A 281,791-nucleotide genomic window follows, 5' to 3' on the forward strand; every position below is an offset into this window, starting at 1 on the left:
TGGCATTTCCAATCCCCTCTCTACCCCCATCCATGTTAAGCTGTAGGTGTATGAGGATGTCATATGTGTTGAGGGTAAGTTGTTGTTTCTTGTTCTTTATATATAAACCATTGTTTTTATGTAATTAAGCGTCAGCATCAACTCTAACCATTTATTTATCTTTTTTGTTAGCTGAAAGTGCGAGTGAAAGGTGCATTCAATTCAAATCTAAACATTCCCATCACTATTGGCTCAGTACCATACAGGCCACCCATGCAGCCACAGTACCCCCAGCCAGCTGCAGGTAATTTTGCTGGCCCATCTCCACCCCTGGCAGGATTCAGTGAACCATCAGGCTATTCTGCAGCTTCCCCACAGATTGGGGACGGTACACAGCCATACCCCAACTATGGTAAGTGATCAATATGCTATTTTGTCACGGACTATACATTAATACATTGCATCTTTTTAAAAGATATAATAAAATAAATAGGCCTTTGTTAGTGATGCCCAGGGCCTTAGCCCTGTAAGAGGCAAAGGGGGCACTTGCCTCAACGGTAAAACTCTTAGTCTACAGAAAGTTAAAGTGAGTTGTAGGAATAGTGAGTTTACACAAACCACAGTGACGATGGCAAAAAACAACGTTCCGCAACAAAAAGTGACAAAAGTTTAATTGTAACCTGAACAATGGCTTTGTATGACGTGCGTTGTTCACATTCAATGAGTTATGTGTAATGTGAACAATGACGGTGAATTAACTACAAATTTAATACACTCTTTTTCATAAGAACTGGCATTTATTTACCATTTTTCCCCAAACCTACGGAAATTTCGGTCAGATTGTAATTTTACGATAACTACAGAAATTCTCGCGCGCTCATTGGCTAATTTTAATTGTCAATATGCGGAGAGACACATAAATTTACAATTTATGCAATGCGTCAACGAGCGAAAGCGGACAATTTGACAATCTGTTATCGTAAAAAACAAATTGACGTCAAATTTTTATACGTCTCCTGTTATTGACAATGAATTTCGTCATAACATTGTCAAAGTAGTCTGCGGATCCACTCGGCTATTGCCTCGTGGATCCACAGCTACTTTGACAATGTTATGACGAAATTTATCATCAATAACAGGACAGACGCATGAAAAACTGACGTCATAATAATAAAATAATAATACATAATATTTTAAGGGGAGGCCTCCAATCACCATAAGGTGGTTTTCAGGAGGGTCCTCTGAGAAAATAAATGTTCAACCTTTAAAATACATTAAAATCTAAAATACAATAAAAAGGACAAAAACCTATGCGGTAAGCTAACTAAGATTAAAAACTAAAACAAGAATTAAAATACTACTAACTAAGGTTAAAATGGTGTGAATGTGTCAATTTGATAAATGGTAAGACAATTTTGCCTCGACCAACCGTCTTCCCGCCAATTGGGATTTTTAAGTTCATTTGCATTACTCGTTTCATCATTGGCCCTGAAACGCCTCATTCTGGGGGTGGTCAATAAGATATTAATTTAATTTAACGTAATTTAATTTTATTGTATTTTATTGTGTCGTGTCCGTCTATGAAAGTCGTAGAGATGTTATAAATGTCTTGTTTAACACTGTTTGCTGGTCTTTTTTCATCTGTAGCACCACCATCCTATGCGGAATGTGTAAGAGGGGGAGCGTCAATTACTAATGAAGGTGACTCTGGCAAAGCCCTGGGCGACAGTACATTTACACCAATGTACCCGTTCGTTAATAATTACCAGTTCCCTTCTGCTCCACCGGCGCCATTTCCACAGGATTCCAAACGTCAATGAATGTTTTAGATGTATATGCGTGGAGCGTGGCGAGCATTTTTGGTGAAGCACCACGCTCATTTAGAATTTTTACGGAAGCGCTAAAGGCGCGAGCAGATAGATTAATAGTTGTGTAGAGGAATTTTCTCGGGAATTGTTGAAATTTAGGAGCTCGTAAATGCCATTTCGTACATTTTCCAAGAGATGTCTTAATTAATTTTCAAAAAAGTGCGGTGTTTCCTACGTTTTTCACCCGTGCCTTCAGCAGTGATTATATGGTCTTGAAGAACCAATAATAAATTGCAAATAATTTGACCGAAAGGCTAATGTAATTATAGAAACCGCTGACAAGAAACATAGTTCTTAATAGAAACTTATATAAACATTTTGAGACATGAACAGGTTACCTCATTTGTATAGTGTGACTGCTTTCGAACAAGTTTACAAACTGTAAAATATTTTAGCTAAGTTACTTAACTTATGATTGTATTATAATCCAAAACATAACTAAAAACATAAAATATCCTTAACTTCATTTCATTCTTGCCGTTCTGTAATTATTGAGAAAGTTTGTTTCATAGTACTTAAAGTCTGCAGGTGCGCAAAAAAAAAGAAAAAGATAGAAAAACTGCCGTTAAACAAACACGAATCCTTGGGACTTTAGCGAATCCCAAACAGAAGACGCCACGGCGTTCTGTAGGATATTAGTTTTTATTCATGCTTGTAAATGCTACGAATTAATTGCTATTTTACTGTTATGTTGTTGCATAATTGCCCATTGTTACACCACAGCATAGTTAATAGAGGGGAATGGTTACATAAAGCCAACAGAGTTCATTGTGATATGTTTTTGAACATTCGCTTTTTTTGGCCTTTATTGTGCACAAAACACAATTGTTTCATTCTGATTGATGACTAAGCAATCGTACCGTTTGTATTTAAGTTATTAAGGTATAACATATGAACGCAAAACAAAAGATTTTACACGGTCATGGGCCTTGCAAATTTAAGTCTTGTCATATTATTTTTTAACCATTCCCCTCTATTAACTGTGACCGTAGCCTGCTGTTTTGCGTGGCTAAATAACAAAGACAACAGTAAAATAATAAATCCCTTATTGCACGGGTTCGCGGTAGATAATGGTCACGGACATTTTGTAAGCAAGTCAGTTTTGAGATATCCTCGCGCACTATCTGTGAAACATCAAATTATCTCTAATTATTTATGGAGTGACTCCTCAGCAGTCAGTCAGAGCGAATATTAATTACTGTATTTGTAATCAAAAATGAAAGCTTATTGAATGAACCACTCTCCCCGATTTTGTTGAGGGGAGGGGACGGATGTACACGGGCTATGGGCAATTTGTGGACTGAGGGTCTTAATAGACTTGCCTTAGATCGATGATTTTAACTCATTATAGGACGAATTCGAACACGAAGCATGAGTTCTACTGATACGAAAATTCAGGCTGGGAGTTATATGCTCACTGTTCGCTCGCGGTCTGTTTGCGCACAAGCGTATAGTCTTAACGAGCCAAACCTATGGATCTGGAGAGCTAAAATCCAGGTTTTTAATTTATACTGTGCTATCAATGAAACTTATTTGCACGGTTCGGCTAGCGATCCTAAATAGACCATATTCGTACTCCCGGTATTAGACTGGAACTAGCTTGCAACTGAGGCTAATGCGGGGAGTCTTGATAGTCCCCCGCATGAGCCTCGATTGCAAGCTAGAACCGAGGATACGAGTTGACTGAGACTGCAGTAGACTCTTCCACTAGCAAACGTGAGGCGGGCAATATTCCTTTACGCCTGAGATAACAATCTAGACCGTTAAATTAATATTATCAGTAAGGTACAACGCCTTTAAAAGGGTTTTATTCAATGTTCGTTCGTCACGTGCCCCAAGTATATAAGCTAGTATCGCCATCATAAGCGTACGGGCACCTTCGGACTTGGAGGACTGGATGGTGACCTTATTACCCGAAAAAAATACACAATGCCCGAAAGGGTGAGTGTTGTTCAAACGCGCTCAAATTGCAGTAAAAACAAAAACGTTCCCTGCCCTCATGTCTTGTTTGCAGTCTCGTTTGCCTGTGGCCAAGCCACCACAGGCGGCGCTGGGTCAGGAGTGCAAACATGCTTGGGATGCCTTGCTTGGTCGAGAACATTCTTGTTTGGTACACGATCTTGCCACGTGATACCCATAATTCGCCTGAGGTTGCGCAAGGGAAAGGTGTTGAGCCTGCGTTCTTGGCGGGATTATAGAGTCCATGACTCGCTGCCATAGAGCAGAGTACTGAGCACACAGGCTTGGTACACCAGCATCGTGGTGTCGATGGTCGGCATGCGGTTGTGCCAGACCCTCATTGCTGGGCGCGTCAGGGCCGTCTCTGCTGATCCGCTTGTTGGGTTCAACATCCAGGGAGAGGTTGCTGGAGATAGTAGAGTCGAGGTACGTGAAGTCCTCGACGACTTCGAGTATGAAGTCACCGATGGAAATGCTTAGGGTGCTTCTCAAGTCTTGAACCACGAAGCCTCGCTACTCCCCGCTCTTGATTGGGAAAGGGCCCGAGGAAGATGGACTGGATGGTGCCCTGCACGTCTTCATGAAAGGACGCGATCATCCTCAGGAGCTTGGGGCACTTTGTAGCAAAGTGAAGAGGCCTTTCCTGCTGATTAGGTCAAAGGCCTTGGTCAGGTCAATGAATGCGACGTATATATAACGGCGGTCTCTGCTCCCGACATTTTTCCTGGAGCTGCCGCAAGGTGAAGACCATGCCAATTGTGGATCTTTCAGCTCCGAATCCGTGCTTTGCTTCAGAGCATACACGTTCAGCAAGTGACAGTAGTCCGTTCAGGACTACGCGCGCGTAGGCTTTCCCAACAATACAGAGGAGTGAGATGTTGCAGTCATCACGATCCCCCTCGTTCTTGTATAGATTGGCGTTGGCGTCGCACATCTCCTGGGGCACAGTCCCTTCTTCCTAGCACTGTAGTCGCGGCTGCTGCAGGTGGTGGAAGAATTCGAAAACTGTCTTTTTCCAGCCTTGAGGCCGGATGCTAATGATTAGCAACCTGTAATTCTTGGCTTTGACGGAACTGGCCCGCTCTTAATTGACGGATGGATTCAGTTTCATTAGTTCCATCACGAGGACCCACACAACAATGTAACATCTGAAGAAGGGCGTTCTTAAATTCTGCTATTCTGAATGGATATATTATTACGTTTACAAGGGAGGTGCTGTTTTGTAAAAACTTTATCGTATGAGCAGTTACGTTAATGTAAAGGAAATCTCTAATTACACCAAAGTATAGCAACAGAGTCAGAATCTGAAATGGCAGCCAGGTCAAAAGAGAAGCTCCTGTAACAATAAACAGCGTTTTCGCTAATCTTGTCTCTCTTACCACATAATTCTGGTTACCCATCATTGTTGTTTGTTTCTTCCATACAACAAGATACGCTATGCACATCACTAGCAGAGGCGTACTCAGGAACACGATAAGAGAGTACACGAAGCTTTCTAATGTTATGATAGAGAGGTAAAGCAGTAACCTTATAGACGTGAATATTGCTGTGATGATCCATGGTATGGCAATAGTAAATATGTAAACACGACAGGTTAGAGTTCTATGACGAAAAGGCCAACCTATGGCGTACATTCTCTCCAAGGAAATAGCGGTAAGCGTGAACATGGAGGAAATGCCAGTAAAACTGTCGGAGAATTGGTACAAGTCGATCCACAGCCGGGGAAGCGGCATACCCCAGTATGGTATTGTATTAATAGCTATGTACATAGGAACACTTAGCAGCCCAACCAGTAAATCAGCAACAGCCAAACTAATCAAAAGAAAATGAGCCCGTTTACGAAGTCTCTGCTTGAGAAATATACAGATGGTAAAGAGATTTCCAACAACGATCAATGTTGTTAATAATCCAAAACACAAACTCCACACGATGTTCCATGAGTTAAAATCCATCACTGAAGGCAATGGTTCCTGGTGATTCTTCTAGTTTGCACCCTCTGTGAAGAAAAAAAATCGAATGTAATTTAGCTAGTACTGCTAAATTGATTACAGGAAAGGTGCATACAACATGCAAAAATAATCAGGCAGTACATCTCTACCTCAGTACCTCATTAATTGGGAGCTTGATACCTAGACTGTAAACGCACGTCCTCGATCCTCTTTAACTCCCCTCGCTCCTTATCCCCCACCCCTCTACTCAAGGTCTCAATTGTGGGAAGGGCTTAGAAAGTAAACAAATGCTCAAGTACATGTTGCTGCTTGCTGGCTGGGACGTTTTCAAAGACTGGGAAAGGGCACTTTGTATACATTTCTCCCGAGATTGTGTAACAACTAAACCGTTCTCAGTAAATTGAAATATTCGAAAAAGAGCTACTTTATGGTTTACGTCTTGAGATTTTTGTTGTATTGCTCGATCATTTCTGAAAAGCTAGTCAGCTTCTATCTTATTCCAGATTCAATCAAGATATACAAATAAAAACTAAGAAAAAGAATCTGGAATTAAGAGAAAAGAGAGATACATCTAGAAAAGGAATTAGTTTAGAGGTTATCCTTATGTGAAAACTCCCTTAAAAAAAATACAATAAAATCAAAATTGAAATTAAGATCCTTGATTGCAATTAAATATTTAGCTTCCACTACATCTCTTGGTAATTTATTCCATAATTTAAGAATCCTAATATCCTGCGGGTTTGGTATAAAGTTTAACTCTCGTAGACCAAGTTATGGCGAAATATAAAACGTCTTCAAATTTCAAATGGTCAAAACCAAAACGTATCTTATAACACTCAACTAAAGATAAGTAAGTGCAACGGTCGGACAGAGTAGGCCATTTCTTTTGCAGTTAGCATCGGTATTCGTATGATGTCTCACCTTTGCGTTGATTAATGCTAGTCTTGATGCTCTTCGCTGCACATTCTCAAGACCACACAGGAACCGCATATTCCAAGTTTGGTCGCACAAAAGATTTGTTAAGCATCGAATGATAATTAATAGTATTTAACTGAAGTAATGAATATTTTAGAAGAAACGATTTGGAAATACATGAGACAAGAAATATCATTGATAAAAATCTAATGAAAAAAATGAAATGCTGTGTATTCAAGATAGAAATATAATGAAACGATGTGTATTCAAGATCTTAAACCAGCACTGAATGTGCAGTCTGATTCTCTTCGTGCTAAAATATTCATAATTGATCAAAGGTTAAAGGGCAGATACATTTTATCATCGGTTTCACAGCAGCATTATTGTGACCTGAAAGTGAGCCTTTATTCGTTTCATGATAGCTGATGCTTGCAGTAAAATATATTATGAAATTACTTGTTCTTTTGCACCTCTTTTTGTAGACCAAAAGAACGCTTAAGGATATCTATAGTTCTTTGTCTAAATATTCCAAAAAAATGTAGCATAATGCGTTTAATTATTCAACAGCAGTTTGATCACATTCTTTAATTCGGCTCCTCGATCTAGAACCATCGTCAACAGCTTACTAAAAGAACTGATTCGTTCTTCCTTGTTCAGTTCTACTCATATATTACTACTGCATGTCTACGTAATACTGAAGTACTTTATCTCCTTTAATATGTGACACGTAACGTGGAAACGGGTTTGGCTCAGCATTGAGAGCAAAACTTTCATTTCAATTTTAAATGTTTAACTGCATGGCTTTGAATTTAAATACGATGCTCTCGAACGGCACCCCTCCCAGCACTGGGCAAAAGGAAGGTTTGACTAACCGGTAAAACAATGTTCTTTTCTAAGGAGAGGACAAGCTTACAGTAATAAATTAAAAAGAATCAGTGAAGAAGTTTAGATCAGAAAGTCACTTCACCTACCTTGTCAGTAGAAGAAAGGTCTCAGCGCTAATGAACAATATGCAGCTGACTGCAAAGATAAATTTCCTGTTGCTTAAGTAGAAAAATTTGCATTTAATGTAACCAATATGTCAGTATATGTCAAAATGTTAAGTAATAACTAGTTGAACATTTTCCGCTGCGATTTTCAGCTGTCTGCAGTTCCGCGTAGTGTGCGTTTCGGCTATCCAAGAAGCCGATGTATGATCTGTGGTAACAACTATTAGGAGATATTCTGGACACTCTTTAACCTGCGTTCTTTTCTCTATGCTTTAAACAATTATCCTTTATAAGTGAAGATTATTATAACTATTATTGTTAATAACGTTTAAAATAGTTCTCATTTTGCATTCATACTCGACTTTACTCCAGTACTTCGAGAACATTAAAAAAGCAAGTGATTTGCATTTCAGTAAGCACAAATTTTGCCCAAGTAGTGTAAGACCTTTTTAACTGATTGGAAAATCACTTCCAGGTACAACATTTCGAAGAATTATAAAGATAACCGATTTTATAATCGGTCTTAGGAATTAACTATAGTCACCACGAATTTCGTGCCTAATATTTGCTGCTTTCTGACATTTTTGCTCCATCAGTCTGTTGAAAAACGCTAATTTAGTTACGACTTCCTTTCAGCGGCTCGTGGTTGCACAGCCACTTTGACAATGTTATACCGCAATTTATCATCAATAAGAGGACAGACGCATAAAAAACTGATGTCAATTTGTTTTTTTACAATAACAAGATCCCAAACTGGTCAAATGCCGGGAATAAATGAGGGGAAAAGACGTGGAAACTTGCCGTAAACAACGGATAAGTGAATTTTATTCAAAACACGCGAACATTGTCAATAGCTTTTCTCGCTTTTTGATTGGCTACTTAAAAAAGTCCATAAAATCAAATATTGACAGTTTGACAGCTGAAATTTGAACTTGAAAGCTTGCATAAATTAAAATTTTATGCGTCTGTACTCTTATTGATGATAAAAATGAGCCAATCAGCGCGTGAGAAATTAGACAGTGATTGTGAAAAAAATGATCGAGACATGACACACATTTGAGCATGCGTATTGTGTTTTGAGCATGCGCAATGAACGTTAGTTCCCAAGCTCTCGCTGGCCTGACTTAGTTATCAACAACAAGAGATTATCAAGGTGCTTACCTTGATAATCTCTTGTCAACAACTAACACTCCAATGTGTGTAACGCTCGCATCGAACACAATAAGTTGTTGATAACAAATAGTTGTCGCTAAGTGTCTAGTCTGTGGAAGCCCTAAATATAACATCAGTCTTGATTCGCCCCACTGCTGTGCTATTCATAAAAGAGAAAACGCTGAATTCGACTGTTTCTGATCAACTTTTCCTATTTTATGCTCGGTTGAAACACTCCTTTGGTCTGAAGTGTGCAAATTGAGCTTTTCCCCAGCCAAAGTCGACTAAAACTTAATATATTCACTTTGAAATCACTGGTTGTCCTTTCAATCTGATTGGCTCTCAGCGTGCAATTTATTCACGAATCGAACTATTATCGCATCTTTTCCTCGATCAGCCAATGAGAATGGGACAGAAAAACAAAACAATCAATCAGATTTCAAGGGTAGCTTAAAGAGACCAATAAGATTGCATGAAAATGAAAGACAAATTTTGCAACTTTTATTGCCAAAACGTTTCTTTTTTAAAACAATTGACCAATTTAATTAATTACAGTTTCTGAATGACGATACTGAGTTCCTTACCATTTTTCTCTCAGCAACTGAAATGGTCCTTTGATCTGAAGGGTTGAAATACAGCATTTCTGCAACCACAATCGACGAAAAGACGGAATGTATTCACTTTTTAGCTCTGTGCGCCGCGATGGCTTACCATCTCACCGATCCGGGAGACACAAGCGCATTGATTTTTTTGGGTTCAAAATAATCATAAAATAAACTTCAAAGGAAACTTACTCATTTTATTTTGTACAAAAAGGAACGGAGATCGATTATTGTCGACCATGCTTGTTTTTTTTATTTTATTTATTTTATTTTTATTTTTTTGTCGGGCACGATGTTGCGGTTACTGATATTTCATAGCCAGTTAACATCTACGTATATTTTGAACGAGCTTTCAGCTCAAATAGAAGGTACAAATGGAAGTTTAAATATATGATAACCTTCAACCTTGATTGATTCAATACTCAAGTGTTCTTTGATAGCTGACAGAACACGATCGCACGCACGCGCATCGCCTATAAAAGGAAAACGTACTCTTGATTTTTCCCATAAGCCACATAAAATCATGTTGCTATATAACATTAGCTACACTACGTTTGACGGCCATTTACTAATTTACGCATTTCATGGCACATAGAACTAGTTACGTACACAGAATCGCATCCGGATACGCGTCACAGCTATCACAGCTGGATCGAGTCGTTCATTGCAGCCACGGACTGAAGCAGTTGGTATGGCAACTTATACCTGGCTTATGGTCCTTACGGCTGTGTCGTTTGAAGCTCTTCTTTATAGTGACTTTCAACCAAGGCTGGAACATCTTACTCGTTAAACAAATTTGAATTGGCTATTGCTATTCTTGCACGCAAGTTCATTGGTCAATAATTACGTTCGGTGAGATGACAGAGAAACAAAGACTCTATAATGTTCCCGGGTAGCTACAGCAGGGTCGTGGTTAACAGTGAATTCCAAATAGCAGCGATTCGTGTCCATGTTACTTTTCATTCAACCAAAAATTCCCTTTTGCATTTCCAGAAATTATCAGTGGCGGATGGAACTGGAACAGCTCTTTCCGGTATTTGGGAAAATTGGGATAACCTCGGGAGGTATTTCCTTATTTTTGAAAATTTCTTAGAGGGTGGCAAAAGTGGGGTACCAATCACGCGCGCATCACGCTGAATTTTGCTACTAAATCACGCATCACGGATCATGCATGCGTGATCATGCGTCACGTAAAAAGAAGTAAGTACATCACCAATTTTACTTTCTCGACTCCCTAGCTCCCAGCGACGGCGGAAAAAAATCCGGCGGGGGTGGAAAAAAACATTCCGGCGAGCGAAGCGAGCCGTTAAGCGCGAAAAAAAGAATTCCGCGAATTCCGCTCCCCCTCGTCACCATTCCGCTCTCGGCTCTGCCCGCTCGTCCTAGACCACACTTGGCTAGTTCGCACTAAATTGAGGGTGGCAAAGGTGGGGTACCAATCACGCATCATGCACGCTGAACTTTTCTATTAAATCACGCATTACGGAGAATTTTTTTTCACCAATCACTCGTCACGTAAAAGGAAGTAAGTACATCGCAAATTTTACTTTCTCGACCCTAAAAGCGTCGTTTAAAGAAGAACATTCACGATTCAACCACAAAAATGCGTCGGCAAATATGTGACCTCACGGGAAAAAGTTCCTTACGGTATCCGTTCAGAAGGCTCAACGCACGGCAAGTGAACGAATAATTTGAATAACGACAGTCAATTTACTTGTTCCAAGATATCTTGAGACTTCTTGGCTCTACATGAGTTGATAACCATAGAATATAATGAGTTTAATATAACGTTTGTGATATAAAGTTTGAATATAACGATTTAATGAAATGCAAACTGTGAAGGTAAATGTGAGGGATTCATGAGACGTGGGCTGTGTAGGTATATATATTTTTAGAATTAATACGATGAAAGCCGAAAGCTGTGTAGGTATACGTGGGGGATAAGTGAGATGTAGGCTGTGTAGTTATATGTAGGGAATTAATGAAATGCAGGCTGTGAGGGGATATTGGGGGGATATTTTTTTTTGGGGGGGGGGGTGGTTGAGGAATAATACTTGATTATATATCCAGGAGGTATTGTTAAATATATCCAGGAGGTATTGTTTTAAGAGAGATTGAAAGAGATGTGTATATTGCGGTGGAATTAACTAGCCGCCCAATCATCCGGGTGGTGTCGCACTTATAAAGCGAAAGAACAAAAGGCTTCGCTGTGAGCCAATGAGAAAGCACTGACGTCATAGCCAAACCGGACAAATGAGTTTCTGACACAGACTGGATTTGATTATTCAAAATGGCGGACATACCTTCATATTTAAGAATATATAATATGCTAATTTTCCAAACAAACAAACGGATAAAACACGAGCAAAGCACAAAGCAGTCACTTAGGATGACAGACCGCAGTCGTTAAACAAGTGTATCGACCTTCCAGCATCCGAGATGCAAATATAGGGATCTTAACAATGACGACGGCGACGCCGAGGACAACGCCTTGTAAAATTGAATTTGTCCAGGATGCCAATGGCTCTAAAACCTCTTTCAGGCTTAATATGTAATGACAGCGTTCAATTCTAAATGGAAATACGAACAATCAGCGGTTCGACTCATCGTTTGCGTTCGCGGTCATTTTGCGTTCCAGGGAGTTTAAGAAAACCACGACGGCAAAGGCAACCGGAACGTCGTGAAACAAAAGATTTAATGAGCAGAACAATGGCTGTGCACGTGTGTTATAATTCTTGGTACATTTCTTTGCGGTCCTCTGCAAAACAGCAACGTGAAATGACCAAATTCTGTGTTGTCTGGAGAACGTGAACCACGACGGCTAATTTTTTTAAATTTTTGTTTCAAATGTATCACTGTGGTTTAAATTTAGTTTTGCGATAGTTTTGACAGTGATAAACAAATTAAATGACTTCAGAGTATCGCGAGATTCATAGGTAAAATATAAAGTTATTTTTCCATCGACGTTGTCCTAAGCGTCACCGTCGTGGTTACTTAAACTCCCTGTTATTTTGCAGAGGAAGGCTATGAAATGTACAAAGGTTTACTGAACAAACTTGTACACCCTTGTTTTGCTCCTTTTGGTTGGTGGCGCTCATTGACGTCGTGGTTTACTCCAGACTCCGCCCACACTACGCCGGAGGGATTTAAAAACGTATCCAGCTTTATTTCTACGGTTAGGCCATCGGTCCAGAGTAATCCGTCACGAAAACGGAACTTTTCGAAAACCCTCTTCAAACCGGAGGAATTTGAAAACGCCCGCTTTGAGTTTCCGTGAGGACGGAAAACATTATGTTTAAAACGGACCTTTTCGAACACGATAGGATCAGGAGAACCACGTGATTTCCCTGGCCGAGATTTCCTCAAACAGAAATATAAAACGACCGGTGATTGTTGCGTTTTTGAATTCCTCCGGTGTAGTGTGCACGACCGGGCCTAGACTCCTATTGAAGTCAATAATCAGGCGGCGTTCTTCAGTGAGTACAAAGAGAAAAAAATCGCAGGAGGCCCTGCGCAAAGGAGAAATGCACCATAAATACACACCGCAAACAAAATAAATATTTAATTAAGAGTGGAATTTTTTAAGGACCTCGATCAAGTTTAATCAGTTTAATATTCGTTATATGTTACTAGCCGTTATCACGAAGGATGATCATGACCAGGTGGCTAAATAAAGTTTTACTTTTGTAACTACATAGATTAAACGAACCACTGTAATTATGGTTGGTAGACTTAACTGACCTCAAACGGAAGCCGTGAAACTAAAATAAATGCAAAAATTGCACTAATGACTCGATGCGAATGTTTGTCGAACAACGCCACATGACATACATGAAAATAAAACTGGAAAGAAAGTTCAAAAAACAGAGACTTAATAAACTTAGGACAAAAATATACACTTTGTTGTCTTGTCCAGCCTCAGGACCGCGAAAGGCACAAAAAAGGCACGTTAAACGAGCGTAAATCCACTAAGACTTGGGTCAAATCCTTACGACCACGCTAGTCAAAAACACACTGGTCACGTGACCCTAAATGGCGCGAAACATAACTGGGCGCGGACTGGACTGGCAGCAGTCACAACTTTACTTACTTTTACTGTCGGATTTATCAGAAGAAACCTGGAACACATTTAAAAAGAAATCTAGTTATTCATTAGTATAGTAAGAGACCATCTGTGTGAGATTCACATACCCAAACGGAAATTCATGACTTCCAGATCTTGGAAATACCAGGGTCTGTGATTCGCATACCTAAAAGGAAGTTCGTGACGTCCAGATCTAATTTGTGTAACGACAAGCCGCTCGTTTTGTTCAGGAAACATTTTTATTATTCTCCTATAACACAATCGGGAGTTTGTTCACAGGCTAAGTTGGCAGAGATCTTGTTTACGAATTGAGAATACGTCAACTCCACCTTTGCTAGGCTCTAATATACAGGCAGTATTTGTGTCAAAGCTTTACGCCTGCAAATCCTTTTCTGTGCGGCAATGTTTTTATGTCTAACGGATATAACGTGCCTTTTGAATTCAGTTAGGTCTTTACGACGACCCTCATTAAGTGGCACACAAACGTTGTTTCCCTTGTGTAGTCTCTCTTTGCTTACACAACTGTCTTCTCGAGTCGCATGAAATGACACCAAACTCTAACGTGTGATATCGTTTCAGCTCTTTTGGACGAAATTCGTTCAGACCTTTTATACGATAGCCGGATTCGGATATGGTATGTCATATTCTCTTGGTCTGATGCACCGCCAAAATGATCGGTCGACAAAATGGACAAAAATAACACTGAAGCTCATAGTCCTTCTGCAAAGTTTAACTATTTTCAATTGACTTATTCCCATAATTTGTACCACAATTGTTTGGACCTATAGTACCATGAGACGGCTAATTTGGTCTCGATCGCGCATCACGCTGCTAATTTTGGGACGATCACACGTCACGCAAAAACCCTTTGCCACCCTCTTCTTACCGAGATTATCCGTTTCATTTGATCCCCGCCCCCCCCCCCCCCGGGGGAGAAAGGACTCCCATATAAAAAGTACGGGGGTGCATAGGAAAGGTGCATACAACATGCAAAAATAATCAGGCAGTACATCTCTACCTCAGTACCTCATTAATTGGGAGCTTGATACCTAGACTGTAAACGCACGTCCTCGATCCTCTTTAACTCCCCTCGCTCCTTATCCCCCACCCCTCTACTCAAGGTCTCAATTGTGGGAAGGGCTTAGAAAGTAAACAAATGCTCAAGTACATGTTGCTGCTTGCTGGCTGGGACGTTTTCAAAGACTGGGAAATGGCACTTTGTATACATTTCTCCCGAGATTGTGTAACAACTAAACCGTTCTCAGTAAATTGAAATATTCGAAAAAGAGCTACTTTATGGTTTACGTCTTGAGATTTTTGTTGTATTGCTCGATCATTTCTGAAAAGCTAGTCAGCTTCTATCTTATTCCAGATTCAATCAAGATATACAAATAAAAACTAAGAAAAAGAATCTGGAATTAAGAGAAAAGAGAGATACATCTAGAAAAGGAATTAGTTTAGAGGTTATCCTTATGTGAAAACTCCCTTAAAAAAAATACAATAAAATCAAAATTGAAATTAAGATCCTTGATTGCAATTAAATATTTAGCTTCCACTACATCTCTTGGTAATTTATTCCATAATTTAAGAATCCTAATATCCTGCGGGTTTGGTATAAAGTTTAACTCTCGTAGACCAAGTTATGGCGAAATATAAAACGTCTTCAAATTTCAAATGGTCAAAACCAAAACGTATCTTATAACACTCAACTAAAGATAAGTAAGTGCAACGGTCGGACAGAGTAGGCCATTTCTTTTGCAGTTAGCATCGGTATTCGTATGATGTCTCACCTTTGCGTTGATTAATGCTAGTCTTGATGCTCTTCGCTGCACATTCTCAAGACCACACAGGAACCGCATATTCCAAGTTTGGTCGCACAAAAGATTTGTTAAGCATCGAATGATAATTAATAGTATTTAACTGAAGTAATGAATATTTTAGAAGAAACGATTTGGAAATACATGAGACAAGAAATATCATTGATAAAAATCTAATGAAAAAAATGAAATGCTGTGTATTCAAGATAGAAATATAATGAAACGATGTGTATTCAAGATCTTAAACCAGCACTGAATGTGCAGTCTGATTCTCTTCGTGCTAAAATATTCATAATTGATCAAAGGTTAAAGGGCAGATACATTTTATCATCGGTTTCACAGCAGCATTATTGTGACCTGAAAGTGAGCCTTTATTCGTTTCATGATAGCTGATGCTTGCAGTAAAATATATTATGAAATTACTTGTTCTTTTGCACCTCTTTTTGTAGACCAAAAGAACGCTTAAGGATATCTATAGTTCTTTGTCTAAATATTCCAAAAAAATGTAGCATAATGCGTTTAATTATTCAACAGCAGTTTGATCACATTCTTTAATTCGGCTCCTCGATCTAGAACCATCGTCAACAGCTTACTAAAAGAACTGATTCGTTCTTCCTTGTTCAGTTCTACTCATATATTACTACTGCATGTCTACGTAATACTGAAGTACTTTATCTCCTTTAATATGTGACACGTAACGTGGAAACGGGTTTGGCTCAGCATTGAGAGCAAAACTTTCATTTCAATTTTAAATGTTTAACTGCATGGCTTTGAATTTAAATACGATGCTCTCGAACGGCACCCCTCCCAGCACTGGGCAAAAGGAAGGTTTGACTAACCGGTAAAACAATGTTCTTTTCTAAGGAGAGGACAAGCTTACAGTAATAAATTAAAAAGAATCAGTGAAGAAGTTTAGATCAGAAAGTCACTTCACCTACCTTGTCAGTAGAAGAAAGGTCTCAGCGCTAATGAACAATATGCAGCTGACTGCAAAGATAAATTTCCTGTTGCTTAAGTAGAAAAATTTGCATTTAATGTAACCAATATGTCAGTATATGTCAAAATGTTAAGTAATAACTAGTTGAACATTTTCCGCTGCGATTTTCAGCTGTCTGCAGTTCCGCGTAGTGTGCGTTTCGGCTATCCAAGAAGCCGATGTATGATCTGTGGTAACAACTATTAGGAGATATTCTGGACACTCTTTAACCTGCGTTCTTTTCTCTATGCTTTAAACAATTATCCTTTATAAGTGAAGATTATTATAACTATTATTGTTAATAACGTTTAAAATAGTTCTCATTTTGCATTCATACTCGACTTTACTCCAGTACTTCGAGAACATTAAAAAAGCAAGTGATTTGCATTTCAGTAAGCACAAATTTTGCCCAAGTAGTGTAAGACCTTTTTAACTGATTGGAAAATCACTTCCAGGTACAACATTTCGAAGAATTATAAAGATAACCGATTTTATAATCGGTCTTAGGAATTAACTATAGTCACCACGAATTTCGTGCCTAATATTTGCTGCTTTCTGACATTTTTGCTCCATCAGTCTGTTGAAAAACGCTAATTTAGTTACGACTTCCTTTCAGCGGCTCGTGGTTGCACAGCCACTTTGACAATGTTATACCGCAATTTATCATCAATAAGAGGACAGACGCATAAAAAACTGATGTCAATTTGTTTTTTTACAATAACAAGATCCCAAACTGGTCAAATGCCGGGAATAAATGAGGGGAAAAGACGTGGAAACTTGCCGTAAACAACGGATAAGTGAATTTTATTCAAAACACGCGAACATTGTCAATAGCTTTTCTCGCTTTTTGATTGGCTACTTAAAAAAGTCCATAAAATCAAATATTGACAGTTTGACAGCTGAAATTTGAACTTGAAAGCTTGCATAAATTAAAATTTTATGCGTCTGTACTCTTATTGATGATAAAAATGAGCCAATCAGCGCGTGAGAAATTAGACAGTGATTGTGAAAAAAATGATCGAGACATGACACACATTTGAGCATGCGTATTGTGTTTTGAGCATGCGCAATGAACGTTAGTTCCCAAGCTCTCGCTGGCCTGACTTAGTTATCAACAACAAGAGATTATCAAGGTGCTTACCTTGATAATCTCTTGTCAACAACTAACACTCCAATGTGTGTAACGCTCGCATCGAACACAATAAGTTGTTGATAACAAATAGTTGTCGCTAAGTGTCTAGTCTGTGGAAGCCCTAAATATAACATCAGTCTTGATTCGCCCCACTGCTGTGCTATTCATAAAAGAGAAAACGCTGAATTCGACTGTTTCTGATCAACTTTTCCTATTTTATGCTCGGTTGAAACACTCCTTTGGTCTGAAGTGTGCAAATTGAGCTTTTCCCCAGCCAAAGTCGACTAAAACTTAATATATTCACTTTGAAATCACTGGTTGTCCTTTCAATCTGATTGGCTCTCAGCGTGCAATTTATTCACGAATCGAACTATTATCGCATCTTTTCCTCGATCAGCCAATGAGAATGGGACAGAAAAACAAAACAATCAATCAGATTTCAAGGGTAGCTTAAAGAGACCAATAAGATTGCATGAAAATGAAAGACAAATTTTGCAACTTTTATTGCCAAAACGTTTCTTTTTTAAAACAATTGACCAATTTAATTAATTACAGTTTCTGAATGACGATACTGAGTTCCTTACCATTTTTCTCTCAGCAACTGAAATGGTCCTTTGATCTGAAGGGTTGAAATACAGCATTTCTGCAACCACAATCGACGAAAAGACGGAATGTATTCACTTTTTAGCTCTGTGCGCCGCGATGGCTTACCATCTCACCGATCCGGGAGACACAAGCGCATTGATTTTTTTGGGTTCAAAATAATCATAAAATAAACTTCAAAGGAAACTTACTCATTTTATTTTGTACAAAAAGGAACGGAGATCGATTATTGTCGACCATGCTTGTTTTTTTTATTTTATTTATTTTATTTTTATTTTTTTGTCGGGCACGATGTTGCGGTTACTGATATTTCATAGCCAGTTAACATCTACGTATATTTTGAACGAGCTTTCAGCTCAAATAGAAGGTACAAATGGAAGTTTAAATATATGATAACCTTCAACCTTGATTGATTCAATACTCAAGTGTTCTTTGATAGCTGACAGAACACGATCGCACGCACGCGCATCGCCTATAAAAGGAAAACGTACTCTTGATTTTTCCCATAAGCCACATAAAATCATGTTGCTATATAACATTAGCTACACTACGTTTGACGGCCATTTACTAATTTACGCATTTCATGGCACATAGAACTAGTTACGTACACAGAATCGCATCCGGATACGCGTCACAGCTATCACAGCTGGATCGAGTCGTTCATTGCAGCCACGGACTGAAGCAGTTGGCATGGCAACTTATACCTGGCTTATGGTCCTTACGGCTGTGTCGTTTGAAGCTCTTCTTTATAGTGACTTTCAACCAAGGCTGGAACATCTTACTCGTTAAACAAATTTGAATTGGCTATTGCTATTCTTGCACGCAAGTTCATTGGTCAATAATTACGTTCGGTGAGATGACAGAGAAACAAAGACTCTATAATGTTCCCGGGTAGCTACAGCAGGGTCGTGGTTAACAGTGAATTCCAAATAGCAGCGATTCGTGTCCATGTTACTTTTCATTCAACCAAAAATTCCCTTTTGCATTTCCAGAAATTATCAGTGGCGGATGGAACTGGAACAGCTCTTTCCGGTATTTGGGAAAATTGGGATAACCTCGGGAGGTATTTCCTTATTTTTGAAAATTTCTTAGAGGGTGGCAAAAGTGGGGTACCAATCACGCGCGCATCACGCTGAATTTTGCTACTAAATCACGCATCACGGATCATGCATGCGTGATCATGCGTCACGTAAAAAGAAGTAAGTACATCACCAATTTTACTTTCTCGACTCCCTAGCTCCCAGCGACGGCGGAAAAAAATCCGGCGGGGGTGGAAAAAAACATTCCGGCGAGCGAAGCGAGCCGTTAAGCGCGAAAAAAAGAATTCCGCGAATTCCGCTCCCCCTCGTCACCATTCCGCTCTCGGCTCTGCCCGCTCGTCCTAGACCACACTTGGCTAGTTCGCACTAAATTGAGGGTGGCAAAGGTGGGGTACCAATCACGCATCATGCACGCTGAACTTTTCTATTAAATCACGCATTACGGAGAATTTTTTTTCACCAATCACTCGTCACGTAAAAGGAAGTAAGTACATCGCAAATTTTACTTTCTCGACCCTAAAAGCGTCGTTTAAAGAAGAACATTCACGATTCAACCACAAAAATGCGTCGGCAAATATGTGACCTCACGGGAAAAAGTTCCTTACGGTATCCGTTCAGAAGGCTCAACGCACGGCAAGTGAACGAATAATTTGAATAACGACAGTCAATTTACTTGTTCCAAGATATCTTGAGACTTCTTGGCTCTACATGAGTTGATAACCATAGAATATAATGAGTTTAATATAACGTTTGTGATATAAAGTTTGAATATAACGATTTAATGAAATGCAAACTGTGAAGGTAAATGTGAGGGATTCATGAGACGTGGGCTGTGTAGGTATATATATTTTTAGAATTAATACGATGAAAGCCGAAAGCTGTGTAGGTATACGTGGGGGATAAGTGAGATGTAGGCTGTGTAGTTATATGTAGGGAATTAATGAAATGCAGGCTGTGAGGGGATATTGGGGGGATATTTTTTTTGGGGGGGGGGGTGGTTGAGGAATAATACTTGATTATATATCCAGGAGGTATTGTTAAATATATCCAGGAGGTATTGTTTTAAGAGAGATTGAAAGAGATGTGTATATTGCGGTGGAATTAACTAGCCGCCCAATCATCCGGGTGGTGTCGCACTTATAAAGCGAAAGAACAAAAGGCTTCGCTGTGAGCCAATGAGAAAGCACTGACGTCATAGCCAAACCGGACAAATGAGTTTCTGACACAGACTGGATTTGATTATTCAAAATGGCGGACATACCTTCATATTTAAGAATATATAATATGCTAATTTTCCAAACAAACAAACGGATAAAACACGAGCAAAGCACAAAGCAGTCACTTAGGATGACAGACCGCAGTCGTTAAACAAGTGTATCGACCTTCCAGCATCCGAGATGCAAATATAGGGATCTTAACAATGACGACGGCGACGCCGAGGACAACGCCTTGTAAAATTGAATTTGTCCAGGATGCCAATGGCTCTAAAACCTCTTTCAGGCTTAATATGTAATGACAGCGTTCAATTCTAAATGGAAATACGAACAATCAGCGGTTCGACTCATCGTTTGCGTTCGCGGTCATTTTGCGTTCCAGGGAGTTTAAGAAAACCACGACGGCAAAGGCAACCGGAACGTCGTGAAACAAAAGATTTAATGAGCAGAACAATGGCTGTGCACGTGTGTTATAATTCTTGGTACATTTCTTTGCGGTCCTCTGCAAAACAGCAACGTGAAATGACCAAATTCTGTGTTGTCTGGAGAACGTGAACCACGACGGCTAATTTTTTTAAATTTTTGTTTCAAATGTATCACTGTGGTTTAAATTTAGTTTTGCGATAGTTTTGACAGTGATAAACAAATTAAATGACTTCAGAGTATCGCGAGATTCATAGGTAAAATATAAAGTTATTTTTCCATCGACGTTGTCCTAAGCGTCACCGTCGTGGTTACTTAAACTCCCTGTTATTTTGCAGAGGACGGCTATGAAATGTACAAAGGTTTACTGAACAAACTTGTACACCCTTGTTTTGCTCCTTTTGGTTGGTGGCGCTCATTGACGTCGTGGTTTACTCCAGACTCCGCCCACACTACGCCGGAGGGATTTAAAAACGTATCCAGCTTTATTTCTACGGTTAGGCCATCGGTCCAGAGTAATCCGTCACGAAAACGGAACTTTTCGAAAACCCTCTTCAAACCGGAGGAATTTGAAAACGCCCGCTTTGAGTTTCCGTGAGGACGGAAAACATTATGTTTAAAACGGACCTTTTCGAACACGATAGGATCAGGAGAACCACGTGATTTCCCTGGCCGAGATTTCCTCAAACAGAAATATAAAACGACCGGTGATTGTTGCGTTTTTGAATTCCTCCGGTGTAGTGTGCACGACCGGGCCTAGACTCCTATTGAAGTCAATAATCAGGCGGCGTTCTTCAGTGAGTACAAAGAGAAAAAAATCGCAGGAGGCCCTGCGCAAAGGAGAAATGCACCATAAATACACACCGCAAACAAAATAAATATTTAATTAAGAGTGGAATTTTTTAAGGACCTCGATCAAGTTTAATCAGTTTAATATTCGTTATATGTTACTAGCCGTTATCACGAAGGATGATCATGACCAGGTGGCTAAATAAAGTTTTACTTTTGTAACTACATAGATTAAACGAACCACTGTAATTATGGTTGGTAGACTTAACTGACCTCAAACGGAAGCCGTGAAACTAAAATAAATGCAAAAATTGCACTAATGACTCGATGCGAATGTTTGTCGAACAACGCCACATGACATACATGAAAATAAAACTGGAAAGAAAGTTCAAAAAACAGAGACTTAATAAACTTAGGACAAAAATATACACTTTGTTGTCTTGTCCAGCCTCAGGACCGCGAAAGGCACAAAAAAGGCACGTTAAACGAGCGTAAATCCACTAAGACTTGGGTCAAATCCTTACGACCACGCTAGTCAAAAACACACTGGTCACGTGACCCTAAATGGCGCGAAACATAACTGGGCGCGGACTGGACTGGCAGCAGTCACAACTTTACTTACTTTTACTGTCGGATTTATCAGAAGAAACCTGGAACACATTTAAAAAGAAATCTAGTTATTCATTAGTATAGTAAGAGACCATCTGTGTGAGATTCACATACCCAAACGGAAATTCATGACTTCCAGATCTTGGAAATACCAGGGTCTGTGATTCGCATACCTAAAAGGAAGTTCGTGACGTCCAGATCTAATTTGTGTAACGACAAGCCGCTCGTTTTGTTCAGGAAACATTTTTATTATTCTCCTATAACACAATCGGGAGTTTGTTCACAGGCTAAGTTGGCAGAGATCTTGTTTACGAATTGAGAATACGTCAACTCCACCTTTGCTAGGCTCTAATATACAGGCAGTATTTGTGTCAAAGCTTTACGCCTGCAAATCCTTTTCTGTGCGGCAATGTTTTTATGTCTAACGGATATAACGTGCCTTTTGAATTCAGTTAGGTCTTTACGACGACCCTCATTAAGTGGCACACAAACGTTGTTTCCCTTGTGTAGTCTCTCTTTGCTTACACAACTGTCTTCTCGAGTCGCATGAAATGACACCAAACTCTAACGTGTGATATCGTTTCAGCTCTTTTGGACGAAATTCGTTCAGACCTTTTATACGATAGCCGGATTCGGATATGGTATGTCATATTCTCTTGGTCTGATGCACCGCCAAAATGATCGGTCGACAAAATGGACAAAAATAACACTGAAGCTCATAGTCCTTCTGCAAAGTTTAACTATTTTCAATTGACTTATTCCCATAATTTGTACCACAATTGTTTGGACCTATAGTACCATGAGACGGCTAATTTGGTCTCGATCGCGCATCACGCTGCTAATTTTGGGACGATCACACGTCACGCAAAAACCCTTTGCCACCCTCTTCTTACCGAGATTATCCGTTTCATTTGATCCCCGCCCCCCCCCCCCCGGGGGAGAAAGGACTCCCATATAAAAAGTACGGGGGTGCTCATCGGAAATTTTGAAAAGAGCCCCTAATAGGTACCAAGATCCTGTTTTGTGGGCGTGGCTTGAAATTTTTTTCACCCCTAAGAGGTACCAATTCTAAGACAAAATATTTGAAACACTGACTGTCACCGACACTGACTTTTTCGGCTCAATACCCTGAACGGTACCGCGAAAGCTCCCATGGCCAGTGTGGGCCTTTTTAGGCTGAACACCCTAAGATATACCAAAACTGCCTTTTTAACCCTTAAAAGCTATGACGAGCGCCCCCGTTCTTTTTATAGGGGAGTTCCCTTCACCCCCGGGAATTTTCCTCCCAGAATTTTCTGTTTGAATGGTTTGCATTTCGGAAATGTAACAAGTATCGGATTTTCTGGAAACTTTCCAAAGAAATTTCTGTACCATTTGCCTCCGTTTCAAGAGTTCCGGAATTTCTGGTTGAGTGGAAGTACAGCACTCAAGGAAACCTTTTTCCTTCCATAAACTTGAAGACCCAGCAATGAAGGCTTACCCAACACAACAGTACTTTGAAAACATCAATTTTGTTCGAAATGCATGTTCTTGGCGAATGAAATCGAGAATTTACTATGAAAGGTTTCTCAGATTCACTAAACTGCCATTTTACTGAAATATATTGTAAGTTACCACCAAAGAGAGCCAATTGCAGTGGTAACCTCCTTTAGTAAATTGTCACCCATTTTCTTTGAAGGTCAGGAACAAAATTTCTAGTTCACAGCGAATTCTGAGAGGCAAGTCCTGTCTCTGAAAGCATTTTCATTCCAAACCTTGTGTCCCTGCATTGAAAGCTTACCCAATATAACAGGCTTTTGTTCAATGTAAGTGTTTCCTTTAATGTCTGCAAATTACACCTTTCACTGGGAATTTAATATCATTAATTTAGGTACTCTGATTTAATGTTGTCATTTATTATAGTTATTTATTATAGATTGGAAAAGGGCCAATTACAGAAATTATTGCGTCATTCGGTCCATCAGTTGTCAAATAATTTTCCCAGGAAGCCAGTGTACTGTTTCATCTAATTACTTTCACTAATTTAATTAGCAATTACATACCGCTGACTTCAAAAGAAGCATGGTCTTTGAATCAGATTTGCAATATTAATAAGTCACGTTGTAAATTTATGCATGCATGTTAATTAAAAGTAATCAAAACAGCTTTGAAGATCCACAAGTTTAAAAACTCTTAACCCACTTACTTCTTGCAAATAATTCCCAGTCTCTACCCATCCTATCCCAGATCAGAATTGAATCTTCTTTGGAGAATTGTGAAGAAAAAAAAGGTTAAAAGACAATACTTGTGTTGGTTATTTTTTAAGTGAAAATAGCAAATTGTAGCGTATATATACTTCCCAAAAGTCTAAAGAGTACCATATATGCATGTTCTGTATCCTGTTCAAAATCCCTATTCATCTGATCACAGAACTTTTATACATAATTCAAAGTACATTATGCCATCATTAAACAAAGCTACAGATGTACATGTACGTGTAGTATTGAGCCTCTGAAAAGTCTATGATACACATTCACAAGTCCAGTTTAGAACTGTCTAGATATAATTTCCATAGTAGATAAATTTATTAACCCACTCTTAAAGTTAACTAATTTACATGACTGTACATTTACAAAGTGTTTGTACCACAACACAAAATAAGTAAAGCAAAACTATACAGCCGAAGAACCAAAGGTTTCTTGCGAGGCATACACCATGTAGATGAATCCATCTTCATCTTTCTCGTCTTTGTAAACTTCTCCAACAGTTATGGATATGCTGACCAAGTTTTTTTCATTCACAATAAGGAAGAATGCTTGGGTTGGAGTTAACTGAAGTCTTTTCCTACGTACATGTACATGTGCAAAGAAATTGTAAAAAATGAATGAAATAAATGAATGTTTAAATTGACAAAATATTCCTTTAAACCAAAAAAAAAAATGAAGTCAGTAGATGCTCACATAAACAAATAATCAAAGAAAAAAAGAGGTGTCCGATGAATGGTCCTTAAAAAAAATATGGGTCTTGCAAAATTTTTGTCTCACAAGTCTCAATTGTTTGTTTGCTTTGTATAAATGACTGCTAAACTTCTTTGAGTCTGAATGTCTTGCACTTGCATTCTAAACACTTTGAATTCTTGTTCTTGCTATAGAAAAAGCCATTTAAATCATGTAAATCTTGAGAGATTTAAATCTCATACTGCCTCTCTCCACACAGCAGTATAAAATCAGAACTAGGGAATTTAATGCTGGGGATAACCCTGTGATGGACTAGCATCCAATTCAAAGGGGAAGTGGTAAAGAAGAGGAAGTTTTGGAAGTTTGGGAGAACTCACAAAAGCTGTGGAAAAACTTGCATGTCGGTTTGTGTTCCAACAACATTTCTCATTCTCCCAAACTTTGACTTGTGTTACTATCAAAGAATTAGATTACGAACTCGAGATTTTTATCATGTGATAGTTGACGAGGGCACAGTCCAAGTCCACTATCATGCGTAGAAATTGAGAGTGAATAATCTAAAATTTGTTCTAGTATAAATCCACTAGTTGTTCAAAACTTTGTCTAAATCCTCTTCACAGATGCCTCGAAAACCCCAAGAAGCGGCCTCCAGTTTGCTAACAAGTGCACGCTATGCTCCTCACTGTCTACAACACACGTTATAACAGAACAGATAGTGAGTAGCGTAGCCAAACACAGAATAGCATTTGTGATAGAAAGCTAGTAGATTTATACCAAAACTCGATAGAAACATGGCACATGTTTACTATTTCTTAAATAAAGTACCGAACATTCCACTTGTTTTCAAAACGAAATGTTTAAGATTATCTGTTAAAAATGGTAAACAACTCAAGTTTTAAGGCTAGGAAGCACAATATTGCGTTTTTCAGAGCCCAAGTAAAGAGCCCTTGCAAGGCCCCTTGAGTTTGACAGTAAGTTTCATAATATAAGTATAAATTCCATATTTGTCCTGCAAGGTGATGGAGTATTTGCCTCTTTTCTAAGCAACCGTTTTAAACTGTAGTAACTCAAGTTAAGCTAAGCTTACCGTATGATGCTTGACAGGCTACTCATGGTGAGATCTGACGGAACTAAATACTTGATTTTGTCTAGAATGGGTAAGTGTTTCTCCGTTTTCAATCTTTCTACAATTACCTGTACCGGCAAAGAAAAGAGCAAAAGCTTAGCCACCAAGAAATGAAACTATTGCTACCGTAGTTACAACTCGCTTATTATGAATACATTTCGGTTATTTTCGACAACCACACTGGTCAGCCTAAATTAACATAACCGGCATAAAGTTTGGCAATTTCGTGGAATTATAAATAAGCGCTATTAGATATGATTTCTGCCTTACCGGAACTTTGTCGGGATACTGCCGAATGATCGACTCCGAATCTCTTTTCCTTGCAGCTGAGGTTTGCCAGAAAAGAGAAAGGATCAGTAAACTAAAGCGATAGCAATGAGCTTATATAAAAAAGCGTTAAATGGAACAGATCTAGATACAGAGCGACGATTTTCTCAGCGATGACGAGTCACTCACTGTTTCGCCCGTTTTCGACAGAATTATGCGAGCCACGATACTTACAAAAGCTTTTTCGTTGTTTGAACGGCTTGCTTGTTTGTCCATTCATGTCCAAATGGCGTTTAAAAGAGCTCTGAAAGTAATTAACAAAGCAAAACAGTGAAAACAACCCAAACCGAAATTTCCAGACTGGCTTTGTTTTGTTTTGCTTTGCTTTTTCAATCTGATTGCGTCATGAAAAAACATGGCGGCGAGAACATTAATCATTTTAACGAGGGACTGGTGGAGATTAAACTTGTACCTCGTTTTTGACTTGTAGAGAATTGCTATAATCGTATTTTGAACAGAACCACTTTGATTAAATAAATATTAAGTATCCTTTAAAAGAAAATGCAGACCAAAATAGATGGGAATAGAACCATAACAAATAATTCCGATATTGTTCTAGTGGCCCTCCGATCCCATACAGATTTTGACGTTTCTCTCAACAAGACTGGGCAGCAGTCGATTCCAGTCTTCTCTGTTGAAGGCGCGCCTTGTAAACTGAAGACCGCAGTAAGGTAATCACAGGGAGTATGGGCGATAAATTTCAGGATTTTACGCCAAATTTATGGCAACACAGCTGAGATTTCTGTAGGACTTTCGCCACCAGTGAAACCTCCGATGGCTGAGAAGTAAGTTTAACACAATCAGTCGTCCGTTTTCGTTTTACATTTCAAGTTTTAGTGGGTTGTTTGTCCGTGGTGAAGTTCGTATCGCTAGGGGGTGATAGCCTAGCGAGGGCATTTTCGTGTACTATAATAAATACGCCTATCCGAGAACTTACGATGCTATCAAGGTATATTTTCCCTTGGCTGGTTGCTTTTATTAGGATCACAACGGATATGACTGTCTGATCAATCTGGATCGAAGTCAATGAAGTGTTTTTAGTCATACACGTCTCGATGGGGGAGGTGAACAATCGACCGACGAAATTATAAAACTGTAATGTATGAAGGAGCATTGTTTATAATATATTGTTTATTTTGGAATCCATATTTTACGGAGCATTTCTTAGAACTTTACCCTCTTTTTTTTAAAGAAATCGAATTCGGTTTTATTCCTCGGATAGATCGATTCTTCCAATCTTGTCCACTAGAGTGTGAATTGTTGTTAACGTACTCAATTGAAGACACAAAACGCAATTAGCACTGTTTTGGAATATTTTACAAGAACTTTCCATTACTTCTAGCGAGTGTCGATCGAATCAAATCCTTTTATTGCTGAAATTAGGCTTATTTTACTATATATATGATGGCGTAAATAAAAATAAATGATGCTCAGCTAATTAGACGTTTAGTCCACTCGTTCTATAGTTTACTAGGTACGCGAAAATATTAAGTTTTCTTAATCGGTTTTGTTCATAACGTGAGCGAGATCAAATTCGGCTTCTTTTAGCTCACTAATCCGGCTTTTGACTCGTAAAGTTATCTAGGTCTCTGCACAAATTGTTGTTTCGGAAGTACCTGTGAGTTTATTTGTTCAGGGACAATTAATTAAGCTTACATTTTGTATTTTACCTCCTAACGACCTGTCACGATATGTAACTACTAACTCAATTGCGGTTCAGGTGAAGACTTTTCAACTTGTATGAATCGAATGTACCGCTAATTTAAGTTATGTTGTTGTGTTTATAGTTTGTCTATCTTATAAATTATCCATCAGTGGGACGTCAGGTTTTTAATTTTCAATGAAAAACAGGTAATAAAATGTTCAAATCTTATTCTCAAGTTCATAACACAACAAAGGAAGCTGCGGTGGTCATCTGCTTTTGAAGACAGGAAAACGATTCCTGTTTTTAATTGCTAGTTTGGTTGAACTGGATAATTGTAACTGTGTGAGAACTTTGAATAAACCCTGAGCCTTAAGCTAGTTCAAACTTGATTCCCACTGATATTGTGTTAATTGAATTGTTTTAGTGTTTTTCAACGTAATTGCGCGCAATTTCAATTGCTGCATTTTATTTTAATATGAATTGTTCTTGTTAATGTTTTAGTGCTAACTTAATGTAATGGATGAACTTTCATCTATCTGTTGTTCAGAGTTCTACCTGTATGTTCAGGATATTGTATGCTCAATTATATTTAATCCTTAATTCTCCATTTATCTGTAGATTATACCCTCTCTTCAGCTACCGGTAAAAAAGCATGTTTTTTTTTAAAGACTTTTTGATGCATTTTTTTGGCACATGAGACTGGTGTGATGTTATTATCCTTAGTTTGTTATCTGCTACCATCATTGATGAATATATTTAACACGTTCAGACAATGATATTGATTTGGAACATAAAAGTGAGTTTATTAATAAATTCCTCCCAAATTCACTTTTCTTGAGAGGGCTTTTATTGGAACAGACTTCTGAGAAGATGATCATCAATAAATAAAACTTGAAAGATTTCTTTCGTAGGAAGCACATCAAAGTTCAAGATCAAATGTAATGTTCTTTAACTTAACCCTTAAACTTATGTTTCACACTTATATTTATGCTAGATTTCTATGGGAGGGAATTTCAGTTATGACAACTGATATTCCAATTTTGTAAAAGGATAAAAAAAAGGTTAAAATAAAACAGAAAACTTCTGCTTTATGTTTAGCTGATAGTCTGATGGACTAACTGGAGTGAGGCTTGGAGAACTTAAATCTGTAACATAATCTAAATGTGGCATAAAAAGATCAAAATTGGTCTTTAAGACTTTTTTCTCTCAAAGCCAAGCAGATTTTATTATTTATTGGCATCTTCAGGGTTATTAAGCCACCAGCATAATTTGTGAGATTGCTCTTTCCAGAAGAGAAAACTACATCACCTAATATAGCTATTAATAATAAATATTGTAATTTAAAAGTTCAAAGTTGCCTGGGCTTTTGGTTTCAAAAAAAATGAATAGTTTGTTCTTCTCCTTTGGCTTTGTGTACTTTTTCTAACTCGTCTTTAGTTAATAATTATGTCAAATGCTAGAAGTGCCATATAGCATAAAAGCTGATAAGTTAATAAAGATGGTGAATTTTAAGCTCGGTAATGAAATGTGATGAAATGAAATGTGAAATGTGGATAGAGCGCCCGCCCGGTGTTCGGGAGGTCATGGGTTCGATTCCTTTCGGGGACTCAGAATTTTTCTTTGTCCCACGCTCGTGTCATGTTGATTAATTCACCTTCAGCATAAAAGCTGTACCAATATACATTCAAAAGGAGCATTTTAAAGCTTGCACGTGTACATATGCTTTTGTGCAACTTCTAAGACAAATATTATTTAATCAATTTTCAACAAAGGCAAGTATTAAAAAACTGGTTTGTATTGCAAAAACAAAAAGAAAATATAAATTTATGTATTGCTAAGTAAGTGCAGTTCTAAGAGACTTGTAAGCATTAGTTATGAAATTTTATAATTTAATTTTTTAATTAAATTAATTTGATCTACAAATCATTTTAAATTTTCCTTTTTAGGGTAGACTGGGTTGAGATAATTGAGCCCCGGACCGGGGAACCCATGTATGCTAATCTCAAAAGTGGCCAGTGTTTATGGGAACCTCCAGTTGGTGTCCGAGTGTGAGTGAATTTTGCTTTGAACTTGCAATGTATTGATAAAATAATGTATTAGGATTCACCATTAATCCTGTGGAAATTAATACTGTACAATGAAATTATTGACCAGGGATATACAGATCACACTCTACTCCTTGAGGTCTTAAGCAGACTTTTTGGTATTGGTGAGAGTTGAGACTAATTTTAAGATTTACAGTTCGAGTACTCCAACCAAGGTCACCTGACAAAATTTTCCACAAATTTAATGCAGTAAAATCGTGGAATTTAACAATTAGTGACTGTTTTCCAACAAATTACCCTTGTAATCAAGCTGTACATTTCAAAGGCAACAGATTTGTAGTCATTTTGGATAATTTGTTGGAAAACTATAAATTGTTTACCTCCACAATTTTTATTCATTAAATTTGTAGAAAATTTTGTTGGGTGGCCTTCATTTAAGTAGTCGTACTGTAAACAGACCTAACCCTCGTGTCTTAAGACCACCTTGTTAATTAACACCCACCTTCTGCTGTCGCCATAGTTTACTTTGTTGTTAAACACACAGCTGTTACGTACTTGTGGCCAGAAACTTGATACAATCTTTGTTACAAATGTATTTTAATTATTTATATACCGGATAAATGTTTTGAATCACATTTTTCTCAAGTTATTTTAAAAGTTGTAACAACTTTATTTGTAAAAATTGCAGTAAGAAGGCTAATGACAGCCAGTGGTGGGAATTGTACGACCAGAAAACACGCCGTTACTATTACTACTGTGCTGGGACGCAGACTACAGTTTGGCGTAAACCAAAAGATTCAGAGATCATCCCTCTTGCCAGACTACAGGTAGGCTGAACCCAACCATCCCAGATTGTCAGGGAGTCTCCCGGATACAGAGGGAGTCTCGCAGTCTCCAGTATGGGTCACCATATCTCCCAGATTGGAAGGAAAGCACTTATTTTGGCTGTTTTTTTGGGACTGTTTTAATATGTTATTCTTGGTTTTCATGTGACGTAGTCATATTCCAAAATTAGAAATTATCCTTCCTTCTGAGGTTTTAGTTTCATCAGATAAAAGGCCCTGTAGGAACGTGACGTTTGGCAATGTTTTAGCTCGACAGAGTTCTTCTTTCTGTAACAGAGCATTCCAAGCTTTTGCATTGCGTGACATGAAAATGGCGGCCAGAAAAGACTGTCGCGTAGGTCAAAAGACGAGTTATCGCTTTAGTTTTTGTTAAATAAACGGTGCTTGCACTAGAAGAAGCATTTATTTCAATGTGTCGGAGCACTAGAGTAAAAATGTTCGTTTCAATAGCAAAAGTCAAGGACGGATGTTTTTGTTATTTTACGGTCGCCATGTTTGTGCCCCTCCAAAGAGCACAAACGTGCCGTCTCCATACAAAGCTCTATAAATTTGGATGACACGCTTCTGCGAATAACGGGCGAATGAACAACAGCAGAAACCTGATTCTTGGCGAGGTTGTTTATATAGCAATCATCTATCATATCCTAGATTCTTGAATTTATTTATTGAATGGTTACGATTTTTAGTTTTGATCACATGACTGGTGAAAACCAAGAATTCATGAACATTTGATGCTTTTTTTGGCTGAATCAACAACAGTTTTTGGGGGTCGAAAAGGTAAAATTGGTGATCTCCCAGATTTCGACTTTTTTTAGGTTTACTTGGCATTTCTTTGAGCCAGGTTTACTCTTTTTGACAACGGACTTCATTCGGTTACCAGTTATTAACCTATTTGTAAGTTTTCTATTTAGCTAACAGAATCCAATTTAAGATGATTGCTTATACATTTGAAGGCTTGGGGCAAACATTGGAAAGTTCTTGACTAACTGTTGGGAAAGGTTCATTGTGAGAAAAAAACACTGCACAAACAGCATCAACAACAGCAACAAAAATTTAACTCTCAACAAAAAGAAACAAGGGACAGATAATTATTTAACATACATTGGGGAAATTAATTGTAATTTGAATTAATAAATTTAACTATCGTCCATCAAAACTCTTTTAAAATAGGTACAAAAATTTTAATTTAATATGATCTTGTGTTGTGAATTGAACCAAATACTCTTTCACCAGGGAATTGACTTGCAAATTCTTCAGACTATATTCCAGATATTTCCTACAAGTACTGATTAGAGAATTTGATATCACTGTTATCAGTCCAAAATTCATTAATCTGATGGCCACTGGTTCAATTTGTAATTTGAGTACCTGGCTAATGCTGACTTACGCATTGATGTTATGGCGCAATAAGAATCTCACTAAGGCAGATTGGAGGGTTAAGGGCAGCAGCGTAGCAATTTACTGATTTCCATCTTGTTCAATGAAGACACTGAAAGCAAGGGAAAAGCGCAGAGCTGCCAAAGCCAAAGAATTGGAGAGGAGGGAAGGTTCATCTAGACGTGAAGGTTCTGACAGAAGGAAAAGGGATGGAAGTCTTAGAAAAGATGGTGCAAGTAACCATGGTGATGGTTCATTACTGAGAAGAGAAAGCAGTGGGAGAAAGGATGGAGTGACAAGAGAAGGTTCATCGTCACGGCGGCATGGGAGCAGAGAAAAGAGAGAAAGAACAAGCTCAAGAGAACATAGGAGACATGGTGCTGAGGCTACTGCACAGGTGTGTTGTGCTAAAATTTAGAGTACAGATTGATTGCAAAATAATGTATTAAAGTTCTATAATGTTACGTGGTGTGAACATAATGTTATAGTTTGCTGTAATGTAGGGTGAAATGGAGCCCAGAAATAATTGTCATGGCTATTGGAGACATATCAAATTTATTACGCACAGAAGAGTAATTCTTAATTAATAAATACTACTTTTTTCTTCAATATTGTATGAAATTACATTATGCATGGTGATTCTCTTACAAGGTCCCCAATTATTGCTGTTATTAGAATAAGCAATTGTTTCTCAGTTTTCTTGTTTTCTTTTGTCTAATGCATTCCTTCAGTCCTTGGGTTATTACTTAGGGTGGGGGGCTGGTTGATATGCAATGAGCCAAATATGTTTCATCCAGGAAATGTTTTTAGTTGCTTCAGCTGCAAAATTTACATAAGATCCAGCCAGCCACTGTTCTAAGAGGACTGGATAAAGACTTAGTTATAACTAAAGGTCTTTGATAGTTTATGATTTAATTTGCTGAATTATGTTCAGTAACATTTATTTTGATTACCATTAGCCAAGCCGTGCTAATGAAACTACCCTGGAGGATGCTGCGCCAGTAGAAAATGGAACAGAGAGTAAGCCTGCTGACGACAATACAACTGAGGCTGTTGACGGAGTTTCTCAGGAAGCCGGCGAAGATGCAGCATGTGCTGCTGAGAATGACTTAGATAAGCGTAAGTCACCAGAACTTCCAATACCAGAGCTTCCAGACATGCAGGACATACCCTTACCTGATGATGAAGACAAAAAAGAGATTGGAACAGATGATGAGGGACAGTCCACACCATCAGGGACTTTATCACGACATGGCAATCCAGATGAGTAAGTGGCGTAGGGAAAACATCTTCAGTTAACTGTGATTTAAATGGAGAAGAAGGCTATAATAGGGTTGAAACATCAATTTTGTTTTGACATCTCAACTTGCAGTCGGGTGTTTGAGTGTGTCAGTGGGGAAGAATGATGACGTTGATGTATTAAAATGTCAGCTCCTTGCTTGGTAAACTATAACAATATGGATAAGAAATGAACTTCATCTTGACATTAATTGATATTTTAGTCTGCTGCACATATTGCAAGCAAGAATGATCTACCCTCTTATTCTCAAGGAGTGTTACCATCCTGCAATGGTGTTAATAATTTTAATTTTTAAAACTTCTGTAGATTGCTGTGTCCCGCTACTTGAGATCACCTTAATGCCTTCCTTAATAATAAATTATTTATGGTTGTTACATGTAAGTACCTGTATACTGTACCCTACTATGAAATTTTAGGCCCAATCCTGCCCTTAACTTCAACCCAATTGCATTTGAAATCACACACCTTCAGTGTAGTCTGTGTACAGCTGCCCTGCCAGGTTACTTGAGTCTGATGTTGGCAACAGATCTCAACCAAGTGAATAATATTAAATTGCAATAATTATTCTTGGTAGTGATAAATTATAAATTGTAATTACAATTTTTTTTTTCTTTCATGAAATCATAATTTGTTAGACAAGTTGTTAGTTGATAATAAATTATAACATGGTTAGCTCCATGAGCGGGTAAGTTGAACCAAATCCCGCAATGTGATTGGGTACCGAAACAGGCAAGATGGCACTTTCATGTCTGCCCAGGATTACTGGCTGTGTCCTGCAAGAAAATAGACAAAGTGTTCTTTTTCCATATAGTAAATCTTTTATGACCAAGCTTGTTCAGTCAAGATGGCTCAATATTGGCCTCGTTCTTCTTCGATGTGCTTGTTTATGGATCAAGACTCTGTCTCGGTCCATAAACACGCAAAAAAAGAACTAGACCAATATCCAGCCATCTTGACGTCATGCTTGGTCAATAACGCATATATATTGACCTCGATTTTTAAATGCACTTAGCACCTGTGAGGACCACCTCAGTCCATCAGGGACCATCGAGAGAGCAAGACAAGCAGTGGAAAGTGCATCCAGGTGCATTTTAGCCAACAGAGCTGCAGCGCAGAAGAGAGAAGATGACTCTGTTTTCGTTGAGAGTGGAAAATCGATTGCCACTAACAAACAAGGTACATGTATAACCGGAGTAAGGTGTTGCTATGTTTGAGAAATGTCTTATGATGCATTTGATCTGAAACGTTACTAACAGTCTACTCATAGCTAATTGAGGGGTTGCATGGAAAAAGACCCTAAGTGACTTCTGACAGACTGCGAGATTCTCCTAGCAAATTGCTTTCTGCTTCCTTCTCCGAAAACAGGAGAATTTGACATGAGATCAAGACTCACTCTATGCACCCCTTCAATTAATAAAACAGTTTAGGTCTCTTGTTTAGATGTAGCTCGCTTGGAATAGCTTTGCTAATTGCAGGCTATTAAGGACTATGATCTAAATTTCAAAAATAAAGTCATTGTTGTAGGAAAAAGAGGGGGAAAAGGGAGAGATGTCAGTGTGGTGTCTAACACTGGGTGTGTTTTCAAATTTGAATTTTACACACAAGCAATAGACAAGCCCACAATGCTACGGGGTTAAGTGTTGGCGGAGTAACTATAATTGTTAAGCTTTTGACATTTTTCATGGACAAACTTTAACCCTTTTCAGTCACAGGCTTATCTTTTTAAATTCTTCATACCTTTACGAAAGAAAAATTACCAGGTTTTGAACACTTTGCAATTTCTCTGACGTCCACAGGACTCCAAGATAGTCTGGACGACTCTCTGAGTATAAAACTGAGAGCAGGAGGCATGCCAGCCACTACAGCAAGGCTAGTGGAGGCATGTGCTCCACCCTCCCTTAATGAGAGCCAACTGAGTATTCGATCACTCAGGCATCATCGGCAAGTGAGCGACAGTGTACTCAAGGACCTGAGACGTGACGACGACGAAGATGATGATGACGATGACGAAGCGCAGGAGACAAAGTCAGTGGGAACACCAAGTACTTTGCCACGGCTTAGTCGACCATCTTCTACTGCTTCACCAGCTACAGGACCATCTAAACACAGTACCTTGGTAAGCTTATCGGTATCCATTTGAATTCCCCTTTCAAAATGAAGGGGTGCATAGGAAAAAGTCCTTAATGACTCTTGATGTAATATTAAATTCTCCTGTTTTCGTAGAAGGAAGCGGAAAGCAGTTTGCTAAGAGAATCTCGCAGTCTATCAGATGTCACTTAGGGTCTTTTTTCATGCAACCATTCAAATATTGATTAAAATGATTGAGGTAAAATAACAGGATTTCCAATCGTGTAAACGACTTTTGCTCTCACCCAACATATTTCTTTAGTTTGCCATGCGTGACTATTAATCAAAGACTGTGAACAAGACGTTGTTTCAACTCAAAAAATTACATGACAAGCCAATTTATTACGTGAAGAGGAATATAATTGCATAACAAACCCAAAGATTCTCTATGTTGGGTAATACAACAGCTTTATAACTACATTTGACAAAAAAATTGGTTTCATGTCTATGATTTGTTTCCAGATAGGTTAACCAGGTTTATATTTTCATAGAGCGGTTTTCAACTCAGTGACGCAAAACCAAAACCAAAACCAAAACCAAAATAATCACTCTAGCCAGTCACAAAGGACACAGAAAATCCAGTGAACCAACCAAAACTTAAAGCAAACACATATACAGGCCGATGCAAAGCGCGGGAAAACGTGTGCGATCGGTTTACAATGTAGTTTTGATTCGTTGACAAAGAGGCGCGAGTTTTAAGGCCTCGTCCATTCCACACTATGCCGGAGGAATTTGAAAACGGAGATTTCACTCGGAAAACGCATCAAATGTTTTCCCTTCGCACTGCGCCGGAAGAATTAGAAAAAGCAACAAACACCGGTCATTTTGGATTTGTTTTTGAGAAAACTCGGTGAGGGAAATCACGTGATTATTGTCACGCCATCGTTTACGAAATGCTCCATGTAAAATGTTTTGAAATTTCCGTCCACAGTAAAACGCCGAGGCCGGTGTTTTCAGATTCCTCCGATTTGAAGAGCGTTTTCGAAAAGCTCCGTTTTCATGACGGATTAGTGTGGACGGTAGGACTAACCGTAGAAATAAAGCTGCCTTTTTAAATTTCTCTGGCGCAGTGAGGACGGGTTCTCTGTCAGTCGTGTAGCGTGCAAATGTAAAACCAATTGAAAGTAAATGCGAATTACTCTCGACAGGCAGGTGAAAACTGCTCCGAGACTCCCTGCGTTAACTTGTTAGTAGAATTACTTCTCCAAATTAATAACCAATAGTCGTGCTCTATTTGCAGGAACGTTCACATTCCATCCCTGGTTCCAAGCCTCCGTTGATACGAGCTCTTGGTGCATATGAAGAGTATTTTAGTCATCACAAGAAAGGTGTCTTTAGACGGAAAAGAATTTCTTTAGCAAGCATGCTGTCCTGGTCAAAGGTATGTTGATCTTCATACAAGCAATACAACAACTAGTGTGTCAGTGGTATTTGTGTAAAAGTTGTCATTCTGTTACTGACACACGACATTTTGAGTTATTTCGTAGTCCCAGTCGCCGTCCACAATATGCCGGAAAAATTTGAAAACGGCGTTTTCACTCTAAAAACGCATCTAATGTTTTCCGTCCACCCTCCACCCGAGAAATTTAAAAACGCAACGATCAGGTTCACTGGTCATTTTGGATTTGTGTTTGAGGAAAACTCGGGTACCCAGCGAAATCTCATGATTATCGTCAACTCATCGTTTTCAAAAAGCTGCTTTTAAAGCTCTGTTTTCAAAATGTTTTCCGTCCACACTAACAGCGTTTTCAAATTCCTTCGGTTTGAAGAGCGTTTTCGAAAAGCTCCGTTTTGTGACAGATTAGTGTGGACGGTAGACCTAACCGTAGAAATAAAGCTGCGTTTTCAAATTTCTCCGGCGTAGAGTGGACGAGGCCTCAGTACTCGGTTGACAACATGCTTTTGAGGTTCATAACGATGACGAACGCAAAACAATCCACTTCTGCATTTTATGACCTCGAAGTTGCATTGTTTAGAGAAGAAATGTGCCAAGCTTTTGTGAGAACGTTATATAATGGGAAATGGTTAATCAAAGTACGAGTCGAGAAACTAGGTTGAACTGAAACGATTATTAAATTCCCGATGCTTATGCGGCGTACAAAGATGTGAAGCTTGAGATGAAATTGGAAGCTTGTGAGGTATGAGGGGATCTGGGGACGAGTCGTGGCTATTGATCCCACACTTTTTTCGGAATGATCTGGTCGCGGTTACAGAAAAACGAAAAAAAAAGAAAAGAAAAAAAAAAACTGATCTGAGGTGGTGATGAATTTGATGCTATATGTTCGATGAAAGCTCAAGGAATTCGGTACCGCACGATTTCCAGCAATTCTTGTCTGGGAAAATTCTTCCTAAAAGTCGCAGGATGTTTTTTTTTCTTTTTTTTTTGCGTTTTTTTGTAGTTATCTCCCTTCAATTCATGTTTGCTTCTACAACGAAGAATTCGAAGGGAGCAAAATCGTCATCACGTGATTACCTGACAACGGCGCGGGAAACGGCCTAAAAATATCAATTTCAAGGGGCCTCTGTGATCTACAAGAATTCGATTGAAAATCAAAAACAAAAAATGAACCAAAGTGGACATTGTAATCACCAATGAAAATGTGCTATTCTTTTGATTGACAGGTGCCAATCAAGAAGCCCCTAATCCTGATACAGGACAGGCAATTGAAGAAGGATGCCATCGATATTTTTAAACTCATTCTTGGTTACATGGGCGACCGAACTATCAAAGGCAGGTCTCCTGAAAAGTTGGCTTTGGAACTTACTACCAAGGGCTGGAACACGCCAGTTCTGAGAGACGAGATTTATCTACAGCTGTGCAAACAGACCACGGATAATTTTAGACCGTAAGTAATGTATTAAAAGTACGAGAAAAGGGATGTGTCGCTCCTCTTTCGCCATAAGGTTGGATAATATAAATTTAAGGTGACGATGTTAGTGAGCGAGCTCAAGGATTACATGAAAGCTTTTCTGTACATATCATACGGTAGGGTTCGTACAGGTCATGGAAAACCTGGAAAATCGTGGAATTTGTTATTTCAATCTCCAGGCGTGGAAAGTCCTGGAATTTAAGTGAAGGTCATGGAAAGTCATGGAAAAGCGATATGCTTGGCAAAAAGATATTTTAAAAATTGAAAAAAATAACAGGCGAGTCAGAAACAGGCTTTAATTTCAGTAGAAATATACACAAGCAGACATTTTATGCATTATAATGCTCGAAAATATGTTAAATAAATGATTGTTTTGATACTGTTGTGAGAACAACTGCTTAACTTTGGTCACTGAAACTCAGAAAGGTCATGGTAAAGGTCATGGAAAGTCGTGGAATTTTAAAAGTTTCAAAGAGTAGGAACCCTGTACCGGCATACTCTTTTCAGTAGTTTGTGGAGGGGTGGTAACCTCACGGTTAGTGCACTCGACTCCGGACCTAGCGGTCCGGGTTCGAGTCCTGGCCGGGGGCATTGTGTTGTGTACTTGAATAAGACACTTTACTCTCACAGTGCCTCTCTCCACCTAGGTGTATAAATGGGTACCGGCGAATTTAATGCTGGGAGTAACCCTGCGATGGACTAGCATCCCTTATAAATACTCCTAGTGGCTTCATGCTACGGCCCTGACCTGATGGGCCACTTGGCTCGTATGCAGACTTAACCTTACCTTAGACTGATTTCAGTGAACAGAAACGTTTGACTTGAAACATTTGATCACTTTCAGAGAGAGTTTACGATGTGGTTGGGAGCTCATGGCTATCTGCCTCGCTCTGTTTCCTCCCTCGACTAAGTTCTACTCGTACTTGGATGGTTATATCAACAAACACTTCCAAGATGCTGATTGGAAGGAGGTAAGTCGCCTTCTCACAGAAATTGTTGCCTTATTAACTGTACGGACAGCCAGTGCTGTTTGCCTGTAGTATTTTTTATACTGTTCTCTGCTTGAACTTTCAACCCTAAAGATGCCGTCGACAAGCTAAATTCGGTTAACCTGCGGCGCTTTCCATTTGACCCAAACTTCTGAACTGATTTGAATTTCCCGAAATTTCCTGTGGCGAATGGAACAGCATTTTCCTTGAATTTCCGGAAAAGAGGGCAACCTCGCGAGGAATACCCAAAATTTCGAAAATTTCCGTTCCGCAACAGGTCCATTTAAAACTATGATTATTATATTAAGAGTATTTCTAGTGAAAAAAAATGTTGAAATATCTAATAAGTGAGAGTTTCTGGATGTGGAATGGGCATTTAAGTATTTTATTTATTTTAAATTGTGATTAATTCTAGATTCCCGTGACTCAATATGCCCGACATTGTTCTGTGAGACTCAAGAGAATCTCTAGAACTGGTGCTAAGAGAGGTCTGAGAAAACCCAGTATTGAGGAAATTCAACAGGCTAAAGTAAGTAGCTTGGCAGATATGAAGAAGCGAAGATATTTTCTGGGTTTTTGATCTGTTCCAAACAAGGATGAAAATGTTCTTAGTCACATTACCTAGGTCTACTTTTCCTTGACCTTACGCACGTTGTAATTGGTCAATTTAAGTATTCTAGAGCAAGGTTCGTTTCCCAAGAGCTTGGATTGAGATGTTTTCCTTTCTCCTGGTCGAGAAATATCAAACAACCAATTAAACTCAATTTCTTGGTCCCTTAAAGAGCTCAGTCACGGCATTTTAAATTCTTTTGGCCACTTACGAAATTATCTTTTAATAATAGGAAACCTGAAAATAGTAGTTTACTTAAATAGAAAAACACCAAAGAGATGATAATAAACCATAAAGGAACAAAGATGGTTAAGGATGGACGAGATTAACACGGATTATAAACGACGAACTTGAAAAATATAGGGTAAGCTTTTCAAGATATGCAAGCAGTGACGTAGCTTCTTTAATGTAAGATTGCGAGTCTCCTCGTTTTCCCCGACTACTGATGCCCTGCGTGCTTCGTGTTTACAGTTGAATACTTCCGCATCTACATTATGGGCTATCAATTCGATTGATAAGAGGTAAGAATTTAATAACCCTGTGCGTTTCTACCCCAGTCGTCTGTTTTTCACCCGTCCATGTTTGGTGCTACTCTGGATGACATCATGGAGGCACAAGCCAAGCGATTCCCTTCACTTAAGCTGCCGTGGATTTTACCCACTCTTGCCGAGTCCGTGCTGCAACACCAAGGCGCCTCAACAGAAGGTATCTTCAGGTAAGAAAATAAAAACACAGCCAGATCATGGTCGGTATTTTATGAAACCTGCAGCAAAAGACTGTGATCCTTGAAAGAGAGCTTATCAATCCTTCAAAGTTGTTGTCACGCAAGGAGCGTTGCGTGACTTCCCCAAGGAACGTTGCGTGACTTACCTCAAGGAACGTGGGGCGTTCACAAGTAAACGCCATTCCACTCCATTCCAAATTTGCTTCGTGAGTATTTTTCTTCCAATGTTTTTTCCATCATCCTTCTCTGTACATTTCTTGGCCTTGCTTCAATAGTTTTCTTGTTGTCCAAATGAACGTAACGGGTAATACGGCATTTATCATCACCGTGCGCAAGTCCATACTATCCTTCCTTCAGTGATCGTTCCTGACAACGTACTTCCTAGCTAGCGGTGAAAGGCACTGAATTGGAAGCCAGATCGTACTGATCAGTCGTTTAATAAGTGGGTTAATCTCGCAGTGGATCTCGAATTTGCGTTAATTTTTGCCATTAAGCAGATGCGCTTCGTGTATTTAGTTTTGAATAAACCAACACAAGAATTCATTTTCCTTTTTGTCACTTTTTTCTGTTTATTCCAGGGTCCCCGGGGATATCGACGAAGTGAACTCTCAAAAGGTCAAACTGGACAGATGGGAAGTTCCCACGGGTATCACGGACCCCCATGTACCAGCATCACTACTCAAGCTTTGGTTCAGGGAACTTCACGAACCTCTCATACCGGAACAATACTAATATCCTTTTGAAAGAAAAAAAAAAGACTCCGGGAGATTATAGATGGCTAGATCAAGAAGGAGGCGTTCTTCGGGCCCACAGTATAATTGTTATTAGTATCACCCAACTAGTGGACTAATGCAAATCCTGCATTTTGATTGGCTACGTTACTAGGGGACTATTAGTAATAGTCATCGAGTAGCGAAATTGGCGCCATCGAGCGTGACGCTTTCTTTCGTTTTATTCCCAAATAAATATTTCTTCAACTTGCATTTGCTGACTTTATTATTACCTTTTCTGTCCGACTAGTTGGGTGATACAAAAACAATTAGACCCTTCGCCCTCAAGGGCCACGGGTCAATAGCCCATTCGGCTTCGCCTCATGGGGTATTGACCCGTAGCCCTTGCGGACTACGGGTCTAATTGTTAATTATCATTCAACTACTCCACCATGGAAGATCAAGAGAACACACAAAATATAGGGACAGTTTACGGGCCGTATTATTTTCAAACTCTGGAGTAAAGTCCATTTACATGTGTTAGGATACTATTCCTGCGCAACGGTAGAAATGTATTCTAATTTAGTGCCTGTACAAAGCCTTGTTTCCTTGACTCTTTCCTACTGAAAAATGTGTCAACAACTGTGACGATCCTACAGTTGCCGTGGCACTTGCGATGGCTCTTCCTGAAGTCAACAGACTTGTACTTTCGTATCTTATTAGGTTTTTACAGGTATGGAAATCGCTTGTGTGAACTTCACGCGCTCAGCTCACGTCTGAGACTAGACACCAAAAATTCTGTGCTGTTGACGTCACCCCTGCAGGGTTCCGAGCAGTGTCTGTGATTGGCTGTTTTTCGGTTTTGAATTTTCGCACGCTTTTATCGACCAATCAGAGGGCACTGTAGAGCTACGTCATCAGTATGGGATTTTTCGGAGGTTCTCGGGCGTGTCTTCAGCGCGGAAAGATTTTCGCGCGCCCAGACAGAACTCTGTTTCACGTGATTATATGAACGTTAAGGGCAAGATAGCGCCATCTTGCATAATTTTAGTTCAGCTTTTGTTGTAACGTTTATCGTTCAACGTTTATCGTTTTTGTTGTTTGCAGATATTTTCCCTTCCCGACATGTGCGCTGTGACAAAAATGGATGTGAATAACTTGTCGATGGTGTGGGCGCCCAATTGCCTTCGCTGTCCCTCAGATGATCCTAAGGAAATCTTTGAGAACACGCGGAGAGAAATGACTTTTATGAGAACTCTGTTACGAAGCCTGGATACATCGTTTATGGAAGGCGTTCGCTGACAAACAAACGTGTTAGCGACCACTTCAACAACAACAGTAACGATAAGAACGAACCGTAATTCTGAAAAGAACGATTTCAATTCAGTGAGAGAGGAGTAACCTCTATTTTCAGGCTGGTTAAGCGAAGTTACTTGCTTCTGCCGGATCGAATGCAAGTAATTACGGAACATTATTGACACCAACTTTGCATTCCTTTCGGTGCGTCGAGACGGTTTTATCGTGACGTTTGTGAGGTTCCTGTTGTTGTTCGGGAAAGGGCTGGGGCAATAGCAGAAATGCCTGCGATAAAAGGTGAACGAAACATTGTACATATGAATAAAGCTCCAGATGTTGTAGAAATTGTGGTGGCTGGTTGATAAGGGAGTTTACAGGGTGTCTTTGCTCAGTATGCGCGAACTAATTTAGCCTGCGATTAGACGTTCTTTTTTCCGGCGGCGAACGGGAAAGGAGTGTGTTTTTTTTTTCGAAATTCTGACAAAAATCTAAGCTTAGTTCATCGACTTAGTTGACCAACTTAGTAGGCAATTGCAAAAAAAAAAAAATCATTTCGGTTCTCGGCTAAAAATAATAAAAACTGTATTTGTACACAAAAAAAAAACACTGCCAAGCCAAATGTTATAGTTCTCTTTGCATTTGTACTGGTCAACTACTGCGGGCCAGGTCATTAACTTGAACTCTTCATGTCAACCGAGCTTTAAGCCATCTATACTGACAAGTTAGTGCGATGACGGTAAACCGTACGCTCACATGGCGAGAGGACTGAAATGGGCCTGCGTAATCAGTGGCGAATCTAGGGGAACAGCCCCCCCCCCCTCCCCCCTGTTTTGGGTAAAAAAAAAAGAGAAAAATCGCAGAAGGAAGCGGGCAGGGCAAGCAAAAAAAACTCCCCCCCCCCCCGCCCCCCTCCTTTAGCTCAAGGTCTGGATCCGCCAATGGTAATCTCTACTCAGAGGTTATAACTACCTAGTGTCAGTACAGAACATGAAATGAAGCTTCAGTGTTAGTAGGGACAGCTCCTTCGCTGACTATCCAGGTCTATCAACTAGTTTGGTAGATAATAAAAATGTGTAATAAAGCTGTTTGAAAGTATTGATACAGACGCAATATCTAAGTTTACCTGCGATTAATATTCCCTTGCGGTAATTATAAAATTTGTCTATAAGATGTCACAGGCAAAATCATAACGATATAAATAGCGTTTATTTAAGGTTACCGTATACCTTCAGGGGTGTCTCGCGTCCAAGCGATGCAGCGCGTCCGGTTTAAGCTGTAGATACCTAAGCGCCTATATCAAATTAAAGCTTATAGAGCTGGCTATCAAACCAACCAAAACTTTTGAAATAAAATGAATTGCCAATTTTTCCACGGCCACTAAATGCAAGCGTCGTAATCACTATTTGGAAGCTACAAATCAAAGCGAATTTTGTTTTTCGCCAATTTATATTTTTCCTCGGTTTCAGGACAAAAAGCGCTAAAAAAGCGTGTCTGCGTTTTTCCATATTCAATTGTAGTAAAAAGTTACAGAACATTTTCGAAATAGGATTTAAAAAATGTGGAGTGATCGTACAAAAATCGCTCTCGGAGAAAAAATATTTCGAAATAAACAATTCGCAGACACGTTTTTGTTTTTTATATGTTAATCTAGCTACTGTCCAAATTTGAGGGCAAACAAACAAATTCCGTTTGAGTTGTAACTCTGTAAAGTGTCTGCTTCAAGCGAAAAAATTTATCCGAGAAAACAGCGCTAAGAAAAATATCTTGCTTCGCAAACAAACCCCGCCCACAAACGCCTTCAACTGGGTTCTCAGATCACTGAGCCAATCAGCGCTTGGAAAATTTACTACCAATTAACTCGCGGTGAAATTTACGCGTGAATCTGCAAAAAAACCTTGCCGTTTCGCAATGCGCTCAAGGCGGAGAGAGAATTTTTCTGCAGCTGGGTTTTTCTTGAAGCTGGTTTGGCAAAATGGGGAAGACGAAAAAGGATACGAACGCTAGAGTAGCTGGGCGACGAGAACAAACAAAAGAAAGCGCGGCAGAGCAAATGTGCATGGATAATATTCCAGTGGATCTCGATGAGTTAGACGATTCATCGGTATCGATCTCAACAAAAGAGTCACTGTAAACATCGCTGTTATCGCTGTCGAGTTCCCAAATTTTGCACAACCTTTCTCTTCTCTTGACTCGATCTTTTTGCCCGCTTGATACGTCCGTCGCTTCACCCGCGAGGCCAACTTTCGCTTCTTCACTCATTGATGTATTTTCATTCATTCTTCGCTTTTTCGAACTGGTAAACGGAGTTTTCCGTGGTCCATGTTTACTTATAACTTAACAGAATTGCATCTAATACGAAAAATGCTTGGATTAACAATGCTGATTAACTGAGTAGCCAGCCAATTCGTGGTATCCATATCGGTAATACTCCCGCGAAAGGTAGTCTCGGTTGATTGCATACACGTTATAGGGCTGTCAATCAAGAGGGAACTTTTACTTCCGGCCATAACGTAAAACATCCATTTCTCCGCCAATATTAGGTTTTTTTCAATTTTGTTTTCAGAAATTAGAGATTACTCTTCGACCATTAGTTTGAACCAAAAATCCAAATTTGAAGAAAATTGCCGATCTGAAGGTATACTGTAACCTTAAGCGAGATAAAAAGTAACAAGCTGTAGCTAACGAAGCGAAAAAGGGTATCATGCAAATAAGATCGCAGTTGTGAACTCAAACTATACGCAAGCTATAAAGTTAGCCTCTTCGATTCTGACTGTTACGAAACGATTAAAAAGCGTGCTAAAGACCCTTGCGGAAATTTGAAGTCTTGTTTTAAAATTTCTCGGCAACATTTCTGATATTTCTCATAAGAATTATATTTCGACTCCCGTGCGCTACTCAATTTCATTGTTTATGAACCAATCAGATGCGAGTAGATATCTTGTTCGTGTGTCCAGAATATACAGAATAGATCATTCGGCCTGGGTTAAATTTAAAGCTCAACATTTAATTCGACATCTGCTGTGTAAATCCGTCGGCATCTTCAGTGAATGTTGGACATCGGTAATTACACTTGCTCAAAATACAGGGTCTTTTTATGGCTGGCCCTCTCGCGCGTGGTTAGCAAGGAAGTGAAATGGAACTTTGTGCTCATCTCGCCATAGCTTCTTCACACGCTTAACCATGAAATTGTCCCTTTAAGACAAGACCAAAAACTAAACTCCGTCACGTTGGCCACTTAATCTACAAACTGACTGGTTTTTACGTATGATATAATATCACAACTATTGAAAACTACTTACAACTCTTAATAACTCTTTCATGAAAATCAATGATCGTACAGTTACAGATTGCTCAGTGAGCTGACAATCAAATGCAATGCTATAATAGGTTAATAAATTTAACAGTCAAAGCTTGTGATTTATTTGCTAGTGCTTCCATAACATCTCAATTTTCCCAGAGTGTGATAGCCTCTCTGGCCGCCCGAACCATTGTCTCCAAACCTCAGCTGCATGACGGGAAGGTGGGATTTGTCTGTCAACAAACCGCTGTCCTCGCGCAACACATAATCATTCACATCGCAGTTGCATCCATATGCGATGTTTGCGCACGTGCCAGTTACTCCGCATGCGCACTTGTAAGGATAAGTGGAGTTACTTCCTCCCCAGTACGTCATCTGATCTCCATCACGTGAAACCCACCAGCCATACTTGAGACGGAAGATCATTGACCCAAAGCATTCGTACTTGATAAACTGCTCGCAGTGGGCGGATATGGTCGTTAGGTTTCCCAGCTGGAGATGATTTGCCCCAATGTAGTGGATATCACGCTTGTAACATCCTGCAGGCCAGCATCCTTGCACCAGCGTTCTGTCTTCGCTGTCGTGACTGATGACTGTCACGCCAACGTTGTTCTTGTCTGTCATGTCACAGTCAACAGTGAAAGCTATCACGCCTCCTTCTCCATCAGGATCGATGACGTAAGATCCACTTGGAGTGTTGGGATCGCGCAACTTAATCTCGCTACAGCTTTTATTTTCTGCAAAGAAATGTTGAAATGTCCAAGTTAGGTTTGGTGTTTACCGGCTGGCTCAGAATTCCCGCTTCCCGTGTCGACTTTGGGCAAAATTATTGTTTGTTAATGCGTTTTGAACCGTTTTGCGCCATTTTCCACATTAGTTCTGGAACCTCCCCCTACCTCTTTGTATACCGTTCTACTCTACTAAGTTCCCTGACTTTTAGGACTTCTCTCTAACAAGCACCATTTTCACCTCTTATAAGATTATAAAAAAAACACATAGTTTGAGGTCGCTACATCCTTTGAGCTGTAACCCGAAAGCTCCCCCCCCCCCCCCTCACCCCCTGCTTCCCTCCCCACAAAAAGTTTTTTTTTTATGGGTAGGCTCTCTTACATCTATTTTTAAGCTTCCATGCTTTTTTTTTTTATCTTACAATCACCCCGTTCATTCAACACACACACACCCAAGACACTGCAATTAGCCTTCCTGGGGCTTTATAAATTCAGTCTTTTATTGTTGCTATATATATAAAAAACTAAAATAATAAAATAAAATAGTAAAAACAAATATGTGTAAACTTATACCTCCATGTTCACAGTTTGTTCCACAGAATCCCAGCTTACAGTGACAGCGATAGGAGTTCAACTCACATTCAGGAACACACTCAGCACCGTTCTTGCAAGGACTGCTTTCACATGGAGACAGAAAATACTAAACAAAGTGAACATTAGTCATAATATACAACTTTTCAGGGCCTGTATTGATAAGAAAGCAGACAAATTGTAGGCCTGGTACAAAAATCGTACCCATGGGCTGTTATGATGGAAGGTAGCATTAGGGTAAAACGTTTTAGTCTAACTGAAGAGAGTATAAAATAAATACGTTTGTCACCTACCCATGGGCTGTAATGATGGAAGGTAGCATTAGAGTGAAACCTTTTAGTTTCTCTGTACTTGTCAGTGGCCAACAACTCACACAGATAAAGACCTTTCGAGTCAGGATACGCCGCCATGTTGAACGAATAACACTTTGGTTCAGCAACACAAAGAAAAGTGCAATCAAACTGATCTTCCACCATGGACGATGTTATTTTCTCTGCCCATAGGTAATGGAAAGGATTAGGCTTAAAATCGCCAGCGGAAAAGTCGCCTGCTGGATTTCGATAAAGGGCACTGTTTTACATAGTGTACATCATCATTAACTGGGAGGACAGAAACAACAGTAATGGCAAGAGTATCATGGTGCGGGGCTGCTGACAACAATGTGTTTTTTGAAAGGTGAGACAGCTCTCCTTTAATTTAAAATATATATGAATATGGCAGCTGTGATGAATGAATGAATAATTGATTGCACGGTCTAATTAGGGGGCTGGTTCAGTGCCGGGCTAATTTTCCTTAGTAAAACTTATGCTTTTTTTACTTATTCGTACGATGTAAATTCCTGAGAACTGAATTATGTCGCTTTATATTCAACGTAGAAAAGAACACCTTTTTTTTTTATTAAGGATATTGTTGCACCCTAAGCAGCTTACATACCTAACCTTCAAACAACCACATTACTGAGAAAGGCCGGAAATAAGAAATTAACGAAGTCGATAACAAAAACAAGAGGAATATAGCTTACTATTGCCTGGGGTGTTTTGGACACATTTCGATTTTATCTTGTCCGTGTGAATTTTGGACCTTTCTCTTCTTCGGTTTTTTTTTTTTTTCCTTTTCTTTTCTTTTTTTTTTGGTCTCAATAATGGTTTGTGAGCTCAATAGTGTTCTTATAATAACGAAAACAATTGATTTATGCATCCCATATTTCCTTTATACTTGGTTAAAGCGTTAACAATTTATGAATTCCTCCTCTTTTTTAATAGAAGTTCATCACTTTTGCCGTAATAAACTAGAAAAAACAAAACAAATGGAATCTCTCCTGTTCTAGTGATGTCTGTTATTTGGCGATGATGTGTAGAACTCAAGGTAAATTGATATGTCCATGCGGAATTACGAAAATAATTAATAATTAATAATTAATAATTTTGCAAATTATTCTCATCTTTACTGTTGGTATGACTTTTATGTAAAGACGAGTAATCTACTTGAGTTTGTGTCTTCAGCCAGAACAGCCAACGTTAATGATAGCTAATTACACGGTCACTGGTAATTAAACGTGCTACTGTGCTAATACTATCTCTTAAAAAATTAATAAGTTTCAAGAGGAATTGTGAAATATTAAGAGCAGAGTAAGTTTACTTTAGGGACATGCAGACCACTTGAAAAGTGATGGGGGTGGAAGGGAAGAAACAAAAAATTCGTGCCAGGAAAGGTGACTGAAAAAAAAAATGGTGCAAAGGAGAAGTGGAGAACAAAAATTCCTGCAAAGTGAATAACACTCTCGGGCTTACAAACTGTACTTGTTCAATACAGTCGATGGACAGCTTTTATTGGTGCCAAAGTGTGGAATTCTTTACCGGATGATTTACGTTCGATGACAATTGATGAATGCTGTATATAAGAGAGCTAAATTTGTAGTGTACAGTTTTCTATGATTCACTGTAATAATTTTAAGATTTAGGACTGTTTATTGTTTATTTATTGATATAGTTAGAATGTTAGTCATTAATTGATCAAGTATGTTTTTTTTTTATATTTTTTATATTTTTCCCGGCATATTAGCATGATTGTATTGCTAGGAGCCTAATCAGCCTCATCAACCCGAGTTGAAATAAAGTTACTTACTTTACTTACAACAACTTCAAAAACTTTTAGTTTCGTACTCACGCTATTTGGGAAACTACGACTTTTTCCCTAAAATTGTAAATACAATCTTCAGTTATATATATATATCAATTATTTAACAAATAAAAAAGTCTAAGTCGTTTATTACAGTTTGATAAAACACGACGGGCATTTGAGAAGAGGAGGGAAATATAGAAAACACGAGCCGGAGGCGAGTGTTTTCAACATTTCTCGAGTGTACTCAAATGTTCGGCGTGTTTTATCACAGTGTAATACACAGCTTAGGCTTCTTCATTTGCTTTATGATATAGAGGTGATGTGGTGAAAAACAATAAAACACGCTTTTTCTATGTTTTATACTCTGATAAAACATGGGTTTTTGAACAATCAGAGCGCGCGCAGGGTCTTACCTTTATTGTAAAGTTATTTGTAACACAGAGCGCGCGCTAGTCCTACCTAATTCCTATTGAGTCATCATGAACGAAATCCCTAAATATACGCACGGCCGTGTGCGTATATAAGATGACGTGTGCAGTTTCAATATTTAGCTGCAAAATTTCCGTCGAGTTTAGTGCAAGTTCCTTTTGTTAAGTTTCGGCAAAGTAAAGATTATTCTGAACAATCCAAACTCTACTTCGAGCCTTTGACTTTTGCCTGGCTAAGATGTGTACTTAAACTTGAGTATTTTGGCTTTGTTTGTCTACATTTCCATTGATTATTTTTGACTTTCCTTGCCTACATTTTCATTATAATTAATTCGAAGAAGCGAATTTTTCATTGACAATTTTAGAAACCAGGATAAGCGTTTCCGTTCAACTGTTGCTAAACTGATCGTGGCGTGTGAGGATCCTGATGACAGTTGTTTTCCTTCACCGTTCATCGTGAGAACTAATTGTAGTCAATCACAAATAAAACATGTTTTAGGCGCCCAAGATCAGTGTTGTCGCCATGCCGATAAAAGAATTCCTTCATGCTTTTAGCTGTACGTATATCGAGTTATGGATACGCTTGGGAGGTTTGGAGAGCACTCAAGAAGCTAGAGTTAATTGCTCTCGCCTGTCGCCTCGAGCAACTCTTACGCTTCTTTCGTACTCTCCAAATTCTAACACGATCCACGCACGCCTAAGCATGAACCAATTCTTAAATTGCACCATACGAAAAGACAGACAGTCACGGATGTTTAATGTTGCTTCACGCTAATATTATATGCCTTAAGGGGTGTCATTTTGTTTCTTTTGTGATGCACATTTATGGTGCCAAGTTTCAAGAACACTACTTCAATATTTCTAGAGATATTGTTTATTGAGTATTTTACCATTTTTAGTTGCAAACATGATATGACGTCATCACTGCACTAATTTGCATAATAGAAATCTCTAAAACGAAAAAAGATATTTGAAAAAGAAAAACGCCATTCTTCTGTATTTTGCAAGGCTTTTCAAATAAGCGGAAATTATTTCTCACGCGGAAATTATTTTTTATTTTTAATTTGTCCATAAAGTTCAATACAGTCGATGGACAAACTAAATAAACTTTCTTCGTTTCTTACTGTCGCTGTTTTGAAAAAACCTTTTCCCTAAAATTGTAAATATAATCTTCAGTTATATGTCAATTATTTATTTTAAGTCTGCATATCCAAACAATACTTGGTGTTTTTCATTTCTTTTGTTTATTGATAGATTTCCCCAAATGAAAATATCTGGCCACAGGAGCTCAATAACCTTCGCCTTTAGTATCAATTTCGTTTAGTCTAGATCTTGGTTAAAAGATAGAACCAAAACCCCTGCGGTCGCCAGGGATCAATTTTTCAGCGCTGAAAAAAAAAAAGTTAAGAACATTCCATGGTGAGGAAAACCTAAATATGGAAGAAGTTCAGGCTGGAAGTTTTGTTAATAAATTACTGATCAGTTCGAGTACCCGCGCCGCGAATAGCTTTCAGCCTAAAATGTATGTTGCCACTTGGACTAAGTTTAGTAAATACCTAAAATAAAAGAGGAACCAGTAAAAACAGCTGTTAGCTTTGAATAGAGATAGTGTGGCGTTTTAAGTCTTAACGCTGCAACAATCTGTTCTGAAAATATATGGCTGAAATTTGATGTTTGATCTTATTTTCTCGCTATTTCTACGTTGATACAGTCAATCCGCTTTGCGTTTAAAAAATTCTTTAATGTTCTCCTGAAAGCTCAGATACACTACTTTTTAAAATTTATAAGAATATAGTTTATAAGAGTATCAAGCCCGCATAGGCGCACAGGCACTTTTGGACTTGGAGGGGTGGGGGTGGGGGTGGTGATCTTTTCGCCCGAAAAATCTACGCAATGCCCGAATGAGTGATTGTTGAAGTTGGGATGGAAACGCATTCAAATTGCCTGGAAAACAAAAACGTTCTCAATTCCCACATCTAATGAAACTGCTGTACTGTGTGGCATGAAATTTTCGCGGGAGTTTAATTTCGCGGATTTTGGATTTTTCGAATTTCGGGGAAATAAATTTCTCGAAATTGGATTTCAAACAGATCTTGTGCACTAAAGGCATCTGCCGCCGAAGTATCGGCCGATGCTCGGTCGATATATCGACAAGGTCTTTCCACAGTATTGCATTGCGCATCCTTACTGCGCATAATCTATGGCGTCATTAGCGCGCGTTCGCCGAGTATAGGTCGATATGTCGGCCGACTGTCGGTCGCCATATCGGCCGATATGTAGTATCGACCGATATTCGGTCGACAGATGCCTTAAGTACACATGATCCTTTCAAACTGTACTCCTGGGAACAATTTTCCGCGGATTTCATGCGCGGTACTTCAAAGTGACAAAAACGGAAGCCATGTGGTCGTTTTCGTTACACTGTTTGCGACCAATTTCATTGAAATTCAGCAATGTAAATAAAGGAGTAAATTTTTGCGGAATTTTTTTGGCAATTCTCGCAGAGCGATGAAAAATCCGCGAAATTCGCGACAATTAATTAGATCCCAAGAAAATATCATGCCACACGGTAATTCCAAAAACAATTATATTCAAAGCATGCGTATTCAATCAATCAATCAATCAATCAATCAATCAATCAATCAATCAATCAATCAATCAATCAATCATACTCTAACAACAGGCTCAATTCCAAAAATCACTAAGGGCCTGTTTACAAGCAGGTAGGGTAACCCTAATGATACGGTTACCCTAGCAGGGGGGTTACCCTGGCGCTCCCCCATTTCTTCTTTTCTTCATCGACGCGTTAACAAGGCAGCTAGGGTTACCCTAGCGCCAGGGTAACCCTAGCTGCCTTGTAAACGCTCTGCTAAGGATAACTCGCCTACCCGGGACAACTTTTATTTGTTTCCAGACCCTTTGAAATTTTTTTCCATTCGCTTTCCTCCATTCTGCCCTAAAATAAGTTTCTCCACCATTGATCCGTACGGCCTGGTTTTCTTTGAAATCGTCTTCGTCGAATAATTCTCCTTTTTACATGTCGCATTCGAGCAAGTGCTTTATTGTATTCCATAGCCGCGTTTAACATGGCAACTTGCGGTCGCTTTCTAGAAATGAGAAAGTAACACAGCAAAACTCCATGGCACTGATAAGCGCTAAAACTGGAAGCAACGACAGCAGAATCGAAGTAACTGCCACAACCCTTCTCTTGTCGGCCGTTTTGTTTGCAATGCGTGCGGTTACCATGCATATTAAGTTGTCCCGGGTGGTAGGGTAACCCTACCTGTGGAATTTTGCTTGTAAACCCGGCCTAGGCTTTGGTAGATTGTGCTCGAAAAAAAAGCTTATTATGCTTTTAGCAGTGCTCATATTTTTTAGAAATTATGCCAAAATTATGCTACTTTCTGAAAATTATGCTCTCTGTCACCGAAGTTATGCTACTTGGATTTTAAGGAAAATAAAGATCGCCAGTAGCTTAACTCTATCAATTTTGACTTTAATGAACATTCAGACAGTCCACCTTCCAGTCTTACAGTCTTACACCCATTGCAAAACAGTTTTCCACCTCGAAGACACAAATTTTCCTCTGGAAATTCTTCGATTCGATCACGAAGACTCATGTTCTTTGGATCTGAGTTACCTCTTTCCTTGTACTTTCCAGTATTACTTTTAGGAACACGTTCTGTAGAGATTGAAGCTCTCGGTACGGCACTGGGAGTGCTGGAAGTGCTGGGAGTGGAATCAGTGGATGTACTCGAGGACGACGCCATCTTTGATCTAAGGCCTGAGGGGCCGAGCCGCCGAGCCATAAGCGTGGTGGCCTGAGGAGAGTCTCAGCCTCTCAGATATGTACGGGGTGACCTAGCTAGAGTCTTCCAGACCTCGATATTTTCCAATAACAATACAGAAGTAAAGTACAAACTGAATTATTCTAGAACTATGATGGGTTTTTTTTTGTTTTCAAGGCATAAAAGCTCGGATTATGCTAGCAGTGCTAAACTGAAATAAAAGCTTTAAATTATGCTCGTTTTTCTAAATTATGCTAAAAATTATGCTAGCACAATCTACCAAAGCCTAACCCGGCCCCGGCTATCTTTCACCCGCCTGCTAGGGTAACCCTGGGTTACCCTACCTACTTGTAAACAGGGCCTAGGAGAAAAAGTTCTAAAAAAGCAAAAAGTATCTAACTAGAAACTTTATTTACGAGTTTGGGAAATCACGCCAACAGCATTATTTCGTAATGTTTTCTCTCAAGTATCGTTGCCCGAATCATGAGCGTTTTGCCCGAAAAATTACATACTTTCCGCAGCTGGGGGGCTGCAGCGCCCCCCTCCACCCCCCCCCCCCCCCCAGCTCGTAAGCCTATGCATCAAGGCTAAAATTTGCGAAATTTCAAGAATGTTTTAAGAGTTAACCCGAGGTTGGGATCTGGAAAATAATTATTATTTGTTTTGTGTGTTGGAAAGTTATAAATACAACACAATATTCACAAGAATATTTTCATCCTAATAACGGTAGAAAAATAAGAATATCCAGCCTGGGGTCGAAAAACAATATTCTAATATTAATGAGAGTGTATGAATCTTTTCTTCGATCTCATGGCTATCTCTGTCATTTTTACTGACGTCTTTTCTTCCTTTATGTTTATATTTTAGGTTTGTGCAGGAAATATAAATGAAACAATGACTTCTTGTTAAAAAGAAAAGAGAAGAAAAAGACAATTTTGCCGTCGGTTTTTTTTCCTGTCACGTTCACCTATTTTCTTCACTCCGCTTTTGCTGCTTCTTCATTCTTTTGCGCTAAATGTCGGTATGCAAAGAATATGATAGTTTCACTTAGCAAGAAACAGAGGAATTGCTACCCGCAGTCTGCGGTGTAAGGTGACTCCGCCCTTTTTGCGTCAGTTCATAACACGTACGGTTGCCAAAGAAACTACTAACAAAACATTTTAACGGTTATACCTTTGAAAATGTATGTTGGAAATGTATGTTGCATTTTAAACGTCAAGTTCGTAAAATGCATGTTTTTAAAATGTTTAGTAGCAACATGGTTTTGCAGCAGGTGCATGGGTTGTTGCGCAACCCGCTCCCTTTGAGAGGGAAGCAATTCCATGGAGGACGAGCGAGAGCAGCTGGTGCGCGAGCGACCTTGTTGTTTTTTGAAGGAACGCGGCAAATATACAAGACGAAATGTTGTGGCACAGCGGCGATACTGAAAATGTGTTTTTCGGGAGCTATGAGGCAATTTAGAAAAAAAAATACTTCTCGCGCAGTTTAAATGTGTTCCGAGACTGACATTAGCTTTAATTTGTATCGCTTGCCTAATAAAACGAGTGGCAATTCTTGAAGAGATCTCCTCGCATTAACAGTGCACCATATTCTGATTTTACTTTGTGTCCCACACGAGATTAAAGAAGATCATACTCGCATTCTCATGTTAGGGTGTCTTTCATAAAGCGTGACAAAGTGTTTGCTGTGAAGATTGATGGTCCTCGTACTGCTTACGCACTTGTTTCGTCTTAATGCAAAATGCACAATCATGTAATTTTATTTATTGAAGCCTTTCTCGGCGTCTTTAACTTTATTTTGGGTGTTTAACTTTGAGAATATATTTAATACACGCCGCCAATGCTGACTTTAAAATAAAACAAACTTAATTTATGACACATTAGAATAACAATAGCTCATTTGGATCCTGTCTTGAAAACATCACAAAGTTAACGAAAAGACATGCAGTCACGTATGTTTAACTCCGCTACAAGCAAGCATAAAATCTGCGCGTACACTCTTTCTTTTTTATAAATATATGTTTTCTAAGAATATCGAGGCTGAAATTTGCGAAATTTTAAGATTATTTTTACTATAAACTCGAGGCTGAGATTTTCAAAGGAGTCCAAATAGTTGTGTTGTAAATTTGTAAATACAACACAATAATATGTTTTTACCAGCCAAACCGTATAAAATCCTTCTATTCTCCAAACGACAAAAACTAGCTTAAAAGCAACAAAAACAGCACTAGCCGTATGTTCGATGCCAATATATAACATTTCTGGAAGAAGCTATGTGCGTCATAGCAGGCTTTAATGCCTGCAGGCTGGATCCGAAATTACTTCACCATCCAGACCACAAATACGTTCCAAAACAGATATGTCATACGCTATAATCTAATAATATCCTGTAATGGAGCGTTGTGAATTTTCTCACAGGTTAATTTGTAACTCCTCCTTGTGCTTTTCGTTCTAATATAAAGCATATCAAGTATTATCGAGGTCAGTTTATAAAAGTATGTTGTTTGCTCGTCATGATCATTGTGGCGTCAAGTGACGTCATAAGACTCCCCAGTTGATGAAGAACTTTATAGCGATTGATCAGGGAATGTAAAATAAAAGTGGATAAAGCAGAGAGCGCTGTCATAATTGAGGAAATTTGGCTTGACACCACCAGCCGTTAAAACACGGTTGCCATGGCAACCTCATTTATGGGAACATCAAATAACGTCAAGAAAAAGCGGCGCACCTTTATTTCTGTAAGAGTTAAATAAACAGCTACTAAAATTTTTAGTATAACGTACAGAATAAAGCACCTTTTCAAAAACTTTAAAAAAATATAGGAGAGCAGCATCTACGCACCTACACAAGAGGACATAACCCTAACAATTTAATTGACATGTTTGGACCACGACACCACGACAAATTTTGATCTATGTAGACTCCTGAGGATTTGGTGTGAAACACTATTAATTTTGTGACCATCCATCTGTATAGTAAGTAAATGGCCAACGAACAGTACTACCAGGTTTCTGATGTGAGCCTTCTAGCTATTTGAAACATTAATTCGGTTTTGTTTGCCTGACCCCAGAGAACACCATGCGCAACAGATAGCTCAACACTTAGTAGACATTTCTGTTGAAATTCACTTAGATAAGAGTCAAACTACTTTAGGACCCTTTGATCAATGCAATAGCTATTCATTGTAGTCAGTCGTAAGAGAATCTTATGTTAGAATGCTATTTATATGTGCTCAGTAATTGGTTTATCTAGAGCCGGATTAACATTTGACTACATTAAGGTCGTTATCATTAAGCTTGATACATTGACAAGTCAAGCAGGTGTTTATTTGTTGGATATTCCATAGCACCTCAGTTTTCCCAGGGTGTGATACCCAAGTTCGTTACGGGGGCTGATATCTCCAAATCTCAGCTGCATGACGGGAAGGTAGGATTTGTTTGTCAACAAACCGCTGTCTTCGCGCCACATACTGTCAGTCTTGTCACAGTGGCATCCATATGCAGAATTTGTACAAGTGCCAGTTACTCCACATGCGCACTTGTATAAAGGAATGGAGTTCGCTCCTCCCCAATAAGTCATCTTGTCTCCATCACGTGACACCCACCAGCCAAACATGTTACCGTTCAGTAGTAGCTTCGTGCCATGACATTCGTACTTGATAAACTGCTCACAGTGGGCGGATATGGCCGTTAGTTTTCCCAGCTGAAGGAGATTTATTCCATTGTAGTGAATGTCACGTTTGTAGCAGCCTCGAGGCTCACATCCCTGCACCAGCGTTGTCTTCGCTGTCGTGACTGATGACTGTCACGCCAACGTTGTTCTTGTCTGTCATGTCACAGACAACGGTGAAAGCTATCACGCCTCCTTCTCCATCAGGATCGATGACGTAAGATCCACTTGGAGTGTTGGGATCGCACAACTTAATCTCGCTAAAGCTTTTATTTTCTGTAAAGAAATGTTGAAATGTCCAAGTTAGGTTTGGTGTTTACCGGCTGGCTCAGAAGTTCCGCTTACTGTGTCGACTTTGGGCAAAATAATTTTTTGTTAATACGTTTTTAACCGTTTTGCGCCATTTTCCACATTAGGTTTCTGCAACCTACCCCTACCTCCTTGTATACCGTTCTACCCTACTAAATTCCCTGTCTTTTAAGACTTCTCTCTAACAAGCGCCATTCTCACCATAAGATTATGTAAAGAGAAAACAAATAATTTGAGGCTACTACATCCTTTGAGTTGTAACCCCAAAGCTCCCTCCGCCCGGAAGTTTCTCTTTTCATTGGTAGGCTCTCTTACATCTATTTCTAAGCTTCCATACTAGTTTATCATACAATCACCACCCCCCATTTAACACACACACCCAATAACGGTCTTAAAACTGCAAGTAGCCTTCCTAGGGCCCTATAAATTCAGTCTTTTACTGTTGCTTGTGAGGTATGAAGGGATCTGGGGACGAGTCGTGGCTATTGATCCCACACTTTTTCCGGAATGATCTGGTCGCGGTTACAGAAAAACGAAAAAAAAACGAAAAAAAAAAAACTGATCTGAGATGGTGATGAATTTGATGCTATATGTTCGATGAAAGCTCAAGGAATTCGGTACCGCACGATTTCCAGCAATTCTTGTCTGGGAAAATTCTTCCTAAAAGTCGCAGGATGTTTTTTTTTTTTTTGCGTTTGTTTGTAGTTATCTCCCTGCAATTCATGTTTGCTTCTACAACGAAGAATGCGAAGGGAGCAAAATCGTCATCACGTGATTACCTGACAACGGCGCGGGAAACGGCCTAAAAATATCAATGTCAAGGGGTGTCTGTGATCTACAAGAATTCGAATGAAAATCAAAAACAAAAAATAAACCAAAGTGGACATTGTAATCACCAATGAAAATGTGCTATTCTTTTGATTGACAGGTGCCAATCAAGAAGCCCCTAATCCTGATACAGGACAGGCAATTGAAGAAGGATGCCATCGATATTTTTAAACTCATTCTTGGTTACATGGGCGACCGAGCTATCAAAGGCAAGTGTCCTGAAAAGCTGGCTTTGGAACTTACTACCAAGGGCTGGAACACGCCAGTTCTGAGAGACGAGATTTATCTACAGCTGTGCAAACAGACCACGGATAATTTTCGACCGTAAGTAATGTATTTAAAGTACGAGAAAAGGGATGTGTCGCTTCTCTTTCGCCATAAGGTTGGATAATATAAATTTAAGGTGACAATGTTAGTGAGCGAGCTCAGGGATTACATGAAATCTCTTCTGTACATTTCATGCGGCAGGGTTCGTACAGGTCATGGAAAACCTGGAAAGTCATGGAATTTGTTATTTCAATTTCCGGGCCTGGAAAGTCATGGAATTTAGGTGAAGGTCATGGAAAGTCATGGAAAAGCAATATGCTTGGCAAAAAGATATTTTAAAAATTGAAAAAAATAACAGGCGAGTCAGAAACAGGCTTTAATTTCAGTAGAAATATACACGAGCAGACATTTTCTGCATTATAATACTGGAAAATATGTTAAACAAATGATTGTTTTGATACTGTTGTGAGAACAACTGCTTAACTTTGGTCACTGAAAACTCAGAAAGGTCATGGTAAAGGTCATGGAAAGTCGTGGAATTTTAAAAGTTTCAAAGAGTAGGAACCCTGTACGGGCAAACTCTTTTCAGTAGTTTGTGGAGGGGTGGTAGCCTCACGGTTAGTGCGCTAGACTCCGGACCTAGCGGTCCGGGTTCGAGTCCTGGCCGGGGGCATTGTGTTGTGTACTTGAATAAGACACTTTACTCTCACAGTGCCTCTCTCTTCCCAGGTGTATAAATGGGTACCGGCGAATTTAATGCTGGGGGTAACCCTGCGATGGACTAGCATCCCTTATAAATACTCCTAGTGGCTTCATGCTACGGCCCTGACCTGATGGGCCACTTGGCTCGTATGCAGACTTAACCTTACCTTAGACTGATTTCAGTGAACAGAAACGTTCGACTTGAAACATTTGATCACTTTCAGAGAGAGTTTACGATGTGGTTGGGAGCTCATGGCTATCTGCCTCGCTCTGTTTCCTCCCTCGACTAAGTTCTACTCGTACTTGGATGGTTATATCAACAAACACTTCCAAGATGCTGATTGGAAGGAGGTAAGTCACCTTCTCACAGAAATTGTTACCTTATTAACTGTACGGACAGCCAGTGCTGTTTGCCTGTAGTTTTTTTTTATACTGTTCTCTGCTTGAACTTTCAAGCCTAAAGATGCCGTCGACAAGCTAAATTCGGTTAACGTGCGGCGCTTTCCATTTGACCAAAACTTCTGAACTGATTTGAATTTCCCGAAATTTCCTGTGGCGAATGGAACAGCATTTTCCTTGAATTTCCGGAAAAGAGGGCAACCTCGCGAGGAATACCCAAAATTTCGAAAATTTCCGTTCCGCAACAGGTCCATTTAAAACTATGATTATTATATTAAGAGTATTTTTAGTGAAAAAAAAATGTTGAAATATCTAATAAGTGAGAGTTTCTGGATGTGGAATGGGCATTTAAGTATTTTATTTACTTTAAATTGTGATTAATTCTAGATTCCCGTGACTCAATATGCCCGACATTGTTCTGTGAGACTCAAGAGAATCTCTAGAACTGGTGCTAAGAGAGGTCTGAGAAAACCCAGTATTGAGGAAGTTCAACAGGCTAAAGTAAGTAGCTTGGCAGATATGAAGAAGCGAAGATATTTTCTGGGTTTTTGATCTGTTCCAAACAAGGATGAAAATGTTCTTAGTCACATTACTCAGGTCTGCTTTCCCTTGACCTTACGCACGTTGTGATTGGTCAATTTAAGTATTCTAGAGCAAGGTTCGTTTCCCAAGAGCTTGGATTGAGATGTTTTCCTTTCTCCTGGTCGAGAAATATCAAACAACCAATTAAACTCAATTTCTTGGTCCCTTAAAGAGCTCAGTCACGACATTTTAAATTCTTTTCGCCACTTACGAAATTATCTTTTAATAATGGGAAACCTGAAAACGGTAGTTTACTTAAATAGAAAAACACCAAAGAGATGATAATAAACCATAAAGGAACAAAGATGGTTAAGGATGGACGAGATTAACACAGATTATAAACGACGAACTTGAAAAATATAGGGTAAGCTTTTCAAGATATGCAAGCAGTGACGTAGCTCCTTTAATGTAAGATTGCGAGTCTCCTCGTTTTCCCCGACTACTGATGCCCTGCGCGCTTCGTGTTTACAGTTGAACACTTCCGCATCTACAGTATGGGCTATCAATTCGATTGATAAGAGGTAAGAATTTAATAACCCTGTGCGTTTCTACCCCAGTCGTCTGTTTTTCACCCGTCCATGTTTGGTGCTACTCTGGATGACATCATGGAGGCACAAGCCAAGCGATTCCCTTCACTTAAGCTGCCGTGGATTTTACCCACTCTTGCCGAGTCCGTGCTGCAACACCAAGGCGCCTCAACAGAAGGTATCTTCAGGTAAGAAAATAAAAACACAGCCAGATCATGGTCGGTATTTTATGAAACCTGCAGCAAAAGACTGTGATCCTTGAAAGAGAGCTTATCAATCCTTCAAAGCTGTTGTCACGCAAGGAGCGTTGCGTGACTTCCCCAAGGAACGTTGCGTGACTTACCTCAAGGAACGTGGGGCGTTCACAAGTAAACGCCATTCCACTCCATTCCAAATTTGCTTCGTGAGTATTTTTCTTCCAATGTTTTTTCCATCATCCTTCTCTGTACATTTCTTGGCCTTGCTTCAATAGTTTTCTTGTTGATGTCCAAATGAACGTAACGGGTAATACGGCATTTATCATCACCGTACGCAAGTCCATACTATCCTTCCTTCAGTGATCGTTCCTGACAACGTACTTCCTAGCTAGCGGTGAAAGGCACTGAATTGGAAGCCAGATCGTACTGATCAGTCGTTTAATAAGTGGGTTAATCTCGCAGTGGATCTCGAATTTGCGTTAATTTTTGCCATTAAGCAGATGCGCTTCGTGTATTTAGTTTTGAATAAACCAACACAAGAATTCATTTTCCTTTTTTCACTTTTTTCTGTTTATTCCAGGGTCCCCGGGGATATCGACGAAGTGAACTCTCAAAAGGTCAAATTGGACAGATGGGAAGTTCCCACGGGTATCACGGACCCCCATGTACCAGCATCACTACTCAAGCTTTGGTTCAGGGAACTTCACGAACCTCTCATACCGGAACAATACTAATATCCTTTTGAAAGAAAAAAAAAAAAAGACTCCGGGAGATTATAGATGGCTAGATCAAGAAGGAGGCGTTCTTCGGGCCCACAGTATAATTGTTAATTATCATTCAACTACTCCCCCATGGAAGATCAAGAGAACACACAAAATATAGGGACAGTTTACGGTTCGTATTATTTTCAAACTCTGGAGTAAAGTCCATTTATATGTCTTAGGATACTATTGCTGCGCAACGGCAGAAATGTATTCTTTTAATTTAGTGCCTGTACAAAGCCTTGTTTCCTTGACTCTTTCCTACCGAAAAATGTGTCAACAACTGTGACGATCCTACAGTTGCCGTGGCACTTGCGATGGCTCTTCCTGAAGTCAACAGACTTGTACTTTCGTATCTTATTAGGTTTTTACAGGTATGGATATCGCTTGTGTGAACTTCACGCGCTCAGCTCACGTCTGAGACTAGACACGAAAAATTCTGTGCTGTTGACGTCACCCTGCAGGGTTCCGAGCAGTGTCTGTGATTGGCTGTTTTTCGGTTTTGAATTTTCGCACGCTTTTATCGATCAATCAGAGGGCACTGTAGAACTACGTCATCAGTATGGGATTTTTCGGAGGTTCTCGGGCGTGTCTTCAGCGCGGAAAGATTTTCGCGCGCCCAGACAGAACTCTGTTTCATGTGATTATGTGGACGTTAAGGGCAAGATAGCGCCATCTTACATAATTTTAGTTCAGTTTTTTTTGTAACGTTTATCGTTTTTGTTGTTTGCAGATATTTTCCCTTCCCGACATGTGCGCTGTGACAAAAATGGATGTGAATAACTTGTCGATGGTGTGGGCGCCCAATTGCCTTCGCTGTCCCTCAGATGATCCTAAGGAAATCTTTGAGAACACGCGGAGAGAAATGACTTGTATGAGAACTCTGTTACGAAGTCTGGATACATCGTTTATGGAAGGCGTTCGCTTACAAACAAACATGTTAGCGACCACTTCAACAACAACAGTAACGACAAGAACGAACCGTAATTCTGAAAAGAACGATTTCAATTCAGTGAGAGAGGAGTAACCTCTATTTTCAGCCTGGTTAAGCGAAGTTACTTCCTTCTGCCGGATCGAATGCAAGCAATTACGGAACATTATTGACACCAACTTTGCATTCCTTTCGGTGCGTCGAGACGGTTTTATCGTGACGTTTGTGAGGTTCCTGTTGTTGTTGGGGAAAGGGGTGGGGCAATAGCAGAAAAGCCTGCGATAAAAGGTGAACGAAACATTGTACATATGAATAAAGCTCCAGATGTTATAGAAATTGTGGTGGCTGGTTGATAAGGGAGTTTACAGGGTGTCTTTGCTCAGTATGCGCGAACTGATTTAGCCTGCGATTAGACGTTCTTTTTTCCGGCGGCGAACGGGAAAGGAGTGTTTTTTTTTTTCTCCTTCCCCCTCCTTCCCTTCGCAGGTTACGACTGATTTCGAAATTCTGACAAAATTCTAAGCTTAGTTGATCGACTTAGTTGACCAACTTAGTAGGCAATTGCAAAAAAAAAAAAAATCATTTCGGTTCTCGGCTAAAAATAATAAAAACTATTTGCACAAAAAAAAAACACTGCCAAGCCAAATGTTATAGTTCTCTTTGCATTTGTACTGGTCAACTATTGCGGGCCAGGCCAATAACTCAAACTCTTCATGTCAACCGAGCTTTAAGCCATCTATACTGACAGTAGTAATGGACGCTCATATGAGCGGTAACCAATCAGGAGCCGAGAAAGACAATAGGCTATTGTTTGGAGAACAATGGACGCTATTGTTTTCCACATCCAAGATGGCCGCCACAAATTTCAGCCAATCAGGAGCCGAATTAAGAACAATGGATGCTATTGTTTTCCAAATCCAAGATGGCCGCCACAAATTTCAGCCAATCAGGAGCCTAATTAAGAATTCAAGATGGCGGCGCCCACGAAAGTCGGCCATGTTGGAAAACAGCCCACCAGCCTCGACGGAGGACTGGGATCGGTCTCACGGATTTCCATGGCGACACAAATCACGCCAGGGTCACGCAAGAAATGTCATGCAACTTCAAAATCGATACTTACAGCGTCCTGTGGTCCTAAACGACAGAGGTCCATCCAACAAGCGGCCATGATGGAGACTGAGAGACTTGTGTCCGAGGCACTTATATACCTTTCTATTCGTTCCAAAGCATCCTGGGACGGTGACCTCATCGGGAGCCAATCCTAGACTTGACCCACTCCTTCGCAGTCGAAGGGGTAAAAATAGGGGTAAGGGGGTACTCCCCGTTCCAAAGCATCCTGGGCTGGTGACCGCATCGGGAACCAATCTTAGACTTGCCCCACTCCCTTCGCGGTCGAAGGGGTAAAAATTGGGGTGAGGGGGTACTCCCCGTTCCAAAGCATCGTGGGACGGTGACCTCATCGGGAACCAATCCTAGATTTGTCCCACTCCCTTCTCGGCCAAAGGGGTAAAATAGGGATAAGGGGGTACTCCCTCTTAGTCTGCTATTTAAAACCTTCACACGTTTTGAAAAGGACCAAAACAAAGTTTGTTGACTCACGAAAAAAATTTTTTCACAAGAGATGTTTGCAACAGGAGTTACAATACTCAGATAAGTGCGGACATTGCAAAACCTCAAATCCTAGGGGAATGAAGATGAGGCACAACTTTCACCTTGGGAGGAGGTGGTACGAGAGAGGATTACCAACGCAACGAATGCCATCAATAGGTATCGGCGAGGGGGACGGCCTTATCATATTCACAATCGTAATATTGTTTCGTGGAGGACCTTGCCGTACCATGCGAATCTTTCCATCTGGTTTGAATTTTATACAAGACTCACCATCTTCGTGCAGCAAAGGGGAAACGCTACCCTGTACATCCATGCCTATGTCAACTTGCCGTGGATGACCATTACTCAATCAATAAGACAGACGGTGTATGAAATGTTCAGTAGAAACATCCCAACGGAAGTAATGCTCTGCGTACGCGAAGTAAAGTTTAGGTTATTGTTCCTGTCGTGGCTGCACTACGACGCTGAGGATGAAGTGATTATCAACAGATTAACTCTTCAGTCATCTTTTTCACCCCCCATTTACCCTGAAGACACAGCTTGGGTGTAACGTGTAACTTTTATTGTAACTCAAAAAACTCGTAAAACAAAACAAAAACAAAAACAAAGAGCCTGAGTCTTTATAACGTTTATTGAATAATGATAATAAAAATAATAACATGAGCTCCGAAAGAGAATTGGTTACAATTTTTAACTCCTTAACTCTTGACCGTCGGTATTCCACAAAGTGTTGGGAACTAAACTCGTTTCCAGTTTCACAGACTCTTGGTCCCTGGCCCCAAAACGCACGATATTCTGCCCTAGTTTTCTTTGCTTTTGGTCATGAAGTCTTTGCCTGATCCGTCCCTTATTCTTGGCATAGTAACTTCTCCAATACTCGTTGATCCGTTCCCTGTTGTTTTTACAGTATTGTCTTCGATAATTTCTGATGTGCTCCTTGTTCTGTTGACAATAGGCTCTCTGGCTGCTGGCGAGTCGTTCCTTGATGTTTTCATACTATCTTTTACGACACCACCACCACCTCATCCACTACCCCCACATTTACCACCACCACCACATTTACCACCACCACCACCACCACCACCACATCCACCACCACATTCACCACCACCGCCACCACCACATTTACCACCACCACCACATTCACTACCACCGCCACATTCACCACCACCACCACATGCACCATCACAACCACCATATTCACCACCACCACCTCCTATATCACCACCACATGTACCACCACAGCCACATCCACCACCTACACCACCACCACCACCACCTACACCACCACCAAATTTCCCACCACATCCACCTCCACCGCCACCACCACCATATTCACCACCACCACTGCCACATCCACCACATTTACCACCACCACCACCACATGCATCCACCACATTCACCACCACCACCACCACCACCACCACATCCACCACCTACACCACCACCACTGCATCCACCACCACCACCACCTACACCACCACCACACTTACCACCACCACCACACTTACCACCACCACCACATTTACCACCGCCACCACCACCGCCACCACCACCACCACCGCCACCACCACCACCACCGCCACCACCACCACCACCACATTTACCACCGCCAACACCACCGCATCCACCACCGCATCCACCACCACCTACACCACCACCACATTTACCACCGCCACCAAAACCACATTCACCACCACCGCCACCACCGCCGCCACCACCACCACCACATCCACCACATTTTACCACCACAGCCACATCCATTACCTACACCACCACCACCGCATCCACCACCACCACATTCACCACATTCACCACCACCACCACCACATCCATTACCTGCACCACCACCACATTCACCATCACCACCACCACCGCCACCGCCACCGCCTCCACCACACTCGTCAACTCGATCATTAATCATGTATAAAACTAAGGCATTAACTGCCTCAATTCATTTTGAGTCAAACTAGCAAGGAGTCATGTCCCTTTATTGTCGATATTGTCATAGACTATTCTCCCGCGCAGACAGTAGAATTCGTCACGAAAAACATAGTTGTCAAAGCAGTGGACCAGAAAAGACCCGAGATGTCCCAAATATCACATTTCCTACCGAAAAGCACCATGGGATCCCTGGTAGAATAGAAATGGGAGAAGCGTTTCGGTTCAAGACACCCTCCAGTATTTTGATCGTGGGCCCTTCTGGTTGTGGCAAGACTTGTTTTACCGAATCGTTACTCTTGGATCACTTGGAAGAATTGTTTGTAAACCCTCCCACTACGATTTATTATTGCTACGGGACGTGGCAAGACGGATTTAGAGACATGCAAGACGCTGGTGTGCAATTTCACGAAGGGATTCCAGAGTCAGACCATCTCAAGTCATGGTTTCCGAAGGGTGGATTACTCGTACTGGACGATCTGATGGCAGAGGGAGGTGAGGACAAAGCGTTGCTAGACTTATTCACCAAACACTCTCATCATCAAAATATCACCGTGTTGTACTTGTGCCAAGACATGTTTCCACCAGGGAAATACGGCAAGAGTATTTCCAGGAACGCCCACTACATCGTAGCCTTCAAAAATCCGAGGGATCAATTAGGGATGAAGAATTTACTGCTTCAAGCTTTTCCCACTTGCTGGCAAGACATGATGGACGCGTATCAAAAAGTGACCGAACGACCGTTTGGGTACACGGTCCTGGATTTACATCCCGCCAGTGATGACAGGAAACGCGTGTTTAGTCACCTCATGACGCACGAAGGATACCCACGCTGGCATCGAAGAAAGACAGAGGATGTCTGATCATTGCCCAAAATGGTATATTAAACATCAGTTTAATCGACTCGGTTCATTTGAAGTACGTTGTCTTGGGTGAAGGTCGACGAGAATCATGGATGATCGTTCAACAGATATTTTTGGCCCCGTGGAAGATAACAATGGTGAGAACATTCAAGAGGAAGAAGAGGTGGATGAAGAGGAGCCTGAAGAGGAACAGGAAGAAGATGAAGATAGTAGCAGCTCCGAAGAGGAAGAAGAAGCGGGCGACGATGAACCAGATCCGTGGAGTCCGCTACGTCAAAACGTCGGGGAAGACGTCAAAGAAACCTACCTGAAGGAAGTCCAGCAGTTCCTGGATAAGGGAAAATCCCAAAACTTTGCCGAAAATGCTGCTTTCAACGTCCTATTACCTGTAAGTAGAAGAAGGCTACGAAGGACTTACTTAGAGCGTCTAAAATGGACTCACCGTATCAAACACGACGCAATACGCCGTAAAGTCATGAAGACTCTTCGACGCTTTATTGGGGAAGACGACATGGATTTTGACGAAGCGGCCGAGTCGGCAGTGGCAAAACGAAAATTCCTGCTAAACAGACTAATGCAGAAGAAGTTACTCCCCGACGATGATGACGAGGAGGAAGTAGAAGAAGAGGTTAAGACCTGAATTAGCCATGTGACTCTTATAAGAGTGTGTGATTCCAGGGTTTTAGTCATTATTTGTAAGACGCCACACATGCAAGATGAATTGCTCCAATCAACTGTCAGGGAATGACCAGAGGGTTGTCTGTAAAAAGGCCTACCACAAAAAATATTATGCCAAGAACAAACAGCGAATCCTGGCCCAACAAAAGAGATATCGTGCAGAGAACGTCGGGATTCTCAAAACCCGTCGTAAAAGATGGTATGAAAACAACAAGGAACGACTCGCCAGCAGCCAGAGAGCCTATTGTCAACAGAACAAGGAGCACATCAGAAATTATCGAAGACAATACTGTAAAAACAACAGGGAACGGATCAACAAGTATTGGAGAAGTTACTATGCCAAGAATAAGGGACGGATCAGGCAAAGACTTCATGACCAAAAGCAAAGAAAACTAGGGCAGAATATCGTGCGTTTTGGGGCCAGGGACCAAGAGTCTGTGAAACTGGAAACGAGTTTAGTTCCCAACACTTTGTGGAATACCGACGGTCAAGAGTTAAGGAGTTAAAAATTGTAACCAATTCTCTTTCGGAGCTCATGTTATTATTTTTATTATCATTATTCAATAAACGTTATAAAGACTCAGGCTCTTTGTTTTTGTTTTTGTTTTGTTTTACGAGTTTTTTGAGTTACAATAAAAGTTACACGTTACACCCAAGCTGTGTCTTCAGGGTAAATGGGGGGTGAAAAAGATGACTGAAGAGTTAATCTGTTGATAATCACTTCATCCTCAGCGTCGTAGTGCAGCCACGACAGGAACAATAACCTAAACTTTACTTCGCGTACGCAGAGCATTACTTCCGTTGGGATGTTTCTACTGAACATTTCATACACCGTCTGTCTTATTGATTGAGTAATGGTCATCCACGGCAAGTTGACATAGGCATGGATGTACAGGGTAGCGTTTCCCCTTTGCTGCACGAAGATGGTGAGTCTTGTATAAAATTCAAACCAGATGGAAAGATTCGCATGGTACGGCAAGGTCCTCCACGAAACAATATTACGATTGTGAATATGATAAGGCCGTCCCCCTCGCCGATACCTATTGATGGCATTCGTTGCGTTGGTAATCCTCTCTCGTACCACCTCCTCCCAAGGTGAAAGTTGTGCCTCATCTTCATTCCCCTAGGATTTGAGGTTTTGCAATGTCCGCACTTATCTGAGTATTGTAACTCCTGTTGCAAACATCTCTTGTGAAAAAATTTTTTTCGTGAGTCAACAAACTTTGTTTTGGTCCTTTTCAAAACGTGTGAAGGTTTTAAATAGCAGACTAAGAGGGAGTACCCCCTTATCCCTATTTTACCCCTTTGGCCGAGAAGGGAGTGGGACAAATCTAGGATTGGTTCCCGATGAGGTCACCGTCCCACGATGCTTTGGAACGGGGAGTACCCCCTCACCCCAATTTTTACCCCTTCGACCGCGAAGGGAGTGGGGCAAGTCTAAGATTGGTTCCCGATGCGGTCACCAGCCCAGGATGCTTTGGAACGGGGAGTACCCCCTTACCCCTATTTTTACCCCTTCGACTGCGAAGGAGTGGGTCAAGTCTAGGATTGGCTCCCGATGAGGTCACCGTCCCAGGATGCTTTGGAACGAATAGAAAGGTATATAAGTGCCTCGGACACAAGTCTCTCAGTCTCCATCATGGCCGCTTGTTGGATGGACCTCTGTCGTTTAGGACCACAGGACGCTGTAAGTATCGATTTTGAAGTTGCATGACATTTCTTGCGTGACCCTGGCGTGATTTGTGTCGCCATGGAAATCCGTGAGACCGATCCCAGTCCTCCGTCGAGGCTGGTGGGCTGTTTTCCAACATGGCCGACTTTCGTGGGCGCCGCCATCTTGAATTCTTAATTAGGCTCCTGATTGGCTGAAATTTGTGGCGGCCATCTTGGATTTGGAAAACAATAGCATCCATTGTTCTTAATTCGGCTCCTGATTGGCTGAAATTTGTGGCGGCCATCTTGGATGTGGAAAACAATAGCGTCCATTGTTCTCCAAACAATAGCCTATTGTCTTTCTCGGCTCCTGATTGGTTACCGCTCATATGAGCGTCCATTACTACTACTGACAAGTGTGCGATGACGGTAAACCGTACGCTCACATGGCGAGAGGACTGAAATGGGCCTGCGTAATCAGTGGCGAATCTAGGGGAACAGCCCCCCCTTGTTTTGGGTAAAAAAAACAAGAGAAAAATCGCAGAAGGAAGCCGGCAGGGCAAGCAAAAAAAAACTCTCCCCCCCCCCCTCTCCCCCTTTAGCTCAAGGTCTGGATCCGCCAATGGTAATCTCTACTCAGAGGTTATAACTACCTAGTGAAATGAAGCTTCAGTGTTAGTAGGGACAGCTCCTTCGCTGACTATCCAGGTCTATCAACTAGTTTGGTAGATAATAAAAATGTGTAATAAAGCTGTTTGAAAGTATTGATACAGACGCAATATCTAAGTTTACCTGCGATTAATATTCCCTTGCGGTAATTATAAAATTTGTCTATAAGATGTCACAGGCAAAATCATAATGATATAAATAGCGTTTATTTTAGCGAGATTAAAAGTAACAAGCTGTAGCTAACGAAGCTAAAAAGGGTATCATGCAAATAAGATCGCAGTTGTGAACTCAAACTATACGCAAGCTATAAAGTTAGCCTCTTCGATTCTGACTGTTACGAAACGATTAAAAAGCGTGCTAAAGACCCTTGCGGAAATTTGAAGTCTTGTTTTAAAATTTCTCGACAACATTTGTGATATTTCTCATAAGAATTATATTTCGATTCCCGTGCGCTACTCAATTTCATTGTTTATGAACCAATCAGATGCGAGTAGATATCTTGTTCGTGTGTCCAGAATATACAGAATAGATCATTCGGCCTGGGTTAAATTTAAAGCTCAACATTTAATTCGACATCTGCTGTGTAAATCCGTCGGCATCTTCAGTGAATGTTGGACATCGGTAATTACACTTGCTCAAAATACAGGGTCTTTTTATGGCTGGCCCTCTCGCGCGTGGTTAGCAAGGAAGTGAAATGGAACTTTGTGCTCATCTCGCCATAGCTTCTTCACACGCTTAACCATGAAATTGTCCCTTTAAAACAACACCAAAAACTAAACTCCGTCACGTTGGCCACTTGATCTACAAACTGACTGGTTTTTACGTATGATATAATATCACAACTACTGAAAACTACTTACAGCTCTTAATAACTCTTTCATGAAAATCAATGATCGTACAGTTACAGATTGCTCAGTGAGCTGACAATCAAATGCAATGCTATAATAGGGTAATAAATTTAACAGTCAAAGCTTGTGATTTATTTGCTAGTGCTTCCATAACATCTCAATTTTCCCAGAGTGTGATAGCCTCTCTGGCCGCCCGAACCATTGTCTCCAAACCTCAGCTGCATGACGGGAAGGTGGGATTTGTTTGTCAACAGACCGCTGTCCTCGCGCCACACACGATCATTCGCATCGCAGTTGCATCCATATGCGATGTTTGCGCACGTGCCAGTTACTCCGCATGCGCACTTGTAAGGATAAGTGGAGTTACTTCCTCCCCAGTACGTCATCTGATCTCCATCACGTGAAACCCACCAGCCAAACATGTTACCGTCCCGCAGGAGCCTTGAGTGATGACATTCGTACTTGATAAACTGCTCGCAGTGGGCGGATATGGTCGTTAGGTTTCCCAGCTGGAGATGATTTGCCCCAATGTAGTGGATATCACGCTTGTAACATCCCGCAGGCCAGCATCCTTGCACCAGCGTTCTGTCTTCGCTGTCGTGACTGATGACTGTCACGCCAATGTTGTTCTTGTTAGTCATGTCACAGTCAACAATGAAAGGTGTCACGCCACCCTCTCCATCAGGATCGATGACGTAAGATCCACTTAGAGCGTTGGGATTGCACAACTTAATCTCGCTACAGCTTTTATTTTCTGCAAAGAAATGTTGAAACGTCCGATTTATGTTCGGTGTTCACCGGCTGGCTCAGAAGTTCCGCTTACTGTGTCGACTTTGGGCAAACTAATTTTTTGTTAATGCATTTTTAACCGTTTTGCGCCTTTTCCCATTTCAGGTCACTGCAACCTACCCCTAACTCCTTGTATACCCTTCTCCTCAACTAAGTTCCCTCTCTTTTAAGACTTCTCTCTAACAAGCGCCATTTTCACCTCTTATAAGATTATAAAAAAACACATAGTTTGAGGTTGCTACATCCTTTGAGCTGTAACCCGAAAGCTTCCCCCCTCCCCCACCCCCCAAAGAAAACTAAAATAATAAAAATAAAATAGTAAAAACAAATGTTTGTAAACTTATACCTCCATGTTCACAGTTTGTTCCACAGAATCCTGGCTTACAATGACAGCGATAGGAATTCAACTCATATTCAGGAACACACTCGGCACCGTTCTTGCAAGGATCGCTTTCACATGGAGACTGAAAATATTAAACAAAGAGAACATTAGTCATGATACAACTTTTCAGGCCCTGTATTGATAAGAAAGCAGACAAATTTTAGGCCTGATACAAAAATCGTACGCATGGGCTGTTATGATGGAAGGTAACATTAGCGTAAAACGTCTTAGTCGAACTGAAGAGAGTGTAAAATAAATACGTTTGTCACTTACCCATGGGCTGTAATGATGGAAGGTAGCATTAGAGTGAAACTTTTTAGTTTCTCTGTACTTGTCAGTGGCCAACAACTCACACAGATAAAGACCTTTCGAGTCAGGATACGCCGCCATGTTGAACGAATAACACTTTGGTTCAGAAACACAAAGGAACGTGCTATCAAACTGATCTTCCACCATGTACGATGTTATTTTCTCTACTCCTAGGTAATGGAAAGGATTAGGCTTAAAATCGCCAGCGGAAAAGTCGCCTGCTGGATTTCGATAAAGAGCACTGTTTTCCATAGTGTACATCATCATTAGCTGGGAGGACAGAAACAACAGTAATGGCAAGAGTATCATGGTGACGCCTCCAACGAGAGCTAGCAATATGTCGATTAAAGTGAGATAGCTCTACTTTAAATTCGCTATGTTTCAGTTATGTTAATTGACTGATTGATTGATTGATTGGTTTTCCTTAATGCAGTCATGTATCACGTATTACTCCGTTCAAGCCAATTAGTTCCTGCAGATTTAATACTTTAATTTGTTTTGTAATATTGCGAATGTTATACTGAATTAAAATGCACATCCTCCCTAGATTTTCACAATTCCATCTTTCGATAGTCGGAATTTTAGAACGTTTTCTTATGAACGTGCCGGCTTCGTAAGAACCTGTAAATTGCCTTTTATGTTTCGATACAAGCTAGGCAATGAATAAATCATTTGGTGAAATCTATATTTTTACACCTGCAAAAATAATAAAGGAGAAAAGTAGAAGTTTTAAGAAAAAAAAAACTGAGAACAATTTCATGATTCCCTTTAGGTTTGAATACCTTTGCTTTTTTCTTATTCATGGAATATTCAATAGATTTCTGTTTTTAAGAGCTCTTTTCCTTAGCTCAATGAGTTTATTACCAGAAAAAGCATTTGAAAATTCATGAATTATTTCCACTCAACTTAATTAGCTGAATTATTCCTGGTGAAGCGTTATCATGTTTAAGCTTAATAATTTAGAACCTAACTCTTCGCTAATAGAGAAGGTATCAATTCCATGTGGGCTAACTGAACTACAACAAGCTGGGAAGCGATAAAAAGGATAAAACATTTTGATGGCTGCATAAAATGGCTGAATATAGCAGAAGAATTCAAGCAGAAGCTCTCTTTTTCCCTAAGTGAGTTTATTACTAGGAAAAGCATTTGAAAATTCATGAATTATTTCTGACTCAATTATCTGAATTATTTCTGGTGAAGTGTTATCATATTAAAGCTTAATAATTTAGAACCGAACTCCTCACTAATAGAGGGTATCAAAAATATCAATTCCATTTAGGCTAACTGAACTACAGCAAGCTGGGAAACGATAAAAATAATAAAACATTTTGATGGCTGCATATAAGTGAGTTTATTACTGGGAAAACCGTTTGAAAATTATTGAATTATTTCCACTCGATTAGCTGAATATTTCTGGTGAAAGCGTTATCATGTTTAAGCTTAATAATTTAGAGTCAAACTCCTCGCTAATAGAAGGTATCAATTCCATGTCGGCTAACTGAACTAGCTACAGCAAGCTGGGACGCGATAAAACATTTTAATGGCTGTATATAGCAGGAGCATTTAAGCAGAAGTACTAGAAATAGTTCAACTGTAAATATTAATCAGATTCGTGGCTGCTAGCTGCCGGTTTTACTTGAAATCTTCATGATTATTATTATTATTATTATTATTATTATTATTATTATTCAAGTTTACCGAACTTCAGAGCAACAAATTCTTCAAATGAATTAAGGTCATATTTATGCGTAGAATGGGAATGACGGCTATGTTAGCGCAAATTAGAGAACGAAACTGAACATAGTAAGTTATAAAAATAAATTGACATGGGCTGGGGGTAGACATTTGTAATAAAACAACAGTTTATAAGCAAATTAATCCAGCGAGGATTAGGACGATGTATTAAATAAAAACGTCATGAAAACCAAACGGATTAATTCGGTAAATTATCTCCGGTTTTCCTACGCGAATAGTCACCGAGCTTTCTTGACTGGTTGTGCGACTCTTTGTTATCACAACTATCAAACTACTTACAACTCTTTATAATTGGTTCATGTAAATCAATGATCGTACCGTTGCAGAGTGCCTGGTAAGATGACAATCAAATCCAATGATATAATAAGTTAATAAAGTCAAGTCAAAGTAATTTATTTGCTAGTGCTTCCATAACACCTCAGTTTTCCCAAAGTGTGATAGCCTTTCTCCCCGCTCGAACCACTGTTGTCTCTAAACCTCAGCTGCATGATGGGAAGGTGGGATTTGTTTGTCAACAAACCGCTGTCCTCGCGCCACGCATAATCATTCGCATCGCCGTTACATTTATATGCGATGTTTGCGCACTTGCCAGTTACTCCGCATGCGCACTTGTAAGGATAAGTGGAGTTACTTCTCTCCAGTACGTCATCTGATCCCCATCACGTGAAACCCACCAGCCATACTTGAAACGGAAGGTCGTTGAGCCAAATCATTCGTACTTGTTAAACTGCTTACAGTGGGCGGATATGGTCGTTACGTTTCCTAGCTGGAGATGATTTGCCCCAGTGTGGTGGATATCGCGCTTGTAACATCCTGCAGGCAACCATCCTTGCACCAGAGTTCTGTCTTCGCCTTCGTGACTGATGACCGTCACGCTAATGTTGTTCTTGTCAGTCATGTCACAGTCAACAGTGAGAGGGGTGACGCCTTCTTTCTATCAGGATTGATGACGTAAGAATCATTTAGAGCGTTGCGATCGCTCAACTTAACCTCACTACGGCTTTCATTCACTACAACAAAATATTGGAATGCTCGAGTTATGATGATATTTACAGACAGGATCCGCCTGAATTTCAAAATCCTGTTTTAGTATTTTTTCCTCCCACTTCCCGAGATTCTGGCACACAATTTATCTAGAGAAGTTAAGCCGCTCAACATTTAGGAGACATTCTCTTGAAGAGCACTTAGATAAGAGTCAAACTACATTAGGACCCTTTGATTAATGCAATAGCTATCTATTGTAGTTTTCGTAAGAGAATTTTATGTTAAACTGTTATCTATATGTGCTATTTGGCTACATTAAGGTCGTTATCATTAAGATACTTGATACATGTACAAGTCAAGCAGGTGTTTATTTGGTGGATATTCCATAGCACCTCAGTTTTCCCAGGGTGTGATACCCAAGCTCGTTAGGGGGGCTGATATCTCCAAATCTCAGCTGCATGACGGGAAGGTGGGATTTGTTTGTCAACAAACCGCTGTCTTCGCGCCACACTCTGTCATTCTTGTCACAGTTGCATCCATATCCAGAATTTGCACAAGTGCCAGTTACCCCACATGCGCACTTGAATAAAGGAATGGAGTTCGCTCCTCCCCAATAAGTCATCTTGTCTCCATCACTTGACACCCACCAGCCAAACATGTTACCGTTCAACAGGAGCCGTGAGTGACGACATTCGTACTTGATAAACTGCTCACAGTGGGCGGATATGGCCGTTAGTTTTCCCAGCTGAAGGAGATTTATTCCAGTGTAGTGAATGTCACGTTCGTAACAGCCTGCAGGCTCACATCCTTGCACCAGCGTTCTGTCTTCGCTGTCGTGAGTGATGACTGTCACGCCAACGTTGTTCTTGTCTGTCATGTCACAGACAACAGTGAAAGCTATCACGCCTCCCTCTCCATCAGGATCGATGACGTAAGATCCACTTGGAGTGTTGGGATTGAACAACTTAATCTCGCTACAGCTTTTATTTTCTGCAAAGAAATGTTGAAATGTCCAGGTTAGCTTTGGTGTTCACCGGCTGGCTCAGAAGTTCCGCTTAGTGTGTCGACTTTGGGCAAAATTATTTTTTGTTAACGCATTTTTAACCGTTTTGCGCCTTTTTCCATTTCAGGTCACTGCAACCTACCCCTACTCTACTTAACTACTCTCAACGTACTCTACTCAGTTCTCTGTCTTTTAAGACTTCTCTCTAACAAGCGCCATTTTCACCTCTTATAAGATTATGAAAAGAAAAATACAAATAGTTTGAGGTTGCTACATCCTTTGAGCTGTAACCCGAAAGCTTCCCCCCCCCCACCCCCCGCCTCCCTCCCCACAAAAAGTTTCTTTTTTATGGGTAGGCTCTCTTACATCTATTTTTAAGCTTCCATGGTTCTTTTATCTTACAATCAATCATACCCCCCCGCCCCCCCCCCCCTCCACTCAACACAACACGCCCAAGAACGGTCTTAAAACTGCAAGTAGCCTTCCTGGGGCTTTATAGATTCAGTCTTTTACTGTTGCTATATATAAGAAAACTAAAATAATAAAAATAAAATAGTAAAAACAAATATGTGTAAACTTATACCTCCATGTTCACAGTTTGTTCCACAGAATCCCAGCTTACAGTGACAGCGATACGAATTCAACTCATATTCAGGACCACACTCAGCACCGTTCTTGCAAGGACTGCTTTCACATGGAGACTGAAAATATTAAACAAAGAGAACATTAGTCATAATATACAACTTTTCAGGCCCTGTATTGATAAGAAAGCAGACAAATTGTAGGCCTGATACAAAAATCGTACCCATGAGCCCATGGGCTGTTATGATGGAAGGTAACATTAGCGTAAAACATTTTAGTCTAACTGAAGAGAGTGTAAAATAAATACGTTTGTCACTTACCCATGGGCTGTAATGATAGAAGGTAGCATTGGAGTGAAACTTTTTAGTTTCTCTGTACTTGTCAGTGGCCAACAACTCACACAGATAAAGACCTTTCGAGTCAGGATACGCCGCCATGTTGAACGAATAACACTTTGGTTCAGCAACACAAAGGAAGGTGCAACCAAACTGATCTTCCACCATGGACGATGTTATTTTCTCTGCCCATAGGTAATGGAAAGAATTAGGCTTAAAATCGCCAACGTAAAAGTCGCCTGCTGGATTTCGATAAAGGGCACTGTTTTCCATAGTGTACACCATAATTAACTGGGAGGACAGAAACAACAGTAACGGCAAGAGTATCATGGTGCGGGGCTGCTGACAACAATGTGTTTTTTGAAAAGTGAGACAGCTCTCCTTTAATTTAAAATATATATGAATATGGCAGCTGTGATGAATGAATGAATAATTGATTGCACGGTCTAATTAGGGGGCTGGTTCAGTGCCGGGCTAATTTTCCTTAGTAAAACTTATGCTTTTTTTACTTATTCGTACGATGTAAATTCCTGACAACTGAATTATGTCGCTTTATATTCAACGTAGAAAAGAACACCTTTTTTTTTTATTAAGGATATTGTTGCACCCTAAGCAGCTTACATACCTAACCTTCAAACAACCACATTACTGAGAAAGGCCGAAAATAAGAAATTAACGAAGTCGATAACAAAAACAAGAGGAATATAGCTTATTATTGCCTGGGGTGTTTTGGACACATTTCGATTTTATCTTGTCCGTGTGAATTTTGGACCTTTCTCTTCTTCTGTTTTGTTTTGTTTTTTTCCTTTTCTTTTCTTTTTTTTTTGGTCTCAGTAATGGTTTGTGAGCTCAATAGTGTTCTTATAATAACGAAAACAATTGATTTATGCATCCCATATTTCCTTTATACTTGGTTAAAGCGTTAACAATTTATGAATTCCTCCTCCTTTTTAATAGAAGTTCATCACTTTTGCCGTAATAAACTAGAAAAAACAAAACAAATGGAATCTCTCCAGTTCTAGTGATGTCTGTTATTTGGCGATGATGTGTAGAATTCAAGGTAAATTGATATGTCCGCGCGGAATTACGAAAATTGCACCATACGAAAAGACAGACAGTCACGGATGTTTAATGTTGTTTCACGCTAATGTTATATCCCTTAAGGGGTGTCATTTTGTTTCTTTTGTGATGCACATTTATGGTGCCAAGTTTCAAGAACACTACTTCAATATTTCTAGAGATATTGTTTATTGAGTATTTTACCATTTTTAGTTGCAAACATGATATGACGTCATCACTGCACTAATTTGCATAATAGAAATCTCTAAAACGAAAAAAGATATTTGAAAAAGAAAAACGCCATTCTTCTGTATTTTGAAAGGCTTTTCAAATAAGCGGAAATTATTTCTCACGCGGAAATTATTTTTTATTTTTAATTTGTCCATAAAGTTCAATACAGTCGATGGACAAACTACATAAACTTTCTTCGTTTCTTACTGTCGCTGTTTTGAAAAAACTTTTTCCCTAAAATTGTAAATATAATCTTCAGTTATATGTCAATTATTTATTTTAAGTCTGCATATCCAAACAATACTTGGTGTTTATCATTTCTTTTGTTTATTGATAGATTTCCCCAAATGAAAATATCTGGCCACAGGAGCTCAATAACCTTCGCCTTTAGTATCAATTTCGTTTAGTCTAGATCTTGGTTAAAAGATAGAACCAAAACCCCTGCGGTCGCCAGGGATCAATTTTTCAGCGCTGAAAAAAAAAAAGTTAAGAACATTCCGTGGTGAGGAAAACCTAAATATGGAAGAAGTTCAGGCTGGAAGTTTTGTTAATAAATTACTGATCAGTTCGAGTACCCGCGCCGCGAATAGCTTTCAGCTTAAAATGTATGTTGCCACTTGGACTAAATTTAGTAAATACCTAAAATAAAAGAGGAACCAGTAACAACAGCTGTTAGGTTTTAATAGAGATAGTGTGGCGTTTTAAGTCTTAACGCTGCAACAATCTGTTCTGAAAATATATGGCTGAAATTTGATGTTTGATCTTATTTTCTCGCTATTTCTACGTTGATACAGTCAATCCGCTTTACGTTTAAAAAATTCTTTAATATTCTCCTGAAAGCTCGGATACACTACTTTTTAAAATTTATAAGAATATAGTTTATAAGAGCATCAAGCCCGCATAGGCGCACGGGCACTTTTGGACTTGGAGGGGTGGGGGCGAGGGCGGTGATCTTTTCGCCCGAAAAATCTACGCAATGCCCGAATGAGTGATTGTTGAAGTTGGGATGGAAACGCATTCAAATTGCCTGAAAAACAAAAACGTTCTCAATTCCCACATCTAATGAAACTGCTGTACTGTGTGGCATGAAATTTTCGCGGGAGTTTAATTTCGCGGATTTTGGATTTTTCGAGTTTCGGGGGAATAAATTTCTCGAAATTGCATTTCAAACGGATCTTGTGTACTTAAGGCATTTGCCGCCGAAGTATCGGCCGATGCTCGGTCGATATATCGATAAAGTCATTCCACAGTATTGCATTGCGCATCCTTACCGCGCATAATCTATGGCGTCATTAGCGCGCGTTCGCCGAGTATAGGTCGATATGTCGGCCGACTGTCGGTCACCATATCGGCCGATGTGTAGTATCGACCGATATTCGGTCGACAGATGCCTTAAGTACACAAGATCCTTTCAAACTATACTCCTGGGAACAATTTTCCGCGGATTTCATGTGCGGTACTTCAAAGTGACAAAAACGGAAGCCATGTGGTCGTTTTCGTTACACTGTTTGCGACCAATTTCATTGAAATTCAGCAATGTAAATAAAGGAGTAAATTTTTGGGGAATTTTTTTGGCAATTCTCGCAGATCGATGAAAAATCCTCGAAATTCGCGACAATTAATTAGATCCCAAGAAAATTTCATGCCACACGGTAATTCCAAAAACAGTTATATTCAAAGCATGCATACCCAATCAATCAATCAATCAATCAATCAATCAATCAATCAATCAATCAATCAATCAATCAATCAATCAATCAATTAATCAATCGTACTCTAACAACAGTTTCAATCCCAAAAATCACTAAGGGCCTGTTTACAAGCAGGTAGGGTAACCCTAATGATAGGGTTACCCTGGCAGGGGGGTTACCCTGGCGCTCCCCCATTTCTTCTTTTCTTCATCGACGCGTTACCAAGGCAGCTAGGGTTACCCTAGCGCCAGGGTAACCCTAGCTGCCTTGTAAAGGCTCTGCTAGGGATAACTCGCCTACCCGGGACAACTTTTATTTGTTTCCAGACCCTTTGAAATTTTTTTCCATTCGCTTTCCTCCATTCTGCCCTCAAACATGTTTCTCCACCATTGATCCGTACGGCCTGGTTTTCTTTGAAATCGTCTTCGTCGAATAATTCTCCTTTTTACATGTCGCATTCGAGCAAGTGCTTTATTGTGTTCTATAGCCGCGTTTAACATGGCAACTTGCGGTCGCTTTCTAGAAATGAGAAAGTAACACAGCAAAACTCCATGGCACCGATAAGCGCTAAAACTGGCAGCAACGACAGTAGAATCGAAGTAACTGCCACAACCCTTCCCTTATCGGCCATTTTGTTTGCAATGCGTGCGGTTACCAAGCATATTAAGTTGTCCCGGGTGGTAGGGTAGCCCTACCTGTGAAATTTTGCTTGTAAACCCGGCCCGGGCTTTCTTTCACCCGCCTGCTAAGGTAACCCTGGGTTACCCTACCTACTTGTAAACAGGTCCTAGGAGAAAAAGTTCTAAAAAAGCAAAAAGTAACTAACTACAAACTTTATTTACGAGTTTGGGAAATCACGCCAACAGCATTATCTTGTAATGTTTTCTCTCAAGTATCGCTGCCCGAATCATGAGCGTTTTGCCCGAAAAATTACATACTTTCCGCAGCTGGGGGGCTGCAGCGCCCCCCCCCCCCCCCCCAGCTCGTAAGCCTATGCATCAAGGCTAAAATTTGCGAAATTTCAAGAATGTTTTAAGAGTTAACCCGAGGTTGGGATCTGGAAAATAATTATTATTTGTTTTGTGTGGTTGAAAGTTATAAATACAACACAATATTCACAAGAATATTTTCATCCTAAAAACGGTAGAAAAATAAGAATATCCAGCCTGGGCCGGAAAAACAATATTCTAATATTAATGAGAGTGTATGAATCGTTTCTTCGATCTCATGGCTATCTCTGTCATTTTTACTGACGTCTTTTCTTCCTTTATGTTTATATTTTAGGTTTGTGCAGGAAATATAAATGAAACAATGACTTCTTGTTAAAAAGAAAAGAGAAGAAAAAGACAATTTTGCCGTCGTTTGTTTTTTCCTGTCACGTTCACCTATTTTCTTCACTCCGCTTTTGCTGCTTCTTCATTCTTTTGCGCTAAATGTCGGTATGCAAAGAATATGATAGTTTCACTTAGCAAGAAACAGAAGAATTGCTACCCGCAGTCTGCGGTGTAAGGTGACTCCGCCCTTTTTGCGTCAGTTCGTAACACGTACGGTTGCCAAAGAAACTAATAACAAAACGTTTTAACGGTTATACCTTTGAAAATGTATGTTGGAAATGTATGTTGCATTTTAAACGTCAAGTTCGTAAAATGCATGTTTTTAAAATGTTTAGTAGCAACATGGTTTTGCAGCAGGTGCATGGGTTGTTGCGCAAGCCGCTCCCTTTGGGAGGGAAGCAATTCCATGGAGGACGAGCGAGAGCAGCTGGTGCGCGAGCGACCTTGTTGTTTTTTGAAGGAACGCGGCAAATATACAAGACGAAATGTTGTGGCACAGCGGCGATACTGAAAATGTGTTTTTCGGGAGCTATGAGGCAATTTAGAAAAAAAATACTTCTCGCGCAGTTTAAATGTGTTCCGAGACTGACATTAGCTTTAATTTGTAGCGCTTGCCTAATAAAACGAGTGGCAATTCTTGAAGAGATCTCCTCGCATTAACAGTGCACCATATTCTGATTTTACTTTGTGTCCCACACGAGGTTAAAGAAGATCATACTCGCATTCTCATGTTAGGGTGTCTTTCATAAAGCGTGACAAAGTGTTTGCTGTGAAGATTGATGGTCCTCGTACAGCTTACGCACTTGTTTCGTCTTAATGCAAAATGCACAATCATGTAATTTTATTTATTGAAGCCTTTCTCGGCGTCTTTAACTTTATTTTGGGTGTTTAACTGTGAGAATATATTTAATACACGCCGCCAATGCTGACTTTAAAATAAAACAAACTTAATTTATGACACATTAGAATAACAATAGCTCATTTGGATCCTGTCCTGAAAACATCACAAAGTTAACGAAAAGACATGCAGTCACGTATGTTTAACTCCGCTACAAGCAAGCATAAAATCCGCGCGTACACTCTTTCTTTTTTATAAATATATGTTTTCTAAGAATATCGAGGCTGAAATTTGCGAAATTTTAAGACTATTTTTACTATAAACTCGAGGCTGAGATTTTCAAAGGAATCCAATTAGTTGTGTTGTAAATTTGTAAATACAATAAAATAATATGTTTTTACCAGCCAAACCGTATAAAATCCTTCTATTCTCCAAACGACAAAAACTAGCTTAAAAGCAACAAAAACAGCACTAGCCGTATGTTCGATGCCAATATCAAGTATAACATTTCTGCAAGAAGTTATGTGCTTCATAGCAGGCTTTAATGCCTGCAGGCTGGATCCGAAATTACTTCACCATCCAGACCACAAATACATTCGAAAACAGATATGTCATACGCTATAATCTAAGAATATTCTGTAATGGAGCGTTGTGAATTTTCTCACAGGTTAATTTGTAACTCATCCTTGTGCTTTTCGTTCTAATATAAAGCATATCAAGTATTATCGTGGTCAGTTTATAAAAGTAGGTTTTTGATCGTCATGATCATTGTGGGGTCAAGTGACGTCATAAGACTCCCCAGTTGATGAAGAACTTTATAGCGAATGATCAGGGAATGTAAAATAAAAGTGGATAAAGCAGAGAGCGCTGTCATAATTGAGGAAATTTGGCTTGACACCACCAGCCGTTAAAACACGGTTGCCATGGCAACCTCATTTATGGGAACATCAAATAACGTCAAGATAAAGCGGCGCACCTTTATTTCTGTAAGGGTTAAATAAACAGCTTCTAAAATTTTTAGTATAACAGAATAAAAGCACCTTTTCAAAAACTTTGAAAAAATCTAGGACAGCAGCATCTACACACCTACACAAGTGGACATAACCCTAGCAATTTCATTGACATGTTTGGACCACGACACCACGACAAATTTTGATCTATGTAGACTCCTGAGGATTTGGTATGAAACACTATTAATTTTGTGACCATCCATCTGCATAGTAAGTAAATGGCCAACGAACGGTACTACCAGGTTTCTGATGTGAGCCTTCTAGCTATTTGAAACATTAATTCGGTTTTGTTTGCCTGACCCCAGAGAACACCATGCGCAACAGATAGCTCAACACTTAGTAGACATTTCTGTTGAAATTCACTTAGATAAGAGTCAAACTACTTTAGGACCCTTTGATCAATGCAATAGCTATTCATTGTAGTCAGTCGTAAGAGAATCTTATGTTAGAATGCTATCTATATGTGCTCAGTAATTGGTTTATCTAGAGCCGGATTAACATTTGACTACATTAAGGTCGTTATCATTAAGATACTTGATACATTGACAAGTCAAGCAGGTGTTTATTTGGTTGATATTCCATAGCACCTCAGTTTTCCCAGGGTGTGATACCCAAGCTCGTTACGGGGGCTGATATCTCCAAATCTCAGCTGCATGACCGGAAGGTAGGATTTGTTTGTCAACAAACCGCTGTCTTCGCGCCACATACTGTCAGTCTTGTCACAGTGGCATCCATATGCAGAATTTGTACAAGTGCCAGTTACTCCACATGCGCACTTGTATAAAGGAATGGAGTTCGCTCCTCCCCAATAAGTCATCTTGTCTCCATCACGTGACACCCACCAGCCAAACATGTTACCGTTCAGTAGTAGCTTCGTGCCATGACATTCGTACTTGATAAACTGCTCACAGTGGGCTGATATGGCCGTTAGTTTTCCCAGCTGAAGGAGATTTATTCCATTGTAGTGAATGTCACGTTTGTAGCAGCCTCGAGGCTCACATCCCTGCACCAGCGTTGTCTTCGCTGTCGTGACTGATGACTGTCACGCCAACGTTGTTCTTGTCTGTCATGTCACAGACAACGGTGAAAGCTATCACGCCTCCTTCTCCATCAGGATCGATGACGTAAGATCCACTTGGAGTGTTGGGATCGCACAACTTAATCTCGCTAAAGCTTTTATTTTCTGTAAAGAAATGTTGAAATGTCCAAGTTAGGTTTGGTGTTTACCGGCTGGCTCAGAAGTTCCGCTTACTGTGTCGACTTTGGGCAAAATAATTTTTTGTTAATACGTTTTTAACCGTTTTGCGCCATTTTCCACATTAGGTTTCTGCAACCTACCCCTACCTCCTTGTATACCGTTCTACCCTACTAAGTTCCCTGTCTTTTAAGACTTCTTTCTAACAAGCGCCATTCTCACCATAAGATTATGTAAAGAGAAAACAAATAATTTGAGGTTACTACATCCTTTGAGCTGTAACCCCAAAGCTCCCTCCGCCCGGAAGTTTCTCTTTTCATTGGTAGGCTCTCTTACATCTATTTCTAAGCTTCCATACTAGTTTATCATACAATCACCACCCCCCATTTAACACACACACCCAATAACGGTCTTAAAACTGCAAGTAGCCTTCCTAGGGCCCTATAAATTCAGTCTTTTACTGTTGCTTGTGAGGTATGAAGGGATCTGGGGACGAGTCGTGGCTATTGATCCCACACTTTTTCCGGAATGATCTGGTCGCGGTTACAGAAAAACGAAAAAAAAACGAAAAAAAAAAAACTGATCTGAGATGGTGATGAATTTGATGCTATATGTTCGATGAAAGCTCAAGGAATTCGGTACCGCACGATTTCCAGCAATTCTTGTCTGGGAAAATTCTTCCTAAAAGTCGCAGGATGTTTTTTTTTTTTTTTTGCGTTTGTTTGTAGTTATCTCCCTGCAATTCATGTTTGCTTCGACAACGAAGAATGCGAAGGGAGCAAAATCGTCATCACGTGATTACCTGACAACGGCGCGGGAAACGGCCTAAAAATATCAATGTCAAGGGGTGTCTGTGATCTACAAGAATTCGAATGAAAATCAAAAACAAAAAATAAACCAAAGTGGACATTGTAATCACCAATGAAAATGTGCTATTCTTTTGATTGATAGGTGCCAATCAAGAAGCCCCTAATCCTGATACAGGACAGGCAATTGAAGAAGGATGCCATCGATATTTTTAAACTCATTCTTGGTTACATGGGCGACCGAGCTATCAAAGGCAAGTGTCCTGAAAAGCTGGCTTTGGAACTTACTACCAAGGGCTGGAACACGCCAGTTCTGAGAGACGAGATTTATCTACAGCTGTGCAAACAGACCACGGATAATTTTCGACCGTAAGTAATGTATTTAAAGTACGAGAAAAGGGATGTGTCGCTTCTCTTTCGCCATAAGGTTGGATAATATAAATTTAAGGTGACAATGTTAGTGAGCGAGCTCAGGGATTACATGAAATCTCTTCTGTACATTTCATGCGGCAGGGTTCGTACAGGTCATGGAAAACCTGGAAAGTCATGGAATTTGTTATTTCAATTTCCGGGCCTGGAAAGTCATGGAATTTAGGTGAAGGTCATGGAAAGTCATGGAAAAGCAATATGCTTGGCAAAAAGATATTTTAAAAATTGAAAAAAATAACAGGCGAGTCAGAAACAGGCTTTAATTTCAGTAGAAATATACACGAGCAGACATTTTCTGCATTATAATACTGGAAAATATGTTAAACAAATGATTGTTTTGATACTGTTGTGAGAACAACTGCTTAACTTTGGTCACTGAAAACTCAGAAAGGTCATGGTAAAGGTCATGGAAAGTCGTGGAATTTTAAAAGTTTCAAAGAGTAGGAACCCTGTACGGGCAAACTCTTTTCAGTAGTTTGTGGAGGGGTGGTAGCCTCACGGTTAGTGCGCTAGACTCCGGACCTAGCGGTCCGGGTTCGAGTCCTGGCCGGGGGCATTGTGTTGTGTACTTGAATAAGACACTTTACTCTCACAGTGCCTCTCTCTTCCCAGGTGTATAAATGGGTACCGGCGAATTTAATGCTGGGGGTAACCCTGCGATGGACTAGCATCCCTTATAAATACTCCTAGTGGCTTCATGCTACGGCCCTGACCTGATGGGCCACTTGGCTCGTATGCAGACTTAACCTTACCTTAGACTGATTTCAGTGAACAGAAACGTTCGACTTGAAACATTTGATCACTTTCAGAGAGAGTTTACGATGTGGTTGGGAGCTCATGGCTATCTGCCTCGCTCTGTTTCCTCCCTCGACTAAGTTCTACTCGTACTTGGATGGTTATATCAACAAACACTTCCAAGATGCTGATTGGAAGGAGGTAAGTCACCTTCTCACAGAAATTGTTGCCTTATTAACTCTACGGACAGCCAGTGCCGTTTGCCTTTAGTATTTTTTATACTGTTCTCTGCTTGAACTTTCAACCCTAAAGATGCCGTCGACAAGCTAAATTCGGTTAACCTGCGGCGCTTTCCATTTGACCAAAACTTCTGAACTGATTTGAATTTCCCGAAATTTCCTGTGGCGAATGGAACAGCATTTTCCTTGAATTTCCGGAAAAGAGGGCAACCTCGCGAGGAATACCCAAAATTTCGAAAATTTGCGTTCCGCAACAGGTCCATTTAAAACTATGATTATTATATTAAGAGTATTTTTAGTGAAAAAAAAAATGTTGAAATATCTAATAAGTGAGAGTTTCTGGATGTGGAATGGGCATTTAAGTATTTTATTTACTTTAAATTGTGATTAATTCTAGATTCCCGTGACTCAATATGCCCGACATTGTTCTGTGAGACTCAAGAGAATCTCTAGAACTGGTGCTAAGAGAGGTCTGAGAAAACCCAGTATTGAGGAAATTCAACAGGCTAAAGTAAGTAGCTTGGCAGATATGAAGAAGCGAAGATATTTTCTGGGTTTTTGATCTGTTCCAAACAAGGATGAAAATGTTCTTAGTCACATTACTCAGGTCTGCTTTCCCTTGACCTTACGCACGTTGTGATTGGTCAATTTAAGTATTCTAGAGCAAGGTTCGTTTCCCAAGAGCTTGGATTGAGATGTTTTCCTTTCTCCTGGTCGAGAAATATCAAACAACCAATTAAACTCAATTTCTTGGTCCCTTAAAGAGCTCAGTCACGACATTTTAAATTCTTTTCGCCACTTACGAAATTATCTTTTAATAATGGGAAACCTGAAAACGGTAGTTTACTTAAATAGAAAAACACCAAAGAGATGATAATAAGCCATAAAGGAACAAAGATGGTTAAGGATGGACGAGATTAACACAGATTATAAACGACGAACTTGAAAAATATAGGGTAAGCTTTTCAAGATATGCAAGCAGTGACGTAGCTCCTTTAATGTAAGATTGCGAGTCTCCTCGTTTTCCCCGACTACTGATGCCCTGCGCGCTTCGTGTTTACAGCTGAACACTTCCGCATCTACAGTATGGGCTATCAATTCGATCGATAAGAGGTAAGAATTTAATAACCCTGCGCGTTTCTACCCCAGTCGTCTGTTTTTCACCCGTCCATGTTTGGTGCTACTCTGGATGACATCATGGAGGCACAAGCCAAGCGATTCCCTTCACTTAAGCTGCCGTGGATTTTACCCACTCTTGCCGAGTCCGTGCTGGAACACCAAGGCGCCTCAACAGAAGGTATCTTCAGGTAAGAAAATAAAAACACAGCCAGATCATGGTCGGTATTTTATGAAACCTGCAGCAAAAGACTGTGATCCTTGAAAGAGAGCTTATCAATCCTTCAAAGCTGTTGTCACGCAAGGAGCGTTGCGTGACTTCCCCAAGGAACGTTGCGTGACTTACCTCAAGGAACGTGGGGCGTTCACAAGTAAACGCCATTCCACTGCATTCCAAATTTGCTTCGTGAGTATTTTTCTTCCAATGTTTTTTCCATCATCCTTCTCTGTACATTTCTTGGCCTTGCTTCAATAGTTTTCTTGTTGATGTCCAAATGAACGTAACGGGTAATACGGCATTTATCATCACCGTACGCAAGTCCATACTATCCTTCCTTCAGTGATCGTTCCTGACAACGTACTTCCTAGCTAGCGGTGAAAGGCACTGAATTGGAAGCCAGATCGTACTGATCAGTCGTTTAATAAGTGGGTTAATCTCGCAGTGGATCTCGAATTTGCGTTAATTTTTGCCATTAAGCAGATGCGCTTCGTGTATTTAGTTTTGAATAAACCAACACAAGAATTCATTTTCCTTTTTTCACTTCTTTCTGTTTATTCCAGGGTCCCCGGGGATATCGACGAAGTGAACTCTCAAAAGGTCAAATTGGACAGATGGGAAGTTCCCACGGGTATCACGGACCCCCATGTACCAGCATCACTACTCAAGCTTTGGTTCAGGGAACTTCACGAACCTCTCATACCGGAACAATACTAATATCCTTTTGAAAGAAAAAAAAAAAAGACTCCGGGAGATTATAGATGGCTAGATCAAGAAGGAGGCGTTCTTCGGGCCCACAGTATAATTGTTAATTATCATTCAACTACTCCCCCATGGAAGATCAAGAGAACACACAAAATATAGGGACAGTTTACGGTTCGTATTATTTTCAAACTCTGGAGTAAAGTCCATTTATATGTCTTAGGATACTATTGCTGCGCAACGGCAGAAATGTATTCTTTTAATTTAGTGCCTGTACAAAGCCTTGTTTCCTTGACTCTTTCCTACCGAAAAATGTGTCAACAACTGTGACGATCCTACAGTTTCCGTGGCACTTGCGATGGCTCTTCCTGAAGTCAACAGACTTGTACTTTCGTATCTTATTAGGTTTTTACAGGTATGGATATCGCTTGTGTGAACTTCACGCGCTCAGCTCACGTCTGAGACTAGACACGAAAAATTCTGTGCTGTTGACGTCACCCTGCAGGGTTCCGAGCAGTGTCTGTGATTGGCTGTTTTTCGGTTTTGAATTTTCGCACGCTTTTATCGATCAATCAGAGGGCACTGTAGAACTACGTCATCAGTATGGGATTTTTCGGAGGTTCTCGGGCGTGTCTTCAGCGCGGAAAGATTTTCGCGCGCCCAGACAGAACTCTGTTTCATGTGATTATGTGGACGTTAAGGGCAAGATAGCGCCATCTTACATAATTTTAGTTCAGTTTTTTTTGTAACGTTTATCGTTTTTGTTGTTTGCAGATATTTTCCCTTCCCGACATGTGCGCTGTGACAAAAATGGATGTGAATAACTTGTCGATGGTGTGGGCGCCCAATTGCCTTCGCTGTCCCTCAGATGATCCTAAGGAAATCTTTGAGAACACGCGGAGAGAAATGACTTGTATGAGAACTCTGTTACGAAGTCTGGATATATCGTTTATGGAAGGCGTTCGCTTACAAACAAACATGTTAGCGACCACTTCAACAACAACAGTAACGACAAGAACGAACCGTAATTCTGAAAAGAACGATTTCAATTCAGTGAGAGAGGAGTAACCTCTATTTTCAGCCTGGTTAAGCGAAGTTACTTCCTTCTGCCGGATCGAATGCAAGCAATTACGGAACATTATTGACACCAACTTTGCATTCCTTTCGGTGCGTCGAGACGGTTTTATCGTGACGTTTGTGAGGTTCCTGTTGTTGTTGGGGAAAGGGGTGGGGCAATAGCAGAAAAGCCTGCGATAAAAGGTGAACGAAACATTGTACATATGAATAAAGCTCCAGATGTTATAGAAATTGTGGTGGCTGGTTGATAAGGGAGTTTACAGGGTGTCTTTGCTCAGTATGCGCGAACTGATTTAGCCTGCGATTAGACGTTCTTTTTTCCGGCGGCGAACGGGAAAGGAGTGTTTTTTTTTTTCTCCTTCCCCCTCCTTCCCTTCGCAGGTTACGACTGATTTCGAAATTCTGACAAAATTCTAAGCTTAGTTGATCGACTTAGTTGACCAACTTAGTAGGCAATTGCAAAAAAAAAAAATCATTTCGGTTCTCGGCTAAAAATAATAAAAACTATTTGCACAAAAAAAAAACACTGCCAAGCCAAATGTTATAGTTCTCTTTGCATTTGTACTGGTCAACTATTGCGGGCCAGGCCAATAACTCAAACTCTTCATGTCAACCGAGCTTTAAGCCATCTATACTGACAGTAGTAATGGACGCTCATATGAGCGGTAACCAATCAGGAGCCGAGAAAGACAATAGGCTATTGTTTGGAGAACAATGGACGCTATTGTTTTCCACATCCAAGATGGCCGCCACAAATTTCAGCCAATCAGGAGCCGAATTAAGAACAATGGATGCTATTGTTTTCCAAATCCAAGATGGCCGCCACAAATTTCAGCCAATCAGGAGCCTAATTAAGAATTCAAGATGGCGGCGCCCACGAAAGTCGGCCATGTTGGAAAACAGCCCACCAGCCTCGACGGAGGACTGGGATCGGTCTCACGGATTTCCATGGCGACACAAATCACGCCAGGGTCACGCAAAAAATGTCATGCAACTTCAAAATCGATACTTACAGCGTCCTGTGGTCCTAAACGACAGAGGTCCATCCAACAAGCGGCCATGATGGAGACTGAGAGACTTGTGTCCGAGGCACTTATATACCTTTCTATTCGTTCCAAAGCATCCTGGGACGGTGACCTCATCGGGAGCCAATCCTAGACTTGACCCACTCCTTCGCAGTCGAAGGGGTAAAAATAGGGGTAAGGGGGTACTCCCCGTTCCAAAGCATCCTGGGCTGGTGACCGCATCGGGAACCAATCTTAGACTTGCCCCACTCCCTTCGCGGTCGAAGGGGTAAAAATTGGGGTGAGGGGGTACTCCCCGTTCCAAAGCATCGTGGGACGGTGACCTCATCGGGAACCAATCCTAGATTTGTCCCACTCCCTTCTCGGCCAAAGGGGTAAAATAGGGATAAGGGGGTACTCCCTCTTAGTCTGCTATTTAAAACCTTCACACGTTTTGAAAAGGACCAAAACAAAGTTTGTTGACTCACGAAAAAAATTTTTTCACAAGAGATGTTTGCAACAGGAGTTACAATACTCAGATAAGTGCGGACATTGCAAAACCTCAAATCCTAGGGGAATGAAGATGAGGCACAACTTTCACCTTGGGAGGAGGTGGTACGAGAGAGGATTACCAACGCAACGAATGCCATCAATAGGTATCGGCGAGGGGGACGGCCTTATCATATTCACAATCGTAATATTGTTTCGTGGAGGACCTTGCCGTACCATGCGAATCTTTCCATCTGGTTTGAATTTTATACAAGACTCACCATCTTCGTGCAGCAAAGGGGAAACGCTACCCTGTACATCCATGCCTATGTCAACTTGCCGTGGATGACCATTACTCAATCAATAAGACAGACGGTGTATGAAATGTTCAGTAGAAACATCCCAACGGAAGTAATGCTCTGCGTACGCGAAGTAAAGTTTAGGTTATTGTTCCTGTCGTGGCTGCACTACGACGCTGAGGATGAAGTGATTATCAACAGATTAACTCTTCAGTCATCTTTTTCACCCCCCATTTACCCTGAAGACACAGCTTGGGTGTAACGTGTAACTTTTATTGTAACTCAAAAAACTCGTAAAACAAAACAAAAACAAAAACAAAGAGCCTGAGTCTTTATAACGTTTATTGAATAATGATAATAAAAATAATAACATGAGCTCCGAAAGAGAATTGGTTACAATTTTTAACTCCTTAACTCTTGACCGTCGGTATTCCACAAAGTGTTGGGAACTAAACTCGTTTCCAGTTTCACAGACTCTTGGTCCCTGGCCCCAAAACGCACGATATTCTGCCCTAGTTTTCTTTGCTTTTGGTCATGAAGTCTTTGCCTGATCCGTCCCTTATTCTTGGCATAGTAACTTCTCCAATACTCGTTGATCCGTTCCCTGTTGTTTTTACAGTATTGTCTTCGATAATTTCTGATGTGCTCCTTGTTCTGTTGACAATAGGCTCTCTGGCTGCTGGCGAGTCGTTCCTTGATGTTTTCATACTATCTTTTACGACACCACCACCACCTCATCCACTACCCCCACATTTACCACCACCACCACATTTACCACCACCACCACCACCACCACCACATCCACCACCACATTCACCACCACCGCCACCACCACATTTACCACCACCACCACATTCACTACCACCGCCACATTCACCACCACCACCACATGCACCATCACAACCACCATATTCACCACCACCACCTCCTATATCACCACCACATGTACCACCACAGCCACATCCACCACCTACACCACCACCACCACCACCTACACCACCACCAAATTTCCCACCACATCCACCTCCACCGCCACCACCACCACATTCACCACCACCACTGCCACATCCACCACATTTACCACCACCACCACCACATGCATCCACCACATTCACCACCACCACCACCACCACCACCACATCCACCACCTACACCACCACCACTGCATCCACCACCACCACCACCTACACCACCACCACACTTACCACCACCACCGCATTTACCACCGCCACCACCACCGCCACCACCACCACCACCACATTTACCACCGCCAACACCACCGCATCCACCACCGCATCCACCACCACCTACACCACCACCACATTTACCACCGCCACCAAAACCACATTCACCACCACCGCCACCACCGCCGCCACCACCACCACCACATCCACCACATTTTACCACCACAGCCACATCCATTACCTACACCACCACCACCGCATCCACCACCACCACATTCACCACATTCACCACCACCACCACCACATCCATTACCTGCACCACCACCACATTCACCATCACCACCACCACCGCCACCGCCACCGCCTCCACCACACTCGTCAACTCGATCATTAATCATGTATAAAACTAAGGCATTAACTGCCTCAATTCATTTTGAGTCAAACTAGCAAGGAGTCATGTCCCTTTATTGTCGATATTGTCATAGACTATTCTCCCGCGCAGACAGTAGAATTCGTCACGAAAAACATAGTTGTCAAAGCAGTGGACCAGAAAAGACCCGAGATGTCCCAAATATCACATTTCCTACCGAAAAGCACCATGGGATCCCTGGTAGAATAGAAATGGGAGAAGCGTTTCGGTTCAAGACACCCTCCAGTATTTTGATCGTGGGCCCTTCTGGTTGTGGCAAGACTTGTTTTACCGAATCGTTACTCTTGGATCACTTGGAAGAATTGTTTGTAAACCCTCCCACTACGATTTATTATTGCTACGGGACGTGGCAAGACGGATTTAGAGACATGCAAGACGCTGGTGTGCAATTTCACGAAGGGATTCCAGAGTCAGACCATCTCAAGTCATGGTTTCCGAAGGGTGGATTACTCGTACTGGACGATCTGATGGCAGAGGGAGGTGAGGACAAAGCGTTGCTAGACTTATTCACCAAACACTCTCATCATCAAAATATCACCGTGTTGTACTTGTGCCAAGACATGTTTCCACCAGGGAAATACGGCAAGAGTATTTCCAGGAACGCCCACTACATCGTAGCCTTCAAAAATCCGAGGGATCAATTAGGGATGAAGAATTTACTGCTTCAAGCTTTTCCCACTTGCTGGCAAGACATGATGGACGCGTATCAAAAAGTGACCGAACGACCGTTTGGGTACATGGTCCTGGATTTACATCCCGCCAGTGATGACAGGAAACGCGTGTTTAGTCACCTCATGACGCACGAAGGATACCCACGCTGGCATCGAAGAAAGACAGAGGATGTCTGATCATTGCCCAAAATGGTATATTAAACATCAGTTTAATCGACTCGGTTCATTTGAAGTACGTTGTCTTGGGTGAAGGTCGACGAGAATCATGGATGATCGTTCAACAGATATTTTTGGTCCCGTGGAAGATAACAATGGTGAGAACATTCAAGAGGAAGAAGAGGTGGATGAAGAGGAGCCTGAAGAGGAACAGGAAGAAGATGAAGATAGTAGCAGCTCCGAAGAGGAAGAAGAAGCGGGCGACGATGAACCAGATCCGTGGAGTCCGCTACGTCAAAACGTCGGGGAAGACGTCAAAGAAACCTACCTGAAGGAAGTCCAGCAGTTCCTGGATAAGGGAAAATCCCAAAACTTTGCCGAAAATGCTGCTTTCAACGTCCTATTACCTGTAAGTAGAAGAAGGCTACGAAGGACTTACTTAGAGCGTCTAAAATGGACTCACCGTATCAAACACGACGCAATACACCGTAAAGTCATGAAGACTCTTCGACGCTTTATTGGGGAAGACGACATGGATTTTGACGAAGCGGCCGAGTCGGCAGTGGCAAAACGAAAATTCCTGCTAAACAGACTAATGCAGAAGAAGTTACTCCCCGACGATGATGACGAGGAGGAAGTAGAAGAAGAGGTTAAGACCTGAATTAGCCATGTGACTCTTATAAGAGTGTGTGATTCCAGGGTTTTAGTCATTATTTGTAAGACGCCACACATGCAAGATGAATTGCTCCAATCAACTGTCAGGGAATGACCAGAGGGTTGTCTGTAAAAAGGCCTACCACAAAAAATATTATGCCAAGAACAAACAGCGAATCCTGGCCCAACAAAAGAGATATCGTGCAGAGAACGTCGGGATTCTCAAAACCCGTCGTAAAAGATGTTATGAAAACAACAAGGAACGACTCGCCAGCAGCCAGAGAGCCTATTGTCAACAGAACAAGGAGCACATCAGAAATTATCGAAGACAATACTGTAAAAACAACAGGGAACGGATCAACGAGTATTGGAGAAGTTACTATGCCAAGAATAAGGGACGGATCAGGCAAAGACTTCATGACCAAAAGCAAAGAAAACTAGGGCAGAATATCGTGCGTTTTGGGGCCAGGGACCAAGAGTCTGTGAAACTGGAAACGAGTTTAGTTCCCAACACTTTGTGGAATACCGACGGTCAAGAGCTAAGGAGTTAAAAATTGTAACCAATTCTCTTTCGGAGCTCATGTTATTATTTTTATTATCATTATTCAATAAACGTTATAAAGACTCAGGCTCTTTGTTTTTGTTTTTGTTTTGTTTTACGAGTTTTTTGAGTTACAATAAAAGTTACACGTTACACCCAAGCTGTGTCTTCAGGGTAAATGGGGGGTGAAAAAGATGACTGAAGAGTTAATCTGTTGATAATCACTTCATCCTCAGCGTCGTAGTGCAGCCACGACAGGAACAATAACCTAAACTTTACTTCGCGTACGCAGAGCATTACTTCCGTTGGGATGTTTCTACTGAACATTTCATACACCGTCTGTCTTATTGATTGAGTAATGGTCATCCACGGCAAGTTGACATAGGCATGGATGTACAGGGTAGCGTTTCCCCTTTGCTGCACGAAGATGGTGAGTCTTGTATAAAATTCAAACCAGATGGAAAGATTCGCATGGTACGGCAAGGTCCTCCACGAAACAATATTACGATTGTGAATATGATAAGGCCGTCCCCCTCGCCGATACCTATTGATGGCATTCGTTGCGTTGGTAATCCTCTCTCGTACCACCTCCTCCCAAGGTGAAAGTTGTGCCTCATCTTCATTCCCCTAGGATTTGAGGTTTTGCAATGTCCGCACTTATCTGAGTATTGTAACTCCTGTTGCAAACATCTCTTGTGAAAAAATTTTTTTCGTGAGTCAACAAACTTTGTTTTGGTCCTTTTCAAAACGTGTGAAGGTTTTAAATAGCAGACTAAGAGGGAGTACCCCCTTATCCCTATTTTACCCCTTTGGCCGAGAAGGGAGTGGGACAAATCTAGGATTGGTTCCCGATGAGGTCACCGTCCCACGATGCTTTGGAACGGGGAGTACCCCCTCACCCCAATTTTTACCCCTTCGACCGCGAAGGGAGTGGGGCAAGTCTAAGATTGGTTCCCGATGCGGTCACCAGCCCAGGATGCTTTGGAACGGGGAGTACCCCCTTACCCCTATTTTTACCCCTTCGACTGCGAAGGAGTGGGTCAAGTCTAGGATTGGCTCCCGATGAGGTCACCGTCCCAGGATGCTTTGGAACGAATAGAAAGGTATATAAGTGCCTCGGACACAAGTCTCTCAGTCTCCATCATGGCCGCTTGTTGGATGGACCTCTGTCGTTTAGGACCACAGGACGCTGTAAGTATCGATTTTGAAGTTGCATGACATTTTTTGCGTGACCCTGGCGTGATTTGTGTCGCCATGGAAATCCGTGAGACCGATCCCAGTCCTCCGTCGAGGCTGGTGGGCTGTTTTCCAACATGGCCGACTTTCGTGGGCGCCGCCATCTTGAATTCTTAATTAGGCTCCTGATTGGCTGAAATTTGTGGCGGCCATCTTGGATGTGGAAAACAATAGCGTCCATTGTTCTCCAAACAATAGCCTATTGTCTTTCTCGGCTCCTGATTGGTTACCGCTCATATGAGCGTCCATTACTACTACTGACAAGTGTGCGATGACGGTAAACCGTACGCTCACATGGCGAGAGGACTGAAATGGGCCTGCGTAATCAGTGGCGAATCTAGGGGAACAGGCCCCCCTTGTTTTGGGTAAAAAAAACAAGAGAAAAATCGCAGAAGGAAGCCGGCAGGGCAAGCAAAAAAAACTCTCCCCCCCCCCCCTCTCCCCCTTTAGCTCAAGGTCTGGATCCGCCAATGGTAATCTCTACTCAGAGGTTATAACTACCTAGTGAAATGAAGCTTCAGTGTTAGTAGGGACAGCTCCTTCGCTGACTATCCAGGTCTATCAACTAGTTTGGTAGATAATAAAAATGTGTAATAAAGCTGTTTGAAAGTATTGATACAGACGCAATATCTAAGTTTACCTGCGATTAATATTCCCTTGCGGTAATTATAAAATTTGTCTATAAGATGTCACAGGCAAAATCATAATGATATAAATAGCGTTTATTTTAGCGAGATTAAAAGTAACAAGCTGTAGCTAACGAAGCTAAAAAGGGTATCATGCAAATAAGATCGCAGTTGTGAACTCAAACTATACGCAAGCTATAAAGTTAGCCTCTTCGATTCTGACTGTTACGAAACGATTAAAAAGTGTGCTAAAGACCCTTGCGGAAATTTGAAGTCTTGTTTTAAAATTTCTCGACAACATTTGTGATATTTCTCATAAGAATTATATTTCGATTCCCGTGCGCTACTCAATTTCATTGTTTATGAACCAATCAGATGCGAGTAGATATCTTGTTCGTGTGTCCAGAATATACAGAATAGATCATTCGGCCTGGGTTAAATTTAAAGCTCAACATTTAATTCGACATCTGCTGTGTAAATCCGTCGGCATCTTCAGTGAATGTTGGACATCGGTAATTACACTTGCTCAAAATACAGGGTCTTTTTATGGCTGGCCCTCTCGCGCGTGGTTAGCAAGGAAGTGAAATGGAACTTTGTGCTCATCTCGCCATAGCTTCTTCACACGCTTAACCATGAAATTGTCCCTTTAAAACAACACCAAAAACTAAACTCCGTCACGTTGGCCACTTGATCTACAAACTGACTGGTTTTTACGTATGATATAATATCACAACTACTGAAAACTACTTACAGCTCTTAATAACTCTTTCATGAAAATCAATGATCGTACAGTTACAGATTGCTCAGTGAGCTGACAATCAAATGCAATGCTATAATAGGGTAATAAATTTAACAGTCAAAGCTTGTGATTTATTTGCTAGTGCTTCCATAACATCTCAATTTTCCCAGAGTGTGATAGCCTCTCTGGCCGCCCGAACCATTGTCTCCAAACCTCAGCTGCATGACGGGAAGGTGGGATTTGTTTGTCAACAGACCGCTGTCCTCGCGCCACACACGATCATTCGCATCGCAGTTGCATCCATATGCGATGTTTGCGCACGTGCCAGTTACTCCGCATGCGCACTTGTAAGGATAAGTGGAGTTACTTCCTCCCCAGTACGTCATCTGATCTCCATCACGTGAAACCCACCAGCCAAACATGTTACCGTCCCGCAGGAGCCTTGAGCCATGACATTCGTACTTGATAAACTGCTCGCAGTGGGCGGATATGGTCGTTAGGTTTCCCAGCTGGAGATGATTTGCCCCAATGTAGTGGATATCACGCTTGTAACATCCCGCAGGCCAGCATCCTTGCACCAGCGTTCTGTCTTCGCTGTCGTGACTGATGACTGTCACGCCAATGTTGTTCTTGTTAGTCATGTCACAGTCAACAATGAAAGGTGTCACGCCACCCTCTCCATCAGGATCGATGACGTAAGATCCACTTAGAGCGTTGGGATTGCACAACTTAATCTCGCTACAGCTTTTATTTTCTGCAAAGAAATGTTGAAACGTCCGATTTATGTTCGGTGTTCACCGGCTGGCTCAGAAGTTCCGCTTACTGTGTCGACTTTGGGCAAACTAATTTTTTGTTAATGCATTTTTAACCGTTTTGCGCCTTTTCCCATTTCAGGTCACTGCAACCTACCCCTAACTCCTTGTATACCCTTCTCCTCAACTAAGTTCCCTCTCTTTTAAGACTTCTCTCTAACAAGCGCCATTTTCACCTCTTATAAGATTATAAAAAAACACATAGTTTGAGGTTGCTACATCCTTTGAGCTGTAACCCGAAAGCTTCCCCCCTCCCCCACCCCCCAAAGAAAACTAAAATAATAAAAATAAAATAGTAAAAACAAATGTTTGTAAACTTATACCTCCATGTTCACAGTTTGTTCCACAGAATCCTGGCTTACAATGACAGCGATAGGAATTCAACTCATATTCAGGAACACACTCGGCACCGTTCTTGCAAGGATCGTTTTCACATGGAGACTGAAAATATTAAACAAAGAGAACATTAGTCATGATACAACTTTTCAGGCCCTGTATTGATAAGAAAGCAGACAAATTTTAGGCCTGATACAAAAATCGTACGCATGGGCTGTTATGATGGAAGGTAACATTAGCGTAAAACGTCTTAGTCGAACTGAAGAGAGTGTAAAATAAATACGTTTGTCACTTACCCATGGGCTGTAATGATGGAAGGTAGCATTAGAGTGAAACTTTTTAGTTTCTCTGTACTTGTCAGTGGCCAACAACTCACACAGATAAAGACCTTTCGAGTCAGGATACGCCGCCATGTTGAACGAATAACACTTTGGTTCAGAAACACAAAGGAACGTGCTATCAAACTGATCTTCCACCATGTACGATGTTATTTTCTCTACTCCTAGGTAATGGAAAGGATTAGGCTTAAAATCGCCAGCGGAAAAGTCGCCTGCTGGATTTCGATAAAGAGCACTGTTTTCCATAGTGTACATCATCATTAGCTGGGAGGACAGAAACAACAGTAATGGCAAGAGTATCATGGTGACGCCTCCAACGAGAGCTAGCAATATGTCGATTAAAGTGAGATAGCTCTACTTTAAATTCGCTATGTTTCAGTTATGTTAATTGACTGATTGATTGATTGATTGGTTTTCCTTAATGCAGTCATGTATCACGTATTACTCCGTTCAAGCCAATTAGTTCCTGCAGATTTAATACTTTAATTTGTTTTGTAATATTACGAATGTTATACTGAATTAAAATGCACATCCTCCCTAGATTTTCACAATTCCATCTTTCGATAGTCGGAATTTTAGAACGTTTTCTTATGAACGTGCCGGCTTCGTAAGAACCTGTAAATTGCCTTTTATGTTTCGATACAAGCTAGGCAATGAATAAATCATTTGGTGAAATCTATATTTTTACACCTGCAAAAATAATAAAGGAGAAAAGTAGAAGTTTTAAGAAAAAAAAAACTGAGAACAATTTCATGATTCCCTTTAGGTTTGAATACCTTTGCTTTTTTCTTATTCATGGAATATTCAATAGATTTCTGTTTTTAAGAGCTCTTTTCCTTAGCTCAATGAGTTTATTACCAGAAAAAGCATTTGAAAATTCATGAATTATTTCCACTCAACTTAATTAGCTGAATTATTCCTGGTGAAGCGTTATCATGTTTAAGCTTAATAATTTAGAACCTAACTCTTCGCTAATAGAGAAGGTATCAATTCCATGTGGGCTAACTGAACTACAACAAGCTGGGAAGCGATAAAAAGGATAAAACATTTTGATGGCTGCATAAAATGGCTGAATATAGCAGAAGAATTCAAGCAGAAGCTCTCTTTTTCCCTAAGTGAGTTTATTACTAGGAAAAGCATTTGAAAATTCATGAATTATTTCTGACTCAATTATCTGAATTATTTCTGGTGAAGTGTTATCATATTAAAGCTTAATAATTTAGAACCGAACTCCTCACTAATAGAGGGTATCAAAAATATCAATTCCATTTAGGCTAACTGAACTACAGCAAGCTGGGAAACGATAAAAATAATAAAACATTTTGATGGCTGCATATAAGTGAGTTTATTACTGGGAAAACCGTTTGAAAATTATTGAATTATTTCCACTCGATTAGCTGAATATTTCTGGTGAAAGTGTTATCATGTTTAAGCTTAATAATTTAGAGTCAAACTCCTCGCTAATAGAAGGTATCAATTCCATGTCGGCTAACTGAACTAGCTACAGCAAGCTGGGACGCGATAAAACATTTTAATGGCTGTATATAGCAGGAGCATTTAAGCAGAAGTACTAGAAATAGTTCAACTGTAAATATTAATCAGATTCGTGGCTGCTAGCTGCCGGTTTTACTTGAAATCTTCATGATTATTATTATTATTATTATTATTATTATTATTATTATTATTATTCAAGTTTACCGAACTTCAGAGCAACAAATTCTTCAAATGAATTAAGGTCATATTTATGCGTAGAATGGGAATGACGGCTATGTTAGCGCAAATTAGAGAACGAAACTGAACATAGTAAGTTATAAAAATAAATTGACATGGGCTGGGGGTAGACATTTGTAATAAAACAACAGTTTATAAGCAAATTAATCCAGCGAGGATTAGGACGATGTATTAAACAAAAACGTCATGAAAACCAAACGGATTAATTCGGTAAATTATCTCCGGTTTTCCTACGCGAATAGTCACCGAGCTTTCTTGACTGGTTTTGCGACTGTTTGTTATCACAACTATCAAACTACTTACAACTCTTTATAATTGGTTCATGTAAATCAATGATCGTACCGTTGCAGAGTGCCTGGTAAGATGACAATCAAATCCAATGATATAATAAGTTAATAAAGTCAAGTCAAAGTAATTTATTTGCTAGTGCTTCCATAACACCTCAGTTTTCCCAAAGTGTGATAGCCTTTCTCCCCGCTCGAACCACTGTTGTCTCTAAACCTCAGCTGCATGATGGGAAGGTGGGATTTGTTTGTCAACAAACCGCTGTCCTCGCGCCACGCATAATCATTCGCATCGCCGTTACATTTATATGCGATGTTTGCGCACTTGCCAGTTACTCCGCATGCGCACTTGTAAGGATAAGTGGAGTTACTTCTCTCCAGTACGTCATCTGATCCCCATCACGTGAAACCCACCAGCCATACTTGAAACGGAAGGTCGTTGAGCCAAATCATTCGTACTTGTTAAACTGCTTACAGTGGGCGGATATGGTCGTTACGTTTCCTAGCTGGAGATGATTTGCCCCAGTGTGGTGGATATCGCGCTTGTAACATCCTGCAGGCAACCATCCTTGCACCAGAGTTCTGTCTTCGCCTTCGTGACTGATGACCGTCACGCTAATGTTGTTCTTGTCAGTCATGTCACAGTCAACAGTGAGAGGGGTGACGCCTTCTTTCTATCAGGATTGATGACGTAAGAATCATTTAGAGCGTTGCGATCGCTCAACTTAACCTCACTACGGCTTTCATTCACTACAACAAAATATTGGAATGCTCGAGTTATGATGATATTTACAGACAGGATCCGCCTGAATTTCAAAATCCTGTTTTAGTATTTTTTCCTCCCACTTCCCGAGATTCTGGCACACAATTTATCTAGAGAAGTTAAGCCGCTCAACATTTAGGAGACATTCTCTTGAAGAGCACTTAGATAAGAGTCAAACTACTTTAGGACCCTTTGATTAATACAATAGCTATCTATTGTAGTTTTCGTAAGAGAATCTTAAGTTAAACGTAACTGTTATCTATATCTGCTATTTGGCTACATTAAGGTCGTTATCATTAAGATACTTGATACATGTACAAGTCAAGCAGGTGTTTATTTGGTGGATATTCCATAGCACCTCAGTTTTCCCAGGGTGTGATACCCAAGCTCGTTAGGGGGGCTGATATCTCCAAATCTCAGCTGCATGACGGGAAGGTGGGATTTGTTTGTCAACAAACCGCTGTCTTCGCGCCACACATCGACATTCTCGTCACAGTTGCATCCATGTCGGGAACGTGCACAAGTGCCAGTTACTCCACATGCGCACTTGTATAAAGGAATGGAGTTCGCTCCGCCCCAGTAAGTCATCTTGTCTCTATCACGTGACACCCACCAGCCAAACATGTTACCGTTGTCTAAGAGTATTGAGTTACGACATTCGTACTTGATAAACTGCTCACAGTGGGCGGATATGGCCGTTAGTTTTCCCAGCTGAAGGAGATTTATTCCAGTGTATTGAATGTCACGTTTGTAGCAGCCTCGAGGCTCACATCCTTGCACCAGCGTTCTGTCTTCGCTGTCGTGACTGATGACTGTCACGCCAACGTTGTTCTTGTCTGTCATGTCACAGACAACAGTGAAAGCTATCACGCCTCCTTCTCCATCAGGATCGATGACGTAAGATCCACTTGGAGTGTTGGGATCGCACAACTTAATCTCGCTACAGCTTTTATTTTCTGTAAAGAAATGTTGAAATGTCCAAGTTAGCTTTGGTGTTCACCGGCTGGCTCAGAAGTTCCGCTTACTGTGTCGACTTTGGGCAAAATAATTTTTTGTTAATATGTTTTTAACCGTTTTGCGCCATTTTCCACATTAGGTTTCTGCAACCTACCCCTACCTCCTTGTATACCGTTCTACTCTACTAAGTTCCCTGTCTTTTAAGACTTCTTTCTAACAAGCGCCATTATCACCATAAGATTATGTAAAGAGAAAACAAATAATTTGAGGTTATTACATCCTTTGAGCTGTAACCCCAAAGCTCCCTCCGCCCGAAAGTTTCTCTTTTCATTGGTAGGCTCTCTTACATCTATTTCTAAGCTTCCATACTAGTTTATCATACAATCACCACCCCCCCCCCCCCCCCCCATTTAACACACACACCCAATAACGGTCTTAAAACTGCAAGTAGCCTTCCTAGGGCCTTATAAATTCAGTCTTTTACTGTTGCTATATATAAAAAAAACTAAAATAATAGAAATAAAGTAGTAAAAACAAACATTTGTAAACTTATACCTCCATATTCACAGTTTGTTCCACAGAATCCCAGCTTACAGTGACAGCGATACGAATTCAACTCATATTCAGGAACACAGACTGCACCGTTCTTGGAAGGATCGCTTTCACATGGCAACTGAAAATATTAAACAAAGAGAACATTAATCATGATACAATTTTTCACGACCTGTATTGATAAGAAAGCAGACAAATTGTAGGCCTGATACAAAAATCGTACGCATGGGCTGTTATGATGGAAGGTAACATTAGCGTAAAACATTTTAGTCTAACTGAAGAGAGTGGAAAATAAATACGTTTGTCACTTACCCATGGGCTGTAATGATGGAAGGTAGCATTGGAGTGAAACTTTTTAGTTTCTCTGTACTTGTCAGTGGCCAACAACTCACACAGATAAAGACCTTTCGAGTCAGGATACGCCGCCACGTTGAACGAATAACACTTTGGTTCAGCAACACAAGGGAAAGTGCAACCAAACTGATCTTCCACCATGGACGATGTTATTTTCTCTGCCCATAGGTAATGGAAGGGATTAGGCTTAAAATCGCCAACGGAAAAGTCGCTTGCTGGATTTCGATAAAGGGCACTGTTTTCCATAGTGTACATCATCATTAACTGGGAGGACAGAAACAACAGTAATGGCAAGAGTATCATGGTGCGGAGCTGCTGACAACAATGTGTTTTTTGAAACGTGAGACAGCTCTCCTTTAATTTAAAATATATATGAATATGGCAGCTGTGATGAATGAATGAATAATTGATTGCACGGTCTAATTAGGGGGCTGGTTCAGTGCCGGGCTAATTTTCCTTAGTAAAACTTATGCTTTTTTTACTTATTCGTACGATGTAAATTCCTGAGAACTGAATTGTGTCGCTTTATATTCAACGTGAAAAGAACACCTTTTTTTATTAAGGATATTGTTGCACCCTAAGCAGCTTACATACCTAACCTTGAAACAACCACATTACTGAGAAAGGCCGAAAATAAGAAATTAACGAAGTCGATAGAAAAAACAAGAGGAATATAGCTTATTATTGCCTGGGGTGTTTTGGACACATTTCGATTTTATCTTGTCCGTGTGAATTTTGGACCTTTCTCTTCTTCTGTTTTTTTTTTTTTTTTCCTTTTCTTTTCTTTTTTTTTGGTCTCAATAATGGTTTGTGAGCTCAATAGTGTTCTTATAATAACGAAAACAATTGATTTATGCATCCCATATTTCCTTTATACTTGGTTAAAGCGTTAACAATTTATGAATTCCTCCTCTTTTTTAATAGAAGTTCATCACTTTTGCCGTAATAAACTAGAAAAAACAAAACAAATGGAATCTCTCCTGTTCTAGTGATGTCTGTTATTTGGCGATGATGTGTAGAATTCAAGGTAAATTGATATGTCCGTGCGGAATTACGAAAATAATTAATCATTAATCATTAATAATTTTGCAAATTATTCTCATCTTTACTGTTGGTATGACGTTTATGTAAAGACGAGTAATCTACTTGAGTTTGTGTCTTCAGCCAGAACAGCCAACGTTAATGATAGCTAATTATACGGTCACTGGTAATTAAACGTGCTACTGTGCTAATATTATCTCTTAAAAAATTAATAAGTTTCAAGAGGAATTGTGAAATATTAAGAGCAGAGTAAGTTTACTTTAGTGACATGCAGACCACTTGAAAAGTGATGGGGGTGGAAGGGAAGAAACAAAAAATTCGTGCCAGGAAAGGTGACTGAAAAAAAAAATGGTGCAAAGGAGAAGTGGAGAACAAAAATTCCTGCAAAGTGAATAGCACTCTCGGGCTTACAAACTGTACTTGTTCAATACAGTCGATGGACAACTTTTATTGGTGCCAAAGTGTGAAATTCTTTACCGGATGATTTACGTTCGATGACAATTGATGAATGCTGTATATAAGAGAGCTAAATTTGTAGTGTACAGTTTTCTATGATTCACTGTAATAATTTTAAGATTTAGGACTGTTTATTGTTTATTTATTGATATAGTTAGAATGTTAGTCATTAATTGATCAAGTATGTTTTTTTTTGTGATATTTTTGATATTTTTCCCGGCATATTAGCATGACTGTATTGCTAGGAGCCTAATCAGCCTCATCAACCCGAGTTGAAATAAAGTTACTTACTTTACTTACAACAACTTCAAAAACTTTTAGTTTCGTACTCACGCTATTTGGGAAACTGCGACTTTTTCCATAAAATTGTAAATACAATCTTCAGTTATATATATATATCAATTATTTAACAAATAAAAAAGTGTAAGTCGTTTATTACAGTTTGATAAAACACGACGGGCATTTGAGAAGAGGAGGGAAATATAGAAAACACGAGCCGGAGGCGAGTGTTTTCAACATTTCTCGAGTGTACTCAAATGTTCGGCGTGTTTTATCACAGTGTAATACACAGCTTAGGCTTCTTCATTTGCTTTATGATATAGAGGTGATGTGGTGAAAAACAATAAAACACGCTTTTTCTATGTTTTATACTCTGATAAAACATGGGTTTTTGAACAATCAGAGCGCGCGCAGGGTCTTACCTTTATTGTAAAGTTATTTGTAACACAGAGCGCGCGCTAGTCCTACCTAATTCCTATTGAGTCATCATGAACGAAATCCCTAAATATACGCACGGCCGTGTGCGTATATAAGATGACGTGTGCAGTTTCAATATTTAGCTGCAAAATTTCCGTCGAGTTTAGTGCAAGTTCCTTTTGTTAAGTTTCGGCAAAGTAAAGATTATTCTGAACAATCCAAACTCTACTTCGAGCCTTTGACTTTTGCCTGGCTAAGATGTGTACTTAAACTTGAGTATTTTGGCTTTGTTTGTCTACATTTCCATTGATTATTTTTGACTTTTCTTGCCTACATTTTCATTATAATTAATTCGAAGAAGCGAATTTTTCATTGACAATTTTAGAAACCAGGATAAGCGTTTCCGTTCAACTGTTGCTAAACTGATCGTGGCGTGTTAGGATCCTGATGACAGTTGTTTTCCTTCACCGTTCATCGTGAGAACTAATTGTAGTCAATCACAAATAAAACATGTTTTAGGCGCCCAAGATCAGTGTTGTCGCCATGCCGATAAAAGAATTGCTTCATGCTTTTAGCTGTACGTATATCGAGTTATGGATACGCTTGGGAGGTTTGGAGAGCACTCAAGAAGCTAGAGTTAATTGCTCTCGCCTGTCGCCTCGAGCAACTCTTACGCTTCTTTCGTACTCTCCAAATTCTAACACGATCCACGCACGCCTAAGCATGAACCAATTCTTAAATTGCACCATACGAAAAGACAGACAGTCACGGATGTTTAATGTTGCTTCACGCTAATATTATATGCCTTAAGGGGTGTCATTTTGTTTCTTTTGTGATGCACATTTATGGTGCCAAGTTTCAAGAACACTACTTCAATATTTCTAGAGATATTGTTTATTGAGTATTTTACCATTTTTAGTTGCAAACATGATATGACGTCATCACTGCACTAATTTGCATAATAGAAATCTCTAAAACGAAAAAAGATATTTGAAAAAGAAAAACGCCATTCTTCTGTATTTTGAAAGGCTTTTCAAATAAGCGAAAATTATTTCTCACACGGAAATTATTTTTTATTTTTAATTTGTCCATAAAGTTCAATACAGTCGATGGACAAACTACATAAACTTTCTTCGTTTCTTACTGTCGCTGTTTTGAAAAAACCTTTTCCCTAAAATTGTAAATATAATCTTCAGTTATATGTCAATTATTTATTTTAAGTCTGCATATCCAAACAATACTTGGTGTTTTTCATTTCTTTTGTTTATTGATAGATTTCCCCAAATGAAAATATCTGGCCACAGGAGCTCAATAACCTTCGCCTTTAGTATCAATTTCGTTTAGTCTAGATCTTGGTTAAAAGATAGAACCAAAACCCCTGCGGTCGCCAGGGATCAATTTTTCAGCGCTGAAAAAAAAAAAGTTAAGAACATTCCGTGGTGAGGAAAACCTAAATATGGAAGAAGTTCAGGCTGGAAGTTTTGTTAATAAATTACTGATCAGTTCGAGTACCCGCGCCGCGAATAGCTTTCAGCTTAAAATGTATGTTGCCACTTGGACTTAGTTTAGTAAATACCTAAAATAAAAGAGGAACCAGTAAAAACAGCTGTTAGCTTTGAATAGAGATAGTGTGGCGTTTTAAGTCTTAACGCTGCAACAATCTGTTCTGAAAATATATGGCTGAAATTTGATGTTTGATCTTATTTTCTCGCTATTTCTACGTTGATACAGTCAATCCGCTTTGCGTTTAAAAAATTCTTTAATGTTCTCCTGAAAGCTCAGATACACTACTTTTTAAAATTTATAAGAATATAGTTTATAAGAGTATCAAGCCCGCATAGGCGCACAGGCACTTTTGGACTTGGAGGGGTGGGGGTGGGGGTGGTGATCTTTTCGCCCGAAAAATCTACGCAATGCCCGAATGAGTGATTGTTGAAGTTGGGATGGAAACGCATTCAAATTGCCTGAAAAACAAAAACGTTCTCAATTCCCACATCTAATGAAACTGCTGTACTGTGTGGCATGAAATTTTCGCGGGAGTTTAATTTCGCGAATTTTGGATTTTTCGAGTTTCGGGGAAATAAATTTCTCGAAATTGGATTTCAAACAGATCTTGTGCACTAAAGGCATCTGCCGCCGAAGTATCGGCCGATGCTCGGTCGATATATCGACAAGGTCTTTCCACAGTATTGCATTGCGCATCCTTACTGCGCATAATCTATGGCGTCATTAGCGCGCGTTCGCCGAGTATAGGTCGATATGTCGGCCGACTGTCGGTCACCATATCGGCCGATATGTTGTATCGACCGATATTCGGTCGACAGATGCCTTAAGTACACATGATCCTTTCAAACTGTACTCCTGGGAACAATTTTCCGCGGATTTCATGCGCGGTACTTCAAAGTGACAAAAACGGAAGCCATGTGGTCGTTTTCGTTACACTGTTTGCGACCAATTTCATTGAAATTCAGCAATGTAAATAAAGGAGTAAATTTTTGCGGAATTTTTTTGGCAATTCTCGCAGAGCGATGAAAAATCCGCGAAATTCGCGACAATTAATTAGATCCCAAGAAAATATCATGCCACACGGTAATTCCAAAAACAATTATATTCAAAGCATGCGTACTCAATCAATCAATCAATCAATCAATCAATCAATCAATCAATCAATCAATCATACTCTAACAACAGGCTCAATTCCAAAAATCACTAAGGGCCTGTTTACAAGCAGGTAGGGTAACCCTAATGATACGGTTACCCTAGCAGGGGGGTTACCCTGGCGCTCCCCCATTTCTTCTTTTCTTCATCGACGCGTTAACAAGGCAGCTAGGGTTACCCTAGCGCCAGGGTAACCCTAGCTGCCTTGTAAACGCTCTGCTAGGGATAACTCGCCTACCCGGGACAACTTTTATTTGTTTCCAGACCCTTTGAAATTTTTTTCCATTCGCTTTCCTCCATTCTGCCCTAAAATAAGTTTCTCCACCATTGATCCGTACGGCCTGGTTTTCTTTGAAATCGTCTTCGTCGAATAATTCTCCTTTTTACATGTCGCATTCGAGCAAGTGCTTTATTGTATTCCATAGCCGCGTTTAACATGGCAACTTGCGGTCGCTTTCTAGAAATGAGAAAGTAACACAGCAAAACTCCATGGCACTGATAAGCGCTAAAACTGGAAGCAACGACAGCAGAATCGAAGTAACTGCCACAACCCTTCTCTTGTCGGCCGTTTTGTTTGCAATGCGTGCGGTTACCATGCATATTAAGTTGTCCCGGGTGGTAGGGTAACCCTACCTGTGAAATTTTGCTTGTAAACCCGGCCCCGGCTATCTTTCACCCGCCTGCTAGGGTAACCCTGGGTTACCCTTCCTACTTGTAAACAGGGCCTAGGAGAAAAAGTTCTAAAAAAGCAAAAAGTATCTAACTAGAAACTTTATTTACGAGTTTGGGAAATCACGCCAACAGCATTATTTCGTAATGTTTTCTCTCAAGTATCGTTGCCCGAATCATGAGCGTTTTGCCCGAAAAATTACATACTTTCCGCAGCTGGGGGGCTGCAGCGCCCCCCTCCCCCCCCCCCCCCCCAGCTCGTAAGCCTATGCATCAAGGCTAAAATTTGCGAAATTTCAAGAATGTTTTAAGAGTTAACCCGAGGTTGGGATCTGGAAAATAATTATTATTTGTTTTGTGTGTTGGAAAGTTATAAATACAACACAATATTCACAAGAATATTTTCATCCTAATAACGGTAGAAAAATAAGAATATCCAGCCTGGGGTCGAAAAACAATATTCTAATATTAATGAGAGTGTATGAATCTTTTCTTCGATCTCATGGCTATCTCTGTCATTTTTACTGACGTCTTTTCTTCCTTTATGTTTATATTTTAGGTTTGTGCAGGAAATATAAATGAAACAATGACTTCTTGTTAAAAAGAAAAGAGAAGAAAAAGACAATTTTGCCGTCGTTTGTTTTTTCCTGTCACGTTCACCTATTTTCTTCACTCCGCTTTTGCTGCTTCTTCATTCTTTTGCGCTAAACGTCGGTATGCAAAGAATATGATAGTTTCACTTAGCAAGAAACAGAAGAATTGCTACCCGCAGTCTGCGGTGTAAGGTGACTCCGCCCTTTTTGCGTCAGTTCATAACACGTACGGTTGCCAAAGAAACTACTAACAAAACATTTTAACGGTTATACCTTTGAAAATGTATGTTGGAAATGTATGTTGCATTTTAAACGTCAAGTTCGTAAAATGCATGTTTTTAAAATGTTTAGTAGCAACATGGTTTTGCAGCAGGTGCATGGGTTGTTGCGCAACCCGCTCCCTTTGAGAGGGAAGCAATTCCATGGAGGACGAGCGAGAGCAGCTGGTGCGCGAGCGACCTTGTTGTTTTTTGAAGGAACGCGGCAAATATACAAGACGAAATGTTGTGGCACAGCGGCGATACTGAAAATGTGTTTTTCGGGAGCTATGAGGCAATTTAGAAAAAAAATACTTCTCGCGCAGTTTAAATGTGTTCCGAGACTGACATTAGCTTTAATTTGTATCGCTTGCCTAATAAAACGAGTGGCAATTCTTGAAGAGATCTCCTCGCATTAACAGTGCACCATATTCTGATTTTACTTTGTGTCCCACACGAGATTAAAGAAGATCATACTCGCATTCTCATGTTAGGGTGTCTTTCATAAAGCGTAACAAAGTGTTTGCTGTGAAGATTGATGGTCCTCGTACTGCTTACGCACTTGTTAATTTTTAATTTTAATTGTTAATTTGTAACTCCTCCTTGTGCTTTTCGTTCTAATATAAAGCATATCAAGTGTTATCGAGGTCAGTTTATAAAAGTATGTTGTTTGTTCGTCATGATCATTGTGGCGTCAAGTGACGTCATAAGACTCCCCAGTTGATGAAGAACTTTATAGCGAATGATCAGGGAATGTAAAATAAAAGTGGATAAAGCAGAGAGCGCTGTCATAATTGAGGAAATTTGGCTTGACACCACCAGCCGTTAAAACACGGTTGCCATGGCAACCTCATTTATGGGAACATCAAATAACGTCAAGAAAAAGCGGCGCACCTTTATTTCTGTAAGGGTTAAATAAACAGCTACTAAAATTTTTAGTATAACGTACAGAATAAAGCACCTTTTCAAAAACTTTAAAAAAATATAGGAGAGCAGCATCTACGCACCTACACAAGAGGACATAACCCTAACAATTTAATTGACATGTTTGGACCACGACACCACGACAAATTTTGATCTATGTAGACTCCTGAGGATTTGGTGTGAAACACTATTAATTTTGTGACCATCCATCTGTATAGTAAGTAAATGGCCAACGAACGGTACTACCAGGTTTCTGATGTGAGCCTTCTAGCTATTTGAAACATTAATTCGGTTTTGTTTGCCTGACCCCAGAGAACACCATGCGCAACAGATAGCTCAACACTTAGTAGACATTTCTGTTGGAATTCACTCAGATAAGAGTCAAACTACTTTAGGACCCTTTGATCAATGCAATAGCTATTCATTGTATTCAGTCGTAAGAGAATCTTATGTTAGAATGCTATCTATATGTGCTCAGTAATTGGTTTATCTAGAGCCGGATTAACATTTGACTACATTAAGGTCGTTATCATTAAGCTTGATACATTGACAAGTCAAGCAGGTGTTTATTTGGTTGATATTCCATAGCACCTCAGTTTTCCCAGGGTGTGATACCCAAGCTCGTTAGGAGGGCTGATATCTCCAAATCTCAGCTGCATGACGGGAAGGTGGGATTTGTTTGTCCACAAACCGCTGTCTTCGCGCCACACACTGTCAGTCTTGTCACAGTTGCATTCATATGCAGAATTTGCACAAGTGCCAGTTACCCCACATGCGCACTTGTATAAAGGAATGGAGTTCGCTCCTCCCCAATAAGTCATCTTGTCTCCATCACGTGACACCCACCAGCCAAACATGTTACCGTTCAGCAGTAGCTTCGTGCCATGACATTCGTACTTGATAAACTGCTCACAGTGGGCGGATATGGCCGTTAGTTTTCCCAGCTGAAGGAGATTTATTCCATTGTAGTGAATCTCACGTTTGTAGCAGCCTCGAGGCTCACATCCCTGCACCAGCGTTCTGTCTTCGCTGTCGTGACTGATGACTGTCACGCCAACGTTGTTCTTGTCTGTCATGTCACAGACAACGGTGAAAGCTACCACGCCTCCTTCTCCATCAGGATCGATGACGTAAGATCCACTTGGAGTGTTGGGATCGCACAACTTAATCTCGCTAAAGCTTTTATTTTCTGTAAAGAAATGTTGAAATGTCCAAGTTAGCTTTGGTGTTCACCGGCTGGCTCAGAAGTTCCGCTTACTGTGTCGACTTTGGGCAAAATTATTTTTTGTTAATACGTTTTTAACCGTTTTGCGCCATTTTCCACATTAGGTTTCTGCAACCTGCCCCTACCTCCTTGTATACCGTTCTACTCTACTAAGTTCCCTGTCTTTTAAGACTTCTTTCTAACAAGCGCCATTATCACCATAAGATTATGTAAAGAGAAAACAAATAATTTGAGGTTACTACATCCTTTGAGCTGTAACCCCAAAGCTCCCTCCGCCCGAAAGTTTCTCTTTTCATTGGTAGGCTCTCTTACATCTATTTCTAAGCTTCCATACTAGTTTATCATACAATCACCACCCCCCCCCCCCCATTTAACACACACACCCAATAACGGTCTTAAAACTGCAAGTAGCCTTCCTAGGGCCCTATAAACTCACTCTTTTACTGTTGCTTGTGAGGTATGAAGGGATCTGGGGACGAGTCGTGGCTATTGATCCCACACTTTTTTCGGAATGATCTGGCCGCGGTTACAGAAAAACGAAAAAAAAACGAAAAAAAAAAAAACTGATCTGAGGTGGTGATGAATTTGATGCTATATGTTCGATGAAAGCTCAAGGAATTCGGTACCGCACGATTTCCAGCAATTCTTGTCTGGGAAAATTCTTCCTAAAAGTCGCAGGATGTTTTTTTTTTTTTTTTTGCGTTTGTTTGTAGTTATCTCCCTGCAATTCATGTTCGCTTCTACAACGAAGAATGCGAAGGGAGCAAAATCGTCATCACGTGATTACCTGACAACGGCGCGGGAAACGGCCTAAAAATATCAATTTCAAGGGGCCTCTGTGATCTACAAGAATTCGATTGAAAATCAAAAACAAAAAATAAACCAAAGTGGACATTGTAATCACCAATGAAAATGTGCTATTCTTTTGATTGACAGGTGCCAATCAAGAAGCCCCTAATCCTGATACAGGACAGGCAATTGAAGAAGGATGCCATCGATATTTTTAAACTCATTCTTGGTTACATGGGCGACCGAGCTATCAAAGGCAAGTGTCCTGAAAAGCTGGCTTTGGAACTTACTACCAAGGGCTGGAACACGCCAGTTCTGAGAGACGAGATTTATCTACAGCTGTGCAAACAGACCACGGATAATTTTCGACCGTAAGTAATGTATTTAAAGTACGAGAAAAGGGATGTGTCGCTTCTCTTTCGCCATAAGGTTGGATAATATAAATTTAAGGTGACAATGTTAGTGAGCGAGCTCAGGGATTACATGAAATCTCTTCTGTACATTTCATGCGGCAGGGTTCGTACAGGTCATGGAAAACCTGGAAAGTCATGGAATTTGTTATTTCAATTTCCGGGCCTGGAAAGTCATGGAATTTAGGTGAAGGTCATGGAAAGTCATGGAAAAGCAATATGCTTGGCAAAAAGATATTTTAAAAATTGAAAAAAATAACAGGCGAGTCAGAAACAGGCTTTAATTTCAGTAGAAATATACACGAGCAGACATTTTCTGCATTATAATACTGGAAAATATGTTAAACAAATGATTGTTTTGATACTGTTGTGAGAACAACTGCTTAACTTTGGTCACTGAAAACTCAGAAAGGTCATGGTAAAGGTCATGGAAAGTCGTGGAGTTTTAAAAGTTTCAAAGAGTAAGAACCCTGTACGGGCAAACTCTTTTCAGTAGTTTGTGGAGGGGTGGTAGCCTCACGGTTAGTGCGCTCGACTCCGGACCTAGCGGTCCGGGTTCGAGTCCTAGCCGGGGGCATTGTGTTGTGTACTAGAACAAGACACTTTACTCTCACAGTGCCTCTCTCTTCCCAGGTGTATAAATGGGTACCGGCGAATTTAATGCTGGGGGTAACCCTACGATGGACTAGCATCCCTTATAAATACTCCTAGTTGCTTCATGCTACGGCCCTGACCTGATGGGCCACTTGGCTCGTATGCAGACTTAATCTTACCTTAGACTGATTTCAGTGAACAGAAACGTTTGACTTGAAACATTTGATCACTTTCAGAGAGAGTTTACGATGTGGTTGGGAGCTCATGGCTATCTGCCTCGCTCTGTTTCCTCCCTCGACTAAGTTCTACTCGTACTTGGATGGTTATATCAACAAACACTTCCAAGATGCTGATTGGAAGGAGGTAAGTCACCTTCTCACAGAAATTGTTGCCTTATTAACTCTACGGACAGCCAGTGCTGTTTGCCTGTAGTATTTTTTATACTGTTCTCTGCTTGAACTTTCAAGCCTAAAGATGCCGTCGACAAGCTAAATTCGGTTAACCTGCGGCGCTTTCCATTTGACCAAAACTTCTGAACTGATTTGAATTTCCCGAAATTTCCTGTGGCGAATGGAACAGCATTTTCCTTGAATTTCCGGAAAAGAGGGCAACCTCGCGAGGAATACCCAAAATTTCGAAAATTTGCGTTCCGCAACAGGTCCATTTAAAACTATGATTATTATATTAAGAGTATTTTTAGTGAAAAAAAAATGTTGAAATATCTAATAAATGAGAGTTTCTGGATGTGGAATGGGCATTTAAGTATTTTATTTACTTTAAATTGTGATTAATTCTAGATTCCCGTGACTCAATATGCCCGACATTGTTCTGTGAGACTCAAGAGAATCTCTAGAACTGGTGCTAAGAGAGGTCTGAGAAAACCCAGTATTGAGGAAATTCAACAGGCTAAAGTAAGTAGCTTGGCAGATATGAAGAAGCGAAGATATTTTCTGGGTTTTTGATCTGTTCCAAACAAGGATGAAAATGTTCTTAGTCACATTACTCAGGTCTGCTTTCCCTTGACCTTACGCACGTTGTGATTGGTCAATTTAAGTATTCTAGAGCAAGGTTCGTTTCCCAAGAGCTTGGATTGAGATGTTTTCCTTTCTCCTGGTCGAGAAATATCAAACAACCAATTAAACTCAATTTCTTGGTCCCTTAAAGAGCTCAGTCACGACATTTTAAATTCTTTTCGCCACTTACGAAATTATCTTTTAATAATGGGAAACCTGAAAACGGTAGTTTACTTAAATAGAAAAACACCAAAGAGATGATAATAAGCCATAAAGGAACAAAGATGGTTAAGGATGGACGAGATTAACACAGATTATAAACGACGAACTTGAAAAATATAGGGTAAGCTTTTCAAGATATGCAAGCAGTGACGTAGCTCCTTTAATGTAAGATTGCGAGTCTCCTCGTTTTCCCCGACTACTGATGCCCTGCGCGCTTCGTGTTTACAGCTGAACACTTCCGCATCTACAGTATGAGCTATCAATTCGATCGATAAGAGGTAAGAATTTAATAACCCTGCGCGTTTCTACCCCAGTCGTCTGTTTTTCACCCGTCCATGTTTGGTGCTACTCTGGATGACATCATGGAGGCACAAGCCAAGCGATTCCCTTCACTTAAGCTGCCGTGGATTTTACCCACTCTTGCCGAGTCCGTGCTGGAACACCAAGGCGCCTCAACAGAAGGTATCTTCAGGTAAGAAAATAAAAACACAGCCAGATCATGGTCGGTATTTTATGAAACCTGCAGCAAAAGACTGTGATCCTTGAAAGAGAGCTTATCAATCCTTCAAAGTTGTTGTCACGCAAGGAGCGTTGCGTGACTTCCCCAAGGAACGTTGCGTGACTTACCTCAAGGAACGTGGGGCGTTCACAAGTAAACGCCATTCCACTGCATTCCAAATTTGCTTCGTGAGTATTTTTCTTCCAATGTTTTTTCCATCATCCTTCTCTGTACATTTCTTGGCCTTGCTTCAATAGTTTTCTTGTTGATGTCCAAATGAACGTAACGGGTAATACGGCATTTATTAGCCTGCAGAGCAGGCGAGATTTTTTCGAGCGAGCGCTCACATCGTAAAAAGTTTAGCCGCCATCTTGAATTTTTCATGCAGTGGAAGACTGGGGAGAGAAAGAAAGTTTTACCAAGGGGGTGAATGATAGGCAAGAGGAAGGATAAGGGAGGGGTGGAGCGAAGAAAATCTCGCCTGCCCGAGGTCATTGTTCTTTTAGGAAACTCCGTTCGCCCACGAACGGAGTATCTGATTGGTGCGGCTTGACCCTGCCTGTCAATTGTCTGTCAGTCAGTTTCGTTTCGTTCGTGCGGGTAAGAAACATGGCAAACTCTGTCGAAAGTGATGTTGTTGGTTTCGATTCCGCTCTCGAGGAATCTCTCAAGCGTTTATGTGAACTTGGAATGTCTCGCGAATTACGAACGGAGCAAAAAGACGCAATTTCCACACTAGTATCCGGAAAAGATCTGTTGGCAGTGCTACCCACTGGCTTTGGGAAAAGCTTAATATTTACGTAAAATGGGGTTGACTAGCCTACACGACTTCTACGGTTCGTGACATTTGCACATTTGCCGTTCTCTGTTCGGTCACTCGACCTTTCTTATCGCCTCACTCGTGTTCATGAAGGGCACTTCATGTTGTGTAATAAGGAGGAATTTTAAGCGGAGTTGAGCCGTTAGATCGTGCTATGTCAAATTTTTATAAGTCAAAGGTCTGCATGGTTTGCGCTGTTATCTGCATGTCGACTCGTTGAGTTTGACACCTCTGTAATTTGCCATGTGTTTATGCATTGTTTAGGCTCATTTCTATTGCAAGATATGCTTTTAAGTCTCCATGAATTTGCTTTTGAGGGACAAAATATGAAATTTACCGTGAACATGTTGCTTACTTGCATTCTATATTGTGACACCGGGCCCGGCTGTGACAAGAGCTGTTTACAAGCGCAGTAGGTAGATCCTTATCACGGACATCATATTTGTTCTCGTACGATTTCCTTCGGAGACTCTGTAGCTTTACTTTGAGAAAGCTATACGTTTGTCTAGAGACATTCTTATGTTTCTTGCAGCTATCTGATCGAGCTTATGTTTCTCTTGCTCGATGTATAGGTTTATTCCTCCTTTGGTTGTTCTGGTACCACATGATTCAAGTGTAGCTGTTTACGCGCAAGTCCCGTTAACTGTTTGCGTGTTTTATATGCCATTGTTCGGCTTAGTTCAGGCAAGACCATGGTTTCGATCCTCCATGTGGATCTCATCAGTTGCCGGTATTTCTAAAATACTCTGTACGTCTGAAGTCGCTAGCGCAACACGTACCTCTGTGAGAATGCAAGACATCCTGCGGCTTGGCACAAACTTCTCGTGGTGTGTACCCTTATGAGACTTCCTGTGTCGAGAAAACCTCATTTTGATTGGTTACCCGCTCATTTCCGGAAATGCAGTGAAGCGCAACTAATCAGGAGGTGTTTCGCATTTTAACGGGCTTTTCGGGCAGGCGTCTTCTCATTTTTCCCCTCCCCCATCCCCACCGTCTAACATGGCGGTCTAACATGGCGGTCTAAAAAGGCGGTCGCAAGGTTGTAACGCTAACTCGCCCCAATAAGACGCCTGCACTGCAGGCTAGGCATTTATCATCACCGTACGCAAGTCCATACTATCCTTCCTTCAGTGATCGTTCCTGACAACGTACTTCCTAGCTAGCGGTGAAAGGCACTGAATTGGAAGCCAGATCGTACTGATCAGTCGTTTAATAACTGGGTTAATCTCGCAGTGGATCTCGAATTTGCGTTAATTTTTGTCCATTAAGCAGATGCGCTTCGTGTATTTAGTTTTGAATAAACCAACACAAGAATTCATTTTCCTTTATTCACTTTTTTCTGTTTATTCCAGGGTCCCCGGGGATATCGACGAAGTGAACTCTCAAAAGGTCAAATTGGACAGATGGGAAGTTCCCACGGGTATCACGGACCCCCATGTACCAGCATCACTACTCAAGCTTTGGTTCAGGGAACTTCACGAACCTCTCATACCGGAACAATACTAATATCCTTTTGAAAGAAAAAAAAAAAAGACTCCGGGAGATTATAGATGGCTAGATCAAGAAGGAGGCGTTCTTCGGGCCCACAGTATAATTCTTAATTATCATTCAACTACTCCCCCATGGAAGATCAAGAGAACACACAAAATATAGGGACAGTTTACGGCCCGTATTATTTTCAAACTCTGGAGTAAAGTCCATTTATATGTCTTAGGATACTATTGCTGCGCAACGGCAGAAATGTATTCTTTTAATTTAGTGCCTGTACAAAGCCTTTTTTCCTTGACTCTTTCCTACCGAAAAATGTGTCAACAACTGTGACGATCCTACAGTTGCCGTGGCACTTGCGATGGCTCTTCCTGAAGTCAACAGATTTGTACTTTCGTATCTTATTAGGTTTTTACAGGTATGGATATCGCTTGTGTGAACTTCACGCGCTCAGCTCACGTCTGAGACTAGACACGAAAAATTCTGTGCTGTTGACGTCACCCTGCAGGGTTCCGAGCAGTGTCTGTGATTGGCTGTTTTTCGGTTTTGAATTTTCGCACGCTTTTATCGATCAGTCAGAGGGCACTGTAGAGCTACGTCATCAGTATGGGATTTTTCGGAGGTTCTCGGGCGTGTCTTCAGCGCGGAAAGATTTTCGCGCGCCCAGACAGAACTCTGTTTCATGTGATTATGTGGACGTTAAGGGCAAGATAGCGCCATCTTACATAATTTTAGTTCAGTTTTTTTTGTAACGTTTATCGTTCAACGTTTATCGTTTTTGTTGTTTGCAGATATTTTCCCTTCCCGACATGTGCGCTGTGACAAAAATGGATGTGAATAACTTGTCGATGGTGTGGGCGCCCAATTGCCTTCGCTGTCCCTCAGATGATCCTAAGGAAATCTTTGAGAACACGCGGAGAGAAATGACTTTTATGAGAACTCTGTTACGAAGCCTGGATACATCGTTTATGGAAGGCGTTCGCTGACAAACAAACGTGTTAGCGACCACTTCAACAACAACAGTAACGACAAGAACGAACCGTAATTCTGAAAAGAACGATTTCAATTCAGTGAGAGAGGAGTAACCTCTATTTTCAGCCTGGTTAAGCGAAGTTACTTCCTTCTGCCGGATCGAATGCAAGCAAGTACGGAACATTATTGACACCAACTTTGCATTCCTTTCGGTGCGTCGAGACGGTTTTATCGTGACGTTTGTGAGGTTCCTGTTGTTGTTCGGGAAAGGGGTGGGGCAATAGCAGAAAAGCCTGCGATAAAAGGTGAACGAAACATTGTACATATGAATAAAGCTCCAGATGTTGTAGAAATTGTGGTGGCTGGTTGATAAGGGAGTTTACAGGGTGTCTTTGCTCAGTATGCGCGAACTGATTTAGCCTGCGATTAGACGTTCTTTTTTCCGGCGGCGAACGGGAAAGGAGTGTGTTTTCTTTTCTCCTTCCCCCTCCTTCCCTTCGCAGGTTACGACTGATTTCGAAATTCTGACAAAAGTCTAAGCTTAGTTGATCGACTTAGTTGACCAACTTAGTAGGCAATTGCAAAAAAAAAAAATCATTTCGGTTCTCCGCTAAAAATAATAAAAACTGTTTGCACAAAAAAAAACACTGCCAAGCCAAATGTTATAGTTCTCTTTGCATTTGTACTGGTCAACTATTGCGGGCCAGGCCAATAACTCAAACTCTTCATGTCAACCGAGCTTTAAGCCATCTATACTGACAGTAGTAATGGACGCTCATATGTGCGGTAACCAATCAGGAGCCGAGAGAGACAATAGGCTATTGTTTGGAGAACAATGGACGCTATTGTTTTCCACATCCAAGATGGCCGCCACAAATTTCAGCCAATCAGGAGCCGAATTAAGAACAATGGATGCTATTGTTTTCCAAATCCAAGATGGCCGCCACAAATTTCAGCCAATCAGGAGCCTAATTAAGAATTCAAGATGGCGGCGTCCACGAAAGTCAGCCATGTTGGAAAACAGCCCACCAGCCTCGACGGAGGACTGGGATCGGTCTCACCGATTTCCATGGCGACACAAATCACGCCAGGGTCACGCAAAAAATGTCATGCAACTTCAAAATCGATACTTACAGCGTCCTGTGGTCCTAAACGACAGAGGTCCATCCAACAAGCGGCCATGATGGAGACTGAGAGACTTGTGTCCGAGGCACTTATATACCTTTCTATTCGTTCCAAAGCATCCTGGGACGGTGACCTCATCGGGAACCAATCCTAGACTTGACCCACTCCTTCACAGTCGAAGGGGTAAAAATAGGGGTAAGGGGGTACTCCCCGTTCCAAAGCATCCTGGGCTGGTGACCGCATCGGGAACCAATCTTAGACTTGCCCCACTCCCTTCGCGGTCGAAGGGGTAAAAATTGGGGTGAGGGGGTACTCCCCGTTCCAAAGCATCGTGGGACGGTGACCTCATCGGGAACCAATCCTAGATTTGTCCCACTCCCTTCTCGGCCAAAGGGGTAAAATAGGGATAAGGGGGTACTCCCTCTTAGTCTGCTATTTAAAACCTTCACACGTTTTGAAAAGGACCAAAACAAAGTTTGTTGACTCACGAAAAAAAGTTTTGCACAAGAGATGTTTGCAACAGGAGTTACAATACTCAGATAAGTGCGGACATTGCAAAACCTCAAATCCTCGGGGAATGAAGATGAGGCACAACTTTCACCTTGGGAGGAGGTGGTACGAGAGAGGATTACCAACGCAACCAATGCCATCAATAGGTATCGGCGAGGGGGACGGCCTTATCATATTCACAATCGTAATATTGTTTCGTGGAGGACCTTGCCGTACCATGCGAATCTTTCCATCTGGTTTGAATTTTATACAAGACTCACCATCTTCGTGCAGCAAAGGGGAAACGCTACCCTGTACATCCATGCCTACGTCAACTTGCCGTGGATGACCATTACTCAATCAATAAGACAGACGGTGTATGAAATGTTCAGTAGAAACATCCCAACGGAAGTAATGCTCTGCGTACGCGAAGTAAAGTTTAGGTTATTGTTCCTGTCGTGGCTGCACTACGACGCTGAGGATGAAGTGATTATCAACAGATTAACTCTTCAGTCATCTTTTTCACCCCCCATTTACCCTGAAGACACAGCTTGGGTGTAACGTGTAACTTTTATTGTAACTCAAAAAACTCGTAAAACAAAACAAAGACAAAAACAAAGAGCCTGAGTCTTTATAACGTTTATTGAATAATGATAATAAAAATAATAACATGAGCTCCGAAAGAGAATTGGTTACAATTTTTAACTCCTTAACTCTTGACCATCGGTATTCCACAAAGTGTTGGGAACTAAACTCGTTTCCAGTTTCACAGACTCTTGGTCCCTGGCCCCAAAACGCACGACATTCTGCCCTAGTTTTCTTTGCTTTTGGTCATGAAGTCTTTGCCTGATCCGTTCCTTATTCTTGGCCTAGTAACTTCTCCAATACTCGTTGATCCGTTCCCTGTTGTTTTTACAGTATTGTCTTCGATAATTTCTGATTTGCTCCTTGTTCTGTTGACAATAGGCTCTCTGGCTGCTGGCGAGTCGTTCCTTGATGTTTTCATACTATCTTTTACGACACCACCACCACCTCATCCACTACCCCCACATTTACCACCACCACCACCACCTACACCACCACCACATTTACCACCACCACCACCACCACCACCACATCCACCACCACATTCACCACCACCGCCACCACCACATTTACCACCACCACCACATTCACTACCACCGCCACATTCACCACCACCACCACATGCACCATCACAACCACCATATTCACCACCACCACCTCCTATATCACCACCACGTGTACCACCACCGCCGCATCCACCACATTCATCACCACAGCCACATCCACCACCTACACCATCACCACCACAACCTACACCACCACCACATTTACCACCACCACCAAATTTCCCACCACATCCCCCTCCACCGTCACCACCACCACATTCACCACCACCACTGCCACATCCACCACATTTACCACCACCACCACCACATGCATCCACCACATTCACCACCACCACTGCCACATCCACCACCTACACCACCACCACTGCATCCACCACCACCACCACCTACACCACCACCACACTTACCACCACCACCGCATTTACCACCGCCACCATCACCACCACATTTACCACCGCCAACACCACCGCATCCACCACCGCATCCACCACCACCACCACCACCACCACCTACACCACCACCACATTTACCACCGCCACCAAAACCACATTCACCACCACCGCCACCACCGCCGCCACCACCACCACCACATTTTACCACCACAGCCACATCCATTACCTACACCACCACCACCGCATCCACCACCACCACATTCACCACATTCACCACCACCACCACATCCATTACCTGCACCACCACCACATTCACCATCACCACCACCACCACCACCGCCACCGCCTCCACCAATTGAATAATGATAATAAAAATAATAACATGAGCTCCGAAAGAGAATTGGTTACAATTTTTAACTCCTTAACTCTTGACCATCGGTATTCCACAAAGTGTTGGGAACTAAACTCGTTTCCAGTTTCACAGACTCTTGGTCCCTGGCCCCAAAACGCACGACATTCTGTCCTAGTTTTCTTTGCTTTTGGTCATGAAGTCTTTGCCTGATCCGTTCCTTATTCTTGGCCTAGTAACTTCTCCAATACTCGTTGATCCGTTCCCTGTTGTTTTTACAGTATTGTCTTCGATAATTTCTGATGTGCTCCTTGTTCTGTTGACAATAGGCTCTCTGGCTGCTGGCGAGTCGTTCCTTGATGTTTTCATACTATCTTTTACGACGGGTTTTGAGAATCCCGACGTTCTCTGCACGATATCTCTTTTGTTGGGCCAGGATTCGCTGTTTGTTCTTGGCATAATATTTTTTGTGGTAGGCCTTTTTACAGACAACCCTCTGGTCATTCCCTGACAGTTGATTGGAGCAATTCATCTTGCATGTGTGGCGTCTTACAAATAATGACTAAAACCCTGGAATCACACACTCTTATAAGAGTCACATGGCTAATTCAGGTCTTAACCTCTTCGTCTACTTCCTCATCGTCATCATCGTCGGGGAGTAACTTCTTCTGCATTAGTCTGTTTAGCAGGAATTTTCGTTTTGCCACTGCCGACTCGGCCGCTTCGTCAAAATCCATGTCGTCTTCCTCAATAAAGCGTCGAAGAGTCTTCATGACTTTACGGTGTATTGCGTCGTGTTTGATACGGTGAGTCCATTTTAGACGCTCTAAGTAAGTCCTTCGTAGCCTTCTTCTACTTACAGGTAATAGGACGTTGAAAACAGCATTTTCGGCAAAGTTTTGGGATTTTCCCTTATCCAGGAACTGCTGGACTTCCTTCAGGTAGGTTTCTTTGACGTCTTCCCCGACGTTTTGACGTAGCGGACTCCACGGATCTGGTTCATCGTCGCCCGCTTCTTCTTCCTCTTCGGAGCTGCTACTATCTTCATCTTCTTCCTGTTCCTCTTCAGGCTCCTCTTCATCCACCTCTTCTTCCTCGTGAACGTTCTCACCATTGTTATCTTCCACGGGGCCAAAAATATCTTTTGAACGATCATCCATGATTCTCGTCGACCTTCACCCAAGACAACGTACTTCAAATGAACCGAGTCGATTAAACTGATGTTTAATATACCATTTTGGGCAATGATCAGACATCCTCTGTCTTTCTTCGATGCCAGCGTGGGTATCCTTCGTGCGTCATGAGGTGACTAAACACGCGTTTCCTGTCATCACTGGCGGGATGTAAAACCAGGACCGTGTACCCAAACGGTCGTTCGGTCACTTTTTGATACGCGTCCATCATGTCTTGCCAGCAAGTGGGAAAAGCTTGAAGCAGTAAATTCTTCATCCCTAATTGATCTCTCGGATTTTTGAAGGCTACGATGTAGTGGGCGTTCCTGGAAATACTCTTGGCGTATTTCCCTGGTGGAAACATGTCTTGGCAAAAGTACAACACGGTGATATTTTGATGATGAGAGTGTTTGGTGAATAAGTCTAGCAACGCTTTGTCCTCACCTCCCTCTGCCATCAGATCGTCCAGTACGAGTAATCCACCCTTCGGAAACCATGACTTGAGATGGTCTGACTCTGGAATCCCTTCGTGAAATTGCACACCAGCGTCTTGCATGTCTCTAAATCCGTCTTGCCATGCCCCGTAGCAATAATAAATCGTAGTGGGAGGGTTTACAAACAATTCTTCCAAGTGATCCAAGAGTAACGATTCGGTAAAACAAGTCTTGCCACAACCAGAAGGGCCCACGATCAAAATACTGGAGGGTGTCTTGAACCGAAACGCTTCTCCCATTTCTATTCTACCAGGGATCCCATGGTGCTTTTCGGTAGGAAATGTGATATTTGGGACATCTCGTGTCTTTTCTGGTCCACTGCTTTGACAACTATGTTTTTCGTGACGAATTCTACTGTCTGCGCGGGAGAATAGTCTATGACAATATCGACAATAAAGGGACATGACTCCTTGCTAGTTTGACTCAAAATGAATTGAGGCAGTTAATGCCTTAGTTTTATACATGATTAATGATCGAGTTGACGAGTGTGGTGGAGGCGGTGGCGGTGGTGGTGGTGGTGGTGATGGTGAATGTGGTGGTGGTGCAGGTAATGGATGTGGTGGTGGTGGTGAATGTGGTGAATGTGGTGGTGGTGGATGCGGTGGTGGTGGTGTAGGTAATGGATGTGGCTGTGGTGGTAAAATGTGGTGGTGGTGGTGGCGGCGGTGGTGGCGGTGGTGGTGAATGTGGTTTTGGTGGCGGTGGTAAATGTGGTGGTGGTGTAGGTGGTGGTGGTGGTGGTGGTGGTGGATGCGGTGGTGGATGCGGTGGTGTTGGCGGTGGTAAATGTGGTGGTGATGGTGGCGGTGGTAAATGCGGTGGTGGTGGTAAGTGTGGTGGTGGTGTAGGTGGTGGTGGTGGTGGATGCAGTGGTGGTGGTGTAGGTGGTGGATGTGGCAGTGGTGGTGGTGAATGTGGTGGATGCATGTGGTGGTGGTGGTGGTAAATGTGGTGGATGTGGCAGTGGTGGTGGTGAATGTGGTGGTGGTGACGGTGGAGGGGGATGTGGTGGGAAATTTGGTGGTGGTGGTAAATGTGGTGGTGGTGTAGGTTGTGGTGGTGATGGTGTAGGTGGTGGATGTGGCTGTGGTGATGAATGTGGTGGATGCGGCGGTGGTGGTACACGTGGTGGTGATATAGGAGGTGGTGGTGGTGAATATGGTGGTTGTGATGGTGCATGTGGTGGTGGTGGTGAATGTGGCGGTGGTAGTGAATGTGGTGGTGGTGGTAAATGTGGTGGTGGCGGTGGTGGTGAATGTGGTGGTGGATGTGGTGGTGGTGGTGGTGGTGGTGGTAAATGTGGTGGTGGTGTAGGTGGTGGTGGTGGTGGTAAATGTGGGGGTAGTGGATGAGGTGGTGGTGGTGTCGTAAAAGATAGTATGAAAACATCAAGGAACGACTCGCCAGCAGCCAGAGAGCCTATTGTCAACAGAACAAGGAGCAAATCAGAAATTATCGAAGACAATACTGTAAAAACAACAGGGAACGGATCAACGAGTATTGGAGAAGTTACTAGGCCAAGAATAAGGAACGGATCAGGCAAAGACTTCATGACCAAAAGCAAAGAAAACTAGGGCAGAATGTCGTGCGTTTTGGGGCCAGGGACCAAGAGTCTGTGAAACTGGAAACGAGTTTAGTTCCCAACACTTTGTGGAATACCGATGGTCAAGAGTTAAGGAGTTAAAAATTGTAACCAATTCTCTTTCGGAGCTCATGTTATTATTTTTATTATCATTATTCAATAAACGTTATAAAGACTCAGGCTCTTTGTTTTTGTCTTTGTTTTGTTTTACGAGTTTTTTGAGTTACAATAAAAGTTACACGTTACACCCAAGCTGTGTCTTCAGGGTAAATGGGGGGTGAAAAAGATGACTGAAGAGTTAATCTGTTGATAATCACTTCATCCTCAGCGTCGTAGTGCAGCCACGACAGGAACAATAACCTAAACTTTACTTCGCGTACGCAGAGCATTACTTCCGTTGGGATGTTTCTACTGAACATTTCATACACCGTCTGTCTTATTGATTGAGTAATGGTCATCCACGGCAAGTTGACATAGGCATGGATGTACAGGGTAGCGTTTCCCCTTTGCTGCACGAAGATGGTGAGTCTTGTATAAAATTCAAACCAGATGGAAAGATTCGCATGGTACGGCAAGGTCCTCCACGAAACAATATTACGATTGTGAATATGATAAGGCCGTCCCCCTCGCCGATACCTATTGATGGCATTGGTTGCGTTGGTAATCCTCTCTCGTACCACCTCCTCCCAAGGTGAAAGTTGTGCCTCATCTTCATTCCCCGAGGATTTGAGGTTTTGCAATGTCCGCACTTATCTGAGTATTGTAACTCCTGTTGCAAACATCTCTTGTGCAAAACTTTTTTTCGTGAGTCAACAAACTTTGTTTTGGTCCTTTTCAAAACGTGTGAAGGTTTTAAATAGCAGACTAAGAGGGAGTACCCCCTTATCCCTATTTTACCCCTTTGGCCGAGAAGGGAGTGGGACAAATCTAGGATTGGTTCCCGATGAGGTCACCGTCCCACGATGCTTTGGAACGGGGAGTACCCCCTCACCCCAATTTTTACCCCTTCGACCGCGAAGGGAGTGGGGCAAGTCTAAGATTGGTTCCCGATGCGGTCACCAGCCCAGGATGCTTTGGAACGGGGAGTACCCCCTTACCCCTATTTTTACCCCTTCGACTGTGAAGGAGTGGGTCAAGTCTAGGATTGGTTCCCGATGAGGTCACCGTCCCAGGATGCTTTGGAACGAATAGAAAGGTATATAAGTGCCTCGGACACAAGTCTCTCAGTCTCCATCATGGCCGCTTGTTGGATGGACCTCTGTCGTTTAGGACCACAGGACGCTGTAAGTATCGATTTTGAAGTTGCATGACATTTTTTGCGTGACCCTGGCGTGATTTGTGTCGCCATGGAAATCGGTGAGACCGATCCCAGTCCTCCGTCGAGGCTGGTGGGCTGTTTTCCAACATGGCTGACTTTCGTGGACGCCGCCATCTTGAATTCTTAATTAGGCTCCTGATTGGCTGAAATTTGTGGCGGCCATCTTGGATTTGGAAAACAATAGCATCCATTGTTCTTAATTCGGCTCCTGATTGGCTGAAATTTGTGGCGGCCATCTTGGATGTGGAAAACAATAGCGTCCATTGTTCTCCAAACAATAGCCTATTGTCTTTCTCGGCTCCTGATTGGTTACCGCTCATATGAGCGCCCATTACTACTACTGACAAGTGTGCGATGACGGTAAACCGTACGCTCACATGGCGAGAGGACTGAAATGGGCCTGCGTAATCAGTGGCGAATCTAGGGGAACAGCCCCCCCCCTTGTTTTGGGTAAAAAAAACAAGAGAAAAATCGCAGAAGGAAGCCGGCAAGGCAAGCAAAAAAAAACTCTCCCCCCCCCGCTCTCCCCCTTTAGCTCAATGTCTGGATCCGCCAATGGTAATCTCTACTCAGAGGTTATAACTACCTAGTGAAATGAAGCTTCAGTGTTAGTAGGGACAGCTCCTTCGCTGACTATCCAGGTCTATCAACTAGTTTGGTAGATAATAAAAATGTGTAATAAAGCTGTTTGAAAGTATTGATACAGACGCAATATCTAAGTTTACCTGCGATTAATATTCCCTTGCGGTAATTATAAAATTTGTCTATAAGATGTCACAGGCAAAATCATAATGATATAAATAGCGTTTATTTAAGCGAGATTAAAAGTAACAAGCTGTAGCTAACGAAGCTAAAAAGGGTATCATGCAAATAAGATCGCAGTTGTCAACTCAAACTATACGCAAGCTATAAAGTTAGCCTCTTCGATTCTGACTGTTACGAAACGATTAAAAAGCGTGCTAAAGACCCTTGCGGAAATTTCAAGTCTTGTTTTAAAATTTCTCGACAACATTTGTGATATTTCTCATAAGAATTATATTTCGACTCCCGTGCGCTACTCAATTTCATTGTTTATGAACCAATCAGATGCGAGTAGATATCTTGTTCGTGTGTCCAGAATATACAGAATAGATCATTCGGCCTGGGTTAAATTTAAAGCTCAACATTTAATTCGACATCTGCTGTGTAAATCCGTCGGCATCTTCAGTGAATGTTGGATATCGGTAATTACACTTGCTCAAAATACAGGGTCTTTTTATGGCTGGCCCTCTCGCGCGTGGTTAGCAAGGAAGTAAAATGGAACTTTGTGCTCATCTCGCCATAGCTTCTTCACACGCTTAACCATGAAATTGTCCCTTTAAAACAAGACCAAAAACTAAACTCCGTCACGTTGGCCACTTGATCTACAAACTGACTGGTTTTTACGTATGATATAATATCACAACTATTGAAAACTACTTACAGCTCTTAATAACTCTTTCATGAAAATCAATGATCGTACAGTTACAGATTGCTCAGTGAGCTGACAATCAAATGCAATGCTATAATAGGTTAATAAATTTAACAGTCAAAGCTTGTGATTTATTTGTTAGTGCTTCCATAACATCTCAATTTTCCCAGAGTGTGATAGCCTCTCTGGCCGCCCGAACCATTGTCTCCAAACCTCAGCTGCATGACGGGAAGGTGGGATTTGTTTGTCAACAGACCGCTGTCCTCGCGCCACACACGATCATTCGCATCGCAGTTGCATCCATATGCGATGTTTGCGCACGTGCCAGTTACTCCGCATGCGCACTTGTAAGGATAAGTGGAGTTACTTCCTCCCCAGTACGTCATCTGATCTCCGTCACGTGAAACCCACCAGCCAAACATGTAACCGTCCCGCAGGAGCCTTGAGTCATGACATTCGTACTTGATAAACTGCTCGCAGTGGGCGGATATGGTCGTTAGGTTTCCCAGCTGGAGATGATTTGCCCCAATGTAGTGGATATCACGCTTGTAACATCCCGCAGGCCAGCATTCTTGCACCAGCGTTCTGTCTTGGCTGTCGTGACTGATGACTGTCACGCCAATGTTGTTCTTGTTAGTCATGTCACAGTCAACAATGAAAGGTGTCACGCCACCCTCTCCATCAGGATCGATGACGTAAGATCCACTTAGAGCGTTGGGATTGCGCAACTTAATCTCGCTACAGCTTTTATTTTCTGCAAAGAAATGTTGAAACGTCCGATTTATGTTCGGTGTTCACCGGCTGGCTCAGAAGTTCCGCTTACTGTGTCGACTTTGGGCAAACTAATTTTTTGTTAATGCATTTTTAACCGTTTTGCGCCTTTTCCCATTTCAGGTCACTGCAACCTACCCCTAACTCCTTGTATACCCTTCTCCTCAACTAAGTTCCCTCTCTTTTCAGACTTCTCTCTAACAAGCGCCATTTTCACCTCTTATAAGATGATAAAAAAACACATAGTTTGAGGTTGCTACATCCTTTGAGCTGTAACCCGAAAGCTTTCCCCCTCCCCCACCCCCCAAAGAAAACTAAAATAATAAAAATAAAATAGTAAAAACAAATGTTTGTAAACTTATACCTCCATGTTCACAGTTTGTTCCACAGAATCCTGGCTTACAATGACAGCGATAGGAATTCAACTCATATTCAGGAACACACTCGGCACCGTTCTTGCAAGGATCGCTTTCACATGGAGACTGAAAATATTAAACAAAGAGAACATTAGTCATGATACAACTTTTCAGGCCCTGTATTGATAAGAAAGCAGACAAATCGTAGGCCTGGTACAAAAATCGTACGCATGGGCTGTTATGATGGAAGGTAACATTAGCGTAAAACGTCTTAGTCGAACTGAAGAGAGTGTAAAATAAATACGTTTGTCACTTACCCATGGGCTGTAATGATGGAAGGTAGCATTGGAGTGAAACTTTTTAGTTTCTCTGTACTTGTCAGTGGCCAACAACTCACACAGATAAAGACCTTTCGAGTCAGGATACGCCGCCATGTTGAACGAATAACACTTTGGTTCAGAAACACAAAGGAACGTGCTATCAAACTGATCTTCCACCATGTACGATGTTATTTTCTCTACCCCTAGTTAATGGAAAGGATTAGGCTTAAAATCGCCAGCGGAAAAGTCGCCTGCTGGATTTCGATAAAGAGCACTGTTTTCCATAGTGTACATCATCATTAGCTGGGAGGACAGAAACAACAGTAATGGCAAGAGTATCATGGTGCGGAGCTGCTGACAACAATGTGTTTTTTGAAAAGTGAGACAGCTCTCCTTTAATTTAAAATATATATGAATATGGCAGCTGTGATGAATGAATGAATAATTGATTGCACGGTCTAATTAGGGGGCTGGTTCAGTGTCGGGCTAATTTTCCTTAGTAAAACTTATGCTTTTTTTACTTATTCGTACGATGTAAATTCCTGAGAACTGAATTGTGTCGCTTTATATTCAACGTGAAAAGAACATCTTTTTTTATTAAGGATATTGTTGCACCCTAAGCAGCTTACATACCTAACCTTGAAACAACCACATTACTGAGAAAGGCCGAAAATAAGAAATTAACGAAGTCGATAGCAAAAACAAGAGGAATATAGCTTATTATTGCCTGGGGTGTTTTGGACACATTTCGATTTTATCTTGTCCGTGTGAATTTTGGACCTTTCTCTTCTTCTGTTTTTTTTTTTTTTTTTTCCTTTTCTTTTCTTTTTTTTTGGTCTCAGTAATGGTTTGTGAGCTCAATAGTGTTCTTATAATAACGAAAACAATTGATTTATGCATCCCATATTTCCTTTATACTTGGTTAAAGCGTTAACAATTTATGAATTCCTCCTCTTTTTTAATAGAAGTTCATCACTTTTGCCGTAATAAACTAGAAAAAACAAAACAAATGGAATCTCTCCTGTTCTAGTGATGTCTGTTATTTGGCGATGATGTGTAGAATTCAAGGTAAATTGATATGTCCGTGCGGAATTACGAAAATAATTAATAATTAATCATTAATAATTTTGCAAATTATTCTCATCTTTACTGTTGGTATGACGTTTATGTAAAGACGAGTAATCTACTTGAGTTTGTGTCTTCAGCCAGAACAGCCAACGTTAATGATAGCTAATTATACGGTCACTGGTAATTAAACGTGCTACTGTGCTAATATTATCTCTTAAAAAATTAATAAGTTTCAAGAGGAATTGTGAAATATTAAGAGCAGAGTAAGTTTACTTTAGTGACATGCAGACCACTTGAAAAGTGATGGGGGTGGAAGGGAAGAAACAAAAAATTCGTGCCAGGAAAGGTGACTGAAAAAAAAAAATGGTGCAAAGGAGAAGTGGAGAACAAAAATTCCTGCAAAGTGAATAGCACTCTCGGGCTTACAAACTGTACTTGTTCAATACAGTCGATGGACAACTTTTATTGGTGCCAAAGTGTGAAATTCTTTACCGGATGATTTACGTTCGATGACAATTGATGAATGCTGTATATAAGAGAGCTAAATTTGTAGTGTACAGTTTTCTATGATTCACTGTAATAATTTTAAGATTTAGGACTGTTTATTGTTTATTTATTGATATAGTTAGAATGTTAGTCATTAATTGATCAAGTATGTTTTTTTTTTATATTTTTTATATTTTTCCCGGCATATTAGCATGATTGTATTGCTAGGAGCCTAATCAGCCTCATCAACCCGAGTTGAAATAAAGTTACTTACTTTACTTACAACAACTTCAAAAACTTTTAGTTTCGTACTCACGCTATTTGGGAAACTGCGACTTTTTCCATAAAATTGTAAATACAATCTTCAGTTATATATATATATCAATTATTTAACAAATAAAAAAGTGTAAGTCGTTTATTACAGTTTGATAAAACACGACGGGCATTTGAGAAGAGGAGGGAAATATAGAAAACACGAGCCGGAGGCGAGTGTTTTCAACATTTCTCGAGTGTACTCAAATGTTCGGCGTGTTTTATCACAGTGTAATACACAGCTTAGGCTTCTTCATTTGCTTTATGATATAGAGGTGATGTGGTGAAAAACAATAAAACACGCTTTTTCTATGTTTTATACTCTGATAAAACATGGGTTTTTGAACAATCAGAGCGCGCGCAGGGTCTTACCTTTATTGTAAAGTTATTTGTAACACAGAGCGCGCGCTAGTCCTACCTAATTCCTATTGAGTCATCATGAACGAAATCCCTAAATATACGCACGGCCGTGTGCGTATATAAGATGACGTGTGCAGTTTCAATATTTAGCTGCAAAATTTCCGTCGAGTTTAGTGCAAGTTCCTTTTGTTAAGTTTCGGCAAAGTAAAGATTATTCTGAACAATCCAAACTCTACTTCGAGCCTTTGACTTTTGCCTGGCTAAGATGTGTACTTAAACTTGAGTATTTTGGCTACATTTCCATTGATTATTTTTGACTTTTCTTGCCTACATTTTCATTATAATTAATTCGAAGAAGCGAATTTTTCATTGACAATTTTAGAAACCAGGATAAGCGTTTCCGTTCAACTGTTGCTAAACTGATCGTGGCGTGTGAGGATCCTGATGACAGTTGTTTTCCTTCACCGTTCATCGTGAGAACTAATTGTAGTCAATCACAAATAAAACATGTTTTAGGCGCCCAAGATCAGTGTTGTCGCCATGCCGATAAAAGAATTGCTTCATGCTTTTAGCTGTACGTATATCGAGTTATGGATACGCTTGGGAGGTTTGGAGAGCACTCAAGAAGCTAGAGTTAATTGCTCTCGCCTGTCGCCTCGAGCAACTCTTACGCTTCTTTCGTACTCTCCAAATTCTAACACGATCCACGCACGCCTAAGCATGAACCAATTCTTAAATTGCACCATACGAAAAGACAGACAGTCACGGATGTTTAATGTTGCTTCACGCTAATATTATATGCCTTAAGGGGTGTCATTTTGTTTCTTTTGTGATGCACATTTATGGTGCCAAGTTTCAAGAACACTACTTCAATATTTCTAGAGATATTGTTTATTGAGTATTTTACCATTTTTAGTTGCAAACATGATATGACGTCATCACTGCACTAATTTGCATAATAGAAATCTCTAAAACGAAAAAAGATATTTGAAAAAGAAAAACGCCATTCTTCTGTATTTTGAAAGGCTTTTCAAATAAGCGGAGATTATTTCTCACACGGAAATTATTTTTTATTTTTAATTTGTCCATAAAGTTCAATACAGTCGATGGACAAACTACATAAACTTTCTTCGTTTCTTACTGTCGCTGTTTTGAAAAAACCTTTTCCCTAAAATTGTAAATATAATCTTCAGTTATATGTCAATTATTTATTTTAAGTCTGCATATCCAAACAATACTTGGTGTTTTTCATTTCTTTTGTTTATTGATAGATTTCCCCAAATGAAAATATCTGGCCACAGGAGCTCAATAACCTTCGCCTTTAGTATCAATTTCGTTTAGTCTAGATCTTGGTTAAAAGATAGAACCAAAACCCCTGCGGTCGCCAGGGATCAATTTTTCAGCGCTGAAAAAAAAAAAGTTAAGAACATTCCGTGGTGAGGAAAACCTAAATATGGAAGAAGTTCAGGCTGGAAGTTTTGTTAATAAATTACTGATCAGTTCGAGTACCCGCGCCGCGAATAGCTTTCAGCTTAAAATGTATGTTGCCACTTGGACTTAGTTTAGTAAATACCTAAAATAAAAGAGGAACCAGTAAAAACAGCTGTTAGCTTTGAATAGAGATAGTGTGGCGTTTTAAGTCTTAACGCTGCAACAATCTGTTCTGAAAATATATGGCTGAAATTTGATGTTTGATCTTATTTTCTCGCTATTTCTACGTTGATACAGTCAATCCGCTTTGCGTTTAAAAAATTCTTTAATGTTCTCCTGAAAGCTCAGATACACTACTTTTTAAAATTTATAAGAATATAGTTTATAAGAGTATCAAGCCCGCATAGGCGCACAGGCACTTTTGGACTTGGAGGGGTGGGGGTGGGGGTGGTGATCTTTTCGCCCGAAAAATCTACGCAATGCCCGAATGAGTGATTGTTGAAGTTGGGATGGAAACGCATTCAAATTGCCTGAAAAACAAAAACGTTCTCAATTCCCACATCTAATGAAACTGCTGTACTGTGTGGCATGAAATTTTCGCGGGAGTTTAATTTCGCGGATTTTGGATTTTTCGAGTTTCGGGGAAATAAATTTCTCGAAATTGGATTTCAAACAGATCTTGTACACTAAAGGCATCTGCCGCCGAAGTATCGGCCGATGCTCGGTCGATATATCGACAAGGTCTTTCCACAGTATTGCATTGCGCATCCTTACTGCGCATAATCTATGGCGTCATTAGCGCGCGTTCGCCGAGTATAGGTCGATATGTCGGCCGAATGTCGGTCGCCATATCGGCCGATATGTTGTATCGACCGATATTCGGTCGACAGATGCCTTAAGTACACATGATCCTTTCAAACTGTACTCCTGGGAACAATTTTCCGCGGATTTCATGCGCGGTACTTCAAAGTGACAAAAACGGAAGCCATGTGGTCGTTTTCGTTACACTGTTTGCGACCAATTTCATTGAAATTCAGCAATGTAAATAAAGGAGTAAATTTTTGCGGAATTTTTTTGGCAATTCTCGCAGAGCGATGAAAAATCCGCGAAATTCGCGACAATTAATTAGATCCCAAGAAAATATCATGCCACACGGTAATTCCAAAAACAATTATATTCAAAGCATGCGTACTCAATCAATCAATCAATCAATCAATCAATCAATCAATCAATCAATCATACTCTAACAACAGGCTCAATTCCAAAAATCACTAAGGGCCTGTTTACAAGCAGGTAGGGTAACCCTAATGATACGGTTACCCTAGCAGGGGGGTTACCCTGGCGCTCCCCCATTTCTTCTTTTCTTCATCGACGCGTTAACAAGGCAGCTAGGGTTACCCTAGCGCCAGGGTAACCCTAGCTGCCTTGTAAACGCTCTGCTAGGGATAACTCGCCTACCCGGGACAACTTTTATTTGTTTCCAGACCCTTTGAAATTTTTTTCCATTCGCTTTCCTCCATTCTGCCCTAAAATAAGTTTCTCCACCATTGATCCGTACGGCCTGGTTTTCTTTGAAATCGTCTTCGTCGAATAATTCTCCTTTTTACATGTCGCATTCGAGCAAGTGCTTTATTGTATTCCATAGCCGCGTTTAACATGGCAACTTGCGGTCGCTTTCTAGAAATGAGAAAGTAACACAGCAAAACTCCATGGCACTGATAAGCGCTAAAACTGGAAGCAACGACAGCAGAATCGAAGTAACTGCCACAACCCTTCTCTTGTCGGCCGTTTTGTTTGCAATGCGTGCGGTTACCATGCATATTAAGTTGTCCCGGGTGGTAGGGTAACCCTACCTGTGAAATTTTGCTTGTAAACCCGGCCCCGGCTATCTTTCACCCGCCTGCTAGGGTAACCCTGGGTTACCCTTCCTACTTGTAAACAGGGTCTAGAAGAAAAAGTTCTAAAAAAGCAAAAAGTATCTAACTAGAAACTTTATTTACGAGTTTGGGAAATCACGCCAACAGCATTATTTCGTAATGTTTTCTCTCAAGTATCGTTGCCCGAATCATGAGCGTTTTGCCCGAAAAATTACATACTTTCCGCAGCTGGGGGGCTGCAGCGCCCCCCTCCACCCCCCCCCCCCCCCCCCCAGCTCGTAAGCCTATGCATCAAGGCTAAAATTTGCGAAATTTCAAGAATGTTTTAAGAGTTAACCCGAGGTTGGGATCTGGAAAATAATTATTATTTGTTTTGTGTGTTGGAAAGTTATAAATACAACACAATATTCACAAGAATATTTTCATCCTAATAACGGTAGAAAAATAAGAATATCCAGCCTGGGGTCGAAAAACAATATTCTAATATTAATGAGAGTGTATGAATCTTTTCTTCGATCTCATGGCTATCTCTGTCATTTTTACTGACGTCTTTTCTTCCTTTATGTTTATATTTTAGGTTTGTGCAGGAAATATAAATGAAACAATGACTTCTTGTTAAAAAGAAAAGAGAAGAAAAAGACAATTTTGCCGTCGTTTGTTTTTTCCTGTCACGTTCACCTATTTTCTTCACTCCGCTTTTGCTGCTTCTTCATTCTTTTGCGCTAAACGTCGGTATGCAAAGAATATGATAGTTTCACTTAGCAAGAAACAGAAGAATTGCTACCCGCAGTCTGCGGTGTAAGGTGACTCCGCCCTTTTTGCGTCGGTTCATAACACGTACGGTTGCCAAAGAAACTACTAACAAAACATTTTAACGGTTATACCTTTGAAAATGTATGTTGGAAATGTATGTTGCATTTTAAACGTCAAGTTCGTAAAATGCATGTTTTTAAAATGTTTAGTAGCAACATGGTTTTGCAGCAGGTGCATGGGTTGTTGCGCAACCCGCTCCCTTTGAGAGGGAAGCAATTCCATGGAGGACGAGCGAGAGCAGCTGGTGCGCGAGCGACCTTGTTGTTTTTTGAAGGAACGCGGCAAATATACAAGACGAAATGTTGTGGCACAGCGGCGATACTGAAAATGTGTTTTTCGGGAGCTATGAGGCAATTTAGAAAAAAAATACTTCTCGCGCAGTTTAAATGTGTTCCGAGACTGACATTAGCTTTAATTTGTATCGCTTGCCTAATAAAACGAGTGGCAATTCTTGAAGAGATCTCCTCGCATTAACAGTGCACCATATTCTGATTTTACTTTGTGTCCCACACGAGATTAAAGAAGATCATACTCGCATTCTCATGTTAGGGTGTCTTTCATAAAGCGTAACAAAGTGTTTGCTGTGAAGATTGATGGTCCTCGTACTGCTTACGCACTTGTTAATTTTTAATTTTAATTGTTAATTTGTAACTCCTCCTTGTGCTTTTCGTTCTAATATAAAGCATATCAAGTATTATCGAGGTCAGTTTATAAAAGTATGTTGTTTGCTCGTCATGATCATTGTGGCGTCAAGTGACGTCATAAGACTCCCCAGTTGATGAAGAACTTTATAGCGATTGATCAGGGAATGTAAAATAAAAGTGGATAAAGCAGAGAGCGCTGTCATAATTGAGGAAATTTGGCTTGACACCACCAGCCGTTAAAACACGGTTGCCATGGCAACCTCATTTATGGGAACATCAAATAACGTCAAGAAAAAGCGGCGCACCTTTATTTCTGTAAGGGTTAAATAAACAGCTACTAAAATTTTTAGTATAACGTACAGAATAAAGCACCTTTTCAAAAACTTTAAAAAAATATAGGAGAGCAGCATCTACGCACCTACACAAGAGGACATAACCCTAACAATTTAATTGACATGTTTGGACCACGACACCACGACAAATTTTGATCTATGTAGACTCCTGAGGATTTGGTGTGAAACACTATTAATTTTGTGACCATCCATCTGTATAGTAAGTAAATGGCCAACGAACGGTACTACCAGGTTTCTGATGTGAGCCTTCTAGCTATTTGAAACATTAATTCGGTTTTGTTTGCCTGACCCCAGAGAACACCATGCGCAACAGATAGCTCAACACTTAGTAGACATTTCTGTTGGAATTCACTCAGATAAGAGTCAAACTACTTTAGGACCCTTTGATCAATGCAATAGCTATTCATTGTATTCAGTCGTAAGAGAATCTTATGTTAGAATGCTATTTATATGTGCTCAGTAATTGGTTTATCTAGAGCCGGATTAACATTTGACTACATTAAGGTCGTTATCATTAAGCTTGATACATTGACAAGTCAAGCAGGTGTTTATTTGTTGGATATTCCATAGCACCTCAGTTTTCCCAGGGTGTGATACCCAAGCTCGTTAGGGGGGCTGATATCTCCAAATCTCAGCTGCATGACGGGAAGGTGGGATTTGTTTGTCAACAAACCGCTGTCTTCGCGCCACACACCGACATTCTCGTCACAGTTGCATCCATGTCGGGAACGTGCACAAGTGCCAGTTACTCCACATGCGTACTTGTATAAAGGAATGGAGTTCGCTCCGCCCCAGTAAGTCATCTTGTCTCTATCACGTGACACCCACCAACCAAACATGTTACCGTTGTTTAAGAGTATTGAGCTACGACATTCGTACTTGATAAACTGCTCACAGTGGGCGTATATGGCCGTTAGTTTTCCCAGCTGAAGGAGATTTATTCCAGTGTAGTGAATGTCACGTTTGTAGCAGCCTGGAGCCTCACATCCTTGCACCAGCGTTCTGTCTTCGCTGTCGTGACTGATGACTGTCACGCCAACGTTGTTCTTGTCTGTCATGTCACAGACAACAGTGAAAGCTATCACGCCTCCTTCTCCATCAGGATCGATGACGTAAGATCCACTTGGAGTGTTGGGATCGCGCAACTTAATCTCGCTACAGCTTTTATTTTCTGTAAAGAAATGTTGAAATGTCCAAGTTAGCTTTGGTGTTCACCGGCTGGCTCAGAAGTTCCGCTTACTGTGTCGACTTTGGGCAAAATAATTTTTTGTTAATACGTTTTTAACCGTTTTGCGCCATTTTCCAGATTAGGTTTCTGCAACCTACCCCTACCTCCTTGTATACCGTTCTACTCTACTAAGTTCCCTGTCTTTTAAGACTTCTTTCTAACAAGCGCCATTATCACCATAAGATTATGTAAAGAGAAAACAAATAATTTGAGGTTACTACATCCTTTGAGCTGTAACCCCAAAGCTCCCTCCGCCCGGAAGTTTCTCTTTTCATTGGTAGGCTCTCTTACATCTATTTCTAAGCTACCATACTAGTTTATCATACAATCACCACCCCCCCCCCCCCCCCCCCCATTTAACACACACACCCAATAACGGTCTTAAAACTGCAAGTAGCCTTCCCAGGGCCTTATAAATTCAGTCTTTTACTGTTGCGATATATAAAAAAAACTAAAATAATAGAAATAAAGTAGTAAAAACAAACATTTGTAAACTTATACCTCCATGTTCACAGTTTGTTCCACAGAATCCCAGCTTACAGTGACAGCGAACCGAATTCAACTCATATTCAGGGACACAGACTGCACCGTTCTTGCAAGGATCGCTTTCACATGGCAACTGAAAATATTAAACAAAGAGAACATTAATCATGATACAATTTTTCACGACCTGTATTGATAAGAAAGCAGACAAATTGTAGGCCTGGTACAAAAATCGTACGCATGGGCTGTTATGATGGAAGGTAACATTAGCGTAAAACGTTTTAGTCAAACTGAAGAGAGTGGAAAATAAATACGTTTGTCACTTACCCATGGGCTGTAATGATGGAAGGTAGCATTAGAGTGAAACTTTTCAGTTTCTCTGTACTTGTCAGTGGCCAACAACTCACACAGATAAAGACCTTTCGAGTCAGGATACGCCGCCATGTTGAACGAATAACACTTTGGTTCAGCAACACAAAGGAAAGTGCAATCAAACTGATCTTCTACCATGGACGATGTTATTTTCTCTGCCTATAGGTAATAGAAAGGATTGGGTTTAAAATCGCCAACGGAAAAGTCGCCTGCTGGATTTCGATAGAGCACACTGTTTTGCATAGTGTACATCATCATTAACTGGGAGGACAGAAACAACAGTAAAGGCAAGAGTATCATGGTGACGCCTCCAACGAGAGCAATGTGTCGTTTGAAGTGGGACAGCTCTCCTTTAAATTCGCTATGTTTCAGTGATGTTGACTGATTGATTGATTGATTGATTGATTGATTGGTTGGTTGGTTTTCCTCAATGCAGTCATGTATCACGTAGTACTTCATTCAAGCCAATTCCTGCAAATTTAATACTTTTTATTTATTTTGTAATATTGCGAATGTTACACTGAATTAAAATGCACATCCTTCCTAGATTTTCACAACTGCATCTTTCGATAGTCTGACTTTTACAACGTTTTCTTATGAAAGCGCCGGCTTCTTCAGACCCGTACCTGTAATTGCCTTTTATGTTTCAATGAAAGGTAGCCAATGAATAAATCATTTGGTGAAACCCATATTTTCACACCTGCAAAAATAACAAAGGAAAAGTAGAAAATTGAAGAAAAAAAACTAAACACAGTTTCATGATTACCTTTAGGTTTGAATACATTTGGTTTTTACTTCATGTATTCGTCTAATATTCAATAGATCTCTGTTTTTAAGAGCTCTTTTCTTTTGCTAAGGGCCGGGTCGCACTAGAGCGAATTCAAGTCAATTTTGTTTGTATATGTAACAAATCTGTCAACAAGTAATTAAAATTAACGTAAAATAAGTGCGACCCCCAGTTTAAAAAACTTGCCAAACTTTTGCGAAGTGCTAAAATTTCGCCAATCTTTAAAGAAGCCAAAGTGCTGTCTCGGAGGCTTCCAAATTGTGGCAAAGCAAACAATGTTGTTTTTTTAACCATTTAACTGTCATATTTCTTAAAACATGTCTGGATAAAATTACGGCGAGAAAATAACTTTGACAGCAAGTCCAGTTTGGTGCGTGAGATGGCGAGACAATCATTTTTTACCCGGCTCAGCTAACGCTTTTTACGGTTATTTCAATGCCAACGAAGAATATGAGCGACGTTTTTATCCAAATTCTTATGACTCGTAACCTGGATCCGGTGACTGGCAGCAATTTTAGGAGATGGCTTCAGCGAGACAATCTTCTTTGATCGCAAGTGGCGCAAGCAACAACACAAACGCAAGCCGAGCAAAATCTGCTCGTCCAATCATGGGCTGAAAATCACGAGTTGCTGTAGAGCGGAGAGAAGAACATGTAGCGTGGAGAAAAATGTGCGAAGAGTTAAGCTCTCGCATGAGATCTAATAAATTACTTAATTGAGAAAAAATAGATCTTGTGCCGTATATTTCGATCCGTCAGTAACGTTTTGGTTCCAGCATATTAGTCTAATGCGACCGCTGCCAAAATTTGGAGCATGCGAAATTTTTGCCAATTTTTTTCTTCGCCAAAAATTGGAAATATCTTAAACAAACAAAATTGGCTCTAGTGCGACCCGGGCCTTAAGTCAGTTTATTATCAGGAAAAGCATTTGAAAATTCATGAATTATTTCCACTCAATTTAATTAGCTGAACTATTCCTCGTGAAGCGTTATCGTGTTTAAGCTTAATAATTTAGAACCGAATTCTTCACTAATAGAGGAGGTATGAATTCCATGTGGGCTAACTGAGCTACAGCAAGCTGGGAAGAGATGAGAATAAAACATTATAATGGCTGACTATAGCAGCAGAATTTAGGCAGAAGGTCTCTTTTTTAGCTAAGTGAGTTTATTACTAGGAAAAGCATTTGAAAATTCATGAATTATTTCCACTCAATTAACTGAATTATTTCTGGTGAAAGCGTTATCATGTTTAAGCTTAATAATTTAGAACCGAACTCTTCGCTAATAGAAGGTATCAATTCCATGTGGGCTAACTGAACTACAGCAAGCTGGGAAGAGATAAAAAGGATAAAACATTTTGATGGCTGCATATAATCAGTATAATGGCTGAATATAGCTGAAGAATTTAAGCAGAAGCTCTTTTTTTAGCTAAGTGAGTTTATTATTAGGAAAACCGTTTAAAAATTCATGAATTATTTCTGACTTAATTAGCTGAATTATTCCTGGTGAAGCGTTATCATGTTTAAGCTTAATAATTTAGAACCGAACTCTTCGCTAATAGAAGGTATCAATTCCATGTGGGCTAACTGAACTACAGCAAGCTGCGACGCGATAAAAAGGATAAAACATTTTGATGGTTGCATATAGCAGGAGAATTTAAGCAGAAGTACTAGAAATAGTTCAGTGTAAATATTAATCAGATTCGTGACTGCTGGCTGCCGCTTTTTCTTGAAATCTTCATTATTACTATCATTCTCATTCTCATTCTCATTCTCATTCTTATTCTCATTCTCATTCTCATTCTCATTCTCATTATTATTATTATTATTATTATTATTATTATTATAATTTTATTTTTTATTTTTTTTTCAAGTTTACCAAACTTCAGAACAACAAATTCTTCAATTGAACTAAGGTCATATTTATGCGTAGAATGTGAATGACGGCTATGCTAGCGCAAATTAGAGAACGAAACTGAACATAGTAAGTTATATAAATAAGTTTACATGCGCTGGCGTTAGACAGATGTAATAGAACAACAGTTTATAAGCAAATTAATCCAGGTAGGATTAGGACGATGAATTAAACAAAAATGTCAGGGACGCCAAACGGATCAATTCGGTAAATTATCTCTGGTTTTCCCACGCGAATAGTCACCGAACTTTCTTGGCTGGTTGTCCGACTGTTTGTTATTACTACTTACAACTCTTTATAAACCTCTTTCATGTAAATCAATGATCGTGTCGTTGCAGAGTGCCTAGTGTGATGACAATCAAATGCAATGATATAATAAGTTGATAAATTCAACAGTCAAAGTTTGTGATTTATTTGCTAGTGCTTCCATAACATCTCAGTTTTCCCATAGTGTGATAGCCTCTCTGGCCGCACAAATCACTATTGTCTCCAAACCTCAGCTGCATGACGGGAAGGTGGGATTTGTTTGTCAACAAACCGCTGTCCTCGCGCATAATTATTCGCATCGCCGTTGCATCCATTTGCGATGTTTGCGCACCTGCCGGTATAGTTACTCCGCACACGCACTTGTAAGGATAAATGGAGTTACTTCTCCCTAGTACGTCATCTGATCTCCATGCCATCACCTGGAACCCACCAGCCATACTTGAAACGGAAGATCATTGATTCAAAGCATTCGTACTGCATGCTCACAGTGGGTGGATATGGTCGTTAGGTTTCCTAGCTGGAGATGATTTGTCCCAATGTACTGGATACATCCTGCAGGCAAGCATCCTTGCAACAGCATATTGTCTTCGCTGTCGTGACTGATGACCGTCACGCCAATGTTGTTCTTGTCAGTCATGTCACAGTGAACAGTGAGAGGGGTGACGCCTCCTTTTCCATCAGGATTGACGACGTAAAAACCACTTAGAGCGTTGGGCCGGGATCGCTTAACTTAATCTCACTACAGCTTTTATTCACTACAACAAAATATTGGAATGCTCGAGTTATGATGATATTAAAAGACCGGATCCGCCTGAAATCCTTTTTTTAGTAATCTTTCTTCCCACTTCCCCAGGTTCTGGTAAACAATTTTATCAAGACCTTAAGCCTGGAGAAGTTAAGCCGTCTCTTGTTAATCAGCAATGCGTTGTCAGTACCTTTTTCAGGTGATCTGTATGATGCAGCTTATGTGGGCTATACAGGCCGCCACCTTTCTCAACGCGTTGCTGAGAACAAATACTCGGCAACTCTGAATCATTTTCTTGAAGCTCACGGAAGTAACCACCCACTTGAATGAGAGCCATTTTAATATTTGAGAAAGTGTCAGAGCAAATTCGATTGCTTATTTTTGGAATTGCTCTACATCAGGAAACCCAAGCCTACTTTGAATACCCAGACGGACTTAATACGCGCGAATCTTTTTGTTTAATAAGTAGCATTTTCTTTGTTACTACTTCTTAATTAGCAACCATTGTTCTTATTGGTATTTTAAGATTTGTAATTTCTTGACTTTTTGACTTGATAATGATGTTGTGAAAACGTCGAAACGTCGTCTAGCTTTAGAGCTGTTAACCTTTTTATAATGATTCTAAAAAAGTATTTTATCGCACCAAACAGTATAAAAATTCTTCCTTTCTCCAAACGGCAAACTAGCAAAAAAAGACCAAGCAAAACAGCACTAGCTGTATGTTCGATGCTTAACTTTTCAGTAAGACTGTTATGTGTGCCAAATCAGGCTTGGCTGCGGGCTGACTCCAAAGTTACTTCCACGACGCCATTATGAGACGTTATAATAGAAGTCATTATAAGACACGAGATAATCTGACGTTGTGTTGGCTTAGTCCACTCTTTATTCCTAGAATCTAAGAATATTCACAAGAATATTTTTAGCCTAAAAAAAAAAACGGCAGAAAAATGAGAATATTCAGCCTTAGCCGGAGAAACAATATTCTAATATAAAAAAAGAGAGTATCAATCGTTTTTTCGATCTCATGGCTATTTTTGTCAATTTTACTAACGTCTTTTCTACCTTTATTTTTACATTTTAGGTTTGTGCAGGAAATATAAATGAGACAATGACTTCTTGTTAAAAAGGAAAGAGAGGAAAAAGAAAATTTTGCCGTCGTTTTTTTTCCTCTTACGTTCTCCTTCTCAGTTCACTCCGCTTTTTCTTGCTGCTTCTTCATTTTTTTTGCCGTAAATGTCGGTATGGACATTTTTGCGGTAAATGTCGGTATCCTCCCTTTGGGAGGGAAGCAATTCCATGAAGGATTATAACATAGCCTTAGCGAAGCGCGCGTTCTGATTGGCCAATACGCTCGATCCACTCGCCCGTGGGTTGCACGCTGACGTCAGTTTGTTTATTTGTACTTTTTCTCTGCATTTTTGTTTTCATCGATGTTGACACTTTGTAAAACATAATTCCTATTTTTCTTCTCCTAAAAAATGGAAAAAACTAATAATTCTTCCGGAGATGAAGAATATTATTCCTGTGAGCTACCAAATTTCGAGCTTAAGTTTTTGCCGGGCCTCCACCTAAGGAATTTGCGAATTTAAGCGAGCAGAAGTTGAATCAGCTAGTTGAACAAAGGCACTCGGCACTCGGAGACGGCCCATCAAACTGGTCTGTATCAGCCTTTCGAGGTTAGTAATGAATCGCGGAAATTTTACAGAGAATTTTCTAGCGATTTGACGACAATAAAATTCAGCACAAGCTTTCATTGTAAAACTTTTCTGGCATCGAAAGGCCATTAGATTATTTCGGCGAACAAGACTTGAACATGAGAGCTTTAACAAATCTCTGTTTGTGAAGCCTTACATTAGAAATCCTTCTGTTCCAAAAACGATGTAAAGGTAATAGTTTTTCAGAGGTTTAATAAAGGAAGTTTTATCAAATATTGGTAGCCTCTGATGACTTATTTCAGTTGCCGGGTTTTAGTTTTGCTCGAAGGCTCGTCGCTCGATCGTGAATTTAGCCTGATTCTCAGACGTCCGAGGTCGTTCACGGCCCCTTCGTTACCCCTCTCTCCCTCTCCCGTCTGATATACTCTGTGCGAGGTCGTGTTCACGACGTCAGAGTCATTGTCAATTTTCACCAATCAGATCGGATGTACCACATCCCGAGAAGTGTGCAATGTGTGGAATGTTATTCAAAATGAAAGGTTTCGAGTCGGCTGTGCAATCTTGAACGCTTGCCAAGTTTTGGCGTGGAAAAACTGTTCTCTAAACAGTTCAAAACGCTCAAAACGTTTGTTTCTCATATTTATGTCTTCTTAACTTGCCAACGGGATTCGGAAAGTCGCTTGTGTTCCAGATGGCTCCTTCAATTCACGCCGAAATCACGACGCCACGATGGATTTGAAGCGAATCCATTGATAATTGTGATATCCCCTCCAGTGAGCGTTATGGAAGATCAACCAAATTTCTTGCGGAAATTTGGTATATCGGCTGGCTCGATAGGAGAAGATAAGGCTCTGAATCTGAAGATTGAGAAAGGAGAGTGCTCCGTGGTATTTTCGTCGCCGGAGTCCTTACTAGGAAATGATCAGTGGTGAAGGTTTCCTGGAAAAACCGGACCTTTGTATGAAAAGTATTTGTTGAAATATTCTGTGTAAACAGTTTTGTTTTTTACAAATTCATTATGTACTCACACTTAACAGCCAAGTACACCACTAAATACAGTTTATTACAATGATACTTAAGAAGGAACATTTCATATTCATTTATGTCAAACAAAAATGTACCATTTTCTTTATTCCTTTCCGAGCAAAACAAGCCATGATCGAATATTACGTGAATATTATTAAACTTAAAAAAACGCAAAAAGGGGCTTCAACATAGAAATTGCCCACAGCTGTACAAAAGCTTTTGGACACTGAACCAAGTTCGTCTGGTGGAGGTGAGAAGAAATTCCTCCCAATGTTAACACAATCTGGAAATGCCCGCACAACTGCAGGAACACCTGAATGCCTTACTGCTGTATATCCAACCATCGAAACTGTAGGAGGTAACCTTATCAGACTTATAATCTCCCTCGCCGTTAATACTGGTGAAGGAAACCTTGTTTGATCTCGAGGTGGACTTGTAAGAAATAGAGCTTTCTTCACGGGCTTCGCTTCCAGCTTTAATCTCGACTCGATCTCCGCTTTATGCGAACCTTGGCGTTTTTAGACATTTCTGCCCTCAACTCGTCTTCGAGACTTGAGATTTCACATCATTTTTTTCGATCTTTTTCAACTTTGGGTAGCATTTTCTTTTGCAAACATATTGCAAGTCCTCGCTGGAAGTTTGCAACTCACCGCCTAAATATCTTGCCGAGTTTCTCGCAAAGTGCCCAGGAACCGCTATTCTATCGCTTGTTTCGAGAAATTCAGCGCAGAACAAGCACTGAATCGAGTTCGTACGAGATAAGACGGCTTTCTTCGGCCTAGAAGTTAAAAATTCTTCGCTTTGCCAAAATCTGATCAAGGAAGAACTCGCGAGAAATTGATTTGTTGACTTTTCCACGCTTCATTTCTTACGCGCGTTGTGACTGGCCCTTGCTATACAACAAGTGCTTTGACGTCATGAACACGATCTCGCACAAACTATATCAGACGGGTGAGGGAGAGAGGGGCCGCGAACGACCTCGGACGTCTGCGAATCAGGCTATCGTGAATTGAACTCTTGAAGAAACAGCCGCTCGAAGGAAAGACTGCATCATGCACAAATATAAGCTTACATTTCAGACATTTTCCTTTAAGTCTCAGTCTTCTGCTCATATAAGCCTATTTTACCACATAACGAAAGTGACAGGGATCATTTTTAAAAGCCATTCATGTGGGCATATTGTAAAACATAGACTAGAGTGGAGTGGACTGGATTTGTAAACCATGGAGTGGATTTGTAAAAGGTGGATTTGTAAAACGAGGATTTGTGAAACATGGATTTGTAAAACGTGGATTTGTGAAACATGGATTTGTAAAAGGCGGATTTGTAAAAAGTGGATTTGTAAAAGGTGGATGTGTAAAACATGCATTTGTAAAAGGTGAATTTGTAAAACATGGATTTGTAAAAGGTGGAGTTGTAAAAGGTGGATTTGTATAATATGGATTTGTAAAAAATGATAATTTAAAATTAAAGCGCGCGACGAGAACAGTACGGAATTTTTTTTTCACGTAGATCAAATCGGAAACTGTGCAATAAAAGCTAAAGATTGTGACACCCAGGGAACAATAAGCGGCAAGAACGTAACAGTATTGAAAGAAAACCGGATGTTATCCTGCAATATAATTAGCCAAAAGTTTGTGCAAGCGGCTAACAAAATCAACTGTTATTTAATTCCTTTTAACTATTGCTACCCTGGCTACCAAAGGTTTTTGTCGGGCATCGGGGATATTACTTTTCGTTTGAGTATTGGCACTGTTGACAGCTTGGCGCTGCTGTCAATTACATGTATCCATAAACAGAAAGCTGGAGTGAATGTTTTGACCTTTGAACAATAAAATCTTGCATAATTCAAATTCTGGCGCGAAAGTTTACACGGCGCGCTCGAGATCGAGATGGCGGTTTTCAAGCTTCCATCTCTTTCTCTCAAAAAGCGAAGACGGCAGTTATCTTTGCTAGAGTTTAGGTGGAATTCTATAAGCCTAAAGAAAAAAATAGGAAGCGGAACTTTTGGAACAGTTTATTTGGCTAAATGCACCGACGAGGAGCAATGTGTTGTTATAACTAATGTTTGAGAAATTTGCAGTCATTCGTTCAACAAAAAAATGTTGAACAAACTTGTAGCACCGGCTCAAGCAATTCATTTTCTTGATTCGAATTAATCCTTTTCTTACCAAGAAGTGTTACAATATTGCATTTATAAACGTTGTGATAAAATGTTGAGGAATTATTTCTTTGTGTGCTTTCATTACAGTTAATGTTGAAGTGAATTAATCGTAAAACTAAAGAGTGAATTGTTTGGAATGTATGTAGAAGTAAATGCATGTAAAAGTAAAAAATGAATTATTTGGAATGTATACTATTGGTATTCTGTTTGCTCGAAGGATCTGCAAACAAAATAAAGTTTATTGTTTTACGTTTGTTTTACAATTTTTTTACAAATCCACCTTCTGCACAAACTAAAAAAACAAAGATTTACGGAATTAAATAACAGTTGATTTTGTTAGCTGCTTGCACAAACTTCTGGCTAATTATATTGTAGGATAACATCCGGTTTTCTTTCAATACTGTTACGTTCTTGCCGCTTATTAATTGTCCCCTGGGTGCCACAATCTTTAGCTTTTATTGCACGGTTTTAGATTTGATCTGCGCGAAAAAAACATTCCGTACTGTTCTCGTTGCGCGCTTTAATTATAAATTATCATTTTTTACAAATGCATGTTTTACAAATCCACTTTTTACAAATCCACCTTTTACAAATCCATGTTTTACAAATCCGCCTTTTACAAATCCATGTTTTACAAATTCATCTTTTACAAATCCACCTTTTACAAATCCATGTTTTACGAATCTATGTTTTACAGATCCACGTTTTACAAATCCACCTTTTTCAAATCTACCTTTTACAAATCCACTCCATGTTTTACAAATCCAATCCATTCCACTCTAGTCCACTCCAGTCCATATTTTACAATATGCGATTCATCAGCTCAAAAAGCTCAAAGCCAGGGGTGTTTGTTGGCTTTCTTCTCGCTTTTAAGAAATGCCTGGCTCCATATTGTTCAGTTTCCTTTTGTCGAAAAGGCCGTGAAGGATCGAGAGCTCAACCACCAAAAACTTCTACCATGTACACTTTGTTTTCCATTCTTCGGAAAACTGATCCTTGGAAATTTGATGTTCTTAAAAGCAGCATATCTGCCCTCGAAGCGTCGCTTCTCGGGCAAATATTTGTTTTAAGAACAACAAATTTCCGCAGGGCGACCATCAGCCGATAGTTCCTCGACAGAAATACTCTATTGTTTTTAAACAATTAGTGTAACAATAGTGAGTAACGTAGCCAATCCGAGAACGAACGGCATTCGTGATGGTGAGTTCCTTTGGGGCGTCGTTAGTTTCGGAACTTTAATATCCAATAGCATTGATTAAGATTTGCTATGGTACGTCAATATCAACTATAAAAAAGTTAAGAATAGTTCAATTAATTTTAATAATAAATTGGAAAACTAAAAAGGTATGTAATTATTTTTGAACTCAGGGTCGTCAAGACTAAAATTCTGTAAGTCGAGATATTGGCTATTCATGCACCCTACTTTATTCCTGCAGTACCAGCGAGGCGAGGCGGTCTTAATATTTCTTGCGTCGCTGTCTTAGACTTTTTGCTCCATGAAGGCTGCCCTTCATTTTACCAAGGTACAAACGGCTGGGTCTTATATACAGTGTTATTTAGCGGCTGAAGACATACGAGATGTGATTGGTCAAATAGAACAATTGAAGAAATTTTAGTTATGCTGATTGGCTGATAAATTTAGTTGTAGTATATAACTCCTCCTGTGACTCATTTACCATGCGCGGGTTGTGTTGCTGGCCACACGACCTTGTACAACAAAAACTTAGCAATATTCAGCGGAAAAGCAGTAGATTTCACGAGTGTGGAAGGACAATCACGGCTAGTTTGGCCTTTGTAAGCCATGACTGAGTACAAGCTAGTGGTCGTTGGAGGTAATCTTGAGACTCTGTGTTGCTTTGCTGTTCTTCCATAGAGCGTTTGATCTTTAGGTGAATTTTTAAGACGATCGCCGTAAACATTTGGTCCAACCAGCCAAACTAACTGCAAGCTTAACTTTGTTTTTTCAGCCGGTGGCGTTGGCAAAAGTGCGTTGACCATTCAGCTAATTCAGAACCAGTAAGTACAGTAAATAGAGGAACCAGTCCGCATGGAATTCAGCATGTGCTTTCATTAGTATGAGGACATTCTGTGTCGATTGGCGCGGTCGCATCAATCGCGTTGTGTAATAGTCAAACCTCACAATGTCGCTAAACTTGATCTTACCAGTACCTAACGTAAAAGTACAATCTTGTCTGTCCCCTGCTTTTCATCTATCATAAAATTAGTTTTTATTTTTTTTCTCTTCCTTTCGAGCTTTCAGTACAGTACATCCAAGTGCAAGCTGATTCAATTCATATAAGAAGGCTTCCAGTTGTAAGCGTTCTTTTCCTGCTAAACTTGCGGTCGAGCATAAATAAGCCTGAATTTCATGTCAGTAGAAGTTTCAAACAAGCTGTCAGAACGCTGTTTCACAAGTCTGAATTTGCCACGACGAACACAAGCCATTTTCAGTGTATTTTATTTAAGCTTATGTGCTGCATAAGTCGGACTCGCTGAAACGAAAATCTTTGCTTGTGTTATTCGCGGTGCTGGGCCCGCTAGCTTGTAAATGAGTTTCTTGAAATATATTTTCGCGTAAATAAGTTCTAAGACGAGCCTTGCAGATGTTTATTGGCAAACTGCAATCATTTCTTGCGTTTTTACCCGTAAACTTTCAAGGAAAGGGAGTTGTTGTTGTTGATGTTTGAGGGTGGGGAGACCTAAGGGGTGTGGACCACTTGCTGGGTGGGGTGGGGTAGTGTTATGGGGCTTGTAGTACATGTAGGCTAATACTGTGACTTGAATTTAACGCTATAAGTTAATTGAAAATTTATTTCAGTTTCTAGTTGTAACAACCAAGCATGAAAATGAAAAAAACAAACAAAAAAACAAACAAAATAAAAAAAAAACAAAATGAATAAATAAATAAAACAGTTTGTGTACATACAATTTTTTAACTATTCTCTAGTGTTATTATTTTCCTTTTCTTTGTTTATGGAAGAGAACTAGGAAGGAACAGGAAGACAGTGATGTTATTTTCGTAAACATTTGTCTCTACATCTACTGCACAGGAAAACACACTGTCCATCGTTATTTCCATAACAGCCAAGTAAGGTTAAGTTATTGATTAATCAGTTGTATTGAACCAATTTTTGTTTTGTTTTGTGTTACAGTTTTGTGGATGAATATGACCCAACAATAGGCAAGTGCTTTATTGTTTTGTTTTGTTTTGTTTTGCCTATACCTGGGTTGTTTGTGATGCTCAGCTGAGATTTGATTGTACAGTATTAAACTCTATTTATAATTTCCTACTCATCATGAAACTGAAGTTTTCAATTTTATAGCTTGGTTGGTTAAAAGTGACCCACAAGGAATACAAAAAGTGATTTTCTTATTTAGCTCTCCAAAAAAAAAAAAAACAAAAAAAACAATACATCTTACACTGTAAATAAGCTGAAGCTCATGACGGAGGAAGTATGGGAGTGGCAAATGTTCACCCATTCCCCCTCCCCCAAAAGAAAAAAAATGCAATAGAGAAGTTGCTTGGTTACTATAGGACTTAAATTTTGAGGCAATACAACAGTAGCGGTAACTCAAACTGTGCTCCTCTCACTCAACACATCTACAGCAATGATTATTGAACAGTTTTGAACGAGCACTCATCTGAGGAACCTTGTTACAACCGAAAACATCAACCCACTGTGGCCCTTCCTAGATTACAACATATGTGCGCAGAGAGAATAGTCATTGCTGTTCAACAGTGTTCGAAAACAAAGGCTCAATTGCAAGTGACATGTACAATGTAATGTGTCAGCATTGTTTCAAGTTTTTTTTTTTGCTTTATTTTTTCAGAGGATTCTTACAGAAAACAAGTTGTAATCGATGGAGAAACTTGTTTACTGGTAAGTCTTTCATTTGCATTAGCACCCTTTACATGTGCATGTTGTAATTACTATTTTGTAGGACACATACTGTAAACAGATACATAAACTAAGATGTCTTTTATGTCTGTTGATTCGTAGGATATTCTGGACACTGCAGGTCAAGAGGAATACAGGTTGTTAACACCCTACTGATCAGTTGTTATCATATATTATATAGACAGTACAGTGTAACTACCCATACACATACAGTATCATAAGTGCTACAAGCCTCACACAAACAGACCTATGCACAGTATTAATTTATTCATATTTGGCTCGCACATTTGAGCTTGTCAACTTCAAATGAACCTACTAGTATTTGCACTGCAAACTGAATCCATTTGGGGGAATTAAGATTCCTAAGTCATGCTTTTTTTTGCCACAAATTCTCCTTTGAATTTTGAACAAAAGACCTTTGAGTGGAAGTTACTGTATTTTGGACCAATTCTAAGCACACATCATGAAACTCGGACTGGAGAATGGGTAGGGCTTTTTTCACGTCTGGTGATTTTACATGTAATTGTAAGTTTCTTTTTGGTTTTTGGAAATCTTGAATAATCATGTATCTTACTAAAACATTGATTAGAAGACAAATGATTAGAAAGAAGATCTTTATCTTGATTTACCAAAACAATCTCACAGATACAGGTAACTCTGAAGTACCCAGAAGCAAGAATTGCTGCACATAATATTTTGAAATGCGATGTTCAGTACATGGACATGTGAATGCGGACTGTAAATGCTTTCAACAATTTTCATGCTTTTATCATTTTAGTGCCATGAGAGATCAATATATGAGAACAGGAGAAGGTTTTCTCTGTGTTTTCGCTGTCAACAACAAGAGATCATTTGAGGAAATCCATGCATTTAGACAGCAGGTATGCTTATAAATTACGAGCACATAAAATGTTGTGACGGTACTGTTGTGGGAAGCAGGGGTGGCACAGTGGTGAGAGCACTCGTGTCCCACTAATGTGGCAGGGTTTGATTCTGTCCTGGTGCCTTATGTGTATACCAATCAGTCAATCAATCAACTGATCGATCGATCAATCAATCAATCAAATCTATCTTTCGATCGATCAATCAATCAATCAAATCTATCTTTATTAATTTTGTACTCACTTTTGCAAAGAAAATTACAATGTGCAATAAAAATATGAAAAGTAAAAATTAGAGTACTAGCTGCCTGGAATAACCATAGAGGCTAGCGGAGCAGGTCTCTATGTGGGTTAAGTTTGTTATCGGTTCTTGCCTTGCTCTGAGGAGTTTTCTCTAGGTTCTTGGGTTTTCCTCCCTCCACAAAAACCAACACTTTAACTTCCAGTTGACCAGGATGGAGGACCTACGTGAAACCAGCTACAGTTGATGTGGCTTCCTCCCTAAATATTGTAATTATTTTAAAATTTGGCAAGATGTTTTTGGTGTGCTTCTGGTACAGATCTCTTCTGTTCTGGTAGTTTATCTTTTAACACATGTGGTGGAATTGACCCCTTTGAAACTCAGAGGTCAGGAACACAGTCAAAAGTTTGAAAGTTGGCATTCAGTGCATTCCTCCCTTTTATCTCATGTCTATCTCTTATTATCTTCTTCTGCTTATCAGATTAAACGAGTGAAGGATGCTGATGAAGTTCCTATGGTTTGTAAGTACTGATAACAGTTTCTTGTTTCACAGTGTTCATAGTACTTTCTGCAATCTCATTCATGTTTTTGTAACTAAACCTAGACACGAAAAAAATAAACTCATCATCATTAGACGAGATGGGTAAATGGACCTTTTAAATATGGTGGAATCACACTTGATTTGAGCAAATAATGAAGGTACATACATGTACACGTACACCTGGCAATCCTGCAAGCAGAAACCACCATGCACGGTCATATAGGATCTGTTATAGCGGGTTGTTCATATTTCCACAAACTACTATATTTTGTTCTGTTGAAACTGCAGACCGTTTTCTTTTTCTCTTAAAATCCGAAACCCTACCAGCAGGATGATTATCATCTTAACTGATCTCTTTTAACCACACTCATTTAAGAGGGAATCCACCATAAGTTTGAGTAACTACAATTAGTGGACAAAAACTTAGTATATAACATAGTCTATAACCATGTACAAGTGAACTACATGTATTTTCTTGATGGTGTCTTGTAGTGGTCGGAAATAAATGTGATCTCCAGAGGACAGTCATGCCAATGGAAGCTTGTGATTTAGCAACGAGTTATGGAATCCCGTTCATAGAGACATCAGCCAAAACAAGACAAGGAGTTGAGGATGCATTTTACACCCTTGTCAGAGAAATCAGGCGAGATGTAAGTGACTTTTGTCAGAAATTTCAACATAAGGCACTGGGCCCCCTTCCTCGACCAGTACATTTAACTTAGTTTACAGACTCGAAGCCATATTTTGAGATCTAAATCTAAGGAACTATAGTGTGGGTTTTGGCTCAAAATTCAGTCCATTCTGTGTTGTTTTCTGATATTGTTTGAAATTTAAAGTGAAGAAAGAATGGCATACTGTAAGTTACATTATGGTCAGGGCGCAAAGAAAACAAATTTTCAGACTTGCCCTTTGGGAAAGTTCTACATGTAACTACAAATATGATATACTACCTCGAAGGTTTTTCTCACTAGCTGGGCTTGAAAAAAGGAGTGTCTGGTTGTCTGAGACAAGTAGATTGTCTGACCAGGCAAGTACATGTAACATTTCATTCTAACCTGCCCGATGGGCAAGGGGCCGGGCAAGGGGCCAGGCAAGTCTTCTGCCAACAAAATAGTAAAAAAAGTAAACTAAGACTTCTGTATTTTGAATTTTCTCAAAAAAGTTTTCCCACCAAATTTCACTTGCAAGTGACAGACAGAATCCATTTATCGACTTGAAAAATCCACTAGCCCTGGGGTATCAGACAGGACTTCTTTGCAAACTTTATGGTGTGCTGTTGTACAGTAATAAAGACCACTGGTCTGATTTATAGGTAGGCTCTTAGTGGCAGATCCAGACCTACTGCAAATTTTTTTTTATCCAAAATAGGGGGGGGGGGGGGGAGGGGGGGCTAGATCCGCCACTGAGTCTGAAGTGTGTACAAATGCGTGTATATGAGAAGGCCAGTTTTAAAAGAGGTTGGTCGTGTTTGTTGACAGGTAGGTCGTTGTACAGTGATAGAAAATTGTAGAGATCATCAGATACACACACATATATGTATTTATAATGACTAATTTTTGTTTCTTTTTCTCATCATACAGAAGGGAAAGAAGCCAATTCCAAAAGTGAAAAAGAAGAAAAGGTGTATCATCTTATGATGTAGACATTGCAACAAGATGAATTCCTTTTAAATAGTTTCTGTTATAAAGTTATACATTCATGCATGTAGACCTTGGCATGACATGGCATGGGATGACAATGTGCAAGTAGTTTAATTGTTGTTCTTAGCTGAAAGCAGAGAGATAGATGTATCTTTTCGTTGCTTGAATGTGATTTCGTGTGCATGTGGAATTACAATCATGTACTAAGTTGATATTTCATAACAATGAAATGTGTAATTTCACAAAGCAAAAACCGTATCTCCATAGCAAAGAACTCAGCACAGGTTAGATAAGTTATATGATATTAATTACTTTTATTATTAGATTTTTAAGACCATTTATTTTTGAGGCCAAAAATGCATGTCATAAATACCAATGTGCCTACTAATAAACCTTCAGAGTAGTGGAATCACACAATGGTACATGTAGTGTATCTGTCTTGATCTAGTGTAGTGCACATGCCAAAAAGGTGTCTGTTGGCCATGTCAAGACATGTTTTCCAGAAAGTGATTCATCTTTTTTTGTTCATGTGAACTATTCCCTTGTAAAAGGTGTAGGATTTTAGGACATTTATCATTGACACATGTCAGGCAGTCTTTTTATGCCTAGTAATTAGTAGTTGTATCAAAAGTGATAGGTTTGTATACCGTAACAATTAAATTATCATTCATTTAAGGACACATTTCAGAAAGTATTCACTTTGAAGACAATTAAATGTAAAAGTTCTAGTGTGACTTGACTATTTTTGGAAATTTTTTCTTATGTGCAAAGTTTGTGACTGCAAATTGCCTAGATGCCCTCTTAATTCTCATGCTGTTGACTTCAGTCAGTGGTAGAATTGCCAGTTTAGGGTACAAAGAAAAACAAGTTTTGGACCTCCTTTTTGGACAAGCTCTTCTGTAGTTATAATGTGCCAGCCTGCCAATCATTCTCACTTGTCCATCAAGAGAATGATGGACAGAATCCACAAACCCAAATGAAAAAAAAAAAGCACTTTAGCCCTGGGCAATCAGACAGGACCCTCTTCATGCTGAGTTTATTTATTGATATTTTTAGAACCATAACAATGCAGGTTAAATTGCTAAAAATGGAAGCAAAAAGATGTGTCACTTTTAAGGACTGTAGTCTTGGGGTGCTAGTTATTCTGTTGTTCTTGGTGGGGATTTGAAAAAAGAAGTAAATGTGTGAAAGTAGGTGCAGTAATGAGAACGAGTTTCTGCGGGTCAGAAACTTTCTCTCGCACCAGTGGGTACAATTGATGACTTCTCAGTAATTGATAGTAATATTTAGCTCTTCCTTTAGTCAAGAAAAAGTATTAGTTCATGTGATATGAAAATAGCTTAATTTACTTATTCTCTCCTACCGTCCTTCAACTTAACGGTTCTTGGTTTTTGCTCAATTAAAATTGTCTCGTTATGACATAGCTGGATTTTGGCTCTAATTAACTCTTAACTAGCTAATGTGACTTTGTGGTCATTGATGATTTACCAGCAGCTTTGCATTTTGTTTCCTGCGAAGAAAATAGCACGCATGTATTGAAGAACATAGGTAATATTTGAGTGAATAAAAGCTTGCGAAACCCATGTCGGGATTTGTTGTGTTTACCCTCGGTTGGTTGAGGAGGTCTTGGTCTTCACATGACGTCATCGCCATCCTATTGGACGACCCTGACGTGCTTTTGTATGTGTTATCTAACATGGTCGCCAGGCCTTCATCATTTAAATCTCCCGGGATTAGTTGCAAACCATCAATATACTTTTAGAAACTATAGTAGCTGGTAATAGTTTATCTAACAAGGGAGTTAAAAGTGAATTCATTTAAAATGTTCATACAATCGTTTTTGTCATAATTTCAAAGTCTTCTAATTGTCGTCAATGAAAAATTCAGACAACCATATACTGAAGATACTTCACCCTAAAGTGCAATAAATCATGCTCACAAGCTCGTCATTTATCATCAAATCTGTCTCTGAAAGCGTTTGGTTCCTGGACTTTATAGACTCAAGTTTAACATTCTACCAGATTTCCTGCTGTTTTTTCCAAAAAGTTTCCAAGGTTTCATCGATCTGGGTTCGATCCCTGGCCTAGACGTTATGTTGTGTTCTTGGGCAAGAAACTCTACTCTCATAGTGCCTCGCTCCACACAGGTGTATAAATGGGTACCAGCGAATTTAATGCTCGAAAGGGGAGGGGGGGGGGGGGGAGGAAGGGTAGGGAGGGAGTAACCCTTCGATGGACTGGTATCTCATCCAGGGGGGAGTAGAAATACTCCTAGTTGTTTCATGCTAAAGAAACTAGAGATAAGTCCAGGGGGTCAACAGTAAGAAGCGGGCGGGATTGGAAGTCACTGACTTCCTTCTCCCAGCTGCCACGCCTAGCCAGTAGGAATATGGAGTAGGCTAGCCTGAATTTCAGCCGCCTCCTCCGCTCGCCGAGTCACTCGAGTGACTCGGCGAGTGGAGGAGGCGGCTGAAATTCAGGCTAGGAGTAGGCAGGAAATAGTAATTTCCCCGAGGATAACGTACTGAAGGTGAAACAGCCAGAGGGAAAAATATATGTGCACGCCTTCCCCTCGCAGAATCTGGACAAAGTTCTGTGCTCAGTTGATATGATGCGAAGGAAAAGAATAGGATAAGCCAGTTTACACGAAACCTCTTTGGCCATGGGTGCTGTGTGTGTGACCCACCCTACGTTTTCTTCTGGCCGCTCTAGAACTGGGGCCAAATTATTAGAACTCGTTCCCAGGAAAGCGCGGACGTACATGTGCGGCCTGGATCATGGCGGACACAAGGTCCAGAAAAACCCTCGCAGAATGGGAGGCTCTATTTCAGAAATCTCTGGGGAAATTATCCGGCAAATGTTACAGATCGTTTCTTCTTGATCTTGCAGCTATTTATGTCGGCCTCAAGCCGTCATTACTGTTTGATTATGCCGTCGTCGATTTAACCAATGCCAGTATTTTGATGGCAGCTTTATCAGCGTCAGAATGTTTAGTTCCCTATTCCTTGAACGTTCTCAAAGTCAGTGAAGACATATTCTTCGCAGATTTGGCAAATATGGTGAGTCATCTGAAAAAAACGGTTGAGCATGAAGAGTTCACTTTAGTTGACGTCTCTGGAAAATTGCAAGAACCGCGCATCTTGCGAACGGAGGCCTCGATGGCTGTGAAGAAGCAGTTTGCCAGAATCGTTGAATTGTTAGACCAGAAATTGAAATATGTATCTACGGACATGACGCAAAGTGATGGAGCACCTGGAACATCTGAGGTTTTAAATCTAAATGATGTCAGTGGCAACGACGAAAACTGGTGCATGCCTTGTGTATTTGGTTTTCTTCTTGGTTATCCGGTAATTTACTGGTGTGACCAAGACAGTGATTGTAACTGCCTGAACTTAGTGCCTCTTAACCGTTATACTGTGACTGTTAAAGAGTCCTCATTGATATTTCATTACAAAATGTTGCTTAGGAGCAGTAGTCTTTTGGGGGGTGAAAAAGCGGAAAGCTGTGATGGTCATCTAGTGTTTTCCTTCACTGCTCCAGTGGAACTTGAACCTTATTATGAGTCAAAAGTCAGTGGCTGGATAAAAAGAATATGTGGTATGGGTAAGGCACTTGGAATGAGTGAGCATCTGACAGTTAAGAAGGAGCAAGTGTCATTTGCACAGGTGACTTTGTAGCAATCTATTTGGAACTTGACCTCTGAAAAAGCCTCTTTCTTGGATTGTGTAAAGGTAATAACAGTATGGCTGCATGCATCCTAGGTAAATTTTCTTTTTATTTACAGTGGGCTTAAATAAATATGTTAATGCATGTTTTATATAGCCACATCAGTGGTAGCCTTCTACATGTGCATTGACGCTCTGTAGGCCTGTCATGCATTCTAACTACCCCAGGAACCTTCGTGTGGGAGGAAGATATTATGACAAGTCACAAGAACAACTGTGAAGAAGGTACATGTAACAGATACAGTGGAACCCTGCCTTACGACCACCCCGTTAATATGACCACCTCATTATTACAGCCACTTTATTCTGGCCCAAAAAAATCTCAGTCAGTCATTTTCTTATTTAAAGAACCCCTTTAATATGACCACGCCATTAATACGACCAATTTTCCATGACCCGAAGGTGGTTGTATTACAGGGTTGCACTGTATATATACATCACTCGGACTGAAACATCAGTGAAACATCATGACAAGTGTAAATGTGGGATTTGTTTCTCACTGGTATGGTGTCATCTACACTGTATGCTAAGTGTCATTTCTTAATAAAAGCTTATTTTTATAGAAGAACAGTACTTAGGACAGATTTGTCAGATATTAACTTGGGGACGTCTTGTATCTGGGCCCTGGTTGGAGAAGGATTAGTCTCTGCATCAGACAGAGAACAGTATTTGATTCAAAAAAGCTTAAGTCTTATTTGGAGAAACCAACTGCTTGCAAGGTAGTTGTATTTATAACTGCAATGATCATTCATGTATTGACATCTTTCTCTGTAGTTGAAATCCAAGATCTCCCATATATTCACTTCCACATATTCACTTAAATTAATTTCTCATTAATACTTTCCCAGAGAGTATGATCTTATAGAAAGATCCTACAATCTATGATCAGTGGCTTCCAAAAATTGTTTGAAATCTATTCATAGACAACAGCAATTTTAAGAAAGATGCCTGATTGGTTAAAGATTGTCACACACTACAGGTCACGGCAGCATCTCTTTTTCCGGATGTTGTGATAAATGTAACAGATACTTTGAGTTACGAAACTAATAATATATTTCAGAAAATTTTAAAGTTGCAGCGGGAGTTGATCTCTTAGATCACCTTCGTTACTTGTACACCATTTTATTGGTTTATACACCGTGTTGAGAGAAAATTGTTCGATCCCTCAGTCTAGTAAAAATTGATTGAAGTGCTACTGCAGCTAGTGGAATAAATTATATTTCATCATCAACCATGGTCATAATGTAGTGGTTAGAACTCCTACACTCTGTCTGTAAAACCAATATTTATGAATTTTTAAATTCATCAGGGTTTGTTGCAATACCTGTAGAATTGTTTTAACACGATAGTTTTTATGGACAGTTTAATTTAAGGAACTAAGGGACTGTTAGGAAGACTCAAGAGATGAAAAAGCAACTCAAAAAAATTGTACCGTTGTATATTTTCTCTGTAATCAATATTAATGTCTTGTGTTCGTAGAAATGTGTTGCTATACCGGTGGACGCGTTAGCACTTACATGTAAGCATAACGATTAATTAGGGAAGACAGACATCGACAAAGTTAATTCCATCCCGTATATATATCTTTTTAGGACCACCCAACGGTTTTTTCTCAAATGCGCTGCTTTAGAATATGTGGAGAGCTTTTAAAGCTCTGTAGATGAATTTTAGACTAAGCTATGAATATTTTATCTGTTCAGTCATTTTAGCGGAAATTGAGTCTTCTCGAATTTATTGGGGCGTTTTTGTCCATTTCAAGTCTTTCCAGACGCAATTTTGTTTAATACATAGATCGTCCTCATCTTCCTCATCTTATAAACTGGCGTTTTATTACATCTGCCTACCGCCATTGCACGTGAACGTATTTACATATAAATTACAATTTCTTGTACTTCTTCTTAAATTCTCCTGCTATGTGCAGCCATCAAAATGTTTTATTCTTTTTATCTCTTCCCAGCTTGCTGTAGTTCAGTTAGCCCACGTGGAATTGATACCTTCCATTAGCGAGGAGTTCGGTTTTAAATTATTAAGGTTAAACACGATAACGCTTTACCAGGAATAATTCAGCTAATTAAGTGGACTAAGTGGACCGAAATAATTCATGAATTTTCAAGTGGATTTCCTAGTAATAAACTCACTTAGCTAAAAAAAAGAGCTTCTGCTTAAATATTCAGCCATTATATGCAGCCATCAAAATGTTTTACTCTTTTTATCTTTTCCCAGCTTGCTGTAGTTCAGTTAGCCCACGTGGAATTGATACCTTCCATTAGCGAGGAGTTCGGTTTTAAATTATTAAGTTTAAACATGATAACGCTTCACCAGGAATAATTCAGCTTATTGAGTGGAAATAATTCATAAACTTTCATATGGTTTTCCCAGTAATAAACTCACTTAGCTAAAGAAAAGAGCTCTCTAAAAACAGAGAGCTATTGAATATTCCACTAATCAGAGAATCATGAAACTGTTTTCAGTTTTTTTTCTTCAAACATCTTCTTTTCCTTTATTATTTTTGCAGGTGTGAAAATATAGGTTTCACGGCCAAATGATTTATTCATTGACTGCTTATAAACGCAATGACAGGTTCTTATGAACCCGGCATGTTCATAAGAAAACGTTGTAAAATTCAGACTCTCGAAAGATGCAATTGTGAAAATGTAGGAAGGACGTGCATTTTAATTCAGTATAACATTCGCAATATTACAAATTTTAAACAAATTAAAGTACTAAATTTGCAGGAATTAATATGCTTGAATGGAGTACTACGTGATGTGACTGCAGTAAGGAAAACCAACCAATCAATCAATCAATCAGTCAACATAACTGAAACATAGCGAATTTAAAGGAGAGTTGTCCCACTTCAAACGACACATTGCTCTCGTTGGAGGCCGCACCATGATACTCTTGCCATTACTGTTGTTTCTGTCCTCCCAGTTAATGATGATGTACACTATGGAAAACAGTGCCCTTTATCGAAATCCAGAAGGCGACTTTTCCATTGGCGATTTTAAGCGTGATCCTTTCCGTTACCTATGGGCAGAGAATATAACATCGCCCATGGTGGAAGGTCAGTTTGATTGCACTTTCCTTTGTGTTGCTGAAGCAAAGTGTTATTCTTTCAACATGGCGGCGTATCCTGACTCGAAAGGTCTTTATCTGTGTGAGTTGTTGGCCACTGACAAGTACAGAGAAACTAAGAACTTTCACGCTAATGCTACCTTCCATCATTACAGCCCATGGGTAAGAGACAAATGTATTTATTTCCCACTCTCTTTAGTTAGACTAAAACGTTTTACACTAATGTTACCTTCCATCATAACAGCCCATGGGTACGATTTTTGTATCAGGCCTACAATTCGTCTGCTTTCTTATCAATACAGGTCCTGAAAAGTTGTATCATGACTAACGTTCTCTTTGTTTAATATGTTCAGTCGCCATGTGAAAGTGATCCTTGCAAGAACGGTGCTGACTGTGTCCCTGAATATGAGTTGAATTCCTATCGCTGTCACTGTAAGCTGGGATTCTGTGGAACAGACTGTGAACATGGAGGTATAAGTTAACAAATGTTTTATTATTATTATTATTATTATTATTATTATTATTATTATTATTATTATTATTATTATTATAATATATACATATATCAACAGGAAAAGACTGAATCTATAAAGCCTTAGGAAGGCTACTTGCAGTTTCAAGACCTTTCTTGGGTGTGTGTGTTGGATGGGGGGTGGGGGTGATTTTAAGATAAAAAAGCATGAAAGCTTAAAAAGCCTTCCATTAGAAAAGAACATTTCGGTGGCGGTGGGGGGGGGGGGGGAGGGGGGGGTGGAAATCTTTTGGGTTACAGCTCAAAAGGATGGAGCAACCTTAAACTATCTGTTTTCCCTTTCGTAACCTTATAAGAGGTTAAAATGGCGCTTGTTAGAGAGAAGTTTTAAAAGAGAGGGCACTTAGGAAAGTAGAAGGGCACACGAAGACGTTGGGGTAAGGATCCGATGAAAGAAGGTTTCCTAGACCTGAACTGCAAGAAGGCGCAAAACGGTGGAAAATATTATTTCCCCAGAGTCGGCACGGTAAGCGGGACTTCTGAGCCAGCCGGTGAACACCAAAGCTAACTTGGACATTTCAACATTTCTTTGCAGAAAATAAAAGCTGTAGCGAGATTAAGTTGCGCGATCCCAACGCTCCAAACGGATCATACGTGATCGATCCTGATGGAGAAGGTGGCGTGATAGCTTTCACTGTTGACTGTGACATGACTGACAAGAACAACGTTGGCGTGACGGTCATCAGTCACGACAGCGAAAACACAACACTGGTGCAAGGATGTGAGCCGAAAGGCTGTTATAAGCGTGACATTCACTACACTGGAACAAATCTCCTTCAGCTGGGAAAACTAACGGCCATATCTGCCCACTGTGAGCAGTTTATCAAGTACGAATGTCATCACTCAATGCTCCTGCGGAACGGTAACATGTTTGGCTGGTGGGTGTCACGTGATGGGGACAAGATGACTTACTGGGGAGGAGCGAACTCCATTCATTTATACAAGTGCGCATGTGGGGTAACTGGCACTTGTGCAAATTCTGGATATGGATGCAACTGTGACGAGAATGACAATGTGTGGCGCGAGGACAGCGGTTTGTTGACAAACAAATCTCACCTTCCCGTCATGCAGCTGAGGTTTGGAGATGTAACCCCTTCTACCGAGCTAGGGTATTACACCCTGGGAAAACTGAGGTGCTATGGAATACCCACCAAATAAACACATGCTTGACCTGTAAATGTATCAAGCATTCTAATGATAACGACCTTAACGTAGCTAAACGTTAATCCGGCTCTAGATAAATCACTTCATAGAACATATAGCTAACAGATTATTCTGTTACGAATTAAGAAAGCTACAATACATAACCATTGCATTGATCAAAGGGTCCTAAAGTAGTTTGACTCTTATCTAAGTGATCTTCAACAGAAATGGCTACTAAATGTTGAGCTATCTGTTGCGCGTGGTGCTATCTAGGGTCTGACGAATAAAAACGAATCAATGCTTAAAATACCTAGAATGGTCACATCAGAGACTTGCTAGTATTAAATATATTCCCAAAGATAAACACACAAAATAAAGTTAAAGCCTCCGAGAAAGGCTTCAATAAATAAATGACATGATTATTCATATGGTATTAATACGAAACAACTGCGTAAACAGTACGAGGACCATCAATCTTCACAGCAAACACTTTGTCACGCTTTATGAAAGACACCCTAACATGAGAATGCGAGTATGATCTTCTTTAACCTTGAGTGGGACACAAGGTAAAAGCAGTATATGGTACACTGTTAATGCGACATCTTTTCAAGAATTGCCGCTCGCTTAATTAGGGAAGCGATAAAAATTAAAGCTAATGCCAGTCTGGGAACACATTTTAAACTGCGCGAGTAGTTTTTTTTAATTTTTTTTTTTTCCTAAATTGCCTCATAGCTCTCCAAAAACACATTTTCAGTATGGCCGCTCTGCCACAACATTTCGTCTTGTTTATTTGCCGCGTTCCTTCAAAAGACACCAACGTCGCTCGCGCACCAGCTGCTCTCGCTCGTTAAGAAATAGTAAGCGTGAAGCGTGCAACTATTTAGCAAATAGATTCCATGTTGCCGTGTGGCTGTTCAGTATTAGTCAAATCATAGTTAATAGAGGGGAATGGTTATGACACTCGACAAAATTCTTTGTTGTAAGGTGTTTTAGTTTTCTTTTTGGCCTTAACCGTGCACAGAACACGATATTTGTTTACTACTGACCAAGGAACTAACCTATAGAATTGTTTTGATTACGTAACTCATGCATAGTGTTTGAACGCAAAACAAAAGATTGCGCACGGTCGTTGGCCCTCCAATATAAATCTTGGCATCCTTGTTAGCTCCTTTGATGTTTGCCGAGCTTCATAACCACCCCCCTCTATTAACTATGGTCGAATCTAACTGGGATCCCTGTTGCAACCATCAGTAGCTCTAAAAACCTACCTAAAAAAAAACTGACTGCAGTAAAGCAACAACTAGCAGCTGAGATAAAAATTGGGCCAAAAGCTAACTCGTCATTATCGATCAGAAAAAAAGCGAAAACCGCGAAACACTTTTACAATAAAAGACAAGTACAAGCCTCTTCATAGTGATAAACCTGCGCGCAAACCAAAGTGTTAAGTTTGATCCAAGAACTACACCGTGGTAACCGTACATACAGTCCGGGGGGACCTTCAATATGAAGAGATGAAAAGGTCGGGAATTCTCATGGTGGGGTATCAAGGATTCTGTACGGAGGTCTTGAAGAAACGCCACTATATTTGGTTGTCAAAGTATATTTTAGGGTGCACTCGAAGAAATAATAATCAAAAACGCCATTTTTTCTTTCCTTGATCGATTTCAACTGGTCTCTCGCTATCGAGTCCGGTCTGCTGGCCTTGGCTCCTTTCCTAAAGAGCGGCTGGTAATCAAGCCTATACCGTTTTAAGTGGAATCTTTTAGGGGTCAAAGAAAGCTTTAACCACACCCAAATTGGTCTCCTTAAGGGGTTTCATCTAAATTTAGCCCCTGCCCCGGTCGGGGGTGCTCCGACGAGCATCCCCGACCGGGCTACCGTATTTTGATGACATGACTAGAAAATAGCTTTCTGAACACACCTTCTGAAACACCGAGCTCGTTACGAGTACCTAAAAACTATACCCGTAACTTGAATTTCGCAAACCTGATTTTGTAGGTATCTTAGGTAAGACCATGCACTCATTGTGGAGAAAACTGAATTAAATTGCTAGTGCTGTTGTTGTAGTAGGGAGACCAATCATTTCAGGCTGTAACGAGCTTACATAAAGAATATCATTTGTTGATACGTAACTTCAGCCTATATCCAAACACAAGTACAGGCGTCATCGATTGTTACTGTCAATTAACTGTATTGATGGAAAAAAGACTCCTAGCTTGCAATATATACATCGAACTGTTTGCAAGTGAAGAACAGCGGGGCGTTATAAAACGAAAACTGGCATGGGCGCTGAGCACTTGGATACACTCTTTCTTTGTTATGAGAATATCTTTTATAGCGGAGCTCCGGCGGCCCGAAGGGCCGCCAAGCGGAGTCCCATACTCATATAGGGAAGAAAAAGAACCCATGACTTGATCTTCTCATGGTTATCATGGCTAGCGGTATTGCTCGTGGGCGCGTACGCATGACGGCGGGGACGGCCACCGCGACGGAGTCGCGTAACATGGCGGCCAAACTCCAAATAATGGGTTGACAGAAACATGCAGCCTTTGTTTACCACGTACGTCTTTAATATTGGTCATCCATGTTATGATCAATTGACAGCTGTCAAAACAAGGTATCTACTGACCAGTATCACGTGACCATATCGCGGGCTCAAGTTTACAGCACATCTAGGTTACGTGTTTTTTGAAGTTGACCGCTGGCCAAGTGCTTATTTTCGATTGGATTGAGGGCTCATATCAGGTTAACTTGTTGCAAACAGAGCAGGATTGTTCGGAAGCCGGTTAACGCTAACCCAGGATTAAAAGTTAACTGAATTATAACTTTTTCTTCTATAGAAATGTTTTTTGCTGCTTTGTTTTGTGTATATGGTGATTATTAAAACTCAAAACAAAAGGCTAAACAATATACAGAAAACCTCACCGCAAAGTTACAAAACTCAAATCAAAATTCTTCCTTTTCCTGGGTTAGCTTAATCGGGCTCTGAACAACCCGGCCCAGGAGCTACGCTTTTAGGCTGGCCTAAATAAGAATGTCGAGGCTGAAATTTGCGAAATTTTAAGAATGCTTTAACAATAAACCCGAGGCTGAGATTTTGTAAAGAATATACATATAATTTTGTGTGTTGAAAATTTGTAAATACAATACAGTTAAAACTGTTTTTTTTTTTAACATGCTAAACCGAACAAAATTCTTCCTTTCTCTAACCCTAAACGGCAAACCTATAGCCTTAAAGCAATAAAAACAGCACCAGCCGTATGTTCGATGCCAATATATAACATTGCTGTAAAGTTTATATGAATTATTTCATATAAACTTCACATCATTTCACTCCTCACGGGAAGATATGAACTCAATAAATTGACCTCACTCCCAATGTGTGCTTCATGGCTCAGTTGGTAGAGCATCGCACCAGTATCGCGGAGGTCACGGGTTCGAATCCCGTTGAAGCCCTGAGTTTTTCTTCAACTTCACATCATATATATTTTTTAATTCAAAAAGGCAGAACAATTGATCCTGATGGTCTGAACATCCGTGAAGAAAGATATTAATTCCTTTTATCATGTTCTTTTATTATGTTATTTTATTTTACCGTATGCTTGTCTTTAATTTACACTGTCAATTAGTTTTACGCATTTCCGGTATTACGAAAATATGCTACATAAAAACACGTCCCAATGCAAAATTCTCATTGTACCTGAAGAAGGCTGGTTTGGCCAGCCGAAATATAGTACACCTTCATCAAAAAATCATCCTATGTTGTGTCGGTTTCTACTTTTGTATTCTTCAGCATATATACACTGGCTAACATACTTAAGATGCAGTAGTAGATCAGTCTATATTGATGTCATAAACAGTAACATTAAAAGGTGGGTAGGCTCCATGCTTAAGGAATAAATAGATAAAGGTACAGCATGCAAGGTCGGCTTCCCGTCCCCCTTATATTCTGATTTCCCCGGTGGAGAGCCCGTAGGCAGGTTAGATCACTTACCTGCCATAAGGTACAAAAATCTCCATAGGCGAACTTCTTTCACAAACTAGGTTATCCATAGAAACGAAAAGCAAAGTCCAGTGGACGATGTGTTTGGTTTATAGTAAAGGGAAGGATTTATTTAGGAGTGGGAAGAGAGACAGAGTTAATTCCTTCAATCCTACTTCCAGGTCCGCTCCTGTAATGTCTATTGCTGGTTTTATTGTAGGTGGGAGCCACTAAAGTCGTGTTCGCTTATCACACTGACGACCCCATGTCAGAAACGTACATAAAACATCACACGTAGGAGCTCGAACTATACTCCTGCTCAACAGCGTGGATAAAAGAAACATCAATGAAACTGGCTGGAACGAGTTCACTCTGACTGGAGAGAACGTAAGAAATTAAATTAGCCTTCTTCACTTAGAAGACTTTTCTGCATATGTTGGATTTTATGGACGTTGTAGTTATTCACCTTTTGCAGTGTCACGTTTTCAGTAGTGAGTCAAACCAGTTTTTTAGTGGGTGTGTTCGCAAATTCGACTGAATTTGGCTAAACTTAAACACTTAATTGTTCAGCTAAAATTGAATACCAATTCAGGCATATTACCTTAAACACTTGCAATAACAAGTGGATTGTGACATCTATCTATTTTTTAACAACTTAACCAGAATTTTTTCCTTTGTAGGTAACAATCCCAACAAAGGAAACAACCTAATGGTGTTCACTGGTCAAGGGTCCTGAGTTAAAAACCTAGCATCACCTTACAAAGGTATTAGCAGTTTGTATACATTATTTGTTTTCGTTAGATTCTCCAGTATATGTACGGCCGACCGTAAAGATTTGTCATCAAGAACTTTTTGGGGGTACCTCTAAAAGAAATGGGAAGGGTGGGCAAGGGGGTAAGAAGGGGCTTTATTCGCATCAGAAATCAGCAAACTCAGTTTTGAAAGATTGCGCAAAGTTAGTTTCTCCTGAAGAACACACCTCCTGTCCACAAATAGTATACACGGTGTACATGTATAGATTGGTTTGGTTTGTAACAAAAGGTATGGTGGGAGGGTGGGTTGGTACAACACTCGCTCCTAGGCTACTCTTAGCTAGCTTTCCGCAGTGAACTGTATCTAGGTAACACCCCAACCAATATTACTTGGGACCTATACTTTTTTCTATTCCTGAGTAGACGATAAAGAGTAATACCATAAAGCCCCATAAAAGCTGGACATTTTTCTCTCAACATGCATTTCTTCTTCACCTATATATGATACACGCATTAATATTTTATCGTTTTTCAGTTCGAGCCTTTCGTACAAAAAGGAAACGAAGGTTTTGTCCATCATTTACTGCTACACGAGTGCGAAGGTGACTTTACCGACAAAGACTTCGATCAGGGAGTTGATTGTAAAGATGTTGCTAACATGTCGTATGCTAAGTGTAAAGATGCCAGTATCGTGGCTACCTGGGCTGTTGGAGGAGAGGTAAGAAGTCGAACTATGAGGGAATTCAGTGCTCTAAATCGCGAACCTTTCCTCACCAACGCTTGTCGTAGCGGTGTGTCCTTCGGCAAGAAATTCAGTTTTTCTCTCATCCACTTTTGCCGCGCGTAATTCGCTGAACATTTTCATTCGCTTGTTTTACCAACGGAGTATTTCTGATGTTTTTTTTTCTTAAAGCTAGAAGCGTTATTTTTTCTCTGTTCTTGGAAAAAATAAAATGACCTTAAAAATCTGTCTTCAAGCCTAGGACAGAAAAGCCCGGTTGATCCCGCTATTTCGAACTCTCAAGATATCACGAAAAATAGTTTGTAACAGCGGGAGTTGATTAGTTACCAGTTGTCAGTTAAGTTTTCAGCGATTTCTCAAATTGTAATTTCAGTTTTCAGCTATCGGCTAAAATTGCGTCTTTCCTCAGCTAACAGTTAAATATTCACCAATTCTCAGCCGTCCGTTAAACCCCATCCAAACCCTAGCTCTGTACCCACCCACTTTCAAGATGGAAAGAAGTAACCCATTTCAGTGTTGCGTTGAAAAGATAAGTTGGAAGAAGTGAATTATGAAAGAATAATAATGGACATATGACAACAAACACTTGCGTTCCAAAAACTCGCTTCAAAGTTAGAAGAGGAAGGGAAAGAAATAAGTCCTTTAATTTGACTGGACTAACCATACTGATTGCGTTCTCACCAGGGGTTTTATTATCCGTCCCATGCTGGATTCCCAATTGGAGCAGATGATGTAGCGAAGAATTTTTTGCTAGAAATGCATTATGACAATCCAGACAACGTCGCAGGTAACTTGAAACGCTTTTGTTGCAAAGGTTTCAGGTTGTAAAGGTTTATCACACCTCGTGACCTTCAGAAATGCTCTAGTCTCTGTTCATTTTCGTGACTCTCATTAACACAAGTACATGATCGACTGAGCCAAGTGAGGAAGTACGTGACTAAGTCGTACATCTTTCTGTAACTCGATAGAAAAAAAAAGAACTATCATACGATGCTTTTATAGGTGAGCATATGAAAGCTCGAGCAATTAAGGATTTGCACTCCGAGTGATCATGATATTTGAAAATTCTCTCAAAATTGCGCGAGCGTTTGGGCGAATGCAATTTAAAAGAATTTTCAAATATCACGATATACAGTGTAAATCTTTAATTGGTCGAGCTTTCATACGATAACACGCTTATTATATCTCTGAGAAAATTACCAAAGTACGCCTGTTAATTTGCACTGCAGAGCAAATTAGAAAAGTGAAGCCTTGGAGCCGACTGGCTCATAGCTACCGGAGCTTATCCCGGCTTCTGTAGCATGAAGCGGCTAGGAGTATTTCTACTCCCCCTGGACGGGATGCTAGTCCATCGCAGGTCACTCCCCCGCAATTTGTTAGGTTTCCCCAACAATTCGCTGGTATCCATTTATACTCCTTAACCCGGACCGCTCGATCCGGGGACGAGCGCATTAAGCATGAGAGCACCGTGATGTACACCGAGCTTAACGATAAATTGGCCTGCTCTCAGCCAGTCAAAATGAAGTAATTTTCTCAGTCATGCAACGAACCTAACAATTGCAGCTCTCGTAAAGAAAATTTTCATTTTATAAACATAGCACAGGAGTGATGTTCTTTTTTTTCTCCTCGCGGCCTTTTCCCGAAAGAAATAGTAAACATTTCCTGTGTGTACTTCTATCGAGTTATTGAAACTCTCCCGATTGCGAAAGTTTGAAGGTTTAGGAAATTGCGGGAACACTTGCCTGCAGCTCGTGATCCTACGGCATTTCTTATTATTCCAAACCTCCCCTTCCAAGAGGGGAATAACTCAGTCTAAAACTGAACGATGCATTACCACTATTTATTTAGGTAGAGTTGACAGCTCTGGTGTCCGTATCTACTACACCGACAAGCTTCGGCAGTTTGACAGTGGAGTTGTATCAGTGGGAGTAGCGGTTAATCATTGGCACATTATACCGCCAGAACAGAAACAGTGGATGTCTGTTGGTTACTGCACGGCAAAATGTACAAATGTAAGTATGGGCGTGTCTTCTCCAACAAAGCGTCCATCAAACTCTCTCGGCGCATCATGTCTCATGTGGAGCCGAGTCAAATATGAGTACAGATTTTGCGCAACATCTCTGTAGCTCAGTGTGTTTTTCCTTCTTTTGTTGCTCTTTTCTGCCAAATCTAAGGAGGCGCTGTGGCCCTTTGGCTCGTACGCTTGACTCCGGATAGAGCGGTCCAAGGTTCAAGCCCTGGCCGAAGCAACTAGGGGTATTTATAGTCCCCGCTGGGTTGGATACTAGTCCACCGCAGGGTTACCCTCAGCATTAAGTTCGCCGGTACCCATCTTGCCCAAGAACACGATGTGCCCCTCTCTACCCAGGTGTTTAAACGGGTACCGGCGAATTTAATGCTGGCCGAGGAGCGGGGTAACCTAGTGATGGACAAGCATCCCACCGAACCGGGGAGTACAAATACCCCTAGTCGCTTCATGCTACACGCGTACCGGGATAGGTACCGGCCTGATGAGAAACTTGATACGTATGCAGACTTTACCTTTACCCTCTACCATGCAAATCTGTTAAATAACAACCAATTGCTGAAAACCTGGGAACCTTTCCTTGAAACCTTGAAGCGCGTTCGAAGACAAATGTATATGTATGTTGTCGCGTTATTTCCGTCAGCACCGTCATTCTATATCACTGCATTCAGTTGAGCAGTCGGCGGCTGTTGCTCATTGCCAATTTGAGCTAAATAATGAAGTACGATAGTCGTGACATCAATACAGGAGTAAGTTTAAACTGTAAGACGAAAAAAAAAAAAAAGAAAAAAACAATAAATGAAATGAATGCGATACGAATACCAATATGAATAAACTAAACAGCCAACTTATTATTATTTTTTTTTTATTTCAGTCAATTATGAAATCAACGTCGTTACCTGGAGGTGGTGTCAACGTATTTGCTGCTTTGCTGCACACTCACTTGGCTGGTAATACAATTATGGACACTGAGTTAGGAACAAAAAACTAGCTAGGAAGCAACTCGCTAAAATCGCTTCAGATCAGCAGACAAAGCAAACAGACAATAAGCAATACACAGAGGAAGTAAGATAAGGCATTTTTATCAAGAGCTCTCCACGGTTTCTATCTCTAGTCCAGTTCCTGAACTCTCCCTTCTCCGCGCTATATAGGGGTTGAACCCAGGTTGTGAAGAAAAAGTTCAAGATAACTTGCATGCGCATGCTCAGAACACTACCAATTCAACCCCTCCCCCTCCCCAAATCGGGGAAAAAACATATACAGAAAAACTTGTGGAAGCGTGCGCGCGCCGAGTGACCATGCACTGTAAAATTACAACATGAAATACCCACACAACCTTCCAAAAGCCTACCCTAGCTAAAAACGTACGGCTGATACAGTAATCATTAGCTGTCATCTTCAAATCACCCTATTAATGGTGGAAACTCGTTCTAAGTACTTACTTTCAAACTTACATGCTTAAGAGCAGCTTCGCCTAAATATCAACTAGACTTGGAAATAGCGAAAAAATCGAATTTCGTCAAACTCGCCCAGAATGAAGCCCTACGGGCACTAGTTACAAAAATATCGTTTTAAGTTCGATAAATCAAAAATAATTTTTTTCCGCAATTTTTTCGTTTCGATGCCCCAAATCGGCCAAAATCCATCGAAAATGAGCGGCATATTCAGAGGCTCGTAAACTCAAAAGCAAAAATCTTCATTACAAACTGATTGCACGTCGTATTTGTACTTCCTTTCTTGTCTATTTAGAGCTAAATAGATCGTGATTTGATTAGAACTTAAATATTTGACGAATTTTTTAAGTTAACGACCCAAGACAGCTTTACAAGAGGTCTACATTTAGCCTATTTTCAAATGCTAAAAAGGCGTTCTGGTACACGGCTTTTCCCGAAATGACTAGTTTGGTCTGAAAGAGCATTGTTTCTTCTTCAAATTACTGAAATAAAATTTTTGGGTAAATAAAATCGTGAGCGCTGAGATAGCGAACCAAATGCAGCACTTCGTCCTGAAAACGTGACCTTTGACCCAAGCGTAACGAAACCAATTACTGCAAGAAAACCCGAAAGAAAAGCAAACGTTCCGTTATTTTGAAACAATTTCTAGTGATATCTCTCCGAAACCATGATTGCAAGAAGCTATTTCCAGATATGAAATCTTGCAGGGTCAAAGACGGAGCTAAAGGGCGCATTTTGACACAATAACTTTGTTTGCCGAGAATTGAATTGCAGTCAATTCCAGTGAAATTTGCAAACTTGACGTATGTTAGCCGATACTTACCTGAATATTTATATTAATAGAAGAGTCGTCTTCTTGGATTAACCTTCAAAAGAGGCTGGACCCAGATTTGGAAAGCTCTAAAAGAAGAAATGTTTAATATTCCGTGACCTACCCGATGCTATAGATTCCATGCACATGCCAACCGCATGTTTGTCGTAAAACCAACTGAACTCCACTGACAGTTTCCATGGGCAACCCCAAAATAAACAATCCCCAAAAATGTAAAGTGAAATTGGCTGTCTTCATGAACAGTTAGAAGCTAGAGTCAAGTTCCATTACCTTTTAAAAAAGCTTGATTCTACTTTGTTCACTCAGTCGTTACTGTCACGTTCGAATACTGCGTAGTATCGGTCACGCCAAAACACTGCAGACCGTGCAGACTGAGTAAGTTTCCCATACAAAGTCTTGTACGCGTTTGTCTATTGAATCAAAAGTCAAATACTGCGCTTGTGCAGCCTGTGGATAAATGACAAACTTTCAGATATATTTAACACTATTTTGTAACTAGACCCAAAAGAAGGAGTCACAATGAAAAGCCCAAACAAGTGTCTGCAGTCTGCACGGTCTCCACTGTTTTGGCGTGACCGATTCGCGGCTTTCGAACGTGAGAGTAGTGAACAAAGTCGACGCAAACAAATAAAATCAAGCACTTTTTAAAGGCAATAGAACTTGACTCTAGCTTCTAACTGTTCATGAAGACAGCCAATTTCACTTTACATTTTTGGGGATTGTTTATTTTGGGGTTGCCCATGGAAACTGTCAGTGGAGTTCAGTTGGTTTTACGACAAACATGCGGTTGGCATGTGCATGGAATCTATAGCATCGGGTAGGTCACGGAATATTAAACATTTCTTCTTTTAGAGCTTTCCAAATCTGGGTCCAGCCTCTTTTGAAGGTTAATCCAAGAAGACGACTCTTCTATTAATATAAATATTCAGGTAAGTATCGGCTAACATACGTCAAGTTTGCAAATTTCACTGGAATTGACTGCAATTCAATTCTCGGCAAACAAAGTTATTGTGTCAAAATGCGCCCTTTAGCTCCGTCTTTGACCCTGCAAGATTTCATATCTGGAAATAGCTTCTTGCAATCATGGTTTCGGAGAGATATCACTAGAAATTGTTTCAAAATAACGGAACGTTTGCTTTTCTTTCGGGTTTTCTTGCAGTAATTGGTTTCGTTACGCTTGGGTCAAAGGTCACGTTTTCAGGACGAAGTGCTGCATTTGGTTCGCTATCTCAGCGCTCACGATTTTATTTACCCAAAAATTTTATTTCAGTAATTTGAAGAAGAAACAATGCTCTTTCAGACCAAACTAGTCATTTCGGGAAAAGCCGTGTACCAGAACGCCTTTTTAGCATTTGAAAATAGGCTAAATGTAGACCTCTTGTAAAGCTGTCTTGGGTCGTTAACTTAAAAAATTCGTCAAATATTTAAGTTCTAATCAAATCACGATCTATTTAGCTCTAAATAGACAAGAAAGGAAGTACAAATACGACGTGCAATCAGTTTGTAATGAAGATTTTTGCTTTTGAGTTTACGAGCCTCTGAATATGCCGCTCATTTTCGATGGATTTTGGCCGATTTGGGGCATCGAAACGAAAAAATTGCGGAAAAAAATTATTTTTGATTTATCGAACTTAAAACGATATTTTTGTAACTAGTGCCCGTAGGGCTTCATTCTGGGCGAGTTTGAAGAAATTCGATTTTTTCGCTATTTCCAAGTCTAGTTGATATTTAGGCGAAGCTGCTCTTAAGTTCAAATGGCTCGCTCAAACGAGGGAATTGCGACATCTATGTTTAGCAGTTGACAATAAATTTATTTGGTATCGGTTCGTCGCGTGGCAAATGTTTGAGAGTGTTTCGACCTTTTCCAGCGTTTTAGTGCATATTTATTATTAACTGAATTTTGACACAATTCACGACAGTTTTTCTTGCATTTTAGTATCGATTTTGGTCGTGTAGTTCAATATGCCGAATTCTTCAGTTGAACGACGATTTTAACCCTAGCGTGCTCGTCGACACCACACTCAGATCCACTTAGATTGGTTCATTCTGAGCATGCGCTTGCGCCTGGGGTGAACTCCCTATATATGGCGGGGTAGGCGGGGGGGGGGGGGGGGGGTAGTTCAGGGATTCGACTATTCTATCTCTTAAAAACAATCGTAAATATTCACAGCTTGGTCGAACTTGGGGCACCTGTGATGTTTCTAGCATTTTTTCTGTCTCTTTCTTTCATCTAGGCCGTGCTATCTAGACTAAACATGTTCGTAATGGCAAAGAACTTCCAGAGATTGCTCGGGATAACCACTACGACTTCAACTTCCAGGTACTGTCTATCGAATATGGAATATTGTTAATTACATACGGCAGGGAAAAATTTGAAAGCCTATAGTGCCTGGATCTCTTTATCTGGTTAAATTGCCTATGACCAGCGCAGGTGTCAACCAGACGCTATGATTAGTCTGCGTCACAGACGCCACATAGCGCAGGTTACGAAACGTGAGCTTTCAAAAACGACGACTCTAGACAGACACACAGACAAAAAGTCAGAAAGATAGACAGACGGTGAGTCAGTCAGAAAGACAGACAGACGGACAGACAGACAGACGGACAGCCAGACAGACAGACAGACAGACAGACAGATAGAGGGGCAGATAGGCAAATAAACAGGTGCGAGGGAGAGAGTGAGTGAGGGACTCAGGAAGTATTTATTACACATCTAAAACTAAATTTAAAATCTAGCTAAATTAGCATCATATTACTATGAAAATATTTGTAATATCCACGTGATGATATTCTTCGCGCCATCAATTCGTCCTCCATTCGAAAGACACGTTTTAAAATTTGACCCGAAAACATTCTTACGAAAGTCATGACTTTTTTGTGTCATGTCTTGTGGTTTGGTAGTACAGGGAAATGCCGGGAGACTTAGTAATAAGCTACAATTCTCATATTGATACCTTTTTCCATCCCATAATGGTCTTAAGACCTTAAAATATCTTTTATAGAAATTGAAATATATTTTTAACTTTTTTAAATGATGAAAATTTATTTTTTAACATTTTAGAACAGTGGTTATTAATTTCTAAGATTTATGTCAACCGCAAGGAAAACTGCATGATAAGTGAACCGTTAGCCTTAAAAGCCATAGACTGCTCGCAGTCCCTCTTTTGCTCGGAAATCCGTGGGGAAGAACGCAAAAAAAAAACAAAACAAAACAAAACAAAAAAAAACCAAGTGAACGTGCGAGCGTGACTGCGAACGTGACATGCGAGCGACGAGTAGCGCGGGCGTCTTCAAACGCCCGCGATACTTTCGACTTGCGGCTTCGATTGTGTTGCGTTCTTATTTGCGTTATTCCCCACGGAATTCCGAGCACCCCATTAAGCCTCTCTTAGCTTGCATTTTCCACCCCTGGTGCACCATGGTTGCCAACGAAAGAAGCAATCAAATCCGTTGGAGAGTCTCTCCGAAAAAGATTTTTTCACAGGTTACCAGTTTAACCACTTACGTGTCAAGCATTTAATTATAATAAAGCAACAGGCATGAATCTTAAAATTATTTTTGTTTCAGGACATTCAAGTTCTCAGAAAGGAGATTAATATCCAGCCAGTGAGTAATAGTTCATAACTTCTTGTTTCTCTATTATTTTGTTTTTTTCTTGTTTTTTTTTTTTTTTTTTTTTGCTTTTTTGGTTTGTTTTGTTTGTTTGTTTGTTTTTTTTTGTTTTTCATTGCTAAACACATAGTTCACTGCATTCATTGGAAGTAACGCAATCAGCGGACCTGAGCGGCGAACGTGAGTGAATGTTGCTGCTACAACAAATCAAAGGGAATATTGGCACTAACATAATTAACTCAGCATTATATATTATTTCAGAAGCCATCTTATATCTCCTGGCTTCGTGATCTTTAAGTGGTCTAAAGTAGATCCATACAGTAAAGTTTTGTATAGACTACGAGTAGTCCCTCATTCGTTTAGTCTTTCGTGCTTGACTCGAAAGAAAACTGCGCGAGAAAAAATGGCCGCGCGAAATCCTGGAGGCGAGAGAAGCGCCCAGAGAAGATTAGAGAAGCGCCCAGGATTTCGCGCGGCCATTTTTTTCGTGCCACGCACGACGGACTAAGCGAAAGAGTCTACGTTTTATACTTTTTTCTTTATTAGGGAGACCAGCTGATACATTAATGTAAATACGATTCTACAGGCCGGACCAAACTGATCAAGGTTAGAATCTTTGAAGTCTCACAAATGATTAACTAAGTTCTAATGCTAAAGTTCTTCTCGGTTTGTTTGGTTGAGCCTCCTTTATTCTTACCACAGGGTGTTCCTGTCGAGGGCGTTAGATGCTAATTGTCCATGGAAATTTTGTTCTAAAAATAACAAAATTCGTACTGTTTCAATTTCCAAAGCCTATAGGTAGCCCCCCTCTCCTGGAGAGGGTGGCACTTGAGGCGAAAACTCTTTTGTCGTTATTGACAGTTCATAGACCGAAAAATTTGTGAACCGATGTTACGGTAAAGCAGCAAATGGACTCTAAGCGGTTTGAGATTATCGAAAAAAATAATTTCACCCGAAAAAGGATATTTAAGAAAAAAACAGAGAAATAGCATCGTGAAACTCTCTGATTGCTTCTTTTTAAAGGTGACGAATTGTTTACGAGTATGTTAACAGCGTTTAAAACTTGAAACGATGGAGGGTTTGTTTTCATTTTTTTCTGCGAATTTGGTCACTTGGAATAATAGGAAAAACGGTTGTTTCGTAAATCGAAAGCAAGAGAACAGGAACTGAAAACAACAAATCGTCTTTTTTTCTGCGCTCATCCTTATTCCTGTGTGTATTTAGGGAGGTATTTCCACGAGGGACGAGATGTGCTTGGATTTCATGTTCTACTATCCTCGCGCGCCCCGTGTCAAGCGGTGCCAGAGTATAGCATTTGAACCAACTTACAAAACTATCAGCAAGTACTTGCAAGTATCACCAAAAGAGCATGAAAGATAGGGGAGTAGGGTCCGTCAAATAGACTTCATTCCTAAGGCAATCCTTCTCAAGTTAAGTTTAGATCAAAACAATCCCTGGATGGTAAAAAATAAAAAACCAACCCCGTGATACGAACTTTTCTCACGTGGATACACAGGGAGCAGAGGAGTTCTCTTTGACCGTATTTCCAGTTAAATTCACCGTACAATAGCTGGTTTTCACATCACGTCACTAAAATTCGAACTACAAAACTATTGATCTTCCTGAGATTTTACTTCAATGATGTATAAGAGCAGCTGAAAACTAATATTCATACAAATTTTCGTTCCGAATGGGTTCTTGCTTTTGGGTGACGCGGCATTTACATGACGGCCTAGAGAGCTGTCATGATGGTTAAAAAAGTGACTTATTTCGGGGCACTTGGCTATCTGAACAGTTCATGTCTTAGAAAAAGTATTATTTTAATGTTTTAGAGTTCCTCGATGGATAAAGTCACGCTTTTGTAGCAAAACTCAGTGACAGATGTTTCTGTTGGTTTCCGGCCGCCATGTTGGTGCCTATACGGATGGGCACCAGCATGGCGTCTCCATACAAATCTCTATAAATTTGGGTAAAAAATTTCTCCGCATATCTCGCATAAGAAAAATTGCTGTGACCAGAATTTTGGCGAGAGTCTTTGCATATTTACCTTTTTTCATTTCCCAGATTCTGGACTTTAACTATTGACCGGTTTTGATTTTTATTTTGATCTATTTTGAATTGCGTGACACTGAAAACGAGCAATTGTAGCGCGAATCGATCTGTTGTTGATTACTGTACGTGATCGAACTGTAAACATGCGATCGTGTTACGCGTCTGTTGAATCCTATCCTATCCGCTGAAATGGATTCCAGAAAGCGAACTTTCCGTGCGAGGCACGAAGTAGTCACCACGAGTGATAGCCCACAGTGATTGCTGTATGCGGCATTCGTCGTGAGGATAGGGTTTCACCAGACGCGTAACGCGATCGCATGTTTACAGTTCGGTCACATACAGTGATTTGAATCAACAACAGATCGATTTGCGCTGCAATTGTACGAAAATACGGCCAAATAGGACTCCCCTGTTCCCTGTGGTGGATAGAGCGTCTTGACTGACAAAAAATTTTATCCTCCTCGAGAACATCCACAAACGCGCCTGGTAACATCAGCTGGAAAAATGAGTACCATCCCTGAAAATAACTTGAGAGGGTTAAATTGTATGGCGGATAACTGTCTCTCTTACTCTTTTTCATCCTCTCTTGGAATTACATAAATCTCGTTCGCCAAATAGGAACTGGAAATAATTCGTTGTAATCGTAACAAATAAATGTCTTTTATCATTCGATGCATTCTTTTTTTTGGCCGAGAGCCTACCACGTGACCTCTATTAACTGCCTACAAATAAAGGGCCACTCACGCGCAATACCTTATAAATGTGCTTCGCTGCGAATAATATTCTAGCTACTAATGCGTAATTGTACCCACGTTCTTGTGTGAAACAAGGCAGATATCTTCCCTGAGCTGTCAGAGAGTGATTTAACCCTAACCCTAATAGCCCCTGAAACATTAAAACGAACTTGGTGATCGAATGATGAAACAATAGGTCTTCTGCAACGTGCCTTTCAAGAACACAGCGATTTAGACATGGAGTAAGTCTTAATGTTATCAGAAATGGGAAGAACATTTACAAACAAGCTTCAAGAGACTTTAGACTTTTGAAAGCTTAAATGTAAATTTTGGATTAAAATGCCCCTTGGGAGGTAGTCTAGTGCATTTCGCTTAGTCCTCTTCTTACAATGACTTGCTTTGTTTCTTTCCTAAGTAATGATGTAAACTAACATCTCCAAAACGTAATCCACTTGTCGAAAAGGAGATCGACTGGACGGATCGGATGGTCAGTGACTTCAGAAAATACGAAGATGATGTTAAAAAGGTGTTTCCAGTTTGTTCGCTCTACAACTTGACAACCGTTGCTGTGAGTACCCTAAGCACTTCTTTGTTTAATCCGTTCTACAAGCCTGCAAAAAGAAATTTAATCCATTAAGTATTAGCAAAGTTTCCTTGCATGCTCAGGCCTTGAATATAATATATGAGAATGGTTATGAGGCCTGACAAACCTTGTAGGGTGTAAACACACAATAGACACCAAGACTAGGTCGACACCAAAGTTGAAAGTCCACGATCATGCCATATCTTGCTCTGCGCTCGCGCACTTGAGTTCATTAAAGTGACCAAAACTCTTCCATTTCCAGCGTTACTGAATTTTGTGTTTCATTCCCCTAAATAGTGGCGTAATTGCTTCTTCTTCTTCTGGGAGGAGGGGGGAGTTTGTACTCAGGAAGGCAATTTACCGAAGTAAAGACCTTTTAAAATTTCTACTTGCTCTTCTCCAGGCATTCTTTTGTTTTATTCAAGTATAGTTGACAATTGTGGTATTTTATGCTGTTGTTTACAGGACACAAAGAATCCTATCCTGATGGTGCCCATACCGGAAATCACCGCGCCCCTGCCGCCTAATAAGTCAAGTTGCCCTGAAACCACTTCAGCTCCCGTGTCAGCTGACAATGCCGCGAGCGAGGGCCTGTCGCCTGTCGTTTTTTCACTGTTCTTTGGGATGATGCGTGCTGTGATTGGTATTTTGGATCAGTAAAGTGATCGAATAGAACATTCTAGTACAACATATATTGATTTATAAGGTTTTCATCGTCTACCTTGTGTAGTGGTCTTGCTTTAAGGGTATGTAGACAATCAGACCCGGGAGTTAGACATGGTTATGACGTACGGATTGCAAATTGTTGGTTTTATTATGAAAGAAATAGAAAACGACTGATTTTGCTTCCATGGCCTGATGGTAAATGGATAAATATTCTTGACATGATGCAGATACAATGTGTCGAGATATTAAAGTGCCTTTTATGTCTTTTATCTCAATATTGTTTGTCCTTCCTTGATCCTCCAAACTTTTTCAGTTTGACTGTCTCCTCCCCATAGCGATAAACCGCCGCAGTAGCAGTCAAGAGAACACGATCACTTTCTAGTCTTATTCAGTCTACAGGTTTAGACTTCATGCTCCCTTGTTCCTCCAAACCCCTGGGAGACTTGGGTAGATTGAAAACGCTGGGCGGGGTCCCGTGGTCTGTGGAAAACACGGGGCTTGCGTGGAAAACGCGGGGTCTGTTTAAAAAACGCAGGATCTGTGTGAAAAACACAGGGTCCCGCTTTTTTTTCGCCGAAATATATATTCTGGTTTTACGTTGGGGTAGCAAATATTTTGCTCGAGGTCAGAACCAAAAGCCAAATATTTTCCTGTCCGGCTTGACCTCTCTCACTCAATAAGCACTTTATAGATCATATGAACAATTTTTTTGCTCTACATTTGTGTTCTCGCAGTAAGTTGGTAACTGAAGTAGTCCTGCATCGGAGAGTTCGCCAGAATAGTAAAATTCGCCAATGTTTACTTTCAACGGTCGTTTTCTAGAAGACAAAATTTTGCAGAAAAAAGTTTTTTCTGCCATTGATTTAACTCGCATCGTTTTTGCCTGACTGTACATGTTCCTAGTACTAGGGCAGTACTCAGTTTTCCGGCTCTATCAATTCGACGCTTATTGCCCTTATACGGGACCTTTCTTACGGTTTATAGGGAAACAGCGTACGGGGCCGTATGGGTCATATCAGAAAAGTAATTATTAAAAACTGGATCATTCAAGAACTCAATTCAAGAACTTTCATTGGCTTAGCCATCATGGGTTATGAGCCATTATAATCTATCAAATATTTTCGCTCGCGCGAGATTGGTCTAAACGCGTCACCTGACCGAATATTCCCCAGTTTCAGCTGGGGAATATCCTAGAATATTCCCCACTTTTCAAAACTGCGCGTGTTGCGAAAAATATTTGAAGGATAATAAACACAATAGCCTCCTTTTGACTTTGAAAATATGCTCGGATATTTGTCCTTGGACATTATCTGTTCCTCAAAGCTCACAGTTTTCCGCTGACAAATATCCGAGCATATTTTCGCGCCAAATGGAGGCTATTGCTTATTTATACCATGCTGTACAAATATGGTAAGTGTGTGCGTAACTTTTTGGGGCGTTATTATTTTATATTATTTCAGTTTTCTAAATTTTGGGGGCGTTTTAAACAAAACAATTATTCCACTCGCGCTTGTTGGATATGACTTTGAGATGCTTATACCATCTCTTATCCAACTCGCGCTCGTGGAATAATTGTTAATTATAAACCAGAGTCCCATCAGTTATGAAACGAGAGCGACCTGAGGTGCCCAGGCCAACATTTTGACTTCACTCAAGGAACAATAATTTTTTTTTTCAAACGGTCTGAGGACACCAAAAAAGAAATCCGTACTGACATAAGTAAGAAGGGAGATTATATCCGCTCAAATTAAGGGTAGCAACTTTATTGCGTAGGCTTCTGTTTTTAGTTTATTCATGCGCGCGCAGGCGCAAGCAATGAATGAGTATCGTGAGGGATCAAATGTCGACGGAAGACAGAAATTTGTGGACGGAAATTGTGGACCGTAGACGGAAGTGAAATCGTCCTCACCACCCCTCCCCGCTTCGACTTAATAAAAGTCCAAATAAACTTAGATTTCGCTGCAATAAACAAGTGCAAAGAACAAAAAAATGTTTTGTATGGTGTAATAAACAAATTTTAACCTCAAGTCCGAATTTCTAAACCTCTGAAAATCGCAATATGGATTGGGAGGCCGAATGTTCACACTTAGGGGACCCTAAACGGGTTATTTTAAAACACGCGGCCAAGAGGAATCAACGAGGCAGCCATATTGGCGAAACACATATTTGCTTTCGTATTGGTAAGTAATCCAGGCCTCGAAATTGCGACTCACTGACTGGTCGCCAGTGCGACCAAACATTGAGTACTGGCGACTAAATTTTCAGAACTGGCTTTAAGAGCCCTTTGATTTTTTTGTTTTTGTTTTTGTTTTTGTTTTTTTGTTTGTTTTGAAACGGTACATCCACTCTAAAAGATGGCGTAGTCAATGAGCGTATATTTCCAAACGGGTCGTTCCGCGAACTCAAAATAGCGAGAGAATCGAATGACTTAGCGAAGGTTTTACTAGAAACCAACTGAACCAGAAATCAAATGACTTATATGAGTTATCAAGGAACAGAAAATGTGGACAGAGTGTTACTTCAGAATTTACGAAAGTTTTAAGTGCTGATAAAGACAAGGTGTATCGTGATGAAACTCAGGAACTACAACAAAGATGCGATGTTTGACGGCAAAAGTGGCTTTCATCAGAGTGAAGAGAAACGTAATTGTCATATATGTGACCTCTGTCATAATTATTACATTTTGTTTTTTCTCAAACAGAGTGCATTATCAGCTGTTATTTTTCAGTAGCTTTGTCGCTTACGTATGTATGTTATATGGGCACGTTGTGCAGGAGTGTTTGTGTGGTATCAAATAACGTGGCGATGTATTCTTGGTTTTCATGCGATGCAGTAATATTTAAAAAAAAAAATTACCTTTTCTTCGGAGGTTTTAGTTTTATCAGATATAAGACCCTTTAGGAACTTGACGTTTCACAACGTTTTAGCTCGTCATGATTCTTCGTTTTGTAATCAGGGGCACGTTTGATTTTCCAAGCTCTGCGTTGCGTGACATTAAATGGCGGCCCGAGAGGGCTGTCAAGTAGGTCAAAGGGATGAGTTATCGCTTTAGTTTTTGCTAACTGGACAATTCTTGCACTAGAGGAAGTATCAATTTCAACGTGTCGGAACTCTGGAGTAATAACTTTTCGTTTCATTTGCAAAACTCAATGACGGATGTTTCTGTAACTTTACGGCCGCCAAAGTTCAGTAAATTTTTTTTTTTTCCGGATAACGCGCGAATGAAAAACTGCAGAAGTCCCAAAAGTTTTAGCTACTCAGATTAAATTTACTTTCTCTTACTGTTTTTAATCGGCTTTCATCGTTTCAATGCGCTTGAATTTTGAGAGCCGGGCTCTTCCTAATTTGCATAATCCGTAATCGGCCCGTGGGCATTACGGCTGCATAATGACTCGCTCTTAGCCGATCAGAGCGCGCGTTATATCGACCACAAGCCAAAGCCATATAATAAATAGCTGTAATGACCTGGTACAAAATATGGAGATGGTAATCAATTATTGTATTCAACACCGTCACAATGTTCAGGGCAGGTGTATTCAATACAAATAGAATTATCGTCAATGATTGGAGTTCACTATGTCTGAGAAAAATATTAATTTACCAGCTTAATTACAGTGAAAACTGCACTGGTAATCGACACCACTGTGATTCGATAATTGAGGGATATCAGTTCATTATGACTAAAGACAGGGCTTTTGAATCACTCTTGTCGCAAAACTATTCTTCATTTATTCTGACAATATAATGTATTGGTGTCAATATCTATCATACTGATAATGGGAGTTATAAAATATTTGATTCTCATGCAAGAGACGAATATATATGGTAGAAGCCAACCCTCAGGTGCATGTGTACTATTAGAAGTACCATCCATTGTGAGCTTATTACAGCGTTTCCAGGTTATTATAAACACTCACTCGGTGACAATATTATTATGAACTCAGAGAAGTGTAGCCTGCGTAGCAGGCGTATAAAGGGGAGGGGGGTGGGGGAGAAGGAAGAGAATTCGGGGAAAAAAACGAAGGAGTGCGAAATGTCCTCGAAATCTCTTCTCCTCCTCCACCCCATCCCCTTTATACGCCTGCTACGCAGGCTAAGAGAAGTGCAGACTGTAGTACATATGATACAAACGCAGTGAACAGGGTGAGAGAAAACTGTGACCCCAATCTCCTCAAACACCGGCGTAAGTGACGTCACAACTCAAATCAACTTCACTACGCCGGATTGCCGTAGCTTTCACTTTCATCTGTCGGTCAGCTAAAATAAGCAATGTTTTCGTGATGATTACGGTTTAATGATATTTTTTTCAGGCATGCATCTGTACATGCTATTTTTAGAATCGCTGCGCACCGCAAATGATCAACGCTCGTAGCTAGTAGCCCGACTTACATCTTACATCTGTTACCTTACACATTGCATTCCGATGCGCTTCTGTTTTGCAGCCTTCCATGTACACGCCGCATTCCGATCAGACGAAGACACAAAAAAATGTTTTTGAACGAATCGGGTTTTTTATAGCCGAACGATTATTTTGAACCCCGAAGGAACTTTACAAGCGGAAATTCTTTTTTTTCCTACACAGTTCGTTATGGGGTAAAAGTTGGTTTAAAAATTGCACTATATCACGGTTTACAACATGAACAGTGGCATGAATTCGTCATGATTGATCATATTAGATACGATATAATGAATCGAATTGATAACCAAAACTGATATAGAAAGCGAAACATTTAACGGCAGCAATCGGCTTTCGTTTTCCATGCTGATCCGGGAAAACTAAAACATGAACATGGACGACATCGCCATGGTTGATTTCACATTAGATAAGATAAAATGAGTCGAAAAGGGAAATGATCATGATAGCAAGGACTGCTTACCAAAACTAATCGAAAGCGAAACATTAACGGCAGCAATCGGCTTTCATTTTCCATGCTGATTCGGGAAAACAAACACGAATGGAGGCATAACATCGCCAAGATAGAAATTACATTGCATAAGAGAAAATGGTTCGAAAAGGGAAATGATAACATAAACTGATAACCAAAACTAATCGAAAGCAAACAGCAATTACTTTCGTTTTCTATGCAGATTCGGGGAAACTCGATGGGTTTACAACTTTCAGAATAGGGATACTGATGTACGGTATAAAAGTCAGAATACTTTAAGAAAAAGGAACACTCTCTGCACAGGCTGACACTCAACTTCTCCATAGCTCCACTGCAATCGTCCTATATGTTTGTCTTGATTTGTTTTGATTTCCGCCTGACTTAGCTTCCCGGTAAGTTATTGTTTCGGATTGGCACTCAGTATTGTTGAAATATTCCTAACTGTAAACTTAAACTTCCTGATATAAGCGGGTGTGATCGATATTGGCCGTTTTATACTAAGCAAGGTGGACGGATAATCCGTCTGGCCAAAAATGGGTTAGTGACTTTCGCTGGTTTTGCATATAGGAATATACATATAGGAATAGATTTAAATAGGGCATGCCTTGATATTGAGAAATAGCAAATGGACAACTTCGACGATGTCACGCAATAACAAAAAAAGACACCTCCTTAGATCAGTTTATTATGTAGCCTGTGAACAGGCTCCGGCTGGAAGGACCAAAAAGGAACTGGCTATCCTTTTTCGTCCCGCTTTGTCTTCGCCCCATCCTCGGCACAGGCTATTTGTTATGCCGAATTTAGTGAATATGCGAAGTTTCATAAGAATCCGTTGCAAACTCGTGGTAATACTTGACCGCCGAAACTTCGCAATTTGATGCCCCTCTCACATGCATTGGCAATTAGAGGTCCCATATTGTCGGGCATAATTCGACGAGTTTACATCGTATTCGTTTGAAACTTCGAAAATTTACTAACTTCGGCATGTTAAATCGAGCAGTGAGGCTCTGAGAACCACAGGTATTCCAAGCTCCTTGGGTGAATGGGAGCCGTGGACTTTATTATATGACACTGCGCAACAGCGTAAATATAAGAGTTTGTATGGGAATGTATCGATCGTATGTGACAGTTCAAAATATGAAAAAGAAACTGTGAATCTATTCATAGAGAGGAAAACTGAAACTGAAACTCGCTGAAATCGCTTTGAAATGGCCCCATAATGGCATGGAGACAAAAGTAACACACCAAAGAGTCGAAGTAAGTCGATGTTATTCAATTTCTTTTCCATGTTTTGAACTGTCAAATAAGATCGTTACATTCCCATACAAACTATCATATTTATGCTGTTACGCAATGTCATATAATAAACTGCACGCGTCCAACTTGAGATACCTGTGTGAGAACGAGATATCTGCTACTTATCGCCGTACGTAGCGGAAGTGCTGTTGCATTCAATGAAGGGGTTTCCCCGATCCTAGGGGTCTACCCCGAAACTGGCTGAGAAACGGAAATGAGCTGAAATGGAGCTTCGACATTGGCTGACAAGCACACCGTTACAACTTTTCACAGCTCTTGGGAGAACACCGTGAAGATCGTCAATATTACTCGAGCTTACCAGAATATATTCTGCGGCTGTCTCAGTTGTTGTTTGAAAAGTGTTTACGCGGCCAGTAGAAGTATTTTTTATTGGATCTGAACTGAAAGGAGGGAAATTTATACGTCATGTAGTTCCGCCGTAAACAGTCGAGTTGACGAAGCTTTAAGGTAATTCCCCCGAAATAAAACTGTCAATAGATTTTGTCCACTGAATATTTATCATATGAGAACTTTATTTATAAAATAAAAAGGGGGTGCCCATGCTCGTTAAGGAGCAGTGAGGCATTGAAAATGTCCCATTTTAGCATTACTTAATGCTTATTACAAGAAGGCATTCCAAGTTATTGTTAAATCTTTGTGAGCCCAGACTCATGAAAACACGCCTCAAACTACAGTCAATACTACTTGTGTCGGACACAAATAAACTTTTTAAGTTTGATTTTGACAGACAGCTGAATCCTTGTTAAAATATTGGAACCAAATTGCTTGCCACGGCTAACAAACTGCAAATAGAAAAGACTACAGTGCAGCTGCAATTTTCCTTATTTCTTCAATTTTCAGCAGTAGAAATCAGATCAGTCTTTTCTCAAGCAAAGCTAATGATTAGTTGATTAAAACGACTGAAAAAAAAATTGAGGCGCCCGAGCTCGTTAGTGAGCTACTGCTAGCCATTTTTCAACTGACAGAACTCAATATCAAGGCAAATCCGCCATGTTTTCAATGTGCGCGTGCACGAGCCCGTGCTTGTGACGCCATAAATTATGCGCAGCAAGGATGCGCAATGCAAATGTGAGGAATCACTTTAAGAGCAGTCAGGCTATATGCCAGCAAGCTCCCTTTTTGGGTAGGGCGGTTGGACGGGGGAAGGGGGGATGTTGTAAACATTTCCCTGTGCGGTTACAAACGGCCGAAAAAAAAAAAAAACTTTATCTAATTCAATAGGTTTCAAGTACTCCTGCTAATCATAGATTCGTAACAGCATTTTCGGATCACAAGCTTATTTTCTCACCGAGTGAAACAAATCTGATGTTTCGTGCTTCATATTGATCCCACTTTAGAGGGAAAATATTTTTTTACAAACTCTGTTTTTGTTATTTACAATCTCAGGTAATGAAACTAAAGGACTCTTTGTTTTAATTTCATTGGCCATTATTCAGTTGCAATATGGTAGTTAGCACATTTATAACAATAGTTGGCGTCATCGATATCTCATTCACATTGCATGCATTAGACTTTTCGCTGGCATTTCATTTTGGAGAATGGTACGAAGATGTAGAGTACAGATCCCTCACCTCATATGAAAACATATTAAAAACCTTTTCTTTGGGCTAGTCATGCAATCTTTCCTCCTACTAGGAATGCGTGACAAGCCATGAGGCTATCTTGGGTCCACAAACCTTGGTCACGAACCCTTACGATACGTGCCTAAACTTCATTCTGCAGGTACTTACAATGGCAGGCTTGATAAAGGACAGAACAGTAGGTCACGTGGAATCTCCAGAATCGCCAGTCAGACAATTTGGCAAGCAGTCAGAAATAAGAGAAATGAAAGTGACTGAAACAGAAAATATTTACAAGACGTACTCACTTCCTCCCAACAAGATCTACGCTCACCTGAATGACCTTGATAAAGGTGAAATTATTCAGTTACAATTAATTCACTCATACTGTAACAATAAATATTGATCGGCTGTAAAACATACATAAGTTACAGACCTTAAAGACCTTAAAGGTCTTAGGAACATTCCAGAATGAAAACAGTTATCATTAGAAGAATTTTAGACTAATATAGTTACCACTACGTTTCTGGGCTTTTCTCCGTTATCTGCTAAACCACAAGCTGACAAGACAAGGCGCAAAAAAGAGATCCTGCGGCTTCATGTATCATGTCATGAACGAGCGCGCCCTAAGTAATAAAATGAGATGATAGTAGTGGTAATGTCCACTAGCCTCTGCTATAGCTTTGCGTGGATTTAACGATCTGAGGTGTTCGGTAGCCTGCGAAAACAGCCGTCCTTCTTCGCTCTCGACCCGAATGGTGTTTCTCGGGTCGAGAGCGAAGAATTAGGACAGCTGTTTACGCAGGCTAGACGTTCGGTGACTTTTGATAGATGAACTTCTCTACCATTTTTCTGCGTCGTACAAAAAAATGTAAGAAATCTATGCGTTTAATAGATACAGTCAAACCTCCCGTAAGTAACAACCAACAATGTAGAGCTTAGGTGGTCTCTTACGGGAGGTGGTCGCTTACGGGAGCTTAGACTATATTGGGTCATTCGAGTTCCGCTCTTTTGAGATGTCTGTTTTGCGGTCCATGGTATAAATCGCCTCTTTAATCCTCGGACGTATAAGCTAACTCATACCCCCACCGTGGTACAAGAGGTGGTGGGAGGGATTGATGGAACCCCTCCCCAGGGTTTTCGTTCTGTTAAGATGCAGCGAAATAAATTTACATCAGTTAGATAAGCCTGCGCTTGCTCTACAAGATGATACCACTGTTCAGAGTTGGTTACGACGTCAAATGACGTCATTTGTCATTTGATCCACATCTTGGATCCGCCATCTAGGATTTTACTATTTTCTTAAAAAGCCAAGAAATAGCGGAGATTAATACAAAATCAAGCCAGAATGCTTATGTAATGTACAAATTCATGAATTTCTGCAATTTGATGAAGAAAACTGAAAAAAAAAACCAGAATTATCTTTAAATAATAATAATAATAATAACATTTATAATGCGCAAATTTCATAAAATGTTCAAATGCGCATGACAAGATTAAAAACGGAATAAAAAGGCTAAAAAGCTAAAATTACAATTAAAAGTAAACTTACAATAATAAAAACAACTATGATAAAAATGCATGACGGAAAACGTGAGTTCTTAGCTTGGCTTCAAAAATGCTAACAATGCTGGCGCTTCTTATGTCAAATGGTAGCGCACTCCAAAGTTTTTGGCCAGACCTATAGCTGGTTTTCACAAGACGTCACTAAAATCTGAACTACAAAACTATTGATCTTCCTGAGATTATACTTACATGATGTATAAGAGCAGCTGAAAACTAATATTCATACAAATTTTCGCTCCGAATGGGTTCTTGGTTTTGTGATACACTACGCTTGAATTTCTAAGCTTTTGCGTGACGCGGAATTTACATGACGGCCTAGAGAGCTGTCATGATGGTTAAAAAAGTGACTTATTTCGTGGAATTTGGCTATCTTAACAGTTCATGTCTTAGAAAAAGTATTATTTTAATGTTTTAGAGTTCCTCGAGGGATAAATTCACGCTTTTGTAGCAAAACTCAGTGACAGATGTTTCTGTTGGCTTCCGGCCGCCATGTTGGTGCCCATACGGATGAGCACCAGCATGGCGTCTCCATAGAAATCTCTATAAATTTGGGTAAAACATTTCTTCGCATATCTCGCATAAGAAAAATTGCTGTGACCAGAATTTTGGCGAGAGTCTTTGCATATTTACCTTCTTTCATTTCCCAGATTCTGGACCTCATCTATTGACCAGTTTTGATTTTTATTTTGATCTATTTTGAATCGCGTGACACTGAAAACCAGCAATATGAAATGACAGCGCCAAAAATGATGGACGCAACGTAACAGCTTCTGAAAGTTTCAACCTATTAGAGTAAATCGCGTTTTCAAAACTTTGAAAAAGCCTTATAGGGGGAGGGGTGACATGCAACCCCTTTGTAGATCCAATCACTAATTTGAGTATGATATAGTTTACCTCCGTTTACTAATTTTCAATATTTTTAAGGTCACTCCAAAAAGTTTACTTTTTTGTCTTCACCTATAGCAAGTAAACATACAGCTTTTCCACTCATTGAAGTTTCACCCTTTAAAGTGCCTGCTATCGTAAAGAAATCCGTGTCCAAAAAAGTCCAAAATTCGACTTTAGAGGCCGCCATTTTGAAACTCTACTTGGTAGCCAGGCCGTGTTCATGTGACGTCATTTCGTCTGACTCGAAACTGGCGGGAAGGAGAAAAACCTGCAACTGACTTTGCATCCTTCACCAGGTCAGCAAAATGTATTTTTTTCCAAGTGACTATTCACTTCATTATCTTCACTGCTATCATTGTCGGAGTTTGGAGCATGTTTGGCTTAAAATATGGCTCAAGAGCAGCCATAGCACAGAGTGATAGTCAAAAGGCTTGTCGCAAACCATTTGGACAAAATCTCTTGGACGGAATGATATCACGAAAACGGGGCCTGCCTGCTGAGTACTGTTCAAAATGGTGGCAACGAGGTCGAATTTTGGGCTTCTTTGCAGACGAATTTTATAAGGTAGACCTGCACTTTAGAGGCTGAAACTTCGGCGAGTGACTAAACTTAATGCAAGGTTTTTATTAGCGTTGACAAAAAATATACGTTTGTTTGGAGTGACTTTCTCTTTCAATTAATATCACTGCAAGCCATGCTAATCCAGGTGAGCTAATTTTTGTTAATGAGGGTATTTTTCCAAAGTTTTATCTCGGAAATGATGACGGGCGGGTACTCCCATTTTTTTTTTTTGGTTCCATTTCTGACACAAGTAAAATTTGAAGAGAAATTTAAGAATATATTAAATTTTCACTTGAACATACTCTCCACCGGGATTCGAATCCAGGACGGTTTTTCTTATTTAGCTCTTATTAACCGACCAGGAATTCTGTATGGGAGAATCTTGACTGAGGTCGTGAGTACAGACCGAGCGCAATGAGGTCTGTACACACGACCGAGCTACTTACATCTTGCTTGCGAACGGCAATGAGCTGAACTTAAATCCGCTAAAGTCCTGTTTACTTTTTTTTTCACATCAAGCTTTTTGGCACTTTCATGGAGTTAATGTATAATGTGTTTCATGTTTTTAGTTTGCAACTTTTTCACTGCAAAATGTGAAGGGTCTAGATGGAAAAATCTAGATCGCGGTCAATATTGATTTCAGCCAATCAAATTCGTGAATTCGGTAGACAGCCATATAATTAAGGTGCAATATATGGCCTGTCCTAAATTTATCATCTCATATTCGTTGTTTTACAGGCATATTATGGCAAAAGTCCGTGAGCTCGACTCCCGTTGGAACTTGACCATGAATAAAGTTTTTAAAACTTATTTTGAGGCTCGTATATTTAAAAAAAAAGAACGTGTTTTTTCATTAATCCGAAGGACAATGTTTCTTACCTTGTTTACAGCTATCAAGACTCAGATAGCCGAGAAAACCGTTGCTCTTGAAAGGATCATCGCAGAACAAGAGAAGGCAATATTTGATATGGTCGAGAGAAACGCTGAACTTGAAAGGATCATCTCAGAACAAAAGAAGATAATATCTGATCGTGAATTGGCCTTGATGGGTAAGCACACTGAAGAACTAAAAGTCAGCCCATCAAGTCACGTCCAATCGACTCAAACAGAGGCTCTCCCATTGTTCCCCATGAAGCCGACACCGCCTAAGGATGGAGTGCCTCGGAAGAATGGTCGTCGCCACAGACGACATCAAACATATCCCTTTTTTCAAGATGGAATGCCCTCAAACAACTATCTTCAACGTGACGTTGGCATCCAAACTGTCTTGCCTTCAAACCCAAAGGAAGGCTTGCCATTTTTAATGATTCCTTTGAAACCGGAGCCCAAAGGAAGGCATTCGAGTTTGCACAATGATCGTGAGCCGCACACACCTGAGGGTCTCCCTCCGATTCCAGCGGGAGACTTGGAATCGCCATCCTTCCACCATTCTCTCGCCGGTACATTTAATGTGGAAATACCTTCGATATCATGCAAGTTTAACGTGCAAGACCCTTTTTGTATTTTGGCTGAGCACGTGTAATGTGTCAGCCGAAGTTCATTTGTACAGCTTCGAGTCCAGTAATGACGCTAATATTCATAGGACATTGGTATTAACTATTTAACAATTAGATTTTGATCCCTAGCTAGATAATCATTTATTGATTTAAACTGCTTTTTCCCCTCATCCTCAATGTGATTTCTTTTGTGTTATTCCCCTAAACCTCGGCGTCAAGTTAGAATTTAAATACATCGAAATTAGCCTGTTTAGGATAAGGCGGGGCGCTGGTTTCGACGTGCACACCACTATTTAAACGTTCACTTATACAAGTCGCTTGGAAGTTCGCATCTTTCACAAATAGCGCGACAATGTGGCCACACGATGGCAGGCTGTCCACAGATCCTTTGCTTTTTCGAGATCGCAAGCTTAGCAAAATGCTAACCTGGTGCGTGGAATATGAACAGGCCCTCGAAGAAAAATAACTCGCAGCAAAAACTAAACGCCTGTGGAGAGACTAACAGCATTGAAAAAAGAAGATTTTGCCTGTAAAGGAACTTTACTTTGCAGACGCATAGATCTGAAAATTGAACAGAAATACCAATGATTGTAAAGAAAATGCTGCATAAGAGATTAAATATGGTCTATAATCTAAACTTTGTAACTGTTGTCAAAAAATCGGGGGAAGGGTGCCGATTATTCTAAATTAGGGGGTTTAAGAAACCACGACGGCAACGGCAACGGGAACGTCGCTAAACAAAAGATTTAATGAGCAGAACAATGGCTGTGCACGGGCGTTATAATTCTTGGTACATTTCTTTGCCGTCCTCTACACAACAACAACAACGTGAAATGACCAAATTCTGCGTTGTTCAGAGAACGTGAACCACGACGGCTAATTTTTTCAGTCTTACTTCAAATGTTTCGCCCTGTCCCAGAATCAGTTTCGTGATAGTTTTGACGCTAAGAAACAAAGGAAAATGACTTGAGAGTATCGCGAGATTCGCAGGTAAAATATAAAAGCATTTTTTAATCGACGTTGTCCTCGGCGTCGCGTCCTGGTTTCTTAAACTCCCTAATGTGGCAGATACGACGCATATTCGAGGATTTACGACACGGTGGCCCAATGACTAGTACGATGTAGTCCAGATTGAGCGGTCTGAGCTAGAGCCCTGAGAGCAATAACTGTTACCCATTTCCGCGACCGAAAAGTAACTGGGTGAAAAAGCTTATCTTTTTGCTAAGATATAGGATGCTTACCATTCGACCAAAAATTCCGAAATTTTCGAAACGGGGTTAAATGGTAAGGAAATTTCTTAGGAATAGTTCCAGAAAATCCAGAAATTGTTCAATTTCCGAAAAGCGGACCATTCAACTGAAAATTCAGGAAATTCCGGAGTGAAAATCAAATGGAACGGAAATTTCCAGGGTACACCTCAAGAGCTTGTCCTCTTTTCCGGAAATCATGTAAATCCGCGATTTTCTATTGAGCTCTAGTTCTTTTGGCCGCGATCAGACCAATTATTCCAGACAAAGATGACGGCGACGTGTATTCGAAAATGGATTAATATTTTACTTGCCACTTGTCGGTCGATAAATACTAACTTAAATTCGTCAAGAAGGCGTTTAATTCCAACAAAAAGAAAGCCCCCGTATGTACTTGTTTGTTTTGGATAAGTTAGCTAAGAAATGTACAAAGACTTATAACTCGTGCAGAGCCCTTGTACGACTCATTAAACCCTTTGTTTTGGGAAGTTTTAACTGCGTTGTGGTTTGTATAAGGTCCCTGCCGTAATGGGCTATAAAAAGTCACTGTGTCGACGCATCAGTGCTCTGTATGCTTCTATACTTGCTATTTAAACCTCGAAGTCTTTAATTGAAAAATTTGAAGCGAACAAAAGTGTGAGGGCGCTTTCCACTCTGGTGCAGCCACCGGAAAAGTCTGTTCCATTCGCCCTCGAAAATTCTCGGAAATTCATACCGATATTTTTGGTCGAATGGAAAGCGTCCATAATTACCTTAAGGAGGCATCATGGCCGAGTGGTTTAGGGCGCTGGTGTTGTAATCCGGAGGTCCCGGGTTCAAGGCCTCCACAATGCCACTAGTGGGAGTTGTTTCTCGGTAGTCCCGAGTTCAAATCCTTGGTCACGCTTCGTAAGTAGCCAACTGGTCTACCTCCTGCCAGTTGGGATTTTTAACTAGCTATGTTACGTTTATTTGAAATATTTGTTTCCTTTGTTTCAGTGGCATGCCTGTAAACTAGCTAAGCTTAGCGCTTGTATGGCTAATTGGATGACCACTATAAATAAGATCTACATTTACATTGCTGGTCTTCACTTAAATTGAAAAGCAACGCATTTAAGAAGCAAACGTCGACCTCGCCACTTTTTTCTTTCTTGTGGGAATTTTCCCAACCCTTCGCCATTTTATCCACGTTTTGTTAATAAACGGTACTTTGTGTTTTTATTTATTTTAACAGGAAACAAAGAATGCCACCTTGACCGTGCCTATACCGGTAATCTCCGAGCCTCTACCACCCAAAAAGTCACACTCTCCTGAAGCCACCCAGCCTGTGCCAACTGCCGTGAGCGGGCACCACGCGCCCACCGCTGTTGCACTGTTCTTTGGAATGATGTTGTCTGCTTTGATAGGCATATTGAAATAGCAAAGCGATTGAACAGGGATAGCTTGATACCTCGATCATGTCATATGCATTGCTTTGAAGCAAATTACCGAGGGAAGACGACGAGCAATTGACAAAATGAACAGAAGTTTGTGAAATGAACATTTGAGTTGATATCTTTGTTGTTGTAGTGTTTCAGTCTTATGCTCGTTCCGATAATTGGCACATCAATAAACCACATTTTTCATAACACGTCCCAGCCTGTTATTCTTGCTGTGGCCATAGATCTTAGATTAAAAAGATATAGGGACCTAGACTAGCGAGGCCAGGGAAAACGCAATGTGTCGGTGGCAGAGTGCAAGATTGCTTCGCTTTGGATGTCTTGGGAAAGAATGCAGACAACAGGTTGTGTAGAGGGAAACGCACACGAGAAGATACTTACAAATCAGGGGAGGGAAACGTCTTAAGAAAACAAATCAGCGTTCTCATCGTTGCTAAGCCAACGCTGAAGTGCCTCGCCTGTTCCAGGCGTTAAGTTAGCGATGAGAACCCCCACCCCCCGCCACATTTTTTTGTCTCGCTGATTTTCTCGCAGCTCCTAACTAACAGAAAACCAAAGAGCCCCATAACACTCGGTGTGCTAAGTCACTATGGAACAAATGGCTTTTAATAGTCCTGTATATTCCTTGTTTCGTCATCTTCTTCAAGTTGAGATAATAATAACAATAAATAAACATATTTGTGCAGGATGACCATTTCAGTTATAAAAACTGCTATCAACATGGGTCCTGCGTAAAAAAAATTAATGAATAATAGATAAAATAAAATGTAAAATATGCAAAAATCTAAAACCTATATAAGAAATCTAAAAATATACATACAAAAAGAGATAAAAAGACTGGAACTAGATTCACATACAGTTATAGATATGGAGAACGACACTGCTGTTTCTCTGCAATGTTCATGATGTCCTGCTAAAAAGGCCAAAACCAACTCTCTTTTAATTTCGTACAAAACGTACAGCGCTCTCCCCTCCTCACCCCCACCCCCACTCCTGAACGGACTGATAACATGGTTATACTCTCAACTTCTAATGTTCTGTCGACGATGTTCCCGAGAGCGGACTGCTTGTAAACTAAGGGTAATGCCTTCAAATGAACTTTTTACAATCTGGACACCACCGATCTAAGGGGCATCATAGTCGTAGATTTACCTTTTAAAAATAACACTCCAATCGATTGAAAACATTTTATTTAGCTCTGAACACGGTTCTACAAAACCAAGTTACTTTTTGTTACGTACTTCCTTTTTATTGTATGATAAACGGACCTGGGAATTTATTTTACTCCTGGAAGTTCCGGGAGCAGTTGCAAACTACTTATTAACCAAGAGTGAGGTTTTTTTCTGGAAAACCTTAAACAGAGACCTTGCCGTATGGATCGTGCGATAGCAATATCAATACACTAAGGCTGAGGCTAAGATTTTCCGTAAAGATCATTCAAGGTTGATGAATAAGTACTTTGCTGTATTGCTGTATATGACGAAAGTTTCAGTTTCTTCTTGGCTGTTTCCTTCGTCCTACCCGGCACCAACTCGTTCTTAATTTAACGCTGTGGATTCTCTTCTTTTTTTTTCTCCTGAAATTGTAGCTCATAAGGGTGAAAGAGTTCACTCTCAGAGTGTTCTTCGTCACTTATCGTTTCCAGCCGCTCCAATTTTCAGGAAAAAAAGCAAGAGTTTTTTAAATTACCTTTTGCTTTGTTTTTCCAGGCCGGCAATTAACCGGTGGGCATTACGGGAGAATAATGCCCTAGAATTGGCCAATCAGAAAGTGCTTCATATCAGCAAAGGATTATGATCTAGACTCGGCTACTAACACGAGCCATATACTGTCAAACCCCTATTAAGCAGTCACCTATTGAACGGCTTCCCCTATTAGGCGGCCAGTAATCAAAGTCCAGATGAGGTCTTTTCTATTGTTTCTACCTCTATTAAACAGCGTAAGCGGGTCACTACCCATTTCCCCAAGGATTGGGGTTGAACTGTAATAAAATCCGTTCAGTTAATACTATTCTCTGTTGACGGGTAGAATACGACTACCGAATAATTTTTACATATGAACTTACAAAGAAAGGAATAAAGCCTTGTAATAAAATATTACGATTTTTTAAACTGATTAGTCTTGTTCGCAGATGATGTCTCCTTTTAGATCATCAAAGTTAATGTGACCCCATCCATTGGAACTTTGGTCAACCAGTTGAACGCGCGCGCGTTGACCAATGAACTCTTGGACCTTCCAGGACTCTCGCGCCATGGTCTCTTTGCATTTACCAGTAGTCCGTCTGATAGTCTAACAAACAAGACAAAAAGCTTGAAAGACTGGTTTTCACTAACTAGACTGCGAGCAGTCTCTCTTTTCCTCGAAAATCGGTGGGGAATAACGCAAAACAAGTAAGCTTCCGAGCGTGACAATGAGCGTGACGTGCTAGTAACGAGGGCGTACTCACACGTCACGCTCACAATCACGCTCGCACGCTTACTTGTTTTGCTTCCTTCCCCACGGATTTTCGAGGAAAAGAGAGACTGCTCGATGTCTATTCACTAACAGGCACACAAGCGTAAGCAAGGTGTTCTTTGTAAGGACATTTTCCCAACAAAGGCGCTTATTCCTGCGTCCGCGTGTGTTGCTTAAGTCTGGAGCACGTCGTAAACACGAGGACAAGCACAAGGATGTTCACACTAACAACATACACATGCGCAGTGCGAGTTACATCGCTGTAGAAACCAGATGGCGATTGGTTGAATTCTCGCGCTTATGCTTGTGCTTATTTTACACCAGTAAACACTTGTGAAATGAACCAAACACTAGTGCAATAACTGCGAACGCAAGTACAGCAAAACGGAAATTTTTTTCTTTTTGCTTTTGCTTGTGCTTATTTCACCGGTGTACACTTGTGATTATCTCACAAGTGTGAACTAAGCTTTATGCTTTTACTTTAATCATGCGCTATAAATGAAAAACCTGAATGCAGATTGGCCAACCGGACGTTTGCCCTTGGTCAAGATTTTTTAACGACTAAAGATAGAAAGGTTTTTAATGGAGTACTTCTGGTATAAAGGTCCAAAAGTCGACAAAAACTTCCGAGATCACCAGTGATCTTATGGAAGTTAGCTAAAACTTGCAGCTGAAGTCAACAATAATGAAAAACAAGTACACCAAAAACGATACAGATCAGTTCTTACTACCTGACTTTCCATTAGCAACTCTGCGCGAATCGTGTTTATATCGCATCCTCCGCCAATCAGGAACGAGATTGTTTCACCCGTGATGTTGAAGTGCGGGGAAGTAAGAGTCCCCTGGGGATTGTCTCCTTGTGTTTGTCCTGCCGGTGTGGCTTCTGACGGTCGATCTTCAAATCCGCCAATCCACCAGTCCCCCTGTTGATTGGCAGCTTCCCCTTTGTTTCGAGCTGTTGGGTTATCGCCATAGGTTGGTTGATTGTTAAACGCAGTACCGGTCCGTGTCCAACCGTCAATTCCATTTTCGAAGTCAAATTTACAAACTTTGGGGAGCAAGAAACAAAACCATTTATTTTCTAAACGTAAACCGTTTTAATCACCAGCAACAGTATTTTTTAATTAATACTTTTACGAGAGAATAGACCAATTTCGATATATTAAAATTCTAGCCTGGCCCCGACGCTTAGAGGAATAAAACAAAAGAAATAACTTGTTCATGCCTCAATCTCGATGCGATTTCTTTTCTTTTCTTTTCTTTTTTTTTTTATTCCCCTAAGCCTCGGAGCCAAGTTAGAATTTTAATGTATCGATATCGAAATTGGCTTATTTGCCGCTTTTCCTACATCTAGGATTGGAACTTTATCTATACAAACTAAAACCAAAAATATTGTATTGTGTTTTTTTGCCATGTGAGGTCAAGATGATTGGATATTGGCCAACATCTCTTTTTTTTTTTTTTGCCAGTTAATAATTTGAAGATAAAAAAACAAACTGAGCTTATTGTGTTAAAGACTTATCATGCTTCCATTCAAATGACGATCGTTTTGCTAATCTTAAGTTAAGTGCCTTGCCACGGTTGAAATTTTAGAATTGGTGCATTAGTTTAACACATTTGAATTTTAATTTTGTCTAGTACTTCCTGTGACAAAAAGAATTGTTGATACAACGTTTATATGGTATCTATACATTTCCTTTCTTCATAAGTCTCAATACGAGTGATTATTTCCTCCGCACCTAGCTTTAATCGTTAAAAATACTCGTTTTGTCTCAACACCACTAACATTAGCTATAACATTAGTTACGAGGTAGAGAAAATGAATTTTTTTCGGTGGTACTGGGGAGGGCAGCTGGCTCCCCGGGGCTGGCTTTAAACTGAGCAAGGAAAATAATAACGATATGATGCTTTTTCGAAGTTCAACATATATAAAACTGCACACAAGTCTATTTTATTTTACATACCTTTTTGCTCACAGTGAATTCCATGATATCCTAGCTTACAGTGACAGCGATAGGAATTCAAATCATATTCAGGAACACAGTCAGCACCGTTCTTACAAGGATCGCTATCACAAGGAGACTAGTGCAGTAAACAAACAAAGGCTGGTTTTAAAAAATAGCTCTATGCTTTTGTTATGAAGTCTAGAAGGTGTTGCGTTTTGTGCAACACAACGAGTCAGGATACGCCGCCATGTTGAACGAATAACACTTTGGTTCAACAACACAAAGGAAAGTGCAATCAAGCTGATCTTCCACCATGGACGATGTTACTTTCTTCCTCCATAAGTAGTGGAAAGGATTAGGTTTAAAATCGGCAACAGAAAAGTCACTTGCTGGATTTCGATAGAGAGCACTTTGTTCCATGGCGTATGTAATTTGGCGGAAGAAAACCAGCAGGATTGTCATGGCAGCCATTATCCAGCAGTTGCCGGATAACATGCAGATTATTCTGCGGTTTTCTGCCCTCTAGATAATTATCAAATATGGCCTCCTTTACTTTCGATAAGCAAGATATCCTGACCAGTTAAGTAACGCTAGCAATGTAGTTTATTTATATTAGCAAACAAAGGCGGCATAGTATTTAGAAAATAGCCCAAAAAAATATACGCGTGCTGATTTGTTTAAAATCGTGTTCCTAGTTACTCGATAGAAACACAAATTTAGCAACACAGAACTAGCACGTGCTGTTGACGTAGTGACGGCCGCGAGCAAAGAGAATTTACACTTTAATGATCAAAGTGAACAAGTTGTTCTCTTTTTTTCGTCGAGGTTTTTTCTAAAAGAAATAGAAAACATGTTATCCGCGTTTCTATCGAGTTATAGAAACACTCGAGAAAGTTTGGAAGAACTCGAAAAAGCTGTGGAAACAGTCGCCGGCGGCCCGTGTTCCCACAGCATTTCTCGTTCTCCCAAACTTCCACTCGTGTTTGATAGAAACACGGTACAACGTACACTGAACCGAAAGAAGACCAAACACATCCTTAATTCAGCCCTTTAGGATTTTAGTTATTTTTCATTTATTAACCGCATGAATTTTTTTCTGTTATTTTTTTAAAGAAAAGCTCAATACTCAATAGGGGAAGAGCACAATTTTACAGACAAGTATTAACTATTTATGTGTTTTGTTTAATTACACTCCCTATTTTGCTCCAAGTGACAACCTGGCGGTTAAGACATTCTGAAGAATAACTTGTCTGGAGTCACTATTTATCAAAAAGCTACAGAAATAACTATAGAGTCATCAAAAACCTTGCCTTTTAAAGGTCGGATGTCAATTTTTTAAATAAAGATTTCTAAAAAGCTCCATTAAAGATATTAAAATTAAAATTCAATTTCTGGCATCTTTAACAAAATGCCCTTGAAGTAATCAATTATTAAAACGCTTGATTCTGAAAATTATGGAAGAAGGTTCTTGTCCAGGCAAACTGCGGGTGGAAGAGTTAAACACAAGTGCCAGGTTCGACTAGAAATCACAGACTGGCGTAAATTTTAATCTTTTGTTAGCCACAATAAAGCGATTACTGGTTTCAGTTTTTCCATGATAGTGGGAAAAGTCGCCCTTGACCTCGGCTAACACAAAGGTTTGGCAGTTCGCCTTATCATGCTAACTTCAGCAGAATAAACAGTTTTTGAACTATTTCTGTAAACCGGTTAATGTGCAAAATGTTCTAGTGGTGTTATTGTGTAATGTAAATGAGCCTTTTATTTACCTTCAAAACATGACAGCACTCAGAGTAACTAATTTTATAACTGCGCGTTCTTTCAACGAGGTCGCTTGGAATTTTTGAACTTTTTTTTGATCAAGGCAACTGTCAAATGTGCAAAATGTCCTAGTGGTGTTATTGTGTAATGTAAAATTAGTTTTCTTTTAACCACAAAACATGACAGAGCTTCGTTAGAGGGATGGTTTCATGGTTTGGCGCATATGCAAGCTATGATATAGCCCACCCAATTTTATTGTTTATAAACCAATCAGATGCGAGTAGATAACTCGTGCGTCCGGTCCGGGACAAAACTGTCAGGCCAAAAAACAAATTTGATATTCAATACTGAATTTAGGCTGCGTAGCAGGCGTTTCCGAAACAACAAACATTAAGCCAAGGCACAATGTTATTTATGTCGGTAAATTGACCTATTGTATTCAAGGCACATATTTGTCGATCCGATGGTGGTCTGTCATGTGACATAACAGCCAATCATGTTAAAGAGTGTTATCTATCCGTCAGTATAAAGACCTGTCACATTTTCAATTATTTCCTCTTGCTTTCACCATCACAGCGAGTATATCTCTTGGCGAAAACATTTTTCTCTCCCTCCACTCCCTTATCGCCATCTTTCGGATCGACATTTATACTATGTATTTTCGCTTACCAGCCGTGGGGCGCCTTTTTCGCCCCACCTTTGCTGAAAATGATAATTAAATTACCATGGACATTGTTAACAATTAACTTTTATTTGAGTTTCTATTGAAACCGCCACAGTATAAGTGGCCAAGAAATGCCAATTCACGAGTTGATTATTTGTTTTACACCATATCATCCTCAGCAAACTAGTGCGACACCACAGAGAGTTCACGAATTCATTTCCGTACAATGTATCGGCATAAAAGATACATAATTTGGTTTTTATCAGCTGGGTTGATAATGTAAATTGGCCACCGTAAAGAGATTCGAAAGCTGACGTTTCGAGCTTTAACCCTTCGTCGGAGCGAATCGGATTGGAGTGTATACACGCAATGAACTTGACTTACTTACTTATACTGAACTCGACATTTTCTGTGTAAACCCGTTGACTTCTTCCGTGAATTTTAGGCATCAGTAATTCTGCGACTATCAGTTTCGTGTAACTGTGTTGCTACAAAAATGTTATCATTCTGCTTTCACAAAATTATGGTCTGTGATGACTGAAATACGTAAATGTACTTAATACCTTGGAGCCGGAAAATACGAAAGGAATTCTAATGAGAATTCTCATCTTTATCGCCTCGTTTTCGCGACACACCGAGAAACTTTCGAAGGCCTGCCTTCAACTAACTTTATAACTGCGTGTTCTTTCATCGAGCCCCGGCAATATTAGTGGGAGGTCATCACCGCGCGCGCCATCTCTGCTCCACCAAATCGAAAACATTAGAACCCATTGTGCGGAAGCAGTATTAACGTTATGGCCGAGCGACTGATAATTAGGACAAAGACATTCTTCCTGCAGTGAGACTGATAATTTTGTGAGAAGTTTGGGTGAGATCAGATTAGCTTATTCATTGATTTGTATTATCGAGCCCAACAGTTCAGTTGTATTCGCTTTGAAGTCAGAATTAAGTTAAGACGTATACGCGTTTGGTTGCCGTTCCGCCCGACAATGGCCACCCATGCATGCCCTATTCCGGATGTCAATTTTGTGAAAATTGTGTATTTATCTAAAGCAAAACCATGGACAATTTGACTTTTGAAATTTTGAACAATTACCAGCTATCCCTTGAATCTGTGAAACATTTTAGACAAAATGTTCATGATATAACCAATTTATTAAAAGAATTATGGAAGAGATGTGATCCATTTGATGCAAAATTCTGGAAAATATGGAGCTGAAATCTAAGGAACTAATAGTTTGACCAGTGCGTTTCGAAAAATCCGAAATTTTACAAAACTTAAGTGTTCACGCGACTTAATTGGAGTTCTTGCATCCCGTCTATCATTCGATCTCTTAGATTGTCCAACAATAAGGCCAATCCGCAAAATAAAACTTTGGCCATAATTTTATGAAACTCTGACGTTCCACCAAGATTCATGCCAGCTAACTTATTATTAACAGATTATAACATGTAATAATCTTTTAACTTATTTAATTAAGTTTCAACAGCTTGTGTGAAGGAGAAGAGATTTCTACAAAACCCACAATACTCTACTACAAATGGTAAGTGCATCTATACATATTTAATTAGTGTATGTGCGAGTGTAATTTGAAAGAATTTTCAAACATCATGAGTGGCCGGTGTAAATGCTTAGTTGCTCTAGCTTTCACAGAGTTACTCATTTCTTATATGACTGAGAAAATTATTGGTGCGCCCGCTTTGATTTGCACTGCAGCGCAAGTTAATGCAAAGTGTGTAAATGGCTCTCTTCATTTGATTCTTTTATTGGCTTCTCTGGGTTTTAGAATTGTGCCTCAAGTTAAGAAATGTCTCTCAAAAGCCGGTGGGACCTTTCCGTGGAATGATGTAGTGCTGATGGCTTATGGTGAGGCCCCAAACACGGGTTAGGCTTCCAGTAGAAACTCGTAGTGCTACGAATGTAATTTGTTTAAGGCTAGAGCTAAGTGGTATTTCATGGAGTTATGAGTACTCTAAGTCCAGCTTTATATAGTTTTACTCTTTACACTCACTTTTAGCCTTACTTAGATATAACATGTACTTTTAACAAATTCGGTGATCTCTTTTTACATGGGGTCCTAGACTTTTTCACAGATTATTCCGGCTATTTACTATACGCAAGATGGTAGGAAAGAGTAAAATTAAGAAGCCGAGGTGATTGCAAAAGCAACCAGGCCAGGATATTAACGTGCGGCTCGGGACAGAAAAAAATTGAAATGAAAGTGAAAACGTCTTTTCAGCACTCACTCAAGTACCTTCACGGTACCGAGCAGTTTTTAAGAAAAGGAAAGTTTTAACTCTGTCTGTGTACAGTGGATTACATGCATAGCAAAAGAGAATTACGCTAGGCTTATTTTCACTGTTCAAGCGTTGCCATAACGCTTAAATTTTCCAAGTGTGTGGTAACCTCTCGCACTGGCACTTCCATTGCCTCCAAACCTCAGCTACAACACTGGTAGTGTTTGTTTGGGTCCACCTATACCTTGCAAAGTCACACACTTTTCAAGCATAGCCATAACACTTGAATTTTCCAAGTGTGTGGTAACCTTTCTCGTTGGATGATCCAGTGTCTCCAAACTGCAGCGTCAACACCGGTAGGTCGGATTTTTCAGTGAGAAAACCGCTATCCTCTCGCCATACATTGTCATTGGCGTCACAATTGCATCCATAGCTTGGATCTGCGCATGATTTTGTCAACCCGCATGCGCACTTGTAGTTATCAGCTGGTGTGGCTCCTCCCCAGTAGTTCATTTCCTCGTGAATGCGTGACATCCACCAGCCATATTTGTTGCCATTGAAGAAAATACCATTATGGAGGCATTCGTACTTGATAAACTGTTCGCAGTGTGCGGAGGCATCTGCCAGGCCAGCAAGTTGTTCAACACCAGTCAAGCCAGATGAGATGTAGTGAACACGACGCTCATAGCTGCCCTTACTCTCATATCCATCGACCAGCGTTCTAGCTTCGCTGTCATGGCTGACAACTGTCACGCCAACTTCATTCTTGTCTGTCATGTCACAGTACACGGTAAACGGCTCGTACCCCCCTTCTCCATCGGGATCGATGACGTAAGAAGCACTGACAGCTTGTGAGCTGTGAGACTTTATGTCACTGCAGGTTTTTCCTGAACAGAGTAACATAAACGAACGTCAAATATATTGCTAAAATAAAGCAACATTTGTAAGATTCATTCACAGGTTCAAAACATGTACCGCTAAAAACTAAATTGTAACAAGCTATCTATGCATGGTGCCACAAGCCCGGCGTTAAAGACCTTTCACTGTTGATTAAGTTAAAGAGCACTGGAAAAAATTCTAGCACTTCTTTTCTCATTGATCTGGGGTTTTTAAAAAGTTTGTAGTCTGTGGATCCGTGTGCATGCAACAAAAATTTTAAATGGACACCATATAGTTGATTTAACGAAGTATATTTATCGAAGCGTTTGGCTATCGTATTTTACAAGCATAGCTTGAGTACCGTATGTTGAGGCCACAAGTGTAATAATTGGCCTCAAATGTAATAACTGGCTCCAAATGTAATAAAAGTTGGCCTCAAATGTAATGACTAGCTCCAAATGTTATAACAGTTGGCCTCAAATGTAATAACTGGCGAACAAGTAAACAATGTTGAGGCCACAAGTGTAATATATATATATCAGAGCTCCCTGATCACCCTATGACTATCAGCGTGAGGAAAATCATAATGCTAAAGGGGAGAGGAAGTGGTCCTGTTGTACGCTTGCAGCAAATAATAAGATCTCCAAAATGGCACCAGGCATGGCTTAAGCTAGAACCACAACCGTATGCATAGAGTCGAGAAAATTAGCATACCTCGACTCTTTCACTGTTGTAGTTAGATACAAAGGACGCACATGTTTTCTTTCTTCCTTTTTTTTTTTTTTTTTTTTTTTTCCACGTTAATATAATCAATCCAGTTCGGCTACTTTTGTTGTGTTTGTACTCTTTATCTTGTCACGGCATTTCAGGTTCAGAGGGCCGGGTCAGTTTTGTTTGGACAATAAAATACGAGATTAGGGTCATTCTTTGTTTTTTTATCATTACGCATCATACACTTTTTCACTACCGCCAAGAAGAGATGTTATGTGCTAATCAGCAAGGTAAGTCTAGACGTCTAAGCGTTTAAGTTTTGCGTTAAGCTTGAGCCAGTCTTTTCTGTAAGTCTAGGCTATGCTTGAAAACCCTGCTAAAATGACACAATCCGTTTAAAAATAAGTACACTGACTACAATACCGGCACTCTTTAACCGATTCCCTAAACCGACCAAAACTGCCCATGAGAGGAACGCCATCTACTTTTACGCCAGAAAATGATGAAAACTGAGTAGGATGACTTTCGATAACGCATGCCTCGATCCACCTAATACCGAATTTGAGAATTATTTTCGCTAAAATTGAACAAAAGTTACCCTACTCTATTATTTATTAAAACTGTCGCTTCCTTCGGTTTTTTCCATTACAAAAGAACATACAAGAAAGGATTGAAAACGACCAGAAACCACCAAAAGAAAGGTCCTTAAAACGAGAAGTGTGACGTTTTTTTTTTACCCCTCGATGAAACGTTTGCGTTCTGCACACGCTCAAAAGAAATATGTCGCAAACAGCATGAAAGCTTTGACAGCTTTCGGCAGTCTGGCTGCAATATGCAGAAATAGCCGAGCTGTATAAAATTTTCCATGACTATTGACATCACCAAAAATGCCAAATTTCAATTACTGACGGTCACGCGACTGATGACATCATCAAATACTGGCACATGAACTTGCTTATTTTCAGTAATTGATCATTATGTCCAAGTTTGGTCTTTATCTATCCAGTTGATTAGAAAAACTGACTTTTCGAGGTCACGTGACAAATGACACCTAAAATATGTTTGCAGACTCAGTTTATCGCAAATAAAACGTATTGTTTACTTGTTCGCCAGTTATTACATTTGAGGCCTACTGTTATAACATTTGGAGCCAGTTATTACATTTGAGGCCAACTGTTATTACATTTGGAGCCAGTTATTACATTTGAGGCCAACTGTTATTACATTTGGAGCCAGTTATTACATTTGAGGCAAGTTATTACCGATTTAATCAAGAAAAATCCAACTTATGGAAAGATGAGGGCATAAACCTCGCAGTTTACAAGATTAGTTTGCAAGAAACTAAAGAAAAACTTTTAAACTTACCAGTTCGTTCACAGAAAAGGCCAGCAAATCCTGGCTGGCAATCACATTGATAAGTCTTTTGTTCAAAGTTATGAACACAGTCCACATTGTTGTGACACGGGTTGCTGATGTGGCATAGAAACTGTGGAATTTAAAATAAATCGTCAATAGTTTAATGACAAGTGAGCAATTTTCCAAAATGGCGGACCCTGGTAACATCGACGTGCCTGGATCTTCTTCCTCAACTCCTTCTACTGCATGAAAAGTTTGAAAATTTTAGCCTGAGTGATTCAAAATAGCTTTAATTTCAAAACAAAAATAAGAGATATTTGAAGAGTTTTCTGGCTTTTTAGCGTCTTCAATAGATTGATTCTCCATTGACCATTGTGGCAACGTTGCTTTGAAAAAACCCGATATTATCAGGCCCACTTAGCAAATTTAAAGAAATGATTTTCTTAGTGATCGTGATATTATTCAGTAAAAGCCTCGTGATGGCCAAAACATTATGCCTGTTTGTCTTAGCAGGTAAGAAAAAACACAAAAACCGTCTGAAAGATCAAGAATAAGATTTACAGTTACGAAGGAATCCCAAATCCAACTCAGCGCTTATCATTCCATTATGGCCATTATGTTGTGCCTGCGCTTCTGTGCACCTTGGTTTTGTTTTAACTTTAGTGAAGTAAAATTTTTAATCGTGTAAACACTGTAACAAACCTCGGTAAATGGCGGAAAAATCAAAAGTAAGCCAACCTAGGCTTGTCGACAATTGAGCGCCTCATCAGACATGGTTTAGCTTAGTAACCGACGGGGTAACCGAGGAAAAGCAGACGTTGTCGCAACATCTTGACAGCAAGTGTTCACGCGTTCAGCGCGTAAAGAAGAGAAAAATAGACAAAGATTCCTCCTAATGTAAGTAGGTTTCAAGTCAACGGGCAAAAAAAAACTAAATAAACTCATGTTTAGGCAAAGAAATCCCAAACTGCTGTTTCCAGTTCATTGTCAAGTGCCGTAAGCGTTTCCTTTCTGTGAGAAGTTCAGTAGCCCCGAGATATCAAAATTTTCTTTCCACTATTCATCTAAAAAGCATTACATTTAAGGAGAGTTTGGCTCGACATCACCCCAAGCAAATTGACAACGACTCGCGTTCGGCGTTGGAGTAAAGTAAGAAATTTTATAATTTTCCAGTAGTTTCTGTGCAACATTGCAGCACTTGCTTTCCGAGAAAACCCCAAACCATCCGTTGTATGCGGCTTACTTTAGTTAATTAGTTTCGTGTAAACAGCTTCTCTAATAACTGCGGTTTAGTTACGAAACTTCGGTAAGCAGTAACCGTAGTAAACCTCTCTCGTAAAAACACGGCATTAGTCAGTTATGTTTCATAACTAGATGACAATTATTTATCCTGAGGGAATTAGTTTTGTTTTCCTGAGAATCTCGAAGTTTCCCCAGGATGAAGTTGAGGGACTGACATCGAGATTCGAGGGAAAACATAACCACCTGTTACCCAAAGGGACCAGTTATTAAGCGTTTTGTTATTTAGCTGGAGTTTCAAGGGTGTAAAGTAACCAAGCAACCTCTGGTTAGACAGGAGAGCGGGCAACATTTAGATTTAACCATAGCCACGTATCCTTAATCAACCAATGGGAGCGCGCGTTAGATTTAGCTAGACTTCAGCTATAAAACAACATTTATTATTATATACGTTAATGAAATGGAAGCATATTCAACAGTTTAAATTCAGTTACCGATTTAGTTCAAGATAGTTTCAACTAATAAACTAATAAATGTTAGTAATTAGTTTGCATCAAGTTTGAAGAAAGACGCATTTGAAACATCATAATCTGAAAACTTTTTATAAAATAATTTTCTTGTTGTAAAGTGTTGGAAGTTTTGACAAAAACTATTTACTAAAAATCTACTCATAGCACGGTAACGTTTGGAATACTATTTAAAACATCTCACTTTAGTTCATTTCTCTAAGTGGCCCCGCGATTAAATTCTCAAGCATTCTCGAGAAAGTTAATATCAAACCTCGTAAAAATGCTTAAAGCAAGTGTTATTGTGTTTTTAAATAACGCAAAACGTCTGTTTTAATTGAAATATGGATAACTTCAAGTTCAACTTTCCCTCACGGGGTCAGCTTGAGAGCTTAAGTCTCGATAAGTTCTTCTTAACTGTACTCAACATATTACCATGCCATGAGGTTTTTTGGTGACTTAATTTTTGCCATTATATTATTGCTCGAATGTTGTGCGGAAATCATCTTAAGTTCTTTCTTCAATTTTCTAAATTTAACACAGAGACTTAAACAATATGGGTTAAACACTGACAGTGGTTTCACTTACCAACGGGCTGAAATGATGGAAGGTGGTGTTTTCCTGAAGGTCACTTTCAGTGGCTCTGTATTTGTCAATGGCCAACAGCTCACACAGATAAAGACCGTGAGAGTCTCTATATGCCGCGAAGTTAAACGAATAACACTCCGTTTCTCTCATACATTTAAAGACACAGTCAAATGTATCCATAACATAAGAATATGCAATTGTTGTCGTTGATAAGTGGTGGAAAAGATCGGGTTTGAAGCTTTCTTGGTAACTGTCGAATTGTTGATGACGAAAAATAAGGGTGCTAGGCTGAGATGAGGCAAACGTTTGAGAGACGAGAAAGACGCTCAAGAAAATAATCGCAACAAGATCCATCCTGGCTGGAAACGTATAGAGGAAGATTGTAAGTTTGCTAAACAGAGGCAGGAACTAATAAACCAATAAGCATGCAAGTTGGAATCAAGCTGTGAATCATTGTTACTGACCCTAGACTTGGACCCTTAGACTTGGACGTCGACTTTCTTCTCTCCATCCTAGAAAAAAAAAATTACATTATCAATGCAACTGTTAAAGCATCGTGGTTTGGTCGTCTTACATAATTTTGTGAGTGTATAGGTGGTGACAATGTTCCGAACGTTGCTCTATTAATGATTAAACATTTAATTATGTCCACCTTATCGTACATATAATCATCAACCACTCCGGGATTATAAATATATTAATGTGTTTTCCAAAAACAACATGCAAGAATGCGCTGATATTAATTCCCCAATTATTTTCTTTAATTGGTGCCTTCGTAGATGGGTTGGTGTGAGATGGAGATGCATTGGCCGCAAAGCAAAAACAGATATCGATGTTTCTCTTAAAAATAGCAAACATTACGCCATGACCCTGGTATAATTGTTTCCCCGCACGATTTTTTTGTGCTTGTGTATAAATGTTTTCACTGTTGTTGCCAAGGGGTCTTCAGTAAATTATTGATTAAAAATTCAATTAAGTAGTTAGATCGTATGAATGTAAACACCTTCTAAGACGTTTGATATATTTTTGAAATTTCACTGTAAAGATCGATTGGTTTCCACATGATAGCTACTATCGCTTCAAAAAACAGGTTAATTGTTTATTTTTTAATACGGAAACCACTTTCCAGCGATCGTAACGACCCTTACGAGAATCAGTGTTTTTTATTTGTTGCGTAACTGGACCGCATCCAGCAGGTGTTTCCGGTTTTCAACCATTTCAGTGCCTACGAACGACAGCATCAGAGCAATTGAAATAAATATTGGTAATCCAAAAGGATCCGTGGTTGCGAGGCACAGCGTGGCATCAGAACGAGACCGGGGTGAAGATTTTCACAATTTTTTAAAATATTTTTTTGGTCCACCTCGCTTCGACTCGACGTAATCCGCCGTAGGAGAAAAGATGGCGGTAGCACGGTTTACCACTATACCATGCGGACCTTACAAGGCCCATAAAGTACAAGGAAAGCCATATTTTTGAAATATTTGTTCCTGTGCTAACAACATAGTTTATGTTTGGTTTGAAGATGTTTACGTTAGAACTTTTCTGTACGTTTTTAAGAGCGTTGTTAAAGTTTTCGTGACGAAAAGACCAAATGTATCCTGTTTCTCGTTTAAATACTAAAAAGCGAGCCAGAACTCAGGTTTCGGTTCAATATTTTACTTGTAATTGGGGCGCTACCTCCATCTTAACTTTTAAGGGTAGAAAAATCTCCTCGACTGCTCAAAGAGAATGCAACCGCTATGAGTAAATTTGATTTTAAAGCCATATTTCAGTTTTGAAAGTTCATCATATTTAATATATTACAAGTTCTGTAGGTCAGTTATTCAAAATTACGCAATTTGTCGTGTATTGATAAGAGTGTGCCTGTTTAAGAAACCTTGAAACCTGTCTAAATTTACCCCGTGAAAGGATCTGTTAATTAAACTTGACCGTCGTTCATAATTTGCTTTGCGGTTGGTGATTCGGCAAGTTTGACAGAATATGAGTTATCACGTGTGACTAAGTGCATAACCGCGAGACTTCTATTAGAAAAAAATTTTGGTCGAGCTTTTTTTTATCAACATGAGCTTAAAAAACGTCCTCTGTGGTAAGACTTTTTAAACGGGAAATTTTTAGCAGGTCACTCTAGGGCCAGTTATATCTGTTCGCATCGCATAATTCATAGCCTCACCACTTGGAAACTGTCAATCAGAATGTCCCTTTATAAATTTGAGCAGTTTGCTGTGTTATAAAGGCTTCTAGCTTTATTAAACTACACTTTCAGGCATTTTAATCATAAAAAAATGTTGACGTAAATAGATTGCTATTTAAGAAAATTTTGTGATAATCCTACGGGAAAATATGTACTTTACAAGAATTTCTATTAATTATTTTACAGCTATTGCACTCACATATGCTTTTAAGTCTTTTATTAAAATGCACATTTATTGTTTTGTCATGTTTAAAACATGTTGAGGTAATTTGGTACTCTGGTAAATTCTGCGATATAGTTAAGCAAAATATACTAATATTACATAATTTTCGACTCCTCAGCATTTTGGAGTTCTGTTTTGTTTTTCCATGCTGTTTTATTTCATGCGCAAGATTTTGTCCTTCGATGTTAAAATATAGGGGAGAACCGCTTTCTCTGAACAAAACATTATGCTATTAGTTTGCTTATGTCAGACAGATCAGAATATTAAATGACTGTGGAAATTGCGCCATTTAAGACAGATGCCGATCAAAGTCCGCACGGTAACTTTCTGAATACTATTTAAAACATCTCACCTAAAACATCTCACGGCACGGTATAACTTTCTGAATACCATTTAAAACATCTCACTTTAGTTGATTTCTCTAAGTGGCCACGCGATTAAATTCTCGAGCGTTCTTGAAAAAGTTGATGCATGTCAGACCTAGTAACAATGCTTAATGCGTGTGTTATTGTGTTTTTCAAAAGCATACGGCTAACTTCAAGTTCAATTTTCTCTTGCGGTGTCAAATTGAGAGCTTAAGCCTCGATAAGTTCTTCTTACTTTAAATTGAAAACATTACCATGCTATGAGGTTTTTTTTTTGGTAACTTAATTTTTGCCATTATTGCTCGAATGTTCTGCGAAAATCATCTTAATAATTAGCTTGGCATCCAGCCAATCTACTGTTGCAGGTAGCAACTGACCATGCCATATACCATGCAAACAAACAACCCAATGACTGACACCTTAAGACATATTTATAAGTAATTTAAAAAATTAAATTTATTATCTTCGTGCAGGAGTCGCCACACCATGAAGCACCGTTCATGTCTGCTCATTTTCCTTATTTCTTCTCAAATAACTATAATGTTAGCTACAGAAAGTAGTGCTCTTTATCGAAATCCAACAGGCGACTTTTCTGTTGCCGATTTTAAGCCTAATCCATTCCACTACTTATGGGTGAAGAAAGTAACATCGTCCATGGTGGAAGATCAGTTTGATTGCACTTTCCTTTGTGCTGCTGAACCAAAGTGTTATTCGTTCAACATGGCGGCGCATCCTGACTCGAAAGGTCTTTATCTCTGTGAGTTGTTGGCCACTGATAAGTACAGAGAAACTAAAAAGTTTCATGCTAATGCTACCTTCCATCATTACAGCCTCTCGGTAAGATACATATTATTTATTTTGCCCTCTTTAGTAAGTTCCAGTCTTGAAGCTTCATAATAAATAGCGGGTCTGGATTGAGGGATGTTGCAGTCCCAGAAATCACTTAAATTTTGCACGATTTCTCAGCTATTAATTAAACTTCAGCCCACATCTCAGATGTAAGTCAATTTTGCCGAACTCAAATCTCGGCCACAGGCTAAAATTGAGAGGAGCTCTCAGTTATCAATAAACCTCATCTAGGTACTCTAAATGTAGAGCTTTTTGATAATCTTTTCGTCCTTTTTTTTAACTTCAGTCTCCATGTAAAAGCGATCCTTGCAAGAACGGTGCTGACTGTGTCCCTGAATATGAGTTGAATTCGTATCGCTGTCACTGTAAGCTGGGATTCTGTGGAACAAACTGTGAACTTGGAGGTATAAGCAAACCAGAGCATTTGCAAAACATTAGTAATTGCATTTTATTCAAGAATCAATAATTCAAGATGGTTTTCGGCTATTTCTAGTTTTGTGTAACTACAGTAGGTCCCTTTGCGTAAGTGAACAGGCGGCACCAAGGCTCTGGAACAAACTACCCCTCCAGATCAAACTTTCATCATCAGAGGCAGTTTTTAAGGCTAATCTTAAGACTTATCTTTTTAAGCGTGCATTTGACTTGTAGTTTTTACTTTTTATTTGTAGCCTAATTGTATTACATAGCGTATTTAATTCTTAGGATTTTAACTCTTAGGATTTAGGATTTTGGGTTTTTAAAGGGTTAAGATTTTAATTTTAGGATTTTAAACTTAGGATTTTAATTTTAAAGTATTGTAAAGCGCCATGGACAATTAGTGGAAAATGGCGCTGTATAAATGTATATTTATTTATTTATTTATTTATTTATTTATATAGCGCCATACTCCAGTAATTGCCCGTGGCCCTTTAGAAAACCATAATTCTAAATTAATTTAAAAACTACATGATTCACTACAATTCAGGCTAATAATAACAAATTATAAATCAAAAGAATAGTTTATTTAGTTGTTGCTCAGCCTTTAAGCTGTTTCTAAGCGTTTCAAAATGGCTTCTATCGTAAATTGATATTTTGGATAGAGCAGCCAAAAAAAACCTCACAAACGGACATGCGCAAATTGGTTTCCATCATTTGAGGTTTGATTCTATAATTTTAATTGTTTCGCAGGAAATAAAACCTGTAGTGATATCAAACTCTGCAATCCTAAGGCTCCAAGTGGTTCCTACGTCATCGATCCTGATGGAGAAGGAGGCGTGACAGCTTTCACTGTTGGCTGTGACATGACTGACAAGAACAAAGTTGGCGTGACAGTCATCAGTCACGACAGTGAAAACAGAACGCTAGTAAATGGCTTCGAAGAGCGAGGTAGTTATCTGCGTAATGTCACATACACAGAGGCGGATCAACTTCAACTGGAACGTCTGACAGCTTCATCGGCATCTTGTGAGCAGTTTATCAAGTACGAGTGTCACCACACAATACTCCTTTTTAATGGGAGCATGAATGGCTGGTGGGTGTCACGTGACGGAAGGAAAATGACGTACTGGGGTGGGGTCGATTCAGTTCCATATAAATGCGCATGTGGCTTAAATAACTCGTGTGCAGACGCTAGCTACGGATGCAATTGCGACAAAAATGATCGTGTCTGGAGAGAGGACAGTGGTTTACTCACAAACAAGTCCGAGCTTCCGGTAATGCAGTTAAGGTTTGGAGACACTGGCGAGTCGTTCGAGAAAGGATATCACACGCTTGGAAGGTTGAGGTGTTATGGAGAGATCTAAGATCCACGCGGCGGCTTTGTAACTGGTTTCTGTAGTACTCGCGAACATTGTTTGCTCAGAGTGTACTTGTGACATTGAAAATTGAAAAAATTGTGACATTGTCATCGAGCCATACGCTTAAAGTGGTAATCCGCCCAGGTTTAGAAGTTTAGAATTTGCTCCTTGCATAGAAGTTTATTCAACGAACAAGCAGTAACAGGGCACATCCAATTACTTTAATTATTATACATTGAACTCGCTATCTCTTTTCTGGTTGGTCGAAAGCGTAGAGTGAATTTTCGAAATCAGCGCCTGTGACGTCATCTCAGCTATTAATTAAACTTCAGCTCACATCTCAGATGTAAGTCAATTTTGCCGAACTCCAATCTCGGCCACAGGCTAAAATTGAGAGGAGCTCTCAGTTATCAATAAACCACATCTTGACGTAATCACGTCAAGTTCGCGCGCTTTGTGTTGCTTGGCGTCAGTGAAGAAGCAAAAACATGACTTCCATTTTTTTTCGTTCAATGTATAATAAAACAATTATTAGATTCGGTTTTGTGATATCCAGAATAATCAAGGTCTCTGTAAGGGTTATCAGCCTCATCCTTCGGCTTCGGCTGATAACCCCTATCTCGACCTTAATTATTCTGGATATCACAAAAACCTCATCCAATAATTGTTTATGATAAAGCCGTACCAGTTTTTTGTTTTGTTTTCTTTTATGTTTATTTCTTTCTTTTTCCATTTTGGTACTTTAGTGTGTTATTCAAACTTTCTCAAATTCACGGAAACAACTCGCTGTGCTATATATGTGATATTTTCTTGTAGTTGAGTAGTTGCCCTAAAAATTTCGTTACAGAAGTATACATGTACAACTGCAATTAATACACCTTCATATCAATACTGCGTAAGTTATAACTTTAGGACGTATTATCTGACTAAAGCACTTTTTGGTCTAATTTTTCATTGTAAGATATGGAAAACTAAACGCTTTGGCTCATCAGACATATTTATTTAGACTACCAGTTTAGAAAGGCTTCAGTTATTACTCTGTGTAATTTTAGCCAGATCGTATATGTATGTTTTGGAAGGCGCGGTGGCCTCATGGTTAGTGCGCTCGTCTCCGGATCGAGCGGTCCGGGTTCGAGCCCTGACTGTGTTCTTGGGTAAGACACTTTACTCTCACAGTGCCTCTCTCCATCCATTTGTATAAATGCATGGGTACCGATGATCTTAATGCTGGGGGTAACCCTGGGACGGACTAGCATCCAATCCATCGCTTCATGCATAAGAAACCAGGATAGACTACAGCCTGATGGGCCAATTGGCTCGTGGCAGACTTTACCTTTACCTATACGTATGTTTATTACATTAGTTTCGTCAGTTACCATAAAAGCATGTACAAAAACCTAATTAATTAGTTGTTGAATAGATTGCAGCTTCGGCATCCCTCTTTTCAGATTTATCATACGTATGTTCGTTTTAAAAACATTAATACTGGTAGCCAACCTTAATTTGCTGAGGATTCTGTTCCACAATTTTGGACCCAGATATCCATAGTGAGTGTTCGCATGCCAAGAGTTAAAGAATTAAAATATGGTAATAGAGAGTGAACCAGCTAGCGGCCATACCGCCCTTTTGCGTTCAGGATGGCTTAACACTCGTGTAAGTGACCCATGTTAGAGAAAAAACCGACTGCCAGCAGTCTAGCTCATATCTATATAGAGCTATAAGTACCGACGAAGAAGCGTTTATAATCTTTTGATATTTTGTGTGATGTTGAATAAAGATACTTTGTAAATTCCTCAGGTTTACCAATGCAGCTGACGATTGATTTTAAGAGAGCACATATGAAATGTCTGCATGGATCACGATTAATCTCAATTCATAGTAATAGTGACTCAACTTCTTCAGTGGATTTCTATTAAGATAATTTTACCTGACTTGTGCGTACTGGTTTTTAATTCATTTATTACATATTAATCTTGTAAATAACAGTACAAATAAATGTTGTCTTTTCTCTCGTGATAATGTTTTTACGATTCTTTTTGTCTTACCATGTCAACACGTACTTTCTTAATTTCTAAAGAAAAATGTTAGGCTTGAAACAAGTAGATTGCTAAGTCTGTGATAATAGGGCTTTTCTGGCCTGGGAAAGCATGCGAACAGAGAGGCAAGCGAAGCCAGCCAAACGAAAACTTTTTCTCAGTACCCACCCCCTAGCCCGTTAACTGCTCCAATTCAGTGAGCTGCCGTCCAGTTCTCTCGCGACTCTATCCGCCCGTTCAACGATCGAATAATTAAGAAAAAAAAAAATAGAAAAAAAAAAAGGGTTGTGAACAGTCTAGCCTAATTTTCAAATGATCTAGTAGCTAGACAGGTTTTTTTTTTTGGCAAATTCGTACCGAAATACGAAATTAGGGATAGGCCGTTTTCACTCACATGGCCAGCACACATGCAAATTTATTGGAACAAAAGAAAATGTTTACATAAGCAACAACAACAACAACTAGCTTTATTTGCACATCTATAAATACATACAGTATTGCAAAAGCTTTTGTAAACTAAAACTAAAACTAAAGCAGTAACGATTATCGTGATTATATAATAATGTTATGATATAGCAATCAAGTTACATTGGTTTGATTTGAAAGTAGAATATTGCGCAGTTATATAATAATCAAATGAATGCGCGCTCTGATTGGTCAATCAGCTATGGTTTATTGTGCCAGGAAACTCATGGAAATTTTGCGTGTCTTCTGAATTATTGTATAAAAGCAATAGACCACATGTTTTTATGGTTTATAGGCTGATAAACCACCTGGGATGTTGGAAGAACACTCGCAGAATTCGTAAATCACTCGCCTGCGCCTCGTGATTTACGAATTCTTCTCGTGTTCTTCCAACATCCCGCGTGGTTTATCAGCCTATAAACCATAAAAACTTGTGGTCTATTGCTTAATTAAATCAAAGCAAGATGAAATAAATTTTGCCAGTTGAATATTAATATAATGATTTGAAAAAGTCATAAGTTTGCCAATGGCTTGTAACGAAGATAACAGTTTAAAAGTCGGAATGATATGTTCCAATTTTTTAATAAAATTTCTTTCTTAGAATAGAGTATTTATTGCAATATATAAGAAAGTGAGGTAAGAAAATATATAAGAGAAGAGTTCAACGCCCATAGGATTGGTTTCGTACACCAACATGGCCATCGTTTCATGTTTTTGGAACCAATCTGCCGTGCCGTCATGTGAAAACGCTGTTTATATTGATACTGTATAACTTTGATTAGGAAAAAAAATTAAACACCGTGGTTAGAAATTAAGGAAAATCGAATTGCCTTTTTATCCCAATACTGAATTTTCTATTCAAACACGCAAACACCTTACGTAGGCAGTTAACATTTTTTTTTTGCTATAGCACAGACTATGATGGCCTTGCGTAAAGCACTTTTTGTATCTTTTCACTTCCATTATTTTACGATCTGTAGCGTTTATTAGATCGTAATGTGTTCTTATTAGATATTTATTTTTCAGTCGCCATGTAAAAGCGATCCTTGTAAGAACGGTGCCGATTGTGTTCCTGAATGTGAAGTGAATCCCTATCGCTGCCACTGTAAACTGGGATTCTGTGGGACTCACTGTGAATACCGAGGTATATATGAAGAAATCTTAATTTCTTTCTTTAAATGCACATTTATCGTAACCATAAGAAAAATAAATTAGAAAAGGCTGGCTATGAAGAACTAATCCCGACATCTGTACGTTAGATATAGTTGTTTATTTTTTCAGTGAGAGAATAATTTTGCAGGTGAGGAAGATGAGAAAAACATCGCAAAAGTATCAGAAAAACAGGAAAAATTAAAAACAATATTGAATACTGAACTATTTGCCCATAATGGTTTGGTAACTGATGTGTGGCATTTGCAGACTTCAGGGCTCTCTAGACCGAACTAAGCTTAATTTAACACTTTAGTTCACTGGTTAAAAACAATTTTAAAACAACTGGTGTGTGACAGCTGTTGCACACTGCCGCGCTTCAGACTTCAAGTCTGGTTTCCGGCATAGCTCAAGGATTGGTTTTAATTTTAGAAATAGGGTTAGTCGTAGGGTAATAGTGAAAGGGTTAAGCTTGGTTTTTGGCGTTAAGGTTTGTTTTCGTTAGGTTTTATGGGGTATTTTTTCTGTAACATGATTTGCACGTCTGCAAATGTCAGACCCCGTTAATTATTAACCTCAAATTACAAACTTAGAAACCGCTCACCCTTGTTTCATCATTAAGCCATTACATGTATTAACCAGTTTCTTTATTTTTTGGCACTTTTGTGTTGCAAATTGAAAAATAGGTACCATAAACCATAAATTGTAAATGACTTTTGAATGAATTACAGACGAAGGATCGGAGTTCCCATGACAACCGTTAGATTACTGAGGGCCTAGATGAGAATTGAGAATTAAACAGTATTAATTTGAAACATAAAGATGTAACCGTCAAATTAGAAATGATGCGTTTTGTGCAGATCATCCAGGATGTGAGGTCTGCAAAATTTACTGTTGGCTTGAGAAATCGACGAAAATATATCTCATAATTAAGATTCCATCACCCTTCCTGAACTTCGACGAACAAAACTGTCACTCCAGTGACACTGCCCACACGAGCCTTTAGGCGAGTGTGTATATAACAAAAAAATACAAGTGGCAAGTAGGATATTCCATGGTTTACCATGAGAAAGTGTTGCATAACTATTTTATACCTTGCCTTAAAAATGCAGTGGCCAACACATTCAATGCAGCGCACGACGGCAAGGCAGTAATACCGTCGAGTATACAACGGCTTTCCTGTATTCTGATTGGCTGTATTTTCCATGGCATGGTATAAAATATATTAGAAAGCAGTTCAAAGAAAACATGCGCGGTGATTGGTGAAAAATCGTGCTTCTATTAAACAATTAGATTACGAGCTCGAGATTTCGATCGCGTGATAGTTGACGAGGGCGCAGCCCGAGTCAAATATCGCGCATAGAAATCGAGAGCGAATAATCTAATTGTTTTAATATAAATTTACTAGTCGTTCCTCCTCACAGACACATCGAAAACGAAAAGAGGTGGCCGTCATTTTGTTGACTAGGGCACACTGTTACGCTACTCGCTATCTATCACAGAATAGATAGTGAGTAGCGTAGCCAATCAGAGAACAGCATTCGTGATAGAACGCTAGTAGATTTATAATGGTAATAGGACTGAGTGGAGTCCAATTCGGTCTATAATCATACGAGTGATTAACAAAATCGGACGACCGCGAAGCGGGAGTCCGATTTGTTAATAACGAGTATGATTACAGACCGAATTGGACAACATGATGCCCAGTTACCAATTAATCAAAACTATGACAAAATTCGAGAAACGAACAAACCATCGATTGAGCGCTGAACGATTAAACGTCGTCATGAATGCTGAAAAACACAGCAGTTTACTCAACGAAGTGCACTCCAACAGTGCGCGCAAAATGACGCGTACTGTCCAATTACAAGCATGACGCGTACACTGTCCAATTAATGCTCAAATCGGGCTGCTGATAGCCAATCACGTTCGAGAATTTTGTTATAGTTTTGATTAATACTAAAGATCGATAGAAACACAGAACTAGCACGAGCTGTTGACGTAAAGATGGCGCGAGCAAAGAGAATTCACATTTTGATAATCAAAGTTAGCAAGTTGTTTTCTTGTTTTCCTCGCGGTGTTTTCTAAAGGAAATAGAAAACATGTTCTCCGTGTTTCTATCGAGATTTAGTATAAACCCTCACTAGCGTTCTATTACAAATGCCGTTCTCTGATTGGCTACGTTACTTACTACGTGATGGATAGCGAGTGAGGATGGCTAACGATGGTGAGGATGGAAACGGATTGCGATATGGAGTTTTGAAAAAGCGTCAGGATGTCAATTTTTCAAAGGTTCAAGTCAGTGGCTCTGAAAATCGTTGAAAATTTGCAAAAATGTTTCAGCTGCAGTGTGGACGTTCTTCAAGAAATTGCTTTTACCTATTTAGTTAGAGCTAATTAAGTTCTTACTACATAAATTTATGGACCATTTCGTAAATTTATAACAGTTTTAAGCAAATATATCCTGACAGTGTCACTTTAAACTTGCAAATATGTCTTTAAATCCCATTCATTATGTTTTCTTTTTGAATTTAACAGAAAATAAGAAAACCTGCAGTAATATCAAGAACTGTAATCCCGAGGCAAAAAGTGGTTCCTACGTCATCGACCCAGATGGAGACTTAGGAACCGCACCTTTTACTGTGCACTGTGACATGACGGACAAGAATGAAGTTGGCGTGCCCGTTGTTGGTCACGACAGTGAGACTAGAATGTTAGTAGAGGATATGGAGAGAAAGGAAGCTATGTGCGAGGTGTTCGCTACCTGGGAGTCGGCTTGACAGAACTTCCACAAATGGCTTCCTTTGTAGCGTCCTCTTCTTACTGCGAGCAGTTTATTAAGTTCGAATGCCGTAATACCATTCTATTCTACAATGGAGAGGCGTTTGGTTGGTGGGTGTCACGCGATTTTGTCGCCATGAATTACTGGGGAGGAGCCATGTCTGCTGATCCATACAAGTGCACATGCGGGTTGAGATCGAACAACACATGCGCAGACACTGGTTATGGTTGCAACTGCTACAAAAATGACAGCCAATGGCGAGAGGACAGCGGTTTGCTCACTGAAAAGGCCTACCTTCCCGTGGTTCAGTTGAAGTTTGATGATACTGATGCCCCGGATGAGCAAGGCTATCACACTCTTGGAAAGTTCAAATGTTATGGAATCGCTTGGTCTACAAGCTAGTAAGCTTAAAAGCTTAAAGCTAGCTACTCACAAGTAATAGGAAGCCATGTTTCCAGCATAGTTAACCATGTTTACAGGTTTATTGAAGCTTATAGGCAACTTGTTATTGTTAATGTAAAGACAACTTTTTGGATTTTTTGAGCAGCTTTTTTTAAAACTTGGGGCATCTTGGGGACAGCCCTATTTGCGATCACGCATGCAATGCTAGTGTAGTCAAGTAGATGTCAATCAACTTTCCTTTACGGTCTAGCGACCTATGGTCGCTGATATTTCATTTTTGCTTGGTGCGTTGTTGTTATCGCTCATGTTGTTTTTTGTAATTATTTGTCATATTTCTAGCGGAGATATATCCCTAGTGAGAATAGGCAATCATTAAAGTTTATATCGACAGTGCGTAGCATGATGTAAGTTTCTAAAAGGTAAGTTCTCCTTACTTCTGAAGTGCGCTCAAGAAGGCTCGTTCAAAATTTTTCAAAGTTGTGCCGCAAAATCACTGGAAAATTATTATTCATTAACAATTTGTTTAACAATACAGCGGTTGACAAGTGTAGTAAAACCAAAATCAGAGCAAGCCGTTCACAAGGAACGCAGAAAATGCTTTGAACCAATAGTCAAAACTCGAATAAAAATACATTTGACGCGAAGCGCGGGAAAACGTCGGCGTGTAAGTCAAAATGGTTTTAATTTTCACTTCTGATTGGATGACAAAGTGCTGTGGGCTTCTTAAACCAATCGCGCAGCGCTCTAATCCAAAACCAAAGAAAATTCGAATTAATTACTTTCGACACTCAGAGAAAAACTACTGCAAGAAAATTATTGTCGAGTCGGAAAATTATTATCCTGCATGATTGCTACATATCTTCCAAATTTTAAATCTTGCGGATCAGGACCTTAAAATATTTGACGGATAACACGGAGTTTAAGTTACTGAAGGTGGCGACGCCGCGGACAATGTCCATTAAAAAATGATTTTATTTATTTTACCTACGAATCTCGCGGTCCTCTATATCAAAATTTATAAATTAGCCGTCGTCGTTCGCGTTTTCCATACAACACAGAATTTGGCCATTTCACGTTGTTTTTCAGAGGACGGCAAAGAAATGTACCAAGAATTATAACGCACGTGCACAGCCATTGTTCTACTCATTAAACCTTTTGCTTAGCGACGTTCCCGTTTCTGTTGCCGTCGTGGTTTCTTAGTCTCCCTTACATTTCATCTCAGGCTACGGCTTACACGGATATTTGTCCATGGACATTTTAAATTCTGTTCCTTGAAGCTTCTTTGCTCTCAGAAAACTGCTTTCTTCTCGGGATAGTGTAGACTGTAATCTTTCGCCACTTTTTGCCTACCCCACAGTTATTCTTTTCAATTTGATGAGCTGCGTAAAATAAATTGCCACGAATAAATATCTGCATTTGTTTAATATATATCAAAAAATATAGTAAAATAAAAGATCCGTTTTGTTTTAGCCCCCAAAGCAGTCTTGTTTTGGAAAGCATAATATATTAATAAAAAGAATTGGGTACAATGCTATGTCACAATTTATTTTCCTCTTTTTCATGGCTGCGGTTTGGAAGTGTAACAAATCTGGTAAGATTGTGATTCTAGCAGTCGTCATAGCGCCTCAGTTGTTTGCGCCCTTTCCTTTACTTTGTTTTTTTTTCTTGTGTGTGTGTTTTTCTCTGTTGGTATCAAGCTTTACTGCCGTGAGACTTTGCAGGAGCTGTCACCACCTTGTTTTTAACAAGGTGATCAACAGTTGCTGCTTTAAGTGTTTTTAAAGCTTGTTCTACCATGTACAATAATTTATCCCTGTGATAAAATTAAATTCTACATCTAAAAAAAGCAATACTGGAAGCAATGAATAGTCTATCCACAGACCATCAATTCTCTTTGACCACATGGTGCAAGAAAGCCAGGGTTGGGGGTTCGGGGAAGAGAAATCATGTTGTAATTCTAAAACCGTTTTCTGCTAACTAAAAATCAATGAGCTATAAGCAGAATAGTTGCAATACAGTACAAAATCTTCTATTCTGCTTATTTCCAACCCTGCTATCAAAGCATGCGCATGAGCTTGGGTTACCTGAGACAACAAAAGCTTGGCATTAAGCTACCTGTGTGCTTAGTCTGATTATATTCATTTCACTGACAAAACATGGTTTGCGTCAACAACTTAAAAATGACAAGTGCATTTATTAAAAGAAAAACATCAACAACATGTTTTGCTGTTCAAGACAATTAAATAAATATATATTACTACATGATAAATTATTGCAATGAGCTCAGCGCTGCATTTTCTTCTTCAAGTTCCTGCAAAATACATATATAAATAAATGAATAAATAGGACAATGATTTATATTTTATTTTTTAATGCTTCTCCTATCAATTATCAAGTGGTCATGACAAGTCCATCTCTCGAGAAATTGAAGTGAACTGTACTCAACTCACAAGTGATGGAAAATTTTCTTTAACAAGTTAGAATAACTACTACCAGCACATTACCTTCAGATCTGTTCTCCTTTAGAAATGTTACCAACAAAGGTCATTGCCTATATTTCCTGAACAGGGGAGGTACATTTCAAAAGCTTAATCCTCACCACCTCTCTGGTTAAAGCCTTGCAGTGGGAGGGGATGGAAATTTTCCAAAGGAACACTTTAAAAAAGGAAGTTTTGTGTTTGACTGTTCTCTATAAGACAAATAACTAGTAAATTTCAACATAGTTTTATTTCTCTCCCTCAAGGTAAAGGGGTAAAGTTTGCTTGCGAGTCAAGCACATCAGGCCAGAGCTTATCTCAGTTTCTGTAGCATGAAGTGACTAGGAATATTTGAATGGTGATGCTAGTTCATCGCAGGGCTACCCCCAGCGTTAAATTCACCACTACCCATTTATACACCTGGGGTGGACAGAGAAACTGTGAGAGCAAAGTGTCTTGCCCAAGAACGCAACGCAATGTCCATGGTCAGGACTCAAACCCAGACCGCTCGATCCAGAGTGAAGGGCACTTAAACCATGAGGTCACTGTGCCTCCCTCTTCCTCAAGAGCTAGTGCTAAAAGATTTCATAGGATGTCACTGGGCATACATGTACCTTAAGTCTCTTCCGCAATTTCAACACTTCTATTTCTTGCTTAACTGTGGCAATCTAACAACCAAAAAAATAACATCAACATCATAACATCATCTGATCCTTTACAAGAAAAATTGCAGTCAGATACAAGCCAGAATGAGGTACATTGTTTAATTGTGGATGTCTCTGTTAAATTTTAAACAATTCTCGGTACTGTAAGTAACATAATGCTAGGACACCAGAAGTGTAATTAAAGCAACAGTGGTAATAACAGGGAAAGATTTGGAGGGGGGGGGGGGGGGGAGGGGTGAATGTGAATTGGGTAGCTGTAGCCACCCACCTCCCTTTTAGGTGTCCATTTGCAACCTACATGTAGAAGCAAAACATGCAGACAAAATTTCCTTTCAAAACATGAAGGATACAAACAGTTTAAACAATGCTGAAATTACAAGACCATAAAAACCAACTACATTTTATACACAATGACGACAGCTTAGTTCCATTAATAATTTATTGTTTATTAAATTGTGCATGTATGTACCTTTGACTTGATACTGTCAATTTCTTTTTCCAGTTCTCTTTCCTTCAAAAATGACAAAAAAATATACGTCATTATTATGTTATGGACATTATGGCTGTGTCCTGCAAGAAATAGCGTTCTTTACGTAATACATCCTTTATTGACCTAGCTTGTTCGGTTAAGATGGCTGGCTATTGGCCTCATTCTTTTTTTGCATGTTTGTGGTCCTTGGTCCATAAACATGTAAAAAGGAAATGAAAATTTGTTTGAAAATTCAGGAAGTTAGAGAAATCGGGAATTCAATTATAGTATTCCCCTGAGGGGAGGGAAATGACTTTTGTTTTGGGTTATCTCCAGGTCAAAAAAATCGAGGGTTCAAGAAATCTGGATTTGCACTGTGCATAGTTTAATTGGTTGCATGCTATGTTGTGTGATGGTATGTTTTGCATGGGACATTTCTGGTTGAAATCAGAAAAAAAGCTAACAAGTAACATTTCCTTGTTTGTATTAAATAATGCACTTTTCATTAAAATATAATGCGATGAGTAAAATATGAACAAATCAGGAAAAATCAAAGATTAACAGTACCTTCAAGATGACTCTTTCATCTTCTATGGTTGTGGGTAGAAACCTCTAAGAAAACGATTTAAAAAATTTACTAAGTTAGCGAATTATCCACCATCAGCATGAAATTTTTGTACCATGTACACAAAATGATGACATGTGCATGAACATGCATTTGACTTCAAGGGGGTAACAGCAAAATACAAGACTGTATTTATTTAGCAAACTGAGTATTTGTAAGTTGTGAAATTCTGCCAGTCAGCAGGCGAAGTGGTTTTAAACATTGGAACCCAAAAGTCGACAATTCTATTTCTCTCTTCTAAAGATATACATGTACAAATCCTTGTTACTACAAAACAATCTAGAACATGAATAGAAAAACAAACAAACAAACATGCAGATGTTTCTGATATTGCCGATGCCATATCAGCAACCTAAACTACTGCAACTGAACATGTGTGCTAAGAATAGACAGGGGTGTAAATTTCCTCCTGGCCTTAAAGATGCTTTCCAGTCTGTGCAGTCTCAGCACCCCAATGTTTATATAAACATCAAAGTCTCACTAGATGGAATGCAAATCGATGTTATTTGTTACAAACCACATACATTATCTTTGAGGTATTTCAAATCCTTTTTCCAACAGCTTCATTGATTTTTACAGCTGCAAAGTTGTTTCATCAATTGATATGAGAAAGATTGAAGCATAAAGCTTCAACCGCTTCACATCCACATTGGCGGTTGTTTTGAAACTCTGAATTTATTTCATGTAAGTACTTGCAAAATGTTCACATTTTGTGATGTCTTACATGAAACAAAACAAAAAAACGCAAACAAACTCTCGAGAGTGCGCAGTACAGACTGGAAATCATCTTTAAGGGAGAGGGGGTGGAGTACTGTATGATCTTAAAGCACACTTGACATGTTCAGGTAATAAATGAAAATGCTGATGGCACCTTACTTTCTCAAAATCCTTTAATCGCTCTTCCTTTTCTTTGATGCTTTTCAGCAAAGCATGTTTCTCTTTTGGCCACTCTTCTTGCATTTTTAATGACAAATTAATATCTGCAAGTAAATAGACTATATTAGTCTGCTGGGACCAGGGTTTTTTTTTTCCGCTCACCACAATTGCGGCTTCGCCGTTCACTGACAGCGGCTTTGCCTTGAAAACAAAAAATAATTAACCTCTGGCACCCAGAATATTTCTTGTTTTAAACATGCTGATATCACAAGCAACATAAGTAGTGTACATCCTCAATTGCTTGAGCTTTCATGATATATAATAACTGAGAAAATTACAAGCATGCCTTCTTTACATTGCACTTTGCACTACAGTGCAAATCAAAAATTAGCTATGAAGTTGCCTGCTCTCAGTCAATCAAAATGAAGTAATTTTCTCAGTTGTTTAATAACAATTAGTTAATATATATTTCACAGGTGTAATAATTATATATAGTATGCCTGCTAGAGACACTCCTCACACTGAGGTGTTCGAGGCTTTCATTTAAGAGTACTGAGAAGCCACACAAACACTCAGCCTGACAGACACAATTGCAAACCCAAAATAAGGATCAAGATGCTTTATACTTGCAACCATGGATAGTAGAAGACCTCTTTACTATCCATGTTGCAACTGCGCTTCTTAGTGTTTGTGTATTTACAAAGTACTGAATCTAATGAAAGTCACACGAAAAAAAAGTGCTCTTCCTAACTTCGATATACTTCTGAGACAAACATACGAAAGTATACTTACCATTGTCATTCTATATCGACCCTTAGTAAGAACCCAATGTTAGTTTTCTCGTCAAAATATAACCTTACATTTAGACCTAAGATACAATCCTGCAGTTCGGTGTCAGGTCGGTGACAATGCGGTTGGTTACCGCTGGTACACCTTATTGCGGGCATTTATATTTTGGTATTAATTTTTGTAACTTTTTGTAAATTTTATTTTATTGGTTTTTTTTTTTCTTTCATCGTGACTGTAGAGAAACTAAATTTACAGTTGTTGGCTAAACAAAGTCAGTAACGTGTTACGCCGTCCTTACACACAAGGACGAACATGCCGTCGACTGCACGTGGCTATCCCTCAGAATCCCCGAGAATCCCCGAGAGAGGGAGGAGTGGTATGGTTGTAGGTCTCCTCCCAGTCCCCAACCACAACATTCTCGATATCTGTCAGACACGGCTGTTGGATCTCGTGGTGTGCGTTTGTTTTTGCGATATGGGGCGTGAAGACATATTATAAACACGAGGGAATCTATACAGAAACTGCGCACTTACTGGGTATTTCAGTAAATCTGAAGTCATTGACGACTTTACCAGCAATTTCTGCCCATTAGTTGGTGTGGTTTTAAAATTAAGAGAACAAACATGGCGGACAGCGACATTTCTGACGAAATTTCCAGCGCCTTTCAGCTGGCCGACCCAGCGGACAAGGAACGATTTTTCGCTCGGCTGAGGAAATTAAACGTCAACAATCCAAGCGAACTGGACTCTTTTCTTGACGACTACAAGTATCGAAAGCTCATTGTAACGGGTTTCAATCGAGATCTTGTCATAGTTGGCCGTAATGAGTCAACTGTGTTTGAAGATTTCACTTTACAAGTGTGGAAGAAATACTACATCGAGGAGGATGTCGTGCAGATCGGTATTTTGCAAGGGAGCTTGTCCTTCCCAGTAGAAGTAAGTTCTCCTTTACATTATAAGCAAATAATTTTTCTATTGAGTTGAGAAGAAAAGTAAGCTTATATCAATTGCATGCAGTATTAGATCGACTAACAAACTAAATTTAAACCTCAAAGCTTTGTGGTGGATTCCACTTATCAGGCTAAAAATGAATGCTTGCACAGTGCCTTATAAGGCAAATAAGACTTAAATGTACGTCAACGAGTATGGTTTGAAAATAAATTAAGCTTTACCTTGTTTAGAACTTCCTGAAAAACGCCGTACATGTACATGTTCATGTATGAAGTAAACTCTTTAAGCTTACAAATTTCCCTGAAATCCATTTCTACATTCGTATGCATGAGTTATCAACAGTTCCATTTAAATAAGACGTCATAAGACTTTGTAAGACACACCCTTGTGCATGCCCATACTCTCTTACTACATAGTTTTAAGGTCCGTACATTTACATTGTAGATCTATTTCCTTTTCTGTTGTTCTACATGTATGTACAAACACAGCAAAACTTATTACTCTCATTCTTAATATTCAGATATGTTTGATTGGTAACCATCATTTGATTTTGAGTGGTACTATCATATTTAATTGTTATTAACCGCGCGGCCATGGGCCGAGCGCGGTTCATGTTCTACCGTTGGTTTATTATTTTTTTTTATTTTTTTTTTGTTGGAGACCAGACGCAGATCTCCACTCGGCCAACTTTGAATTACGCAGTCTGTAGTGTTTACTCGCCAAACCTTGTTTCTTCAGGGTCAACAGAAATCTCAGATTACAAAATCACGCCGAACCTACACGTTGCAAAAAAAATCGCTTCAAAACCCTGACATCGAAGCGATATATCACTTTAGCGTTAATAGCTACCACACATCGGCAGAAGGTAAATCTATTCCTTAACAATCCAGCTTTATCGTGCTAAAATTTCAGCGAAATCGAACAAAACCAGAATTAATTAGAATTTTTTTTGTGACCTCACTCCCCAGACTTGACCTAACGAAGGGAGCAACGGTCGCCCATAGCAACCGAAAAACACGAACATAACAAAACCGACGTTTCGGCCAAAAAACTCCAGAATTATCGCCTGAGAGCTTAAACTTGAATGGGAACATCTTTTTCAAACTTTTTTCAACTCATTTAGACGAAAGAATGGCCTCGGCAGGCTACAAAAAAGACCAAGAGAAAAACAGAACAAGACAGGAGAACAAGCCGATAATATTTCATCGCATGGCTTTCGGCACGAAAACGAAAATACAGCTTACTTCTGGATAAATTCAGCCTTAGAAGCCAGCAACTGGCCCCAAATTACTTTCTGTATCCTTACAAATGTCCTGATTTCCATCTCCGAAAGATTTTGTCCCAATTTTGAGTAAATAAACATTTCGTCGACGGTGACCGCCATTACGTTGGCTTGCATACTAAATTAGCTAACTTGACAAAATTCTCCCGTGGGGGGGATATGACGAAAAGAGCTGAAAGATGGCCTATAATTGGCTAATGATGAGATCATCCCACTGTTCAAATTTGGTGAGAATCAAAAGTAACGCCAATTTTCTGTCACGTTTTCAATCTGTGGTCACTGGAGTGACCAAAATCGATGCATCGGTTGGGATAGAGTTTTATTATTAAATTATATGACTTGTGTGACTACTTTACTAGCCCTTTACTCGTGGAAAACAACAATTAAATTTAATCATGACTTTTAAGAAAGAAAGCTGTTGTTAATAGTGTTATTATCGTGTCATTTATATCGTTCATGCCCATACATATCCCGAAGAAAGTTCTACAAAGATTAAGACCATTAGGTCATCGGAGATTTGTCAATGGCTACCACTGATGGTGCAATAATACAGTTTGTGTTGATCAAGTGATGTGACGTCTACAGTAAGAAAAGAATCATCAATGACTACTTTGGAATGTGCACTCCGTTCCGACGGTAGTGCTAAGAAAAGAGTTAAATTTTAAAAGCGCGGTTATAAGATCTAACAGATCTTCTTGTTGCAGACTAGTTTAGCTTGCGAGCAGGCTCTTCACATGGCAAGAGAGAAGGAGAGGACAGGGGTGCTTTCTCTCTCCACAAAACGCTTGCTGGCAGGCTAGGACTTACCTTGACAGTAGTCAGGGGAAAGAATCTGTTTCTTTAAGAAAATCCAAGATTGGAATCTTAAATCCGAAAGAGTCCGAAAACGGATTTTGCATTTCTTTACTAAACAGATCAATCCAAAATCTCTCGGATCATGGTGCGTCAAATGAATGGAAGAATCCACTCCCAGACTAATAAACAACTTGATATGAGAATTCCTTTAGTCTACTTCTAACTGCAGTGATTGCAAATTTTGGAAAAATTATTTTTATCAACAGAAATGAATCATGTTTAACAGCATGGGCATGTTTAAATAGCACTCAGATTATCACTGACTCGACAGTGTTTAGGCTGTCTGCCTGGAAGAATATACATGTCTTCCTTGCCTTCAAATTCCCTAACCTTGGTTACTACCGTCGGTAGGTATACAAGTATTTGACACCTGAATTTTACATGTATACATTTTACTTGGTCATCAGGTACCAGCCATAATATAAATATGTTATAAGCTAGGGAGAGACCAGTCAGGCTGCTAGTTTTATCTAGCACTCTGTTTATTTCAGTATTTGGTATTCCCATATGATTTTTTGCAGTGTTCTGAAAATGATTGCTTTTCTCTCTTCAGGGCGTGTTTGTCGGGAAGTCTTCAGGGCGTGTTTATGTTTGTCAGGAGTGTGATGATTATCAGGAGCAGTGCATCGTGTGTATTGCATACAGTTTGGAGCATTTTCTGGTGCGTGGGCCACAGAAGCTGTTACAATACAATAAGCCACAGTGCCTGTTTGAGAACTGTTATGGTTGCTTTGATCCTCTTATTAAAGACAGAGTTCTAAGCTCAATTGGATTGTAACTGTCACAGAGACACAGAGGATGGTAAAATAAATTATTTAGGATGTCATATAGGATGGTATTTTAAAGTCTATTTGTTGGCTTAGTTGTTTTTACTGTGCAGTTACATGTAAGTAACGAGATGGCATAAAATGATACTGTAAAATCCCACTCTAAAGATCCCCCCCCCCCTCCCCCCGGATATAAGCACCCTCAGATATAAGCTCATCTATTTGCTAACAAAGATATTATTCCGGATATAAGCCCTCCCCACCTCCCCTGGATATCAGCCCCCCCCCCCCTCCCAGATATAAGCCCATCTAATCTATAAGTGTGTTCCTTTTGTCTTTTGTGCTTCTTTACAAACATCAAAATTTTTATTCAAAAGTTGTAGTCATAAACAAGTGGCTGTGGAGTTTAGAACAGTAATTGTAACGATACCAAAGAAAGAAACCAATCTTCATGCATATATAACAGCTCCAAATGCATATATAATAGCTCCAAACGTAATGGTATGTCAGCTTTAATTAGTTTCTCAGATGCGTTCTATCTCATTGTTCTGAAACATTTTTTTTACTCCGCTTATAAGCTCCCCCAGATACAAACCACCCCGTTTGTAAGCCCACCTAAAACCCCTTATGAAGTTATATAAGCCCAGGGCTTTTAAGTGGGATTTCACGGCATGCTTGATGTTTGAAGAGGTGAACGAATCTTCTTTGAACCCAAATCACTCCAACTGGGAATGACTACACGACTTTTCTTGACAACCTCATGTGTCATTGGTGGACTAGGAATGGTCATGTTTTGTCAATAAGTTTTGAACAGTAAACTACATGACTGTTATTTTAACAATAATGAGCTCAAATTCAAGGTTTCATTATTATGGTGGTTGGATATCAAGAACATCAAACTCTGCCAAGTCAACTATCATATTTACAAAAGCACAGCTTCTCATCTAGAGGAAGTAGAAATACTCAGCCTAGTTGCTTATTTTTAATGCTACAGAAACCGCAGGGCTTGAAAAAAAGTGCCGTCTGGTTGTCCAGGACAAGTAAATTTTCCTGCCGGGCAAGTAACTTTCATTTTCACTTGCCCAAAGGGCAAAGGCCCAGAAAAGATGTCTGCCCAGACTTGCCCAGGGCATGCAAAATTTGAGAGCTGCTTGTCCCAAGGGCAAGCTGGAATTCAAGTTTCTTCGAGCCCTGAACCACTATAAGCTCTGGCAGTATAGAACACTTGGCTTGACATTCCATTAACTGACTGACCATAAAAGACTACCACAATGATAACTCATGTTGCTTTCAAATTTGAGTAGAAACAGTGTCATAAGTTCATTACTCTTTTTTAACAGCACGTATTTTTCTGACCAGAGATGACTTCATTCATAAAATTAATTAATATTCCACACCCACACTCTAGTCTATCAGTAGCCTCTTTCCTTGACAATAGGGTGTTTTCAATCACGTGACCAGCAGCCGTGAAAATTAATTGGAACAAAAGAAAATGTTTACATAAGAAAAGAGTTCAACTTCCTCAGGATTGGTTTGGTAAACCAACATGGCCACCATTTCATTGTTTTGGAGCACCAATATGGCTGCCATGACGTCATGTGAAAAGATGAGCTATATTTTGACTTGTCACACACCCTGTGTGCATGACAAGCCAAAAGGATGCCTGCATAGGGGGTACCTGTAGTCAACCACTTACAAACTTACCAAGTCTTCTTGTGTTGGTCTGGCTGCATTTAATTTTCCTCCTTGGTTGAAGACACATTAGTCTGAAGAAAACTTGTAGCCTTTGAACAGGAACAGTTGCTAAAGATTCATGTATTTTGACAATATTTGTTGTGTTTGTAATGTATTTATTTCTTAAGTTTCTTTTTGAAGCTTGAAGCATTACTGTACATTTGAGTTACAGTGTTCGAATATTAATTATGTACATGTAGGGTTTTACCTAAATGTACAACAGATGTTTTACAAAAATTATGCATTGTGATATTTGCTTTTACAAGCAATAGGTAATTAGCTTATCCTATGTAATATTATCGTAAGATTAGCCATTGACAGATGTTAAAATTACTGGATGGATGTAGAATATTATCAATATCTCTGATGATATTACATGTATAGCAGAAAAAAAGTACATTGTAAAGTGTATCAATTCATTAGGGCTAAAATTTTGGTCACTTATTATTAGGTAATTAGTAAACAAAGATGTTCTTATTATTTTTGAGGTTCTTAAACCAGTTTATTTGAGTAGTAAATTGCCACAATAGGTTTTCAGGCAATGCAACATAAGAGTGTTGAGTTGTGTTACCTGAGAAAAACAAGTTTTTAAAAATTGTCTGCTCGGTAGTGATGCACAGGGTGCAAATTTGCCAACATCCAGGTGACAGTTGATTGAAATAATTACGTAGCAGTAAATGAATTATGCCAATAATAATTAAAAGTAATAGCAATAAATCATGGAAAGAAGATGCATGGTCTCATTTGGTTGTGCAAGTTAGGGATGAAACCTAGCCAAGCCAGCTATCATATTTAACAAAACGAAGCAAAAGTGGCTTAACTGTGTACCCCAGTCACCTAGGCTGATTTATTGAACATAGAGTTTTGACAGAACTGAGTGTGTTCAAGAGATGTCATAATCTCTTGGTGTATTTTATGGTTTTACAGTACGTTACACCAGCATCGGTGTTGTAGCAGGGGAACCAGAGTTAACAGTGAGATCTCTTTGCCCTGACTCTTCCTCTGGTCTGGAGTTCACCAAGATTCCAGTCATTCCATACGATTTTTTACGGTGACAGCAGAAATTCTCGTGCACTTATTGGCTAATTTTCAAGGTCAAAAAGTGGACAGACACATGAATTTATGATTTACGTGACATGTCAACGAGGGGGTGGGGGGGGGGGGGGGGCAATTTGTTATTGTAAAAAAACAAAATGACATCAATTTTCCATGCGTCTGTCCTGTTATTTATCAGGAATTTCGTCATAACATTGTCAAAGTAGCTGTGGATCCTCGAGGCGATATATAGCCGAGTGGATCCGCATATCAATAACCTACTGTTGAAAAATCAAGATCATGTAGCAATTTTAAAATTTTGATTAGCTTCAGCTCAACCATGAATGAATTTTTTTATAATAAGCGTCAACTTATCGGAAACCCACCGATCTCAGTAGAACTGTCATAGCTTCATTGGTGGTGTGGATTTTTTCAGCCGAATCCCAGTAGGTTTAAGTTGGACCGGGAAGACTTCTTTAATGTTTGTGGTACATTTCCTGTCATATTTCTTCCGATTCCATTAAGTATCAATCTACTAGCATTCTATCACGAATGCCGCTCTCTTATTGGACACGGCTACTCACTTTGTATTCTGCTGTAGATAGTGAGTAGCCAGCCATTACGACGTGTGCATGTATGTAACGGATTTTGTTTAAGTTTTGAACGACTAGTAGATTTATTTGACTAGAACAATCAGATTATTCGCTATCGATTTCTATGCGTGATAGTTGACGTTTCAGACTTTTTAGCCACCCTCAAGAGAGGATGAAGAGAAAAGAGAGTTGAGGCTTCAGTCCAAGGTGCATTCCGCAAGACTTCCACGCCGAAGATACGCCAAGGCTTTTCAAATTCCGTGCCACGCGCCTAGCAAGCGGCCGCAGTTCCACGCCGAAGAATGCTGTTTTAAAAACGCTTACCCAACGCGGATGGGAAAGTTTAGACTCAAATGGATTATACTGATCTGAACGCCTGGAAGAGGCTAAGAACAAGCTGATCCAATGACACGAATCACGTGGTCATCCCAAGGGCTTCAAACGCATTTTCATACCCCGAAAGACATCCGCGCAGCGCGCGTGATAAAATTATGCGCGGAAAAACTGGGTACCATGCCTAGCAACATATCTCCTTCTCTTGCTAACCCACATAACTATATCTCTCAGTTACTACGCGCGCTGTGATTGGTTTATTTAGCGGGTACGGTAAAACTCCAAGCTGTTTTTGTTCCCAAGATGTCCCTTGACTTATCGCCAGCTTTCGTTTTCTTTAGATTCCGTAAAACGTGCTAACGACCCAACAACGATTTTTGCTGTCGACGGGCGTAAGTCATTTGAATCCGTTCCGCGTGTCCAGAAGTTGTTTTCCAAACCCGTCAGACACACAGCAGAGATATAATTAATAGGCTACTTGCCTCGTCTACTCCATCCGTACTGTAAATTACGGAACGAGAAAAAAACCCTCGGTCCGAAACTTACAATACGGACCTCCAACGGACTTCATTGTTTCAACTTGATAAAGAAAGATACCGAGAACTGCAGTTAATAAGCCCTCCTGCTTACAAGTCCCTCCGTTTATGAGCCCATCGAAGTTGCATGAGCTCAGGGCTTATGTAAACGGCATTTCAATAATTTAATCGTTAGGTTTAAAATCAGAGAATAGGATTACGGAATGAACACGAGCAGACAATTCAAAGCTCGTGTACATGTTTTTATTACAAAATCTGGACAGACTGAATAACACGTACTATACGTATAACAATTTTCTGGGAAGTAATCCTCAGTTATCCATGTTGTTACTCAGAAATTCAAGCCCTTCAATTTCATGGGCCAATAAACTATGCAAAATTATATTAGGTTTACTACTTAATATCACTCTCAACTTTTAAAATTTACCAGTCATTTCCTGGACAGCAACGTGTATTTTCCCAAAATTTGACTCTAGCTATATATCAAAAGCGTTTTACGCGCAAAACTACTTGAATTGAGGAGGCAGAATGGCTGTCTTCACATAACTTAAAAGCAATGGAGTATACCTCAATTTTGCTCTTTTTTTTGAGTCAATTACCTAGTGTGGCTTGCAGGGCAAACCCAAGAGATTATACAATCTCTTGGCAAATCAAGAGATTCTCTTGGCAAATTTGCAAAAAAAAGTGCCACCACGTAATTATCTGTCTAGAAATTAAAACTCTATCATCCGTAACTGAAGAAGGATCTCCCTTGAAAATTCTGAACTAAAAAGTGAACCAAAATTGGGGAAAATTTCCGTAACAACTTGATTAATTCATCGTTTTCATTTCCTTTATACAGGTAGCAGCTCTCGCCTAAGACCTAACTCTGTGACAATATAATTCCTATCTTACAATAGCATACATGGCACCGTCGCTAACAGCCTCTGCGAACCTACCTTGCTTGGGTAGCGACTACTTTAGCGACATCAATAACGGTTGAGCAACGATACTGACTGACATTGCTAACTAACGCTACGTCACTTTTCATTACTTTTTTCCCAACTTTAAAGCAATGAAAGAAAAGATACTTGTAGCTATCTAAATTCCACGTAGTTCCAATGGAATGAGTAAAATTAAGAAGTGAAAAACTAATAATGTGATGTTAAATGTGTATCATCGGCCAAACCAAGCAGCGGCGACGATATTTATACCTCATCGTACCTTTTTTGGTACGCTTCGGCGGCGTATCAGGCGAGTGTGGTCGAGCCATGGTTCGTATTTACCCATGGTGAAACCAAAAGAGCCTTATATGCCGTCGAAGCGAGCCAAAAAGGTACGATTAGGTATTTACCGCACGCAAATTCGGCCAAGTGAGTATGATATCGGAGAAATATCAGGTCAGTGACTTGATATCGCAGGATATCAAGACCACAGACACGGCTTCTGATTGGCTAATTGCAAATTTGGGTACGATAAGGGCGCGTATCATTGTGTCACTAAGCTAACAGCGGTTATGAGATGGCTTCCGAAAGAAACAAGGAGATAGCTTTCAGCATATCGGGTACTACATGAAATTTAGTTTCCGCGAATTTTCCCACGTTTACGCGTGGTTAACAATCTGAAAGCAAGATTTCCTACCTTGTTGGAGTGTAATCAGGAAGAAAAAGGCATCAAATTTAAGCAAGAGACTTATTAGAATAAGCGAATGATCATATTCGAGGAAAAGTGATGGTACGACAGTAAGTTTCACTGATGAAAACTAGGAAGATACATGTCAACTTAATTAAAGAGGAGATTTTAGACAATTATGTCCGGAAATGTAAAATGCAGGTCAGAGTACATTTTGATGCTTCATAATCACAGCAACGCCATCCAGAATCGCGACTTTTTTTGTTTCTTTTTCGGGGATTATGTCTTGATTTATAGCTGGTTAACAGCGCGTTCAATCTTCTACTGGTGTCAAATAACTAGACGGAACATATCCTTTGTGACCATTACATTCAACAAGCCACCATTCGTCATTTCCAGTCAAGTCCTGTTTCTGTATCACCACTACTAGCTGTCCTTCATCCAGACTCAACTCCGCCGCACTGCTAGCCTCAAACGCATAGTCAGCACAATAGTATAACTTAGCAATAGCAGCGTATTGCGAGGATGGACCGCTAGCCTCTTGAACGTCGTCTGCATTTCTGTCTGTGTCCTGCACAGTACCACTGTTATCGTCGCCATCTTGATTGTCTATAACATCACCTTCACCTTCTTCGTCACTATCATTTTCACCCGCCGGGGACAAGTAACTCTGGGGGACATACCCAGTGGCATCATTATAGTGAACCAGCCACCATTCCGGGTTCCCACTGCTATCCGAGTGTCGCAGGACAGACACAAGATCCCCCTCGGACACCGACAACTCGCCCGCATTTTGAGCTTCAAAGCTGAACTCGACCACATAAGGTTTGCCTTCTCCTGGCGTTACATCTACAGGCTGTGAGCTGTCTAAATCCTTAGGCTCCTAGTGAAATAGAAAAAATACTCATACTTGTCAAACGAACAGGAAGCTATGTAGTAACAACCAACTCTAGGCACCTCTGATATTCTACTGTAGAATCAATCAACATACATCCTCTATCTCCTTGGCTTAAGGAAGAAAGCAAATGAAACAAGAGACATCTTCACACAGACTACTGCTATTTGCGCGCAAAAATCGAGCATCGACCAATCAGAGAGCGGCACGGATCTTCGTAAGGTTACGTCATCACTTATGGAATTTTTCGGGCCCAGTCTCACACGTATTTTAAGCGACAAAGAATCGGCCATTTCCGAGTTGTCTTGTGCCTCTGTTTCAAAGCGAGTCTTGATCAAAACCTTTCATATGAAAATAAGTTTGATTTGCATGAAAATGAACATGTAGGCAGAACGCATTTTCATATGAATGGTGTCGCACAGAGACCCGTTTTAACTGACACAGAGGTAAAAGACAACTCGGAAATGGTTAATTGAAGAAGAAGGACCAAAACGCCGTTAGTCTTTACTGAAGCGGCGAACACTCTCTTTGACAAACTTTTTTATTGTTACACCAAATGCCTACATGTAGCCTGCGTTCAGACGTCTTGTTTTTTTCGCTTCACGCGTGAAACAAAGGCACGCTAGCAATACCAAGATAAACTGTTTTACAGGGAAAATTACTTTCCTCCTTGATTTACTTCCCCACAAAAAAAGAAAAAAATACAGTAAACGGCCGCGCAAGATTAGCGTACTCAAAAAATTCCCCACCAGTTGAATCATAAAAGAAAAAAAATCATAAAAATCAGAATTCACAACGTGAACTCGGTGGCTCATTTCACTTGTAGTCTAATTACTTACGATCCGTGTTGTGCTGCTCAGTCTCCGCGGAGCTGGACGCGGCTGAAGAATCGACTGGGAAGGTGGTGAGGCTTGACTTCTCGTGGCCACCCCACCCTCCCCACCCTGGTCACCGTCTTTGGAATCTAACAAGCTGCTTTTGGTCTCGGTATCATCTTCTACTGCATCCTGGAAACAGGGAAGTCAACAAAATGAATGGGAATGTTATTACAGTCTACAAAGCGATCTTCCTTTGAAACTAGCACACTTCCTTTGAATTTGCGTATTCGGGACTTTCATTTGCTACGAAATACAAGAACTGAAGGCCAGATATCTTTATTTTCCTTCAATTATACCATAGTGCCTTGATCGGGAAAAGAATCCCAGACATTTTGTAATTTACTTGAATCTCTTCACAAGGCATCGTGTTTAAGTACTCAAACGCCAATTCTTATAATTTCGAAAAGATTAGGAGAAACAAGCTTTGCAAAAAGAACTGTGTCTATTGTGTTTGCTTGCCCTGCCGGCTTTTCTTCCTTCTGGGATTTTTTTTTTTTTAAACCCACCCCTAGATCCGCCACTGGAAATGAGAAAAACATCTACACGTGACGAATAGACGGTATGGTGCAGCTTTTTCGTGAGTTTTAAATGAAGTACTTACAAGGTCATGTGATGGCTGAGTTGGGCTTTTAAATGATCGCCTTTTCTTGCGCGAACTGTCTTTAGCCACAAAACTACACGGAATAAAGCTCAGATCTGAAAACTGTTCAACGACTTGCATTGATCTTTTGTTGTGATGTTCAGCTATGTCCTCGTCAACTGCCTGGACAATTGGTAACTAAACAAGAAGCGTTACAAATTGTCACGTTACATAATATTAGAGCCAGCCGTTCGATACAGCGTTGCGTGACAAATCAAACAAAAGACTGCAAAGGGTAACAGTGTTAGAGAAACCAAGATTACCAAAAGGGTATTTCGGGTTACGAGTTTGCCAATCAACAGCTACTGTAGTTCAGTTAGGCTAACACAAATATTTGATGACCAACCGGCGGTTGCCACAGACGTCACTTTCAAAATTCCCCGCCTATTCCCTGACTTTTCCCTGATAAAACTTTCCCTGACCAAATAAATACGACATGTCATTCGTTCAGATAAAGTAGAGGGCTCCAGTCTCCCCTTACAGCCATCCTTTCCACACATTTATTTTAGACTGATAAGTTTTCAACACGTTTTCGCCTTCTTCGTTAAGGAAAAACATCTTTCAGATCACAGTGACCCGAAACGTTTCTTCCAGCTTTCAATGGTATTAAATGAGCGGTGATACAATTTCAATTTTACCTGACTTTTCCTCAAAATGACAATTTTCCCTATCTCAGAATTTGATTCCCCGGCGTTTCCTTGACCTTTAAGGAATTTTTCCCACACCATTTCCCGAGCAGTGGCAACCCTAAAGACGCACTTGTTCGCTACGTTATCCTCCCTTTGAAACGTAATTAATATTTCGACTGTTTGTCAAACTGTACCTGTAGCAGCTGCCCATAGTCTTGTTGTATTTCAAAGTACAGTCTGTTCTGCGCTACGGCGAAGTTTTCCAAACAGTCCACCACCAACGCCATGCACTTCTCAGTAAATCCAGGAAGTTCTTCAAGCAGCTGTGTGTTCAGAGCTTCGTAGTTTTTCTTGGCAAGTTCAAGATCTTCTTTGGCCTGGATAGGATTTTGGCAATCAAACACAATCAAGTCTGACCCCTTACAATATATGTCATTAAATTTGCAGCTAAAGGTTAAGATTGGTTACACTGATTTAACATTTAACACTACTCAGGATTAAACGTTGACCGAAGTGTATATTTCTGCCGTTTCCAAGTGTAAAACTCTGGTCAAACCCAACTGAATGGAACGACTACAGCTGATAACTTTAATGCTTAGAACAACTGGGAGTTGGAGCTAAGCTGACAAGTGTTACTTTTAACGTGAAGACACTTCATAGGCTTTGTTGAAAAATTACTTTATCTTGGGTTTACCGAAATTTGAAAACGCTGTTCCCTGATTAGGGACCGCAAAGGCTGAACTCGAGCCACGATGCTATTTTAACCTAAAGGAGGTTTACCTATGTCAGCTTAGAGGACTTTTCCGGCAATTGAGTGTCAAAAGTAATCTGGCAATTACTTTGGTTTTGGTTTTGGTCTTACTATGGTGTGAGATTGACTGAGTAGTCTAATTGGTAAGTAATTGGTTTGGTTTTACGACACTCAACTGAAAACCGTTTAAAGCAAAAAATGGATCATATAGGGGTCACTCAAGTTGATGACAAAGGACACAGACAATCCAACGAACCAATCAGAACACCACGTCTTTAATGCATGTAGTTAACTTAAAGTGCGGGAAAACGTGTGCGAGCGAGTCACAATTCGTTTTAGTTTCACTTCTAACTGGACGACAAAGTAACGCGAGTTTTTTAAGCCAATCGCGTAGCGTAGCAATGCAAAACCAAAGCAAATGCTACATCATATCATGCAAGTCAAAACCACTCTATTCACAAATGTGTAACCTGTTTTTGAACTGCTACGAGTTTTAGTGCAACATTGTGACATTTGACACTGTTGGGATCTCACTAAACTTAAACAAGGAGCCAGACGAAATCATCCTGTCGCAAACTCACCGCTTTTAACTTGTCCCTGTCTTTAATCTTGTCAATCTTGTTGGACCATCGATCATAGTCTAAGCACTTGTCATTTCGCTTCTGAATCAAACGTTGAGGGCCTTGAAACAAGTTCAGCAAGGAGTTAAGCGGAGACAAAACTTGCATCTGAACCCAGTCCATCTGATGACAGAAAACATAACAACATTAAAACGAGGCCCTGTTAGACTGATTAAAACATGTAAGGTTCAGTGAAACGTTTCTGTTTCAGTTGGGAATAAATAAACAGAGATGACTAAACATAATTAAAGAATGGAACTGACTGAGTCTTATGAAAGTCAGAAGAAACTTAACGTTTTCAGTATTAAGGTTCAATTTTTAGCTTCAACCGTCTCTGACACCACGATCAAACTTGCAGAATGTGGCCGGTTTTGAAGAGATTTTTTTTTTCGTCTACACAGTTTGACAAAACATCCGTCTCTTAATTCCTCACAGAGGAGACCGCGTCCTCTGGTAAATATTATCAAAACGTAAATTAAAGTTAGTAAGTTAGTAATTGAACTATCCAAATTCTATACGACACTTACAAAAATAGAACGAATGGTTTCTCCAATCCTCTTCTGTATTTTGTGATAAGTAGACACTTCTGAGCACGTGGCAGCCTCTTGGTAGAAATCACTGACGTTCTGTCCTGAGGACCTGTGACATTCCATCGTCTCCTACAGCAAGACAAAACAGCATGTTGAGATACGGCTCCGGATAAACCGGATTGGTGCTCAAACCAAGGCGTTTTTGCTTTTAGAGTTTTTTTTTTTTTTTTTTTTTTCTTTTAAGTAACTGTCAAAATGACGCAACCTGAATTGTTTCCAAACAATTGCACTTACAAGTTAGAAATACTGTAGAACGTAATGTTCGAGTCAGCGCCCTCCTTGCAGTAAGCGCCCCCTTTTGTTTTCCGTCTTCTCTGGGCTTTTATATAGCGTCTTATTTCAATACGGGCCCCATAGCAAAAGTGCCAAAAGTACCAAAAATACCAAGTAAGTATTTTGTTTTCACAGACAACCATGAAGAAAACAAACTATAACAACAAAAATAAAACAAAAACAAAGAAAGACAACAAAAACGCAAAAAAAAAAAGAAATAAGAAAGCCGAAATGCGAGCATAGTTGGAAACCAAAATGGTCGACAGACTTTGATCATTATTATACTGTTAATTTCTTACCTGAAATTCTTCCAAATAAGTGGAGACATTCTTTAGTAGGGTTTTCACAGTTTTCTCTACAGCACGAAACTTTTTCTCTTCTTCAATGAATTTTTCGTCAACAGTCTGAAAATTGTGACAGGAAAAACGATTAATATTACAAAAATTGGTTATAAATAAAACAGCAATTTCCAAAACAAACTGCTGAAAAAAAGAATCGCGCAAGGGGAGCCATGGGAAAAAAAATCGAGCAAATGCTTTCTGCTATTCAGGTCCTATATTTTTATACTAAAAAAAGACAATCTTGCACAAACTATTTCCCACCAAAAAAATGCACAACACAAGGGTGAGAAAAACAATTTATGTCCCAGAAAATTGCGCTAACCCCTCCCCTCCCCCCTCCCCCCCAAAAAGAAGACAAAACAGTAATAATAATGGTCCGTCCCTTAGCGAGTTACAGTTCACCTGTGACACAAGCCCTGTGAGTTGCGTCAGCCTCTGGTTAAACCTGGAGCCTTTTTTCACCACTGAATGCCAGCTCAGCTTCTGTATTTTGTTGGTCAACCCACTGTCTTCTACTTTCTTGTACTTCACGACTAGTCAGAGAAAAGCAAAACGAAGCTTCAGTCTACAATAATGGTGAAATGTTAAGACAGTAAATTGAAACGGTGACAAACTGAGGAACTGACATGAACTCAATTCCAAACAAACGCGCTTAAAAGAGAAGATAGCAATTTCAGGCCCCGTCCACGCTACGGCGGACGAAAACGCAGCTATATTTCTACAGCTACGTCCATACTAATCCGTCACGAAAACAGAGCTTTTCGAAAACGCTCTTCGAACCGGAGGAATTTGAAAACGCCGGCTTTACGTTTTAGTGTCGACGGGATGGGCAAAACAGTTTGAAAACGATGATGTCACGATGCGATTTCCCTAACCGAAATTTCCTCACACGTGGGTCCAAAAAACTATTGATTGTTTCGTTTTCAAATTTTTCCGGCGTAATGTGAACGGAAAACATTTGATGCTTTTTCAGAGTTAAAACGCCGTTTTCAAATTTCTCAAGCGTGGTGTGAACGGGACCTAAGAAATACTACGTTTCTCGCACGTTTGACTACTTTTATTGAAAGTGTCATGTAACCTGAAGATGGTATTCAAAGCCAATATAGGTCAGAACTACTCTCATACATGTACTTTATACAATTGCTTGTTAAACTGGTAAGAATCCGCCAAAGGAAAAAGAGATGGCGGCAGCATATTACCACAATAACTTGTGAACCTGCATTTTTGCAATGTTTGACACTGTGCTAACGACATTGTGTATACTAAGTTTGAAGATATCAGAACGTTTTTGTACATTTTTTACGAGCGTAGTAAAGGTATTCGGGCGCTAAGAGTTGTATCAAGCAATATTTTACATCCTCACCGAGATCTTTTCTTCTTTTAAACTCGTTGATAGCATTTGCCACATCAGCCATGACTGATATCGCTCTCAACAAGTTGTACTTGTCTCGGTGGATTTCTGGTGTATACTGATGAGAAAAATTCCATTACAAACAGATTTCTTAAAAATAAATTTAGCACACTTTGCAGTACATGTACAGTGCATAGCTGTACTTAAACTATACCGATTATATAGAACATTCTAATTACAAGTAGACAAAGCAGTATGTCTTCTGACAAACCTTGCGCTTGACCACTGGCAGAAAGTTTTTCTCTCGAAATCAGGCAAGAGGAATGAGGCGAGACGTAACAAGCTAGAAAGGACTGGGACGAGACATGGGTGCCGCAACTCGCGAGAACAAACTTCTCGCCCCAACCCCTTTTTGCCCATACCGCCCCTTTAAGTTCACCTTCACGAATAAACACTAGTCTGACCCTGTGAGAAATGACTAGGATTGTGTAGTTTGCTATGGACAAGTCAGCGCTCACCTTGAGCAGCTCATTCAACAAGAGCGGGTATTTAAGAACTCTCTGAACTGGTTTGATAAGAAACGATGATAAGTCCCAACACCGGGTGTGTTCTCTGAAGAGAAACAAAAAACAACTTTGACATCTAAGACTAAGTGTAAGGGTATTCAGTGCAAGGGAAGAAGACCTTCACAAAGACAAGAACTCCAGGCAGTGCTTTGTACATTAGGAATCTGACATGTGACTGGTTGCAGCAAAAAGTTTTACAAAAGGAGACAAGCACAAGATTGATATTTTTAAATAAATAATAATCAAATCCGGCTGCACTGGCAACCACACAGGTTGCAACTTTGGCAATGTTAATCATGACAGACTTCAAGCTACTTGAGATTCTCTTTCTTTCCTGTAGTTTACTATACATTACCTAATTTTGTCCAAACATTTTGTGAAGGCGTCTTGTATCTCCGGTACTTCTTCATACTGCAAGCACAGAAGATGAATAAGGTTGGTATTCAAGAGCATACATGTACATGTACATTATACAGGTACAGTGAACACCGAAAAACGGTAAATAACTAACGTTGCTACAGTCTCACGATGGCCAAATTTCATTTATTTGTACTACAGACGAATTATCCGACGCCAAATTTTATAGTAGGAGAGGTTTTTTTCCATCTGAAACGATTTATCAGTCTGAGACGGATAAATCGTTCAGGTATAAATCCGACGAATGAGCCAAAGACAAATTGAGCGGCAAAATTCGTCTTTGGCTCATTCGTCTGTCAGCACGACTTCTACTGACAGACGAGTGAGCCCACGACAAACCGTCTTGAAGCTGTCAATCATTCGTCTCAGACGGCTAATGGATAATTCCTTCAGTTCCTAAGAATGAATCTACATGTACACCTACTTACGAGACGAGTAACCTAACATGTACCTTTTCCATGAGTGAGATGGCATCATCATGGTTTCTACAATACACAGCATACACCTCTTTCATTTCTTCAGCTATGTCCACAAAACACTTTCCTGATAAAAAGTACATAAATATTTTACCAAGCAATGTAAACAAACTGGTGCAGTAGAGAGCAAGCTTGATGGAGCAATAACATTCAGATACAACAACTCCTCTAGTTACACTGTAAGTCCCACACACTCAAAAGGTATCTCTACATGGAAGATGGATCACGCACAATCACTACCAATGTGCAATCATTACCAAGTTCCTGATCTTTTCCTTCCTTATCTTGAACAGCATTTTCTAAGTTCTTCAGCAGCTTCTGTGATGTTTCTAATACACTCTCAATGTTACCAAATAACCCTTCAAAATCGAGATCTTTGACCTGCGGGGAACAAATCCAGGAATAAATTTTTAAGTTCATGAGTTTTCTGCGAGTGACTTAGGTGGTTTCTTAATTGACCGCTCCCACGGTGAGGCTTCGCATAATATTGATAAAATTCCCAGCAAGCAAGAGGCACACCAGTTGGCTTTATACAAGGGTGACGGACCAAGAACAGCACCGGCTAATGGCTAGAATGCCACTTAAACCTGCAATCTCCTAATTTCAAGTCCAGCACCCATTAACCTCTTGCCATGCTGCCTCCACTTTGTTCCCTGTTCCCTGTAGATGTCTCTTTTTTCACTTTGACTCAGTTCTTCTCCTGTCCAGTCCAATAAATAAACTTTTACCTCAACAGAGTTCTATAATGTACAGTACACTGTACCTGCAGTTACTGTAGCCTCTTTAATAGATTTTTGTACTGTATTCTTTTGTATGCGAACTAAACCAGTCAGACATAACATGCGTAATCTGTTAGTAGTGTTAAGTATTTTTCAGGTCAAATCTGGCATCTTTTTAGTAGAGGGAACAAATCATCTGTTTGATCGGGCTGCTGTTAACTCTTTCTTGGCTACTGAGATGGATGGATGTGTCTGTACATGTTCCAGGCTCTGTTATCATGGGAAGCAAAATGAGCTGTTACCCATCTCCACACCCTTAGAACCTGGAGCAGGGTACTCTGTTGATAACAGAAACTAACCTGTGAAGCCTGGAGTTCAAACAGGAAGTACTTTACACAGAGCTCAAGGTCACTACAGTAATCCTTCTCTGTGTTAATAAGTTCAGTCACGACTCGCTGTCTTTGCTCAGCCATGTGCTTTTGGCTTGATTCTGCTGGTTTTTCTGTTAAACTGTGCAGGGAAACTGTAATATAACAACAAAATCAACAAAGTATAATTAAAAATAAATTAACCATACAGATACTGTCTTGAAATTTAAAAGATCACTGCTAGCCATTCCACTCTCCAGATGGAGTTGATAGACCCTTGATAGATGTGGGTCCAGTCGGTCAGGCCAGTCAGACCTCAGCTGGGCAGTTGAAAGATACAGCTGTTGTACAACTGGGAAATAATATCTACGATGGGCATCTACGAACTGGAGGAGTAGGGGTGTACTACAGCCCCTCCCCCCTCCCCACCACAGCTACGGAAATTATGTAATTTTTAAGGCAAAAATTTGGGCAAAAGTTGATAGAAATTGAGATTGCTAATAGAGGTCACTGAGTATGCAAGCTTTCACTATAACCATCTTTGGAATTACCGCAGTTTCATTAGATGTGAGAATTGTGAGCTGTTTTGTTTCTCATGTAATTTGAATGCGTTTGAGTTCACGCATTCAGGCATTGCGTAATGTTTTTGGGCAAGAATATCACCACCACCACAAGTCCGAACGAATTTCATAATTTACATATGGTCACGTATATTTTAATCCTTGATTAAAATGATAACTTCTCCGTGAAAGGTCTTACGATATGTTAAGCTTATATCCAGTCACTTGTAAGTGAGCCGCCACCTTTTAAGTGGCCACGCCTTGAATAAGTGGCCGGTCATTTAAGTCCTGAAATTATTGTCAGTAAAACAATGTAAATAAAACCCCTGTTAACCAGCCACGGCCACGTTTTGGTCAGCCTGATGGGGTTTTTCTATTGTCTTTACCCCTATTAAATGTCCACCTAAAATTTAAAAACTTTGTTTTGGAAAAGGTGATGGCAGATAAGAGTCTGAAATAGAAGGTGACGAGTGAAAAAAACATTCAAGCACATGTTTATCATGATTGTCTTGAAGTGACTCCATTCACTACGAAATTAACCCAATGGGTAAAATTATTCAAGGTACATCAACCTCTATTAAGCGGCCAACCTCTATTGATTGGCCACCTGCCATTTTCTCAAGGGTGGCCACTTAATAGGAGGTTTGACTGTATTACTATATCAATCATGGCCACTAATTTAACCTTGCCATACCCTCTAGCTCTGTCAGCTCTCTCTTGATCTTCTCCACAAGTTGTGCACACACTCCAAGGTTTTCCATAACCTCTTTCTTTCTGTTCTCCTCCACTACACCAAGCAACATTTCAAGACTTCTTTGGCTCCGCACTTGTTTCTAAAAAATATTTGGGGCCATTTTTTTTAATGGGAAGGAGTGGCTACAACAAAAATGACTATTTAAATGAAGCATTTGCATGGCCTTGTTTTTGTTTCTTCTTTTTTTTCTACTTGTTTTTCAGAATGTTAATAATACAGTCCAACCTCAAGAGCCCTCATGGGCCCGATAAGGATGAGTGAGTGAGTGAGTGAATAATACAGTGGTTAGATTACATGTAAATGACTTTAAGCCTCCAAGAACAGTGCAATATCGAACTTCCACTGACTAATTCGGCAACAGTACTGCAAAATATGTTGGTGAAAACCAGAAAAGAGAGCCCATTTATGTACAATTACATGTAATACATAGATTACATTCTCTTCACATCAAAATAAACAAACAACAAAACTTGCTCGAGCAAAGTAAGCAAAAGCACCAACTCTACATGTACACTTATCTTACATTTTGGAGGGTCCATTATAAGTTAGATTCAGCTGCTGGGATGGTAACTGCATTTTTGCAACAGGCATAGTGTGATTGAAAGACAAAATAAGACTGGTCTTTTCAGTTGACTGTACAAAAATAGGGTTTGATTTGGAATACCTCTAAGTCTGCTTCCAAGTCAGCTATTTTAACCTTCAGCATCTTTTTCCGATGTGACTCTATCAGAAAGACTTGTTCATCTAAAAAAATCAACACATTTATTGGTTAACTCAGTTGTTGAAGATTTCTTCTTTCACATCAGGCTTTCAGCCAGATGGGCGTCCAGGCATCCTGTGAATGGCCACTTGTTAAAGAAAATTGTTTTATATTTCATATGTTGCCTCAAAAATTGTCCATTTGAGCAGATCCTATAACACATTTTGGACAGCCACTTTTCAAATCCTGGTTTAAAGCCTGTTTCACATATGGAAGCAACACACAGTACACAAATTGATCCCAGGATTTCGATTGACATTAGTATTGGTCAATTCAAGTTAAGAGAGGCACTGTGAGAGTCAAGTGTAACACCCAGGAACATAATGCAATGACCACACCCAGGGCTTGAATCCAGACCACTTGATCCACAATCCAGCATGCGAGCCATTAAATATTGGTAATCGAAAAGGATCCGCGGCTGCGTGGCACAGTGTAAACAGTTCAAAAGTTATCAATAGTTCTGTAATAAATTTAGCACCAAAATTGTACGGCAGACACTTCAGGTTTAGCCCTGTGTACTTCAGTGCTAAGTTTTGAATGAGACACGTCATTGAAGAAATGAACATGTGAAATTATACACACGACTCTAAAAAGCACACGCACGTCAAGCTGTATAAAAAAGAAGTCCATGTTTAGGTGCATTTCGTCACAGGGTTTGGCGTTTTTTGTACCCCTGCACTGTTTTATGCACCAAACCTCCATGTCATCTAGACTAGAAATTTTATATTAATTTAGAATAGAGGGCCACTAGTTTATCAGTTATAAGTTGTTATGTGCTACCCTCTTTATTAAATAAAGTTGTTACTTGCTGCTGGGACTAAACGTGGATTTCAGTGTTTAAACAGCTTGACATATGCATGTTTTTCCCTACATGTATCTGTTAGAGTCACACTTATAACATTATTATTTATTTCTTCAATGATGTGTCCCATTCAAAACAGCACTGAGGAAGGGCAAGGCCCAAAACATCTGCCATATAATTGAGTTTATTTTGGTTCTAAATTACTATTATTTATAACTTTGCGAGCTACATGTATTAGGCCACTGTCCCTGAAAATTGTAAATTTAAATTTGAAATATTGGCAAAACAAAAGTGACAGCGGATTTTACTCTAAAAGTAAGTGTATGAAACCTTTGAGGTGCTTTAATTCTTCTTGCCATTCTGTTATCTTCTGCTGGCTCTGTGACACCTTTGCTTCCATTTCTCGTTGTTTAACAGGATCAGTCATCACAAGCTGGAAATAACATTATCAAAAGTCACACTTTGCTTCACTACAATCTGTAAACTCCAGTTTTAAAATATAGTTAAATGGAATTTAACACAGTTAACGACTAGGAGCTAGTCTGGTCAGTAGCATTTTTGTAGGCCCTTGTTAGTGTCTTGGCCATCTGTTAGCATTAAACGTTTGTTGCATTCTGTAGCGTTTGCAGCAGTCATATGATTGTGGGAGCCCTGGGGCTAACATTGTCCAGCAGTATTCTTGGTTAGTACGTGCGTTGTCGTCCCATGTGCTCGCAGTGTGTTCGTTGCTCTGTTAGCATGGCATTGTCAGTTGAATTATAGTAATTTAACAGTTCTCAGTGTTCCCTCTCTATCCCCCCCCCCCCCCTTTTTTTTCAGCATTTTTTTTTTTCCACTGAGCCATCTGGCTCGAGTGGGACAGGTGCCTGATGGGGGCCTGGCACGGGGGGGTCATGGCTTGGTTGTGGGTTGGGCAGGCCAGTCAGGTGTTCTAGCCCCTTGGGATTTGACTGCGGTTGCAGCCCCTGGGCTTCGTAGGCACCTTCCCTCCACTAGCGACTTGGGCGTTAACAGTAAATTAAAATGTTTCAGATTCCACATGTGCCATGATACAATGTATCATCCCTGGACACAATAGCCTCGCAAAATGCATCTTGGAAGCATCTTGAAAACCTGAACACCTGTGAAAAAATCTTCTTCAAGGTCAGGTCATCTTCAGTAGGAACCCAGTTGCTCAAAGCGAGGATAACACTAGGCAACTGTAATCCAAATAGAGTTTTAACCGTAGACAACCGACTTGCTCTATTTTGCAGCACATTATTGGTATTGATGTGCTTCCTGTTTCTTAAACAGAGCTTAATGAAAGGAATGAAAGACATGTCCCTTTAGAACAATGACATACAAAATAATGAGATGTAAATGGATACCCATTACTCACATGTAAGTATTAACTGATGGGAAGATTGTTTCCATGCACGTGTAGACATACATAGATGTACAGACCTGTAGTATCTTTTACATGACACACATGTACCTGAGAAATAGTCTTGAATCCAGAGTGAACTTTCATTTCTTTCTGTAAACAAACATGAGAACAAACATTAAGGTCAAACAGTACCTTGAGAGTGCTACTTTTGTTAAATTTTTCTTTCTAAGCAAAACAAAGAGGTCGCTATAAAATTTAACATTTCCCCAAAAATGGATCCAAAGTAGAATCTTAAAATGCATGCGAGTTATTTCATTGGCTGGCAGGATATTCTGTTGACATACATTGGAGTAAAGTAATGACCTGTTTACAACTATTCAAACGGCAAAAACTTGCAATAATTTTTCACGAGAATACCATCTCTTTAAATGAAGTAATAGGGTATGTAGCTAAATTGGCAGATTTTCATGATATTTGGCCAGACTGTTCCTTAACAATTGAGGAACAAAAGCGTCCCAGGGATTTTTATATCAAGGATATTTCTCTTGTGACAGCCACAATGCAAAAGGATCAGCAGATTATTTCATGCTATAACTTTATGGGTCTATAAAAAAGATAACCAATAAGAATACAAGAAAACCCTACGAAAATGTTGGGCTTTCTTGAAAGCCCCACCTTCTATTCCATGGCTTTGGCATAGATTGGTTGAATTAAATTTTATTTAAGAGACCCTATTGCTTTTTAAAAACTACTGTATTACCGCTAAATTAATTGCTTCATATAAATTACAAACCTTTAGGTTGTCTTCTGCCTCAGCAATCCTTTCTTGTAGTGTTGCCAGGCCTGGTGCATCAGTTCCCTCTGCTGAATTCCCTGAAAAAAAAATGGGATTCAATAATTTCAAGATGACATTGAAAATGCAAGAATTGGTAAACTTGTAAGGAGCCAGAAAACTAAAAGCATTACATGTGGTACTATCATGTGATTTACAAATTAACCTTGCATTGAAGTAATCGTATGTTAGTCCAGCCACAGTTATTTGTACTCATTCCAAATTGAGTTCTAAGGCAAGACAATTTACTGTCAGTGATTTATTTCTAAAGAGAGGAAGCCACATCAGGCTTTTCATGCAGGTCCTCTATCCTGGTTGGAGATGTTGGTTTTTGTGGAGGGAGGAAAACTGGAGAACCTAGAGAAAAACCCTCAGCAAGGCTGTGGTCTAAGGAAAATTAAAAGGAGTCCAAAGGTTCGTAACCATGAAATCCTGGGTGCCCAGCACTTAAGCTTATGAAAAAAAGTAAGTTTTTCCAGTCACCCAAATGCAAAAGTTAGTCGCCTTCAGGACACAGGCACCTCTAGAGCACAGCCCTGCTCAGTGTACAATTCATGTAAGGCTAGATCCAACAACAAACTTAACCCACTTATAAAAACTAGGGTATCTAAAAGATAGTAATGCTGCGGCACATTCTGTTGATAGTGACATATTTAACGCCGTGACTCATCTATCTGCGCGTTTCAAGACTTAAATTAACTGTTATTTCTCAAAGTAGTGTCAAATCGTGGTGTCACTTAAAATCTGTCCTTGTATGCATCAACTTCATGCATGATGACGCATCGATGGCGAGGTGTGACAAAGGATCGAGACAAAAAAGCACATTGTGATCTGAAGTATGTTTGGACATAAAACGATACACATCAGCCTCCCCTTTACCAGATCGAGAAAATCGAAAGATGTGGAAATTGTAGGAGCAGAAATCTAACTTATAAATTCTGTACTGGTACCCATTAAATATCTCTAGAACTTGACAGACTGTGTCGAGAACGTGTTCATCGCGATGTGTGAAAATGCTCAAGCTTTAGCTTAAGTTCATGTTTCGATGAAAAGGAATAGATTGCAGCATTTATGAAATCAGCATGTTCCACGGTTTTCGTTTGTTTCAATTATTCTACAGGCTTTAGTAACGACGATTTCTCTTCATTTAAGAATTCGGCGAAGGAGGCGAGACTGCTAAGAAATGACATACTAAGATTAAGATGTCACAATTAATCATCCAGATTTACAAACTTTCACATACTGCATAGCAAGAGTTGTGAAAGTCAAGCACGATCTCCTTCACATCGCTTTACAGGTAAATCAGAGCAAACTTTCTCAGTGGAATCCACGCGATAAAGGATGACGGCTCGACGAGTATGAAATCCTCGTGTTGTTCGTGGCGCAATGCACTCCAGTAAAAGTGGCGCAGTGCAGTCTGGTTAACTGCAATGCATTCTGGTAAAAAGTGATGAATTCGAGAATTCGTACCCCCTTCTATATATTCTTCTTAAATCCTGATTATGTTGCTGCTCGCCCGCTACGCTCGCTCCGCAGCAACTAAGGCCGGAATTGAACCTGGGTCACATTGGTAGGAGGCTTGTAGTCAAATTGTGGTCAAATTAAAAGACTACATGTACTTATTACCAAGGACTATTTTAAAGACTTTCTTTTCCACAGTTAACTGCCTCCACATCCAGATATAGAGATTGTGATTACATGTACTTTTAGAAACTTATTTAATATATAATGGAATTTATTTAATGTTTTAAGCCTTGATTGATACTTTGATCTTAGCTCTGTATTTAGTATTTTATGTGTATGTAATTATTATTTTCATTAATGTATTGTAATTCAGTAGTATACACAGCCCCCCACAAGCTTTGTAGCTTTAATTTTTATCGTGTTGAAATAAAGGTTTTATGTTATGTTATGTCAATCTTGACAGTTCTTTAACCTACTGAACTGCCGGTGAATTTTTTGATCAAATCTCAATTCAGTAAATGCTGTACATACATATACTGTATGTATAATGTACGGTGTAGATCATACTGACCCCAGTAATAATTATTATGGAAGACATTTCTTTTAAAAAGGTACCTTTGGTCACTGATTGCACTTGTACATTACTTAGTTTGTCACTGCCAGTAGCACTTGCAATATGGCTGGACTTAATCTCGCTTATCTGCTCTAGACTGTTTGAACGTCTCAGCTCCAATGGACTCTACACATTCAACAAAACAATCAGTTACAGTATCAACTCTTACTAGCTACATGTTTGTTAGTAAGATTGAATTATTTTACAGTACTAGTACCAACCAACAGAGGAGAACTTTAAGGCTGCCATTAAGGGCCATAATTTGCGACACCACAGCTGAGCATGCTTGCTATGAGTGAACTTTGCTGCTGTTGAAAGTAATTCACCCACAAACCAACAAGTCTTCCAGTTGCCATCCACTCTCAGAATCATCAAGTTATGCTTACATGCAGAGTCAGCTGTCCATCAGAAACAGAAATTAGGGAACTTCTTTTGTGTTCTTGATCCAATGGAACTCAAACTTAGCAACAGGATTGACAATTCAAAAATCCAAAAACAAACGTACAGTATTTTTGTTTTATTTTATTCTAAGGGCCTTTCATGGGAAAATGATGACACCAAACTACATGTACATGTACATGTAACAAGAGAATTTTCTTTTCACTTCCGGACTACGCTAATGTATGATTTTGAAAGGATATATTGAGATAAATTCAAATATGAAAAAAAAAATAGTTCTATAAATTGAATAGATATGTCGAATATTTGAATTTTGAACTTTCTGCCAGTTTGTTACAGTACTGGTTTTAGAAATTTGGCAAATTTCAACATGTAATTGCATGTATAATAAAACCCTTCAAAAATATTTCTTCACAATTGAATTCATCTCAGCATATACCTATTAATTTTATTCTTTCAAAATTATCATCATGCATTAGTTTAGACAGAAAGTGAAAATAAAATTTTGCTGTTAGTTTGATGACTTCATTTTCCCACTAGAATCAATTTGAATAAAAGAAAACAAAAAAGTACACCTTTCTTTGGATTTGGATTGTCTATCATGTTGCAAGGTTTGAGTTCCATCAGATTAAAAGCACAAATAAAGTAGTTCTCTAATGTCTACACGGCATGTTTAGCTCCCTGGCAAATCCGCACTTTCCAACGGCAGGGCAGGAAAACAAAATTGAAATCCAGTTGCCCAGCGCACCAGTACATTTCAGTTTTCAACTGCCCCCACTAAAATATTGCTCGCCCAATAGGTGCACAAGTTCATGCCTTATCAGCTACATGTAAAATAATCCACAAATTTTTGCAGTGGACTTATCATTATGAAGCTGGTTACCTTGTCCACTGCATTAAGAGAATCCTTGTCTTTCCAATGCACAGAACGTGGTCTAGAAAGAGGTTTTGATTTTGGGCCATCATGATCGCCAGCCCTTGTCTTAGGTGACCACTTAGGAGACTGAGAAGAATCCATTTTACTGTCTATTGGGCGCAGAGAATGTGGCGCCCCATTCTGTTTCACGTCTTTCACGTCCAACTGTTGGTGATCCTTTGCTTTTGATATTGAAACATGTACCTCCCTACTAAAGTCACCTTGTACAAGATCCTTTGATCTCGTTCCAGGAAGAGTTTGGCTGCGGACATGCTGATTCTTGCTGCTGCTGTCCCGTTTAGGGGGTGGGGGTGCTGGTCGCCTGGGTGTGATTGGAGAATCTTCTGATGCACTTGATTCACTACTTCTATCATCTATCCTTGCTTGAGGAAGTGGAACCAATGGAGTCGGCAGAGACGTGCAGTTGCCCGATAACAAATCATCGTCATCAATAAGGTTCCTTTTGTTTTTATTTTCATCATTTACATGTCCATGGATCCCTGCTCTTTTACCTGGCCAAGTTCCAGTGGAGTCCTTAAAATATCGCGGCTGTTGAAAGCGTTTACTTGGTGTCTCAGATTGTACAGAAACTAGAGTATTTGAACTAGAGGCACTTCCACCAGGTAGTGATTGGACGGAAATTGAAGGACTAAGAGCGGTTTGGGAACTTTTGGGTGCAGAGTGTTCCTCACCCCCTAGGTATCTCACTGAATAACTTGGTGACTGCTTTTTACTTGTTGGTCCTGGCTTTGGTGTAAGCAACGGTTTAGTTCCTGGAGTGTTTTTTTGAGTTGTGGCCATGTCAGATGGCAGTGCAATAATTGCAGGTGTTGGATCCTGTGTGAATGAAGAGTCTAAAAGAGATTTGTTGGTATCACCTTTCACTGAGTAAGAGTCAACAAAGTCACTAGTCCGCTGAGCAGAGCTACGCATTTGTGATATGTTTATGTAGCCAGGGTCGTCAAAAATACCAGAAAAACTTCCATCTAATGCAAGTCGTTGAGCACTAGACTTCAGTGATCTACTTTCAAATTGTTGGCTCATATCAAATAGAGGTTCCAGATATGCCGCAGGGCATGACCCACGTATTCCACTAGCTAACCGACCCTCGATCCAGTTATCATCATCAACTTCAAGGACAGTTACAACATCTCCTGCATTCAACTCCAGATCTCCTGAATATAATGCCGTAAAATGAAACAGTGCCTTCCCCTTCATACCTCTTTTCCATTTTACTTTTGGTGCAACACAGCTATTCTGGGCTCCATGTTTAGGAGGAGAGTCCACAAAACTAAAATCTCCATTTGCAAATGCATTTTGTTCTGATGGCAATTCAACCTCAACAGCAACAAAGCTAGACGGGAAAAGCCCCACAGTGCCATTAATTTCTCCTTCCATCCATTGCGAATTCAAACGCCTCCGGAGAAAGATACAGTCACCCTCACGAAAAGTCAACTCTCCCGCACTTTCTCCAACAAAGGGGTATACAGCACGGGCACATGGTCTCTCAGAAGACTTCAGATAACTCTTGGGAAATAGCCCTGTCCTGCCATTGAATGACCCTTCCAGCCAGTCTTCATCGACATCTTTCATTACCTCTATCAGTGCTCCAGAAGGAAATGTAAGCTCACTGTCATTTCTACCAGAAAAAGCAAAGGCAGTCTCCACAAAATATGCATCATTACTAGGACTGTGTTGGGCTAAGGAATTATCATTTCTAGACAATTCACAGCTTTCACCAGGCTGCCAATTGGACAGTAAGTTTTTATGCAATCCCTCATAATGAGAAGGCATGACATGGGAATCCTTTTGAAACTGTGGTTCATTTTTTATCCTCTCAGCATAGGTAACAGGAAACAGGCCTGTTTTTCCTTGATAACTGGCTTCCAACCAATGCTTGTCAATATACTGTGTAATCTTTATGATGCTTCCCTCCGAAACAGAGAGTTCATTGGGATTGTCAGACTGAAAAGTGTATAAAGCCCTTGCAAGACTTCCGTCCATGGATAGTAACTCATAGTCTGCAGAGAAATGAAAGCAACAGAAAAGCTTAGCTCTTCTTTATTATACAACATGCTGATTGCATCAAGCATTGTTTAAATAGAGAATGCTACCTGCATAATGTTGCATACATTATTGTCAATTGTTTTTTAGAAGATTGACTTTGTTGTTACCTGTAATTACAATTTCCACCTTGAAAACTCATAAATTATTAAAATTATATGTTCTGGACTTCAGTTAAATGAAAAACTATAACAAGAGCTTAATTACCGGACAAATATCTCACAGTGATTTTAGTACTCAAAACAAAACCCAAACAGTTAATATAATTTTCCCGTGACAATATCCACTGAGTTACTTTGAACAGACAAGTCTTACAATACTGTACATGTATATCACTTGGAGGTTGTTTTGATTTTGAAATATTTCACTTGTTTTGCTCTACACTGTAGAACATTGCAAGCATATTTCATTGGTATAAAAGATTAAGCCCCTTAAGTTGAGTTTAAATTCTGTCTGACTATTCCTGTTATTTAAAAGCAGTTTCTTTCTGTAGCCAGTTGTTTGAGTTACATGTAATATCTAGCTCTAACCCAGGTCAACATTGCAGAGTTCGTCTGGAGATTTTAAGCACAAAGAAGTATTGAGATGTTATAGGTTGAATTTAAGCGAAAATCGCAATTATGAACCTACCGATTAAGAAGCTATCAGATTTAGCCGTGGTAAATTTAACACAATATCGAGCTTTCAGTTCATGTACAGCTGCGGTAGGGAACGGTTACAAAGTCTTAGAGCTGTAGTCAGCTGTAGTTTACAGAGAAACCATTCTTTTTGCTTAAAACAAGTGAGGACTAGATTTCTAAAGACGAAAAGTAAACTTTGATCGAATAAGCTTAAATCAATATCGCGAAATTTAAGCTTGGATTCTATGAAGCCCAATAACAGCTAAAGCCGACATGTTTGCTGTACGTACCTTACCGGAACCGCGAAATAAAACAAGACGTCTGGGTCACTACACGAACCAAAGCTTGAAAAAATCCATAGCCGAGGATACTTCAAAGGTAAAACATCCTTAAAATCAATTAATGGGTTCAACATTTCCTAGTTTAAGCGCCTTCACAACATTCCGTCGCACGTCTTCGAGACACTTGATCGAAACTGTGCTTGACAGTTACTCTTCCCCAGAGCTTTCGCTGTTTTAACCACAGGTTACCCAATTTTAGAGTTGGTATATACTCCATAGGATCCTGTTGAGTAGGTTGATAGTAAAAAAATAAAGGTTTAACTTTGTATCCTGTTTCCATGTCTTTAATACACAGAAAACCGCCACCTTCATCCGCATTTCCTGTACAGGATGTCCTGCAAAACACTTAGTGTTAAACTCATACCTTGGCCTTTCCGCGTGGGCAAAGATTAGCGTAGTCTTTTCTAGACTTTCGATCTCTCCTGACTTGATATATATATGTATTTTTGATTTATTCACGTTTCATTAACATTGACTTCGACTGGAAACCGTTTAAAATTTATCGGTTAAAAGGCCTGCTTGACTGTTTGAGCCATCGAAAAATTTTCCTTACGATCATTATATGGTGGATAAAATAATGCTCAACGTGTAAACCATTCTAACCACCGGCTAAAGCGGTTAGTGGGTATACCTGTGAGTTGTACTATGCATGCTCGGTTAAATGGTAATTACTCAGACCGTTTAAAACCAAAATCGCTCAAATGACGTAAAGAAATGGATACCAGGTGAGGTTTCAAGCTTGCTGAAACTCTTCTGAGGAAAAGACAAGACCGGTGTTCAGAGTTTCGACCGAATTTCAAATCGATACAAACTCCTATCGAGCTCCAAGCAAATTTGTACAGTGCGCTCTCAGTTGTCCTTTCACGGCTTTGCGTTTCCGAAATCACTCGAATTACTTAAAAATTGGCCGTCGAGTTTCGAAGTTTAAAACTAATATCTGACACAGACAATTGAAGACATTACCCGAAATGTTTGAAAGAAGGCGTACACCAATTGGGGTACACGGACTTTTTTTTTTTCCCAAGAGGGCAAAGTAACTTAAATTCTTGCAATCAATTGGTTCTTTGAGCGGTCCGGATTTTCCTACAGTGTTTCTGCCCACGGTCACGGTAACGCCCGTACGATAAATACGTTTTTTACCGGTTATGGTCGGCCAGTATAGTGAAAACCCGTGGCCTCAGGCACTGAAAATGCTGATAAATAGCATATATTTATTACATGGCTGAACTGGTACGCGATGAAAAGGATAATTCTGATTGCTTCTCTTTGCGGTCCGAATTTTGCAATTTGGTCCGCTGAGACGCTAAGATGGACCGCTCGCGAATTAATTTCAGTAAATTTATTTTTCCGTTCATTGCACAAAATATACAAATTTCTGTCAAGCAGAAATGACAATTATTTTTTTAATTTCATGTCTAGAAAGAAACGTCAATAGATGCTTACCGGCTTCCGTTTAACGAGTGTGTGAGAGCATTTTGTTCTGAGTTCTGCTTATCGCTCGTCGTGGTTTTTCATATATTTGCATCATTTTATGATCGTAAATGTGACACAAATTCGCGCAATTTTGTAGTTTCTACCCGAAATTACTTCAAATCCACGTTGAATTTTGTGAAAACGCAAATAAAAAATTAACCGTAGAATAGGCCATGTTATATAGACTTACTGATATCTCAGTCTGTATGACTATCTAAACTTACTTTTGTTACACGTCATCCTTAATTCCACGCTTTTCCCTTGGCTTTTTGATCGCGTTAGATTGGGGGACTTGGAACCAACCTCACTTACAAGGGAGTTTATAAAAAGCGACGAAAAATTCATGCTTTAATTATTTTTCTGATAGAAAAGAAGTTCTTGGTTTCCCTGTAGTCCTTCCTCTAGCTATTGGGTTTCCCTGCTAAGGTATAATTTACTTTTGATCTCTCATGGCCTGTCGCAGTTCGCCGAGTAATGAATACAATGGCCACCTGCGCAAAGCGCGTTTTAGTGTAAAACGATTTTCATCCTATTTTTTAGTTCAGTTATCTTGGTTTCCTTGTAATGTCCGATGGGCGAAAAAGGCCTTTTTTAACGGGTAATTTTAGCGGTCGATATTGTGGGACGCTTCGGGCAGCGTCCCACTGTACGTCAAGGTGATTGTGCTCGGCTCACAGTATAAGGGACAGCGGAAATTCAGTATACTCACTGGCAGTTCGTAGCTGTCTTTCCAGCAAATGAAGAATGCGTGATAAAGCACAGTTTCCCGCGGTCACTCAGTTACCTTAGAAACCGTGCTGTGAGCTGAAACATTTTCCTAAATATATTTGAATACTGAAACAAAAGCTGACTGGATTTGTATATGTTAGATCACACGTCTCAAAGAATAAACAAGACCCGGCTAGTTTGGGCAACAAAGGCTATTTGGAATAAATTTGCAAACAGTCGTTAAATACTGTACTTCGCAGATATCGATGAACTGGTAATATAGACTGCAAGCATGAGAGGACAAGGAAAACTTGGCACGTTGGCAATTTGGATAATTGCGATGTATCTTGTAGTTCAATGCTGGATTTTTTTCTATAATCTCGACAGCGCTTCCACGACAGGTAAGGACTAATATATAAATGGCTTCTCACTGCCTTGAAGGGTTTAAACAGTCAACATTAAAATCGTGAGTGAGGGAGATATTTTTCGATGGCACCTACAGAGAAAAAGCTTTGCCTTTGTCATTAGTATTTAATTCACTTTAAATCATAGCGTTTACCACGCGCTGCTATATATAACGACTGTTCACGAGAAAATTGTTCATGTTGAGTTTTGGTTGGTGACAACCGAGTCAATGGCAGGCGTATGAATTTGATTTCGTTAGCTTTGTTCTTTTCAAAAATGTCTTCCATTAATTTTACTCGTTCAATGGTTTAAACTAAGCATTAACAATAGAAAAATCATTTGAAGAGGCATAAAATTATTTATGACCTTCAGAATCCAGCACTAATCATTGCATATTTCGTAAATGAAATGCAAAAGCGCGCAGCTTTTATTTTGATAATTTTGTTTCAATATTGATTTCACGGTTTTGTGTTGTTCATGCGGTGCTTTTAACTTTTTAAAGATATAACTGTAAATATGATCATTTCTTGTCTTTGTCCTCTTGTATAAAAATGTTTTTTACTGCTTATGTTTTATGTAGTTTGAGATTATTCAAACACAAAACTGAAGGACAGACAATATAAACAGAACGAAAAGTTACAAAATTGAAATCAAAACTCTCGCTAATAATTCTGGGTTAGCTTAATCGGGCTCTTCCGGAACAACCCGGCCCTAGCTTCCCTTGCTGTTAATCTGCTGTCTTGAAATTTGCAAGATTTGTTTACATTTATTTTGCACACATAGGATCTACACACAACCTCCTTAAAATATTTCACTGTCCTAACGATCCGCAGTCGAGCTCTGATCCAGTTCGTTTTCTTTAAAGCCAGGAGTGAGAATGGTGAAATAGGTATCGTTGAATACCGGAAATATTGCAGACAATCGGCATTATTGTTTGGCTAGAATTTTCTTGTCTTATAAAGTCTGGTTTCACTGGCACATATGCATAAAAATCAAGCAACATCGCAGACTCGGCCAGTAAGATGATTTTAGGTTGCGCCTTATGTAAGGCAATTTTACTAAAGGTCCGTTTACACAGGCCATTTTTTGTCGTGCATTTCAATACAATTTTTCGTCGCGCCGTCCAAAAAACGGTAACTTTGCGCAGCCGTTTCGCTACAGAGTAGGGACGCAAGCTTTGGTTACAAAATGGCGTCGTGATAAATGGGTTTTTCTTCGGTTTTTTCTTTTTCTTTTTTTTTTTTTTTTGCTTTGCTGCACTACTTAGTAAACTGTACCACATGGATGAAGAGGAACGTTTCTGTTGCTTGTTTGTGCATTGCCATTGCTATTGTCAGTGTTTAATGAAGACATACCAGTGAAAGTCTCCCCCATTGCCCTTCATGGCTTCCCCGATTCTCCTCCATAGCTCCTCTTGTAATCATTCGAGCTCTTCTGGCACGAGCAAGGGCATTTTTACCTCATCCCAATTAGAAGTATTAGTTCTTCTTGAACGATCCACGGCGGTTTCTAGGTCGGTCTTTGTCCTTGTTCAGTCTAGCCTGCGAACGCAGACGTATTTCCGGCTGTCACTTGGTTCCGCCGAAAAATAACGTCTGCGAACCCGAGCCAGAAAACGATTTCTGTGACGTAGAAATTCTTAGCCAATCACAGTTTAGCTCAAACTGCGCGAGGTATTCGCTACGAGGAGCACTCGAGTTTCATTCTATCATGGAATCTGATTGGCCAAGGAGAAACAAAAGTCATTACGTCACAGAAATCTTTCCCTAGCTCGGGTTCGCAGACGTTATTTTTCGGCGGAACCAAGTGACAGCCGGAAATACGTCTGCGTCCGTAGGCTATGTTCAGTCTCGCGTCCCAGAAAAAAGAACCTTCCGAGGGGTCCCTCCTGGTTCATGGTTGCTACCTTTTTAATCGCCAAACGTCGCGAAACTGGGTCAGGCTTCGAGCACGTTCGAAACTCCTGCGATATCGCGGCGAAATATCACATTAGAATCGCACTGAAATCCCGGCTGGTTTACACGTGCGGTGCCAATTGTCCCGGAGTAGTCCATCCAGATAAAATTTGGAAGTGATTAAAGTCGGTGTTTATAAAGTGATTTTCACTTATTGATAACGGAAATTCGTGAAAATAGGTAGATTTATTTAGGGTGCGTTCCTTTGGGGTGATCTGGATCAGGATCAGTGATCCAAGATCACTCGGATCATAGTTCATCAAAGAAACCGATGAATCCGTCGTGTAACCAGAGTGGATTCGTCGGTTCCTTTTATGCACCATGATCCGAGTGATCTTGGATCACTGATCCTGATTCAGATCACCCCAAAGGAACCTGTTCATTGCCCTACTTCTCTTCACTTATGTAGAGAATTCGAAAAAGGAATAAAACATGGTAAGAGCCATTCCTCTTGGCTGGCCCGGTTTGATTCGAAAATGTCCTTCCAATTTTCTCGGTTAGTCCCGCTGGTCTCTGACCGGTCGGTCTGGCATAATGGAAAACATCCATGGTGTCTATTTATGTCTTTCCCAGAGGAAAACGGTTATTTCTCTCGAATATCCGGCCGGCTTCCATCTGCTCCGCCTCAAGAAATAAAATTGATTTTTGGGAAACTGAAAATTTACCGTTACCCTCGACACAGATCACTTCATTTAGTGTCAAATGGACCATCAAATAAACAAAATAATTTTTACCAAGGTTCATTGGAACTCAAATCTAAGATGGACCATTGGACAGACGATAACACATTATTAACATTCCTCTGTTTGGCTTGCAGAATTGTGGAGTTTTGAAACAAAAGAAACAGCTAACGAACTGGGTGTATCGCTACACGAGAGACTATTCCACGCTCCGCGGGTAAAAAACTGTACCATTCCTGGCGACTGGTTATATCCACTATGTAAATACAAGGTCGAGGTAAACTAAAGAATGAAGTAATAAGTGCTGCTTAGTCTAGCGAGAGATGGAAGACTGTGCAGAGTTTAAAAACTCAGGAGATAAATGTCCTTTACTTTTCTACCTACCAGCCTGCTGGTTACCTTCCTACCTACCTATACCTACTTACCTCCTGCTTACCTATCTACTTACCTACCCAACCCACCCTGCTACTAGGCCTCATTTACCAACCTTCTTAACTACCTGCCGACTCCTATCTACTTATCCGCACACGTTCCTATGCATACTACCCACACTATACCTCCCTACATGTACTTACCTACCCAGCCTGACCTACCTACATAGCTAGTAACCTATTTTCATACGTTCAACCTATGCTTGCCAATGTACTAACTCGGCTATCAACCTGACCCCTTATTGCTCCAGTGATTAAGTTCAACGTTCCCAAACTGCTGTTTATTTAAATTCTTAAAACCTTTATATTTATAAACACCCGCGAGAACTTGGCGCTGCCTTAATCACCAGAACAAGGATAAACAATAATAACAATAACAACGAATGTTTAATAATAGACTTGGAGAAACTTATGCTCTTGCGGTAAATTGAAAGATCCTGCGTCAATTGATCTTGCTAATGAAAAACCTAGAACTAGAACTTACGTGAAAGATTTAGAAACAAAAGTAGCGTACACGCGTAACAAATACGCGCAGGAAAAAGCCTTAAATAACTGAATACACATTTAAAGAAACTTCCAACAACTAAAATAGTATTCTTAAGGCTACAAACTATAGTAACTGCGAGTAAATCAGCTTAAGGTGGCTCCCTATAGTTTTACGATCGCGCGCGTGCTGAGGACGAAAGCTCAAGTAATCTGCACGCGCTCGAAGGAAACCGTCAGCGTTTTTGAATATTTTATGGCGTCAACATGAGCGCAAAAAGCAAAACTGACAGTGAATTTTCTTGCGTTTCCTTCGGTGAAATCCCGATAAATTTGGCAGATTGATAGTAAATCTTTTACTTTAGTCGGAGCTCGCTTTGCTGGGAAATCTATAAGACCAGGGTTTTTGAAGCGGTAAAAGACATAAAATTGAAAAAATCGAAAAAACTGCCTTTACAAACAATACTTTTTTCGTGTTTAAAATTCGTATCCCCCTGGAAGCAATATACTGTAAAAATGTTGGAAGATTTCACTGAAGGAAATTCAAGAAAATCACAAACAAAGCCATAAAAACAGTAAAAAAAAAAAAAACAAAACAACAACATTTGTTTGGACATTCATAATTCAATGATTACCCTACGGAGCAATTCAAAAAACATTATCAATGTTGCGTGTGCAAAATTTGTTGCGGAAGCGCGCGCCGCCGTAAGTGTTGTTCATCGTGCGCGCCCAACTTAACTGCTGTAGCTACACTCCTAATAACCTGTTAGCTAAAATAACAAGCCTCCAGCTACCCACAAAACAGTTAATCGTTTAAATTGTAATTGTTTAATTTTTTTAAAAATTTTTTCAGTGGATGAGGCTCATGTGGTCTTCTGACCGAAAATGTTACGTGGACCGTCATGGAATTGATCCCAGAGACGACTGTAGCTTGCTCATATTCTTTAGTGAGGTAAACACAGCACATTATAAATACAGCATGTCTAAAGAGGAAAATATGTATTTACCATCATGCTTGCCGCTTTTACAAGGGCGTGTGTCACTGACATATGGGCAGCTCGTGGTAACCTAAATAAGGTTGCTTTCTAATGATATCCCACTTTTAAAGAATTATTCGCTTTATATTATTTCATATTCATCAGGTGGAAAAGTGGTGTCCTTTGTTACCATGGAGAAGACATCTTTATTCATCTGTCAATGCACAGCACTCGACAGAACTGGTATGGCTGACTTAAGGTGGTATGGTACCCTCAATATGGACCAAAAAGTTTGTTTAAATATGGTGCAGAGACAGAGCAATTTAACGGGTCATTCGTTTCCTCAAATATGCTATAGTCTTGACTTTGCTTGTTCTGGTTCCTGGCTAACAGCAGCCTTTATTTTCACATACATCTTGCAATGCATTGTGGGTAACTATACTGTTGTGACACGGAATGCACCTTCCCGCCAAGTCAAGACATTTCAGAAGTCTAAAACCAGATCAAAACATTCATACTTTCATAGGCCCGGTATCTACTACTTGTCATGTAACTCGCCAAAATACCTTTTTTGTGCCCTTGAAGTGACCTGCTTTTAGACCTGCTCTGTTTTGGCCTGACACAGTCGCAAACCAAGTTTCCATCTTTTAGCGCTTAACAGCACTCTTGGAATCGCCAACTGCCGCAAACATTCAGTTCTTCGAATGCTGCATGTCAAGTTACCGATCGCCAGACTTAAATCATGTCCTTTGACCACCAAAACAGCTATTTAGAAGACATTCTGTCACTTACACGTTAATAAGCTTTCGATACGTGGCATAATCGAACTTCCTCAATCGATATATTGACATCGAGACTACTACGTCATGTGTGTCTATTTCTCAGACCCAGTCTGCTCAGGTGAGACCGGGGGGGAAACGCGGCTCATCGTCGTAAAGTCAGTAAAAGTAAAGCAATGGTTCCAAGCAAAGGTTCACTTAAGGTGGTATGGTACACTCAATATGGACCATGCAAAAAGTTTGTTTAAATATGGCGAAGAAAGATCAATTGTGTGCTATTGCACTCAAGAAGAGAAATTAAATTTCTAGAGTTTTACTCAAAATGGTTGCTATGGAAACCAGCCACAGCCTTTTGAAGTAGTGTTTTAGAGTATTGACGCCAACACTTCCTGCTCTTTTACAAAACAAGAATTGACTGTCAAATAAGCATATCACGTAAGTTTCTGTTTTGTTCTGTGATATGAACCTAAGTTTTGACAGTTAACTCTTATTTTCAGTGCTTTTTACAGCTTTATTTGGAAATAACCTTATTTTTTACCTCACCCAGTAGACAAATCATCTCATGTCACGTGACAGACCTTAAAATGTTACGATTTTTTTGGTTTATATCATCACGACACTATTGGGCTTTGATGAGCCCAAGTTTCAGAAATTCTACTTAAAAACCTTGCATAGTAGAAATGTTGGCGCGAAGTCAGTCGGTACAAAAGTAAACTTTTGAGAAAAATGCACTTTAAGTTTTTTACACGAAGTATTAAGCATTTAACGAACCACAAATAGTGGGGGGGGGGGGGGGGGGGGTGCAGATTGGATCTCGGGGGAGATGGTGCAATGGTTGTTCTATTTTGTAAATAGTTACCGCAGTTGTGGGAAAGATTCCTTGTCATAAGGGAAATGAATGAGTCTGTGATGGCAATTTGAGGCAAAGCTTTTCACAAATAATTATACCAATCGAGTTGTACATGTCTCAAAAGTTTTTTCTATATAGTTTCGTTCATATAAGTTAAAAATAATCTATATTTTTGGTCACGTTCTTATAGTAAACAGTCGTTGCTATGGCCGTTGCCACGTGAAAAAACTTATACCACTGTGTACTTTCCTTAAATTTCACACTCATCTGGAAGGAAATTCGGCAAGATCGTTTCAAAATGTTTTTGACAAGTCCTCAAGGGTCTTAAGTCTTGTATTTCCAAGAAATTGAATTTTTCATGAACATCGCCATATTTTAGGGTACCATACCACCTTAAGCTAAATCCAAAAGTAGTAACTTGAACGCCACAACGCCGACATTAGTAGACGAAATCGACACTTTAATTATCAGACCGATCGAACTTTATTGGAACGACCAATGACTGCTGACAAACTTTACACGAACCTTCTAGCCAATACCATCATGGCGAAACTGACTAAGCTTTCAACGGATCAGATTTATAACAATATTTTCTTGACTCTGAAGATGACTTCCGCTCAGGTTGTCGAAACGTCGGTCACCATCAACAGTTCTGTTCAGAACTATCCTCGCCCGGACGATCACACTATACGAACTAGTGTTTTAACAGAAACCAAGAAGCAACACTGTGATACATCTCTGGAGAGACTCTCTTATCACAGACATAACGAATCCATTTTTTTCTCATTATACAAAAACTAAAATGGCATGCGACGTCTCTAACACAAAGATGGCTATTTACTTCACCCGGGTTTATGACGATTTTAAGGTTTAAGTTTTATGGTTCGTTTGTCTGTCTGTTTTGTTTTGTTTTGCTTTTCCTTTTTTTACGTAACAAGTCGAAAAAGTGGAAACAAGTGAAGTTGAACAAGCAAGCTTCCATCCAACTTTAATTAAAATTAAAGTTGCTTCTGAAAGTGTTCCGATCTTATCTTCGCAGGCAATTGTGAGAGAAGATCTTAGCGAGTTGTTCAAAAAAATGAACCACAGCAAATACCAGTGGATGAGAGATCGTATTACAAGACTTTGGCCAGACTGGAAGCTAGCAGCAAAGCAACTTGAAACAGAAAAATCAGCTTTTAGGAATCGTCGAGTTAAAAACGTAAGTTAAAAAAGGTAACGTAAACTCTACATAAAAGCTTCAGTTTACAATGCTTGCTAATCAGAGACCAAATGATTTCCCAGAGATCAGAGTTTTCCACTGTTTTGTATTTTCGCAAGGTTTCATGGGAATAATTGCTATCATTTTGCATCGTAAACGTACAAGAGCGCATTAGACTGGTTTCGGTTTTCCTTCTGACTGGGTGACAAAGTGACGCGAGTTTTTTATGCCAATTGCTTAGCGTGAAATGCAAAGAACAAAGCAAATACGCGCGTTAGTTACTTTGGTCTGCTTACGTCACTCGAGCTAATAAAAAGTGCTTATCAGGGCAGTCTGTGACGCTGAAATACAAAGTGAAAGTACTGTATGAGGATACTTCCACTCGGAATGTCAAATTATGAGACCAAATATTTTTTCCCGAGTTGTGTGTTAAATCCTATTGTTTGATATTTGTAGCTAACTCTTAAGTCTCGCTCTGCTCGTTCGGCTGATATTTTGTTTGTACTAATCGTCACAGATACTTTTTTACATGGGAGCGTTTGCTTATCACGAACATTGGTTGGAGAGAGCTTACTCCGGCTTGCCGCTGGGAGAGATGGTTCAATGGAGCGATCTGATCGCTTCTTCTTACATCCTTGGACATAATATCACTTTATCTTCCGAGCAAGAATTCATCAACAGGTACGCAAGACTTTGATCCGTCCATGCAACTTTGGAGAAATTAATATGAAAACGCAGCTTTATTTCTACGGTTAAGTCAACCGTCCACACTAATCCGTCACGAAAACAAAGCTTTTCGAAAACGCTCTTCAAAGCGGAGGAATTTGAAACGCCGGCTTGGCATTCTAGTGAGGACGGAGAACATTTTGAAAACGGAGCTTTCCGTAAAACGATGACATCACGATAAAAATGTGATTTCCCTGCTCGAGGTTTCCTCAAACACAAATCCAAAACGACTCTGGTGATTGTTGCGTTTAATTTCTCTGGCTTAGTGTGGACGGAAAACATTTGATGCGTCTTTAGAGTGAAAGCGCCGTTTTCAAATTTCTGCAACGTTGAGCGGACGGAGACTTTGTCTTTCAAGGTATTTTCAACTAAATTGTCATGGAATGATGTTTAAAAACGTTTTTTTTTTTCAGACAAAGAGAATACATATTTTCATAGCCTGTTGCTATGAGGGCAATTATAAAGTAAAACAATATGCATGGGATGACTAGATAGCAGATAAGAATAGTTTATAGACATTGCGCGCAATCGCGCGCAATCTTCCTTGGGAAAAAAGATGTTGAATATTGATTAACCCTGATTGAAAAAGTATCGTAGTAGTAAACGGTTTAGAAAATAAGAACGCAGACAACACGATATGAAACGATACGCCCAACAAAGGGTCTGTCACTGAGTCACAAGATTTCTCCTGACTTGGAGGGCTTTATGTATTTATAATGCATAAGCCCTGGTTTTTGGGGAAGAGCTGTCGAGGTGCGCGGACGTTAATTTTGAGCTCTGTGACCACTACATCAATATGGCGTAGAAAGACGGCTCTATACGTTTAGACACAATGCCAGATAAAGAGGGAAACGACGCGGAAACAAGTTAAGAAACTCGCAAAAAAAGAAGAACGACGCGAGGCTCTCAGACAGATGATGAACCTTTAAATTCAGAAGAATCGAATCCGCCCAACAACATGGCGGCGACGCTCGCAGAAATAAACAGTAAACTGGACCTCGCTTTAGCTGGAATAAAGGAAAGCGAAGAGCTCAAGGAAAAACAGCGCCTAAAATGGAGAAAGAAAATTCTGATTTGAGAGAAAGCCTGGATTTCGCTTATAAGTCCATAGCGACCTTGACTGAGCGAGCGGACACACAACAGAAGACGCTATCAAAGCTCACCGAAGATGTGAATAAATTAACACAAGCTGCTATTGTTGAGAAGGAATGCGCCATAAAGCTAGAAAGCCATAGCAGACGGAACAATCTTATTTCCTACAACATTCCCGGAGTGTGACAAGAATCCAGCGCCACGACAGAAACTCTGCTATATACCTTCTTGGAACAAAACCTAGATATGGCAGAAGAAGAAACCAATGAAATACCAATTGAAAGGGCACATCACCTCGGTAAGATCAGAGAGGACAGCAAACCACGCCTCCGATCGTTGCTAAATTTTAGCTTTCACAAAGATAAAGAGCGCATACTAGAGAGGTTAAGCATGACGTTTACGGCAAACGGCAAATGGCAAAAATGAAACTTTTGCCGTCTCTCTTCAGCTCTGTGTACAGTAGAGTGAAATTATTTGTATTTGCAATGAATAGTAGGAGACGTTATTCCATTTTTGTGAGCTTTATTTACGGATTAGAAGAAAAGAACTCAAAATCGGAAGTTGTCTTTGCCGTTTGCCGTCTGCCGTTAACGTCATGCTTAACCTCTCTACTATCAAGTGCCCGACAGTGGCGGAAACAAATTATGGCATTTCACAGGATTTTCCGAGAGAGATCGTTGAAATACGGAAGGGTTTACTCAAAGTGATGAAAGAAGCAAAGAAGGAGGGGCAAGACACAAAACTGGTTTACGATAAACCGTACATTAATGGTATAAGATAAAGACCAAGTGTACAATATCCAGAGACAGCATAAATACAGTGCCTCGAGTAACTCAAGACAGACTTGCCGCAACCGTGATCATTTACATGTGTCTTTACTGGAGCCTTTACTGAAGCCGGACCCAAACTAAGTATATTTTTATGTTTTCATCAATTTATGTAACTATTCGTTTTTTCTTGTCTTTTATTTATATTAGTTGGGTAAGTTACGCGAAAGGGCCTAAGATCTTACAAATAACTTATGCAAATATCGGAGTATCTAGTCACATTTACCTAAGTTGTTTTATTTTTAGATGTCTAAAATAACCATATCTTCGCTCGATGTTCGAGGCTTGGTTAATAATGAAAAAAGAAGCGAAGTATTCCACTGGCTCAAAAAGAAAAAAAATTCTATTTACATGTTGCAAGAAGCTCATTGTACGGAAAAGTCTTCTGGGGTTTGGGCTGCTGAGTGAGGTTATACAGCTTTATTCAGTGGTTTGGCGAATAACAAAGTAGTTGTCGCCATTCTTTTCAATAACAACTTTTCTTTTAAAATTTTGAGGCAGCTTTGTGATAAAGAGGGCAGATTCATTATTGTTGATTTGGAAGTTGGTGAGCTGACCTTGACTCTCTGCAACATTTATGTTCCAAACACAGATGATCCAGCTTTCTTTAAAAATGTGAGTGAACAAATGCTGCCTTTTAAATGTGATGAAATTATTATGGGCGGAGATTTCAACCTTGTTTTGGATGTTTCAAAAGACAAAACAGGTGGGAAACAAACGACACACTGGAGTTCTCTTAAAGAGCTCAAATATATTCAGGACCAATTTGGATTTGACGGTCGTATGGAGAGATTTAAACCCCGACGCAAAAAGATATACTTGGAGAAGGAACAGACCAGAAGTGCATTGCCGTCAAGATTTCTTTTTGGTTGGTTTAAGCATCGCTGGAAGAATTTCAAATGCTGATATTCTTCCGGCGTACAAAACAGACCACTGGTTATGTAAAATTGACATCAATTACAATTCCAATCCCAGAGGACCCGGTTTCTGGAAATTAAATTCCGCACTTTTGAGTGAAGTTGATTACGTCAACACTATCAAGTCAACAGTAGCCGAAACAGCCAGTGAGTACGAAAGCGATGAAGAAGTCGATGAAGTGTTACTGTGGGAAATGATAAAACTTAAAATTCGAGATGCCTCAATGAAATATTCCAAAGTCAAAATGAAGAAGATGAAAAATGAAGAGGCCAATATTGAAAGTGCACTAACCGCCCTATAGAAGAGCAATTAGAACAGGGCGTAAACAATAAAGATGTCCTTGAGGAACAAATAAGGTGCAAGAAAAACGAATTGGAAAATATTATACAGAACAAAACAAAAGGGGCCATAATTAGATATACGGTCAGATGGTACAACGAAGGTGAGAAAAATAGCAAATATTTCTTGGATTTAGAAAATAGACACTGTAAGAGGAAATCAATAACGCAGATTAAGACGAGCAACGGTTCATATGCTACAAACGACCCAGATATTTTAAAAGAATGCAATTCTTTTTATAGTCGGCTTTACGCCTCAAAAAAACCCACGGTGACGTCATGTTCTGACAACTTGTTTTTCGGCCAGGAACACCCTTCCCTTAATGATGTTGATAAGCAAAAATGCGAAGGACTATTGACTGAAAAAGAATGCTTAGAGGCACTAAAAACAATGGAACCCGGTAAATCGCCCGGAACGGACGGCCTTCCTGCCGAATTTTATAAAGTTTTTTTTCGAAGGATGTCTCTTTTTTTCTTATACGTTGTCTTAACAAAAGCCATCAGAAGGGTAAGTTTGCTTTAACCCTCATTTCATTGATCCCAAAGAAAGACAAAGCACTACAAGAACTGAAAAACTGGAGATCCATAACTTTATTAACCTATGACTACAAAATTGCATCCAAGGCGATTGCTTCACGTCTCAAGGCTGTTTTGCAAAATTTAGTAGACAACGACCAAACGGGTTTCTTGAAAGGACGATCTATTGCAGAAAACATTTGCTTGATTAACAATGTCTACGGTCATCTCATACACAGAATCAACGAATATTTCCGGGTTACTTCTGTTTGTTGACTTTGAGAAAGCCTTCGAATGGGCATTTGTTGAGTAAACACTCCACCATTTTGGTTTTGGCTCTTCTTTAATTAAGTCGATCAATTTGTTTTATTGTGATATTCAAAGCTGTGTTATAAATAACGGTTGGTCAGCGGGTTTCTTTGAATTAAGTCGAGGTGTAAGGCAGGGGTGTCCGCTATCGCCTTACATTGAAAAAAACTGAAGCTCTTTGGATCGGCTCCAGGAAAGGATCCAACCAGATTATATGCTCTGATAAAAATCTGAAATGGGTGGATGGCAAGGTTAAGGCTTTAGGTGTTTGGTTCTGCATTGATTGTGAAGAAAGTAAGAAGAAGAATTACGAAGAGAAGGTTCGTAAGGTAGAGGATATCTTAAATAATTGAGAAACAAGAGATTAACTTTAATTGGTAAAATTGCAGTTATTAAGGCTCTAGCTGCATCACAATTTGTTTATATTCTGTCATCAACAACGTCATGTTCAAAATCGCTCAAAGAAACAAACAATCTTCTTTTTAAATTTCTTTGGGATAACAAGGGCGACAAAATTAAGCGGACTGAAATGATAGCAGATTACCAGGATGGAGGACAAAAGATACTAGGCATAATAGAATTTAATAAAGCCTTGCAAATTTCATGGATACTTACGTATATTTCAAACGACTGCAAATCTAAATAGAAGTGCTTTTTCGACTTTCATTTATCTAAGGTAGGCGGGAAATTAGTTTTTCTCGGTAATTTGGCACCAAAAGATGCCAAAAAACTTCATTTAAAAGATGATTTCATCCAGGAACTTATTGAACTGTGGACGGACTTAAATTGTAGGGATTCCTTTGCCTCTCAAGCTAATTTCAGTGCTGGTCATATTTAGAATAACTCAATGATCAGAATCGCAGGCAAGACAATATTTCATACACTGGGCTAATGCAGGGGTGATGAAAATTAACGATCTGATGACAAGTGATTCAAGAAATATGTCTTACAGTTGTTTCAAAGATAAGTTTTGTTTTCCAGTTTCGTTCCTTGAATTTTGTTGAGTAGCCTCGGCTATCAGGAGTGCTACTAGATCTCTGAAATTGACATTGCCAGCAGAAAAAATTCTAGAAAATGTACTGCTTAAGTCCAACAAACAAAGTCAGGTAGCTTACAAAATCCTCATGACCAAAAAATGTACTCCCCCAGAAAAAAGCCAAAAGAAATGGATTAGAGACTGTGAACTCGACGATGTGGAAAGTTTGGACTGGGAGTCAATTGATCTACTACCTAGGATATGTACATTAAGCACGAAATTAAGGAACTTCCATTTCAAATTTCTACACAGGAAAATAGCTACAAACTCTTTTCTATTTAAAATTAAATTTTCGGAATCAAATCTTTGTTGTTTTTGTCAAACAGCACAAGAAGCGTTGCTTCATCTTTTCTGGGAATTCCCGATCACAGAAGCCTTTTGGAATAGCGTTAAACAATTTTTCGTCTCTGTTGATTTAATACCAGCCTCACAAGTTTTAACTTTTTGCCAATGTCTAGGTCTCAAAGGAGAGAAAAACGCCTTGTTATTCAATCATTGTTTACTACTTGGTAGATTTTACATTTACTCTTGAAAGTGCAAAAATGTTCGACCATCCTTAATAGAATACGTTAATCAGGTTAGATGCAATTTAAAAGTAGAAAAACATGTTTCAATTATTACGGGAGCACAAAACGCTTTCCAACAGAAGTGCCGGCATTTTCCACTCATATCTACTTTCATCAGTTGTTAGAATAGTGTGTTAGCAGCAGTAGTAGTATTGTATCTGTTAGTTGTATTATTATTATTATTATTTTTTGGCCCTATTAGTAATATCGTTGGTATTTAGAATTAACTCCTGTAAAAAAGTTTGTTATATTTTAGTGTTGTAAACAATGTTGATTGGTATTGTAATTTGTAATTTGTAAGTAGTGATAGAAAGTGATGTAAGTAGTTTTTTGTAAAATTTTACGTAAAGTGTAGTATTGCAATTAAAAAAAAAAGCTCTCAAAAAATTAATCAGTGGAACCAAACGAAAATGTTCTTATTCCAACAGAGCGCAAAAAGCTTATTCAACCAACTGATCTCGAACGATTTATTCCAATAGAATAATACAGTCCGAATTATATTAGTTTGGCATGCGGTCTTTTCATCTTTCTTTCCACGGTTATTTGGTGAATTGAAAGTCGTTTCTTCTTTCTCTCGGCTAGAGAAGTGGTAAAACAGCGAGAGAGGAGAAAGAAATCTGAGCGAAAATTCATTGCAAGCGAAGGGTTTGTTTCCGCTTCTCGCTAAAATAAAAGGTACACGAGAAATATAATTACGTACTGTTCAACCCCTATTAAACGGCCATCCTCGGGCAAATGGATGAAGGCCGCTTAAAGGGGCCTGCCCGCTTAATAGAGGTAAAAACAGTAGAAAAGCCCTCGTCGGGACTTTGATTATTTTACTGGCCGTTTAATAGGTGGCCGCTTAATTATAGGGGCTCCACTGTATTTACAGTTTTTAACTATATCACTTACATATATTTTCTCACCAGAACGTTAGTTGAAACACCCGACAACACCTGTGCAAGGCGAACGGGACGAAAACCTTTTGATCTCCTTTATACTGACTACCTCGGCACCTTCGATCTTCAGGTTGACCTGGGTCCCATGTTGTCACAATACAGGTACAGAACAGGAACAGAACATTAAATCAGCAGATCCACTCGGCTAACCATGCCACATGGATCCACGGCTACTTTGACATCGCTAATTGACGATGTTAACGAAATTTCTAATCGTTACGATCAGCGACACTAAGGACAGCCCGAGGGGAACTCCCAGATAAAAAGGACCGAAGTCCTCGTCATACCTTTGAGGGGTCAAAAAGCGGTCTTGGTACCTCAGAGGATGTTAAATAAAGATTAAATTGATTGATTGAAGCCCCAAAATGTCTACAATGGGAACTTTTGCGATACCTTTTAGGTTACTGAGCCAAAAATAATGTCACAGGAGATAATGCGTTTTTTTAGAATTGGTAATAATAATAATAATAATAATAACAATAATAATAATAATAATAATAATCGATATTTAAACAGGGTGACCCCTTCAGTCGCAGGACTGGTATCAAAGGGGGCCCTGTATAACGTAAAATAAAAAGAGCATGTATAAATAATATATATCTATAAAAAACTAACTACTTTAAAAGATACGCTAAAATGTTTAAAAAAATTTAAAAGCTTAAAAAGGTAATAGCGTTCTCATAAAAATTGGATATCGAATTGAAAATGTTCTAAAAAATAACCTAAGAAAAAAAATCTTGGTACCTTGGTACTTATTAGGGGTGGAAACTAATTTCAAGCCACGCCCACCATACAGAATCTTGGTACCTATTTGGATTTTCTTTTTCAAAATTTCCGACGAGTACCCCCATGCTTTTGATATGGGAGTCCCCCCGGGGAGGACAGACGAATGAAAAACTTGGTAAATCGTGGATTTTGTTAATTTGATTTTCTGAAGGTCTGATTTTCCTGTCTTTAGCTACCCGAGGATCGTTCCTCGTTAATTATGCTCTTTATCTTGCTAAACATTACAAACTATCGTTAATTTTTTTTGATGCTATTTCTCCAGGTTTCCGCTATCTTAGGAATTCGTTCATGTTCCCACCCCTCCTCCCCTGCCTCCCGTGGATTCCCCACTTTAATTTCCGTCCCCCAGTTGGCCGGTCAATTTTGGCAACCTCACAAGGAAAGTTTTGTTCGGGTGTTTAGAGTGCCGAGAAAAGAGGGAACGAAATCGATCTATCGTGCCCGGAAAAAACAAACGGCTATCGCTTGTTTTCCCTTCTTCGTTTTTCTCCTCATTTTCCTTGCAGTCTGGGAGGTGGGAGAAGATGAGGAGAAAGCTAATGGTATCGTTCTCATTATCTCTTTTTAGATGTAGTTTACGGATTTTGGACTCATTCGGTACAGAGGCTGAATTTAATTACGCCGAGTACCCATCAGAAGGGGCCGATTTTGGAAACCTTGATATTCAACTGCGACAGATGCTAACCATGTTCCGTAAGATACTGTTTAAGAAAGCTAAATGCTACATTAAGATTTATTAACACCGGCCTGGTCGACATGTCATAAAGTTTCTTCGTACGAGACATTTCACTCTCCAAGTGTTCCTCTCGTTCCACGTAGGAGGGCACAGTGGTGGATCCTGACTGCTTAGTGAACACCCGCACAACTCGCATATGTGGGCTGCCTAGTCATTCACACAACCCCTTGACATTAATTCGCTCTCTGAGTTAAGAACAACTTTGATTTTTTTTCTTTCTCTGTTGCTTCAGCTCACAGCCCTGACAATCTCTTCCTTGGATTTGCTATCGACAAGGTAGTTGCCATGGAAACGAGCCAAGGAGCCTCGCTTAACGATACAAAGAAACCAGCCGATAAACCAATCGGTTTGTTGTACGCCAAAGATGCTTTGTTTTTATTTGTGAGCAAAATATTTCTTGTCTCTTTTTGTTAACTTGTTCGTTTTTGGTAGTTTTGTCTGTCGACCTCCACGTCAAGTGTTTCTGTGTAAAACAATTTGATATCAGGAGCAGTTAAGACTAGTAGCATATAATTTCATATACGGCCTGTAAAGTATTGCAATATATTTTTTCGCCGAAAAATTTATGTTTGATCAGAACTGGGAGTAAGCAAACAATCTCACTCTGTATTACGAAAGTATGTCCGCGTAGAAGGCTTTAAAATTGCCTGCATAAATTTATTAAATAATAGAAAACGAAGCTAGAGGGGATCCCCTCCTGCCTTTATTGAAAGACTACAAGATTCAATTGGCAAAAACTGCATTTCGTTTCCAATTTCTAACCCAAGGGAAGAGATTCTTCCTTTCAGGACCCCTTTATAAGAAGTAATATAAGTTATATTTACATTGTAAATTTCTAGAGTAAGTAAACATAGCTATCTTTCAATTTTGATTACCACAGGATAGAAGAAACTACATCGATACTCTTAGCAAATACTTGGAGATACACGGCACCATTGGAAATGAAACAGAAGTAAGTTACGGGTCTCTAGTTGTTTATTTTCACGTCTAGTAAAGCGCAGAGACTACTTGGTCTAGTGAATAGTTCCTTTTTCCTTTCTTTCCTTGGACACTAAAGAACAAATTAAGTACAGTTGTGTTAGATTATCTCCAGACCAGTTTTAAATCCTTAGGACAAACCTGAAATTACGAGTCGACTAAACTGATTGATATTTAATATTTATGTAAGAAAGGTTTTTACCAGAACAACTTGAAAAAGTTATCCTGAACGTTCGAATGTTCAACTTTGCAGCTGATACTAAAATAGCTTCATGCCCATTTTACAGGAACAACAGAAAGACGTCCAAGATCATGTGCCGGATTACGTCATTAATCATGGAGTAATGAAGGCAGGCGATCTTCAGCAACTGCTGAGAAGAAGCAAGGTATTGTGGGATCAATAGTGATGGCGTTGCTTCATGCAGTACGCGCATGCACACAATCAGCGGTTTTTAAGTTAATGATAGCACACCACAAAATGTGCAAGTTTGGTTTAGCTTCCTAAGACAAGACATTAGTTGTTGACTGAATATTTGTAAAAAGAAGGTAAAGAAGGCATACGAGCCAAGTGACCCATCAGGCCGGTGCTTATCCCGGTTTGTGTAGCATAAAGTGATGTCTAGCAATATTTCTACTCTATTTGTCACAGAGGACTAAATGTTATCCACAACTAATTGTGTCCAAAGCGAGCATATTCCGCACATAAGAGTGTTAGTTGTCGATGACTGTGAGTCAGGTCAGCGAGACCTTGAGAACTAATATTCACCACGCATGTCAGCAAAACAAAGTAGGAGTGGTCGCTGTACAAAAAGTCGAGCCCGTATACATTTCCACGATTCAGTGATTTCCGTAGTATGAACAAGACTGTAAAGAGCAAAAAGCACGGATCTAGGATAAACGGTGTCAATTTTCCGAAATAACGAGCCCGAAGGTGCACGTTTCTAGAGTAGGCCGGAGAAATGTTCTGAATTTTAGCTCCTTAAAGGCCCCTTTCCTGGGTTTCTAACTGAAGTCGTTTTGAAAATAAATCTGAAAACGGCGGAAACCAGTATGGACTGCGCCTATCGATCTTATGTATAATTCGTTTTTAAGAACTTATTTTATTATAATTTGTTATTTCTTTTCGTCATTGCCACTATGCTCAAGAGAAATTATCGATCAGTGGTTCCCTTACGACTCCTGGACCTCTAATGAATTGTACCGTGTTTTGTATTAATTGGCAGATATTTATTGGCCTTGGAGAGCCCTATGAAGGGCCGGCACCACTCGAAGCTATTTCCCAAGGATGTGTTTTTATTAATCCCAAGGTAAGCTTATGAGGACCTATTGGTATATCGGCCGGAGAAACGCCACAAAAAGCTGGGATGGTTAAAGTTTCAAGAGGACTGAGAAAAGCCACCAACCAGTGAAAACCGGCCTCCATTAACTCTTACATCAATGTAATTCTCCTATATATACATTATAAATAGAGGAGGATCCAGGGGAGGGGTTGACGGTGGTGCAACAAAATCGTATGGTATGCTGCACTGCGCTATGCTGAAACCTAAAGCATATTATGCGTTTCACATACTTGACAGTGTATATTTCATCTTTTTGGCAGTTAGATCCTCCGCTTAGTCGAAAAAACTCAGGCTTTTTCGAAGGAAAGCCAACTTATCGGAAGGTTGGTACTTTCATCTTTACATAATCTTTTTTAATCTTAAACCAGCTATTATTATTATTATTATTATTGCTATTATTATTATTATTGTTATTATTATTATTATTATTATTATTATTATAAATCCTTAAAGTCTTGCCGCTTTTAACTTATGGTGCCGAGTTCAATCCGTGAGCCTAGGGCAGTCATAAGTCTGCTGGATTACTAGCAGAAAGGAAGGAACAAGCATCTCCATCATTGGTGTGTTGAGGGGTCTCCGGCACGTTGGGATCATTTAGTTGTTCTTTATCATTGTGGACAGCTACCTCATCACTCGCCACGGGGGCATTATCTTCCACAGCTACTGCAGAGGGATTGCCTTCATGACGGCTATTGTTTTATTATTATCATTATCATTATCATTATCATTATTATGTTTATTACTATTATTGTTTTAAATTGTCGTATCCACATAAACCAGTGCTTGTTCCTTCTGCGACATATGTCATTTTCGCCATTTTCCACTCTAGTTGACGTCACAGCA

General features: G+C 39.9%; 31 protein-coding genes, 3 long non-coding RNA genes and 7 pseudogenes across 36 annotated transcripts in view; 20 read left to right on the plus strand and 21 right to left on the minus strand.

Moving 5' to 3' along the window:
- Positions 1-3,083, plus strand: part of LOC110050983 (arrestin domain-containing protein 3-like) — a 9,590-nt gene extending 6,507 nt beyond the window's left edge. The window contains exons 4-6 of the mRNA XM_020756955.2: positions 1-74; positions 172-391; positions 1,627-3,083. The exon at positions 1-74 is cut by the window's left edge and continues 84 nt beyond it. Of these exons, the coding sequence (XP_020612614.2) occupies positions 1-74; positions 172-391; positions 1,627-1,799 (467 nt within the window). The 3' untranslated portion in view covers positions 1,800-3,083. The remainder of the gene's footprint in view (positions 75-171; positions 392-1,626) is intronic.
- Positions 3,084-3,520: 437 nt separating this feature from the next.
- LOC110050987 (histamine H2 receptor-like) lies at positions 3,521-6,043 on the minus strand. The gene has a single exon (XM_089277248.1). The coding sequence runs from the start codon at positions 5,756-5,758 to the stop codon at positions 4,841-4,843; it is 918 nt and encodes a 305-aa protein (XP_089133374.1). The 5' UTR covers positions 5,759-6,043; the 3' UTR covers positions 3,521-4,840.
- A 17,851-nt stretch (positions 6,044-23,894) lies between these two features.
- On the minus strand, positions 23,895-26,837 carry LOC110051005 (microtubule-associated protein 1 light chain 3 alpha-like). The gene is made up of 4 exons (XM_020756981.2): positions 26,664-26,837; positions 26,433-26,488; positions 26,124-26,230; positions 23,895-24,923 (listed from the first exon to the last, which is right to left on the minus strand). Exons 1-4 carry the CDS (start codon positions 26,707-26,709, stop codon positions 24,752-24,754), a joined length of 381 nt encoding a protein of 126 aa, XP_020612640.1. The 5' UTR covers positions 26,710-26,837; the 3' UTR covers positions 23,895-24,751.
- A 279-nt stretch (positions 26,838-27,116) lies between these two features.
- Positions 27,117-43,372, plus strand: LOC110051032 (uncharacterized). Its single transcript, XM_089277508.1, has 15 exons — positions 27,117-27,274; positions 30,081-30,182; positions 30,868-31,006; positions 32,511-32,798; positions 33,361-33,668; positions 34,714-34,877; positions 35,498-35,817; positions 37,069-37,209; positions 38,451-38,674; positions 39,543-39,669; positions 40,103-40,216; positions 40,855-41,012; positions 41,600-41,752; positions 42,356-42,464; positions 42,839-43,372. Exons 1-15 carry the CDS (start codon positions 27,264-27,266, stop codon positions 43,031-43,033), a joined length of 2,553 nt encoding a protein of 850 aa, XP_089133634.1. The 5' UTR covers positions 27,117-27,263; the 3' UTR covers positions 43,034-43,372.
- A 2,638-nt stretch (positions 43,373-46,010) lies between these two features.
- On the minus strand, positions 46,011-49,371 carry LOC149098048 (contactin-associated protein 1-like). Its single transcript, XM_089277427.1, has 3 exons — positions 47,938-49,371; positions 47,627-47,753; positions 46,011-47,062 (listed from the first exon to the last, which is right to left on the minus strand). Exons 1-3 carry the CDS (start codon positions 48,118-48,120, stop codon positions 46,446-46,448), a joined length of 927 nt encoding a protein of 308 aa, XP_089133553.1. The 5' UTR covers positions 48,121-49,371; the 3' UTR covers positions 46,011-46,445.
- A 7,412-nt stretch (positions 49,372-56,783) lies between these two features.
- LOC149098049 (contactin-associated protein-like 2) lies at positions 56,784-58,053 on the minus strand (annotated as a pseudogene).
- A 574-nt stretch (positions 58,054-58,627) lies between these two features.
- LOC149098050 (rho GTPase-activating protein 39-like) lies at positions 58,628-63,783 on the plus strand. The gene is made up of 7 exons (XM_089277423.1): positions 58,628-59,110; positions 59,980-60,106; positions 60,542-60,655; positions 61,294-61,451; positions 62,041-62,193; positions 62,487-62,595; positions 62,955-63,783. The coding sequence occupies exons 1-7, from the start codon at positions 58,974-58,976 to the stop codon at positions 63,246-63,248; spliced, it is 1,092 nt and encodes a 363-aa protein (XP_089133549.1). The 5' UTR covers positions 58,628-58,973; the 3' UTR covers positions 63,249-63,783.
- A 2,815-nt stretch (positions 63,784-66,598) lies between these two features.
- Positions 66,599-67,576, plus strand: LOC149098051 (uncharacterized). The gene has a single exon (XM_089277425.1). It carries the CDS (start codon positions 66,746-66,748, stop codon positions 67,565-67,567), a length of 822 nt encoding a protein of 273 aa, XP_089133551.1. The 5' UTR covers positions 66,599-66,745; the 3' UTR covers positions 67,568-67,576.
- Positions 67,577-67,641: 65 nt separating this feature from the next.
- LOC149098052 (uncharacterized) lies at positions 67,642-68,919 on the plus strand. The gene has a single exon (XM_089277426.1). It carries the CDS (start codon positions 67,656-67,658, stop codon positions 68,205-68,207), a length of 552 nt encoding a protein of 183 aa, XP_089133552.1. The 5' UTR covers positions 67,642-67,655; the 3' UTR covers positions 68,208-68,919.
- Positions 68,920-70,619: 1,700 nt separating this feature from the next.
- LOC149098053 (contactin-associated protein-like 2) lies at positions 70,620-73,248 on the minus strand. Its single transcript, XM_089277424.1, has 3 exons — positions 72,860-73,248; positions 72,551-72,668; positions 70,620-72,169 (listed from the first exon to the last, which is right to left on the minus strand). The coding sequence occupies exons 1-3, from the start codon at positions 73,202-73,204 to the stop codon at positions 71,547-71,549; spliced, it is 1,086 nt and encodes a 361-aa protein (XP_089133550.1). The 5' UTR covers positions 73,205-73,248; the 3' UTR covers positions 70,620-71,546.
- A 1,789-nt stretch (positions 73,249-75,037) lies between these two features.
- LOC149098054 (contactin-associated protein-like 2) lies at positions 75,038-79,043 on the minus strand. The gene is made up of 3 exons (XM_089278184.1): positions 77,540-79,043; positions 77,221-77,338; positions 75,038-76,624 (listed from the first exon to the last, which is right to left on the minus strand). The coding sequence occupies exons 1-3, from the start codon at positions 77,882-77,884 to the stop codon at positions 76,002-76,004; spliced, it is 1,086 nt and encodes a 361-aa protein (XP_089134310.1). The 5' UTR covers positions 77,885-79,043; the 3' UTR covers positions 75,038-76,001.
- Positions 75,043-75,965, minus strand: LOC149098055 (neurexin-4-like; annotated as a pseudogene).
- Positions 79,044-84,279: 5,236 nt separating the features above from the next.
- On the minus strand, positions 84,280-85,028 carry LOC149098056 (contactin-associated protein-like 2; annotated as a pseudogene).
- Positions 85,029-85,602: 574 nt separating this feature from the next.
- LOC149098057 (rho GTPase-activating protein 39-like) lies at positions 85,603-90,757 on the plus strand. Its single transcript, XM_089277625.1, has 7 exons — positions 85,603-86,087; positions 86,957-87,083; positions 87,519-87,632; positions 88,271-88,428; positions 89,018-89,170; positions 89,463-89,571; positions 89,931-90,757. Exons 1-7 carry the CDS (start codon positions 85,951-85,953, stop codon positions 90,222-90,224), a joined length of 1,092 nt encoding a protein of 363 aa, XP_089133751.1. The 5' UTR covers positions 85,603-85,950; the 3' UTR covers positions 90,225-90,757.
- Positions 90,758-93,518: 2,761 nt separating this feature from the next.
- LOC149098058 (uncharacterized) lies at positions 93,519-94,487 on the plus strand. Its single transcript, XM_089277627.1, has one exon. The coding sequence runs from the start codon at positions 93,666-93,668 to the stop codon at positions 94,485-94,487; it is 822 nt and encodes a 273-aa protein (XP_089133753.1). The 5' UTR covers positions 93,519-93,665.
- A 74-nt stretch (positions 94,488-94,561) lies between these two features.
- Positions 94,562-95,355, plus strand: LOC149098059 (uncharacterized). Its single transcript, XM_089277628.1, has one exon. It carries the CDS (start codon positions 94,576-94,578, stop codon positions 95,125-95,127), a length of 552 nt encoding a protein of 183 aa, XP_089133754.1. The 5' UTR covers positions 94,562-94,575; the 3' UTR covers positions 95,128-95,355.
- Positions 95,356-97,466: 2,111 nt separating this feature from the next.
- On the minus strand, positions 97,467-100,095 carry LOC110050979 (contactin-associated protein-like 2). The gene is made up of 3 exons (XM_089277626.1): positions 99,707-100,095; positions 99,398-99,515; positions 97,467-99,016 (listed from the first exon to the last, which is right to left on the minus strand). Exons 1-3 carry the CDS (start codon positions 100,049-100,051, stop codon positions 98,394-98,396), a joined length of 1,086 nt encoding a protein of 361 aa, XP_089133752.1. The 5' UTR covers positions 100,052-100,095; the 3' UTR covers positions 97,467-98,393.
- A 973-nt stretch (positions 100,096-101,068) lies between these two features.
- On the minus strand, positions 101,069-102,823 carry LOC149098060 (neurexin-4-like; annotated as a pseudogene).
- Positions 101,069-104,809, minus strand: LOC149098061 (contactin-associated protein-like 5). The gene is made up of 4 exons (XM_089278219.1): positions 104,348-104,809; positions 104,039-104,156; positions 103,527-103,529; positions 101,069-103,482 (listed from the first exon to the last, which is right to left on the minus strand). Exons 1-4 carry the CDS (start codon positions 104,690-104,692, stop codon positions 102,860-102,862), a joined length of 1,089 nt encoding a protein of 362 aa, XP_089134345.1. The 5' UTR covers positions 104,693-104,809; the 3' UTR covers positions 101,069-102,859.
- A 7,383-nt stretch (positions 104,810-112,192) lies between these two features.
- On the minus strand, positions 112,193-112,884 carry LOC149098062 (contactin-associated protein like 5-1-like). The gene has a single exon (XM_089277607.1). The coding sequence runs from the start codon at positions 112,757-112,759 to the stop codon at positions 112,250-112,252; it is 510 nt and encodes a 169-aa protein (XP_089133733.1). The 5' UTR covers positions 112,760-112,884; the 3' UTR covers positions 112,193-112,249.
- Positions 112,885-113,842: 958 nt separating this feature from the next.
- On the plus strand, positions 113,843-116,575 carry LOC149098063 (rho GTPase-activating protein 39-like). The gene is made up of 4 exons (XM_089277608.1): positions 113,843-114,068; positions 114,938-115,064; positions 115,499-115,612; positions 116,251-116,575. The coding sequence occupies exons 1-4, from the start codon at positions 113,932-113,934 to the stop codon at positions 116,410-116,412; spliced, it is 540 nt and encodes a 179-aa protein (XP_089133734.1). The 5' UTR covers positions 113,843-113,931; the 3' UTR covers positions 116,413-116,575.
- Positions 116,576-118,412: 1,837 nt separating this feature from the next.
- On the plus strand, positions 118,413-120,068 carry LOC149098064 (rho GTPase-activating protein 39-like). Its single transcript, XM_089277606.1, has 3 exons — positions 118,413-118,760; positions 119,053-119,161; positions 119,535-120,068. Exons 1-3 carry the CDS (start codon positions 118,528-118,530, stop codon positions 119,727-119,729), a joined length of 537 nt encoding a protein of 178 aa, XP_089133732.1. The 5' UTR covers positions 118,413-118,527; the 3' UTR covers positions 119,730-120,068.
- Positions 120,069-123,829: 3,761 nt separating this feature from the next.
- On the minus strand, positions 123,830-124,395 carry LOC149098065 (uncharacterized). Its single transcript, XM_089276636.1, has one exon. It carries the CDS (start codon positions 124,379-124,381, stop codon positions 123,830-123,832), a length of 552 nt encoding a protein of 183 aa, XP_089132762.1. The 5' UTR covers positions 124,382-124,395.
- Positions 124,396-124,469: 74 nt separating this feature from the next.
- On the minus strand, positions 124,470-125,518 carry LOC149098066 (uncharacterized). The gene has a single exon (XM_089277605.1). It carries the CDS (start codon positions 125,289-125,291, stop codon positions 124,470-124,472), a length of 822 nt encoding a protein of 273 aa, XP_089133731.1. The 5' UTR covers positions 125,292-125,518.
- A 2,923-nt stretch (positions 125,519-128,441) lies between these two features.
- LOC149098067 (contactin-associated protein 1-like) lies at positions 128,442-131,046 on the minus strand. The gene is made up of 3 exons (XM_089277604.1): positions 130,682-131,046; positions 130,373-130,490; positions 128,442-129,991 (listed from the first exon to the last, which is right to left on the minus strand). Exons 1-3 carry the CDS (start codon positions 130,862-130,864, stop codon positions 129,369-129,371), a joined length of 924 nt encoding a protein of 307 aa, XP_089133730.1. The 5' UTR covers positions 130,865-131,046; the 3' UTR covers positions 128,442-129,368.
- Positions 131,047-137,969: 6,923 nt separating this feature from the next.
- Positions 137,970-140,826, minus strand: LOC149098068 (contactin-associated protein like 5-3-like). Its single transcript, XM_089278656.1, has 3 exons — positions 140,067-140,826; positions 139,758-139,875; positions 137,970-139,199 (listed from the first exon to the last, which is right to left on the minus strand). The coding sequence occupies exons 1-3, from the start codon at positions 140,247-140,249 to the stop codon at positions 138,577-138,579; spliced, it is 924 nt and encodes a 307-aa protein (XP_089134782.1). The 5' UTR covers positions 140,250-140,826; the 3' UTR covers positions 137,970-138,576.
- Positions 140,827-150,327: 9,501 nt separating this feature from the next.
- LOC110051044 (GTPase HRas) lies at positions 150,328-157,452 on the plus strand. The gene is made up of 9 exons (XM_020757016.2): positions 150,328-150,499; positions 150,635-150,683; positions 151,820-151,848; positions 152,499-152,548; positions 152,669-152,703; positions 153,345-153,447; positions 154,170-154,209; positions 154,722-154,879; positions 155,810-157,452. The coding sequence occupies exons 1-9, from the start codon at positions 150,469-150,471 to the stop codon at positions 155,864-155,866; spliced, it is 552 nt and encodes a 183-aa protein (XP_020612675.1). The 5' UTR covers positions 150,328-150,468; the 3' UTR covers positions 155,867-157,452.
- Positions 157,453-158,631: 1,179 nt separating this feature from the next.
- Positions 158,632-160,824, plus strand: LOC110051042 (UPF0739 protein C1orf74 homolog). Its single transcript, XM_089278658.1, has one exon. It carries the CDS (start codon positions 158,646-158,648, stop codon positions 159,543-159,545), a length of 900 nt encoding a protein of 299 aa, XP_089134784.1. The 5' UTR covers positions 158,632-158,645; the 3' UTR covers positions 159,546-160,824.
- A 143-nt stretch (positions 160,825-160,967) lies between these two features.
- On the plus strand, positions 160,968-164,754 carry LOC110051045 (contactin-associated protein 1-like). The gene is made up of 3 exons (XM_089278657.1): positions 160,968-162,830; positions 163,022-163,139; positions 163,736-164,754. Exons 1-3 carry the CDS (start codon positions 162,486-162,488, stop codon positions 164,356-164,358), a joined length of 1,086 nt encoding a protein of 361 aa, XP_089134783.1. The 5' UTR covers positions 160,968-162,485; the 3' UTR covers positions 164,359-164,754.
- A 2,978-nt stretch (positions 164,755-167,732) lies between these two features.
- Positions 167,733-182,053, plus strand: LOC110051034 (DBH-like monooxygenase protein 1; annotated as a pseudogene). Its single transcript, XR_016203417.1, has 13 exons — positions 167,733-167,744; positions 168,546-168,712; positions 169,006-169,089; positions 169,613-169,795; positions 170,504-170,606; positions 171,668-171,831; positions 172,720-172,795; positions 176,366-176,451; positions 177,699-177,737; positions 178,290-178,349; positions 178,968-179,092; positions 180,945-181,097; positions 181,578-182,053. The product of XR_016203417.1 is annotated as a DBH-like monooxygenase protein 1 (transcript).
- LOC149098069 (uncharacterized) lies at positions 173,793-175,875 on the minus strand. The gene is made up of 2 exons (XR_016203968.1): positions 174,402-175,875; positions 173,793-174,199 (listed from the first exon to the last, which is right to left on the minus strand). It is a non-coding gene; the product is annotated as an uncharacterized LOC149098069 (long non-coding RNA).
- A 4,863-nt stretch (positions 182,054-186,916) lies between the features above and the next one.
- Positions 186,917-194,687, plus strand: LOC110051043 (uncharacterized). The gene is made up of 3 exons (XM_020757015.2): positions 186,917-187,056; positions 189,704-189,893; positions 193,446-194,687. The coding sequence occupies exons 2-3, from the start codon at positions 189,713-189,715 to the stop codon at positions 194,075-194,077; spliced, it is 813 nt and encodes a 270-aa protein (XP_020612674.2). The 5' UTR covers positions 186,917-187,056; positions 189,704-189,712; the 3' UTR covers positions 194,078-194,687.
- A 4,937-nt stretch (positions 194,688-199,624) lies between these two features.
- Positions 199,625-201,310, minus strand: LOC110051037 (uncharacterized). Its single transcript, XR_016203967.1, has 2 exons — positions 201,135-201,310; positions 199,625-200,218 (listed from the first exon to the last, which is right to left on the minus strand). It is a non-coding gene; the product is annotated as an uncharacterized LOC110051037 (long non-coding RNA).
- A 3,685-nt stretch (positions 201,311-204,995) lies between these two features.
- On the minus strand, positions 204,996-211,616 carry LOC110050989 (neurexin-4-like). Its single transcript, XM_020756963.2, has 3 exons — positions 211,056-211,616; positions 208,732-208,852; positions 204,996-206,663 (listed from the first exon to the last, which is right to left on the minus strand). Exons 1-3 carry the CDS (start codon positions 211,407-211,409, stop codon positions 206,041-206,043), a joined length of 1,098 nt encoding a protein of 365 aa, XP_020612622.2. The 5' UTR covers positions 211,410-211,616; the 3' UTR covers positions 204,996-206,040.
- Positions 211,617-212,252: 636 nt separating this feature from the next.
- LOC110050982 (neurexin-4-like) lies at positions 212,253-218,480 on the plus strand. The gene is made up of 3 exons (XM_020756954.2): positions 212,253-214,674; positions 214,973-215,090; positions 215,854-218,480. The coding sequence occupies exons 1-3, from the start codon at positions 214,324-214,326 to the stop codon at positions 216,465-216,467; spliced, it is 1,083 nt and encodes a 360-aa protein (XP_020612613.1). The 5' UTR covers positions 212,253-214,323; the 3' UTR covers positions 216,468-218,480.
- Positions 218,481-219,883: 1,403 nt separating this feature from the next.
- LOC110051038 (neurexin-4-like) lies at positions 219,884-223,295 on the plus strand (annotated as a pseudogene).
- A 2,174-nt stretch (positions 223,296-225,469) lies between these two features.
- On the minus strand, positions 225,470-230,477 carry LOC149098070 (uncharacterized). 2 transcript variants are annotated; one of them, XR_016203564.1, is made up of 6 exons: positions 230,368-230,477; positions 228,408-228,511; positions 227,474-227,518; positions 226,907-226,948; positions 226,387-226,440; positions 225,470-225,606 (listed from the first exon to the last, which is right to left on the minus strand). It is a non-coding gene; the product is annotated as an uncharacterized LOC149098070 (long non-coding RNA). The 2 variants fall into 2 exon arrangements; XR_016203563.1 differs by lacking the exon at positions 230,368-230,477 and adding an exon at positions 229,200-229,348.
- On the plus strand, positions 229,610-235,515 carry LOC110051041 (uncharacterized). Its single transcript, XM_020757013.2, has 2 exons — positions 229,610-230,131; positions 232,837-235,515. The coding sequence occupies exons 1-2, from the start codon at positions 229,820-229,822 to the stop codon at positions 233,059-233,061; spliced, it is 537 nt and encodes a 178-aa protein (XP_020612672.1). The 5' UTR covers positions 229,610-229,819; the 3' UTR covers positions 233,062-235,515.
- A 1,987-nt stretch (positions 235,516-237,502) lies between these two features.
- LOC110050998 (dynamin-binding protein-like) lies at positions 237,503-260,054 on the minus strand. Its single transcript, XM_020756973.2, has 22 exons — positions 259,847-260,054; positions 256,840-258,893; positions 255,560-255,683; positions 253,442-253,521; positions 252,757-252,798; positions 251,613-251,715; positions 250,385-250,464; positions 249,661-249,799; positions 248,398-248,561; positions 247,577-247,700; positions 247,295-247,386; positions 246,782-246,837; positions 246,379-246,472; positions 245,873-245,978; positions 244,912-245,042; positions 244,468-244,572; positions 243,833-243,964; positions 243,267-243,428; positions 242,129-242,311; positions 241,267-241,443; positions 240,627-240,794; positions 237,503-239,775 (listed from the first exon to the last, which is right to left on the minus strand). Exons 2-22 carry the CDS (start codon positions 258,874-258,876, stop codon positions 239,206-239,208), a joined length of 4,869 nt encoding a protein of 1,622 aa, XP_020612632.2. The 5' UTR covers positions 258,877-258,893; positions 259,847-260,054; the 3' UTR covers positions 237,503-239,205.
- Positions 260,055-262,210: 2,156 nt separating this feature from the next.
- Positions 262,211-281,791, plus strand: part of LOC110051039 (alpha-1,6-mannosylglycoprotein 6-beta-N-acetylglucosaminyltransferase A-like) — a 23,208-nt gene continuing 3,627 nt past the window's right edge. Inside the window, exons 1-14 of the mRNA XM_089277297.1 lie at positions 262,211-262,479; positions 265,256-265,395; positions 266,886-266,984; positions 267,175-267,252; positions 269,678-269,839; positions 270,357-270,520; positions 277,079-277,210; positions 278,463-278,587; positions 278,863-279,011; positions 279,511-279,582; positions 279,896-279,994; positions 280,832-280,915; positions 281,209-281,271; positions 281,778-281,791. The exon at positions 281,778-281,791 is cut by the window's right edge and continues 103 nt beyond it. Coding sequence (XP_089133423.1) covers positions 262,371-262,479; positions 265,256-265,395; positions 266,886-266,984; positions 267,175-267,252; positions 269,678-269,839; positions 270,357-270,520; positions 277,079-277,210; positions 278,463-278,587; positions 278,863-279,011; positions 279,511-279,582; positions 279,896-279,994; positions 280,832-280,915; positions 281,209-281,271; positions 281,778-281,791 — 1,490 coding nt within the window. The 5' untranslated portion in view covers positions 262,211-262,370. The remainder of the gene's footprint in view (positions 262,480-265,255; positions 265,396-266,885; positions 266,985-267,174; positions 267,253-269,677; positions 269,840-270,356; positions 270,521-277,078; positions 277,211-278,462; positions 278,588-278,862; positions 279,012-279,510; positions 279,583-279,895; positions 279,995-280,831; positions 280,916-281,208; positions 281,272-281,777) is intronic.
- LOC149098071 (uncharacterized) lies at positions 270,537-272,360 on the plus strand (annotated as a pseudogene).

The sequence above is a fragment of the Orbicella faveolata genome, unplaced genomic scaffold (assembly GCF_042242905.1).
Source record: "Orbicella faveolata isolate gen_17 unplaced genomic scaffold, um_ofav_v1 contig_46, whole genome shotgun sequence".
In the NCBI taxonomy this organism is placed as follows: domain Eukaryota; kingdom Metazoa; phylum Cnidaria; class Anthozoa; order Scleractinia; family Merulinidae; genus Orbicella; species Orbicella faveolata.

Bases quoted from the DNA above. Each gene is read 5' to 3' on its own strand.
- LOC110050987 (XM_089277248.1), bottom strand. From the start codon at position 5,758: ATGGATTTTAACTCATGGAACATCGTGTGGAGTTTGTGTTTTGGATTA.
- LOC110051005 (XM_020756981.2), bottom strand. From the start codon at position 26,709: ATGAATGGACAAACAAGCAAGCCGTTCAAACAACGAAAAAGCTTTT. The intron at 26,231-26,432 runs GTAAGGCAGAAA...TTGCCGGTACAG, and splicing joins AGTATCCCGACAAAGTTCCG to GTAATTGTAGAAAGATTGAA. The intron at 24,924-26,123 runs GTAAGCTTAGCT...ACATGTACGTAG, and splicing joins AGCCTGTCAAGCATCATACG to GAAAAGACTTCAGTTAACTC.
- LOC110051032 (XM_089277508.1), top strand. The intron at 34,878-35,497 runs GTACATGTATAA...TGACGTCCACAG, and splicing joins GATTGCCACTAACAAACAAG to GACTCCAAGATAGTCTGGAC. The intron at 35,818-37,068 runs GTAAGCTTATCG...CTCTATTTGCAG, and splicing joins CATCTAAACACAGTACCTTG to GAACGTTCACATTCCATCCC.
- LOC149098048 (XM_089277427.1), bottom strand. From the start codon at position 48,120: ATGGTGGAAGATCAGTTTGATTGCACTTTTCTTTGTGTTGCTGAACCA. The intron at 47,754-47,937 runs GTAGGTGACAAA...CACTTTGTTTAG, and splicing joins TCCATCATTACAGCCCATGG to TATTTTCTGTCTCCATGTGA. The intron at 47,063-47,626 runs GTATAAGTTTAC...ATTTCTTTGCAG, and splicing joins AACAAACTGTGAACATGGAG to AAAATAAAAGCTGTAGCGAG.
- LOC149098050 (XM_089277423.1), top strand. From the start codon at position 58,974: ATGGGCGACCGAGCTATCAAAGGCAAGTGTCCTGAAAAGCTGGCTTTG. The intron at 60,107-60,541 runs GTAAGTCACCTT...GATTAATTCTAG, and splicing joins AAGATGCTGATTGGAAGGAG to ATTCCCGTGACTCAATATGC. The intron at 60,656-61,293 runs GTAAGTAGCTTG...TTTCTACCCCAG, and splicing joins AGGAAGTTCAACAGGCTAAA to TCGTCTGTTTTTCACCCGTC.
- LOC149098051 (XM_089277425.1), top strand. From the start codon at position 66,746: ATGTCCCTTTATTGTCGATATTGTCATAGACTATTCTCCCGCGCAGAC.
- LOC149098052 (XM_089277426.1), top strand. From the start codon at position 67,656: ATGGATGATCGTTCAACAGATATTTTTGGCCCCGTGGAAGATAACAAT.
- LOC149098053 (XM_089277424.1), bottom strand. From the start codon at position 73,204: ATGATACTCTTGCCATTACTGTTGTTTCTGTCCTCCCAGCTAATGATG. The intron at 72,669-72,859 runs GTAAGTGACAAA...TAATATTTTCAG, and splicing joins TCCATCATTACAGCCCATGG to TCTCCATGTGAAAGCGATCC. The intron at 72,170-72,550 runs GTATAAGTTTAC...ATTTCTTTGCAG, and splicing joins AACAAACTGTGAACATGGAG to AAAATAAAAGCTGTAGCGAG.
- LOC149098054 (XM_089278184.1), bottom strand. From the start codon at position 77,884: ATGATACTCTTGCCGTTACTGTTGTTTCTGTCCTCCCAGTTAATTATG. The intron at 77,339-77,539 runs GTAAGTGACAAA...TAATATTTTCAG, and splicing joins TCTATCATTACAGCCCATGG to TCTCCATGTGAAAGCAGTCC. The intron at 76,625-77,220 runs GTATAAGTTTAC...ATTTCTTTGCAG, and splicing joins AACAAACTGTGAACATGGAG to AAAATAAAAGCTGTAGCGAG.
- LOC149098057 (XM_089277625.1), top strand. From the start codon at position 85,951: ATGGGCGACCGAGCTATCAAAGGCAAGTGTCCTGAAAAGCTGGCTTTG. The intron at 87,084-87,518 runs GTAAGTCACCTT...GATTAATTCTAG, and splicing joins AAGATGCTGATTGGAAGGAG to ATTCCCGTGACTCAATATGC. The intron at 89,171-89,462 runs ATATCCTTTTGA...ACTCTTTCCTAC, and splicing joins CTCATACCGGAACAATACTA to CGAAAAATGTGTCAACAACT.
- LOC149098058 (XM_089277627.1), top strand. From the start codon at position 93,666: ATGTCCCTTTATTGTCGATATTGTCATAGACTATTCTCCCGCGCAGAC.
- LOC149098059 (XM_089277628.1), top strand. From the start codon at position 94,576: ATGGATGATCGTTCAACAGATATTTTTGGTCCCGTGGAAGATAACAAT.
- LOC110050979 (XM_089277626.1), bottom strand. From the start codon at position 100,051: ATGATACTCTTGCCATTACTGTTGTTTCTGTCCTCCCAGCTAATGATG. The intron at 99,516-99,706 runs GTAAGTGACAAA...TAATATTTTCAG, and splicing joins TCCATCATTACAGCCCATGG to TCTCCATGTGAAAACGATCC. The intron at 99,017-99,397 runs GTATAAGTTTAC...ATTTCTTTGCAG, and splicing joins AACAAACTGTGAACATGGAG to AAAATAAAAGCTGTAGCGAG.
- LOC149098061 (XM_089278219.1), bottom strand. From the start codon at position 104,692: ATGATACTCTTGCCATTACTGTTGTTTCTGTCCTCCCAGTTAATGATG. The intron at 104,157-104,347 runs GTAAGTGACAAA...TAATATTTTCAG, and splicing joins TCCATCATTACAGCCCATGG to TTGCCATGTGAAAGCGATCC.
- LOC149098062 (XM_089277607.1), bottom strand. From the start codon at position 112,759: ATGACAGACAAGAACAACGTTGGCGTGACAGTCATCAGTCACGACAGC.
- LOC149098063 (XM_089277608.1), top strand. From the start codon at position 113,932: ATGGGCGACCGAGCTATCAAAGGCAAGTGTCCTGAAAAGCTGGCTTTG. The intron at 114,069-114,937 runs GTAAGTAATGTA...GATCACTTTCAG, and splicing joins ACCACGGATAATTTTCGACC to AGAGAGTTTACGATGTGGTT. The intron at 115,065-115,498 runs GTAAGTCACCTT...GATTAATTCTAG, and splicing joins AAGATGCTGATTGGAAGGAG to ATTCCCGTGACTCAATATGC.
- LOC149098064 (XM_089277606.1), top strand. From the start codon at position 118,528: ATGCGCTTCGTGTATTTAGTTTTGAATAAACCAACACAAGAATTCATT. The intron at 118,761-119,052 runs ATATCCTTTTGA...ACTCTTTCCTAC, and splicing joins CTCATACCGGAACAATACTA to CGAAAAATGTGTCAACAACT. The intron at 119,162-119,534 runs GTATGGATATCG...TGTTGTTTGCAG, and splicing joins ATCTTATTAGGTTTTTACAG to ATATTTTCCCTTCCCGACAT.
- LOC149098065 (XM_089276636.1), bottom strand. From the start codon at position 124,381: ATGGATGATCGTTCAAAAGATATTTTTGGCCCCGTGGAAGATAACAAT.
- LOC149098066 (XM_089277605.1), bottom strand. From the start codon at position 125,291: ATGTCCCTTTATTGTCGATATTGTCATAGACTATTCTCCCGCGCAGAC.
- LOC149098067 (XM_089277604.1), bottom strand. From the start codon at position 130,864: ATGGTGGAAGATCAGTTTGATAGCACGTTCCTTTGTGTTTCTGAACCA. The intron at 130,491-130,681 runs GTAAGTGACAAA...TAATATTTTCAG, and splicing joins TCCATCATTACAGCCCATGG to TCTCCATGTGAAAGCGATCC. The intron at 129,992-130,372 runs GTATAAGTTTAC...ATTTCTTTGCAG, and splicing joins AACAAACTGTGAACATGGAG to AAAATAAAAGCTGTAGCGAG.
- LOC149098068 (XM_089278656.1), bottom strand. From the start codon at position 140,249: ATGGTAGAAGATCAGTTTGATTGCACTTTCCTTTGTGTTGCTGAACCA. The intron at 139,876-140,066 runs GTAAGTGACAAA...TAATATTTTCAG, and splicing joins TCCATCATTACAGCCCATGG to TTGCCATGTGAAAGCGATCC. The intron at 139,200-139,757 runs GTATAAGTTTAC...ATTTCTTTACAG, and splicing joins AACAAACTGTGAACATGGAG to AAAATAAAAGCTGTAGCGAG.
- LOC110051044 (XM_020757016.2), top strand. From the start codon at position 150,469: ATGACTGAGTACAAGCTAGTGGTCGTTGGAG. The intron at 150,684-151,819 runs GTAAGTACAGTA...TTTGTGTTACAG, and splicing joins ATTCAGCTAATTCAGAACCA to TTTTGTGGATGAATATGACC. The intron at 152,549-152,668 runs GTAAGTCTTTCA...GTTGATTCGTAG, and splicing joins ATGGAGAAACTTGTTTACTG to GATATTCTGGACACTGCAGG.
- LOC110051042 (XM_089278658.1), top strand. From the start codon at position 158,646: ATGGCGGACACAAGGTCCAGAAAAACCCTCGCAGAATGGGAGGCTCTA.
- LOC110051045 (XM_089278657.1), top strand. From the start codon at position 162,486: ATGATACTCTTGCCATTACTGTTGTTTCTGTCCTCCCAGTTAATGATG. The intron at 162,831-163,021 runs GTAAGAGACAAA...TAATATGTTCAG, and splicing joins TCCATCATTACAGCCCATGG to TCGCCATGTGAAAGTGATCC. The intron at 163,140-163,735 runs GTATAAGTTAAC...ATTTCTTTGCAG, and splicing joins AACAGACTGTGAACATGGAG to AAAATAAAAGCTGTAGCGAG.
- LOC110051043 (XM_020757015.2), top strand. From the start codon at position 189,713: ATGGCAGGCTTGATAAAGGACAGAACAGTAGGTCACGTGGAATCTCCA. The intron at 189,894-193,445 runs GTGAAATTATTC...CCTTGTTTACAG, and splicing joins CCTGAATGACCTTGATAAAG to CTATCAAGACTCAGATAGCC.
- LOC110050989 (XM_020756963.2), bottom strand. From the start codon at position 211,409: ATGGATCTTGTTGCGATTATTTTCTTGAGCGTCTTTCTCGTCTCTCAA. The intron at 208,853-211,055 runs GTAAGTGAAACC...TAAATTCCACAG, and splicing joins TCCATCATTTCAGCCCGTTG to TTTCTATGCCACATCAGCAA. The intron at 206,664-208,731 runs GTAAGTTTAAAA...TACTCTGTTCAG, and splicing joins CCTTTTCTGTGAACGAACTG to GAAAAACCTGCAGTGACATA.
- LOC110050982 (XM_020756954.2), top strand. From the start codon at position 214,324: ATGAAGCACCGTTCATGTCTGCTCATTTTCCTTATTTCTTCTCAAATA. The intron at 214,675-214,972 runs GTAAGATACATA...TTTTAACTTCAG, and splicing joins TCCATCATTACAGCCTCTCG to TCTCCATGTAAAAGCGATCC. The intron at 215,091-215,853 runs GTATAAGCAAAC...ATTGTTTCGCAG, and splicing joins AACAAACTGTGAACTTGGAG to GAAATAAAACCTGTAGTGAT.
- LOC110051041 (XM_020757013.2), top strand. From the start codon at position 229,820: ATGGCGGACAGCGACATTTCTGACGAAATTTCCAGCGCCTTTCAGCTG. The intron at 230,132-232,836 runs GTAAGTTCTCCT...TTCTCTCTTCAG, and splicing joins GCTTGTCCTTCCCAGTAGAA to GGCGTGTTTGTCGGGAAGTC.
- LOC110050998 (XM_020756973.2), bottom strand. From the start codon at position 258,876: ATGGACGGAAGTCTTGCAAGGGCTTTATACACTTTTCAGTCTGACAAT. The intron at 255,684-256,839 runs GTAACCAGCTTC...TTGAATGTGTAG, and splicing joins CTCTTAATGCAGTGGACAAG to AGTCCATTGGAGCTGAGACG. The intron at 245,043-245,872 runs GTGAGGATGTAA...TTCTCTGACTAG, and splicing joins TAAAAGAAGAAAAGATCTCG to TCGTGAAGTACAAGAAAGTA.